A 261,752-nucleotide genomic window follows, 5' to 3' on the forward strand; every position below is an offset into this window, starting at 1 on the left:
AGAAGGAAAAAATTGCAAGCTTAAGGATGTGAGGAACTTCGACAAGGGCCAGATTGTGACGGTTAGACAACTGGGTCGGGCATCTCTAGAATGGCTGGTCTTGTGTGGTGTTCTTGGTATGCAATGGTTAGCATCTACCAAAACTGGTCCAAGGAAGGACAATCAGTGAACAGGCAACAGGATTATGGGCACATTTATGTAATTGGAGTGAAGGCTAACCAGTCTGGTCCAAATTTCCGAAAGCCTTAATGCTGGACATGAGAATAAAATGTCAGAGCACGCAGTGCCTCTCAGCTGGCTGCATATGGAACTGCATAGCTGCAGACCTATCAGAATGCCTGTACTGACTTCTGTCCATTGCTGAAAGCACCTACAATACAGCATTAGAACTGGACCATGGAGCAATGGAAAAAGGTGGCCTGGGCTGATGAATTACGTTTTCTTTTAGATCATGTGGATGGCCAGGTGCTTGTGTGTCATTTAGTTGGGGATGAAGTGGCAGCAGGGTGCATTATGGGAAGAAGTTAAGCCAGTGGAGGCAGTGTGATGCTCGGGGCAAAGTTCTGGTGGGAAACCTTGGGTTCTGTAATTCCTGAGGGTGTTACTTTGATGCGTACCACCTACTTAAAGATTGTTTCAGACTACATAACCCTGTCATGGCAACAGTATTTCCTGATGGCAGCGGCCTCTTTCAGCAGTATAATAATCCCTGCCGCACTGCAAAAATTGTTAAGGAATGATTTGCGGAACATGACAAATTCCCCAGATTTCAATCCTATCGAGCATTTGTGGGATGTGCTGGAAAAACAAGTCCAAACCATGGTGGCCCAACCTTGCAATTTACATAACTTAAAAGATCTGCTGTTAACATCTTGGTGCCACATACCCCAGGACACCTTCAGAGGTCTTGTGGAGTCCATACCTTGATGGGTCAGAACTGTTTTGGTGGCACGAGGGGGACCTACACAATATTAGGCAGATGGTTTTAATGTTGTGGCTGATCAGTGTATAATTATAGGTTGTAGTTGGCCAGTACTCGCTGGTACAGAGTACCACCTCTTCTGAAATTTTACAGCCCAGCTGTGTTTTCCAGGATATAGGCTCGCGTCACGCTTATCTCAGCCGCCCACTGGTTGCTGCTCTGAAAACTCTAAGAGGGACCCTGCCCCCCCCCCACTTTTCAATTGACAGTGAGTCTCTCTACACAGTCTTAAACATAGGGTACTGGCACTTATGTATATCCACTTCAGGCACTGTATATAATTACTTAGTTTTCCTATCTTAATGCGGAGACCACCATTGGACTAACCCTCAACCATGTAATGCAGGACGTAGAGTGAATGCTGTGCTAGTCCTCCCACAATGATGCTCAGGACCAGATGCAGCAGCAGTCATTCCATGATCATGCATGGCTTTTTTGTGTAATACTTTTTGCTTCATTAAGGCTTTACTGTCATTGACTGCATTTGGCTGTGGAGATTAACTGAAGCTCTAACAATTAAATGTCAGTATCTCTTATCTTCAAAATTAAATTAAATCTGGTCCTGAGTGCAGTTGCGGGAAAGACTGTCCCAGCCCCTAGTCTAGAGCATCACTGTGGAATGTTTCTTGCTGTATCCAGTGCTTACTGTTTTCTTGAGGTTTGGTCTACATTTGTATCCAATGTTACATATACCCTGCTGTTTTTTCTAAGACTCTGTGAAGTGCCTTGAGCATGGGAAAGGCACTATATAAATGAAATGTATTATTATTATTATTATTACACTGGTGGTCACTGCATCTGAATGTGACTCCATCCAATCGTGTGTGACTTTGAAACTAGATGTGTGTTGAGGGTAATAACATCAGCTCTTTCAAGGAATGGTCAGGTTCTTTAAATGTATTCTGCTCTGGCAAATAAAAAAAGCTATTGCACATTTCAGATTAGGCTACTTCCAGCATGTATTTTCATTTAATATAAAACTAGCTGGGGTGCTGCTCCCTTATGGATCCAGCGAACTGGGTTCAAGCCAGCCTCAATTCACCCTTCTAAAATTTGCATGTTGCTCCCATGTATATATGGGGTTTTTTTCTAGGTATTTCTGTTTTCCCAACACATCTCAAATACTGATGTTAAATGCAGGTTCTAAACTGGTCATCTGTGAGCAGGTGTGTGTAGGAATTGGCCCTGTGCTGAAATGATGCCCTAGTCAGGGCTGGTTTCTTGCCTTGTGTATGGTGATGCTGAAATAGGCTTCAGCACCCTGTTAGACTAAATGAGTTTAAGTGTGCTATGAAACCCAACAAAGTGTGAGTATAACTTCTAGTCTTAATCATTCTTTATTTAATTGTTTATTTTCTAAAACATGGTTTTAGGGTAATCCAGATCCACCTTAATGAAAAGCTAAGTGTCTGTGTGTACATCCGGTTGTTATGCCAGTGTCTTTCCAAACAATGGTGTATCACAAACATTTTTTATCAATAAAATGCAACATCACAAACATTAACACAGCTTTTATAAATCCCATACAAACTGGCAAATAAAGGAGATAAACTTATTGAATGGTGCATGAAGGTCTATGTTGATTACTTAGATTTCAGCCAGTCTTAGATGGGTAACAGAGCTGGTCAGTAAATAAAAATATTTCCTGCCAAGTTAGACTGAAAGTCAATTTATCCTCAAGAAGCACCCAAAACCCTGTCTCCACATGATCCTGTAGCTTACTAAAATTTCATTTAGTAATTATCTGGAACTGAGGGTAAATGCGGGGAGGGGTAACTGCCTAAAAAATGGCCTGGGCCTGGGCATGAGTGAAATTGTGCACATGTATCAATTTTCCTAGAAGAACCTTTAACCCTGTCACTTTTGAAATGATTTCTTTTGTGGGTGTTACTAAAATAATAAAGACTTCTGAGATCATCTTATGTTGATATTCACAGTATCCCAGAGGTCCACTAATTAACTTTCAGGGACTCCTTATTCCTCTCTGGGCTTCTAACTCTATCTCAGCTAAGGAATTAAGCTGAAAACTCACCATTTTTCTTTATCATTACAAAAATGCCTCTTCTGCGTTTGATTTTTTACATGCTTACTTTACTATCTTGTATTTCCTTCATGCTCTTTTTACCTCTCAGTGGACTCTTACGTACTTTTAATTCTTTGTTCTTTATTATAGTCTAACTGGGTGTCAGCAGATTTGAAAGCACTACAAAATTCCGCCTGTCAATACTTCCTGTTGATTTATCAGGCATAGTTAATATTTTATTATTATTACTGCTACTTTTGGCAACCACTCTGTAACCTAGTGAATTTTACTGAATTGCAGTTTTGTTTTGCTTTATAAGGTGTCTGGTGATGGTATTTTCTGTTGATATACAGTATTTAATAAGTACTAATCGTTCAAATTACCTTGTATAATTTCCATGGATGCCGCACACAAACTTCTAAATCAAAGATTAACCATTTTACTTTATAAAGCACCATTAAAAAAATTACAAATGTGTACATTTTTGGACAAAGTAATTCTATTCATTTTAAGCATACATAGAACTGAAAATCCCAATATTAAATGTTTCTAATCTTTGCTCTCATTTTCACCTGTAAATTTGTGTTCTTCAAGTTATATTAATCAATGCAGAATTATGGCAAGAGAAACTCCAGACCCAATAAATGATTATCTGAAGACCACTTAAATTAAAGCCAGGGATCCACTCTTCTGCCCTAAGTGGAATAGTTTGGGGGCACATAAGTTTGAGGAGCATTCTCCTGGATAGTAAATGGGGGAATGACAGGAAGGGCTGAATCAAATCTTACAATATATTTTCCTAGCATCCACCACAAAAAACAAAAGCAAATTAAGATTTCAGTCATTTGCTGGGTCAATCTTTCAGGTGGTAACTGTCTAAATTGATCTAAACTCTGGTTTGTCCTACTGGTGCCAAATGACACCTTTCAATCTAATTCTTCACAGTGGCCCCACAGAGTAGCCAGTTCGTCTAGATTTTTGTATTCATGTTACTTGGTGCATGGTACTGTCCTGCAGTGAATAAAGCTGCTGACTCACAGACCTAGCATCCTGCAGTCGAATTCTATGCCTAGTCAATGCCCATGTGGGGTATGCATGTTTTCCCTGTGTCTGTGTGGTTTTCATCTGGCCCCCATAGATATGCAGGTTACTTTATTTGTCAGCTCAAAGTTACCTATGTGTGCATGAATGGACTCCTGCTTTGCACCTGACACCACTGAGATAAGTTTCCAATCCACGATTCTGAATTGAATTAAGCAGGTTTGAGAATGTTATTTGTTCAGTGTGCATTGTAGTGGGTTAGCTCTCCATGCAGGCCTGGTTCCCACCTTGCAACCCATGTTGCTAAAATAAACCCTGTTTCCCCACATCTCTGACCTAGATAGGTTTGCTATAAAATAGATGGATGGAGGTTTATGTCAACTGTTTGACTCTGAACTGGATGGATGATTGTGTTTGTGATTTGCACAGTGATGCCTCATTTAGTGTTGGTACCTCTCAGAATTCATATTTGGTGACACCTGTCTGTTTAATGCGTATGGCCTGGAGATAGTAGTTTTTGTGTAGTGCTGTGAAGATCTGCCACAAGGCTGCTTTCCAAAAGAAAATTGCAATTTTGCCTTCTGTGATGGACAGACATTGCATTTGGAGTGAGATCCTGCTTAGCATCAGCTGCTCTGCAAAACCTCAGCTGAGTTTAAGTGGGGTATAAAAATGAGGGATGCTCGAGCATTTTGGTATGTAAACCTTTAAGATGCTATTCAGTTGTAAGTCAACCTGTTGTGAAGAACAGAGCAACATACCTATAAAAAAGAAACCAATAATAAAACTACATACTGCCTTTTCTTAGAATTAGAAGGTGAAAATGAGTCATTAGTCTTGCAGGGAAAATCTAACAGGATTTACCTTAAAAATCCCCTCTGAAAATGGAATATTTAGCGTCATCCAGTAATTATACGAGGTATCTTCTGATGAGAAAATCGTGTGTCAGTCACAGAAGTTGCAAAAGAAACATTGCTTTCTTCTGCTTGAAAAGATGTGTGTTACTGACCTTTATTCCCTTCAGATGTATTGTTTCTTATTCTGATATGAAATTCAAATATTCTTGTTAGGATAGGCTACAGCTTCCTTGTTGCTGTGCTTAGGATAAAACAGGATTAGAAAATGGATGTATGGATCAGAATATAACTGTCATTTTTTAAAGTCATAATGAAAGAATTGTTTTAAGGCAAACTTTTTAGACAGATTTGGTTTTTCATTTATTTATTTTCTAAACCTGCTTAGTCCAATACAAGGTCAGAGGTGTTAAGTTCTAGACAAGGTCTCATCCCTGCCTTAAGTATGTTTTTTGTTTATTTAATATTTTTATTGACTTTTGAATATTATTTTGTATATTTTGCTGTTCATTTCATTATTTAATCTGTTATTGGTGTTGTATTTTTGTTGTTCTATTTATGTCATACCATGTTTATTAATTATGAGTTTAATAGAACATCATTACTTTTGCCATTTTGTGTTATCCTAATATTGAATATTTTAGTTTTAATGATCAAAAATGAAAGTGAGGTACCAGCATCACCTGATCGGTCCTGAGCTGATCGTTGTGCTGAACATGTTCGTTTAGCTGATGAGCCTATGGCAACTTTCGCCTGGGAGGACCGCCACTTACAATGACAACAGGTACAAACCAGATTGCATTGCACTGGCACAGTTGCCCGTCTGCTGCATGAAGACAGTGAGGTACCCGGCCTGTCACACATTCCTGCTGGCCATTGAGTAGCCCTTACACAGCCACCAGAGATGGTGAACAGGTGCCGACAGCAGCCACAGCACTCAGCAACAGACGTTTTATGTTAATTTATGTGTGAAACCATTGCTATGTGTACTTTTCAGAAAACAGATTTTTTTGGAAAAAAAAGGGGCCAAGGAGGGCAGGACTACCTGATGATGCAGCAGAGGGATTGCTGCAGTTGTTTAATAGGAGAAGTGCTTCGGCACTGCTGGTTTTTGACTTCTGATTCTTGTTTAGATTTTCTGATTTTGACGCCTGCTTCGATTATAAGGTACTGTTATTGGTTTACTGCTTGTTGGATTTGTTTGCCTAAGATTTTTGCTTTTATGGCAAAACACATTTTGATTCTTTGTTTCTGGATTTCTGTTTTTTATATTCAGTTTTTAAAATATTCCAAAAATGTATTTGTTTTTGTTGGCCAGCATGTTTTACGTTTTTTCTCTGTCTCCTTTTTAACACAGTTGACATTTGACATATTTTGAGTATTAACAGTCTTAGCCTAATTTCTAGGTCTATGCAGGCTGAAGTTAGGGGTTAGAGTGCCTGGGTGATGCCTGTTCCTGGGGCCCAGACCTGAATTAATGATGGTCTGTATTTTTTGTTCTCCCTTTGTCCCAGTTATTCCTATTGCCCCTAGCTCTCCCTATGTGTGTCATCTGCAACAGCTGTCCAGTGTAGTTCACCATCCATTTCTTCAGCATCACACATGCAGTGAAATGTACCTTTCCACTAGCTAATCTGGCTAAATTGGATGTAGCTTTATCTGTTAGATCAAGGGGTCACACTTATATCTGAAAGTTGCCCCACAGCACTACTTTTTCAAGCTCCAGTTTTTTCCTTGTCTCTCTTAGTTTAAACAGTCAAATGTTAAGACAGGTGCCATGGTATTTAAATATTTGTCTCACCAACAGTCACCAGCTCACCCACAGCATATCTGTTGCCACCATTAGATATGGACTTCTAGCGTGACTCTTCTTTTAAATATCGTAGACATTTGGACATATTTTGAACTTTAACATCTTTAGCCCCATTTTTGGGCCTATGTGGGCTGAAACCTTCCTTTTGAGTGGTATTAGACTGCCTGGGGTGAGGCCTGTTCCTGGGATCTAGACCTAAATCAGAGTTGGTCTAGCCTTTTGTGTGGTCCTTTTTAAATTCTGCTCTCCCTTTTATACTTCTTTGTGATAAATACTGCAACAACAGAAAAAAATAAAAATAAATAACCATTGATTGAAGTGTAGGTACTTGAGGGCAAAAACAAGAAGCCTAGCATGGACAGAGCTCAGGTCAAAAAGATCAGAAACCAAACAAAAATAAAATGTACAGACTTTAAGTCACAACAAGCACTGATCAAAAACAAAATTCTCAAAAACAAATGAATTTTCTCTAATTAGAAAAAGATCACACGCAAAGATGTCATACTAAACAAAAATCCGCCACAACATGACCTGAAATATAAATATTGACAAATATTTGTGCTTCAATGTATAATCCATTCATCCATTATCAAACCCAACTCATTTAATCAATATATCAATAAAACGCACACACAAACCAGGAAACAACCCTGGACAGGTAGCCAGCCCGTCACTGGGTGCACTCACACACATCTACTTTCACCTAATTGAGAGTCATAGATTATTCTAACTTGCACTTCTGAGGAAGGAAATCAAGAATGCTTTGATCCAAATAAAAGCTTTCACTAAATACATACTTTTAAAATAAATGGAATAATACATGCATATGCTATATTTAGGCGGCTCCTAACTGTGTTCTTTCTTGTCAAATGACAAGACTTAAGTATTCAGTTCTTCACATTTGGAAGGCATCCAAACCTGTAGTGCTCTGCCTGCCTGTGATCTCGTAACACTGAATAAATTGAAAACAACAATAACATGATGAAACACAAAATGCATATATGGGAAGAGGAGACGCCAACAAGCATGCTTTTCTGTCCATTGTTTTTATAATAAGCACTGCAAAGTTCAGCGGAAGCGACACATAAAGCTATAGAGCTGATGTAGTTGGTTCAGCATATTCATTATATTTAGGATTCAGCAGGGTTCCTAAGGTGCATTATTAAAACCTACAGAGCAGTGCCACTTAACACACTTCTGTTCAGTAATAACAAGCTCTACATTGCTCAGTAGTAATTACGACATTTTAGTCTCTTCATATAAAAATAACAAATAGGAATCAAGCAAAATGGAAATTATGTATGTATACAAATCCTGCAGCATAAAGAAGCAGGCTTTCTGTCACATCAGTGTAGTAGTCTCTTTTAGCAGATAAAGTTATGTTTGTTAACAACAGATTGCATGATAGACCAATATGGATGAGGCATGGCCACCTTTACATTCACTAATTACGTAGCTTCACACACTCTTTCTGACCGTTCGGTGGAACTCAAAACTTTACTGTGTTGTCAGGCTCCATTTCTCAACTTGTAATATGAAAATAGGATAAGGAGCTAGTCTTCCTTTAACAAAATTAATGGCAGCAACCTCCATTGTCAGGTGGCACATTCAAGATGGTGGATGTCTAGAGAGGTTTTAAGATGTCTAGATTTGGTGCATTAAAGAGTTCTGCAATGTAAATACTTTAGTGTGCCTTCCTGAGCCTGAAAAAAACTGTACAGGCAAACTTAAGATGTAACCATAAACAAAAGAAGGATAAGTGCTGAGATCAATATAAAGTTTAACTCAAATAAATGAAAGAAAACCCTAGGTGACCCTGTTGGGGTGACAATCACAGGGTTCTGCCTTCATTAACTTCTGGGATGACAACTTATATTGAAAAATCCACCTCTAGACACGATCAAACAAACACTCCTCTTCACTTTCACTCTTTATGAAATCCCAGCCATTTAAACCACACTTTAAAGTTATTTTGCAAAGCCCATTAGATGGTGGAAACTCTCAAACCTCAGCTAGTATGAAAAAGGGCAAACATTGAACCTTTATAAATAAAGGGATTCATTTTACAAAAATGTTCTTAATACTCAAAAGAGCATAAAAGACAAAAGCAATCCAAGGCAAACAAGTGCCAAACACAAATCCAGAAAAAAAAGCACACATTGGGTCAAAAATCCAGTAATCACAAAGCACAAGAATTTCACAAATCTAACAAGTGCATTCAATAAACCACAAGGGTTTGCTCAGCCTTTATGGGACTGATGGCAGTCCTCTGAAGCAATGGACAGGTGGCCCCGCCTCTTGGGAGACCACCCCCAAAACACTTGGCACATGAAATAAGACAGATAGAAACTAATTGACCAATAATACTAACATAAACAAAAGAATCAAAGATAACAAAAAAGACCTAAAAATGGAGTGTGAAGCCCAGTCATGGGATGGACCTTGGCTGGTGTATAACACACACACTGCCTCAATGCCCTCAGCAGGTCATGGGTAAGCAATTACTCTCTCACTCTCTCTCTCTCTGAGTAGCAAGTAATATGACCTTATGTATCCCTTGTGCTTTTCTTGTGATAGACTGTTGGGAATTCAATTGGTTTCCTGCCTGCCCCAGTGACATATCTTTATATTTGGCATCTTGGGTAAGTCCTGTCACCAATAGTAGAGGATACTGTTACCAGGAGCTACTTGTCTGCTTATATTGGCCTCGCATTGCCAGTGTGGAATTCACTGTTTCTTTCATGCTGCCTTTTTCCCAATTAGCCTTTGGGAATCAATTAGCAGTTGGGCAAGCTGCACACTTCATCAATATTTTGGGTTAGATAGGCGCCAATATTTTTATAAGGTCTTCTGCCAGTTTTATTTGTTAAATATTCCACACCCACTTCCCCTCATGCAACAACCTTGCCATTGGCGATGGCTTCTTGCCGTATGCCTTGGCAGCATAATTAGTTACGCCTTATAAGCACATTTTGGAACAAATCAGCTGCTTAGTTCTGGTAGTCTTCTTACTCTAGTCATCATTAGTAAACTAATACCCCTGACCACTTTGCCTGTAATCGTGCTATTATTTTATCATTTTGATCTGTCTGTTTTGATTATGTCTTCATTTGCCCCCATTATTTCTCTTCTTATTGTATCTATTTGTAAAACTACAGTGTACTCAGGTTACTCTCTCTATCACATTCACTCTAAATCTAAGCATTCACACAGGCTCCATCAGGACTATGTTATATTTTTGGCATATCGAACAATTTATGAAAATGGACAAGGTTTTGTTGAGCTGTGCAATATTTATGTTTACATGTACTTTTCAGTACCTGTATGCTACCTTCAGACATTTTTTCACATTATTAATTTTTTAAAGATAATAAACTATACATTCTTTCGTTATAGCTGGCATAAATTATTCCCTGATATATGATCCAACACACAATACATTCTGGCTTGCATTTAGAGAAGGCAAACAACCACAATGTAGTGGAGTTTGACTTCCAATGTCTGTCAAAAGCTAATCCATATATAGCACTCATCAATTAAGAATTATCCGGCATGTGTCAGGGAGCTAGCTGAATGTTTCCTGCCATCTCCAGAGACTACAAAATACAATCAGTTCACTCATAACAACTTCTAAAAGCATTCTGAAGACAAACCACATTTTAGCAGCCCACATCACTTATGCCAAAAAGCCTTTTAGCAGTAAGGAAGAGACGGTCCTACCATCAATATGTCCAAAAAATAACAGGGAAAATGTTTATGCTAGTAATCCTGCTGTACAAAACACAGTGAGCAGATGATTCATGAATTTCCACTATTCCATTTTTATCTATGCAGCTGGACAAACTGAAGATGTGACAAATGTGACTTTGATGCTATTTTTTGTATTCTATGGCTATGAAAAAGTGATTCTCGAGTATTTACTGTTCTGTAAAGATCTCCTGACCTGAACAACAGCTGAATTCTCTTTGTTGGAATGGTTATTTTTTTGGGGAAGGAGAGGAATGCAAAAATAGTGTCAGCATTTGCATATACAGTAGTGTCATTACAACAGGAAGGGATGTAGGAGGCCACATGGCGAAACTGTAAACAAAGCTCTAGAGGGCAGGCTAGGTGATTCATTGTTTTTTACAACATGAAAACATTTCAGACAACCATTTGTGACCATAATTATTCAGGGTGATGAATGGTAAGTTGAAAGCCATTAATCTTGTCAAGAACAAAGCTTTTAATTCCTGGAGCTCTTACATTTTTTGTATGACCATTTAGGATTTGACTGTATTTGGTTTCTTAATGATAAAAAAATAAGTGTATCTTATAAGGGAATTTGTTGGATCCCCTTTAAAAGCTTCACAAAGAGGTGTTTGCTTTTCACAAAGCACTTCATGCGCAGTACAGTGAGATTCTCACAAAGCTGATATACACTATTTGGTCTGGTAATTTTCTTCACAAAGAATGCAAGGAGAGAAATAAAAACTACAAAAAGGGAGACAGGAACTCCACATAGTTCCAAGTTTCTTCTTCTTCTCCTTCTTTCAAGAATGAAATCTAGAGTATTCCGAAGGTCAGACCAAGGAAGTAAAGATGGAAGTCCCAAACTTCAAATAGTGCCACACCCCAGGAGTGCAGGTTGAGGGTGAAGCTGGATTTCTGCATCCCTGTTAAGTCTGCTGTCTTAACAGGCCTTGTATGCCATTAAATGCCTAGCAAAATGGGCAATGCCCACTTAGTCCTACACCATCCATTATTAAATACACTTAGAGGTTTGGGGTCAAGGGAGCCAGATTGGATGCCAACCCATTGCACTGTGGCCTTGCCCACACTCACTCACACCAGGCCAGGACAGAGTGGTCAATTAGCCTAACAAGTACAACGTTTAGTTGCTTGAATAAAACACCAGGAAAAAATCTGTGTGTGTGTTTTTTTATTTTTTAAATGGATTTCATTTTGCCACAAATCCTACATTTGTTAAAACAACAGGTGTCATGACTATTGGGAAATGAAATTTATTTAAGTGGCAGAATTTTCTTTCAGTCAGTTGTAGCCAATGTCGATAACACTGAAGGTAAAAAGAAAGTTTGTCAACCAAACTAGCGCTAAACATTTAAGTTTTTTTGTGGGTTTTTCATTTATTATTCAACAAAGTGCTGTGATCTAATAATAGGAGGAAACGATTCTCATCCCAGCCATGTTATTCTGAGGTGTGATTTGTTCCAGTGCACATCAGAGATCAGAGACAGATGAGGCCATAAGAAGGAGATCATCCTTAAATATCAAAGATGCGCATCTGATGTTTCTAAACTGAATTTTGAAAGAGTTGACTGCACTGCGATATTTTTGTTAGGATTTCGGCTTTGTCTTTTACAAAGCTTTTCTTTGTTCTTGTCATTTTTGCCTGCTCCCTTGCTTTTAGTCTATTTAATTTTTTTTTCTTTGTGTTACCTCTTTTGCTCCACTCCCTTACTCTGAGTTTTGGCAGTCAGGACTCACTGAATCTGCAGTTACCTGAAGTATTAGTTTGTTTTATGCAACTGCTGTCTTTGGTATCTCTTATGTACTTCCCTTTTGGCAATGTTTGTGGGCTTTTTTATCATGGATTTATTTGATAGTTAATTCTATCAACATTTTTATTAATTAATTTTAGTTCTTTTGTTCTTAGTTCAGAATTTGTTCGTTTTGATTTTTTAATTTTAGATTTTCAATTTAAATTTGATTTAATAAAATTACTGCTATTATTACTATATTTGTTATGCTTCAGCAATATCAAAGTGGCATGGGGCACTCAAAAATCACCCACAAGAGAGGGAGGAAACTGTCAAACCTTGACTAGTCACAAAAGAAGTTTTATAAATTAAAATTTTTTTTCCAAAAAGTCTCTGTAACAATCAAAGCCCTGAGAAGCACAAAAAGGTCCGGACAGAGTTGCCTGAATAGGCAATCCTGCAGCAAACAAGTCTCAAAAAACACAAATTCATAGAGAGGTCAAAAACAGGGTAAACAGTCAAAATCCAAAAACTCCACTATAAACAATCAATAACCAAAACCTCACAAAACAGCCAACACTACAAGTACATTCAATGAACTGCAAGGGACTGCTCCTTTCCTCAGCCTTTATAGGACTCAGGGCAGTCTTTTGACAGAAATGAGCAGGTGGCCCTGCCTCTTGGAAAACCACCCACAAAATGCATGGGACACTGGCACAGATACATAGAAACAACATTATATGCAAAACTAGTAAAAACACACAGTTATCCAAATAAAAAGAGTAACAATATTAACATAGACCAAGGGCGTGCAGCATTTGTCCTGGAGGGCCACAGTGGCTGCAGGCTTTTGTTCCAACCCAATTTCTTAATTCAAAGTAAATTATTGCTGATTAACCATTTTTTGCTCAGGCAGCATTTACATGCTTCATTTTAGTTGTCTTATTGCCCAGTGGGGGCTGAGTGGTCTCGTGGCCTCAGATTTCGTTTTTTTTTCTCCAGGCCCTGGAGTTTTTTTTTGTTTTTTCTGTCCTCCTAACCATTGGACCTTACTTTATTTTTTGCATTGCCTAATCTTATTTTTCTATTTTTCTTTTTTCTTTCTTCATCTTGTAAAGCACTTTGAGCTACATCATTAGTATAAAAATGTGCTATATAAATAAATGTTGTTGTTGTTATTTTTTAAGATTTCCCATGCATCCTTAATTACTTATTTTAGTCTTAAACACCTGCATTTACTGTTTTCAACTGCTCCTTACCAGTTATAAGATGAACGTGACGAAGGAACCAGCAGTCCTCCATCTACCTTGTTTCTTTTTAAACCTGTGACTATTCATCATGAACTGTTGGTTTAATAAAATAGCTGGAAGGAAACCAAAATGAAAAAAGTGAAGGAATGAAAATTAATCATCCATTTTAGGCTTCAAACCACTTGGATGATATCCTTAGGAAGGATGAATCTTCACTTTGATCATGGTCTCGTCTTTTGCATGAGATGAACAGCTAGATCTGAGCTCCTTCAGCAGTGATATTATCTACCCTTTTTTTTAATTTCATCCAAAGGTATTATGGATAAGGGCGGCACGGTGGCGCAGTGGGTAGCGCTGCTGCCTCGCAGTTGGGAGATCTGGGGACCTGGGTTCGATTCCCGGGTCCTCCCTGCGTGGAGTTTGCATGTACTCCCCGTGTCTGCGTGGGTTTCCTCCGGGCGCTCCGGTTTCCTCCCACAGTCCAAAGACATGCAGGTTAGGTGGATTGGCGATTTTAAATTGGCCCTAGTGTGTGCTTGGTGTGTGGGTGTGTTTGTGTGTGTCCTGCGGTGGGTTGGCACCCTGCCCGGGATTGTTTCCTGCCTTGTGCCCTGTGTTGGCTGGGATTGGCTCCAGCAGACCCCCGTGACCCTGTGTTCGGATTCAGCGGGTTGGAAAATGGATGGATGGATGGTATTATGGATTTACATTAGAAATAAGCATCAGCAGCAAACATAGGTTTCAGAAAGAAAAGGAAAGGGATAAGGATAAGGCAGCTAAACTTTCATCAAGTTAAAATAATAGCTTCAAAGTCATGGTACGGCCTATCAGAGACTGACCTGGAACAGAACTGCCAGGACTTGACGCTGCAGCCAAAAGTGGGAGCAAAACTGCCAGCAAGGAGGATTTGTTGATTCCAGGTGGATTATTGGAACTGATCGTGGCCATTTCATCCCTGCTGTTAATCGCAGCTGATACTGGCCCAAGTCAGCTGCATCAACTCCAACCAGACATACAGCTCCGCTTATGGAGCATGGAGAAGACTGAAACACACTTTTCAAGCTGAAGGAAATGATTGTGACACTTGGGGGAGACATAAATGATATAAAGCATGATATAGATAATGAAATATAGAAAGAAATTAAGGACCTAAACAAAAAGAATGATAAACAACATCAATATCATTACAGATATCACAGCTGGATATTCTTGGTGCTGTGGAACTGAATGAACCTCTGACACTTTCAGAATTACTAGACATTATAAACTCACTTCAAAGTGAGAAAGCAGCCAGCCCTGATGGCTACCCAGTGGAATGTTATAAAAAAAATTCAAATAAGTTACCGCCTGATTATTAGCAATATTTATAGAAGCTAAAGACAACAAAATTCTACCTCAAACCTTTTGCCAAGCATTAATTTCCATCTTTCCTAAGAAAAATAAGGATTTACTACAATCTGCATCATACAGACCAATCTCACTCCTGAATAATGATGTTAAGATACTCTCCAAAGTTCTAGCTAGAAGGATTGAGAAAATGCTTCCTTCTGTAATATCATAGGACCAAACTGAATTTATCAAAGGCAGACATTTAACTTCTAATCTTCAATGCATGTTTAATATAATATATTCACCCAATAAAGTCTAACATCCCGTAGATCTTCCTATCTTTGGATGCAGAAAAAGCATTTGACATGGTTAAATGGGGCTACCTATTCACCACATTGCATAAATTTGTATTTGGCCCAACCATATGTGCATGGACGATATTACTTTATACTGTTCCAGAGGCCTAATTTCGCACTAACAAAATTATTTCGGACTACTTCAAACTAGAACGTGGTACTCGATAAGGATGTCCCCTATCTACATTTCTCTTTGCAACTACCATTGAGCCATTGGCTGTTTACTTTTGAAATTCACCTGGATAAAGGGGATATATCTGACCCACAAAATACCATGCCAGCAGTTCTAAAAGCACCAGCAGATTTTCAAAAGATATCTGGATTGAAAATTCATTTGAATAAAAGTATGCTTTTTCCATTGACCTCTTTGGCACACAATACTAGACTAGACATCTTCCCATTTATCTTAGCAGAGTAGTTTAAATATCTAGGGGTAAATATTACAAGTAAATCTAAATTTTCTTTGTCAACAAAATTTTGCTGTTTGCATGTTAAAAATTAAACAAGATGTGAATAAGCAGTTCGCCATCCATCTCACATTAGCAGAGAGAATCAACACTGTTAAGATGAACATCCTTCCCAAGCTTCTTTTTCTATTACAGACCATCACCATATACATTAACAAATCTTTTTTAAGAAATTAGATTCGAACATAACCTCATTTATTTTGAATTCTACACATCCACACATCCAAAGGGTGACTCTATGATGACCTAAAGCAGAAGGGGGCATGGCACTACCTTACTTTTCAGTTTTATTACTGGGCTGCAAATGTACTGGCCATAAAGACCTAGACATTGACACAAATTGGTTAACATAACAATACATTCAAATCTTACAGTACTTCTTTATATTCCCTACTCTGTGCTCCATTCAATACAAACTATTGTCAATACACTAATAATCCAATTGCCCTTCAATTCACTCAGAATATGGAACCAATGTAGGAAGCGCTTTAAGACAGAGAAGCTCTTATCTGTTGCATCTCTAAATGACAACCACTCTTTTACACTCTCTCAAACATACACAGTATTTAATGCTTGGGAAATGGGATAAAAACATTTAGAGACTTGTACATCAATAATATTTTTGCATCCTATTCACAATTAAGCTTCAAATTTAACTTCTCATCACCACAATTTTTCAACGACTTTTGAGGTAGAAACTTCTCTAAACAGAATCTGCCCAATTTTACTCATCTTTCACCTTCCAGAAGAAATATTGATCAGTCTTGAAAACTCAGATAGCATCTCCACAATTTATAAAAACATTTTAACGTCCCTTCCTTTCAAAGATTCCAAAGCACAATGGTGAAAGGATCCTTTGCTTAATATCTCAGAAAGGAGTGGAAGGCAGCCATGCACAGAATACATTCTAGCTCAATATGCGCAAAGCACTCAACTTAAAAGCTTCTACTGAGTGCATTTTTTTCAATTGATACTATCCAAAATGTATCCAGGCCAAGATTCAACCAGTAAACATAGAAATCTGACTCCAGCCTCACTGGGCCACATTTTGGGCGTACACCAAATTAACATCGCTTTGGACAAAATGCCTATCAGACAGCCTTGGTGTCACAGTCACTCCTAACCCATTAACAGCTGTGTTTGGTGTACTCCCAGATGGGCTTAAAGTAGAGAAAGACAAACAAATCGTAATTGCCTTTACCTCACTCCTAACACGTAGCCTTGTCTTGCTCAATTGGAAGAATCCCAACCCACCAGTTTTAAGTTAGTGTGAAAAGATGTCCTATACTATTTGAAAATGGAAAAATAAAATTCTAACTCAGGGGATCTGTTCAAAACTTAATAATTCCAAGATATGAAATTAAATAAAATAAGCTTCTTTCAAAACAAAACTATAAAGGGATTTAAACAACCCAAGGTGTACCATGTTCCCCAAAACTAAGAATAAACCAGAAATCAAGCTCAGAAAAAAAATTAAATGCACTCTGCCCATTTCAAACTGAAAGAAAGACAAGAAGTGGCCCTATTGCTTCTCCTACATCAACTTTAAACAGAGGGTCAAAGTCAAAAGCACCCAAAACCCGTATTCTTGCAGGGACTTGTAAACAATTTCCTGCATCCAAGTCCACAAACCACATACTGCACCTAAGATTATTAAACTTTCACAGACTTCTGAAATATTTGTGCCAGAATCTCCATAGATTCTTCAGAATCATCTGGCAGATGAGTTAGCCAGTTAAGTGCATATTTTCTATTAAACTGAATTTTAAAGCAATTCACTTTATTTTTTATAGCTCTCTTTACTAAGTGCAAGTGAAGTGTGTTGTGACAAGCTCACAGGTAAAATACAAATATAGATTTTTACAAATTACTAAATATGGAACTAGTATAAATAAAGATGCAGAATTGTTAAAATACAGAGAAAACAAAGTAGAAACTGATTAACAGAAATAGAAACCAAAAAATATATGTCTGTTAATTAATTGCTGAAATACAGCCAGGTAACAATGGAGGAGAGGAAAACAAAAACTCCAGTCAGCATCGCCAACTAAAAATCATGGACACTAAATTGCTTATACTCTGCTGAAAAAAGCTGGGCAAAAGAGTTTTCTGTTCTGCAAGGGACATGTACTCCCATATGTTGAATTACTCCAGAATTTGCATCACAATGGAGTTTCCGATTTCTTATGTCTCTTGTTCAATTCGTTTATTCCTTGCCCAGAAGTCTTTATTTTAGTTCTAGTTCTTGGAAAGTTGGCATGCATCTTGGCAGCATTGTCCTGCTACAAGACAGTTTGTAAAAGGAACACTAGGAGAGTGACATTAATAAGCTTGAAAGTGGTCAAAACTGAGAAACCTATTATAGAGGCAACCAAAAGCAAAAGCACAAGCAAGACCAAATGCAAATTGTAACGTCAAAGCTTTTAGAGGAATCCAAAAATTCTAGGATGTTGCTTCTAATTATGTGTTGGCTTTTATATGATCACATTAGTGATGTGACTTATCAAGCCAAGCCCCTAGCAAACACCATGACAATGGCAGCACAACACGGAGGTGCCCAAGATGGCATTGCAGTAAAGTATACATATTTTAAACTAGCTTAATTATTCATCAAGGAGTGATTTTGACATTAAAACTGTTGTCTCTATGGTTAAAATAAAACCCAGGACCATCTATAAAACTCTGAGGTCAAATTTATTTTAAGAAAAATACATTTCTAAAATAGAGTGAATCATAACAACTATCAAGCACAAGACAGGACTGAATCCTGAATGGGGTGACAGTTTACTTCAGGGTACACCAAAGTATAAAACCAGATTATTATTAGTGTGATAAATAAAAAAGATATTGAGAAGTGGGGTTTCGCAGCTGCTAATGAGAGATGGAAGGTCTTGTGTTTTTGGGGAATAGGGAACAAGGCTTTAATGGGAAATTATTTTAAAACAAAACATATGTGAGTAGTATGGATGTTTGCTCAAATGTTTTGGAGGGATGGGTGAAGAGATGAAAATGGTAAATGACTGTGTTTGTTATATGGTAAAATGGTATTGTTGTAGCTTATATTATCCATCCATCCATCCATTTTCCAACCCGCTGAATCCAAACACAGGGTCACGGGGGTCTGCTGGAGCCAATCCCAGCCAACACAGGGCACAAGGCAGGAAACAATCCTGGGCAGGGTGCCAGCCCACCGCAGGACACACACAAACACACCCACACACCAAGCACACACTAGGGCCAATTTAGAATCGCCAATCCACCTAACCAGCATGTCTTTGGACTGTGGGAGGAAACCGGAGCAAACCCACGCAGACACGGGGAGAACATGCAAACTCCACGCAGGGAGGGCCCGGGAAGCGAACCCGGGTCCCCAGGTCTCCCAACTGCGAGGCAGCAGCGCTACCCACTGCGCCACCGTGCCGCCCAGCTTATATTATGTAATGTGTAAATATAAACTTATTTTTACAAAAAAAAAAATTATTGTCTTTGTTTAACAAAACATCCTTAACCTATGCCCCATCACAAGGCATTTTGCAAAGCTGACAAGATTAGAATACACTATCATAACTGAATGGTACAATATTAAGAATAACCACTGACACATTAGTACCAAAAATGCCAGCTGCTAGATATCCAGGGGGACTTTGGCAGTATACCTAGCAGATTTTACACAGAAATTGTCCAAATGAACAATACAAATCCAAGACTGTTCTTCTGTAAAATTCCAAAGTAGGGTACATAACAATAGAGATAGACATAGTAACATGGGGAGCTTGCCAGGTATGTGTTGGCTCGCTGCCCCAATAAGGACGGAGCCTACACAGCACAGCCCACAGACACCAGCTCTTCAGCAGGCAAAAGCTGCCAAGGGAATGCCGTACAACATGTCTCTCCATAAAGCATAGCTGACCACGCATACCAATTTTAAAGGGCAGATCTGGATGAGCAACACTAGGAGCTGATGTATTGATGAAATGATTTAAGTTTAGTTACACAAATCTGTAATCCAAATAGCACAAATCCAAAAAGAAACATGCAGATTGTTTTAGCAAAATTTTTCAGAATAGCAAACATGATATGTGGCAAAATTAAGTAATTAACTGTAATCAAAACAAAAACAAAACACTAGATAAATTGGTTAATTCAAAAAAGCACAAAGCCAAGATTCAAAAACATAAATGACTCTAAATAAAAAAAAACAAAATGCTAAACAAAACATTCAAAAAAATCACATGCAAGCGCCACTAATTTATGCTCCTTGCCCCTTTCTCACATGACTGTTCAATAACTGTTGCATGACAACAGACTTATATGGGAGGAGCTACGGTCAAAAGGCGAGTATAGGGAGCATAACGGAGGAGCCACAGCCCATTTCTGTCAGAGCTATACAGATTGAGCACCGCTACTGAAAAAAAAATCTTCAAATAGGGTATAAGGTAATATATCAAGGTATATTTTTGAAAATGAATAAAAGATTAAGGGGAGTAGATCAAAGACCTGAAAATTCCACACATACAGAGCTCTGGTGCTATGAGGCAGTAGAACTAATCACTGTATCACTATGCTGGCCACTTACCTTCACTCATCACCTATTCTGTAACATAACATTTTTTAATGTTTCTTTTAAAGATACACATTTTTTGATCTTTTATATCTTGATAAGATGCACTTTGTGTACAGTGCTATATAAATGTAAAGTGAACTAAGTTGCAGTGAATTGAGATGTGTAGGTTTGAGAAGTTAATGAGTGGGTGATAAAGAACTATTAAACTTACATGAGATGACTTAGTAGGTTGTGATTACTTTAGACATGTTGTATGAAAACAACAACGACAGAAAAATGGCACTGATTTCAAAATGTCAATGTGTCTTTAGTGTGGCCATAGAGAGGTGGAAATGGGCAGCACTATTGTTCTCTTTGGTGATTTGTTTCATAGTTTGTTCCATCTTCATGTTATAAGTTATAAATTTTACAGTTACCATATTTGTACATTTGTGTAATTTTAATTTATTTAAGGCTGCTCTTGTTTGTTTGTGTGTAACACATGTTATATAAGGCACTGTACATTGCTTAACTGATTGAGAATTTCCAGGAACTATTACAGCTGAGTGGATCTGTTTCACAGATAATAGCAAAACACTGCAATTGCAGAGGCAGACACATTTCTACCTTATAAGAAGAAAAAGGACAATTATGAAAATCTGGTTATTACAACATTAGATGAAAAGAAAAAAAAATAATTAGCAGCATGGGACTCTCCCAGTCATCTAACTAAACCTCCTGTTTCTGACACCAGCTTTTTCATCCTGTCTCCTCCCTCGCTGCAGGGAGGCTGGAAGCAGGATACTAGCTCTGCCAGCTCTTAACATGGTCTTTGGTGCTCCCTCAATTAGTGATTCTCTGAAATGCCACAAATGAGCAGCCCAATAATTTCTTTGAGTGCAACCACCTACCTTCTCTCTCGCTTAATCATCTCCCCAGAGTGTCTGTGAGTGGATTATTTCCTGATGAAGGAATCATTATGTGAACTAAGTAGACACACAAAATTTACTTTCACAACTAGTAAGCTCTTATCTGTTATTGTTGTTTTTGCTTTCTTTCCTTTGCTGTGGTAGACAAATAACTTATAGTGAAAAAACAGAGATTTGGCCCATGGTGTACATAGACTTCTAAAGTGGGTCAAGCTGCCAGATTATTTTTTGGAGTTAGGTGAGAGACCCATGCTGGAGCCAATGCTCTTTTTAATTAAGTTATATAAAAGTGTAACTGACAAGGGTGTTCTGTACGTAGAAGTCACAAAATTAGATGGAGTGTAGGATACCCTAGAGTTAGCAAAACACCTACTAGAAAAGTGGTAACTGAAATGTTTTATCCATAGGATGTCAAATATTTAATATGATCATACAATGGCAGCTAGAAATTACAACTTACAATACAGACTTGGGAATCCTGATGGACTCATTACTGTCCACAACCATCCAGAATAAAAAGAATGCTAAAAAAGGCAAAGGGTGCTGGATTATATGCATTTATGCCCTATATGAAGCGCAAATCAAGACAGACTAGGCTGCTTACACTCCTTGTTTGACACACCTTAATGCCATATGTTATTTTTGTTTACAGATTACAACAAGGACATAACAGCACTGGAGAAAGTCCAGAAAGAAGCAACTTGACTGATTCTGGGCTGTGCAGTATGAAATATGAGGAAAGACTGAAGGAGCTGAATCATTTTATTGTACGCAAATAGAGATCAAGAGGTGACTTAACATTCATTCATTCATTTTCCAATCTTGCTTTATCCTGAGCAGGGCAACAAGGTAGCTGGAGCTAGTTCCAGCAAGCATAGGGTGCAAGGCAGGAACAATTTCTGGACAAGTATGAGTCAATCACAGGTTGAACACACATAGACACACACACTGGTCAATATATCATCACCAATTTACCTAACCTGCATGGCTTTGGACTGTAGGAGTAAACCAGAGCACCCAGAAGAAATTCCATGCAGGGAAGACCTAGAATGTGAAGCCTGGTCTCCTTACCATGGGGCATCAGCAGTGCCATTGTGCCACTGATGACATAACAGAAATATTTAAAATTATGAAGGGAATTAGTAGGGTGGATGCCACCTATTACTTTAAACTGATTAATATACTGTAGTATATCAAATCAAATCAAAATCAGAAAGCAAAATTAAGGACACTGGGAGAAGAGGTGGAAACTGGGAAGAGTGAATCACTCTTTCTTTGCACAAAAGTCTATATGTACCATATACAGTATGGAAGAACCAACAAAGAAGAGCAGAATAGGGCATCACTTTGGGTGACTAGCTAATTTCAACAATATTTCATAAACTTTACATGAAAGGCAAGGTGCTTGTCAATTTTCTTGGAAAATTTCACAGACCATTTTTTACTTCTGTTGCAGAAAAAAGGGAGCAAACTGAATCAAAATTGAAAAATACGCTTGGGTCTGTACTTGGGTCCATCTCTTATCAAGTTCAAAATGCAAGGAGAGAATCGAGGTCAAAAATAAAATTGCACTGATCTGAAATAAAACTAGACAATTGGGCCCAGACTTTTTGAAATGAAACTCAAGCACACAGAGTTGTATCCCAAAGATAGGGTAATGAGTGCACTGCTCCTCCATTTTTAATAAGGCAGAGTAATAATATCACATGTAGCAATGCCACCATTACCTTAAACAATATCAAACAAATATCAATATCAAATATCAAAAAATTCACAGAATGGTAGTGCAGTACAAAATGGTGCCAAATTGCATAATTAAAATTAGAACAAAAAATAAAGAAAACCCCAAGGGAAAATATGAAACAACATTCAAAAAGACATGTAGGGTTGTCAAAAACCCAAATTACTACAAAAGGAGGGCAATACAGATGGGAAATTAGTGTTACTGCCTCAGGGCCTTAAACTCCTGGCTTTGAATATCAAGGCCAGTTACTGTCTATGTGAAGTTTATCTGTTCTAATCGTGTTTTTCTTCATCTTTGCTTTTCTCTCTGCATCCCAAAGACACATGTTTGATGTTCATTGGTAGCTCTACACTAGCCCTATAGGTGTGAGTATGGGTGTGTTTTGTGATTGGCTAACACCCCAATCTTCAGTTTCCATAGTACATTGATACAGTGACCACCATTGCAAGGAATTTCATAAGTACAAACCAAAAGTAGAAAAACAGAGGACAACAATAAAGAATTGTGTCAAAATGGCCACCCCGTATAACTGTATATAGCAAAAGGCAAAAAACACACAATTATTGCAGAGTCATCTCTGCAGACCTGAGTTCCAAACAGAACTGGCAAAGACAGCGGAGCTTCTGCTTTTCAGTCTTCCCAGGGGGATGGACACTGGTAATGGCATCACAAGTGTTTTAGCCATCAATCATCCAGTCTGCTGAGACAGAGTTAAGACACAGTGCCAACCCCTGGTGTGGCAGTGGAATTACAGTCACTAGAGCCCTTCAGCTGTCCGGTATGTGCACACACATGACACATGATCAGGGTCATGCTGTTGGATGGTTGCACAAGCTGAACCAGCAACCTATTATCTTACTGTCCAGTTCCTTAGCAGCTGTACCACTCTTTCTATATTCCCATTCAGGACTAGTTCCTGTCTTGCAGTCATGACATTGAACTGGGCTGAGGGAGTTCAAAAATGAAATAAAGGGCACGAAACGGTGAGCTGCAAAAGGCTAAATGGCCTGTTCTTATCTTATTGTTAAAGAGCTGCAGTCTTCCTCTGGTATGTTTTCTATGCATTGGTGGAGGGAAAACTACCAAACGACCAGATTTTAAACAAAGCTGTAGTGGAAGATTAGGGTTTGAAGAGATCTGCACATGCTCCATTGGCTTAATACATGTAACTACGTGAGTAGATTGTAGAAAAGCCCTTTTGATTAAAATTACATGTTACAACATCGCTTCAGGGTTTACTAGTGGCCTTACCAGTTTTATAATTTACTTAATTTAATGACAAGTTTATGTATAGAAAAAGATGTGCATTGATGAAAGAACAGGGAAGTGTTGTCATGTCAGAGTAGAATTTATAGAACTTTATACACAGTTGGAATACCAGAAGGAGGTGGACTGTAGCAGCCATTCAACAGTGGAGCACAAAAGCACAGGATTAAGAGCTTGAGTTGTAGCCAACATGAAAATTTCAGAAGGTTTAGTTTTCTTAAATAGGAAGTAAGCAACAACTACTGAGCCACATGTCTGTTTCACTGTGTTCGTTATGTACCTTAAATGCTGAAGATGAGGGCAGAGCAGATTTGCCATGACTCTTTGTGTTTCTGACAAGCTTAATCCAGCATTTCCTGTAATATGCCATGCTCACTTGCCTAAAGCGAAAAGGCAGGTTGTCACCTACCCAGTCCTACCTGCACTGCAACAATTTCAACAGGGAGCAGTTCATCCAAGCCAAGCGTGGCAAGCTTCGCTTCTTAAAGAAACAACAACCCTTTTATCACAGCTTCCAGCTTTGAAACAAGTTAAGTGGTATCAGTATTTTTAAAGAACGAGAATAATTGTAACTAGGGAGTTGCACCAGTAGAGTGCACAAGATTAAAAAGTGCACAGTACAACATAATAAATAGATCTGTACCATTTTCCACCTTTCAAGGTGTCCTCGTAACCTTGAGTTATGCCAAACAATTCTGACTTTAAATGGAGGCATAATCAATGCAAAAAGCTTATTGAAAGTTTAGCATGGATTGTGTGCTTGGTTATCAAAATAAGCTGCTAAAGTGGCATTTAAATAAACAACATTCTTAAACAATATGATCAAGCAGTTCTGTTTTTTAAGATCATCCTAAAACTGAAGTCACGCTAGAGCAGGTTACAAAATACAAATAACCTATGCATGTCAATATGATAGAACTTTAATAAGCATTTGGAATTTAGACAGTCAAGGGCATTAGGAATCTGGTGCCAATCCCAGCAGTTTTATGTACAAGGCAAGAGCTAATCAAGACACACTTATTCACATAAAAATGACCTATACAAGGTCAATTTAGAAACTTCACTAAACCTAACAGACACACATCTTTCAGGTGCATAACAAAAAAACAGAATATAGAAAAAACCCACAGAGACGCAGAGAGAAAGTGCAAAATACACACAGGCAGCTACACACTTGCTTAGAAATTAAACAGAACAGTGAATTCATTTTAAAAATTTTCCATAAATCTCTTTACTGCCTCAGTCTTCTTATTGTTGGCTACCGATGTAGATGCAAAATCACTATTAAATAAACAGACAGCAGTAGGTAGACTCATGGAGGATGGTGTTTATTTTAAATTGAGCATCAGCATCTGCTTGTGGTTTATTCACCTTTCTTATTTATTACCTACTCCACAGGGTGCTAGGACGTTTGACAGGCCTGTGCTATTGTAAAAATACTCTAAGCAAAAAAACTCAACTTAGCATCCCTGAGAACCTTGGAGAAAGAGCGGGAGCTACAAGTGCATAATAATCTCTCTATTATATAAAAAAATCCTGGGACGAGACGAGACTTTTTAGCCTGGGACAAGATGTGACTTTTTCAGAGAGATACTTTCAAGTCCCGCAAGACAAGACTTTATGTCAAGAGATTTAAGCATGCCCGGGTCCGGAAATAAAAGACAAAGAGTAGATGACAAAGTAGAACGTCATAAAGAGGGTCAAAAACATTGGCGCGATACACATGCCAGAGCAGGTTAAAGGTTATGAAAGTACTAAAATTCCAAAGTCTCCAAAAATTATAGTAAACTTTGCATTAGCGCAAACAAACGGAAATTATTACTCGGTGAAATAAGGGAACAGCAAAAAGAGATTGAATATATAGTTCGGATTTAAACTTTAAGTCAGAGACTTGTAGATCGTCTAATTTGTGTTGCCATCAGGGAAAAGTAGCGTTTCTTCCAAATGAAGAGGCATATCTGCAAGAATTAAAAGATTTGTCCATCTTTCTTTGCTGTTGCAAGTCCATTTGGAGTCATCAGCCTGCAAGTCACTCTGCTTATAAAATCATGACATTAAATTCCAATCCCTCTGACACTTTTATCCTTTGTTTTTTTTTTTTACTAACAAACTATACCTGCCTTTATAGTTAAACACTTGTCTGAATTCAGAGGTTTAGAGCTTTATTTAACTGAAATTGACTGGTATGCAGTGACTTTGTAAACTGCCTATTGTCAAATAGCATAGAGCCTCCAAGAAGCCTTCAAACTAGTCTGGTGTGGAGGTGTCACCCGTTGTACAGCTGCACTCAGTTCCTAATTTGGGATCCTGAGGTGGTTTGCTGTATCAATGCATGCTCCCAACATGCATCGCCCCCCTTGCTAAAAAAAGCCCATCCACCTGCCTGAATGATTACAAGCACTCACTCCAATCATCATGAAGTGTTTTGAGAGAGTGGTGCTGGCCCACATTCAGAGCAGCATACCTGACACCCTGGACCCCCTGCAGTATGCCTACCGGCCCAAAAGGTCCACCTCAGATGCTATTGCGGCCGCACTACATTATTCACTCTCACATCTGGATAACAAAGACTCCTACATCAGGATGCTCTTTGTTGACTACTGCTCTGCCTTTAACATGGTTATCCCCCATAAAATCACCCATAAATGTTCTGCACTTGGCCTGCACCCCACCCTATGTGACTGGCTTGTAGACTTTCTGACTGGCAGGCCCCAGTCTGTCAGGATTGGTAATAGGATTTCAGCCACCATTATTACAAACACAAGCACCCCACAGGGATGCATCCTCAGCCCCATCCTGTTCATCCATGACTGTGTCACCTCCCACAAAGATAACATCATCCTAAAGTTTGCAGACAACACTGCTGTGATAGGACGCATCACTGGTGGGGATGAGGCAGCCTATAGGAGGGAGGTGGCCAGTCTGGTGTCATGGTGTGAGGACAACAACCTCACCCTCAATACAGACAAGATGAAAGAGATGATAGTGGACATGAGGAAGGAGAGGATACCTCACTGGCCACTGTTCATCTGAGGGCTTAAAGTGGAGAGGGTGAGCAGCTTTAAATACCTGGGCGTCTACATCAGTGAGGACCTCACTTGGACACTTAACACCACACAGCTGGTCTAGAGGGCTCAACAGCAGCTGTACTTTCTGAGGAGGCTGAGGAAGTTTGGTATATTGACTAAGATCCTCTGCAACTTTTACAGCTGCATTGTTGAGTTCATCTTGACCAGCTGCATCACCGTGTGGTACGGCTACACTACTGATATGGACCACAAATGCCTACAGAGAGTGGCAAAGACTGCTGAGAAGATCACCGGGACCCCACTGACTTCTCTGCAGAGCATCTACAACTGCAGAGTCTGAAGGAGAACTGCCTCGATCCTCAGGGACAGGGACCCCACCCACCCCTAACACGAACTGATCACACTTCTACCCTCAGGCAGGAGGTATAGAAGTATGAAATGCAGGACTTCCAGGATAAAGAACTCTTTCTTTCCCAAGGCCATTAGACTCCTAAATAACTGACTGGAGTTTATAACCATGGTTCACGTCATTCTATCTAACTCACACAACTGTATTTGACTTGTCCATCACACACCTACCTGCACATTACACTTTATACTTCTATTCTGTTTTTATACTTTATGCTGCCTCTGTTACTTATTATCTATTTGCTACTTATTATTTATGTTTATCTTTATTCATTGGTTTGTTAACCATTGGCATTTGGTGTGGACAGCAAAGAAAGAATTTCATTGTACAGGGAAACGTGTTTCCTTACTGTGCACATGACAATAAACTTTGAACAACCTCCCTCTCTCACTCTCTCTCTATCTCCACGAGAAGCAAAAAGTGTCAAAAAATGCAAGGAAGAGCAGCTCATTGCATTTGGACAGTCCAACGGTTTCTTGAATTTACTGTCAACAATAAAGGTGAACTGTTTATCTTCTATGGTATAATCAGGGCTTGAAGTGGGCCGGTATACACCATTTTATGATATACAGGCAGTTGTTCATTTGTTGCCACAGCAGTAAATGTTTGCATAATGGCACTTTACACTATGACCTTCAAGGCCCCCAGGTCCCATTCTTCCATCTTTGATTAAGAAATCAGGTAAAATTTGCAATACATCAAGGGAGGAGAACTAAGAAGCCAACAAGAATAGAGAGTATCGGCACTTATTTGTTTCCACTTCAGGCTCTTGATATAATTAAAAAAGGAAGAAAACAAACTGGTCCAGAGTGAATAAGTGTGTGTGATTATGTCTGTGTCTTAAAATGTATAACAGATAGCCCGGCCACAGACAGACATGACACCAAATGTCCACAACACACGGTTTACTTTACACTATGTACAACAGTGGTTCCAGCGACTCATGCACGCCTCCTCAGTCCTTTGTCTCTATACTGCCGCCTCCACTCCTCTCTCACAAGCTCCGTCTTCCTCCTCCCAACTCCGGATCCCCAAATGGAGTGAGGCGGCCCCTTTTATAACGCCCCGGATGTGCTCCAGGTGCTCTGAGATGGTCTTCCGGCAGCACTTCCTGGTGTGGCGGAAGTGCTGCCCTTTCATCCAGAAGCACTCCATGCGTACACAGTTACTGGAGTGGCAGCACTTCCTGGTGTGGCGGAAGTGCTGTCCTCCAGGGCTCGGGAACCATTCAGGCATCCCCTGGGGTTGGCCATGGACCCCTACAGGGTTCACCTTCCCAGCTCCGTATCCATGGTCCCTGATGGAAATCAGGGGGGCTGCCCTCTTGTATCCAGTGGAGATGTTGCTCCTCTCCAGGTCCTTCCTTGCTCCAGGTGTCCCGGTGGGGCAAGGTCCCTGGTCGTCTGCCACAATGTATTTGCACCATTTGTAGAGTTACTTCCTATCTCATTCACAGTGCTGTAGCTGCATACTGCATAACCATGAACAGAGCAAGTAATGGATGGAGTGAGTGACAGATAAAAAAGAGGATATAAATTGATAAAGAGCAGGATTTTTATGAATGAGTTCCCAACAGTCCACACTTTCTCTCATTTTATGTTCACACTGTTCCTTTATAAGGAATTGCATGAATCTGGGGTTACATGGCAGGTGTCTCAGTGGGCCCAAGCCACGCCTCCTTTCTAATACAGTGTAACACAAGCACCAGTGACGTTTCAGGGCTTGTCTAGGATCGTTCAGTATCAGGACTGCAATTGTGTATAACATGATGGTCTCCCAGTTGCATGTTAGAGGTGACAGTTAAAGGTGCAGTTTTCTCAGCTGAGAAGACAAGAAGGAGGAGAAAGAGTAGTTTTTTTTAGTGAATTTGATAAGCTCCAGATTACTGAATTGGAGGCCCCAGGTTCAAAGCTAGCCTCCGCATATGAAGACATGAAAATGAGAGGGTAAGACAGTAAGTGATCATGTCTGGCAATAGTAAAGATCAACACAGTAGTGGGCACTAGTCCTTTAAAGGGTGCAGTCCCATGTAGCATTCTGATTCATACCCATAACTCAACCTAGCAGCTCATCTTTGACTTTTGGACAGAAAAAGAGTTCCAAGAGGAAAGAGATGTAAGCAAAGTGAAGATTACAGTAACATTAACAAAACAGCTCAGCCATGCCACCAAAAATTATAGTCATAATGATATATGTATTTAGAACTTACTCATCCATCTAGCTCCAGCCCACATTTCACAGGTGATACTGGAGCCGAAAGAACAAAACCCTGAATTGGGTGGTGGGCACAAATATGTACACTCTCAGTTTAGAGTGTACAATTATCCTGACATGAACAACTTTTAGATATGAAATAATAACCCTGGTAAGGAACAGGGAATGTGGAAATTCAGCGACCCAGCCAGAATTTGAACCCAAGACTCTGGAGTTGTGAGTCAGCAGCGATAACTACTCAATGCCATCTACTACTCAACTACTCAATGCCATCTACATTAAATTAATGTTTATTTAAAAAAAAAAAAAACTATTGCCATATTCCTGAGGAAATTGCATCCCAGGTAGACCCAGCTTCAGTCTGGTTAGTCACAGAATAATATCATTAATCAAAAAACTATTTGACGGGTTGCCAGACTGGCAAAGTGTAGCTTGAGGCAGAGCAGGCGTTTAATTGATAAAAGGCAGATGAAGAGCCTAATGTCACTGCAGGGAAGAGAAAACATATTGAATAATCATGGGGCAGAGATTTTATAATGTTTCAGAAGGAAAGACATGGCAACTCATGTCAGTAGTACTAAAGTTCATGAGATCATTCATTAAAGTTTTAATAAGATTACAAATTTAAACAAGGTAACAAAACCAGAAAATTCTAACCAGAAGAATGCTCAACAAAAAAGTCTTTCTTTTGTTTTTCAATAAACTTCTAATGACTAATTCTCTAGGTATTTTCAAGTTAGAGCTCCGTCTATTTTGTCGCTCGGTCGTGAAGTAACTACTCCTTCAAAGCAGGCATGCTTTTATGGCCTAGGGACTGGAAGAGGCAGAGTCGGTTGCCCTCATTCGGTGGTTTCTCAGTACTGTGGAGGAAAAGTAAGATAACACAGTTAGCAACAGCTCCCCCTCTTGATCTGCAGTGGAACTACATACCTGGGAGAACCCAGCAGGCAACCCTCTGGCACACATTTGTAACACTGTACAGTACAATCCTGACAATTTATAGAAGTGTGTCAACATTAGTGGTATTTAGTTGGGATATGCTGTGGAGCACATACATTAAATGGCTTAAATAACTTTAATTCCTGTGTGCTGGGTTTAAACTGGGAAAGACCCATACTGCATCCCATGCAAACACACATGAAAAATCATGACTACAAACAGCGTGGATTTAAATGGGTGGCAGCCTGTGCTCAGTTCATTAAAGTAATCAAAGGCAATACAATCTACAAGCGGAAAGAAAGGTGAGGTGAAGTTCTACTGGCAGAGAGATGTGAAGACTAGCTGAGAGCCAAGTTTTGAAGAAACTCTATGCAGAATACCTTAAGAGAGACACTAATGGTGACTTTAAGTAAAAGTAAACCAAGCCATCTCTAAACTATAATGCAGTAATTATCTTGAATTTGGTTATTAATTTTAGTAAGCTTCCCTCTGGCATTGAATGAAAGCCAAATTAAGGAACAGATGGTAACATGGTGGTTAGCCTGTCAATGTACAGAATGAGCCTAGTGGACTAATGGGATGTTATTTTGCTAAGATCTGTGGAGAGAGATTTGTTAAAGATGAACTTCGATCATTTCAGTTACCAAATGGAATACTTAGGCAAGCAGTCTTTTAACCAGAGGCTTTCACTTTTTTTTCAAAGCTCACTTATTAGACAGTCAGCAATTAAGGACATCCATTTAGCATCTGAAACCACTACAGTAGATCCAGTACAGGCATGTATGTAAACGAAATAAATAAGAACAAGAAAGGAACCAAGTCTGGATGGGATGTCCACTTTTACTGCCTGAAATGTCATCAGTTGGCCCAACCTATACGTCACACACACAGACACACAGACTCCACACAATAACTGATTGGGCTAGGATTCAGACACAGACTTTTGAACAGCACCAACTGTGTGTATTTGTATATACAGTGGATTGAGAAAATATTCAGATCACCTTCACTTTCCGCACACATTATTGTGTTGTAGATTTAACTTTAAATGGATAAATTTGCTATTTTTAGCTGTAAATCTACAATCTATAACCCATAGTGACAAAGAGTGTAGAAAGTGAAGAGGTCTGAATTCTCTGTGTATACTGTATATTAAGACAGCAGCTACCTCAACCACCAAAGGTACTCATTTTGTCTGAGCTAACAAAGGTACTGTGCCTGTAATGTAATGTCTGATTCTCCCTTATAAATAATATCAAGTCTAGATAAGCTTCTCAGGCAAGGATTTGGCCCTCTCTTCACTTTATCACCTATGGACTACATCTGCTCTAGTTTGGAGTAACATGATCAAGAGTAGTCCTTTTAACTTTCCTCCAAACATTTTCAGGTTGAACCTGCCCACAAGAACATCTTGGCCATATCTTTTTTGACACAATTTGGCCCTTTCTTGTAAAAAAGAGCATAACAGGGTGTAAGGTATCTGGAGTCTTCCCAACACACTCTCCTGTTGCTTGTTTTATTTTTTAGCAAAGGTTCCTCCCCTAGCTGGGGTTCAAACCCATGTATTATGTCCATTTTGTTCATTGTTGAGCCTTTTATTTATGTTAATGTTACTTGTGTTAACTGTATGCTGAATTTTCTTAGCCTGTGTTATGTTCCAAGAGGCAGAGCCACATGCCAATCACCACCAAGAACTGCCCTCCACTCTGGATAACCGGAAGCTCTTCCACAGTTCCTGGCAGTTATTTTGAATGTGCTTAAGAGCGGTAAATTCTTGTCTTTTGCTGTGCTTCTGCTTATGTTTAGTGATTTAATGGATGTTTTGACCTTCTGCTCTGTATTTTGACTATCCTTAAGATTTCATATTGGGATCTTTGCCTTGCCAGCAACTCCTACAGAGCTTTACAGTATTGCAGTACAGTATTATTCTTGTGAAGAATAAATACTTTTGTATATAAAGATTCTGTTTCTGCCCTTGTTACTAGCCAGGTTTGACAGTTTCCCCCTCTACATTTCTTGCTACTCACAACAGCTTTCCTGTCAATTCCATATCTGTTTATTTAAGTAAGCCAAGCCATCTATGACAATATGTATATAAATAACATTACAGCATCTGAATTTGACACCTTCCACAACTCTGAGCTAATCAGCAGCATAATACAAAATTTATAAAAATAAAAGAGTATGAGAGAGTGCATTGTGCACACCTAACTACTTCTCTTGGTGCTGCTTAGATAGGAGTTTGGTACCCTCTGTATCCTATTGGATGGCTTGCTCTTTTGCCATTTTCCAATACCCCTCTCTCTAGACTGTCTTGCTGTCGTCTTCTTCCACTGGCTCCAACTTTAATGAGACCTGGCAAGGAGCATCCATTTAAACACTTTAAGTTCTCTTCTAGAACATAATTTCCAAAGTTAGAGGAGCTCGGCAAAAATCTTGTGCCACCAAGCTCCTGCTCCATTACACTACTGAGCATCCTCCCTTTCTTTCCCATCTTCTATTGGGTTCCTTCCTTTTGCAAACCAAATATAAGCCCTCAAAATTTATCCTTTACTCATTGGATGGGGCTGCCCAAGTCTATGTATAGTCACGGGTTTATAGTTTGAACACAACCATGGATGCATAACCACCTCTACATGGTGTATCTGAGTAGATGTATTTAAGTTGCTAAATAAATCTACGATTATCTTTCTGGAATGAAAAATTATAAGGAATCACCAGGGAACTCCCCAGTGCCAGTGTAAGAGGAACACATGATAATGCACTCCAATTTTGCTTGGTTTTATTCATTAAAAAATAATTTTTAACTTAACATTGTGTTTGTCACTTTCATAGGGTATGCTGCTGTGACCATCTCAGAGAACATAGGTCTTTAAAGCTGTGCTTCACAAACACGTATTCAAACTAAGCTGCAAGCAACTCTTAATATCTCAATTCCTCATTTTATTTTTTAAGCTTGTTATAGAGTTTAGAAGTTACCTTTTTATGCCTTTTATGTTTAATTTTAAAATGGTTTGGTTCTTAATTGATATTATTTGTAGTCTCTCATAATCAGCTTTCAGGCCCTTTCACCCATTCTTTCTTTCTTTCTTTCTTTCTTTCTTTCTTTCTTATAAAACTGTTCAGGTTGCTTCATATTTGTTGGCATATTTAGAATAATTACCATACCACTTTTGACTTTGGGTGGAGTTTTATCGTGTTATTAGAGCACCTATGATGTGCACCTAACATGAAAGGAAATTGGGCTACTGTTGACCGAAGTGAAGGGAGAGATGTGTCTGGAGGCAGGAGGAAAGGAGGAAAGTAATGAGAGTGGAACTGAGGGTAGGAACTTTGAATGTTGGCAGTGTGATTGGTAAGGGGAGAGAGTTAGCAGATATGATGGAGAGAAGGAAGGTTGATATATTGTGCGTATAAGAGACTAAATGGAAGGGGAGTAAGGCCAGGTGGATTGGAGGTGGATTCAAATTGTTCTATCATGGTGTGGATGGGAGGAGAAATGGGGTAGGAGTTATTCTGAAGGAACAGTATGTCAAGAGTGTTTTGGAGGTGAAAAGAGTGTCAGGTAGAGTAATGATTATGAAGCTGGAAATTGGAGGTGTGATGATGAATGTTGTTAGTGTATATGCACCGCAAGTTGGGTGTGCAATGGGTGAGAAAGAAGATTTTTGGAGTGAGATGAATGAAGTGATGAACAGTGTACCCAAGGGACAGAGAGTGGTGATTGGAGCAGATTTCAATGGGCATGTTGGTGAAGGGAACAGTGGAGATGAGAAGGTGATGGGTAGGTATGGTGTCAAGGAGAGGAATGAAGAAGGTCAGAGGATAGTGAATTTTGCCAAAAGAGGTAGGAACATAGGGTTACGTACAAGAGTGGAGGAAGATGCACACAGGTAGATTACATCCTGTGCAGAAGAGTTGATCTGAAGGAGATTGAAGACTGCAAAGTGGTGGCAGGGGAAAGTGTAGTTAAGCAGCATAGGATGGTGCTCTGTAGGATGATGTTGGAGATCAAGAAGAGGAAGAGAGTGAGGGCAGAGCCAAGGATCAAATGGTGGAAGTTGAAAAAGGAAGACTGCAAGGTTGAGTTTAGGGAGGAGGTGAGACAGGCACTGGGTGGCAGTGAAGAATTACCAGACAGCTGGGAAACTACAGCAGATGTACTTAGGGTGACAGTAAGAAGGGTGGAAAGAGGAAGGAGGAAATGGAAACCTGGTGGTAGAATGAGGAAATGCAGGAGAGTATACAGAGGAAGAGGATGGCAAAGAAGAAGTGGGATAATCAGAGAGATGCAGAAAGTATACAAGAGTACAAGGAGATAAGGCACAAGGTGAAGAGAGAGGTGGCGAAGGCTAAAGAAAAGGCATATGATGAGTTGTATGAGAGGTTGGACACTAAGGAGGGAGAAAAGGACATGTACCGATTGGCTAGGCAGAGGGACTGAGCTGGGAAAGATGTGCAGCAGGTTAGGGTGATAAAGGATAAAGATGGAAACGTACTAACAAGTGAGGAGAGTGTGGAATAGATGGAATGAGTACTTTGAGAGGCTGATGAATGAAGAGAATGAGAAAGAGAAAAGGTTGGATGATGTGGAGATAGTGAATCAGGAAGTGCAATGGATTAGCAAGGAGGAAGTAAGGACAGTTATGAAAAGGATGAAATATGGAAAGGCCGTTGGTCCAGATGACATACCTATGGAAGCATGGAGGTGTTTAGGAGAGATGGAAGTGGAGTTTTTAACCAGATTGTTTAATGGAATCTTGGAAAGTGAGAGGATGCCTGAGGAGTGGAGAAAAAGTGTACTGGTGCCGATGTTTAAGAATAAGGGGGATGTGCAGGACTGTGGTAACTACAGAGGAATAAAATTGATGAGCCACAGCATGAAGTTATGGGAAAGAGTAGTGGAAGCTATGTTAAGAAGTGAGGTGATGATTAATGAGTAGCAGTATGGTTTCATGCCAAGAAAGAGCACCACAGATGCAATGTTTGCTCTGAGGATGTTGATGGAGAAGTTTAGAGAAGGCCAGAAGGAGTTGCATTGCGTCTTTGTGGATCTGGAGAAAGCATATGACAGGGTGCCTCGAGAGGAGTTGTGGTATTGTATGAGGAAGTCGGGAGTGGCAGAGAAGTACGTAAGAGTTGCACAGGATATGTACGAGGGAAGTGTGACAATGGTGAGGTCTGTGGTAGGAGTGACAGATGCATTCAAGTTGGATGTGGGATTACATCAGGGATCGACTCTGAGACCTTTCTTATTTGTAATGGTGATGGACAGATTGACAGACGAGATTAGACAGGAGTCCCCGTGGACTATGATGTTTGCTGATGACATTGTGATCTGTAGCGATAGTAGGGAGCAGGTTGAGGAGATCTTGGAGAGGTGAAGATATGCTCTAGAGAGGAGAGGAATGAAGGTCAGTAGGAACGAGACAGAATACATGTGTGTAAATGAGAGGGAGGTCAGTGGAATGGCGAGGATGCAGGGAGTAGAGTTGGCAAAGGTGGATGAGTTTAAATACTTGGGATCAACAGTATAGAGTAATGGGGATTGTGGAAAAGAGGTGAAAAAGAGAGTGCAGGCAGGGTGGAATGGGTGGAGAAGAGTGTGAGGAGTAATTTGTGACAGACGGGTATCAGCAAGAGTGAAAGGGAAAGTCTACAGGATGGTAGTGAGACCAGCTATGTTATATGGGTTGGAGATGGTGGCACTGACCAGAAAGCAGGAGACAGAGCTGGAGGTAGCAGAGTTAAAGATGCTAAGATTTGCATTGGGTGTGAGGAGGATGGATAGGATTAGAAATGAGGACATTAGAGGGTCAGCTCAAGTTGGATGGTTGGGAGACAAAGTCAGAGAGGCAAGATTGCGTTGGTTTGGACATGTGCAGAGGAGAGATGCTGGGTATATTGGGCGAAGGATGTTAAGGATAGAGCTGCCAGGGAAGAGGAAAAGAGGAAGGCCTAAGCGAAGGTTTATGGATGTGGTGAGAGAGGACATGCAGGTGATCGGTGTAACAGAACAAGATGCAGAGGACAGAAAGATATGGAAGAAGATGATCCACTGTGGCAACCCTTAACAGGAGCAGCCAAAAGAAGAAGAAGAAGAGGTCAAATGGTTTGTGAGCTACAGGTGATTTAAAATCCTGGACAGACAAACGGACAGCAGCGGTAGCATATTATATAAGAAGATAATAAAACACTAAGGTCCATGTGTCCAGTTAATCAGATTGATCGGTTTGGCTTTGTTGATATGACGAAACAGGAGGTAGGAGCACGAGACGCATGAGGAGGAGTGAAGGCACATGCTAAGAGAATCACCTTAAAAGATGGAAATTTTTTACATCTGGAGCGAAGGTGAGAAAGGTGCTCTGAAAATAATTACACAGTTTGAGAAGCATGCTTTACAAGAAAATGTTTGAGAAAGGGAGAACCACTGAAGAGACTTTCACACACATGCAAATACAGTGGAAAGAACACATAGAGTAAGAGACAGAAAATGTTAGTATCCTAGTATATTATATAACCATAATCAAAAAGTGAAAACAATGAGTTCCTTAAAAAGTGTCCAGCAGCTAACAGATAGCAAGCTCCAGTTAAATGTCTGTGGCTCCTCTCAAAGTGTCAGAAAGGCAGCAATTGAACCAAACACTCTATTCTTACAACATAGCACCAATTGAACTAAAACTAAACTAAAATCTGGACTGAAAACTGAACTGAGACTCTTACTGAAAAAAGTTTATAAAAGGCAGCCAATCTCACCCCGCTTCTTGCCCAAAGTGAGCACCTTTTTCCGCTAGAAAACCGGCTATGCAAAAAATTCTAAGGTCCTGCTTTCCCTTTCAGATTTCCAAGAATATGCTTCACTTATGTTCAGTTTAACAAGTTTTACTGGCCTAGGCTGCTTACCTGAAATCTTTCAGTTAAAAAGGTTAAATCATCCCCCATACAGGTGATCATACACTATGAGATTTTCTTACGTGTTACAACATCAGGAGTTCAGGTGCCCTTTCACACTCATATACACCATGATATTTTTTGGGCTTATAAAAGGTATTTGCAGCGGTTTCACATGAGAACATTGGGTGAGATTCACAGTTCCTGCACAATATGATACTATGAAATAGAATTTGATACTTCAATGTTCCTCTGTTATTAAGTAGACTAAATTTTCTTTTATAATAAAATAAAAGAGTGTTGCCCGCTGTCTCCCGACTCTGATTCCCTCGATGTGAGGCAGCCGACTCCTTTTAATTCGGACCAGGGAATGCTTCCAGTATCCTTGAGGAACCACATCCAAGTCATAGAAAAAGTAGGGAGGTCCTCTCCTGACAGTGTCCTCTATAGAAACCAGGAACCCTGTCAGGGCTGCACATCTGCACTCCAACTCCCAAGCACCCCTGCGCATGTCCCAACTGGGATACCATATGAGGGCCACTCCCACCTAGTGTATAGGGAATGGAATAACTGCCAATCCTCAACTTTTCTTATTCTGTACATTAAATCATACTGGCAGGGTACAAATTTATTTCCTCGTCCTGGCTTGCATCATCCCACTGGCCCTTAATCCAGGTAATGAAACATCCTCTGATCCAGCCAGGATGCCTGTTCTCCTCCTACACCTGTATCTTATGACTAGTAGAATACTTTATTCATGCTGATGTGTTAAAAGCACCAACATGCAATGCTACCAGGAATTTGCAGGTGTTGGAAAATGTCCCTCAATATTTCTTCTTTGAAGACCCGATCATATTATTAATTGGAAGAATTATCTTATACTGAATGATTTTTTTCCCACAACATGACCAGTTTGTACAAATGTTTCACCAATCTGCTTGTACAAGTATAAACATGAATAGCTTTCTGATTGGTCAAAGGAAACTGAAACGCAGAATCAGCTTATGTGACCCTTCACAACTGAGGACTTCCACTAACAGTGCCCAGATTTTTTTGATATGCCAAAAAACTATCAGGATCCCGTAAGTCAATCAGATCCTGTCATAATATTATGAAATGTTATATGTCATACCTTCCGAGTAGTGACTTTACAACTTTCGCACGATTTGGTGCCATTTTAAGTAACTTCTCTGGAGCTCATGACTCAGGTTAAAATAGCAAAGTGTATTCTTTCCCCATTAAACTTGAACTTGCAGGGACTGCCATTCTAGTCAATGACATTCAGTAATGACTAAGGATTCAAAGTTCCATCAATGATGATAAATAGGAAAAAAAGCATCCCATCTGCAGCACCACAGTGACAAATAAGTTATTTAGTGGAAAGTAGGTATTTGTTTTTTGCTAAAAAAAAGACATTACATCTGGCCAAAAGTTACTAAAGGGCAAATCTTTCCAGATTTTCCTTGGCTAATCCTTCTTTTAAAATCTTACTTTTGAGGATGCATAAGTGCCTTAAGATTATTACAAACTCAAAAAAAATACTAGGACATGATAACAAGAACAAGATGTAGTTAGGCAATACAGGGGCCAGAACTGGGCTATCAAGAACAAAAGGATAAGCCAATTCTCAAGAGTCAGAGGCAATGAAAAGTTGAAAGTAAAAATACAACCTACAACTGGGGCCTACTTAGGAAATAAGCTAACATTAAAAATTCTTTGAGGTTGTTTTATCTACTGAGGGACTACATTTAGTGTGATTGCCACCATATTTTTACAATCACACCTGTGATGTCATCAGAGATACTGAGTTATTCACATGACATACCAGAAGACATTATGTGAATAAATAAATAAAACGTCAAAACTTGAAATTAAAATTCTGAATGCCAAATCAATCCCAAAATTTGAATGCTCATAAGTCATAACCCTGTAGCACACACAGAGTAACACTTATAAAATTAACTAGTGCTACACCTGCTGGATCAACTAGGCATATACAAATAATGATGTTATTTTGTTATTTTGTTGAAAGTAGTGATGAGAGAACTCTAATGAATTTACTTTTCCTCAAGTTCGGCAAAATTGTAGAAATGTTCAGTCAGTAAAATGCATTGAAGACAATGGGGATGGAGAAAGTGAACCAGTTTCAGTAATGGCGCAATGGTCTTTTAAGTATCCCTGACAGCTAGAGAAATGTCTGCCAACTATATTTGGCTGAGTATTTTAGACACATAGTGACCTGAGCCACCCTGAGATAAAATTAATCAAATTAAATATCAGAACAGTAAAATACCTTGGAGACAGTGGTAGATAGGGTGCATGAATCACTAGGGCTTTACCCCCACAGATTTAATAGCAGGTACTCACCTCTCTCAAACTAAAAAGTAGTTTGTTTTTTCCCTGACATGCTTGCTCATTCATTGTCACTGCTACCAAGTCCAGCACCAAAGCACTTGGATTCTTCACTCCTTCCTAAGTGCATCCATTGCACAGCACCATGGGTAATACTATTAAAGGAGTAGGCTTTGGATGATTTGGATGATAAATTAGACTGGACTGCCAATACTGATGCTCTGTGTAAGAAAGAACAGAGCCGGTTATACTTCCTTAGAAGGCTGGCGTCCTTCAACATCTGCAATAAGATGCTGCAGATGTTCTATCAGATGGTTGTAGCGAGCGCCCTCTTCTACGCAGTGGTGTGCTGGGGAGGCAGCATTAAGAAGAAAGACGCCTCACGCCTGGACAAACTGGTGAGGAAGGCAGGCTCTATTGTTGGCATGGAGCTGGACAGCTTGACATCTGTGGCAGAGCGACGGGCACTGAGTAGGCTCCTGTCAATCATGGAGAATCTACTGCATCCACTAAACAGTATCATCTCCAGACAGAAGAGCAGCTTCAGCAACAGACTGCTGTCACTGTCCTGCTCCACTGACAGATTGAGGAGATCATTCCTCCCCCAAACTATGCGACTCTTCAATTCCACCCGGGGGCGTAAACGTTAACATTATTCAAAGTTATTGTCTGTTTTTACCTGCATTTTTATTACTCTTTAACTTAATATTGTTTTTTGTATCAGTATGCTGCTGCTGGAGTATGTGAATTTCCCCTTGGGATTAATAAAGTGTCTACTGTATCTATCTATCTATCTATCTATCTATCTATCTATCTATCTATCTATCTATCTATCTATCTATCTATCTATCTATCTATCTATCTATCTATCTATCTATCTATCTATCTATCTATCTATCTATCTATCTCATGTACAGCATTTCATAAAGGTCACAACAAGTCCAAACAAAAAGACATTACCTTTAAGACACACAAGTATCCTGACACATTTCCAGTTTCCTTCTGCATTAATGTTTTGTGTTTTAGCTTAATTTTATATACCTGGGTGGCTGTTCAGTCCAACTGTGACTACTTAGAGCTCTGTAATCTCATGCTGGCTTCACAAAGCATCATAGGATGTTTGTTTAAGGTGGCTGCATGGAGAATTTCCTGGAAAATGTTTGGAAAACAAACGTATTGGTGAACACAGCATATTTGTTTCAAAAAACACTTGTTGAAAGTTAAATTTTTGTACTGACTACCCTTTACTAAATAATAATAATTTTTATTTATATATAACGCCTTTCTTAAATTCAAAGACACTTTGAACAATATTAAAAAACATAAGATGCCAAAAACAAATAACAATAATAAAATAGAACTTTACAGAACAGTACAGTCAGATACTACATGTGTTAAAAATCTAAGACTATGGAGAAATATTGATTACCAGTAACGGCGATAACGTGCAGTGAATACACTTGACTTGAGCATTCCTAGTTTGCATCCTCTTTCTCTGTACGTTTTACCATTCGTTTGCTCAGAGGTTGATGCGCTTGCTGCTTCCTGAGCAGCACTTCTTTTCTCCACCCTAGCAGCCCACTTCTTCTCTTCTTTCATCAGCATCTTTCGCGTTAAAATTGATTAAGTCAGTGTTTGTGTTGCAATTTTCTTTAATTTTTCACTTAAACTGGCACTTAAGTCTTCAATCTGCCTCAAGAATGATTTCAGATATGAAAAGGTAGGGGAAGTGACAGCGAAGGTGGTAGGGATGAGAATGGCGCCCAGCAACCTTGGAGGTCAATCATCACCCTGAAAGCGGATAGTAGAAGTCACATAGTATATGTGTACCAAATTTCAAAATAGGTCAAACGGTTTGAGAGCTATAGGTGATTTAAAATCCTGGACAGACAAACAAACAGCCACAGTAGCATATTATATAAAAAAAAAAAATAAAAATAATAATAATAATAATACATTTTATTTATATAGCGCCTTTCCCATGCTCAAGGTACTTACAGAATATAAGAAAGAACGGCAGGGTATACAGTATATAGCATTGTACAAACCAGATAAATAAATAAAGAAGATTACGACAGTAAATTCAGAGAAAAAAAAGCCTAACAGACAACATAATTGATGGTCTAGCACACACACATACAGGTTACATGAGCATCTTGACAGAGAAGTAAACTGAGAGAAGGGTAATAAAGTCAAATAGAGCTAAAAGCCTTCCTGAACAGATGAGTTTTGAGTTGTTTTTTAAAAGAATTCATGGAGTCAGCAGATCTAATTAATTTCGGTAGGTCATTCCAGAGTCTGGGCGCTATACAGCTGAAGGCCCTGTCACCCATGAAGTGTAGATTAGTGTGGGGTACAACAAGATTGCCACAATCAGAGGATCTTAGTGGGTGGGCAGGCACATAGTGATGGAGAAGGTCACTGATGTAGTTTGGCGCGAGGTTATTTAAGGCTTTGTAGGTTATTAGTAGGATTTTATATTCGATTCTGTAAGACACAGGAAGCCAGTGAAGACGGATATATATAAAGATTCAGAATAGCTTGGGAGCAGATAACAACATTTCAGGCTTATTGGCATTCAATTTAAGAAAATTAGCATCCAAAGAAATGTTTAAATCATAATCGACTCCAGCAAAGAGTAGGTGGCAGATCGCTTACAGAACTGGTATTAAGATAATCTGACTGTCGTCAGTGTTACAGTGACAACTGAGACTACGCTGGTAAATAATTTGTCGTAAAGGGAAAAACAGAAGGACACAGAGAATTGATCTCTACTGTACAGATTGGGTAATAGGAACAGAGGTGGATTTATGTTAAATATCTTTTATCAGACAGATAAGATTTAATAATAATAATACATTTTACTTATATAGTTAATCCAAGAAGTGTGCCACCAATTCCAACACACAAAAGGCAAGATAGAAATGTATTATGATTTACAGTGTCAAAGGCTACACTAAAATAAAGGGAGAAGAAGAATTCTGAGTGCTTCAGCATCAGCAGATACAAGATTATTATTAATAACTTTCAAGGGAGCAATCTCCATTCTTTGTAACATGTGAAAGCCAGATTGATAGGGTTCTTGAAGATCATGTTTAGTTAAATAGGTCTGAAGTTGCTTAGTGACAAATCCTTCAAGCACTTTTGCTTGGAATAAGAGGTTGGAGATGGGCCTGAAGCAATGAAGGCAGGATGGATCAAGACCGAGTTTCTTAAGAATAGGTGTAACAGCAGCAGTTCTGAGAGAAAATGGGACACAGCCAGAAACTAGAGATGTGTTAATAAGATGAGAAATGGGACCAACAATAACTGAGTAACAGGACTTAAGACAAGAAGTAGGAGCAGGATTGAGCTGTTAGATAGAGAAAATGGATTTTGAAAGTAACCCAGCTATACAGAAATGATTAGTAGTGGTATACCATTCTAAAAAGACTCAGAAACGTCAGGAAGGTTGTTGTGGAAAAATGAAAAGGAGCTAGTTGTTGATAGATACTGTTGATAGATATTATTGACTCCGTCACTAAAAATGTGTATAAATGCTTCATATTGCTCGACAGAACTAGGAGCGAATGATGGGGGAGATCTGCACTGGCAATCTCAAGGTTGCTGGTTCAAATCTCGTAAATGCCAATAGGGACTCTCTGTTGGGCCCTTGAGCAAGGCCCTTAACCTGCAATTGCTGAGTGCTTTGAGTAGTGAGAAAAGCGCTATATAAATGAAAAGAATTATTATTATTATTATTATTATTATTATTGTGTGAGCATACCTATTGTACAGATAAGTTTCTTTCGATTGTTACTGTCTTCATTTATGTTGGAGGCATAATAAAAGAGGAGTGGGCTTTATTTAAAACATCCATACCCTTATGTAAGTGTTCATTGTAAGCCACACAGTATAACCTGTTCTCAAGCTGTCAAACAGTTGTTTTCAACACCCTAAGGTCTGGGTATACCTCAAGAAAGAGTGAGCAGCAGGGACCTGTATGGTTCTTAGAGAGATAAAACTACAAAGAGTATTAGAACAGATGTAATTACATTAAGAAACCATGTAAACCAGACAGGACAGATCAGAAGTCTGCAATGCTCAGCAAAAAGTGAATGCATTGATGGACATAATATTACAAAAGCTTAGCAGTACTTTTCTCCCATGTATTAGGAAAGTGAATACAAAAGTCATATTCTATGATTTTATGATCAGAAATCTGAACCAAGAAACCTGAGGTAGTATAATCAACAGGTCCTAAAGAATAAATCAAACCTGATGTATGACTGGAACTATGCATAGGAAAATGAATGTGTCAAGTTATAACATTTAAGAAGAGTCACAAATTCACATCTAGTATTCAAATGTGTAATAAAGTCTACCAGTTAGATCATACAACTGTGACAAGTGTCAGCAATTATTTTAGTTCAGAAAGAAAGATTAATACAGTACTTTAACATAATTAACAGTGGAACAGAGGAGCTAACATTTAATGTTGCGCACTCAAAAGATGTTACATCAAGGGAGGCAACTACCTTTGCTTTTTACTATGGAATACAGTGTCTAGTCCACCGCTTATAATCATCAAAATGGGGCTTGGATTGAAAATTATATCCCAAATGTATCATTAGATTTAAATGCAAACGTTTTAATTGATACCCACTTAATTACGAACTTAATTATACCTAATGGCTAGCCTAATAAAGTCTTCATTTTATTTTGAATGCATCAATTATGTTAAGGAATGGCATAAAATTAAAAAAAACATAACAGTTAAAGAAATAAGAGGTTTATGTGATTACAAAATCCATTATAAATGGTTATTCATAATACTGTTGCCTGAAGAAGGGGCTTGAGCTGTCTCAAAAGGTTTGCATATTGTAATCTTTTTAGTTAGCCAATAAAAGGTGTAATTTTGCTTGACCTCTCATTGCATCCATAATGGCTAACATGGTAAAACACCCTACTACTACTACATCTGTTTAGTTTGAATTGTTAATCAACTAGTATAGCACTTTCTGGTATTGTCCATGGAGTAGATGCTCTTTAATATGAAGGTTAACTGAGAATGGTGCTTTTTAAATGGCAATCCCCTTGCCTTCTTCTGCACATTTCCCTGGTATGACTATTTTACTAACTTCATTAGCCTGTCAAGCTCTATACATTTTATTCTGTAAATGATCATTCCATGTTGTCTCACAAGGTTCTATACCTAACTAACATGTAAACTACACCCACATTAAAACTCAATATGATACTTTAAAGCATGTGCATAATCAAAAACATTAAGATAATAATCATAAGCTTATATTATTCTGGTTAAATAAAACACTATTCTCAGATTCCTCTATGGCCACTAGGAGGCTCTACTGTACTTCAGCTCTTTTAAAAAGTGCTTAAGCAACTAAAGGTAGACATGCTCATTTTGTCCTGCCTTATCAAAAAAGCAAAACAGCTCACTAAACTTTTCAGATCTTTCAGTTCTGTAGAAAGTAATCAGAAATATCTTGCCTCTTTGTTAGAATTTATTTAATTCATTTTCTAAATATGTTTAATACAATTTTTGACAGTCTGTTCCATTCATCAATCTATATATCCATTTTGTGAACCTGCTTATCCAGTTTCAAGGTCACATGGGCTAGAAGCTGTCCCAGTAGAATTGACTGCAAAGCAGAAACCAGGGCTAAGTGGGTGGCCAGACCATCGCTGAACATATTCATGCACATCTCCATACTTCCTCATATACAGTAGAATTAGTTTGAAGTCAACAAACAAACTCATATGAGTTTGGGACATGGGAGTAAAAACAAAATAACTTGTGAAAACACACAGAACATACAAACTCCATAAAGCCAGCAATCAGCCTAGGATTTGAATCCACACTGCTAGAGATGAAATGCAACAGCACATCCACTTTGCCATCCCACATAATTAGGTAGCCAGTTTTTTTTTATTTCTTTAAGGCTTCAGCAGTCCTTGTATTTGTTTTTTGTGCCTTTAAAGTCATTCAGGTTAACTGATTAATCAGTTCATAATCTCAGTACTCCATGGTTGAATAGCAAAATTCCAAAAAACATTATGTCCTTTGAATGCAATGTCTTATGAGAGACTACCTCAAAGGTATTTTCTGGTTCAAAAAGTTCATTAGGTTCTTGCCAGGGGACAGGCTCCTCCAAAAGTATGGCCACTGCAACTCTATCACTGGGCTCCTGAATTCAGGTTACTAGTCTAAAGAGTCTGAATGCCCGCTGCCTGCCTGCTTTCTGATTCTGCAGCAAATGGGGATGATACCCATAGGAAAATGACTCGTTTTCTCTAACTTCTCATTCTATAAACATTCTTATCACTTAAAACAGATTGTTGGCTTTGGACACCACACAACTCCATTATACAGTATTGTATACTGGAGCACCAGAGGATACCCTTGTAGTGAGTCACAGTAGGTAAAAGAAGCCACATATAAACACATTAAAAACAAAGACACACCACTAGAGATAAACCTAAAGCCAAAAATGAATATGTATTGAAAAAGACAAAGAAAATCCTCAGGCCCTCTGAAGTCTCCTAAATGGGTCTTGACTTCCTCATCTACCAGGTGGGGAGGTTCATAAACTTTCCCACCTCAAAACTACAACACTTCCTTCTTAAAAATAATTGGATTGCTCACAGAAACTAGCCTTCTTTAAAAGACAAATCCTTATTTTATCTGAAAACAAAGTACAGACGCTACACTGAATGAGGCTGGACCTTACAAAACCTGTCCATTGTGTTATCACGACACACACTGCACATGCCCTGACAAGTACCATCAAAATGATAAATAGGCAGTGTGATGCAGTGGTTAAGACTTTGGACTTCAAATCCCACTACTGACACTGTGAGACCCTGAGCAAATCACTTCACTTGGCTGTGCACCAATTGGAAAAAACAAAAAGAAATGTAACCAATTGTATTTCAAATGTTGTAAGTCGCTTTGGATTGTTGGCCAAATAAATAAATGTGAAAAAAGAAGGAATACAAAATCGATTAAATCTTCACATGTCCCACCTAGGACTATGTGTTACCTTCTATTGGACAGGAAGTAGTTTAACCACCTGCTACACCATCTTCACCAAAGCATCACTGGCACCTCTCAGATTGTCTGACTTCTACATCCTGTGAGGACAGTTCTTATTTTTTCCAGATTGTGACCTCTCTGTCTCTCTTAGGGTCACACCTTCCTCCCTTCCCTCCTGGCACTTATTTCCCCACCTTGAAATTCATCACTATATATAGTATATTTACAATATACTTACTTATACCTACTATGTATCTATTAAAATAGGGTAGCATGGTGCAAAAGTGATAGCATTGTTGCATCAGAACAAGGAGAAAAAGATCCAAATAATAAATGAAAAGAATTCAGAATTAATTGCAGAATTACGGTATTTAAGGGTTCCTCTAGAATGCCTCTTTCTCTTGCACGATTTTGCTCAAAAACTAACCAGCACATCAACATCTTATAACAGGCATACGTTTAGTAATTGTCCATCCAGCTGTTTTACTTTTAGACCATCATCAAGAAACTGTGACACACAGACACACAGACAGACACTGATGCCTCATCGAGAGATCAATCTTTTCAGTATTAGGAGACCTTAAAATGTTGAGATCCAATCAAAAACCAGAGATAGGTTATGGTGGGGGAGTGCGCAAAAGAAAAAGACATTAAGACCAGCATACTCCGAACCACACCTTACAAATCTATCCCCCCTAGACCCACCTACCCCCTCTTCCTCATTTGCTATATATTGCCTTTGATTCCTGTATGTCTAATCATTTTCCTCTGATGATGATGGTGTTGAAAAATCAGGAATAAAAGACTATTTTGAGGTACGTGATTAATTTTTTCTCCCTTTGTGGACTTGTAGCTATCAATATACAAACTGTATCACAGACCTTCGCTTCTATATAAATATATATTGTAACAGATAGGGGGCGCTATCACTCCCTTGAACCCTCGGACACCACGCCAGACACCAGGTAAAAATCCAATAATTGACTTTATTATAATAATAACATGCACAAAGCACCCTCTTCTCCACAATACTCATATAACTACACAATACTATAATAATAAACAAGCCTCCACACTCACAGACGCATTGCCACCTTTCCACCCAGCTCAGCTCAATGTCTGGAATCTCCCACAGTCCTTTTATAGTCCTTCACCCGGAAGTGTTTCTCTCTCTGTCCATGTGACTGTTAACACTTCCAGGTCAGATACAAACTCCTTTTCTTCATCAGCCTAGAAGCACTTTATTTCTTCCAACCATGTGACTGGGATCTACTTCTGGGCTGTATGGAAAATAAACATCTCTGCGTCTCCCTGCAGCGTCCCCTGGCGGCCCCGACGTTATCCAGCAGGGGTGTGTATTAAAACTCCATAGTCCATGATGCCCTGCTGAAATTCGGGGCATCTCCACGTTGCAAGGAGGGCTCCATCTAGCGGCCTGGGGGTATTGGCCGGGATGAATGGCTGGCCATATCCCACAATATACAGTATATATACACACTGTTGTCCTTCAGTATGTGATTCACCTTAAAGTAATACTCTTCCCAAAAATGATATATTTTTAAAAAATGTTACTTCTTCCATGTTCTTTGTAATGATGTCCGAGAAAATTTTTAATTTAATGTTTTAAAATGAACCTAATAAAGCCAACACTGGAAACAGCAAACAATATTAAAACATCCATAAAAAATTCTCACATTACTTGCATTGCATAATCCATGAAAAGTCTTCCTGTTGAATACTCATGAATGTTTTGCTAAAATGTGCAACCCCTTGTGAAAGGGTTCTGGCTTATAGGCAACTTTCATATTAATGAAGGATTCCATTTAACAACAATATTTTAGCGAAAAATGCACTACATGGATTTAATACTCTGAGTCTGTCAGATTATGGCATGTCCTTAAGTCCTCTGCACTGCTTCAGGTGCTGCTATGTCTTTTTGTGTCATGGAAACTAGAACTGCACACAATAGTCCTGATGGAGTCTCACTAGTGTGTTACAGTATATAAACTGAGCATAATGTCCCTTGATTTATATTCAACAGTTTTTATGATATAACCTAACATTTTATTTGCCTATTTGCCAATGAAAACATTGTTTCCACATAAACTCCTAAATCCTCTTCAGAGGTTGCTTCCTATAAGGCAGTGTCTTCCATCTTGTATTTGAAATTGACATTCCTATTGCACACATGTGGCACTTTGCACTTTTCTACATTAAACTACATTTTCCAGGTTTTCACCCAGTTCTGAAACTTGTCCAGATCTTTTTGAATTCTTTCCGCTGCCTCCACAGTGTCTTCAATTCCTCCAATTGTAGTGTCATCTGTGAATTTCAAAAGTTTACTAACTATACCAAAATCAATGTCATTAATATAAATCAGAATAAGGAAAGATCCATGGGCAGAACCCTGAGGAACTTAACAGATGACCTCACCCCATGTGAAGCATGCTTCTCTTAATTGTACTCTTTGTCTTCCATGAGATCAAGTCACCTTCCTTTTTGTTCACCTCACACATTTTACAGGAAATTAAATAATTTAAAGGTATGAATTCCACCTAATCACAATTAAACACTGAAATCACTGCTACACTCACCCTTTTGATTATTGGCCATCTATTGCAGTTAATGCAATTTGAGCACATGCAGCGGAAAATTGTAACCAAATTAAAAATGGCAATAAGCCATGCCCAAGTCTTCCGTAGCCTGTTACTATATACAATGGCAGAAGTGCTTTCTATATACAGAACATATCTCATAATAGGAACCCTGCTGAGCTGAATCAATCCCTTCACCATCTGCACACTTGCTATGTGTGATTCCAGTGTAGAGACAAGACTTAGTTTGGTGTTAAGCTCTGAAAATGACTTGCACATGTTTAACCTTGAATTGAACACATGTATGTACAGGCTACCACTGATTATTTTTAACTCAAGCATCTTGGTCATTTCTGTTCAGTCCTCAGTGAGGATGAGAGCATGGTAACTGAGAACTGGAGTGTTTCAGCAAATATGACTACAATAGAAACCAAAACTTTGTTATGATATGTAAAGCCTTGCAGAATTTTACTGATTTAGATTATCTATTTTCTTTTATCCATATAATATATATTTGTGATCAGATTTTTTCAGAGAAAGCTTTCACTGCAATGTGAAAGCTGCCTGACACACTTAAACAACATTTGGAGTTACTTTCATACAACAGAAAACAAATCCTTTAATCTACGTTAAGTAACATAGTATCCCTGAATGACAATCTTTTCTTATTTTATATAGTGCCTTTCATAACACACCACAAAAGGAAGCCTTACAAACAGAACACAGTACAGTATAAAGTGAGCCAAGAAAGAATAACAAATTATAAGAGGATTCAGAATTACAGGACCTATAGGCTGAGCTGTGAGATGACCTGGCATCCTCTCAGGATGATAAGAAATGCACCTTTTTAATACCTGGCAGGATCTAATCAATAATATTTTAGAATAAGCACTTATATTGGGGAGAAAAACTCCATTCCCTCTATACTGTTCTCAAAACATTTTACTCTGGCTGTTGGCCTTTCTCTCTTTCTCATGAGTGGGGTTGAGTTGAAGTTTGACTTGATTGTATGAAATACAACATGCTTTAAATAAATTCAAAGGTTGTTTAAAAAAAAAAAAGAAACACACTGAGTGTATACTTGAGTCACCTGCCAGCAAGCCGAGCACTAAACCCTCTCAAACCATGATCATGTCTGCCACCATCTGGAGCTCTCCCCATAGCAATGTGACTTTTCTAAAAAGTTCTACCTTACTACAATACAAGCCAACTTGGGGTGGAAATACCACCAGTTTATTATCAAATCACAGGTTTCTTTAGAAGAGTGTCAAAAACCCCAATCTTTTGAGGAACGATTCACTCATAACTTTACCCTAGAGGTTAAAGGGTTAATTTTTTTGACTACAGAAAGCTAGTGAAAAGGGATTTCTTTTGGACAAATTAACATTAAAAATGATATATTAATGTAGTGTGTAAAACAAAGCAGGCACTCATTATCAAATGTAGATTACATTTAATGTTTTACATTCTGACTTCATGCCAGAATACCATTTGACCATTTAACTAGTCAGCATTTCCTGTTTATAAAACCTTGACCTGCAAAGTTTGCATTCTTTTCTCGATGCCAAGAAATCATCCCATTTCGAGAGGTCATTCAGGATCTTTTCCCAGCCTGCACCTGTTGTTTAATGTGCACAGACAGACCAAGAAGGTCCATGTTTCCTCTAAGGCTGCGAGTTTCTCCATTTTGTTATAATTTACCATCTTTTTCTATATGGATTAACTAGCCAACACAAACATGCAATGTTGAAAAGGAGGCACAGAAAAATGGATTTGAGCCAACATGATGCCATGCCATGTAAGAGGGAAATGTATGAAGGTATTTCAGCCACTTGGCAGAGAACAAGTAAAAATCTGAAATGTTTTAAAGCAGGTTGTGTAGGTTGGTTATGCCTTTGTAACTTTTCATTTTAGGTAAAAGTATTATTCTGGCCATGTTTTTAAGCAGTAACCTAGAGGATGTAATTCTGCTCACATGAAATGCTAACCTTGTTAAAAATTGGTATTAAATGGTCCATCCAGTACTTTCATGTAAATTACATTTTAGTGGTCACTCAATAGAAGATTTTAGAATACAATGCAATCGATTGTACGGTACAATAATACACAATCCAGTACTTTAACTTATATAATATTTATTATCAACACAAATTAATGTAGAGTAAAATGATCAGGATGTTGAACCAAGTGAACAAATTAAATAGTACAGTATATAATTTGAAACTAAATCCATTGGGTCAAATAAACAAATAACAGACTGGTATGGGCGCTGCTTAATGCCACTGTGCATCAGAATCTGAATTTAACTCAACTGCAGACTTTTAAACCCCATCACCAAACTTCCATTTACATTGAAGTGAAAAGTAGGACTGGGGAAGGACCTACTAGGGGGGATGTGCTGTGTCTGTAACAGTGGGATGGATGGCAGGTGCATAGTGGGCTTTAGCCAATAATGTGTTGCATCTACGGGGACCATAGGATTAAGTTTATCACCACAGAAATTTACAGTAAGTTAATTTAGACCCCAGATGTGAAGAAGGATAACTTCAGTTCAGCATTTTATTTTATAGCATCCCTCATACAAGACACTCTTTTTTACAAACTAAAATATAGTTTACACTAAAACACAAAACCTTATAAAATATATTCTTGTATCTACACAGTAGTCAACTGACAAGGGGCTGCCAAAGATATAAGCATGACCTACCTGGCATACGGCAACAGGAACCGTCTCATAAAACTTTCCATGAAAGAGAGAGGAAGAAGCATAGTGTTAAGAAATGAGGTCCTATACATGCCAGTGTGGGTAGACGCCAGGCTCTGGCAGATCAGAGTGGTGTTACGGTGCATTAAATGTGAAAATGCCATGGCTACCAATACAAAGAAGGGATGGTTTCGGCCTTGGTGCAGACATGCTATGCTGCCTTGGAAAGTAAGAGAGCAGGTGACCCAACAGATGCTAGGGGTGCCTGACCTAACTTTTTTTTTCCTAAGGTTTTTAGATGTAGAATTCAGTTATATGTTTACTGTGGATTTTCAAACTGATTCAAATTATTTTGGATTGTTGATATAACAGGGCACTCTGGTTCTCCCTTTTCTTTTAGTTCTGACATTCAGCCACTCTTCGACTGTTCTTTCGTTTCACCCTTTGATTTGTATCTCAGTCAATTATTTTCTTCATTGCTCAAAATATTTTATTGGGCTTTTGTCATGCTCACAACAGAGAAATTATTGTTGACAGATTCCAACACATTGTACTTAACTGGGGATTTTGGGACTAGGCTGCTTATTTAAAGGCGAGGGTAGGAAGATCTAGTATGAAGCCAGTTGTCTACCTTCCAACCACGCCACTTAAAGGAACTGGAAATCAAGCAGCCAGCCCTTTAAAATATGCTTTAGGCTCAGATGTGAAGGGACATCAAGAGCTGCTCAGTGTATTGCTATTCATGACAGAGAAAGAAATGTCCATTAACAAAAAAAAATCTGTACAGCTATTTCTTTCCATTCTTCAAACAATAAACAGGACAACAAGTGGACCCCCAACACTTTCATTTACAATTTTTCTTCCAGCAACTCACTCCAAAGCACTTTAATAAGGTGGTACTTTGTTGTGAACCTTAGTTTTGTGTATTTTGGCAAATTCTTGGAGTATTACTTTTTGTTTTACTTAATTATTTCACATTATTGTTATTTTTTATCTTCTTATTGATGACACTGTGTCAGTGATATGCTGGAAACAGCTTTGGATATATAAGCTGTTTATTTATTAAATACACTCATTGTTAGTCAGGTGCTCGGCAGCACAGTGTGTGACATTTTGATTGCTGATGATATTTAAAGGTTATGGCACATTATGCAACTTTTCCAGTGATTTTCAATTATAGTTTTCATTTACATAATCTTAGCGAGTCACCTAATGTGAAATCCCCAGCCATTCACTCCAACTAGTCTGCGACTCTCTGCAATAAATTCAAACAGGTTTCATTTTGTGTTTGGTCGTAGGGATGGGCTCTGTGTGCAATGGAGCTGGCAACTAACCAACGCTAATCCAGAAGTACAATTCATATAATGCAGGGTCAAGATAAAAAGAACGTGTATGTTTTGGACCTCACAAACAGAAGAGAAGCTTGTCCATCTGATGTTTCATGTTTTACATACCACAACAGAGTGGAAAAAAGGAGGACAGTGATAGTTGCTGAACTCACTGTAGCTAGTCCCTTTGAGGAGGATTGGCAATCATGGATAACCAGGTAGTGTACAGCGTTGACCTTTATCTCTTCACATTGGTGACATCACATGCAGCACACTTTCTCCTTTAATCTTTCCTCATAGCACATCCCCAGTAGCCCAGGAATCAGCCTAGTCACTCTTCCTTGGACTTTTGTTAGTGCTTCACTGTTTTTTTTGTAGCCAAGAGACCAAAACTTTACACAGTAGTCCAGGTGAGGCCTCACCAGTGTGTTATAATGCTTGAGGATAGCCTCCTTGGACTTGTACTCTGCACTTCGTGCTCTATAACATAACATTCGGTTAGCCTTCTTAATGGCTTCTGGACACTTTCTGGCAGCTGATAGTGTCAAGTCCGCTGCAACTCCTACATCCTTCTCATAAGGTGTACTTTCAATTTTCACATTGTGTATTCAAATCTAACATTTTTACTTCCAGCATGTAATGTTTGACATTTACTTACTTTAAATTTCATCTGCCAAAAATCTACCCAAGTCTATATGCTGTCCAAGTCCATCTGTAATGATTCAATGGATTCTAGATTATCTGCTAATCCACCTATCTTGGGATCATCTGCAAATTCAAGTAGCTTGTTGTTTATATTCATATTGAAATCATTTTTATATATATATATATATATATATATATATATATATATATATATATATATATATATATATATATATATATATATATATTAATAATAACAGCGGCCCTAGCACTGACCTTTACCACCCTTACATCAGCCAATTTTGATAAGGTTCCTCACACCGTAATTCTCTGCTACTTGTGTTTGAGCCAATTCTGTACCCATCTATGTACTACATCCTGAATTCCCATTACTTTTAGTTTAATGCCCAACCTATCGTGTGGCATCTTGTCAAATGCTTTCTGAAAGTCAAGATAAATAATATCATATGCTCCACTTTGACCATACCATTTTGTTGCTTCATTGTTCTTCCAGCACGTTGGTAAGAATGACCTCCCTCGTCTGAACTCATGCTGACTGATAAGTAAAACTCCTGTTCTTGCCATGTGTTGCTCAATATTTTCCTTAATAATTCTTCCCATTAATTTACCTGTGATGCACATTAAACTTACTAGCCTAAAGGTGCTAGGATCTGCCCAATCATCCTTTTATAATTGGGTAATATTTTCCATTTTCCAGTCCTTTGCAAATTCTATAATGTGCAGTGACTTCCTACAAATATTTGTCAAGGGTTTATAGTTGTTGCGTACACCAGAGGCCTTGCCTGGCTAGCACGCCAGCAAGATGGAAGGACTGGGGAAGAAAGTGTGGTTGGGGCATTATCTCCACTGAGGCGCTAAACAGCAGCCCCCCCTGGGTTGCTGTGGCTCCACGGATTCCCACAGGGCACACTGGTAGCTGGAGTTTGCTGCATCCCTGTTTGGTTCCATGGATGCCACCACGGGGAACTGTTGAAACAGCAGAGCCCTTTATGGCAGGAATGCCACTGGGAAGTGCTGCCAAAACACTGCTCTATAAAAGGAGCCAGCTTCCATTACTCCAGGAGCCAGAGTCCGGAGGAGGTGGGCGAAGCTTGCCAGAGGAGGAGTGGAGGAAGACAAAAGAGAGAGAAAAGCCAAGAAAAGGGTATAGAAAAGTGTATTGTGCTTTGCTTTATCATGCTTTGTACTGTGCATTTTTGTGGGGAGTGAGGGAGAAGTGTTTCCCCACTATAATAAACATGTGTAGTGCACCAGACTTATGCCAGGTGTCTGCTTGTGTCGGGTTTGGGAAGCTGCTACACCCCCTGCAGGCCACAACTGTACTAACTAATCTCCTTAAGAGATAAATATTATCTGGTCCTGGTGATTCATTTCATTTCAGCCCATTTAATCTAAGCAGCACAACTCCCTCTACAATTTCTAAATCCCTCACTACCTCCTATGTAGTCCCTTTACCCGCTTGGAGGTTATTCACTTTCTTACATGTGCAGACCTGAGAAAAATGCAAGTTTAGAGCATCTGCTATTTATTTTATCTGTACATTTTAATTCCCCTTTCTATTCCTGATGCATTTCACCTCCTGTTTTTTACTATTAAAATACTTAAAGAATCTCTTTGCATCAGCTTTTGCCTTATCTGCTTGGTACATTTTAATATTTTTTTTAGCAAACTTAGTTTTCTAATTAATATATTGTTCCCTATACACATCCATCCATCCATCCATTTTCCAACCCGCTGAATCCGAACACAGGGTCACGGGGGTCTGCTGTAGCCAATCCCAGCCAACACAGGGCACAAGGCAGGAACCAATCCCGGGCAGGGTGCCAACCCACCGCAGTCCCTAAACACAGAACTTGGGAAATGTCAGTTCACTTAATTAGCCCAGGAGTTCAATTAAAAACAGAAGCTGGTTGGAACAAAAACCTGCAGCGACAGGGGGTCCCCAGGACCGACGTTGAGAACCCCTGTTTTAATATATAATGAACTTTTGTGTATATTAACTTTCTATGAATAGAAAATCTTCTTAAGAATAAATGTTTGAATATTATAGATATATTTATAGTTAAAATATTAGCCTGACAGGAGATTTTTTCATATCTAGAAACCAATATTGAAGAGATAAACATTTAACAATTTGGTAACTTTTTTAAACAATTTAACTTGCAATGTCCAAAATATCAAGCTTGCAGTACACATGTTTCGGAGTGTAATATATCACGTCCTACATGCGCTGAAATCAATAAACTGGATTAATTCAAACACCTTCCACAAATATAGAACAAAACAATTTTATACACAATGCATTTACAAATATGTTTGTTACAATATATTAATGAAAATGCATGTCTGATTATATTTCAAACATACAATCTTAAAAACATATATTTAAACTACATACATATACTACATATATTTTATATTATATTGAGAGATATGTCCACATATTTTTTGGGTATATTGCAATATATTTCATTTTCATAAGAGAATATGAAAGACGCTAAAGATTTTTAATTCGTGAAACCAAATCTTCAGTGACCAGGAAATGTAAGGTGCAGACATTTATGCTGTTGGGGTAATGACTTCATGAGTTGCACACTCCAGCCAACCACCAACAAAACTATTCCAGAATGTTGGTACCCATAAGTAAAATGTGAATCTTCTTTAACACAAAATAAATATTACCAATAGATTCCTTGACCTTCAAAACCCTAGGAACATATACATAAATACATATACATATATAAATAATTTTAAAGGCCATGGAATACTTGGAATAACAGTAAAATCATAAGTTTGATCACGACAAAACCAGTAAACAAGTTTACAGCAGGAAACATGCTTATGGCGAGAGAATTAATAATTTGGAGCAGAATGTAAATGCAAGCATTCTATTGAGAAATGGAGGTCAGCCTTGTTTTTTCCTTTAGTGAGAATGAACATAGAAAAATTATAATTACTTCAATGCAAACATACATAGATATGGTTGTGATGTCACTGGCCTGTGCTTTCAAAGGATTGCTGGAAAGCTTGGAAGTTCCTCTGGGACAAACAAGGCCCTGTTGAAATTTAAAAGGCTCAGAGAACCCGGCACAAGTGAGAAGAGGGTAGAGAAAGGAGCTATCTGTGTATAGGGCAATGTGGCATTCACAAAGGAGAGGTGATGTCCAGGGTGATGACATGAGTTTGGGCTGGGCTGTGCATGTCGTTTGTATATGTGAGGTACGCTAGAGCAGAAGGGTGCACATTATAAGCATGAAGCCAGTAAGTCCAGGTAACAACTCCCAGAGGACAGAAGAACAAGGCAGGAACTATGTGGCTACATGGAGTAATCTCTGATGTTGAAATATCAGTCCTTGGCAAAATGGCAAAAAACTTTGGAGTCAGGATAGAGGTTCAGCTGTTAGAAGGATAGAAAGGCATGGGATAAGATAATAGATAAAATTGGTGGGGGAACGGAAACAAACAACACAATCCTAAAGTCCTTTATTGGCATAACTATTGGCAGAAGGTACTCAAAGAAAACAGAAGGTGTCTGACACGTTTCTTTTGCAAATCCACAAGATATACAGGATTTCTTTACTTTTGGGTTCTTTATTTCCTCTGTTTCCTTCCTGATGTGTAAGATGTCAAGGTATGCCCTTTCCTATGTGCATGATGAGAGCTTAAAAAGTGTATTTCAAGTGTGAAGCAAAGAATAAGAGATTGTGACAAAGACATCTTGGGCGATAGGGGGCCCAAGATACAGGAGCATTGTCACAGAGCAAATACCATGGGGTTCTTTGATAATAAGGGAGAGTTAAAGTATAGCCCCTCCATGGCAAAAAAAAACTGATGGCAGGAGTCTGAAGTGGAAGTGAAAATGGACACTTATGGAGGAAAATCTCAGGATAGCAATGGTGGGAAAGTTGTAGCTGGTCTAGTTCTTGGATTTTGAGTTCAGTAAGGTAATGCTGCCCCTGAGCTTACTGGTGCTGACATGTAGGCTCTTGAACCACCTCCCAGAATGTAAGAGTAAACAGTGCATGGCTGCGGCGGGAGGTGACCCCAATGATGACACAATATGTGCCCTTACCAGAGTCATCTGCTTTCCTCTCCATCCTGAAGATGCAACAGCCATCCAAGTCTTATTCTACCTCTGTTACCAAAGTGCCCAGTCCTTGGCCATTTCCACTGTATTCCATAAATCCACATCATACAATCACTAGTATTCTAATTATATATCCCACTTTATCATTTACCACACCCTTAGTGTCATTGTCACTCTAATTTTATTCTACACTTGCTCCCAGTCTACCCAGTTGTATGCAAGTTTGCCAGGCTTATGTCATCTGGGCACAAATTCACATTGTAAGATCCACCAAACATATTATCTATTAGTCTATTTAAAAAGTGCAATTCATAATCCATGACAAAACCACAACAGTGTGAAATGCGATGCGGTGTCATGCGGAAATTAGCAAGTACACTCTGAGTCTCGATATGCAGGATGTCATAGTCATAACTCACGTTGATGTCATGTCAGCCGGTTATCATTAGCAATACATGTTTTTGTGCTTTAATATTCGGACTATGGAATGTTTTCAATGACGTACATATATGGAATTTGACCCTGAAGAGAGATTTTAAAAAGGTCCCTCTTAGAAGCATCTCAAATATATATGTACTGGAGAATATAACTTGACAAATCTGCTCGAGCGGGACACCCGAACCTCAAAAGTTTGGCACAGGGCCTGGGATGGTTGCCCCACTTGCCACCCCCAAACACCACTCTTGCTATCAATGGTCACACTTTAAAACTCTTTCGAGTGTGTTAATTGACTACACAGGTATATATTCTGTAATTTGACTCTTTTCAACCAACTCTGCTGGCCCTAATTCTATTGTATTGTCATCTGATACATTGAATTGATTTTTGTGAACAGATTTGCTTCTTTATAGTTTTAGGTGTATTGAATTTTCTTGCGGGGTGGCACGGTGGCGCAGTGGGTAGCGCTGCTGCCTCGCAGTAAGGAGACCTGGGTTCGCTTCCCGGGTCCTCCCCGTGTGGAGTTTGCATGTTCTCCCCGTGTCTGCGTGGGTTTCCTCCCGGTGCTCCGGTTTCCTTCCACAGTCCAAAGACATGCAGGTTAGGTGCATTGGCGATCCTGAATTGGCCCTAGTGTGTGCCCTGCAGTGGGTTGGCGCCCTGCCTGGAGATTTGTTCCTGCCTTGCTGGCTGGGATTGGCTCCAGCAGACCCCTGTGTTAGGATATAGCGGGTTGGATAATGACTGACTGACTGAATTTTCTTGCATTTGGTTTTTGTAAATGTAAGCTGGTGCCCTGCTATGGGCTTCCTCCCTGACAACACTTAGTTTCTGCCTTAAGTCCAATACAGCCCAGGTAAGTTTCAGCCTCCTTTGACTGGACTCCTAGACTGGAGTAAAGAGGTTTCATAATCAATCAATCAGTATATGAATACTTCAAATTTATGTTTGCTCTGTACAGCATTATGGTAGTGTGATCTGCTACTGTATGAAAAAGAAATATTGATTGATTGATAAACCTTTGTGCTTTAAAACAATTTAATTCAACACAATAGGCAATGCCATGTCAGCACATATATTCTTTTACAAACAACTTATATGTTGATCCAATTCTCCTCACACTGATCAGCACACATATTGCTTGCAGACATACTGTAGGTCTTATTGTTTTGTTTTGACAAAGTGGAATTCGGCTGAATGAAGTCACTTTAGAGAGTCTTTTCGGCTGGAAGTCCACTGGTTTTCGGTCTACCAAAATGATATTAAGCCAGGCTTTTCAAACAGTCTGATAAGCTTATTATTATCCATTAAAAGAAAATGCATATTCCAGTGCCACAAGTCAGTTATTTCACAGCGCCTGCCTATTGTTAGAAAGTAAACATTACAGTGTGCTGCACTGTCTCAGCATTTCCTAGCAATGGTCGGTTCAGAGGGCCAGCATGGCATGATTGGCAATTCCCAGCACTTGGTCAACACTCTTTAACAACACACAGTTAAGATTCCTCTACACCCTACTTACAGTAAACCGCTTGCCGCCTTCCTGACACAGTTTTCCACTTATTTGCATTTACCTTGACCAGCTTTAGCTTTTAAAAAAGTTAATGATAAATAAGGTCCTAGCGCCAAGTCACACTGGTGTTTGCATTAGCAAATGTTGCTCCTCACTGACAGAATTTCACAATCAGTTCTGTATGCCAGGCATGTTTTCCCATCACTCACACATCTGCAGCAACCCCCGCCCCCCAACACCACCACCATGTATAAAGGGATCAATCACTGCTCTCTCACCTTGTCACTCTCCGGCACTCTTGACAAGCATGGGGGCGCTATTATGGACTCTCTGTCTGTGCTTGACTCTGTCTCTGTGTTTCGGCGATCACAGGTGAGAACTGCAGCTTCATATATACTGAAGCAGATGCACGGTGGGTAGGCAGTGGGGTTTTGTCTTTAAAGGTGTCCACAAATTGTTTGTTGTTGAAAAATGTCTTTGTTGCTGCTGCTGATGACAAGTATCATCAGACTCTGACTGTGTTATTTTCTTCTGTGACTATAAATAAAAAACAAATTCAGAAAGGACCTAAAATAAAGAGAAGATTAAAGGCACTCTTCAATATCACAGGGAGCATGATCATAAATAATGTAAAAAGACATTCACACTTTAATTTTTATTTTTTACTCTTTTTGTTGTTAGGTAGAATGAAATTTTTCTGCAACTAAAATAAAAGACTAAATGTTTTCGATTAGACTTGGTGAAGAACTAGAGAATTCCATTGAAGGTGAAGATTTGTTTCCTATTAAGAGAAAACATTCCTCTATTAAGTCCACAGCGATCAGTGGCAGCAAACCAATGGCATGATTATAGTTATATCACAAGCACATATTAAACGGGTGTACAAACTTAACGTTGATGGCAAAGTCCTAGTCTGATAAAATTGGTCTTCAAATATGAAAAATTGTCAACCACCCAAATGTAATGAAGCAAAACTAACCTGCTGCCCTCTAGAAGAGATCTGTGCTACCTCAATATGAATCTCTTATTCATTTACTTACTTTTCCAACGCTGGCTAATCCAGTATATGGTCATGGGGGTTAATTAATAGCAGAGCATACTCCTACATGCCCTTATTTCTTATGATCCATTTTGCACCTAAACTGCATGTCTTTGAGATTTTGGAGCATGCTACAAGAAACAGAAAGGATGGGTGAGAACATTTAAACTGAGCTCTGGACCAATAAGTGCTATCAGTACTCTGCCACAGGAGTATCCATTGACTAATTTGATATAGGAAATAAAAGTTTAGAATGTTCTCATACAGGCTGATGGATGTTTTTTTGATCCAAACAGTTCTAATTAAGAATCTGTTCCTGACTGTCTTTTGACTGTCACCTTAATAGAGCATAATTGTTACTTTTCAGCATGTTAGTTCAGAAATTCCCAATCAGAGATTGTTTTACTTTAAAGAGATTTGTTTATTGGTGTTTGCTGTTTCAAAATCCAATGAAATGTTGTGAACACTGTAGCAAAACGGATTTGAGGAACAACTTACAGATCAGAAGAAACCATCTATCAACACTCATTAGTGTTTAAAGTTGACACTCAGTCAGGTAGATTTTTAAAATACCATCCAGTCCTGCAAACTGCATCCAGGTGATGGAGCAGGTGGGCATTTGTCATCATTTAGTCAAACAATAACAGATCTATACATGTTATACAAACGAATCTAATTTGCCACAACAAAACATGTCAAATTCCGTTAGAACGAACTCCGTTTAAACGAAATCCTCGTTTTCATTTTTTTTTTGGTCCACGCCCATTTCCTACAGAACTAATGTAAAAAAAACCTAATTAGAACGAAGTCCATTTTAGCTGCAAAATTCATTACAACGAGGTCATTTTCATAAAAAAAGCAACAAAACAAGCGCCTTTCTTCTGTACCTGGCTCAAAAATCGCGATTCATGAGCTCCGCGGAGCAGCGAATTACAGTCGATCGCACGTTTATATCACTTGGTTTACGGCGGCCGAGAAGGGTTACTGCAAACCCGAGGCATTGTGGGCGAATCTAGGAGCGGGATAACTGTCAATCAAATCGATGACCTGCTGTACTTTCGAGTTGCCACTGCAGGGCTGCATTTAAACTCTATTTCTAGGTTTCTGGAGTTATGATTTGACTTCAATGAGCAGAAGGAGGATTATTTTTTTATTTTTGGCTCTCCCTTTAGCAAAAGAGCTGACTGCTAAGCTTCCCTAGAAAATCGCAGAGGTTGTACCATATGAGCACCTGCACACCATAAACTTTAAAAATACGAAAACGTTGCATTTGAATTCCTCGATCTTTTTATCGTGATCTTTTTACGTAAAACGTTAAAAAAAAGGGAACTCACAAAATAACAAATGGCAGTCAGATATAGGTCAATTCATTTAGGGCATTTCAGCCCGAAATCGTTTATGAAAGTTAAATAGCGCCCATTATGGACACCGAGGGGCGCTGTTCGTGTAATTCAAGTGACACCAAGGGGGGACCCCTGACCTCGAAGTTAGTACTGACTGCCCGCTGTGGTGCACCGTTTTACAAAAAAAAAAAAAAAGTTTTGCACTTCACGCTGCTATTGATGCTTGCAAGAAGAAAATAGACGTTGCCATCGAGCTTGACATTCTTATGTCTGCTTTGTGAGCTGTACGTGCTGAAAGATCGCGCTTTTGTCAAATTCCAAATATAAAGAAATACTCGTTATAACGAATTATTTGTATCAGTGCCGATCACTTTGTTTTAACAGAATTTGACCTATAATCATTTCGATGGACAACGTGTAATCAGCGTAGCTGTCAGATTCAGATCAGACAGACCAGTCAAACTTTTCAAAGTATAGTCCCAGTGCGTGTTCAAGCGCAACACGCAGATAAGCAGCAAATAAGACTTCAGGGGTATTTTCATTAGGCGTTGCCTTCAATGTCAAGTGTTTATTTTTTCTTTTTTTCTCTGCAGCCATCCTGACGTGACACATGAGAGCAGCCATGAAAAAGATCATAAAGGTGAGCAGTTGACTTTTAATTTCTGACAGCCTTTGTCTCTGGTAATCACTGTGACACAATAAAACTGTAAATTAGTATACCTCGTAGCCTCACTATTTTAGTAGTTACTCATTATGGGAGTATTGAACTATGTGTATTTCATTGGCATGGCATTTAAAATTTTAACCACCATGATAACTCATAAGTGGACATGCCATTTGTATTTGAATTATTTGAACCCCATCTTTCGTGTAAAGAATCAATTGAAGACCCTGTCAGCAATGAGTACAAAACAGAAAGCTGCTGAGGACAGGATAACATTCCATAACAGGACATATGCAGGCACACACTATGGGCACATCAATGTGATCTGATCACCAGTCAATAAAGCTAGTGGAGATGTGGGGTGGACACATGTAGAAATACAGAGTACTAACTGTCAAATACCACACCAGGAAACCTGTAATATTAATTAATACACAAAAGAACAGGTTTTCTCAAAAAGATTATATTCAAAAAACACAATTATAATAATAAAGGATTTTTTATCACAATAAACTAGGAAGTTGCCAAAATAAATGATTTTAGCATCTCTATGTATAATCTTCATTTGGATCTTGATCTTTGTTTGTCCGCGAATGAATTAGAAGAAGAAGCACTAGATGGCAGTAGAGAGACAGCTAAAACATAGGCATTGCATTAAGAATCTCCTCCAGGCTTATACTACTGAAGACTGTAGTACTCCAGTCACAACTTAAAACACAGACATTCAAACTAAACAAATTGTTGTGCTTTAAATTAACTAATCTTTCTATATAATCTTCATTTGGATCTTGATCTTTGTTTGTCTGCGAATTCCACGCATGCGTAGACCACCTTCCAGTTTAGTACGTTGTTGTTACTCACGGATGTCAACAATGTGCCGGAATAACGAAAGGTGTGGTGGACAGTGTTACGCTGGTTAGCTCCTGAGGCCTGGTTAGAGAATGAGATTGCCGAAGATAAAAGGTACGTGCCTACGTAACATATGAATGAAAGGAAGACAGTGGGTAAAATGAATGACAACGTAACAGCACGTTCCGGAAATTATTATTGTTACATTGTAGCCAGCGAGTGCTGCGCGTCTCACAGTTGTACCGTGGCTTGCTCACATGTCAGTGAAGTGATCCCTATTTATGCTTTAAATACCTATGTGTCCCCCTTTTATAACCATTGCTCCGTGTATATTGCCTTACTCTTTGGATTGCCACAAAGCAACCTGCGAGATTGGAGAAAGGTTGAGAAGAGATCGTGAGAAGAAACGACAGCATTGTGAAAACGAGACGGACTGTGAACGGAGAGAAGCAGAAATGCTCCTACACCACCACATAATTACTATTCGGACAGTGATTCCGAGTAGGCCATTCCTATCGAATCAATGTCCAAGGGTTTTGTTTTGTAATTTTGTTTCCCTTATAAAAAATCATAATGCTGTGCAACGAAAGGCCCAGTTCACGACTGGCAGCCGCGTTTAAACAGGGAGCCCTTCACAGACAACTTTAACATGCGCAACGTAGTTGGGCGCACATGGCTAGTTACATATAATGTGCATATTGGAGAGAAAAAAAATAAAAATGTTGTAAACCTTTTCATAATACATATGAAAATTCAAATACATCAATAAATCTGATTGACCCTTAGCGGTGTCTAATTACATATTAATCCAACTTTTTAACACACAACTACATAATCATCAACTGGATCTAAATGAAGCCATTCAGAAGTCCAGATCTGTTAACATCAATCACCTGAAGCTTTTAAGGAGTAAGTCCCCTTCTTCAGGTCAATAGATTAGTTCAGATTAATAGCTTCCAATTTAAATAGGAAAAAACAAAAGTGCAATTTCAATGTAGGTCATGAATAAAATATGAAAAAATAACATTTTATATATATAAAATAACTACTTGGGTGTATATGTTTATCAAATGTATTCAATTCACAGGTTAACTTACATATCATATTCAACTTTTCTTCTTAAACTAAATTAATGTTAATCATTGCCTGTTTCTCATCACCTCAAACACCTGGGCTACCAAATCATTATAAAGAAAAAAGAATGAAAGAAAGAGGAAGATGTTATTTACCTTATAGACAGTAACCATAAGAAAGGCAATACATAACACCATTGCAGTGTCGTAACAAAAAATAAATTTCAGCCACAAAATGATGGTTCAGAGCAAAGGAGAATATCCAAACTTAGCTAAATAAACATTAAAAAAATTTGAAAGACTGCAGCATTGCCCATAAAAGACAGCATATTAACTGAAGAATTTCATACCTCAACAATCAGAGTCAAAACCTACATTTCCCATCAACAACCCAATGGAGTTGAGCACCAACGTCAGAAATGATCAAATTAAAAGAAGTGAAAGATTATTTATAGAAAACATGCAGAAGCCATACAGAAAGAGCAGCAGCCGGTAGCAAAGTGGTGCCTTAGCACAGTGAGTGCCACCAACAGTCTGCATCAGCCTGACACCTAAACATGAAATTTAACAAGGAGTAAATATAATATAGCCTTGATTTTAAACTGGAATAAGCAGACTTGTAAACAGATTTATAGATAATAATTCATTTAAATTTAATGTGTGGTGTATTCTTATAATTACTGTTATATTACATATAATAGTAGAATATAATGAGCTGTAATATATGGCCTCTTTGCAGAATTTACTGGATAAGATAACTTACAATTTGTTAAATCTTAAAGATTAGATCTTATTTATTTTTATAACACACACTATACACTGTCACAAATGCCATGCAAACACCTTAGTATTGAACACAAAACCTGTTGATGTACTGGTGCTACATCCAGGATTGGTTCTTTTACCTAAAGCTGCCTGGATAGTCTCTGGCATCCACTGAGCCATGAATTGAATACATTTGGTTTGAGAGTATAATTTTTCACTACTGATCTAAACAAAATGTAAAACATATACAAAATATTGTCCATTTATTCATTATCTGTTTAATGCAGTCCAAAATCATGGACACTTGAGCCATCAGGATTAGACTGTGGTTAATGAGAAATATCAATGCTCTTTTTGGGTTGCTTTTTATAAAAGTGTAATGTGCTAAGATGGAATTAATACATCATATACCTAAAATCACAGTCAGACTCAAGGAATTAGCTCGATATCTAAATTGTCTGATGATTAGGACAATGAGGACAGATATGTATCCAGATATTTAAACTGCACATCATCTAACACATTCACTGATAACAATATGGCATGCATCTTTGAGCCACGTAATCCCTTACTGGCTTAAGTACTGATTACTCTTCTTCATAAAGGACAGTTCCAAGAGTATATGATTCACTTTGCAGGGTGGTACATATTCTTTATTGAAACAGTATTCTTGACAAATGACATAGTATTTGGTGAAAAAGTGAAGATATTCCCAGCATTACAATTCTGAGTTTTGCTCAAAAGTAAACAGTGTGTCGCTTCAGAAGCACCCCTTTGATATGCTGACTATGCTGGAAAACAGTGCCCCCTTTATAGCTTTTCTAATTTTTGACTTTTAGGTCATCCGGAAGTCCCAGACCGCTGCACGGGTGTAGAATTTGATGCCATCACCCTGGATAACAAGGGAACAATGTTCTTCTTTAAAGGTAACACGTGTTTAGGATTATCTTTTTAAATATAGCATAGCAATTAAAAGAAATTACTTGGTATGAAGTCAAATCCAACACAGTGTTGTAATTCAAATTTGTAATTAACACACTTTTTAAGTCTTGTCATATTTACCAATTTTTCAATAGAATCTGTAATATTGTTTGACCAATAACATCTCTGATAAAGAAATGTTAGTCTGTTTTGTCCAGTGACAGAGATTAATTACATGAAGCAGTAACTTAAATGGGGATTGATCAAACAGGTGACTGTTCATGAATGGGAAAAGCAAGAATTGTACTGAAGAGCGATCTTTAATCAGCAGCCTAAAATGTTTAACCCAATAATAATTCTAATTTCTTTACATGCGATTCCTTCATTTTTCTTGCTGTAACTTACAGTAAACCCTTGCTCTGAAGTAATATGGAGCCTGCTGTGTCATCAAATTCATGCATGTGCTCAAACAGCTCCAATACAGAGAAGACTCTAAAGTGAATGGTCCATAGCAATCAGCACTACATCAACACTGGATGATTTTGTGTAAGAGGAAAACACTAGACGTTCCACAAAGAAATTTTGGGATGCCAACCTGGTCCTCCCTGTTTAATTCCACACAAAAAAATAAGAAAAAGGGACTGCTATATGCACCAATAGAAGAAAATGAAATCAAACCAAGATTGCTGTCAGACTAGGCAATTGCTTGGTTCTGGTTAGTGAGAAAGGAACTCTGTCCATAATGTGTTCTGTGCAAGACTAGACACCTTCCAATGGAGTTACTTGCCCTCACTGGGCATCTTCTTTGTACTGTGGAAGGAGCAAAAGAGAAGAAAGTTAGCTGCAGTGACCCCTCTCGACCCAGGGTGGCATTACCTACCTCAGATGAGCCCAGAGAGTGATCCACAGACATGCATGCATGATAACACATAAACTAGACAATAAAGAATATAAAAAAATTATTCCAAAACTAACAGAAAAAATGGTAGTATTTTAGAGTAAGCAATCAAGTAATTTCTATTATAGTAAACTCTCGGGTTGGGGGGGGAGGGGCATGGTTTGATGTAGTCCCAAGAAAAAAATGAAAAGTTGCCTGTGTGAAAAGAAGGGCACCACCATGAATGGATAATCCTTTAACTACAGTAGGTACCTCAGAAGTTATGTTTACAAAGGAAGAAGAAGATATTTATTCAGGGCACAAGAAACACAAATTAGCATGAAGAAAGAGTGCCTGACTTTCTTCTCAGGTCAAGAGAGATTGAGGTCAAGGACAGTTGACAAATTGTGACAACACTTCCCAGTTGATAGTTGGCTGCACATGGTTGTCAGTCAGAGATGTTATGACCAAGCAACTCTTTTAAAAGTTTGGACTTGGAGGGCTGTCAGGAGGCCAGTCATTGTTCACCAGTCCATTTGGTGCCAGAATATTGTTAGAAATTGGCAAACTGTTCTGTTTGGATTCTCAATTGTAACAAAAGTAATTAAAGATGGTTCTAATGATCATGTCTGGGAAATACCAAATTAGTGTTTAATACTGAAGTTAACACTATAAGATCCACCATATATGATTATGTTACAGGAAACCACTTATGGAAGGGATCTGAAGGCAAAGTAGAATTTCTTAACGAATCTTTCCCAGAAGTCAACCAAGACATTGATGCAGCATTTAGAATTCACTACAAAGATAAACCAGAAACCCATGACCGAACATTCATCTTCAAGGTATATTTTTATATAGGGATAATTTAAAGAGTATAATAAACTGTAAATTGTAATGTTCATGATCGAATGTTAATTTTATAATTAATGTTAAATATGCAATAGATTGGGCTGGAAGTATCAAGTTAGGCCGTTTTCAAATCTAAAATTATTAATTTCCTATAGATTCAATTTCTCCTCGTCCCCAGTCACTGTCCAATAGTTTTACCCAGCAGGCTAACTCAATTTGAAAGGATGTTTCAGAACATAATGAAAAACAATATATGCCCCTAAAGCATGTATGATTCAATATAGCTAAACAGTATTTGACTTTAAGTATTTTCTCACCAGGTCCTAGTAGGAGTTAAAAGCAGTGTAATTTTGTTTGACAAAATCCATTAGGTTCTCTGCTCTTTGCCAGGCTGTGGCTTCCAGCATCTCTCTTTCTGTCTCTGCTGAAAATCCAATCCCACCTTTACTTCAATTCTGTATTTGTTTTTATTGTATCATTAAGTACAACATCATCATACTCTTTTTTTAATCTATTGTTGTACTAATGTGATTTTTCTAAAAAGTGAATCTATACATAGGATATGTCCAATCTAGACTTCAGTGTAATCTTAACAGAATAGAAGGGTAATCTTTCTTCTTTAGAAATTCCAGATATTGTCTTGTTTGCAATCCAGCCTAATGCAATGAACAATTCAGTCCATGCCAAGTATTGTAACCATTTCTTTAATTCAACTTCCCACTCTTAGCAATTCCTTCTTTTTGTAGAATGCTTCTTTCTCTGTTGCTATGTGTATGATATTATATATAATACATGCAGAAACATTCCACATTTTACATGATTATAAGAAGCTACATTCAGTGCAAAGCAGGATTCATCTCTGGATAAGATGCTAGTCTGTTGTATAAACACTCAGGCACATACCCACTCCACTCTAATATAGAGTCACTAATTAACCTAATGGGAATGTTTTTGGGATAATAGTGGAAAACCATGCAGACAAGGAGAGATTGTGCCAACTCCACACAACATAGCTTCCTTTGCCACTAAGCTACCCATTTTTAATCACTTTTCAAAAAACAAATAGTCAATCATGCACAAAAACACAGTGTTTAGAATATTTTGTTTGTAAATCGGCATACCTGAACCAGTATAAGTGTTGGGAAGATCTAAAGAGCTAAGGCACTGATTCTCATTGTCAGATATGTAACTGCCAGGTGAAGGAATACAAAAAAAAATTGAGCTGGAAAAAAGTCAGCCAATAACGCATGTCTGGTTACACGGGTCTGAGCCTGTGCCTCCACATACAGCTGTGCTTTAGTTCCATCACTCCATCTAGCAGTACTCTTGCTGTGTGATTCTGCTCCTGTCCCTCTCCCTACTTGCCGCATTTTCTTCTTTCTAGTCCTCTGCCTACCATACTTTAAAATCTTCCACCACTCACATGAGGTCCAAGGTAGCAGCTCCCTCTCACTCCAAACCTGAATGAGCTGATCCATGCCAGGAACCTCAAAACAAGGCTGATGGGTTTAGCAAAAAGAGTATCTTAGGTACAGTATCTAACCACTTTCACCTCCACCACATGAGCAGTCTGCATCATTTATGGAGGAATTTTAGAAACTGATAGACTGATGCGAAAGAATACACAATTAGGTACAACCATGCTTTCCTCCGAATGCTGCCTGCACCAGAGAATTTAGATCAAAATGGATAGAGAGATGGATGGGAGTTATATGCAGTACAGTCAGACCTTGACACTTTTCATTCAAATTTTTTTTTCACAAAGGGGAGCCAAGTATGGAGTTACCATAACTCAGCCTTGGAAGCTGGCTTCCCCAAACTAATTAAAGATGAATTCCCAGGAATCCCTGATGATCTGGATGCTGCTGTGGAGTGTCCAGCCAGAGAGTGCCTTACAGACTCAGTTATCTTCTTCAAAGGTGAGTCTTCATACAACATAAAAAGAATTGGAAATCAGATCGAGAAGCAGGCTTGATAGCAAAATACAAACTCACAGTTACATAAAAACAAACTTGTGACCATACTTGTGGGTTGTTATCATGGTGGATTAGGTGAGCCAAAAATGTATTGACCCTACCCATGTATCTGAAGTATAGACTAGAACAATGCTTATCTGTGGTTCATCTAAGCATTGTTGTAGCTCCAGCACAAGGTGTTTAAAGGTTATTCCAAAATCATTAACTTGACCCATTATGGAGGCCCATTAGCCATCAGGTTGGTCATACAACCTTGAAACTAAAAATCAGAAGCAGGTTGATGAACCCAAACTAGCAATGGAGAAATTTAAGTGCTATGAAATGAAATCTCAATGCATCATGAGTTTGGAACCAAGAGAGCAAACTTGGAGGGCATACACGATCTAGTCTTTATCTTGATTTTTTTCTTTTTAAGCCCTTGGGCTATTATTTATTTGTCTATTGTGACTAATTCCCAAAAGTGAGAATTATAGAGAAGCCATTGTAACTGAAAGAAGGCTTAATAAAAGATGAACGCTTAAAAATGTGTTTTATTTTTTGTGTTAACAGATTCTGATGTGTACCATTATGACCTCCTCACAAAAGCTGTGAAAAAGAGAGATTGGCCAGATGTTGGAAACTGCACTTCAGCACTTCGCTGGCTGGAACGTTATTATTGTTTCCATGGCGTCAATTTTTATCGTTTCCATCCGGTCACTGGACAATCAAATTTTTCTGAACCTCTAGACATCCGTGATTACTTTATGAAGTGCCCTGGCAGAGGTGAGAAGAGCAAATTTTGAAGAAATGTATTATTATAGAGTTTATTTAATTGAATTAAAAAAGTTTGGCACAAATAGTAAATAACTAAAGCTGCATTAAGGAGTCTCAAGGAACTTTGCAACTTTATAAAGGGAATAAACAATCTATCAGCAAGTTGTGTCTTTTAAAATAATTTGTTTGAAAGTATCATTGTTGTAAGAGCCTGGTTGATCTTGGATTTGTGAGTTGTTGATAAAAAATGTTCTTACAAGGAGAGCAATAAGCCTTTCTTGCTAATGATTTATTTTGACGACAGCTCACTCAATAGCATGTTCTCCTCTTCATGTTAATAGGCCACGGCAATCACAGCAGAAAGGCTTTGATGGATCCATGCAGCAACTTCCCCTTTGATGAGTTCACTTCTGATGATGATGGAAAAATATATGCTTTCCGACGTAAGAAATAGCTTAAGCTTTCTCTGATATAATAAAAGCATGTTTAAATTTGGAAGAGGAAACCAGACAGAAAGGACATCATATGTTCATATGAATAGAAAGTCAATGTCCATCCTGTTAAGGTTCAAACTCAGGATGTTGGTCCAATGCAGGATTGGTTCCTACATACCATTACAGCATTTATCACTTTTCAACTAATACATTTTTTCAATTACAACTTAAGGAGATGTCACTTTAGAACATTAGAACAATCTAGAGTTACTGTATGTTAAGCTTGCCAGTCCTGTCCACTTTATTCTTCTAAAAAACATCAGGTCTAGTTTTAAAAGTCCCTAAAGTCCTACTGTCTACCAAACTACTTGGTAGCTTATTCCATGTGTCTGTGTTTCTCTGTGTGACAAAAAACTTCCTAATGTTTATGTGAAATTTACCCTTAAGAAGTTTCCAACTGTGTCCCCGTGTTCTTATTGAACTCATTTTAAAATAACAGTCTCGATCCATTGTACTTATTTCCTTCATAATTTTAACACTTAAGTCATGTCTCCTTTTAATATTCTTTTGCTTAAACAGAAAAGGCTCAGCTCTTTTGATATTTCCTCATAATTCATCTCTGTAGCCCCAGAATCAGCCTAGCTGCGTGTACATTGATTGTGTTAAACTTGTGCATTTTCCCACAATCTGGAGGAAATTAATTGCAGAACAAATGGTTCTTTTTATAGTTTTTCAGATGTTATGGTTCAGCAGAGGGATTTTAAAGTATGTGAAAACAATATATTAGAAATAAAAAGAAGAAAAGAGAAGCAGAAAAAAAGAGCTCAGGACTGAAAATCCATGTTTGTTTAATAAGCTGCTATGATGCTAAAATCACACAAGGACACAGGCCCCAAGAGTAACACCCTTCAATGTTGTCATCAGCATGATGACAAACACATCAACATTGACTTATCATAGAGGTCGCCTAAATCAATAGATTCCATATATTAAGCAGGAACCAAACAGTCCATTAAATTTCAGAGTTTTTTTAGAAATGTTTGGAAAAGAAATACAGTAGTATAAATATCATAGCAATCAGACTTTGCTTGGTTTCTGGTTGTATTCAAAAAAGTAATAGAGACATCAATTAATGTAAAAGTGTATCTTTGAAAGTTAACAGTAAAATCACGTAAAAAGGTCATGTAGTCATTATAGAAGTGATTTTGGCAATCAAGTTCTGTGAGTCAGCAATAATAATAACTCCTAGTCACCATTTGCACATTGATATTTTAGAAAAATGTTTTTTTCTTTTTATTGCTTCAATAGCTAAATATCATGAACAGCAGGCTCCTAAAAATATTTAGATGCTGCTGAGCCACTGAAGAATTTAGTAGCATGGGGGATTCAAACAAGCATATGGCATTAAAAAAAAACCCTTACAGCTAACTTTAATGCTGGCCTAGAAACATGAAACTTTAAGGCAGGTGTCCTCAGATGAATCTTCAGTGACTTGAGCATCTGCCTATATAAGCAAACCCTTAATGGCTACAAAACCAGCAGAGTATGGAAAGGAAATTAAAAACAACTAAATTAAAAATGAAGTGCTGTAATGTCAATTGCAAAAGTACAAGCAAAGGAAGTTTTCAGCTACAAAATGGCTGTGTTTTGTTTTCCCCATCAAAAAAAAAAAACATTGTAAGAGTTGATTGCCTTACCATTGCTCAAGCCCACCTTTATGTTAATATCACATGCTGGGAAACACAAGCTAAGCTCCTAAGTGGTGGCTCCCAGTTAAACACTTCAGAAATAACTTTCTTGCCAAAATTCTGTCCAATAGTGGTGAATTTCCCCAAGCATCTGAATTTCCATATGGGATTAATAAAGTTTATCTAATCTATTCTAATCTTATGTGTGGCCCACCATCTAATTTTACTGAATACAAATTTAAAGTTGCAGTCCAACTCTAAACAAACTTGTAATAAAATAAGTGGCTTCAGGTAATGGATGAATGGACAGTTTCAGAAATCTAAATTAACCAATAATTACTTTGGTTTTATAATTTGATAAATTATGGGAAGAGCTAAAGTGGCTTTTATGAGTGGGAATGTGCCTGCTGATGAAGTGATGAACATGAAAGCAGGAGGTTCTTCAAGTTTTCACCTTTATGGCTTCATGTGCCTTGTTTTTAAAATTCTTTTAAGTTTTGCATGGCAGGAGAATGGAATTCATCACCCACAGTTTTGATTTATCTTTTTTACTTTCTTACTAATCCAGAAAATTTTTTCCTGCGTGTGGATTCCAAAAGAGATGGCTGGCATGCTTGGCCTATCACACATAACTGGAAGGAATTGAAAGGAACACCCGACGCAGTCTTCAGTTGGGACCACAAGATGTATTTTATCCAGGTATGAGAAAAAAAAAAGCAGAGCTGAAAAGCAGTAGCATAAAAACAATGTTTATGAAGTAAGTACAATAACTGAAGTGAGAGTTTTCATTTTAAAAGAAAAGAAAGTAAGACTGACATTGGTTGTTTGGGTTACTACATGTATATGATAAAGGCTATAAAATTAACTATTGGACACAAACATCTTAAATTCATTGTAACTTTATAAGCACATAAAAGCGAATCTGTACAATAAAACCTACAGGCAGATCAGGGAATCAGCAAGTAGAAGAAGAAGCTTAGCTAAATTCCAGTCTCATGCAGCGCTGAAAAGTTAGCCTCCAGTGTCCATTTCTTGAACTCGCTTTTCCAATGTAGGTTTGCCAGCAGAACTAACCTACAATACATTGGGAGCATCAAGCATAAGGTGCACACTATCAATTCAATTCAATTTCAGTTAATTTACTTTGTATAGGTTCAAAGCACTATATATTCATTGATAGGATCCAGTAACTGGAAACTATACAACTAACTTTACATTTTTATACATAAGTATTTATATTCAGTAACTGAGAAATTTGTAAACTACAGCTAAAATCTAAAAGAAACCACACTAATGTTAGTTAAGTCAAGTCAAGTTGGGGAGCATGCACTGGTACAGTGCGTTGCCACACCCACTACATGACAAAACAACTCAGGATCCCGGTTTGCAACCCCCTAGGCAGACACGCGGTCCAGTCCCACCCTCCAGAAATGACCCTCTATCTGTTGCAGCCAGATGTTACGTGGGCGACCCCTTGGCCTGGTCCAGCCACTCAGGTCCCCAACAATGAGGATCTTACAAGCTGGATCACCCTCGGGGAAACACGCCACATGGCCGTAGTGCTGTATCTGATGCTCCCTCACAATGCAGGGAATGTGCCTCATTCGGGACTCCATGAGCAACTGCTCATTTGACACAAAGTCAAACTAACGGTACCCAAGGATTCTCCGAATATACACAGTACCAAAGGAGTCCAGTCTTTGTCAGAGGTCACTGGATAGTGTCCATGTCTGACAACCATATAACAAGACAGGAAGCACCAGGACTCTAAAGACTTGAACCTTCGTCCTTTTGCATAGTTATCGGGAGTGCCACACACCCCTTTCCAGCAACCTCATGACCTCCCATGCTCTCCCAGTCCATCTACTGACTTCATAGGAAGAGTCACCAGAGACATGAATGTCACTGCCAAGGTAAGTAAACCTCTCAACAAGGTCGACACTCTCTCCGCAGACAGACATACTGCTGATGGCTGTGCCTAAGAGGTCATTAAAGGCCTGGATCTTGGTTTTTATCCAGGAAACTCACAAGCCCAGACACATACTCCTCACTCAGTCTCTCGAGCGCCCCGATCAGAGCCTCCATTGACTCTGCGAAGATCACAGCATCATCAGCAAGTCAAGATCCGTGAATCTTTCTTCACCAACAGATGCCCCACAGCCACTGGACCCCACGACCTTGTCCAACACCCAGTCCATACAAGCATTGAACAGAGTAGGAGCAAGAACACACCTGTGACAAACCCCAGAATCAACTGGGAAAAATGCAGAGGTCCTGCCTCCACTCTACACAGCACTCACAGTACCAGTGTACAGGCCGGCCATGAGATCCAGCAACCTTGAGGGGATCCCGCGAACCCTCAGGATGTCCCACAGGGCAACTCGATCAACGGAGTTGAACGCTTTGTGAAAATCGACAAAGGCTGCAAAGAAACACTGCCAATATTCGCGTTTGCGCTCCATGAGAACCCTCAGTGCCAGGATGCAGTTGATGGTAGACTTCTTAGGTGTAAAACCAGACTGTTCCGGTCGCTGGTAGGTGAGCAAGTGATCACGGATCCTATTGAGGACGACCCTAGCAAGGACCTTACCTGGCACCGAGAGCAGTGTTATCCCCCTGTAGTTGCTGCAATCCAGGTGATCACCCTTCCCTTTCCAGATAGGAATGACAAGTCCCGTTTTCCAGTCAGTTGGGATGATGCCAGTCTCCCAAATGGAAGCAAAGATTGCTCACAGTGCCAGGAGGACAGCCTTACCACCAGCCTGGAGAAGTTCACCCTAGATACCGCAGATCCCTGCAGCCGTTCCTCCCCTCAGCTAGTTCACCACCTGTACAATCTCAGTGAGATTGGGTGGTTCACAGCTAATTGGAGGATCAACCCCAAGAACCGTGGACCCAGAGATATCCAACGTCGTAACCGGAGGATCAGCTTTGAATGTTAGTTAGAAGATATTAATTACTTTTGGACAGTCTGCAAAGCTGTGTAAATGCTTATAAAATACAATTTAATGTGAAGAAGAGCATTTGAACCTTTTAAAAGGATTTAGGAGTTATATTAATATTATATGCTTATCACATAGGAAATGTATGAAGCAAAAAAAAGGTGAATAAAACAATCAATTGACTTTATGCTGAAACTGTCTAATGCATTTTTGAGATCACATTCAGAGTTCTGTTTGCAATTCTTGTCACCATGTTATTAAAAAGACAAAGCAGTAGTAAAGGTCTTCCAGAGGAGTGCAGACAAGTGCATCTTGGAGCTAAAGGAGTTGTCCTACTCTGACAGGTTAAAGCAATTAATCAGTGGCTATCTAATTTGGACCTTCTTAAAGGTGTCTTTAAAGTGATCTATCAGAAATTTCTTAATTAAATTGTGATGTACAAACACGAGGAAAAATTAAGGGGAATTTAATTTAGGGGTAAAATCAGGAGGCATTTCTTTACATAAGGTGTCATGAAAACAAAAAATATAGTTAAAACAGAAACCTTGGCATGACTGCTTTGGTCACTTTTAAGCAACTAATCTGCACTTTTTTTGGATATGATTGTTTTGAATCAAATGATCCTTGGAAAATGTTTGTGTTAGAATCATTTCCAGTGACAGATGTGCAAACTGATTAAAGGGATAATCTTAATAATAGCCAATGTAATCAGAGCAATTGGATTGCCAATACCAGAACAACACACAGAAACATATACTAAAGTTGAGGTCCCTAAATTCTCAACTTAGCAGTAGTCTTTTCTTTAAATAAATCAAAGTTCTAGCATTGCAAGAAGTGAACAGCCATTTTAAATATGGGCAGTATGCAGCAATACACTGAAAATCATGTAGCCAGCTATTAGTACTGTTAGGCCGAGCAATATTTCACTGCCCATAGAAAACGATGTACAAAAATAAAATCAAATTTTGCACAAGTAAAGTAGCTCAGTCTATAAGCTACCCAAACGTGCTTGATGGAGAGAATGGCTTGCTCTCATTTGCCAACTTCCTATGTTTTTATGCGCTACCAAAAAACAAGAGAATTCATGGAGAAATTAAACCTATGGTGAATCCATGGTCCCTTAAAGCACTGAAAGGCTACATCTTGATTACTTAGTTAAGAGTGTAGTGTAAAGGGAGGTAAAAGAAAAGCCAGGCAAAGAGAATGAGAGCCTGCATCAACGTGCTAAGATACTGTACAGTAACATCCCAGATGCAGTGTAGAAGTCAGAGGTCCACTTGGCCAGCTAAGCGTGGGAGTGCCAGAATTGTGCCCAGAGAGATCAATTGTTCACAAGTGACCTTAGGGGGCTCATCCGAGATTGCTCAGGAGATAGGTGAGTGTAACAGGACGCAAGAGCTGAATAAGGGTGATGGGGAGATTCCGCTATTGTGTAATGTAAAACTCTCTCATCACAGGCCTCTTGTTCATTAAGGGGCAAGGGACATTCCCTTTAACACAACTGAATAAGCTGTCATTCCTGGTTTGGAGGTGCTGGGTTTGTTGCCAGCCTTTTTACATAATATTCTGAAATACAGAGATGCAAGACCCTGAGAGATTCTTCACCTCACCAGTGACATTTAGGAGTAGAAGATCAGTCAATACAGTGGCAGCATCAAGTGCCAGAGCAGGATAACATATTCACATATGCCAGCCAATTTAGAATTACAATTCAGCCTACCTTGTATGTCTGAAATCCATCTAATAGATTCAAAAAACAGTAATCATGCTTTACAAAGGACCCCAGGTCTCTGAGAACAGTCAAGCAGTACTCATTTACAATCATTCAGTTCTGTTATTCCATTCTATGGGCGCCTGGGGCTTAGCAGCTTTGAACACCAGATGAAAGCCCATTCTGAATGAGATGATATCTCCTGCAGGGCCCATTACTGCTTGTCATTTCAGAATGACCCCCCATGCTGTCCATTAACTAATGCTTAACAATAAGTAATCATGATTTAACTAGTTTACAACTTGTGGGACATTCCTGTAAATAAAACCATCATAATTTTTCATTTATTGCTTATTTTCATTTTAGTGTACACTTTTTTCTGTCTTTTTTAAATTTTATTATTTCCAGTAAATGGAGTGAATGCTCTATACACAAATTGTATCTAATGCCAGTAACGTGCCTTTCACTGTGAAAAATGCAATTTTCCTGGATATGAAGGTCTTAATTTATGTACATCCCAACAGGGGGATCAAATTTACATCTACAAGTCGGAGCAGCATTACAGTCTTGTGGAGGGATACCCTAAATCACTGGAATCAGAGCTAGGAATAAAGGGGCCAGTGGACGCTGCCTTCAATTGTCCAAATGCAGGAGTGGTGCACCTCATTAAAGGTAATATACTTATTTCTCTTATCTGATGGCATAGCTCCCAAGAGCTGGTGTTTATTTTATAATGGGGAAATTATACAATGAATAACAAAGAACACTGAACTGCTATTGCCCAGACATTACACAATAAAATGCTAAAATGCAGTACAGAACTTAAGAAGAACATGTTCATAATAAATAAAATTTACGACCAATACTCCTCCAAACCCCCACCTCATTACCCACTCCCACGCACACACTGACCTAAGACCATCCCCCCGCCCCCCCCAGCACTTAATTTTGCTATATATTGCCTTTGATTCTTGTATGTCTAAGCATTACCCTCTGATGACGGCTCCTGGCAGGGGCTGAAAGCTCAGGAATAAAAAGTACTTTATGATACGTGATTCATCTCCTCCCTTTGTGGATCTCCAGTTGCAAATATATATATATATATATATATATATATATATATATATATATATATATATATATATATATATATATATATACTAGCTGATTACCCAGTGGCTAAGGAAACTCAGGGCTTTTGATGTAGGCAGCAAGCTGCTAGGAAATATTCTACCAGTCCATAGGTGGTAAAACTGGATGCCATCATGAAAAATCCCCTCCACCCCCTCCAAGAGGCACTCTCCTGGAGCACTTTTAGGCTAAGAAGCACCCCTGGGCGTCTTTTCTACCCACTGCTATCAGGCAATTCAATGCTTCCAACCTATGTACTCGTTAAGTTTACCTTTATTTATTTATTTATTTATTTATTTATTTATTTATTTATCGATTGATTAATTAGCTGTATTATCTGTCCTGTGAGTGTTTATCCTTGTTTTAGGTTTCTGCTTCTGTATGCACTTGAATTTCACCATAGGATTATAAAGTTTATCTAATCTAATCAAATTAGAATGCCAGAATGAAATGCCAACCCACAGTGCCCATATGAGGCATTTAGCTGTGGCACTTTCTAGAGCATTGTGTCATGGAACTCAAACAATGTGAGCCAGCTCAAAATAAGAGACTTCCTTGCAGTCAGAAGCAGAACCATTCCAATTTGGCTCAGATGGCTAAGGGAATTATAAGTGGATTGTGAACACAGGTTCATGTCCTGAAAACCATGTAGGGATGCATTTTGAAGTGAGTGCAGTCTTCATGAAATCACCTGTTTAGAAATGCAGACAAAGTACAAAATACAATACATTATTGGCATATTTAGTAAACTTTAATAACTCGACTCAATTTCGAAAAACGTTCAGTGAAGTATGTATAGTATCATATTGTTGTAATGCACTTTTAACATTTTTATGTGTAACTTTTGCGCAGTTTTTAAGTACAGCATTGTATCACTCATTATTACACAAACAATAAGCAAAATGCTTAATTATTTGAATCAATAATTTATCATAAGGCACTGCTATTATGCAACAGTGAGAAGTGCTTTGTTTTTTTTAACCATATTTGTAAATATATTTATTTAGCACCTTTCCGAGCCAAGTCAAGTTTATTGTCATGTGTGCCAATCTCACATGCATGTTCTTCAGGAAAGATGAGAAAAATGTAATATATAAATAAATAAATCAGTTTTAAAAAGGTATACATGGGATAAATCAATATTTGTTCTTATGATTGACATACAAAAGTGTAGTTTACAAGCCATATCAAAAGTCAAGCATGGTGCATTAAAAATTAGCCCCACACACAGTAAGGAACCCCATTCTAATTTTAACAGCGTCCGTTGTATTCAGGTGAAGCTAATAGGAACTGCTTGTTGGTGTTTTGTTTATTTTTTTTTTTAGTTCTGTTATCTGTATGTGTGTGTGTGTATGTGTATGTGTGTGTGTGCTGCAGTAGAGACATGCTGAAATAATTAGAACAGCGGATTTCAATTTTGGAGCTGTACTGTATATTCTACAGCATGGATGTCATACTCAGGTCCTTGAGATCACAGTGGATGCAGGTTTTCATTTCAGCCAAACCAGCTGTGAATCATGAGATGTCTCCTTTTTATTGCATACTAGAAATTAACCATAGCAGAAGAACCAGACTCTTGAAGAACCATTTGAATTAGTAGGACAGAATACTTTGATTATTCCAGAGCTTTGTCACACTTATCCATCATTCATAAATATGAAATTGATGGACCCTGTTGTCAAAACAGAAATAATTGTGACCAACAAGAGGTGCTGAATAGCTTATAGGCTTTTGACAATTTTTTGACCATGTATTATCTGTATTTCAATTATGATGTGTGTATCAAGCTTGATTTTATTGAATTTATACATTCCAATGTCCAAGGACATTCTAATTAAGACTTTAGAGACAGTTGTATGTCAGGCCTTCAATAGATTCGGTAGAAAGTGCATCTCTGATAGTCTTGGTATTGCATTATTTAGCCATTACCTTTATCTTACTGAAATGAATGATCATTCATACCTAACCTTTTTCAAATTACTTTTGTTGTTGCTTCTTTTCCAGGAAACACAATGCTTGATGTGGCTTTGCTGCAGACTCCACGTATAGTCGTCAAGACGTGGCATCTCCCATTTCCTCATGTGGATGGAGCAATGTGTGGACCTGATGGGATCAAGGTATTCATTGGAACCAAGTACCATAAATATGAGTCTGTCATGTTAATGGCCATGTCCAGAATACAGCCCATAGACCACAACATTGCTACTGAACTCATGGGTTGTCCTCCTAAAGATCCACACAAAGGACATCATGCATAAGGGGAATGCACCATTTGTGATCCTAAGAGCACATCAATAAAAAAATGTGCATTATTATGTTTGTTGACCCTGTCTAACCATCAAACACAGAATATGTAACTTTTTTCACACAGTTTGATTTATTAGAGCAAATTTAATATTCAAGTGTTTATTTTACAATCTCAAGCCCATTATGTCACCTACTCTTTTGGGGGGGGAGGGGTTATTTTTTAAATACCCTGTTGACAAGAAGACAACCCCTAATTATAAGACAGTGTGAACTGTCTCTCCTGTTGTGCTGCCAAGAAATTTCAAATGCAAAGTATGAAGCAGGAAGAAGAATGAGGTAAAATTTGAAAAGAAGGCACAATAAAAATGTGAAGCAGGGATTAATGATTCAGCATTCTCTTTTTTTAAGGGGGTAAAATATAGTTATGAATTTTCCTTTTAAAATCTTCTATTAAATGACTCCCCTCACTGTCAAAATTTGACTAAATTCTGTTTTTAACCCATTTGAGATGGCCTTAATCTGCTTTAAAACCTAACGTTTACATGGATATGGTGACTATTAGATGTCAAAACATGGCTGCAGGTTAATGCTACACCTGAGTGTTATAGTAGGTCAGTTCCTTTCTGGTCTGCCTTCTGCGTGAAGTTTGCATGTTCTTTTCATGTTCCAAAATAGTCTGTCAATTATGTCAATTAGCGACCATTAATTGCATCCTAACGTATCTTATGCCACTGCTGCCCAAATACTTGAATAAAATTAAAGTGAATATGAAACTTGATGCAAAAATCAACAATCATACTTTTCAACACTGGACCAGATGCACATTTACTTTTGTAACAATCTATTGTGGCCACAAGGGGTTGTGACTGAATCCCAAACCCAAGACACAGTAATACAACACACATTTTTACAATAAAATGAAAGATATTTATTCTTACAAGGCACCTCCTCACAATCCTTTCCAGCAATCAGCCACAATAAGAAGAAACATTAAACAATTCTTCTTCCTTTTGTACCTCCGTTGAGTGTTGCCTGCTGCCTCCTGGCTCTGACTACCCAATGTGAGGCAACGGACTCCTTCTAAGTCAGACCAGGGGGAATTCGTCCGGGGTCATGCTGTGTGTATGAGGAAACATTTCCAGGCCATAAAAGAGGTAGAGAAGACCAACCCGGACAGCACCCTCTATCGATACCCAGGGATCCTTTCAGGGCTGCACTTCCAGACTCCAACTCCCAAAGCACCCTGTGGGTGTCCCAACTAGGCTACCATACAAGGACCACTGCCAACTAGCGTATGAGGAATGGAGCAGCTCCTGATTCTCAGCTTTTATCGGTCTGTCCATTAAACCATACAAACCGGGTACAAATGTATTTCCTTGCTGCCTTTCCTTGCTTGCATCATCGCACTGGCCTCCCGTACGAGTAATGAATTATTCTCCGACGCGGGCAGGATGGCCGTTCTCCTCCTACACTATCTAGCCATTAACTCAGCATTTCTCAACCTTTAAGTATTTGCAACCCGAGTTTTCATAACAGTTTTAATCGCGCCCCCCTAACATTTTTTTGAAAGGAGCCCACTAATACCAATTTGTTCTTTTTTAATTAATGATATATCATAGATGCATATTTTATTATACCTACTTAACTTTTATCGACATTTATCTAACTCTATATTTATTTTTCTAGTATCAGAATGTAGTTTAAGTTAATTTGTTTTGGTTTCAATAGAGGTATTTTTCATATTTTCGATTCCTGTTTTCTTTTTTTCACATCTTCACGCCCCCCTTTTTGTTACTTCGTGCCCCCCTAGGGAGGCCCGCCCCACAGTTTGAGAACCACTGCATTAACTGATCCTTCTTAAGTGCCAGGGTTGCTGTCCTGTTAGATGATGACATTTTCCTCCAATTCCGTGACATCATTAATGTCTCATTCCTCTTTCTCACTTTAAATAAAAACTGGACAGTTTTAAATGCATTTGCCTTAACTATTGAAAAACATAAGAACAGGTGGTGGTCTGACCTGTGTAGTTTCACTAAATATTGCTACAGTTATGTTTGGTCCATCATTGTAGTATAAAAATAATAGGATGAAGGAAAAGAAAACTGCATAGCCAGTCCACTGTATCTGTACATTATAGGGCTTGAGTCTTACCTCATGGTATTGTAAAATTTGGCAATGACCAGATCAAAGTGCCTCATCTGGCCCCATTTTGGGTAGGAAGGACACTGGAGCTACTGAGTGCCTGCTGTTTTTAAATAATTTAGTCGGCTGGGTTGTACAGCAGTCAAGGAGTATTTATAGTACAAACACCAATAAGGCAGAGGGCGCTATATAATACAGTCTCATTTGCATTTACATTTATGCTTAGCAGATGTTTTTATCTAAAACAACTTAAAATAACAGGTCAGTATATTGAGTAAACATCAGTTTGGGGGACTGGTTTGGAACAAGTGCTAAAGATCAAGGTTACTAAATGAACCATCACACATGAAGAGCTCAGATCAAAATACAAGCAAGTTACAATTCCACAATAGTAAAGCCTAATAGCTAATATTAGATAGAAATTCACCAAACAAGGGAGTCTTCAAACACCTCTTAACACATTGAGGGAGTTACAATTCTGAATGGAGGTGGGTAGCTTGTTCCATCAGCTATGTGCTACACATGAAAAGAGTCTGGACTGAGATTTGATGCCATGCAGAGATGGTATCACTTGACTCCATTCATCAGCAGACCTATGTGATGGAGAAGAAGTATAGCACCTCATGAGTGTTTCCTGGAATATACTGTAGATGCTGACCCATTGACTACTCTGGGAACAAACATTAAGGATTTAAACTTCATATGTGACGCTACAGGGAGCTATTGTACTGAAGAGAGACATGACATGTCCCGCCTCGGCAGATTTAATACTAGTCGTGCTGCTGTATTTTCAAACATCTGCAGCAGTTTGGTGACACATGCCAGTACTCATGCTGAAAGACAGAGAGCTGCAGTAGTCCAGACACACAAGACCTAAGCTTGGATCAGGAGTTGTGCTGCATACTGTGTTAAGTAAAGTCTTATTCTGAAGGTGTTATAAAGACTGAATCTTCAAGACAGAAACACTGTAGCTACTTGCTCCCTGAAGGACAGTTGGTTGCGTGGCAGCAAATAAATGAAGTTGAGAAGCTGAGCAGAGATAGGGTGCTGAACAGACAGAAATGCTGGGATAGCAAGAAGATCCGTGTGTGCCGAGTTAAGCTCAAGATGGTGTTCCTTTATATAGGGTGCAATATCAGTGAGACATCCAGAGATTCTAGCCGATACCATGTGATCCTCTAGAGCCTTTTTTTCTGTGGTAGCCCATTTTTTGGAACCCAAAACATCCCATGGCACACCACTATTTTATTAACCACAAACAGAAAAATATCTCATACATGTGCTCAACTTTCCAAAGTAATGGGACTACCGGAGAAACCAGTTAAAAAGCAGCTCTGAGATTAGCATTCTCAGACATGACACTTATTGAGCACTTTACTGGCATCTCCCAGCCACTTTGTCCCTTTGCCTGCCTCTCTCTGCCTCAGAAGCATCTTATATGCCAACCATCCACCAGTCCTGTGAGACTTACTTGCGACTACACACTGATAGCACCCGAGAGACGTGTCCGTAGTGCTGTAAGTGCTGTGTCTGCAACATAGCAATCACAGAGCTGCTTCTGTGCCATCTTCCCCAGGTAGTTATGTCCTCTTCTGACAGGTCTTGACCACCTGAGGAGGTTGTCCCTCTCAGGTTCAGACCCACGTGTACTAAACTATTAATTTCACAGCACACCTGGGCAGCTCTCACAGCAAACCACTTTGCTGGAGCACACTGGTTGAAGAACACTGCTCTAAAGGGAAGGACAGGTATAGCTGTGTATCATCAGCACAGCACTGATAAGAGAAATCATACAGTAGGACTTGATAGTAGTGCCTAATGAGGAGGTTTCTAGGGAGAAGAGAAGAGGGCCCCACACCAATTCTTGGGGTATCCTGAAGCTTTCTTGGTACACCCTTGACATCTCTTCACGCCAGGACACAGTAGGATCTGCCCAAGAGATAGAACTCAAGCCACCTGAGGACAGTCCCAATGATGCCAAGGTCAGACTGGGTAGCAAGGAGGATCTGGTGGTTGATAATGTTGAAGTCATAGGAAAGATCTAACAGGATGAGGACAGTTGACACACTGATACGTCTAGCCTGCTGTAATGTGTTGACTACAGTAAGTAGAGCCATCTCGGTGGCATGGCATTTCTTGAAGCCTGACTGCAACTATAGATTTTAAATAGATCAGGTTGAATTTTGCACATGTCACAAGTCATGCATCCATTTTTGGACACACTTTTTCAAACATGGTGCAAGGCAGCAAACAAGTCTAAATGAGACACCATTCTATCTCAGGGTACATTCAGGTCACACAGCAATCCTTTGTCAGCTGAGGGTAGTGTAAAGTTTCCAAACAAACTATGCCACAAGCACAGAGAATAATATTCATTTCAAGATGTTTTCTTTGACTTCTAAAGCTGTGAGTGCTTAACTCTCATTTCCTTTTACTGACTTCTGATAATGTACTTACACTGTACCTGTGACCAAATAACACAAAGTGTGGCATTTTGTAATGCTAAAAGTAACTTAGTCTTAGATCCTTCAGTTAAAATGTCTTGTATGCTGGGATGATGCTCCTGTAAGTGTAATTAATTTACATCTGCCTCAGTGCTTACCTCTAGCTGAAGACAATGTTAATTTAATCTGTACTTGATAGAAATCCTCCTGCATATTTCCACACTACATTAATCACCAGTTGCACCTACACTCTTTATCACGCCTACACTCCTGGCATTATCCAAAACTAAACAATAGACCAGACAATGGAAATTGCTTTGCAGTGCACCCAATCTGACCTTTCTTAAAAGTGAACTAAAAAGGTTTTTGTACTTACTAGAGTAAGTTGGGTAGTGGAGGGGTCAATATATAAAAGTCTAAGGAATCAGCAACCAAAATAAGAGGAAGGGATGAGCTTATAGTGAGAAAAATAAGTCAACATTAGAAGGAAATTGAAAGAAGAAAATGGTTTTCTTAGGCTAAACAAACAATCTTTTGGTGAAAAATTCAGACAGCAATAGAGCACCCAGCTTAACCTTCAATAGCACGGCCTACAAAACCTTGTGTCCAAGGCCTCATGGCATCACACAAAATGGTACCTACAGTAAGACATGCCCTCTAGCAAACAGTGGAATGTTAAGGTCATCATTACATGCTATAATAGGACTAAATAACTTATAAAAGATAAAAATTAAAATTAAATGTTAAAAAAATTCAACTAAATCATGACATCAGATGTATTTACTGTATGTGATTATTGCAGCATATTTGTCAAGGACCCAGTCAAGAGCTATCCATTCGATCAGTGAGTCTAATTCAGTAGCATTCTGTATACCATATTTAGTGGATTTCTTGTACTTCTGACTTCTTTCTCTGTTTTCTTATATTTTAGTTTTTGTAATGTCCTCTGACCTTTGTTTGGCCTCAACTTGTATGAACTTTTTTCCTCTTTATCTTGCTTGATTTTTTCCTCTTTATCTTGCTTGATAACATCTCCACATCTTCTAGATGTCTATTCCACAATATTAAATCTGTGTACAAATGGCACCACATGTATTTTTGCATGCCTATGATCCTGAATAGCTCACTTCACTACATGTGATTAAGTAGATCAAATTATATGTTATCAATTGTAAAATCACCCCAGAGATGATGATGTCTGTATAAAGGCGCTTTACAAAATAAAGTCTGACAGGTGCTATCCAAGGTGGTGCCGTGGTTAATATACCCGCCTCACTCTCCAGGGAGCAGTGTTCAAGTTACTGAATGTGTGGAGCTTATACCACCTCCCCATGTCCCCATGTTCTTCTATGGATACATCAGTTTCCACCCACTTCCTGCCTTGTGCCTTTTGCTGCCAGAAGAGTTTCCAGTTTCCTATGATTTCAAGATGAGTTACAAAATGGATAATCGGTTTTCTGTGTTTCAATTCAACTGTGTTTGATTTTCTTTTTTAGTACTTCTGGGCTAAAAGTACAATAGATTACTTGGGTTTTGCTCCTTGGCTGTAATATTAATAGTCACAAGAAAACTTCTGCACTTTTATTGTGATATAACATGTTGTTTCCACAATGAACACAACACCAGCAATATTCCTGTTATTTTTATTTAAATTTAAATAAAGTACAAGTAGGTTTTGCTGACAATCATTGCACATATGTGTAAATTATAAATTGCTGATTTATTAATAAATAGTAAAGGAATTTTATTACAAAGAAACACTAAACTCAATATTGGAAAAACATCCGCTCCACAGAGAAAAGCCATGCACCACCCATCCTGCCTTTTCTTCTTGAAAATCTCCATGTCCTTCCTTCTAAATTATTCTTTTTACCCAAAAACACACACTGTCCCAGAGGCTAGACGATGTTTATATTCATACTGAAAAAAGGATGCCTGGGGGAAGTTACACTTCACTTCCATCTTGTCAGGAACCACGTGTACTAATACATTTTCGCCAAGGCCTTCTTCCAGCTTCTGTTGCATTCTGCTTGCCAGGTAAGAACGGGCGTACATTGGGTCAGCTTCAATGGTGGCATACACATCTGGTGGAGGGTTAGGAATCTTCCATTCCAAGTCTACAATCAGCTGGTGAATGCGGCTCTTGTCCAGAGAAGATGGAGTGTCACGGTAGCAAACGACTACCTGCTCACCTGACGAGTCCCCAACACAAATGAAATTCTTACTTGTGCTTTTCTCTACATCAGGTTGCTCATTCTGCTTCTCTTCCTCCACCTTTCTACTTTCCTTGTGTATCATTACTGCCCAGCGCAGCCAATCATAGTTTTTCTCAAGAGTCTTCAGGATGGTTGAGGCCTGCTCCTCCCATAAGGTTTCCCTCTTTTTTCCTACTTGCAACAGTCTGCTGACATCGGCTTTGGCTTGCTCCTGAAAGTAACCTGCACACTGACAGGAGACTGCCTTCATCTTCTTGTAGAGGGCTCCCATCTTTTCAGACCAAGTTTTAATGAGCAGGGCCTGATCCCTGCCTGTCAGTGAGGCCTGAGTGAACAGGCACAACAAACCGGTACCAAGGACAAAGTTCACCTAGCATGGAAACATGGAAGCAAAGAAACATTTTTAATAAATGTTCAATTGCGCAAGCTTAATTCAGTTTTATTACAGTGAGGGGCATATCAAATTTTGAAACTCCACTTAGACAACAGTTTGCACAATAACACATCTTTAATACTACAGCATCCATTTCTTGAACTGTAGCCTAACTTGTCATCATTGGGAACAAGGCAGAAAGCAACTGTGGAGGCAACGCTCATCAGCTGCATGGCACACCCTCATACTGTGACAATTTAGAGTATCTACTGCACCAGTGTCTTTGAACTGTAAGATTAAACCTGAAACCCCAAAGCAAATCCACAAAAATCCAGGTAATAGACTCCAATTCCATACAAAAGATATCCTTTTCAAGACTCTAACTACGCTCTAAGTTCCCTGGCTTGGATAAAGCACGTTTAGAAAATGGATGCATGGATGGATTTAAGGGTGTAATATGACTGTGGCACAGTGACCCTACCAGACAGAGAAGGACAAGTTAGCTAAAGGATAAATTAGCCAACCAATTTACATAAGCAACAACCGCAAACTGGGAATTGTGAGGCAGCAGTGTTTGAGAGAGTGTTATGATAGCTTCTTATTCTTCAGGCAAGGAAGACAAAAGTTTCAAGATAATTGTTATACTCACTAATCATTGATTAGCACATGCAAATAATAATTTCATTGTACACGTGACAATAATAATCCTATAAACCCATAATCACAGTGCCATCATACCACCCAATGATAGAGCAGTTTAGTTTCTTGCTTCTATTGTGATGAGGTGATTAGTCAGTAAGAGTTTTTCAGGCTGAAGGATAACAGTGTCAGTACCAAACTCGCAACAAGCAATGATTTCTACATGCCAGTGTTAGAATATTATAGGATTACTAGCGACTGTGGGCTCTGTTACACAAGGTATTCCTAGGATGAAACTACCAAATGATTGAAAGAATGGCATTCAAGAATGGGTAGGAGAACACATTCCCAAATAAATTAGATAGCAGGTGGCTCACCTGAATCCAGTTGGGACCCCCTACTTAGATGGAGACTGAGATCATAAGGGGTTGCCAAGTGGCTAGAAAACCTGGCAGCTTCTAGATGGAACATATTCATGGATAGGAACATACAGGACCATGACTTTCTTTAAAGATAGTTTTATCACAGGGTTCTCTTCACACACATGGCACCCTCTTCCTGAGTTACCCTCACAGGGCACCTGGGGCACAAACTGAGCTCCTTATTCCATATAAACAGTGGAAAGTAACCATTTAGCTCATAAAGCCAAAGGAGAACTTTATGAATTCAAGTCACTGATCAGGCCCATGAGTGCAAATGTGTCTCCTCACTGCAGCTGGGTCACTCCAGTAAAGTCTGGTGCCTGGGTAACATAGTGGTTTCCTTGGCAGCACAGCCCTTTAAGGGTTCATGAGTGCTGGAGTTTTGGAGACTGCTGGCTAGAGTTCTAACCTAGTGTTCCTGTGGCTAAAGTAGGTCTGCCATTGACCCTAGCATTGCATTTCAACCTGCCACATGAAGTCATAGAGTTAAGAGGAACATAGAAGATGTTGGCTCACTGTTGAGAAGAACCAGGGCTTTCTATGTAAGACAGAGAGGGAGAAGAAAATGCTTTGTGTGCAGCTTGGAAAGTGGATGAGTTGAAAGGCAACTTACTGCACCTGGGAGAGGTGGCAGACCCTGATGAACAACAAGGTTTTTACTTTGCTCTCCTTCTTTGTGAGTGGTGTTCTTCCAAATCCATTCTGCTGAGGTGTATTTTATAAGTAATAATAAACAAAACAGTGGTAATCTCTAATTACTTCCCATTATTTTGAGTGATTTAGAACACTTTTGTCATTTTTTAGATTGATTTTAGAAGCAACATGCAATTTACATTGAGCTTTTCTATTATTACTGCTATTCATTACTGCTTTTTTAGTTAATTATAAATTTGTAAGGGTGTTGCTGCACTTTTTCTTTTGAATTCTTAATTGCTGACTGGAAAACCCATGAAGGTGAAATAGTGGATTTTTAAGGAAGGGGTAGATGTGAGACAGGATGCTGGCTGGGTGGAGGGACCGAGGGTGAAACCGTATTTAGGACATTATCTTCTCCGAGACATTAGAGAGCAGCCCCCCTGGGTTGCTACAGCACCACAGATTCCTGCATGGGCATGCTGGGAGTTGTAGTTTGGAGCAGCCCTGTTGGGCTCTGTGGGTGCCACCAGGGGGTGCTGCAGGTGTAGCTGAGTCCTTAGGGGAACAGCTTCCGCCACATCCAGAAGTGAAACTGGAAGAAGGACAAGAAACACATGGAGTACTTCCGGGTGGACTATAAAAGGAGTTGCCGCACCACCAGTTGAAGAGCCAGAGTCGTGAGGTGGAGGACAAAGCTTGTGAGGAGGAGTGGAGGTGACAGAGAAAGAGTGAGAAAGAAACAAGGACTGTATTGTATTGTGTTTCATGCTTTCTGTGTTGTGCTAGGTAGTGGGGAGAAAAAGAAAAACGCTTCCCCACTTAAATAAAGGTGTGCTATTTGGCAAGACTTGTGTCTCAGCCTGTCTGTGTTGGGGTTTGGGGAGCAGTACGCCCCCCGGCGGTCCACATAGCATATTCGATAGACACCATTGACTAGTGCCTGATTAAACCTGTCCTATATTAGCTAATTCCAAGCAACCGCTTCTGTTCAGCTCTGTTGTCTCATTTCTGAGGCATTATTCGCTTCACAAAAAGCCAAGCTGATTGTTTCTGAATAGTGTCTAATGCTAAATCACCTTTCATTTATAAAGACAAGTGTGCACAGTCTTCTTGGTATTTGCCACTTTGTAAAGTTAAAGACTTATGCAGTGGCAAAGCTTCACAACTACAGTGCAGACTGATAATTCTATCCCAGCTTTCTGAGAAACAGAATGTGATAAAGAAACAACCAGAATGAGCTGGGAGTTAAAGTAGGCTCCAATACTAAAGTGGCAAACACAAGTAACCATCTAGGCCAAGATGTAGTTAACAAAGGTCTTCATCTTCTACATGGCAGCCAGTGTTGTCTAGTGGCTTTAAATTCAAAGGACTGTCAGTTTAACTTTCATCACCGACTACTCTAGTAAGCCTCTTAACGTTCCTATCCTCCAAGTTTAAAAAAATATTTATGAAGAATTGAAAGGGTAAGTCCAGTCTTAAAAATAAAGGTTCTAAAGTGTTTTTTCAGACCATTGCTATAGGGGAACCACTTTTGGTTTCAAAAAGAACCATCCCATTAAAGGTTCAAGAAAGAACTTTTATTTATTTAGATCCCTCACAAGCTTCATAAATAACCATGAACAGATGATAACTGATTTGTGAAATCCTGTCGGATTAATGATTTTAAAAGGACTGTCAATACATGTAGTCACACAGGCTAAGTTCAGGTTTTCCTGATCTGTTAGTATGCTGCTAGGTAGCCAACAATACGTTCAGCATTACTTACAGTATATGTATTTCCACATAGTAGGAATCTTGTCAAAATCCAAGGAACCAATTTCATATGCAAAGAACCCATCCCAGAAGTAAAAGGTTTTTTGTGAAGCAATGATTTTACAAGAAACTACACAACCCAGTAAAGGGCCATTAAAGAACCATTATTTATAAGAGTGTAGGATGGTGTTTATAAAAGGGCAAGTTATAAAATAAAGGTTGTTTGCATTCTTTTTAAATTAGTGTGCAGTTAGGATATTCATTTATTCTCTCTCAAATCTTTAAATTAACTCACAAGGTAACCTCTTCAATTCTGAATTGGATTAAGCAGGCTTGAGGATGTAATATTATGTTACATTATTTTAAAAGGTGATTTTATTCAGTTATTTTAAATTATTATGACATATGGGTGATACTGGGTGATAGGCCCAGTATCTTTGTTTCTTTTTGATTCTTTTGTCTTTATTACTTTGTCTATTTTTGCTTGCTTTTAATTATGTTTACTGATTGTGTCACAATGAAAATGAGATAACCTCCATATCTTTAGCAAAACAAAAGCAGTAAATAGAGAAAATGCTAAAAACACCCACCTCTCCCTCAATACTAACCTTCTCACAGAATTCTCTCATTTCCCAGCGCTTGGGTTGATAGTCTCTCACAATGTTGTCAAGTAGCGTGGGCTGGTTTGTCAACACTGAGACCCCCATTAGCCGATTGTAGAGAGCTGTCAGCTGTCTCTCCAGACGGTACTCTGACACATAGCGCAGAAAGACTTCTGTCTCTGTCTTGGTGTGCTCACGCTCTGCTCTGATGACTGCCCCCAGCTGGTAGTACACCACCACCACATCATCTTCAAAGCTATGCACCTCTGCATCCTTCAGAAGTCCTTGCCCTGTACCCAGCTCCCGATCAATCAGATCCAAATTCTTTTTCACAAAATCAATCTCGTCTACTTTGGCCGAGCCATCCAAGAATGAGCAGATGCCCAGCACCAAGGCTCGCATTGTCTGCATGTAGCCCACCGGCTCCAGGACCTTCCCAAATAGAGCCATATTTGTGCATTCAGTTGCTGGCTGAATACTATTTAACAATAGAAATAAAAAAATGAGGTTCAGTCGCTGTGAAAATATGGATAATATATTCCAAATGATTTTGTACACAAGAAGATTTTTCTTTCCTTATTAAATTACTAAATAATAAAAATAATAAAATAACATAACAAAAATAATAAAATAACAAAAATTACTAAAACAAATCAGTCATTATGCAGCATTATAAAGCTTTATAAAGCAATTAAGAATTTACTAAAAAATAAACTTTTAAAAGACTCATGTGTACCACAGTTTATTTTTTTCTACATTAAAAACAAATCAATTAAGAGATTTGTGTATTTAAATTTAGTTTGACCTATTATTGTATAATTACACTGTTTTTCAAGTTGATTAATGAGGCTCTTATGCCACTAATCAAAGTTATAGCTATCCTCACCCGCTTCAGTTGATATTTTGGCACTGCTTAGAGGCAAGAGTATTAAGAGAATATATAAGCTAGTAAGTCATCTGCAATTTATACACTTCGGCATAACGCCCTATTAAATAAAGAATACCTTATCTCATGTACCAACCTGCGCACACACCTCAGTGCCTCCCAACAAGGCCAGTCTCTGGAGTACAGGTTGAGGTCATTCTTAACCACACACAATAACATTTCAAAGAGAAGAGAATCAAACTTCTATTCATCCATTTTTGAACCCACTTATTTTCATTACAGGGTCACAGCAAGGTAAAGCCTATCCCAGCAGCACCAGGGTAAAGCAAAGAACAAATCCTGGGTGCACTCCAGTCTAATACTAGGCACATTCATGCTGTGCACACCCACGTCCTCTTACATCAGGACAATCCAGAGTTAATACTTCACATTCTTTTGGAATATGAGGAAGCTCAACGCAGGTATTGAGAGAACTAGAAAACCTGACACAGTTGGTCCCAAGCCAGGAACTGACCTAAGGTGATTGGAGATGGCGATTCTCTGTATTTAATATAACACGTAATTATAGAAAATATAGAAATAAATTAGAAGATTACTTATATTAACATAGCACACTAAATAAAATCTCCTTGGTGGAATATCTTGACAAATCAAGTCTGTTGGACTTTTTGAACATTGTGACTGGTGGATTGACTAGCGCAAGGCAGCAAAAATCTTTGGGGTACCAACCAGGTATCCCTGTTTAATAAGTAAACAAAAAATTTATAAAATTGGTGCACTGTGGCACAACTGAAAAAACAGCTGATGAAAATCAGGTCACACAGAGTTCACTCTTTCATTTCTTTCTCGGATCTCACACAGAAGCTCCTTCAGTCTCAGCTCCTGGTCGTGAATCAGCCACCACCTTCCTGGGCATCTCGACTGGAAGTGGCAGGCCAGCACTGGGTGTAACAGTCAGGCCTGCATGCCCTCAATGGACATCTTGAGGCTGCGGGTGGAAGAGAAGATACTGTTAGTGACATTGCCCACTCTCATCCTGGAGTGGTATCACATACCTCAATCAAGCTAGAAAGATGGCCCCCAGTCACAAATGCATGACAACATTTAAATGTAACAGTAGAGAAATCAAAGCCTTAGATGCAGTACCACACCAAAGATTCATTTGGAAACCAACAGATCACTGGCAGTGGAGGTAACTTACAAACTGGATTTCAAGTTGATTAATCTGCCAGAACAAATGAATACAGATAAGAGAGAATGCTGCCTGTGTGGTGAGGATATCAGTGGAGGTCTTCTTTGACTTATCCTTTTACCATTACTTTTCTAATTTATATTAATGGCACTGATTCTGATATGGTTAGTAAAGTTGTGCAATTATGGATGACAATAAAATACTGGAGAGGCACCATAAATAAAAAATACTGAAAACTGAAAAATTAATGCTAAAGAGCTTGTGGTGGGCGGACGCCCCTTCTACACATGTTCCGGGGGAGCAATCATGCTCAATACACTTGGTGGAAGCCTCCCTGGCTGAGGATGGTGCCTCAGTTTCCCACAGGGCTCCAAGGGAGATGGAGTTCTCCACAGCCCTGTTGGGATCTGGGGTGGCTGCCAGAGGGTGCTGCATGGGTCCCTGAGCCGGCCTGGACAACTCTACAGCCCCGCCCGGAAATGCAATCAAAAGCAGGTGATCAAGCACCTGGAGCACTTCTGGGTGGGCTATAAAATGAGCCGGCAACCACCACTCAGGGCCAGAATCGGGAGGAAGAGGACGAGGTTGCCAGGGAGGAGTGGTTCGAAATGGGAGTGTTATTGTGCTTTGCTGAAAGTGTCTTGGGACTGTGTTGTGGCTGCGGGGTTCACGGGGACAATGTGCCCTCCAGCTGAAGAAAAATAAAAGTCTTTGTGGTTTTTACACGTGCCTCTGAGTGAGTCTGTGCCGGGTCGGGTGCTATATAGCGCTACTTTCACAAGCTATTAATTCTAATTACGAGATAAGTAATGGTGTCTTACAAGAAGCAATTTCTGAAATTGATTCCGGGGTTTACATTGATGTAACAGTACCATTATCTGAACCAGTTGTTCTTAACTTCAGTCCCAGGAGCCCACTGTGGCTTCAGATTTTTGTTCCGATAAGTTTCACAATCAATTAGTCATTTTATCTGTTATTGATTTAGATGTTTAATTAGCTGGTTTTAGCTGGATTAATTCACTTTTGAGGATTGTTTTTTATACATCTTAGAGACCCCCAACTCAAAGCCAATTTTAGGGTCCACCCTGGTTAAAACAACATTCTTCAGACATTACATTTAGCAGTCAAGAACTAAAATGCTGAAGTAAAAACTGTTTAATAATAATAATAACATTTATTTGTATAGCACATTTTCATATAAAAAAGTAGCTCAAAGTGCTTTACATAATGAAGAACAGTAAATAAAAAAATATAACAACATAAGAAATTAAAATAAGACAATATTAGTTAACATAAAAAAAGAGTAAGGTCCGATGGCCAGGGTGGACAGAAAAAACAAAAATAAACTCCAGACGGCTGGAGAAAAAAATAAAATCTGCAGGGGTTCCAGGCCATGAGACCGCCCAGTCCCCTCTGGGCATTCTACCTAACATAAATGAAATAGTCCTCTTGTGTCTAGGGTTCTCACGGAAGAACTTGATGATGATGGACATGCAGACTTCTGGCTTTTAATTCTTCATCGTTGGAACATCATGGTGCTTTGAGTAGATGGTGGTGGCGAAAGCCACCACCAAAAGGACACCGGAAAAAGAAACAGAAGAGAGAATAGGGGTTAGTACAGATTTTAGAGCTATCATGGATAGTTATTATAATGAATTGGATATACAGAGTATCAGGATTAAATTTACTTAAACAAAGTGGTGAGGCGGTCTTCTGCTGTTATGCACCTAAAATCTGGAATAGCCTGCCAATAGGAATTCACCAGGCTAATACAGTGGAGCACTTCAAAAAACTGCTGAAAACACATTATTTTAACATGGCCTTCTCATAATCTCACTGTAATTTAATCCTGATACTCTGTATATCCAATTCATTATAATAACTATCCATGGTAGCTCTAAAATCTGTACTAACCCCTATTCTCTCTTCTGTTTCTTTTTCCGGTTTCTTTGTGGTGGCGGCTTGTGCCACCACCATCTACTCAAAGCACCGTGATGTTCTACACGTGTTTACACCTTTAATCCCTTTTTGCATTCCATTCATTTTCAGTTCTACTTTTTCTGCTTCAAAATCACATAGATTAGGATATTAGTTGTTTTAGTAATTTAAATGAAGATTGAGGAGGCAACAAAGTTAAACAGGATGACTAAGATTAATGCTGCAAGAAATCAAAATTAATACGGAGAAATTCCTAAAAGTAACAAAAAGCTCATAAATGATAAAGTGAAGACAAAAAAAAAAGAGTAATATATGCAGGTTTTCACAACAGGCCAGAACTCGTATAAGCCTGGTTTGTTTGTTTTTTCAGTTAGAAGTAAAAGTTCACACCGCCTTCAGCCCTGCTCAATACTTAGAATTGTTAAACAGAACCTGCCTAATTTTTCTCACCACTCCCACCTACCTCTATGCTGGAAAAATATTGTCTTGAGGACTCAGACAGCATTTCTGTAATATATAAAACTATTTTACAGTCCCTCCCTTTCAAAGATCCAAGAAAACAGTGGGAAAAGGATCTCTTACTCAATATTTCAGAAAAGGAGTGGAAAGTAGCAATGCACAGAATTCACTCGAACTCCTTATGCGCAAACCATAGAATTATTCAACTTAAAATTATATATCAAGCGCATCTCTCTCGTTTAAAATTGTCCAAAATGTTTCCAGGGCAAGATCCAACCTGCGAACATTGCAATCAAGTTCCAGCCTCACTGGGCCACATGTTTTGGGCCTGCACCAAATTAACATCATTCTGGAACAAAATCTTTAAATGCCTATCAGACAGCCTTGGTGTCACAATTCCTCCTAATCCATTAACAGCTGTGTTTGGTGTACTTCCAGATGTGCTTAAAGTGGAGAAGGACAAACAAACTGTGATTGCCTTTACTACACTATTGGCACGCAGACTTATCTTGCTCAATTGGAAGAACCCTAACTCTCCAATTCTAAATCAATGGGTAACTGATGTTATATACTATTTGAAACTGGAAAAAATCAAATTCGTGCTTAAAGGATCTGTACAAAACTTTTTCAAAACCTGGAAGGATCTAATCAATAACATTTTAGAATAAGCATTTAAATTGAAGAAGCAGGTTCTCTCCCCTCTTTTACTCCATTTATCTTTATTCATTTATTATTTTTTGTATTCATTTGTCTTTACTTTACTCACCACTTTGTTTAAGTTTTGCTCTCGGAATTCTAAGGAGACACTCAGTTGAGGATCTGAGATTACGATTTGGAGTATGAGATGTCAGACATTCTGATATATAAAATGGGGAGAGATTATTTAAGGCTTTATAAACCATAAGCAGAATGTTAAAGTCAATCCTGAATGACACAGTTAACCAGTGTAGTGACATCAAAACTAGAGAAATGTGCTCAGATTTTCTTTTCCCTGTTAGGATTCTAGCAGCTGCATTCTGCACTAGTTGCAAACGATTTATGTCTTTTTTGGGTATTCCTGAGAGGACTGCGTTACAGTAATCTAGTCGACTGAAAACAAACGCATGAACTAATTTCTCAGCACCTTTCAATGATATAAGAGGTCTAAATTTTGCTATGTTTCTTAAGTGAAAAAATGCTGTCCTAGTGATCTGATTAATATGCGATTTAAAATTCAGATTACAGTCAACAGTTACCCCTAAGCTTTTTACCTCCATCTTGACTTTTAATCCTAATATATCCAGTTTATTTCTAATAGCCTCATTGTATCCATTATTGCCAATCACTAAGATTTCAGTTTTCTCTTTATTTAGCTTGAGAAAGTTCCTATTCATCCATTCTGAAATACAAGTCAGACATTGTGTTAGTGAATCAATAGAATCGGGGTCATCAGGTGCTACTGATAAATACAGCTGTGTGTCATCAGCACAGCTGTGGTAGCTCACGTTGTGTCCTGAGATAATCTGACCTAACGGAAGCATGTAGATTGAGAAGAGCAGCAGACCCAGGATAGAGCCTTGTGGAACACCATATAGGATATCATGTGTCTTTGAGTTGTAATTACCACAACTAACAAAGAATTTTCTCCCTGCCAGGTAGGATTCAAACCAATTTAAGACACTGCCAGAGATGCCCACCCATTGACTAAGGCGATTTCTAAGAATATTATGATCAATGGTGTCAAATGCAGCACTCAGATCTAAGAGGATGAGAACAGATAAACGGCCTCTGTCTGCATTTACCCGCAAGTCATTGACTACTTTAATGAGTGCAGTTTCTGTACTGTGATTTGTTCTAAAACCTGACTGAAACTTATCAAGAATAGCATGTTTATTGAGGTGGTCATTTAACTGCATAATGACTGCCTTTTCTAAAATTTTACTTAAGAAAGGTAGGTTAGAGATGGGTCTAAAATTTTCAAGAGCAGGGGGGTCAAGATTATTTTTCTTAAGTAGGAGTTTAACTACAGCAGTTTTGAGACAGTCTGGGAACACCCCCGTATCTAATGACAAATTTACTATGTTTAGAGATGTGTATTCAAAGGTACACCCCTTTGCCATTTCAGGTCAAGTGCCTCTAAACTGGTACAGTATAAAGGAGGGTCTGTAAGTCATTAAATGTGCCTTGTAATGGACTGGCACCTGACATTGGCTCACTATGTGACCCTGGGCAAGTCATCTAATTTGCCATAGAAATGTAATCATTCAGTTTTAATTAGGTGATCTTTTTGCATAAAGCTATTGACAGAGTAAATAAAAATGAATTTTTTAAATTCACTGAGTCAGAATAAACAATGTTTTAACAAGTTTGTGAATAACACATTTCAGTAGTCAGTTTTAATTGAAATAAATTCATGAATTATTTTATCAGTATCTTACATAGTACAGCATGTTATTTCAAGGAAGTTAAGGTAGTAATACTCTGATCAGGGCACTGGAGAGTGGTGACATGTTGCATGCTGATTAGCATCTGCAAAAAAGAATTTCACTATAGCCAGTATATGTAACAATAGTGACAACAGTGACCCTATAAAACTCTAAAGCTATGAACCTATGTATGGCAGCAGAAGCTCTACCACATGAATATGAAGAGTTTGTTGATTTTTTCTAAATACTTTAGGACTTCCACCTTACAGGGATTATGATTGTGTTATTGATCTCTTGCTTGGAGCTCCCCTGCCTTAGCTAAATGGCACAGACTAAAACCAATGACTATGATCATATGGCTTCACATTGGAGGTATTTCTAGGTTAGCAAAAATTCTTTTGTTTTTTTAATTTTATTGAATTTATTAAAATCAAATAACATTCCAAACACATAACTCGAGTTTTACAAAAAGAAGAAAAAAAAAAGGAAAAGGTTCGAAACAAATCAACCCCCACCCCTGAGAAAGAGAGCTAGGCCAGCAGTGTAAAACTTTATGCTAGTAAAGACAAATGAATAGATAAAATAATAAATGAATAAAGATAAATGGAGTAAACGAGGGGAGAGAACCTGCTTCTTCAATTTAAATGCTTATTCTAAAATGTTATTGATTAGATCCTTCCAGGTTTCGAAAAAGTTTTGTACAGATCCTTTAAGAGCGAATTTGATTTTTTCCAGTTTCAAATAGTATATAACATCAGTTACCCACTGACTTAGAATTGGAGAGTTAGGGTTCTTCCAATTGAGCAAGATAAGTCTGCGTGCCAACAGTGTAGTAAAGGCAATCACAGTTTGTTTGTCCTTCTCCACTTTAAGCACATCTGGAAGTACACCAAACACAGCTGTTAATGGATTAGGAGGAATTGTGACACCAAGGCTGTCTGATAGGCATTTAAAGATTTTGTTCCAGAATGATGTTAATTTGGTGCAGGCCCAAAACATGTGGCCCAGTGAGGCTGGAACTTGATTGCAACATTCGCAGGTTGGATCTTGCCCTGGAAACATTTTGGACAATTTTAAACGAGAGAGATGTGCTTGATATATAATTTTAAGTTGAATAATTCTATGGTTTGCGCATAAGGAGTTCGAGTGAATTCTGTACATTGCTACTTTCCACCCCTTTTCTGAAATATTGAGTAAGAGATCCTTTTCCCACTTTTCTCTTGGATCTTTGAAAGGGAGGGACTGTAAAATAGTTTTATATATTACAGAAATGCTGTCTGAGTCCTCGAGACAATATTTTTTCAGCATAGAGGTAGGTGGGAGTGGTGAGAAAAATTAGGCAGGTTCTATTTAACAATTCTAAGTATTGAGCAGGGCTGAAGGCGGTGTGAACTTTTACTTCTAACTGAAAAAACAAACAAACCAGGCTTATACGAGTTCTGGCCTGTTGTGAAAACCTGCATATATTACTCTTTTTTTTGTCTTCAGTTTATCATTTATGAGCTTTTTGTTTCTTTTAGGAATTTCTCCGTATTATTTTTGATTTCTTGCAGCATTAATCTTAGTCATCCTGTTTAACATTGTTGCCCCCTCAATCTTCATTTAAATTACTAAAACAACTAATATCCTAATCTATGTGATTTTGAAGCAGAAAAAGTAGAACTGAAAATGAATGGAATGCAAAAGGGGATTAAAGGTGTAAACACGTGTAGAACAAAACAGTAAAACCTCACTGAGACCTGTACACTCCTCCCTGTGTAGACTGAGAATAATAGCTATTTGTGTTTGCTTTTTTGGCTGGTATAGACTGACTATTTATATTACTATTTAGGGAAACCACAGCTGTTTTCCATATACTGTATATAATTGCTCTCATAATCTCAAACATCATTTAAAAAGCCATTTGCCTCCGAAAGCCTCTTTCCTTCTGTTTCAGAACATTCACAGTCTACATGGAAATAAAAACCACCAGTATACCTCTCAATACAAGTCCTGCCAGAAGCACCAGTACAGATCCTGTTACCTAGGTGATAAGTATGTAAGAATAGTGGGTGGCCCAGGCCCACTTTCACACTTCAGAGTCCAGTTACTAGTTACAAATAAAGACAACCATCCCTTACTGACTCCCTACCATTCCCTAACTTGAGAAACACCTCTGGTCTCAGACTTAGTCTTAAACTGGTTCTTGGACATTTTACTTTCTCTGATCTCAAAGACATCTTCTCATGAAATGCATCTGTCCAGAATTAGAAGCCGGTTTCTTGGATACTAGATACACTCTTTAGGTGAGGAGTCTAGGAGTTATTTGGTGTATTGATCTAAGACATAATGAAATAAAAATGGCTTCTTTATCAATTTTTTTCAACCAGCAATAAATCGAGTTATTACTTGTGGTTCTACTGGTATACACAGTCATATTCACAAGTGCTTAATGCAGGAAAAGTGTTAAATGAAGGAAATGATTTCTAACTTGTCAGGATAACAATAATAATAATAATAATTCTTTACATTTATGTAGGACTTTTCTCACTACTCAAAGCGCTCTCCACACAGGGAGAAGCCTGGAAGCGAATCCTCAATGTCCTTACTGAAAAGCAGCAGCACAGCCCCTGCACCACCTGCCTGGTATATCATTAAAATATCTCTAAATTCACTGTGTTAAACATTTTTTAATAATTTCACTCTAGTTATTTTTTGTGATTACTAATTATCCAATTTGAATGTGTCCTGATTTGTTCTATTTAATGTGTTCAATGATTATTGTTCTTTTTGTTGTTTCAAGATGTTATTCCTTTCTATGTGTTGTTGATAGCAACAGCACCATTGCTAAACCACAAGAGCCTGAAGCCTGGGACAACCTTGTGTTTAATTTCTAATTAAAAAACAGAATACAGTATATTCACATTGCAGCTCAATTCCCGCTTTTTCACTTCAGTGTATGTGACATAAGTCTAATCTTTTAAGAGCAAAAAATGACATGGAATCACAATTTTCAGAAGGTTTCATCCTTTTTTCATCTCAAAATCATGCTCACAACAGTCCATGCTCTCTCATGTCCACGAAACCAAAAACAATACCAAAGAGTGCAACAACTAGCATCTTCCTATTAGGTTGCATCTGTCTGAGACAAAATTCTTTTTATTCATTTTGCGCATGCATGGTATATTCAGGATAGATGCATTATTTGAACAGCTTTTTATGTTCAACAACATCATCCAAAGAATTTTAAAATGAGGGAAAACATTAAATATTAGAACGTTAAATCAAGGTCCTACCTTATTTGGAATTTCTCACCTATGCATATTCTCTAGGCCACACCTGCACATTGGAGGAAAACCTAACTTATGGATGACATTTTGCACGGCTGATGCATCAATGTAGCATTTTTCTGTTTCATTCGTCCATCATTTAGCCCACCTAATCCAGTTCAAGGTCACAGGGGCTGCAGCCTTTTTAAGCAGTTCTGGGCTCAAGGTAGGGGCCAACCCTCAAAAACACATCATCTATCAGAAGACACAATGGTGCACAAACCCATATGCAACCAATTTAGATTTATTAATTAACCTAACATGATATGAGATATGAGAGAACAACCATAGCACCCAAAGAGAAACCCAGACAAAATGGGGAGGAAGTGCAAACTCCACATAGAAATCGACCAATCCCAGAATTTGAACCTAGGACTCTGGAGCTGAAAGATATCAGTGGTAACCAATGGACCAACATGCTTCTCAATGCACAGTTATCTAAATGTTATTTTAACATTTTCATGATATGATCAGTATTGCTAACATGTTTTAAGTCATGAAACTACACTTGATGTGTGCAAACTATGAAAAACATTTTAAAGTCTGAATAATTGATTTAACCTACTTCAGTAATTTATGTTTTCCTAAGTGGAGTGTAGCAGCTTTACAGAATATTACATTTACTAAATGAATTTCAAACAGCTGCAATTGCAGGATATACAATTGGTAAATGTGGCATACAAAAAATGATCTACATTGTCACCTTTGCTACAGTTTCTTCACATTTATTGCTTTGGAAACTCCTTGTAACTTGTAGAAGATGGCAGAAAAAATGTGTTAAACAGGCCAAACACCAACACGTATTTGACAAAAAAATTACAAATTCTAACAAAAATAAGATAAATGATCAATTCAAACATTTAGACTAAAATGTTCAAATTCTTTCACTCTCTTCCCCAAGGCCACTAGCCAGTTGTCCTCTTTAAACTTTACCAAGGTTATTTTATTTTTTGGCTAAAAGTATGTTCTTCATGTAAACTTTACCTGGAGCTCACTAACTGATAAGCTGCAAAATCAATACAGTAAAGTACACAATCCTGTAAATGTTAGTGAGGACACTCTTTCAAGGGCAATAAAAGATACTGTTCACTAAACAGCGGATTTACTGTAGAAGGAAAACATGTGAAAACATTGTGTCTCGTGTTAAAATAGTGTTTCAGAGTAACTAAGCTATTAGAATGAAAACTTAATTTTCAGTATGTGACCCTGCACAAGCCACTTAACCTGCCCATACTCCAACTGTATAAGAGTATAAAAAACACACTCTGATTTGTCTGTCAATTTGAAAAACTACTTTAGTGATATCAATATGGAATGCAATACTTTTGCATGACTCTACCTAGGACAATCAGTTCAGAAAATGGATGCATATTGCACAAGAACATGAATACATTAGAGTAGGATTGTAGAGGGAAATCTAAGTCCTTGAAATTGATGCATTAGGCAGGGGGTAGTTATTGTTCAAATGGCAAAGGATCAAATCTTTGGTTTTTGGGTCTTAAGGTAAGGGTTATGCTTTCTTCTAGTTCATGGTTTAGCATAGTGTAGGACCATATGCTTTCGTGGCCAAGAACTCTGAAAGTTTAGTGCCAACCATTGACTCTGTTCAAAACCCTATGCATGTCAGTTAACCTGTTCCTGCCCATGATGCACAAATAGAAAATACCTGTAATATTCTTGCAAAGTGTTTTCAGGTGATGTTCAGCACATAAGATGTAATAAAATAAATTTTGCTTCCATCAATAAGGCCATCTCTGATCCCATTGCAGAGTATTGTTCAATAATCTTATTACCTTTAATGTATGCATGCAGCACAAAAAATAATGTAGAAGAAACTGATATAGTAGCAGACAATTTCAAGAAGTCCATCTAAACTTTTGAACTAACAACTACAGCCATCCTGCAAAAACTCAACAGTCAAAATAATAGAATATAATGTAGCTAAAACAAAACAAGTCTTGGCAAGATGACACGGTACATGTGGAAAATGTCATTCTTGATCACAGGTAAATATACACTATTGTAACTCCCCAGAACTGTGTACTCTTCTTAACTTCAGGCAGAGTGAATTATTGTCTGCTGTAAGCGTTATGAGATACTCAAAATGTCTGTGACAACTTTACTCCTACAGCAATACAAAAATAATCACAGGTGACACAGTGCCACCTCCTGGCATACTCTAGTATCCTAATTAAAACTTTCATGCTTTGACGCTGTTTATGCCAACTTTAGCTGAAGCCATTATGTTTGGCAACAGTCTACAGAGACCTTTTATCAGGTGTATCTTCTTCTTAAGTTGGGTGTTGTAAGATGACCTTAGTAATCATTTAATCCTCACTTTTAAAGTGCCCCTGTTTATCTTTAGTCTGGAAATTCTCTTCTCTCTTTCTCATGTTTATGACTTTTCACTTATCTTTTGGTTTGGCGATTTGTTTTTAGTGTTACTCCTGTTTAACTAGACATGGTTTTATTTACAATAAAAGTTTAACCATTCCTTGTGTTTTTTTGCTTTTGTCCAAGTATAACAATGTTAATTTCCTTTTTATTGTTACTTCTGAATTAGTATTTTTGATGTGTTTTTGTTGTTTTGTTTTTATGTACAGTAATTTTGCTAATATCATTTTAAGTAAATATTGTGTGATAGTTTAGTATTGAGTATATATGTTGTAAACACTAGGGGTTGCTGTTCCTCTGGACACCAAGTAAAAGTCCCAAGAAGTATTTTAATACTTTTTCTTCTTAGCGACAGTGAGCCAGTGAGACAGTGAGCGGGTTGAGCTGCCAGCCATCCATCACATTGCTGCTCCCTCAGCTGAGCACTGTGGGGCGAACCGTCCAGTCCCATGAGGGTAGTCCTTCTCCAGGAGGGGTTTTCTGCTGTGGCCGGACCATGGCTTGCCATGAAAAGTAACAGCAAGAGACCTGTGGGAAGATACTACACAAATGTTGTCATCTAACATCCTCTCCAGTTCTCAGCGGATATTTCTTCAACACATGGCTGGGCCAACAGCATTCGTAACACAGCTGCCTCCCACCAGATATTCTCACTCCACGGGTTTGTAAGCAGGCTGGGAATGCATGCTCTGCCCCTCAGCCAGCTAAGGGTGGACCGTCTCCCTGCCTCTGCGGGAAACATCCTTTAAATACACGTTAGCTTATCGTTCGAAGTGCTACCCTGTCAGGGGATCCCTGCTTTTCTTGTGGGATCTCCCTTTTAATCTGGAGTTTTACCACAGTCTGAGTCTCTCTATGCGTAAGAGAGAGACCCTTTACTGTATCCCTTTGATTTTCCGACAACCAGTGCCGATGTCTCAAGGGTCGAGGTAACCCAGAAGTCAGCACTACCTAGCTGTTCTGACTTATCCAACCCTTCTACCGAGCACTCAGTCATCACTCCTCTGTCAACTGTCGGACGCAAAGCTACTTGGCAGCCAATATCAATAAATCATGTTGCCTGTTTGCTATATGTCCCTTTTTCCTGTATGGTACTGGCTTGACTTACCTGTACCCCCGAATGTATTACTGGAGGAAGATCCTGACTAAACCGCTGCAGGTACTCCTCTACCCTTCTTAAAGGCACCTCGCCCGTCGCTCCCAGTTCTTCAGTTATCTTCTTAATTGAAGATAGTACCTGAAAGAAACATTGTGCAGGCTGGATTAGCTTTTCCAGCTCCCGCACATCGATATTGTTATATTGATTGGCCGGAGGCAGGTTCAGCCGATCATTAAGCCCGCCTCCTGGCTGTGAGGCGGCAAGCATGCCAATTTCTTGCTCCCCCGTCGTCATGTCTCGTGTGCACTTCTGGGTAATTGAGTTCCTGGGTGTTTTAATTTGGCGGCAGAGACTGTTCAGTCATGCCCCAGACCTCTTTACCTTCACATGTGGTGGGAAGTGCTTCGCTGTCTCCCCCTTCCCCTTCTGGGAGTCCGAGTCCATCTGGTAATTGATGACCTCACAGGCAGGATGATGACCTTCTCCTCCCCAGAATTCCATAGGGCAGGTCACATGTCCCGTTTCGTCAAATGGGTGAGAACCCTCGTCATCACATGGAAGTCGGTCAAGAAGGCTTTCTTTGTCTTTGGGATAGTTTTCAGCTCGTCACCAGTTCTCAGGATTCTCTTCATCTGTGAGGTACATGCATGGGACAAAGTTTAATAACTCATACCAATTCCCAAGTCTTTCCCCGGCATGCTGACGATCTGTTTTGTCTTCCTTTTTCCCATGATGGTCAGAAAAGTCAGAAAATAGGGTGAAGGTTTGCTTGCAGCCCCGTGTCTCACAGCGCTGTCTGCCGGGTTAGCGTTTATGTTAATTTTAAAAGTTTTCTGACCAAAACAGATGGCGAAATCCTGCCGACTACACCAAGGTAAACATTAGGGGTCACTGTTGCCCCATTAAGCCCAACAGACAGACGCTCTGGACACCGAGTCCCAAGAATTATTTTAATACTGTTTCTTCTTAGCAACAGTGCCTTAAGCACCACAGCCACAATAATCATACACAGGTAAATACTCAAAACATACACAATTATCTCTCCAACTCTCCTCCACACCTCCCAGCAAGTTTTGTCCACCTCCACCCGACTCTGTCTCACTTGCTGGGTTTGCAGCAGTCTTTTTTGTAGTCCTTGACCTGGAAGTGCTTCTGTCCTTCCGCCCACGTGACTTGTTAGCACTTCTGGGTCAGATGGAGAACTGGCTTTTTCTTCAGCCCGGAAGTACTGCGGAGTTTCTGTCCTTGTGACTTGTGAGTACTTCTGGGTTATGGATGAGGCATGGCTCCTCCAGTCTTTTCACAGCTCCTCCTGGCAGCACCCACGGTACCCAACAGGGCTGAGAAACCGAACTCCAGGGCACCACTACACTCCAGGGGAGCTGCCATCTAGTGTTTTGGGGGAGGCAGTGTCCAAAAGTAGCTGCCTTCCCCTATCCTTCCATCCTTTTGGCATCCCAGCTGGGTTCAGCTGCCAGTCATCTATCACAATGTTTCAAGGCTACATTCCTTGTGCTCTGTGGATGAAATTCTAAAAGACAGTGCCAGCATGTTGTCTCTTCTGAGGGACTGTCCTCTGCCTTTGTTTATTTTTAAAATGTGCTGTATAAATAAAATAAAATCGACTTCACTTAACTTGAAGTTGAGAAGATGAGTCCCTCAGAAGTTTCTTGATTGTTAAGGAGTTAAATTCATTGGTGTAAGTATTTTCTTGGCTATTCTGGATTATTGTGGATTTTTGCTTTGTCTTTAGTTACTTTTCACTGGATTGCAGATTTGGACTTGCTAGTCTTGGATTGACCTTTAGGCAAATTCTTTTACCTTTTTTTTGCCTTTTGCCCTATTTGTTCTCATTTTTCATAAAACTAAATAATTCATTTATGATGTTTTTTGCATTCTTTTTTCTCCTTAAGGTAAAGGATTATGGATATCATCTTGTTTGATGGGCATATTTGTGAATTTTAAGCATTTTGAACAGTAGTTGAAGTGGAACCAAATTACTGGTGATACTGTTTTTATGGTGACACAGTGACATTTAATCAGAGTTGGAGGGTGGGCCCCCCGTGAGGTCTCGAGCCCTGGGATACATCAACACTCAAATGGTGGGGAATCACTCTATGAAGATTTGTGAAAAGGTGGCTGTACTCACTGGTATGCTAAGAAAAGTGGCCAGTGTCGTGAAACTTCAATAGTGAAAATACAGTGAGAGTTGATCAAAGAGCTATAGTGGGGTTGCTCCCCAGGAACCTTCAAGTGCCAGGATACATCAACAAATTAACATTCAATCAAAGAACAAGTTGGGGGGGGGGGGGGTTGTGAAGAAACCCCTTTGAAAGTAATAATAATAATAATAATAATACATTTTATTTATATAGCACCTTTCCCTTGCTCAAGGCACTTCACAGAGTTTAAGAAAGAACGGCAGGGTATACAGTATATAGCATTGTACTAAACCAGATAAATAAATAAAGAGTAAGATAGTAAATTCAGAGAAAAGCCTAACAGACAGCATACTTGATGGTCTAGCGCACGCACACACAGGTTACATGAGCATCTTGACATAGAGGTAAACTGAAAGAAGGGTAATAAAGTCAAGTAGAGCTAAAAGCCTACCTAAACAGATGAGTTTTGAGTTGTTTTTAAAAGAATTAATGGAATCAGCTGATCTAATTAATTTTGGTAGGTCATTCCAGAGTTAGGGCGCTATACAGCTGAAGGCCCTGTCACCCATGGAGTGTAGATTAGTGTGGGGCACAACAAGATTACCAGAATCAAAGGACCTTAGTGGGCAGACAGGCACATAGTGATGGAGAAGATCTCTGATGTTGATTGGCGCAAGGTCGTTTAAGGCTTTGTAGGTTATAAGTAGAATTTTATATTCAATTCTGTAAGACACAGGGAGCCAGTGAAGGCGAAGCAGGATGGGTGTTATGTGCTCGCTGCTGCTGATCCATGTAAGTATTCTTGCAGCTGAGTTTTGAATAAGCTGGAGCTGTGATATAAGATTAGAAGGGGCACCTGCCAGTAGGGAATTACAATAATCGATGCGGAATGTAATAAAAGCATGGACAAGTTTCTCAGCATTAGAAAAAGAGAGGAAGGAGCAAACATGTGATATGTTACGGAGGTGAAAGTAAGAGTGTTTCTTAATGTGATTTATTTGGGCAGAATAAGAATCAAAAATGACACCAAGATTCTTTGCAGTAGGGGCAGGTCTGATGAGATCACCGTCAAGATTGATTGGGAAGGAGTTCATTTTATTAAGATGCACTTTAGTCACAATTTGCAGGAGTTCAGTTTGGTTGCAATTTCATTTTAAAGAGTTCTGCTCCATCCAGGTTTTACTTTCACTGAGGCAAGTTGTGAGCTGAGAAAGTTCCACTTTTAACATTGAAATAGAGTTGAGTATCATCTGCATAAAAATGATAACCCAGTCCAAAGCTACAAATAATATGGCCAAGGGGAAGCATATAAATACAGCAAAGCAGAGGACTGAGGACTGAACCCTGTGGAACTCCTTGTGTGACTGGTGCTGTGCTGGATCTGCTGTTGCCAAGACTAACAAACTCTTGCCTATCAGTCAGATAGGACTTGAACCACTGGAGGGCAGTGCCAGAGATACCCAGCATGTTCTCCATTCTGGACAGTAGAATGTCATGTCTGACAGTGTCAAATGCTGCACTGAGGTCTAACAGAATTAATATGCTGGTTTGTCCAGAGTCTGCTGCCATTAGCAAATCATTGGTTACCTGTAGCAGAGCAGTTTCACAGCTGTGTTGTGTGCTGAAACCAGACTGAAAGGGTTCCATCAAATTATTAGAAGTTAAGTAGTTGGTGAGTTGGGAAGCTACAATACGCTCAAGAACTTTTGACAGAAAAGGTAAGTGGGAAATAGGCTGAAAATTGTTAAGATTGTCAGCATCAAGACCACAAAAATGTGCCAGTACTTTATGTTGAGTTTGGAAGTGGTGTAAGTACTGTGTACTGGTGAGTACTGGCCCACTTCAAGCACTGGTTTTGAACTTTTAAATACCTGAGTTACACTTAGCACCTGTGCAGGCCTTGAAGCCCACCTTTTGAAATTCGGGACATGTCACTTGGGGTGAGGCCTTTTTTATTGTCAGACTGAGTGAAGTCTTGGCCTGGTTTATGGAATTTGTTTAACCTTTTTGCCATTTTGTGCTGTAGCTTCATTACAGTGAGTCAATAGATTTTATTTGAGCATTTATGGAATAAAAATGGAATAAGCAGTTCAGAATAGACATTAACTCATTTGTTTATTTTTCTGTTCTCACTAACAAATAAAGGCTATTTATACTTATTCTTTGACTTGGGATAATTTCAACTTCCACTGCTCTTCTCTTTTAATGTTCAGAATCTATTGAGTGCCATAATATGCTTGGATAAACAAACCTGTTGTTTAACCAAGTTTTTGACCTTTGCTCTATTCCCAGATTTCTTGCAAATTTAAGTCTTGTCACAACCCCTCTCAAGCTATTATGGTGAAACTGGGACCTAATTAGACTTTTCACAGCTCTGGAAATTGTCTTCCTCCAAAATCTTCATAGATGTAAGACTTGCAAAGCATACTTATCTGCCAGGATTTCATTATAATAACATAGCCATTAAGGCTAATTAGAAGATCAACATTCCACTTAAGACTCTGAAGTGACTTTTTAGACACACTTTGACATTTAATAATGATAATAATAATCTTCACATTTATATAGCGCTTGAAGTGGGGAGCCACTTCAAACACCACTGATTTGTAGCATCCACCTGGATGATGTGACAGCAGCCATTTTTGCTCTAGTATACTCACAAAACATTAGGTGAGGAACTGATGAGAGTGATAGCCAATTACAGATGGAGGATGATTAGGTGACCAGAATGACTAGGCCATTGAGGGCAGTTTAGACTAGACATTGGGATACACTCAGTTCTTTACAAAGGATGCCCAGGGATATGACCACAGAGAGGAACAAAGGACGGCGCCTTTTTTACAACACAGTGTCCCCATCATTACACTGGAGCATTGGGATCCACATACAGACCACAGGTTAGGCGCCCCCTGCTGGCCTCACCAGTACCTCTTCCATCAGCAATCCAAGCTTTTCTTAGATGGTCTCCCATCCAAGTACTGGCCGGACCCAAACATGCTTAGCTACTTCTGAAGTGCATGTGGTAGAGCTGCTGGATAATAGGTTCTGAACAACAACAAAAAAAAAGTCAACAAGGACATGCAGACAGCCTGAATGTTTCAGTTATCAGATTTTGAAAGTAAACGAAACAGAGCAAAAATATTTGAATGTTCTGAGTTCACAATCTTGCTAGCAGTTTTTTGTAATGATTGTAATGGCAATCAAGTAATAAAGACATTTGATAAAAAGTCAGTTTTTCCTATTTTAATTAGAGAGAAAGAGAACAAGTTACTTCTTATTTATCCTTTTTACCCCAGCATTGATAAGTGCCAACATGATAATAGGCTCTGTAGCCACAATACTCGGCAACAATATGAAATCAAGGTTAAAGGTATGGTATAAAACAATGAACTTTTACTTAAGTTTACAAAATGTCCTGAAAAGTTCAGAGGCAGTGTGTCTCTGACCAAACAGTGAACTTTGTGAGTTGGAATGTCAAAGTTCCAAATCACAATCTAAAGAGAAAAAAGTAGTTTCTCACCTAACAGGTCTAAATGCCAAGATAGTATTTTTACAGGAGACCAGTTTCGGTTGCAAATAGATTGGATTGGCCAAATCTTTCACTACATCTATACAAAGAAAACTAGAGATGCAAGAATCTTAATACACAAAACAATAGCATTTGCAGTATCAAAAGCAGTATCTGATCCTGAAGGGTGATATGTCATGGTGATGAGTAAACTATTTATCTATAGTCTATATAGTAATCTACATATTTTAATGTAATTTTGATAAACTTCTACACACCTAACGTGGATGATAGAGATTTCATCCAAAATGTATTTGCATCTATTCCTAATGTGAACCCTCATAAAATTATAATGGCCAGAGACTTTGATTGTGTTTTAAATCCTGACATGGATAGGTTTTCATCTACAGGGGTGAAAACATCTAACACTGCAAAAAATTTATAATGGATCATAACTTATCAGATCCCTGGAGATTTTTAAAACCAAATTCAAGAGCATACTCATTCTTCTCACCAGTACATCACAGTTACTCAAAAATGGATTATTTCTTTATTGATAATAATTTATTGCCACCACTTATCTCGTAGCTGGCATCTTAACCCCTGTCATTAGTGAGAACTGTACAGAATTCATCTCTGAGTAAACTGATTATGCATCCTCAGAGGTCTCTGCAAGAATACTCTGAGAAACTGAAGACTTTTTTAAGAAGACAGATTATTTCATATTTTTCCCTCAAAAAAAAGTTTAGAAAAGCCAAGCAAAATTTTCACCTTTTATTGGCTAACTAAAAAGATTACAATATGCAAGCTTTTGAGGCAACTCAGGCCCCTTCTTCTAGAAACTAGAGACAACAAAATTGTACCTCAAATGTTTCACCAAATATTATTAATTGTCATTTTTCCAAAGAAAAATAAGGACTTGCTACAATGTGCATCAAGCAGACCAATTTCAGTTCAGAATAATGATGTTAAGAAAGACTATCTATCTAGAAAGACTGAGAAAGTGCTTCCCTCTGTAATATCACAAGACCAAACTGGATTTATAAAAGGCAAACAACACAATTTTTCCACTACTTTCAAATCGGAGGCAATACTGATCAGTCTTGAAGACTCAGACAGCATCTCAACAATATATAAAAATGTCTTGAAGTCCCTTCAATTTCAAAAATCCCAGGGTACAATGGGGAAAGGATCTTTCACTTAACATCTCAGAAAAGGAATGGGAAACTGTCATCCATAGAACACACTCCAGCTCCATATGTGCAAAGCATTCAATCATCCAACTTAAAATCTTTTATTGAGCACATTTACCTAACAAAAAATTGCCAAAAGCATATCCAGGGCAAGATTGAACATGTGAACATTGCAATTTAGCTCCAGCTTCACTGCGCCACATGTTTTGGGCGTGCACGAAATGAACATAATTTTGGACAAAATTCTTTGAATGCCTGTCAAAAAGCCTTGGTGTCAAAATCACTCCTAACCCATTGTGTTTGGTGTACTTCCAGATGGGCTCAAAGTGGAAAAAGACAAATTGATTGTAATTGCCATTACCTCCTTATTAGCAGAGTAGACTTTTTTGCTCAACTGGAAGAATCCGAATACACCATTTATAAAGAGGGTAAATGATGTTCTGTACTATTTGAAATTGTAAAAAAAATTCTCACTTAGAGGATCTGTTCAAAATGTTTTAAAAAATGGTAAGATCTAATTAATCAAATCTTAGAAGAAATATTTTATCTTTTTTTTAAAGGTTTGCTCATGTTGTAGTCTCTCCTCTTTCTTGAGGGTGGAGGGTGTTAAGTTTGATATGATTGTATGGAATGTTGTTCACTTCAAATAATATCAATAAAATTAAATTTAAAAAGCTAAAATTAAAGTAGTGTCCTGTCAAACATTAATATTTTAGCTCAAAAAAAATAAATTGAATATTAACTTTTGGTTTATGGCAATGCAAACCCCACCATGTTTCCATCTGCTCATGTAAGCCATCTGCAGAAAGAATGATTACATGAAGGATATCCTTATATCTATGAATGGCATGCAATGCAAAATGTGCACCATATATTCAAGATCAAATTCATTCTCAAGTGTTTATAAGAGTACTGTCATTAGTGATATTATTACGGGTACCATAACTTGTTGCCACTCTCTGATGCAGTGTTAAAGAGGAAAGTATTAAAACATATCCCTCCATTTAGCTTTGGAGAAAACACAAATACACTTACCTGCTGTACCTCTTACCCCATTTCTATACCACTTGTTCAGTAGGAAAAAGCTAAATATCTTTGTTTTCTAAAATCGTTCCCTTTTCTGAAAGAATTTTATTTTGAATGCATGCTGTGACCACTAGTAGTGGTATTACAGTACAATGAAGTTCACGTTCAGGTGTCACCCACAGAATACTGACACTATAAAATGCAAACAAGAATCAATGAATACCACGAGACAGTGAATACAATACAGTTGTACATTTGTTTTTGTTAGCCCATGTAGATACTCCTATATTTGTAGAAATCAAATTGTTTAGATAAACAATTAATTCCTTTACGCCCCGTTTATGAATGATGAATTTCCGTAAGGCACGCGGATATTTTAATTTGTTGTTTTGTTTTTTATAAAATACCTGAACGAATCAATTTTAATCTTGGGGGAAAAACACTATTTTCTCGCTGAGCTACGTATGCTGTCCTCGGCCTTTGGATGGTAAATAGACGTGTGCATCCCAAGACTCCTCCTACCGGTAGGGGGCAACAAAACGGAAAACGAGCCAGCAGCAGAAAAGTGTTGTCTTTGACAACCGCTCGTTGAAAGAAGCGCCAAATTGAAATTATTTCATTTTTTGTTATTTACGAGAAACAACTGGGAGGTAAGCGCCTTATGCATATGACGATTTTTTAATCGTGCGAGCCTATGCTTCATGTGACAGCCAGCCTCTTGTCGTCTGGTTAGTGTGTCGCCGGTGCAGTTTGAAAATTGAAACGAAAAACCATTCGCGTCTCTAAGCTCGAAAATAACTATCGGGCAAAAACTCTTACACGAACCCAGGCTGGTCAGCGCCAAAAAGTTGTTTAGGCAATTGGCAAACTTTGTCTTCGATGTGGTTTTTCCTTTCATCCCACATGAAAACGAATTACATGTTTAATCAAGTAAATTTGTGATATGCACACATATACAGATTTGCTCCAGTGCTGTGGTCGTGGGAGTGTTTTTAGTTTCTTCAGCTTAAATCTGAGCAGGCCCCTGGTTGGTGTCCGTCTTTTACTTTGCCCTTTACCACATACTGTACATAAAGCTAATCAGTTTAAGAAGACGTTTAATCCTACTTGGTTCGGTTCAATTTATTCTTACTAAAATCTCTTCCATGCATCGCCCCAGCATTGTGTTGCTCCTCAATCTACAAGCAGAACTGTGTGTTGAGCTGATTTGGTCACAATTTTCTCGGATTGTGTGTATTTCATTTGGATTTGTTGTGCTGATTGCCGTTTTAGTACCAGCAATGTATCTTTTTGCTAAAAATATATTTTTTATAAAGTTACTGTGGTCGCGCTTCTGTAGTCCCGCTTTAAATATTTAAGTGCTGTTGCCATTGTGATGGCACTTTATAAATTTTAATATTGCTGTGAATTTGATTACAATAATGTAAACCTGTGGTGTTAAAAACAATGCTAAGCTGTGCCAATATTTTGGATAAATATTTTTACATGCAGAGATAGGTTGCAATGAAGTTTATTTTTGGTTTGCAATGAGTCTTTAAAAAATCATCTGGAGAAATAAGCTCCACAACCCTAAACAAATCACTTGCAATTCTAATAATACACTTTCCTATACTGATACACTAGTCTTACTTGGGTAGTATTTCATACATATATGTATCAGTACATAAATAAAATGGCAACCAAAAAGGTTATGTTATTAATGATTTTACAGATCCAATTGAAAGCCTGATAAATGTATAAAATTATGAGCTCTTAGAGATGGTTATTTTATGTTCTAAAGGAGCTCTTGGTTATATTTTACATCACTAATAATATGTCATTCTCAGACCCATTTAATCTATTTCTGGGTAAAGGGGGCCTTAATTTTAAACTTAAGTTACAAGTCATTTGTGGGTTACTTTATGTTGTTCAGCATCATAACACTTGTAATCTTAAATTGTTCTGTGGAGCAAATGTAGATTTATATGATTATTTAAATTGAAAAAATTATTTGGTATGTGTTTAAATAAAAGGAGGAAATATGGTCAAAATGATTTTATTTATGCACAAAGTTGGTTGACAGTTATTATTAATGATATCAGTTTTGGTTTTTGTTTTTGCTTATTTCTGTTGTTAGAGGTGAATGTGTTCCTTTAGGATTAGTTTAGTATTTTCCTTCTTCGATTCATTTTAGAGGTGTATGCAGTTGTGGGCAACTGGTTTTTTTATTTTGTTGAATCAAATCATCATTCTTTTCACTAAAACCTGATTCATCCCACTGATCCTTTCATTTTCTGCAACCCATATGATTGTAGATTTTTGTTTATCAGTTTCACAATCAGTTAGTCATTTTACTTCTAATTGATCTCAGTTAATTGGCTCATCTTTTTTCACTTCTGCATTCGGAAAAATACAGCAGTTTGTTTTGAACATTTAGAAAACATTTAGAAATATTTGTATTTTTGCTATAGATTTAAATATTTGTAATCTTTTTTTTGTTTTCCTATTAATTTGCCTTTTTCTGTGTAGTTTGCCATGTTATTTTCTTGTCATGACAATGCGCATAACAGACAGACGACAAGGATGTCAAATGACATGGATGTCTTTAAAGGTGCAACTATTTCAGCAGCAGACCCACTAATGTGGTCATTAGTACATAATGGATTAAATCAGAACAACTGGAAAAGCAGAATGAAAATCATGATAATAAAAATCTTAAAAACAGAGTTTAAAAAACAAAGCAAAACACAGAATTATTCTTATTTAACAAACATACATGGTACAGTCTTAATAAAATTCAACAAACTTTTTTTTTTATAATGTCTACAGTGAACCTAATACATATAAACTGGGAAATAACAACCTTTTTAATTAGGCTAGTTAAATGAGTGTGACTGAAGAAATGAATGGTAACAATTGCCAGGAAAACCATGTGTAAATTAAATTGCTTGGAGGAAATTAGTGTTTTCTCAATATGGCTACAGAGCAAAAGGCACTTTTCCTAATTTAAATATACTATAGATAAAGCATATGGAATGGATGATTTATGTTATTCTAATATAGTTTGCTTTGGTGTAATTGTTGGACTACATGAAATGAGTCCTTCCCGCAATCAAAATTATATTTTGTTACATTTAAAGTCAACAATATAAGGTATTGAATCAATTAAATAAATACAATTTAAAGTATTTTTCAAATGTCTTGTTTGATCTTTTTCCACCACTTCAGAGAAACCATCAGGTACAGATACTAATGCTAAGACTACAACATAATTTAAACAATTTTTTTTGTAATACAAGAGTTCTGATTTTCAGCAAATTGTTGTTTGTTAATTTATCAACAGAAGCCTTTCACATGCAAAGATGGAAGCTCCGTAACACTGCTTAGTATAAGCAAATAAATGCATAAAAAATTAAATTAAAAATTCAGCTGTCAAGACTGAAACAACTGAATCCTGAAACAGAGCATAGATTGTCTGCTGTTACTCATTTATTTACATAATAAAGATATGGTGCATTCATATTTTCAGCAAAGATTTGTTTACCTAGGTTCATTCTAATAATTTTATTATGTTGTATTTTTAAACACTAGCTGCTTTTTTTAAAATATCATTTAAACATGAGTTACAACCAACAGTCATATATTCATGTAGTATCACAATGTAAAAAGCAGCATCTAATTCAGTATTATTTACAGCTATTCTACAAAAGATATGTAAAACATGCTCTCGCTGTAAAGTGAATTCCTTTTTGAGTGTTCAGAGTCAGCATTGTACATGATCTCTTATTTTTGAATATAATAAGAATAGTAACAATAAAAGTATTGCTTCATACAAAGTGTATTTTATATTTATTGTTTAGTTTTTCGTTGTCATTCTTCTGACTTGTGGACTGATGTCAATAGTGCTGAATGTGTAATTTGGTAATGACTCTTATTCATTCTTCAGTACAACTATGTTTTATTTAACATTTGTATCAGATTCTTCAGTTTTACTCTCTGAAAAGTATTTTCAAAATACACAAAAATATCAGCAGTGTCTATACAGTTGTGCTAATAAGTTTACATATCCTGGCAGAGTTTGTGAAATATTGGCCACTGTTTGGAAAATATAAGTAAATATACAGAAATCTTTCCTTTTAGTTAGGGAGTGTGCTCAGGTGAAGCAATTTATTATCACATAATTGTATTAGCCCTTTATAATGATAACTGAAATCACCCAAATGAGCTGGATCATAAGTTTACATGCCCTTGAATATTGGGGCTGATAATACACACACAGGTTCATATTAAGGGAGAGTGTTCACACCTGTAACCTCTTGGATTATTATAATCAGTGTCTGTTTTATAAATAGTCAATTTAAATTCATGTAGAGCTGCACTGACTTTGCTGGATATCAAGCTACGGGGAATGCAAAAGATCTGTCAAAGGACCTGTGAGAAAATGTTGATTTCTATAATCAGTACAAGGATATAAACAGATCTCCGTAGATCTGAAAACACCTGTCAATAGTGTTCAGACTATGATTTATAAAAAAAAAAAAAAAAAAAAAAAAAGTGGAAAGTTAGGGATTCTCTTGTTGTCAGGCCACTGTCTGGTAGACCAACCAAGGTTTTATCCACAACTGCCAGGTTCATTTATTCAGCTGCCAAGAAAAACACACAAGCCACTTCAGCTGAGAAACAGGCTTCTCTGCAAACAAATGGTGTTGCTGTTTCCTTTACTGTGTCAACTCCACAAAGCAGCCCACTTACAATATGTAAAACAGCATCTAGACAAACCTCTAAACTTCTGGAACATAGTCATTTGTAGTGATGAGATCAAAATTGAACTTTACGGTCACAACCGTAAATGCTGTGTTTGGAGAAGATGCAACAAGGCCCATGACGAAAAGCACACCATCCCTACTGTGAAGTATGGGGGTTGATCTCTGATGTTCTGGGGGTGTGTGAACTACAGTGGCACAGGTAACTTAGTGAAAATTGATGGCAAGATGAATGCAACATGTTACTGTAAAATTTTCGAGGACCGCTTGCATTCATCATTCCGGACTTTGTGCATGGGCACACTTGGATCTTACAACGTGACAATGATCCATAACACAAGGCCAAGTTGACCCTTCGGTGGCTACAGCAGAAAAAAGTGAAAGTGCTGGAGTGGCCATCACAATCTCCTGACCTCAGATTCATTCAGCCACTCTGAGGAGATCTCATACATTCAGTTCATGCAAGGCAACCCAAGAATTGATGGGAGCTGGAGGCTTTTCGCTAAAACGAATGGGCAGCTCTACCACCCGAGAAAATCAACGGCCTCATCCACAACTATCACAAAAAACTGCATGCCATCATTGATGCTAAAGGGGACAATATAAAGTAATAAGAACTAAGGTTATGCAAACTTTTGAACTGAGTCCATCTCATTATTTTCCTTATTACGATGTTTTGTTTAATGGTTGTGCAGTTCTGTGATTCCATTAAAAGTAAATGATATGTCATATGGTGTGATCGATCATCTTTTCTTTAAAGTGTGGTACACATCTTACAAATTCTGCCAGAGTATGTCAAAGTAAACTTATGAGCACAACTGTATATCTGCAACTGTTTTTAAATTCAGATTATATATGTTTTAGGTCTGGGTTTTAAGAAAGGCAAACCAAGGATAGATAAGTTTGAGTGGAAAATGAAAAAAAATGCTAGAATTAATTAAATTATCAGAAATACTAGAAATTGAGCTGAAGACTGAAATACAGTTACTAAAGGTGAGCAAAGAAGAAAGACGATGTAATGCTGACAGAATTCTGAGAGGATATTAGGAAGATTCTGAAAAATATGTGTGTAATATACACAAGAAGTAAAAACTAACCAAACGCAGTCAATGATAGCGACAGATGAACTACAGTACTTTATGCATGTATACTTTTTGTGTGTGTATGATATATATCCTGCTATATCAAATAACAGTGGTTTTTTTTCCCCTCTCCCCTTAGAATGAACATCACTGAAAAATTCTTTTGGAGGCTCAGATCTTTAGCTGTGACTCTAGAAACTGAAACAGAAAAGATAAAGAATGCTTATCAGAACAGTGATGATGATGATGATGGTATGTCCATTTAACAATTTTCATATTTTATAAAATGTAACACATGCATTGCAATACTGTATATGTACTATAATGTTCAGCAAAAACTGTAAGGGCACCAATTTATTCTAACTTAACAGATTCAATTTATTTCATTTAAGTGTGGTGTTCTTGAAACAATAAAACACAAACTTTCTATTGTAGATGTTTGGTACAAATTATTTCTGTTAGTGTTTCAGCGTTAACTCTGTAAAATTGGCTTAAACTGTTGCCTCAAACTAATTAGTAGGAGCCAGTTTTAGAATATTCAAATTATGCAAATCATTCTCCTCAGTCTTTGAAATGAGCTCACTTTAATTGGCTGGATTTTCAGTTTTACTCTCTACAAATTAAAAATAGATTTCTTTCAGTTACTTTACATATCTTTTCTTGACCAAAAATATTGCCTGCTGAGAAATTAAGCCTTTTGAGTTATTTATTTATTTTCTAAGGGGCAGAAGACTAAAGAAATAGAATGAGATACTACATGTTGAAATGATTGATTACTATTGTTTTACTGTTCTCATGGAACTATTTAGATAATTATGTATTTCTGACATTTTATAATATTTTGGCAATGATTAAAATTCAAAACAGGAGCTTGTTTTGAGGCTGTTTGCACAGAGTTTTTCAACTGACTGTATTAACAATAATAATGCGTATACCAGCTTTTTTCTAGTGAGTATTGAATAATTTCATGAAATGTGTTACTTTTTTTTTTTTTTACACCAAAGATATGTTAGTTTTCAGTTGGTTGCCGGAAAAAAAACAAAAAAAAACTATATCCCACTACCTATGTATACCGTTGACAGTATTGTATCTCAAAGCATTGTCCTGTTGTAAGAATCATTTTCAGTTCTGCATCATGACAGTTGGCCTGACTTTCTGCTCGAGTATTCTCTGGTATATTGTAGATTAAGTGGTGACAGGTACAAATGCAATCCCAAGCAGTAATGACACCATTGTTATGTTTAATACATGGTAAGAGATTCTTTGTTTGTTTTTTTTCTCCTAAACATGTCTAGCATTCAAATCTATAGTTGACATGTATTTTAAGATCACATTGTTGCGTAGCAGAAGTCTTTTTTCGTACACCCATGTACTGTATTTTGAAAAACCACCATCCCATGTAAACCAACTTTGTGTAAACCTTTTCTAGCTAGTTAACTGATACACTTTGATACTGGTTATGGCAACTAGGGATGCTCAGATCAGGGTTTTTAAGGCCAATATCAATATCACCGATTTCATGTTACTTGATTTGTTTTTTCTTTCTTATCCCTTTAAAAAAACTTTTTACGCTAATCTCCTGAGTAACCAGACACATATAAGTATTATGACAGTGCCATATTAAAATGAATTTTTATAATTCAGCTCTACACTACAGGTGTTCACTGTTCATTTTTTATTAACAAAATGAAATTCTGTAGGCTTATTGTTCAGTGACCATAAAATACTAAAATAAATAACATTTTCTTAAAATACATACTATAATATGTAGAAAAAAATGTATTCATAATACAGTAAATATGGCATAAAAGAAAATAAATTGTTTCTCATAATTACAAGTTGCCATATTGTTTAGTTTATTAATTTAAAACAGGAGTTTTCACCATTTCTCTAACAACAAATTATATATATATTCTCACACAATCAATTAATTGATATTGGCAATTAAATGCTGCTTAAATATAAATATACATGCACTTCTAGGTTCTTATCATTTTAATCATTAATTGCACAGCTTTTTGCTCTTAAAACATACTTTACTATATTTATACAGTTGTATTTTTTTCTGCAGTGTATCAGCTAGACATCTGTAACTCTTGAGGTGTAATTCTAAAATATGAATTGTCATGTTAATTATGTAGTATATGTTTCTTACCAAAAGTTATGCTGTATGAGATTGTAATTCTTGAGGTTTAATTATAAAAATATGAATTGTCATTTTAATTATGTAGTATATGTTTCTTATCAAAATGTATGCTTTATGACACACAACAACAAATAATAAACACAGTCCAAATATTTTAAAAAGCTTATTGTTTACTAAGCAGTAAATTTTCAAATTTTTCTTTGTCTTTTCTTTTTCCAATTAAAAGTGTATGATGCTGCATTTTAAACAAGCACGCTGTGCAAACTCCAGCGGTGTCTGTTTTAATTTAAAGGACAAAATAAAGATCTGAATTCCTTAAAGTGGTTTTTCTTACCAATTGTCTAGTTCACAGGACAAATTCTCTGATTACTTTTTTTTTTTTTGTCCAGTTTATTACTCCACTTTCTTTAACACACAGGCTAATACACCAATCACCTCTTGTTCACTGGTAAAATAAGCTTCCACTGGCTGGTCTTTGTTTACACTGGAAGAAGTCTGCTGCAAAGGAAGAAAAAAAAAAAGTGTGTTGGCTCAATATTTACAAAACCTTGCATAAAATTACCATAAAGCTTAGAAAAGCAGGGCCTGAAAATATAGTTTTTTGTGATTGCCATTTTTACCGATCACAGATTGAGTTTTTTTTTTTTTTTTTGCGAAATCAATCGATCGAGCAGAGCATCCCTAGCGGTAATATAAGCATTAACTCTGATTTTAACCTGGGATTCCTAACAGCACAGACTGAATACTGGTTGTTGGAATGACTTGCTAGTGGTTGGTTGCCAATTGTTTTTTTTTTTTTTTTTTTTTTACATTTGTAAATAATCTGTCTTACTTTGAATGACTTGTTTATTTTTGGAATTGCTTTGTAACCAGTCCCAAACATGTGAATATTCAAAATCTTTCTCTCAAGCCGTGCAGAAGATCTACTGATTTTGACAAATGTGTGTCACCACGCACCTGCAAGTAACTACTTCTTTGACATGTTGTGAATCACTTTGAGCTACATCCTTTGTATTGAGTGTGCTATAGAAATAAATGTTGTTGTAGACTGAGTTTCATATCTTTCTGAAATGCAGACATTTCTAGCTGTTCTCTAATGATTTGCTAATCCTGCATCTAGTTTGGCGCTCTCAATCTAAAGTATTCGTTTAGGAGATGGTTAAGGTATTTGTTTTTATCCACCAAAAAAATTGTATTTGTTATTTATTTATGTAATGCTTGAATAATTCCAAAGTGCATGTATATGTTATACATAAATATTGTTGACTGAAATGTATTTTCATTAAAATCTACATCTATACAAAACTTAGCTTACTAGAAATATGAAATGTGTACTGATTCTTATAGTAAAAGAGAATAATCCTAGACTATGTATATGCAAAATTTTTATCCTGTTGAAATGCACAATATCCCCATATACTGTAGCTCTTCATAATGCCATACATATACAGCTAAATCTTATTTATTTCATACACCTTTATAATAGCACATCTGTCATAACCAAGGTGTGTTTATATCAAGAGATCTAAAAATACAAAGCCTGTATCTTACAGAAAGCTATCCTTGGCTTTTAAGTTTTTTAGGTTGTTTTGTAGTGTTCAGTAATTATTATCTGTGTTGTTGTGTTGCTGTTATTTGTTTGTGTGTGGGGTGTGGGCTACTACTCTCTTTATACTTTTAAATGTTCATTTAACCACCTACTCTCTGCTTTTTTAAAGGGAAATATTTTTTAATATTAAACTTCTTTAGTGTTTCTTCATGCATGTGACTTGGGATCTAAAAGCATTATTGCATTGTCCTTGTACAGTAATATGGAGATGAAAAGTGTACACAATATTCCATATGTGGGCTTTCAAGTTTCTTATACAATTTAAGCATTACCTCCCTTGATTTGCTTTCCTTATAGCATAAGTCATAGCTTCTAGCTGTAGACTCCTAGCTTTAGAATGAGCTTTCCAGAATGGTAGGTATTAACTACTAGTTAAGTTGTAACTGTTAAGGGACACATTTTAGTTTATAAAGGCAAGCTTCGTACAAGCACATGTCCCTGTTAATTTATGACATTCGAAGATTAATTGTAAGACCAACTTGTTATTAGGCTGAGGTGTCTAACAATGGAGTAATATCATTAAATTACTGCATGGCAACAGCATGGGTTTCCTCCGGGCGCTCCGGTTTCCTCCCACAGTCCAAAGACATGCAGGTTAGGTGGAATGGCGATTCTAAATAGGCCCTAGTGTGTGCTTGGTGTGTGGGTGTGTTTGTGTGTGTCCTGCAGTGGGTTGGCACCCTGCCCAGGATTGTTTCCTGCCTTGTGCCCTGTGTTGGCTGGGATTGGCTCCAGCAGACCCCCGTGACCCTGTGTTCGGATTCAGCGGGTTGGAAAATGGATGGATGGATGGATATATACTTGAATTAAATTAATTTTTCATAGGGGTGCAAAATGTAATTCTGTTTCATAACTGACAGTTGACCCTGTTTGATTGTGAAACGTTAACTGTAAAAGAGAAATTATTTACACAAAAATTTAATTGAGGATAAATTTCCAAGAAAAAACTGTATTTGTCTTATGCTGTAAGAATTTATTTTACTGTTAAATGAAACGATGCCAAAAATGGACAGTATACATTAGCCAAATATATGAACATGCTCAGGACTCGTGGGCGCAGCCTGTTAAGTGTCAGGTCAAAAGCAGAGAATAGCGTATAGAAGCAGTGATTGAAGCATAATCCGATAGCTTGTCACTACACTACACATTAAAGTTAAATTAAACACTGATTGAGAATTGCAGTGTGTGGGGGGGGGGGAAAAAAAAACTGTGGTTCACAGAAGTGGTGAGTTAGCCAACCTAATGCATTGTGTGTTATCAAGAACGCAGGCTACTATTTTGCTTGTGAATCCTCATGTTTACACTGCTGCAGTGAGATTCTCAACAAGTTTGTCAAAGACATGACAGTCTGTAAAATTTTGTCTCTGTAGTGCCACTGATTTCATCTATCAGCCTTCCACTGGAGGCATGTGTTTGTGATATAACTTCTAGTTGTTAGTGCAGACCTGTGCAATGACTGACTCTGTGCTCTGACCACCAAAGGTCATACAAAAAGACAATTTCTCCTCTGGGATTAACAAAGTACTGTATATCAAAATCCAAAGCCAGTGAATGCTGTTTTATTGTCGGTAGTTTGCTGATTTTCACTTAATATTTTCTCAGTGTGATGTTTTTCTGACAGTAACACTAGTTTGAATGATGCACCTTAGCATAAGATAATTTATTAGCTACTGAAAGACTTTGCATCAGCCATGATGATTGACAGTGTATCTTGTCCTGTGATCGTAGACATCCTCTGTGTGATTTACTTTGCAAAAGACATGCTTTTTTTGGATTGTCAGTGAGTCTTGTCCTGTGATTGTGCACATCATCCATGTGATTTAATTTTCAACATGCTTCTTTTGGGTGTCTGGAAATACAGTGCAGATTTGCTGCTTTTTTGTTTCAGCTCAGTATTACATAGTTTTTGGACAAGTTTGTCACCTATTTTCAGGAAATGCTTTGCCCTAAACCCCTAAATTGACCATGCTTTGTGTTCTCCAAAGGTCTCTTTTCTGGTTTCATGATCTGACATATTAAACACTGCCCTCATTTGTCTTTTTTAAAAAAGAAAACATGCCTGAAAATAAGTCTGTACCAGACATTAAAGTGCAACATAACAGTTTCCCAGTGTACATTTAAATTATTAGGTTTGGACTCTTAAATAAAGGAAATTGAACAACAGCTAATTGTTAACATCTTTAAATCTTGTAAAGTACACTTAATGCCCAGTATGCTGGATCCTCAAAATGAAACACAAATAACATGCAATAAAAACAATGCTTAATGTAATATTTAACAACAACAACATTTATTTATATAGCACATTTTCATACAAAAAGTAGCTCAAAGTGCTCTACATAATGAAGAAAAATAAAAGACAAAATAAGAAATTAAAATGACAACATTAATTAACATAGAAAAGAGTAAGGTCCAATGGCCAGGGGGGACAGAAAAAACAAAGAAAAAACTCCAGACGGCTGGAGAAAAAAATAAAATCTGCAGGGGTTCCAGGCCACGAGACTGCCCAGTCCCCTCTGGGCATTCTACCTAGAAGTATACATATGTATATTTATGTACAAATTTTTCTTACTAATGCTATAAATATTTTAATTCGTGCATATTTTTTTCTTGTGATCCAGAAATTTGATTTAAATGTTATTTGTTTTTGTACCTTTTTTTTTTTTTTTTTTTTAATTTACACTGTATGTTGTTATTTTTAGAGATACGTTTAATCTCAGACTGAACAGCTTGACATCATATTTCTTGATTTTGGTAGATTTGCTTGGTTTATATTCTGACCATATACTGTACGATGCAGGATTTAAGTTGTATTATTTTACGATATTTTGGAATGTTTTAAATGTTGTAGATCACTGTGAAGCTGGCGCATCGCAAACTCTTTTTGAATTGCATTCAGAAGTACAAGGTTTAAAGGTTAGTACTTACAAAATGTGAGCAAGTTTTTATATTTTTTGTGTGTTAGATATACTTTGACATGCTTTATTAGACAGATTGATGTGCTGTATATTGTGTTGCATATCAATAATGGGAGATTTGAACCATTGTTTGTTATCAAATTAGATAATGAAATTGATATAGAGTATACTGCTTATCAAAAGAGAGAAAGCAATAATAGAAATATTATTTCTTATTGCCCCAGTGTACGTTATACACAATGTGAAAACAATTTAAAGAAGTTTGTTTTATGCATAACCTATAGTATGTTGCCTGATGGAAAGCACTTCACTGCACTTGTTTTATGCATAAATTACATCAGGCACACATGTGGGTGAAGAGTACTTATTATTGAGATGACAAGAATAAATACAGGTGGTGTTAATCATAACACTTAATTAAATTTTAATTCAAAACCTATTTAATACATGTTATGCTCCAGCGCTTTTCTGGAGCCAAATGACCAAAATGTCTGGAATGCAACCTGTTGGTGTAGTGAAGTCAAATGTGTCACTTTGTTTATTTGTTTGTTTATTTTTGACCTTATTTAACCAATTCATTTTAAGATGTAATGTGTACCAAATGTTTTATTTTTGTATGATAAAAGTTTATTTTATAAATTGAATTACAATGAATGAGTTGCAACAAAGTGATTGAATATGCAGTATCCTAAATATCATATTATAGTATGTAAAATACAACTTAAACATATCCAAAAAGTGTTAAGATGCATTTGATCATAATCAGCACCTAAATCCTTACCTCTACCTAGTTTAAAGAGGTATTCGAACGAAAGGCTTATTATTAAATAGCTCCTCATGTAAATAAAAGTAGCAGAAGTAAAACGGAACAGTGGCAAAGTCCAAACCGACTTATTATTTGTGGATTACTAGACACTGGGTTTGTAGCAATTTTAGGTTTAAAGTAGACAGTAAGCAGATCTCAAGAATAGGGATCTTTGTGTGCAACAGTACATAACTTTAAAAATCAAGAAATATTTTGTTTGATCAACATTATTGTGAAATAGGTCTAAAAAAAGAATTTTTGTTTAAAGCAATTTAAAAAGAAAAATAAAATGCTGCTAATGTTGGTGTTATTTCTAGGAAGAGGTTCAACAACAGATTGCTGCTAATAAGTCAACAGAAAATCAAATAAGTGAATTACTCCGATCACACTGCATATTAAAGCAAAGAATCACAGCAGATCTTGAAAGAATAAAAGAGGAATTCCAGAAATATGGTTATAAGCCACTAACTACTCAAAACAAAGGTGAGCTTTATACTTTGTGTAAAAAAGTGTACTATATATGTCATCTGTGCTTACTGTATATTTAGATTGTTTTTATACTGTATGTTTATATATTCATATTAGAGTCATACTTGTAAAAGAGTAAATAAATCTACTACCCAATAAATCACTAAGGTCTGAATGTGTGTCCAGTCCCAGAGGACAATCTGATTGGTCAGTTTGGCTTTGATGAGGCAATCGAAAGAGAAAGTGTATGTGTGAGACAGGAAGAGAAAAGTTGAGAGTTGCCTTCAAAAACAGGAAGTATAAACCAGACAGGAGGTGAGAAAAGGTGTCTTGAAAATAATGACAGGATCTGAGAAGTAGGCTTTATGGGAATGTGAGGTTTATATTGGAATCTTTTTCATATACGGTACATAATAATACTATTCTGGGCATCACAATGATGTAGTTGTTAACAGCTGCCTCATAAATCCAACATCCTGGATATCAATCTCATATCTGGTCACTGATAGTGTACAGTTTGCATATTCTTCCACATTTCTTTGTGGATTATTTTTCTCCAGGTACTCCAGTTTGCCTCCTGTATTCCAAAGACTTGCATTCTAAATTAATTGATGATTCTAAATTGTCTTCATCTTAGTGTGACTGTGGTTTGTTGTGTGTGGGCTCTGCGGTGAGCTGGTGCATTGTCTGGGGTTGATTCCTACCTTATAGCTAATGCTGCAAGAATAAATTTCAGTCCCTCACAGCCCCATCCCACTAAACTGAATTAAGCAGGTTTGAGTATTCCCTCCTCTGGTATAAGGTACACACATTTGGGGTGACTAATTACTGAAAGATGTGATTTTCAAGGTACTACGTAATTTAGTCATTAATTTTACAAGATTCTGCTATGAACATTGATTTTAATTAGAAAGGCTTTAAGACTCGTTTACAAACTACAGGAAAGTATACTAAAAAGTACCGTAGATACTCGCGTATTAGTCGATCTCGCAGATAAGTTGAGTGTATTGTTTAAGCCAAAAATTACGAAATTTGTTATGACCCGCGTATAAGTCGAGGGTAAAACTTGACAGCTATCAGAGATAGAGGGCGACAATCAGCTGTTAATGGCGACAAAACTCAGTCATGTCACAGGCATTCCCCTCTGTGCTTGGAGAAATGCTAGACTCGTTGACTCTGCAACTAATCCTTGCGTGTGTGTGAGTTGCAAAATGTAAACAAAGGCAAGATGGCGTCGATATGTAACAAGGGAGCGAAGCGAGTGCAGAAAAGAAAACACTCGGCAGACGATGTTTTGCACATTATCGCTGAGTCGGACTCTGATTTTTCAGAATCGGATTTTATTGACAGTGATCAGGAATCGAGCAAGAGAGTGAGAAGCTGGCATCAGCTGATCGGACACCAGCCAATGCCGCCCCAGCTGATCGGCTGCCAGCTGAACGCATTCGCGCAGCTGATGCAGCTACGGCAAGGTTTGCGTGGGAGGAATACCCAGACATTGATCCGAACTGGCTACCGGAGTTCACAAGACAGCATGGCTTGCTGTTGGACACGACAGATCACCCGCTGCTGGACTACTTCAGGCTGCTGTCTCCTGATGCTGCTTTTCAGCTACTGTCAGACGAGACAAACAGGTAGGCAGAGAAATCTTTTGAATCGCGAGCTGCGCTTGCATCACATTGATAGCGTGCGTTGCCTTGGTTCTTTTGATTCCAAATCTGGTTGCACGTGGCAGCTAATGGTATGTTTGTTATCCAAAACCTGCAAAAGCTAATGCTCAAATTCAAGTATTTCACAGTTTAAAGAATTATTTAAAGAATTTAGAAAAAAACTAGCTAATTAGAAATAGTATTGCTGGCTTATAATTATTTCAAAGACCATGGGAAACGGCAGATGACCGGTGACTTAACACCGTGAAGCGTTGAGTGTACAATGTCATTACCCAAATTCTATGGACAATTGTGTTGCCCCACGGATAAGTCGATTTCTGTTTTTTTGAATGAATTTTAAGGCATAAATTTTTCGACTTATACACGAGTATCTACGGTAATATGTTGGGTGATTTTTTAAAACGTTGTTAATGTTGTTTTAAAATCACTAGGTGAACAAGAGCATAGAATAACTTTTATGATGACTGGCCTATTGGTATCAAACTGTTTTTTTATTCTTGTACAAACAAAGAAACTTGCTAAAGATGGAGAATGTGATTCATGATTTTCAAAACTGTTATGTGGTAAAAGTACAAATTCCAGTTGATTTATCGTTCATTCAGACAGTTTTTACTTTCTTTACACTATTCATGACACTTACATTTGTCACTTGAAGTCCTGTTCAGTCGCATGCAAAGGCTTGGATATTTCCAAGTTAATACCATCAGTAGTTTCTTTTATTTCTTTGTGATACTTTTTTTCCAAGATCATACAGTATATACTGTTAATACTATACATAGACTATGTGTTGTAAATAAGACCTGCAATAATAAAAACAAGAAAATCTGCTTATTGATCTAATTTTGTAATGTGTTATGATTATGCCAGTTGTTCTTAAAATAATATTTTTAATGAAGCAGTTTAGTACCAATAAAAATATTGAACTATTTTTGTTTAACTGTTGAATGCATTTCTGTCCTAGAATAAATTGTTAATAAATTATTAATCCAGTTTGCATGATCCGGTTTAAATCTATAATGAAATAATCATATTTTTTCTTTCAAAAATATGGCATGAAAAAATCAGTACAGTATGTACTTTACTGCATTGTACAGAAGTTATATTGTACCACTATATGTCTACAGTTCAATTAACTATTTCTTTCCAAGATTTTGTAATTTATTAATTGTGGATTGGTCTATAATTATGTTGTCTCTATTGGCTTTCGGATTTGAATTCGTGCCTAAAGGTATTAATTGTACTATCCCTAAATTCATAATAGTATTATCAAGCTTTGGGTAATCTCTTGTATGCTGCACCAATAAACATAATGATTGCACAAATGTGAGTGAAAAAAGAAATATGTGGAGATAAAATGGAACCTTTAACTGAAAAAGTAAACTTTTTCTATGCTTTTATTTAAGAGGAGAACAAGGCATTAGCATTGTCTTGTACTAACAGTGAAAAATATGTGCATCGAGAAGAGAATGAAAATATGAAGACCAGAGTGAACACCAACTCCTGTTCAGAATCCCCTACTAATGATGTACCCACTCAACAAATGTCCAGAGATACTGATGTTTTGCGCACACCTCGACTTTCTGCATTTGGCCTTTCACAATACTGCTTCTGTAAACCTTTCAACCCATCAGATATGAAGAAAGAACAAGTAACTGTAACATCTGAAACTATAATCCAAGAAAAAATAACTTCTGATAGTCTTTGTAATAAAGCATTGCCAAACGTGGTGAGAACGCCAAAGCTTGCATTGAATCTTGATGCTGACGCTGTTACACCACCCTTAAGAGATTTTGGTATTGGAGAGTATTCTATATGTGATAATGATGATTTTACAATTGCCCTGATGAAGAAGAATAAGTACATCAAACCTAAAAGGTATGATTTTTTTAAATATATTGCTTATTTAATGTATTACTCTTAACTATTTTTCTTTGAGTGTATGAAATATTTGGTGATTATTTGTTAGATGAAATAAATAGACCACTAAGACATTACTTGCATTTTCCTCCACTGTAATTATTTACAGAGTACTATATGTTCTGGCTTCCTAACTTGGTAAATATAACTACATTTGCCTGCAGTACCACTCTGCCTTTACTACATAGACCTATGTCCATGTTTTAGTGTTGTTTTTAAACTTTTTTTTTCTGCCACTTCATAGTAAAAAATGTCACTCTTTCTGTCTATTCTAAAGTTTTGTTCTTGAAGTAATTCTACTTGTTAGTCTTATGCAGTTGTGCTTAATGATTGGTAAAGAGTTTAAGTTTGGATCTTAAAGCTAGTTCAGGTAATCCATCTCTAAGGCTTTTATGAAGAGTACTATAGTTTGCAGGCCCAAATAAAGTTACTTTCTGCTTCCAACAGAGTGGGTCACATTTCTGCTCTAAAGAGACGGAACTAATGCAGGCATCTAGTAATTTGGATCAAGGTCTGTTCCAGATACAGATCTAGTGCTTACTTCTAGGTATTTTATTTTGACCATTGGAGTGAAAAGAGTTAAGCTTGCTGTCACAAGTTTTAAAAACAAATTTTCGGTGCATTTTGTGTCTGAAGGACTGTCTGCATATCAATTCATCCTTGATGAGCACCTTTTATTATCAGATAAAACTCTGAAGGCAAGTTGTCCAAATGTTGGCTAAATGGACAACTATAGGATAGTACAGTCTGGAGTAGAAGTGGGGACATGGCAACTAGCTTTATGCATTACACTTACACTTAACTCTTAAGCCTTTTGTTTTTCACAAGGAATTCTTTGAGTACCACTACTGAAAGCCTAACTAAATTGGGCAACACACAAATTGTCCTACACCCATAACCTATTATCATCTAGCTGGAATTATCACTGAAAATCTGAAGCTTGTGTAATTTTAATTTTATAAACATACATTTTCAAATATCCAACGGCAATAAGATTTGATACCCTGCCACTTAATGACTTCAAGTGAAGATGGATATAAGCTTTCAGTTTATATACAAGTGATAGTCTCATTTATCAGGAAAGAATTCTTTTCACAGTAGTGTGATATGCAAGTATTTTGGTATATTTAGTGATTTCTGTTCAGTTACAATTATTTTAAGTGGTTAAATAAACTGTTTTTTTTTTTTTTGCCTAATAAACACGATTTAATACTTTTCAACAGGACAAATGAAGATTTTGAAAGTATAGAGGCAGCTGGAACTTGTGAGGCTGGTACATCAGGTATTTGTTTGCACTTGTTAACGTTACCGTGACTTTCACATTCTTAAACTTATCTTTAAATATGCTATACATGTGTATAACAATTTACTGATTGATAAATTTTACTTTATAACAACCAATAAACTGCAGAACAATTAAAAGGTGTTGCGGCATTCAAGAAATTATAACAGCATAACAAAATACAGTACATGTCAGTTCATGTGGTTGGCCACAATAAAATGGGTAAGTATTGTACAGCAGAGTTAAAAAGCACTAAAGACCATTTTGAACGAAGACAAAGTATAAAATGCAAAAAAATGTCCCTAAGGTTTCAGCAGTGGCTTATCTAACTTTCAGTCCTAAATTGGTGTAACATCTTGACAAGATTCCCAGAGGAGTTATCAAGATAGTGAAAAAATGAACATTTGCCCAAATTAGTGCAAAGTGTTAACTAAAATATTTTTTTTAAAAGCTACTCACAGAACGATTGAAAAGCAGATTGCAGGAGTCTGTGTAATAAAGACAGGGTTGGGCTCATCAAAACAAGAAGGATGAACATTCTGAAGAGATAAAAGGTTAAAGTAGGAGTAGAATAATTGCACAAACTAAAATTTGGGGATTGGCCCCTTATATTGTCTGACAGAGTAGTCAAAAAAGACAATTATTGTAAGCGGTGAAACAACAAAAAGACTAGTGATAAATGAAGAGACTGAAAATTTATGTTGAGGTGGCAGGAAGTAGGGTGAGGTCATCGAGGTGTGTGACATAGGATTTAGTTAGAATAATGTATGAGATTAAAACAAGACAGCTCTCAGTGCCTTATATGCAGGCTTACATTTGTTTTCACATTTTACACTATCTGCTTTTTTCTTTCTTTCATTGAATTAGGGTTACCTCCGCTCACTTTTCTAATTTATTCAATATCCAGAATTGGCCTCCTAGAACATAATTCTTTTACATGTGGATACCATGTGTTGTGGGGCAGCTGGACCCTATCCCATCAATCATTGGGCCCAAAACAATACCAGGATGGGGTCCATTGTAGGGTGAACCAATACACTCTTTAAGGGAAAACAATTGGATTCCATTTATTTAAAGACCCATAGGTCTAAATGGAAACTATATATAGGGAAAAAAATGCTGATCTTTATACATGAGAATAGTATTCTGAATGATAGTGATTTTATGGACTTTACTTTGACTGGGAACAATTGATCTGTGGATCACGGGTCGAGACCTACGAACATTTCTTTGTACCTTGGCAATCTAGGAGCCTGGGATGTTTGTTTCCTTGATTATATTTGCTATGCTGGTCTGCTCTTGATTCATTTTACTGTGCTCTATGACTAAGAACTGATCTGATGTTTATACCCACCTGGCTTGTGGCTCCAGGGTGATAACGTCTGTAATACCCTGCGTTACTGTTTATGGCTGTTTGTTGGAACCTCCAAATCCTGCTACCTCCTCCTACTATGCTTTCTGCTGCTTTGCTATCGCCGCTCATCTACTCTAACGGCTCCGCTGTGCTGTGCTGCTTCTCCACTTCTGTCAGATAAGTATTGTTCAGTATCATGCTAAAATACTCTCGTGACAAACTCCTTCATATTAAACAGTTTGTCCAGAGCAAATGGTCTGACTGGAATATCCTAAAAGACAATGGTATTTTGCGGCGCCTGAAATAAGTACATTGCGTGTCAGGTCGCTGCTGCCACCGCCGGGCTGCGAATGAAAAGAACATCGGTGGCATTTGCTCAGGAATATGGCCTGAAACTAGAAGTGTCAGTGTGCCAAATTTACATTATGTGAAAATAAACTCCGATCACAGCTCTGTGCAAACAGAAGCCTCATTATGTAATAGTTCATTGTTTAATTCGAGATCTCTTAATGGCAAAGCATTGGTGCTGTCAGAATTCATTATTGACACCAAACTTGATACTGTATACTGTGTTTAATGAAGACTCTATTTCAATGTTAAAAGTGGAACTTCATCAGAGCTTTCTCAGCTCACAACCTGCCTCAATAAAATTAATACCTGTATGGAACAGAACTCTTTAAAATTAAGTTGCAACAAATCTGAACTCCTGCAAATTGTGATTAAAGTGCAACGTAATAAAATGAGCTCTTTCCCGATCCATCTTGGTGGTGATCTCATCAGACCTGCCTCTACTGCAAAGAATCTTGGTGTCATTTTTGATTCCTCCCTTTTTTATTCCGCCCACATAAATCACATTAAGAAACTTGCTTACTTTCACCTCCGTAACGTATCCCGTGTTCGCTCCTTCCTCTCCTTTTCTAATGCTGAGAAACTCGTCCATGCTTTTATCACATCCCGCATCTATTACTGTAATTCCCTACTGGCAGGTGCCCCTTCTAATCTTATATTGCACCTTCAGCTTATTCAAAACTTGGTTGCAAGAGTCCAGCAGCAGCGAGCACATAACACCCATCCTGCTCCGCCTTCACTGGCTCCCTGTGTCTTACAGAATTGAATATAAAGTCCTACTAATATCCTACAAAGCCTTAAATGACCTTGCGCCAAACTACGTCAGTAACCTTCTCCATCACTATGTGCCTGTCCGCCCACTAAGGTCCTCTGATTCTGGAAATCTTATTGTGCCCCACACTAGTCTACACTCCAAGGGTGACAGGGCCTTCAGCTGTATAGTGCCCAGACTCTGGAATGACCTACCGAAATTAATCCGGCCAGCCGACTCCATGAATTCTTTTTAAAAAAATAAACAAAAAAAAAAAAAACCAACTCAAAACTCATCTGTTCAGGAAGGCTTTTAGCTCTACCTGACTTTATTACCCTTCTCTCAGTTTACCTCTATGTCAAGATGCTCATGTAACCTGTATGTGTGTGTACTATGCCATCAGTTATGTTGTCTGTTAGGCTTTTTCTCTGATTACTGTCTTAATCTTCTTTATTTATTTATCTGGTTTAGTACAATGCTATGTACTGTATACCCTGCCTTGAGCATGGGAAAGGTGCTATATAAATAAAATGTATTATTATTCCAGCGTCCCCGCAATCCTAGAAAAGCAGGTTAGGATAATGAATGGGGAAATAATATTCAGCAACAAGATATATTAATTTTCAATGCAAATTTGCAGTAACCTGTAAAGAACTGAGGGATTTATGTATATTAATACTTTATGTGGCTATGCAGAAACAAGAAAATAACAAATGTTTAACTATATTGTAAACACTGTTGAATATAATCTTTTTTGCACATCATGTACAATAATGTTAATTGAGCATGATGTCTAAAGCTGAATAGTAAATTGTATATTCAAGCCATTAGACAATTATTAGAGACAGAGTTGGAGAAATACTCAAAAAACGAAGTTTTGTAAAGCGCAGACCCTTTATTTAAAAAAATAAATAAATAAAAACATCTTGGCTATACAAGTTTGATAGACATGTGTGTTCCCCCTACCTCCCTTAAACTCATGGTGCAAAACAAAGAGAAATATCTTTGATCTACAAATTTGATTTTTGATAAATCTGATTCTTTTGTGTTTCTGTCTTTAGCTGGTGTGATAAATTCCCCTCTGCTACCTGTGTTCCAAACTCCTGGATTTAAAATTGCTTCACAAAAAAGTCCTGAAAAATTAAGCCCTGAAAAGAAAGCCAGTTCAACACCAGAGATCCCAGCCTTTGAAACTCCATATTTCAAGAAACTAATCCATGTAAGTCACAATGCCAAAAGAATTACCAATTATTATTATTTTTTGTTTATTCCACTTCTGCCACATTTTGGTGTCTTACTCATTAATATCAGTATAAAAATTAAAATTCATTACTTGAATAATATGAAATAATATACTTTATTCAAACATTCTGTACTTTCAGATGTGCTAGTGTGTATATTTTATCAAAGCTTTCAAAAATTTCCATTTTTTACTTTAGGAAAAGGAAACGGAACAAATATCCGATAATCTAAATTCGAATGAAAAACCTCAAAGAGTGCCATCTCCACCAGTACTAGAGTCCAAGAAATATGAATGTACTGAAATCTCCAAGGATCCTCCAGTGCTTTCTTTTAATGCATTTGTAATTTTTTTTCAAGTTTTTTGATTACAAAATTATGTATTTGCTGTCTACAATACTTTTTTTGTTTGTTTTTCTATGTGTAAACCTGATTGGTGATTTTTAAATTAGCTGGGTGGTTGCAGACCCTATTAAGGATAGATTCTTGCTTTGTACCTGATGTTGCTAGGCCCTTAACCCTGAATTAGCTGATAGTATATAGAGGTGTTTTTATGTTTTGTTTTTTTTACATGGTATTTCTGATACTATTCATCAGTTAATATATATTCTTACTTCGTCTTTGCAGCAAACAAACGCAGCCAACCATCTCAGTTTAAAGGAACCTGACCTACCAGTCCTCACTTCTCAGTTGTCAAAAGTAGAAGACATCCAACTGATAAGCCCTCCAAAGCGTAGTATTTTTGCGCTTGAGATGAAAACCCCAGAGAGGCCAAATTTTTCTCTTCATTCATGTGCACTGATGGTTAGAAATAATAACATATTGTGTATTATTCATTGAATAGAATACCACAGTTCTGATTATAGTCAGCAGACGTACAACATAATACATAAGTGATAAAAGTTAATGGTTAAGAATGATCAGCATTTAGTTGGTCTTACTTTTGAATTAATTTAGCAAAGGTATCACAGAAACTACTGTATTATATTTTTATTAAAATTGTATATTGTATTGCATCTATTTTGACAGTAAAAAAGAATATTATGTATTTTCTTTTAATAATTAATGCAAAAATGTAAGTGAAAGATTATCAATTTTAAATGGAGTAAAATACCAAGATTTGTTTGGCACAATCAACATTTAATATTTCTAGAGATACTTAAGGTGTATTCTTATTTACTTTTTTTATCATAATCTTTATTCTGAGTGTATCTTTATTCTAAGGATTAATCTATCTTTAGGTGTTATCATTTTTTCCTTTGTTGTTAAGCAGCCATTACTAAATGTTTAAATTAAATTTTGTTGTTCTAAAACTTGGAGACAGAGTGACGCAGCAGTAGCTCTGTTGCCTTGCAGAGTGATGGGGTGGGGTGGGGGGGTTCACTCCTGGCTCCCTTGTCTGTGGAGTTTGCATGTTCTCACCATGTGCACATGGGTTTCCTCCCACTCTCTAAAGACATGCAGTTTAAGATGATATCTATTTCTTCAATATGGCTTGAAGATCTTCACTTTTTTTTTTAAAGGGGATTCATAACCAAGGTTTGGAATATGAAAAGCTGTCTGTCATTCCAACAAAGCCTAGCTTTACTTCAGACATGTCCAAAAAAGAAAAGGAAAACAGGCAAGTAACATATTGCAACAACCCTAATGATTAACTACACTTTTAATGGGTGCTGAAAATTGTTGAAAAATCTTGCATTGAGATGTTTTCTTTCAGTGAACTGTTGTCACTGTCTTAAAAAACGGCGCAGATTAATTTTATGCAATTATCTGAATGAATTTGATTAACGTTTTAACTAAAGTATGCAAAAAAAAAAAAAAAAGATTATAACCTGAATTTTGTGTAATACATTTGTTATCCTGCATGCTGCAGGTGTCATTTAAAGGCATGTTCACACTATAGAAGCCTTTTCAGATCATGTGCTAGCGGTAGTATCATTTTGAAAATGCTTCTCATCTGGATTAGTTTAACGCAGTAGCATAAAGTCAGATGGCCGATTAAACACTGAATCATGCTTCAGCATGCCAGGTCATCTCCCAGAGCTTTGGCTTTCCTCTCCCCTGTGAATAATAGTGGCAGCTTTTCTCATAACCAGAACAGTTGACATGTGCTAACAAGTCTACAAAGAAATGGCAATTATTTAGGAATTTACTGAGGTGATTTAATTTTTGTCTATTTTTGTGATAGAATTAACAACATATTTATCAGTCATATTTCTGGGACCCCTTTATAAGTTTTTGATGTCAAGTGTTAACTTGAATTAATGATACTAGTGTTTATTATTATTATTATTATTATATTACTTGGCAGTTGATATGAGTGCGCAGCAGTGCTTTACAGCTCTCCTGTAAATATTAAACAGTATTTATGCAAAGCTTTTAACCTCACTCTGAATGGACATGAATGGGGCTTATGGTGAAGATGTAACTTTTCTGGACCATTTAATGGTGCCATGTGGTTACAGTTTCACGGCCAATTAAACATAACACTGAATATTTGACATATCTAACACTGATTCTATTTTTAACCTGTTGTATAAGCACCAAATGATGCATGAAGTCTCATCCTTATTTTGGAGTTAATATATTCAGTTAATCTGCTTATTTTGATTTCAGTTCTTGCAGTTTGACTTTTGTGGCTGGATCATTAACTTGTATTTCAGTGTCTAATTACTAATATTACATTGTTAAAATAATTACCGTACATTTTATTATTTAGTCTGGTGCAACACCCAAACTTTTTTGTGGCAAAAAGTAGAGCTAACTTACTTTTTTAATCTATACACAAAAAGAATATATCTGTTAAAGCAACAAACGTGTTTTGATGCATGGTGTACTTCTTACTCACTGTGTGCCTTATTAAAATTTAAATAACCTATCATGTTAAGTTTAAACCAACTTCATAAAAAACAATTTAAAATGATTTAATAATCTAGTTGAGGCCTTTGCACATTCATCTCAGTAAGTTATCCCTTGGTGCTGTATGTTATATTTCATGTAGTTGGCAATATCTTTAGTGTTTGTATACAATTACAATTCCATTTGAAAAAGTGCAGCACAGTAGGGATGAAGAATTGTGCTACCTTAGAAACTCGCATCACAGTATAATTTTTACAGGGAATGCATTCTCGTACTGGATTTTTGTCCATATTAAAGAAGTTCAAATAGCATGATCCATTACAATTACTCGGGAGAGAATTCTAAAATAAAGGAAGGTTTAATTACTTGATGAGGAGTCTATCATATACAGTATTACATTCTCTCTCTCTCTCTCTCTCTCTCTCTTATATGCAAAGAGGTCCTCTAAAGATGGCCATGATTTCTGAAAAGGAGTATCTTGCATTACCCAATCATCTGAGACAAGTCTCACTTGAAGAATTAAACAGATTAATTCAGAAGTTTAATGCAGTACTCAAGGAAAAATATAAAGGTGAGTATTTATACATTTTACATTGTTTTCCCGTTTTCTTTTGAGCAGCATTATTTTCTTGCTCCAGTGACATTTTTATCATGCTTTTGACCTAGTATACTGTCCATTTAAATCTTTATTATGGAAATTCTTGGTAGTAAATAGGATATCAAAAGGTTTTCTCAATTGTATCTTGGTTAACAAAAACCACAATACTTGTGTGTAGTACATCTGGATCAAAAGAGCATTGATGATGATGACACTTCAGGTGAAGTTCTTGCTGGTGCAGTCCATAATGTACAGCATTTGTTCAAGTGCAGATGTTAATTTTGCCAGCTTTTTTTCTACTGCTTATTATTTTAATTCTGCCAACCTTAAAATGTTTAGCTGCTGCAAAGTTGAATATATTGATATTTGTGATTAGACTATAAAATTGTTTTTCTTCATGTTCTAAACAAGTTAGAAAATGTAAACATGGTATATCATTCAGGTGTACCTGGCGACTAAGTTAACTGATATGAAAATTTAGAGCATTTCACATGTCATAGAGTCATTTATCACGTTTTTGTTTATAAAATAAATTGGTAACAGGGAGTCATATTCAAAAATAACAGACTTAATAGAATACAATCACATGTATTAGTAGACTACATTAAAAACATGCATTTTAAAAGTACTTTACAATGTCATGTATTTCAAAATGTAGCGTAAATCGGCTTGTGGTGGCGCAAGGGTTTTATAAACTGCAAGTCAAGTCATGTATAAATGACATTGATCGATGCATTTTATTCATGGATAGTCTCTGACTAACTGCTACTCAATTTTCTTAAACATAATATTTTTTTAAAGTATAACTCAACAGATTAGTACCCACAAATTGTGAAAAGAAAAATAACTGTTATAAAATCATCAGTACTAGCAAAAGTATTAACATTACCATATGACAAGAGAAAAGTACCGTAATTTAAATAAGTTCCCATCTTGCTATTAATATTAACTGAAATCCAGTAGTGCTGGACTTTATGGTGGATAGTTAAGCTCTATGAAGCTATGTTTCCTAATAGCAACCTTCAATTTTTGAGATCTGTGGGACGGTGCATTGTAATGAAGCAGCAACATGCCTGCTGACAGTTTTCCCACATTTCTATTTGATGGCCTCATGTAATGACTTCATTATGGAAGAGTAAGTTTCTCCAGTGATGGTAACTTGTGTGGCATGAATTCCTATCGCAGTACCCGCTTTGTATCCCAGAAAAGTATTGCCTTGCCTTTTCTACTGGAATGCTGCACACACAATTTCATGGGGGTCTGAAACCTCTTATGCTTCCAATACATGAACCCTCGTTTCATTTCAGGAACATGGTGGTGAATCCATATTTCATCCCCAGTAACAATACATGAAGAAAAAGTCAGTGGGATATTCTCTAAGAAGGTCCACATTTTTCAGGAGAACTTGTTGTGAAATTACCTCAAACTGCATGTATGGCATGCCAAGATATGTCCTGACTCTAGTGACAAGTTCAGGTTTGTACAGTAACATAAGTACATAATACTCAGACAAATTATTGAACAACCCTCGTAGATGAGTGTGCAGATTCGCTAATGTTTTTCAATAGAAGATTTTGAAATTTCAAAACATTGTACAGTGTGATTTGTTCAAGATACATCAATGAAAAGTGAACTGAGTCATCAAATTTCTTTGAAGAGTAAGAGTGCCATATGGGACTACAACTCCTGTGTACCCCTATAGGTGTGCACATGGAAGATCTACCAGATGGATGCTGTCACCTATCACACTTGGCAAGCATATGGCCCCATGAGTGGCTTCCCTCCATCCTTCCTTTATAAAGGCTTCCCAGCTGGGTAAAGAACCATCCATCCTGCCTAGATTGCCTGTCACTCTTTGTCCTATGACATTGTTTGTGCATTTCTGGGGTTCCCCCTATTTTTGGACATCTATGGATGAAAAAAACCCTCATTTTAAGCTATTTTTGGACCATATTTTGTTGCAGAAAATAACACCTTTATGATGATGAGTAAATCAGAAAGGCTTGAAGTTGTGCATGTCACATCAACTGACCACAGGGAATCGCCCCCTAATGGGGTATGAGGGGTCAAAACTTTGAAAAATTGGAAATTGGTAATATAGGCATGCAGGGTGTCATTTTATGCAATTTTGAGGTTGCTGATCACAAATATGATAATAGTTTTGATATTCTTTACCAGTGATCCTAGCCCTCTTAAAAGCCACTCTTACAAGGTTAAAAATGACAACTGTCAACCAAGCATATGAGATATCATTTTAGATTATTTCTTGCTTGTTGATTATGAATTTTTTTTTGTTTGTTTGTTTTTTTTTTTTTTTTTGACCCTTTAGTGGGGATCTAGCCCTCTTTGGACCTCCGTTAGGGGGTGAAAATTACCAATTTCTGTTACAATTAAGAATATTTAGACTTTAAGCATTTGAATTGAAGCACACATTTTAATATTTTAAAATATAAGACACAACTGTTATTATATGCTTCAATTTTATGAAGAAAAGTATTTAATTTCTTATGCTGGCTTATGCCAAGTGAGCCTTTTTGAAATTTCAATTATGGGCAGACTTTAATATTTATCCAAACATTATCAGTTTAATATACAACTTAGAGATGTGTATTTATCAATCCGGAGTGAAAGAATCAGGACTTGGCATCCATGTTCCTTTAACATACTGTAACTGCTTTGGTTGAGGGTTCCCAAATAGTTCAAATGCAGCTACCAGAAAGATATTCTAGCAGTAATATGACTCATTGTAAAAAAACTTTAAAGATGAAGCGTCTTTGTTTTAAATTTTTTGTGAAATTCAAAGCAAACAGTTCACAACAAAGTAAAATAACACAAAAAAAGGAAAGGGGAATCTTCTTGTCTATGGTAAGTATGCTAGGTAACATTTCTGTAATCTCATTCACCACTCATCTGTACACAAGTCAGAAAACTATGTCCTTAATGCCAAGTCTTTTACTAAAGCAATTTTAACATGTGCTTATTAAGAGATTATAAGCTCATATCATCAGTCCAACTCTGTGTACTTCATAAAAATTCATTAACATTTTTCAAATTAGTTACATACTTCTTACACTACTTCTTTTGGTAAATATGGCAATAAATAAATAAAACATGTGAAGATGAATAGCCAAATTTGTTTTTGGATACGTATTTCTTTGTTTTTATTTCCTCGCTTATTCATTTCAGTGGCATCACATATACCATGAAGTACACCTTGAAATGAAAGCTGTTGTTTTTACCTGTCAAAGTTAAGAGGGAGGGCTCTAGTGAGTCCTGTGTTTTGATTGGTGAAGTGTATGCTCAAATGTGTGACTGTGTGCATCTGTGACAAACATGAGTGCAAGAAGAATTAGCCCAGAATTACTGTGGCAAGTGACTTTCAATTTAAGAAGCTCTGAATTAGTGCTGGGCGGTATACCGGTTCATACCGAAAACCGTTTTTTTATTTTTTTTATGATATGGATTTTTCATATACCGCAACACCGGTTTAAATTGCCTAAACGACGTTCGGAACGTGGCGCAGCGGGAAACTGTTCAAGTGGGGACCTTCTTCACTGCTACACCGCTAAACACAGATTTGTTGTACTAGGGCTCTTTTTCACTGCTACACCACCAAATAGTGGGCGGCAGCATAGGTATGCTGTGTGGTGAAAATGGACAGAGAGCCTGGAGATACTTTAGTTTTAAAAGGTCAGATGTGTAAATACTGTTTCTATACTACTGGATAATACTGCAAGCCAAGTTGTACTTGTTTTATTTGTTTTCAATACAGTGTAATGTACCTGGGTACTGTGTAATAGTGTGACGACATGTTTTCAAACCCCGTCATAAGTTATATAGCACATTAAATGCTTTATGTTAAGTGATTCTTAAACTGACTTCTTCTTGCACTAAGAGGAGGCACCGGCAGCGATCGCCGCACAGAATACATTCACTTCATGATCTTCCTTCTCTCTGAACATTTAGAATGCTAAAATAAATACTTAATATAATTTTCATGGTGAAATGCATTAAAGCATGCATTAATCATATGGGGGCATGGCGGCGTGCCTGCCTTGCATTTGCATGTTTTTCTGGTGGGTTTACTCAGCGCTTCAGTTTCCTTTCAAAGTCATGTAGGATGTGGGGTTTTGTTGTGCTATATTGACCCTACTAGTGTATGTTTTGCTTGTATTCATCCTTCGATGTGCTGGCGACTCGTTCAGAGATGGGCACAACTCTGAATGGATGGCATAATTAAACATGTATAACGAAGATATTTTTAAAGTTCTGAACACTCCGTGGGCTAAGTTTATAACTAGTTTTAATTTCACAAAGACATTTATCGTGTGGTGATTGGTTATGTGGAGAAAGAAAAAGGACGGATAGGAACTGGGGTTTTAGTACGTCAGATAGAGACAGCCCGCGTGCAGTAAAGATAGCCCGCTCAGAAGAACATGCATTGAATTCTGTGTTCGCGTCTCCGACCACCAGATCATAAACCCAATATTTACACAATATTTAAGTTAAACCTGTGCGATACCCATTCATACATCCAGTTTTTTGGAGCCTCGTCACACCTGCGATAAAGTTCTCTACACTGAACATACACCTGTGGACCCCTTACTGCGAGGGAGCAGCACTACCGCCTCACTACCGTGCATGTGTAATACCTGCTTTAATGCATTTCATCATGAAAATGATATCAAGTATTTATCTTAGCATTCTAAATTTTCAGAGAGCAGGAATATCATACAGTGAATGGATTCTGTATGGTGATCACTGTCTCCTCTTAGTGTGGAGGAAGTCAGTTTAAGAAGCGTAGTGATTAACAACTGGGTCGGGGAACGCAATACAAAGCATTTAATGTGCTACATTAACTTATGACGGGGTTTGACAAAATCTAGTAAATTAAACAATGATTTTAGGATGAAGTTTAGTTTACGACATTCTACTTTAATTATGAAGTAAACTATGAGAGTAAAGTGGAAATGTCGACTTTAATCTCAACATAAACGGCGAGAATAAAGTGGAAATGTCGACTTTAATCTCAACATAAACGGCGAGAATAAAGTGGAAATGTTGACTTTATTCTCGACATATAGTTTGTTTTTTTCTTCACTGTGGTCCTAATACGATTCCGTAGGGCCATACCACAAATAGCATTATAAATGCAAGTTGCAGGTTTATTATTTATGCAAATAGCTTAGCTTGAAGCAAGGTCCATATTAATGCAGTTTGCCTAAATGATGGTTCAGTTGGTAAAGATGTCATCACCAAGTTGCACTTGTTTTATTTTATTTTAATTTGGTGAATACTGTGTAATGCACCTGGGCTTGAAGTCTTGAAGTAATAGTGCAACTATCAGTAATAATACTATTATTTATTTTATTGTTATTATTTATTAGTTTAAATATTATGCAGTTTAATGATGATAAAGTTGTTTAAAAAGTCACTTCAACGTGTCAGTGGACAGAGATTGTTAACATTAACAGAAAGTGTAGTTGGTTTATAAAAAATATTTACTATTTATTCCTTTTCTAAGACATATTCGGTGCAATACAACTTTTGACAAGCACTTCTGGATATTTTACTAAGTCTAAATGCCTCTTTGTATGGTTGAAAATATGTTGTCAAGTTTTTGCAAAATTTGTTCAATAAAAAGGTTCTATATTTTGACTGCATCTGTTATGCAATGTGATACCTTCTCCATTAGTGCCACCCCCTTGACTCACTTTATGGGGCAATGCAAACCTGTATTAATACTTGTGTGCACATTAAAATGTTTTTTTTTGTACAATGTACAATACTCTTGACAGCGGAATAGGTTATTCTTAGCCTGTAATTCCAGTGGAAAATGTGGTTAACATCCACTCATGCATGTGGAAAAAAATACCGTCGAATACCATGAAACCGGGATAATTTAGAAAAATACCGTGATATAGAATTTTGGTCATACCGCCCACGCCTACTCTGAATTTATCAACAGGAGTTTGCATCTGAAGAGTCTGCTGTAAATGAGACCCGATGATCAATACATAACGGTCAGAAAACTGCATGTCCTTAATATCCAGTCTTTTACTAAAGCAAAGGTTTAAATCTGCTCTACTGACAATTCACCAATCAAAATGCAGCACTCCTTAAAGCCTGCCCTCTTAACTTTTAAGTATGCAATAAAATGAATTAAGTATGCAATAAAATGAATTAATGTTAATAATTAAATAAATACATAAATAAGCAACAGAAAACATTTTTCATGATATTTATACCCACATAATCATTTCATGATATTTTTTATTGTCACATTTCTCAATACATTTATTTATGTGTTTTATTTTGTTTTGTACAAAATACTCCTTCATACATGCTGCACAGAAGATCAGGACCCCGATATAAAACTTTGGCATGTGCGGCTTATTGTAACACTTTCCAGTGACTGTCTTAACACGTCATACTGATTTTTATATACAGTGTGTTGCTTTTTACCTCCAAAAGGCCAGTTTTTGACGTGCCCTAAAATACACTGTAATCAAGTTGATATTACCTGTAGGCATTATGTTACATTACAATACATGTAGGTATTATGTATTCTGATTATAGCATTTGGTTTTTAAACATTAACAAAATCGTGAAAGAGTTCCCAGCAGTCACAGGGTCTCCTCTCTCCCCAGTAGTAGAAGTGGCAGGGAAGGGAAATGTTACAGTGTACAAAGACCCTTAGCAAATGGCTACCCACCCTTTCCCTTGGGATTCTCTCTCGTGCAGCCTTCTGTTTTAGTGCAACTTGATAATCTGATGACCATCAAATCAATGGTATTGTGCACAGTACTTGGTCTAAATGTATACAAACACTCAGTGTGATTATCATGTGTTTTTCTGCATTTTCAGGAAATGACTCAAACTGCCCGGTGCCTAATTTTAATGAGAAGGAGTTGCAAGACATAACGGGGACAGGCGCCAAAGTTAAAATGTACCTTTTCTGTCTGACTGAACTGAACAGGCTTAGTGAAAACTGGACTCCTACCTATGGCAGCATGTACAGTCTAGTTCTGAAGTGAGCAGTTCTCGAGTGCTTCATTATGGATCCAGTTTTGTTTGTTTCCACAATTCTGTTATGCCTACTTCTTTTAATGTCCAAAGATTTACTATAACTTTAAAACAAGTTTCTTTTGAAGACTTTTCTTAAAATCGACTTATTTGATGTATAAGCAGAAGTGAAAGGCTGCAGTGGATGTGCCGTTTCATAGAGGAGGGACAAGTGGTATTACAAATCTGAGCGTGTGTCAAAGGCAGTGGCTGGACGATATGAGAATGGGCTTTTGTCTCAATGGCAGACCCCGAGTTAAAGGACTGGACTTATGACCCACAACTCTGCATGTACAGTGCTGCTCTAGAATTACTTGACTTTATGTACTTTTGTTTTGCTTCTTTTCAGTTTTCAATGTTGGGTTGAAAACCGTTTGTGTCATAATGGAATGGCTTTTTTTCTTTCATTTTTTTTTGTCTTACATTTTAAATGATTACATACCATTTATTTTGCATTTTGAATAAAATGACCTACAGGCCTGGTATCTTTAATGGCTGCATTCTTTCTCGTGTTTGTTTCATTACCTGTGCTGGTGCCAAAACAGAAACCAACTCCATAAAGTTAGTTCACAAATTATATCTTGGAGTGGCATGGTGGTGTAGTGCATAGCTAGCCCTACAGCTTTCACATTCCAGCTACAGATCAAAATCAAAAGTGTGCTGCTCCACTGTTCCACTAATTAGAAGGGGATCAAAAAAGTTTCTACCTGAAATGAGTGTTCAATGGTGCTGATTGGTCAGAGATGAACTATTCTGTATTAAGATATGTGAATTACAAGGTTCGAGCATTTGTGGGTTATAGTGGGTGTTGTTTATTGATGAACCAAATCGTACAAAATAAATTCCAACATAGTGTCTCATGTTCTAATTGAATGTCTAAAGGTAGAGAACAGTCCGACTCAGTCAGTTCATTCTTGACTAATCAGTTTAGCAGGATCAAAGCTATGGAACTGTGCTATTGCAGGACACCTCCTGAAGACGAGCCAAAGTCTGGCCCATCTTTAACTTGGATAACAGAAGAAAATGTTCCATCTTGGAGTGATATATAATGAAGAATCAAAGTAACAATGTGTGACATGGCAGACACTATGGGGATTTGATTTGGGCCCGCTGAATTCATTCATGAGCAATTAACAACTGAACAAGGGTGTGCACATTGTGCGAGTCCTGAACTGGAGCAATGGATACTGTGAGACTTCAAACTATGAATTAATTTGGACAGAGAAATTTAAGAAGCATTTCATAACTGGTAATGCAATGTGAATTTGTCACCATGACTTAGGGTCCAAACAGGAACATGGAGAATCTGCACCAGCCAAGAAATTCAAGAATTAAGCCAGTGCCTGGACCATGTTTTAATGATCTTGACAGTGTACTCCAAAGTGATTATGTGCCCACTAAAGGACCACATAACCAAGTGATATCACATGGATTTGCTTTGGTAGCTGTAGCAGTCAAAAAGATAAAAACTGGAACATTAGTAAGCCATCCTCCTCTGCTTCATGACAATGTCCATGCTTACCAACTGTAGGTTCAATGAGATGCCACAGTTGCTCTGTTACCCAGAACAAGCCCCTTGTGACTGCCACAGATTCCACCTCCTGAACATGTCAGGTTGGCTACAGACAAGGGTTTGCACAAGTAAAAGATGCTCACTGAAGCTTCTCTTAATAGAAGTCTTTTCATTGCCTCTTGTATCCACCATGACATTTAGATACATATGCTGACAATTACTTGCATGACATTTTAATGGATGCTTTAGTTTGGCTTATCAGACTATTTGTTGAACATTGGCTACAAACAGTGTACCCTGCAACTGACTGGCATCCATTACACATTCAGCTTCTTCCTTGAACCAAATCCCAGCACCTTGTTACTGACAAGTCAAGAAAATGAATTGATTTACCATTATGATAAATGATCATATGAAAGGCTCAAAGTTATCTTTCAGAAGTACTAATTCTTAAGATTGTGTAGTAATCTGCACCAGTTAGAGGTTAATTCACATTTGCTAATAATGTAATATACACAAGTATCAAAGTATACACAACAATCAGCATGTTTGTCATCTCCTCCATATATAACATTTCACAAGTTTCAAAGGCTTTTATTGACAATTACATTAAGTTTATGCAAACAGTCAATATTTGCAGTGTTGTTCCTTCTTTCTCAAGATCTCTGCAATTTGCCCTGGCATGCTGTCAATCAACTTCTGGGCCAAATCCTGACAGATGGCAGCCCATTCTTGCATAATCAATGCTTGGAGTTTGTCAGAATTTGTGGGTTTTTGTTTGTCCACCCGTCTCTTGAGGATTGATCACAAGTTCTCAATTGGGAGTTTCCTGGCCACAGACCCAAAATTTCAATGTTTTGTTGCCCGCGACACTTAGTTATTACTTTTGCCTGATGGCACGGTATTCCATCATGCTGGAAAAGGCACTGTTCATCACCAAACTGTTCTTGGATGGTTGGGAGAAGTTGCTTTTGGAGGATGTTTTGGTGCCATTCTTTATTCATGGCTGTGTTTTTAGGCATTGAGAGTGAGCCCACCCCCTTGGCTGAGAAGCAACCCCACACATGAATGGTCTCAGGATGCTTTACTGTTGGCATGACACAGGACTACTGGTAACACCTTTTCTTCTGTGGAAAATCTTTTTCCAGATGCCCCAAACAATCAGAAAATACTTTTCCCCCACTCCTCAGCAGTCCAATCCCTGTACCTTTTTCAGAATATTAGTCTGTCCCTGATATTTTTCTTGGAGAGAAGTGGCTTCTTTGCTGCCCTTTTTGACACCAGGGCATCCTCCAAAAGTCTTCACCTGCCTGCTGCCATTCCTGAAGCTCTGCACTGGTGGTGCCCTGATCCTGCAGCTGAATCATCTTTAGGAGACGGGCCTGGCGCTTGCTGGACTTTTTTCACAACAGCAGTGGAAATGGGTTTTTTGGCATTAAGTTCATGGCCAAGAGGGACTTTGCAATTCATTTGATCACTCTTCATAACATTCTGGGGTATATGCAAATTGCAGTCATAAAAACTGAGGCAGCAAACTTTGTGAAAATTAATATTTGTATCATCCTCAAAACTTTTGGCCACGACTGTATATGACAGTTTGGAGCACCTTACTTGCAACTCCTCACAATGAAATCTACATTGAGTTTCAACCAACCAACTAATTTAGAACTAAAAAACAAAAACCACACCGCATAAAACACTGGCCATTTTTTATTCAAAACATTTCTGGGGATGGAAGGGGGGGGTCCTAATGATATACAAAAAGAAAAAAAAAAAAGAAAGATTTGTCAGCCAAATCAACTTTTTCCTGGTGGTCCTGCTTTAATATGGCCGAATGCGCCCTGGAGGTGGTGGCGCCCTGTTTGGTAAGGTTATTGCAATATCCAAATAGTCCCCAATCTGAAATCGTTGTGACTGCAATGTCATGGAGTCATCTGTGCCTTTTCTTCCAGAAATTGTACTGCCAATCTCTTTAACTCTGGAAATAAAAGAAGACATCCACAAAATTATTCAAGTCAAGCAAAGTTGCAGAACGGCAAACGTGATGAAGGCTGGACTCAGCCCCGCGGTTTGCTCCAGTCACCACCGCAGCTCGCACAGGCAGCACATAATGGCGTGCTCAGCTCTGATGGCATTTACTTGTATTAGGGTGGTCTGTCTGTCCGATAGACAAATAGGGAAAAAATACAAAATATACAAGTTGTAGTGACCTCCAAGGGAAATTTGACAAAAACTAACCTGTAATTGAAGGGACACAATGTTTCACTTTTAAATTAGGCAAAGTTTTTAAAATTTAAAATATATGTATAGCATACTGTATTTCAGATATCATGGCAAAAAGTGGAACTTTCCTTACAAATTCCCTTGAAGAGCGAGTATCAATTTCAAACAAATGCATGCACAGAGAGTCAAGTTCTTTCAGTTACGTGGACAGACAGGACATTCCGAGTGTTTACACGCGCACATAATCTGATAACCCAGTTAGTTAAGGCTGACACCTGGTTTCTTAAATTTCTGAATTTACAAGCACAAGTCATTTTCTGGAGTTCTCCTTTGTCAAAACGCTCTGACACTGGGGCTGAGGACCTGGTCTGTGTGCTTCTTGACTTACACAAAGTGCTTCTGGAATAACAACGCAGGTATTTTTACTTCAATAAGATAAGTACCGTGTTAGGTTATTTGTTACTTTAAAAACTAACTGGACCACGCAATGCATGTTACTTTTAATGTGTTACCCTACTGCTCTTGAGATTGTGTTTGGGCGTTTAGCACTATACGGTCAGCTCATCAACATACTGTGAATTCTGCTGAAATAGTGAGAGATTATTTCAGCCAGGAGAAGGAATAATGCATTCACTCCCAAATATTTGCCTCTGGAAATGTATTTTGTGGATGCTTCTACCCGTGGCTACTGGAAATATTTGCTTCACATGTGCAGGCTAACAGAGTGTAACGGACATATGCAGACTACAAAGTCCTTAACAGTAACCCAGTTCTGGGTTTACATGGCCACATAATTGGGTTATTTGCAGAAAATCCTACTCCTGTTAACCTGATTTCTATTACAAGAATACCCTGGCTATTGAAGTGCATGACAAAGACATTTAACGTTACATGTAAACACACCTGAAAATGCAAATTATTTATGTCATGAAGTTTACTGAACAGTAAAAAATTAAAAAAATAACCATTTATAATACAACACAAATGAGTGTCTGATCATTGCTTGGTCTAAGATAATCATAAAATGGCCTAAATTATGAATAAATGTGCATGCAAAAAAAGTTTTGTTTATAGTTTACAGTATACAGTAAGCAAGGACTTTATTGAAATGAACCTTAAAAGAGCAGAAGCGCATCAGATGTGTTAGAAGATTGAAAAATCTTTATACTCTTTTACTCTTGTAAACTTTCACAAAATATTTTTATAAACCTTGTATATACAGTACATTACAATATTATCCTGATATATGGGTCATTACTTGATAATTTATGTATTTTAAACTATTAGCTATTGCAATTAAGTTCCAAAATATATTGCAATGTTATTCCTTTTTTTTTTTATTTGACTGAAGTTAAAATTATATCTCTAATGTCAAAAATGTGCAAGTCCCTTACAACTAATATGAAAAACACTGAACTCAATTTGTACCCCCTAATTCTGCAGGTTCTAAATTTAGCACAGGCACAGTCCTTACTACATGAGCCCCCATGCTTGTATTTGGGGGAATCAAAAAAGTAAGACGTGCAATATTTAAATTTTCATTTGCACATAAACAAATGTGCTTTTATAATCCTTGGGGCTTCATAAATGCATGCTGCCATTAGAAAATACATGTTAATGATCTTCACATAACCTAAGTAAATTAAACTTTTCCAGGAAAACAAAACACATTTTCCAAATATTGATTAAAATTCAATTTTAATAAACCATGAATGAGAAAAAATTCTTCAATGATTTGCCTTTTTTTTTTTATTTTAAATTTAAAGTAATTGGTCTTTGCTTTCCTTTTTTATGCTTGTGGAGCTTTGTTGCTTCCTATCTAGAAGTGGGCAAATCAGAACCAGGACCAAACAAAGCATCTGAAGGAGCCTGCGAACACTGTACTTCACTGTGACGGGGTCTGCAGATAGAGCTGCACGATTCTCAGTTTCCTCTTTGTACCCTACCATATACTCTACACGTAATCACAGATACATCGGCAGCACATTTCTAGAATACAACTTTGATGGGCTTTTTTTTTTTTTTTAAACATAAATTTTTATTGTTTCCTTTAAAAACATCTGCCAATGTTACACAAAAATGTGAATATGGGATCTTGGATGTTCAGAACATATTGTAAACCAAGAACACAATTACTCCAGCTATACTGTTTGCAACTCAGATTCAAAGTGTCTACTGACTTAATCGAACTACACAATTACAGGTGCTACCATCTGGAAAGATGTTAACATCTTCTACACAAGTTATCGTTTTACTGAATACATCTTCCATTCAATAGGCAGAATAAAGCTTCATACTCCACCTACCTGTAGCATGGCCTTTTCGGGTCTGGGAACACGATGGCAAAACTGAAATGTGTGCCCTTTTTTCTAGCTTCTGGGTAAACTTCCTTAACTAAACTTGTCAGTTCTTTCAAAGTAGCATCCATCCTAAAAAGAGGAGGAGGGGAAAAAAAAGCTTTGTGATACAAAAATACAAACATAAGCATATACAAATATTAACTGCTGCAATTTTAATATGACAATGCTGGCAAACTGACTTTTCCATATTAAGTTCTTACTTTCTTTTATAACACTGAGAACCAAAATGAACCCAAGTGCTTGCCTTAAATGTGGACACAGCATTTGTTCCAGGAATCTGTGCAGCAGTGCTAACATTTTCAGTGCCACTTGTGGCAAAGTAGAAGCAAAGCAACATACCAGTAAAATTAACTGCTTCTACTGTATGACAGAGGGCATGCTGGGAATGTTAACACTGCTGCACAGATTTCCACATGTCTAAACATGGCAAACACAAAAAAGTAAATGCAATTTCTGTTGCTTGTCCCAAGTCTACTGATTATACATGGCAACAAAAACTGTACACTATTCAACTGTCACCAAGTAAAACACACAATAGATCACATCATCTCCTAGATCAATTTTTCATAAAGAATATAGATTTTTAAATTAAAATGAGCAGAAATTGCATATGAATCAAAATTAAGTATTTTCCCCACTGAAGACATAATGGTGTGAAACTAGGTGTTCCAGAGCACACATCTCAAAAGTTCCAAAAGCACTTACAGGACTGTATGATGACAACACTTTCAAAATTCCCTGGCTAGACACAAAAAGAGGTCAGAAGAATCTTTATAAAATGAAAGATTTATTTCTAGAAAAAAATGATCTGTGAAGCTCCAAGGAGCACAAAGGAAATACAATACCTATAAAGGCAATTCAAAAAGCAAGCAAAATCCCAATACACAATCCAATGGTGAAGGTCAAAAACAGCAAAAGTTCAAAAATCTTAGGGGGTTGGGTGTCCCCATCTCTCAGGGGACCATTCACAAAGCACATGGGACTTAACCAAGACACTGTACAAAAGAATGAACAAAAGAAACATTATAGTAACATTAACAAAAAGGACATAAAACAAGCATTGGTACCCTGGCTGAAGTATAACACATAAATGGCATTTTGTTATCAAAAGTCAAACATGAACTTAGTATTAGGCATAAAGAAACAGAAATTAAATATTTTTTCAAACTAAGTGTGCTAAAAACAAACCTCCAGGCATAATTGAAGTTTACCTGTAATGCTTAATCTTTACCAGCTGTTCACATCAAACAGCTATCCAGAGAAATTCTTTCATTGCTTATATAGGAGACATGAGACCCCAGCAAACAATCGACTGCAACCTGACACAAAACCCCACATCCCACCTGGCATCAGGGGTATCAGTAGGTACAGCACATATCCTGCCCAGAGCAGGCATCAAAGTAGCACACAAGCCTACAAACACACTACACACTGCAAACTGTCCTTTTTAATGCTAAAAGCAAGAAATCTGCAGCAGAAATAAGAAACAGGGTTTACAGCATACTATGCAGTGGTAGTGCTGCTGCTTTGCAGTAAGGAGACTGTGGAAGATTGTGGGTTCGCTTCCCGGTTCCTCCCTGTGTGGATAGCGCTTTGAGTACTGAGAAAAGCGCTATATACAGTGGTGTGAAAAACTATTTGCCCCCTTCCTGATTTCTTATTCTTTTGCATGTTTGTCACACAAAATGTTTCTGATCATCAAACACATTTAACCATTAGTCAAATATAACAAAAGTAAACACAAAATGCAGTTTGTAAATGGTGGTTTTTATTATTTAGGGAGAAAAAAAAATCCAAACCTACATGGCCCTGTGTGAAAAAGTAATTGCCCCCTGAACCTAATAACTGGTTGGGCCACCCTTAGCAGCAATAACTGCAATCAAGCGTTTGCGATAACTTGCAATGAATCTTTTACAGCGCTCTGGAGGAATTTTGGCCCACTCATCTTTGCAAAATTGTTGTAATTCAGCTTTATTTGAGGGTTTTCTAGCATGAACGGCCTTTTTAAGGTCATGCCATAGCATCTCAATTGGATTCAGGTCAGGACTTTGACTAGGCCACTCCAAAGTCTTCATTTTGTTTTTCTTCAGCCATTCAGAGGTGGATTTGCTGGTGTGTTTTGGGTCATTGTCCTGTTGCAGCACCCAAGATCGCTTCAGCTTGAGTTGACAAACAGATGGCCGGGCATTAACCTTCAGGATTTTTTGGTAGACAGTAGAATTCATGGTTCCATCTATCACAGCAAGCCTTCCAGGTCCTGAAGCAGCAAAACAACCCCAGACCATCACACTACCACCACCATATTTTACTGTTGGTATGATGTTCTTTTTCTGAAATGCTGTGTTCCTTTTACACCAGATGTAACGGGACATTTGCCTTCCAAAAGTTCAACTTTTGTCTCATCAGTCCACAAGGTATTTTCTCAAAAGTCTTGGCAATCATTGAGATGTTTCTTAGCAAAATTGAGACGAGCCCTAATGTTCTTTTTGCTTAACAGTGGTTTGCGTCTTGGACATCTGCCATGCAGGCCGTTTTTGCCCAGTCTCTTTCTTATGGTGGAGTCGTGAACACTGACCTTAATTGAGGCAAGTGAGGCCTGCAGTTCTTTAGACGTTGTCCTGGGGTCTTTTGTGACCTCTCGGATGAGTCGTCTCTGCGCTCTTGGGGTAATTTTGGTCGGCCGGCCACTCCTGGGAAGGTTCACCACTGTTCCATGTTTTTGCCATTTGTGGATAATGGCTCTCACTGTGGTTCGCTGGAGTCCCAAAGCTTTAGAAATGGCTTTATAACCTTTACCAGACTGATAGATCTCAATTACTTCTGTTCTCATTTGTTCCTGAATTTCTTTGGATCTTGGCATGATGTCTAGCTTTTGAGGTGCTTTTGGTCTACTTCTCTGTGTCAGGCAGCTCCTATTTAAGTGATTTCTTGATTGAAACAGGTGTGGCAGTAATCAGGCCTGGGGGTGGCTACGGAAATTGAACTCAGGTGTGATACACCACAGTTAGGTTATTTTTTAACAAGGGGGCAATTACTTTTTCACACATGGACATGTAGGTTTGGATTTTTTTTCTCCCTAAATAATAAAAACCATCATTTAAAAACTGCATTTTGTGTTTACTTGTGTTATATTTGACTAATGGTTAAATGTGTTTGATGATCAGAAACATTTTGTGTGACAAACATGCAAAAGAATAAGAAATCAGGAAGGGGGCAAATAGTTTTTCACACCACTGTAAATGTAATGAATTATTATTATTATTATTATGTAATTCATGTCCAGTGGTATACACGGGACAAACGTTAAAACCACTTGCCACACAGAAAACATTATAATGCAGTCAGAAGAAAAGGCCCACAGCCTCCGATTTACACATATACAAGTTTGACATCATAAATGGGAGATATATAAATTTAATCAAAGGAGTTAAATATGAGTTGGAATATGTTGTAACCTATGTCATTCCATGGAAACTATAAAAATCGAAGAATGCTTAATAATAAACCAAACACACTGGCACCACTTTTAGGAGGGTGGAATCATCCATGTCACCAATGTGCATTACAAGACAATGTAGAGAATGGTGCAACACGGGGACTAAATGTTCTTATGGAGTGTATCTATGGTGTATCCTGGATAATGGCGAAATTAAAGGGCCAATACAATTTTGTTTCCTTCTCAAATGCACTTAATTCAATTTAGGGTCACAAAGGCCAACTCCTAACCCAACAGCACAGGACACAAGGCAGGAAACAAAATGGGATAGAGTGCCAGTCCAACAAAGGTCCGCTAATAAATTGTAAGACTAAAAATCAATATAGTACAGTGTGCATTCCGTTTTGTTTTGAGAAAAGTAACTAGAAAGTAAACCTTCATAAAGGTAGTTTGACTGGATACATTGGTACAACTATGAAAAAAAATAATGTCACAAACCCAAAGGAAAACCGCTGTAATGGTAAAAACGGTATTTGATTTGTTAGTTGTCTTATTTAGACTTCATCTTCATTTTTGTGTACTGTTAGGAAACAAATGTGTAATTTTGGTTGACTTCTCACTACCTTTTAGGAAACAAAAAATAGAAGTCCAATTCAAAAACCCATGCTCAACTTTTTCATTTACATATGTATACCGTATATACACTTGTATTGTATGTGTGTATACACACACACACTAAATTTTTAAACAAATTTTGATATGGCGATAACCGATGGTTATTTCTAACAAGAAGCGTCTAAACCCACCACAGCTCTGAAGCTTCTCGATTATATATGAAGCCAAACGCTGTGCCGAGAAGCAAGTGTTCTTCAAATCACTTCCCACATTAAGTCCTCTAGTAGTGCTTTCACTTTTTTTGTACTTGCATTCTACAATCTCATGGATCTACTGGCTTTAGATAGGCTACAATAAGAGAATATATACGGCTAAAAACGGTTCAACTACTTTTAATTAAAATGTTTGACTGGACTTTTTACCAAATTAAACACCCATTATTTGTCAGATGGAATTTAAAGTTTCCGTTTCAGCGCATATTTAAATATACTTACCAGGTGTAGATCTGTAACTCGTTAGTTGGAACGTTTCCTCTGGAAAATTCATCTACCCTGTGATGCCGACCATTATTTGTGGTAAATACTCGTAATAAGAGCGGGCAAGTCTATTGGGGAAAAAAATAGAATCGTAAATCGAAAACAAACTTCAAAAAGCAAATAAAATGGTTTATCCCAAAGTCATTCCACACAGTGTGCAAACATCGGTATCAATGCGATTTTAGCTCCGTTTCACCACTTTAAACTACAGAGGCAAACGTGGTTAACATGCAAGTACGAAAAACCGAGGGAAAATAGCGTTCATATCACCTTTTCTCTGTCGATTGGCTTTTCCGGTTCTTTCTTTATTTCCTCCTGGGTCACACGGGATTCTACTGCCATTTTTTCCATAAAGAATGCCTTTTTTGCAAACAAATAACAAACGTTAATTAGTACTCAGTTACTGAGTTATACGACCAACCGCCCAAGATGCACTTCCAGGTCACTGCATTGTTACACCGGATGTAGCTATGACGTAGTTATTAGCGCGAGAATACAGCACAGCGTTGGACATGTGATGGGTCCTAACGAGAGGGTCAAAGGGGTTTATGTGTCGTGTACATTAAGCTATTTCTGTTTCTAAGAAACTGGGTTGCTGTATGATATAATAAGACCAGTAAATAGGCAACACGTTACAGTCTTATTAGAACGAGAAGTAAAAAAGGGCTAGCTGTTGCCTTTGGAATTACTGTTTAAAGTTACGTGATTAGTATAGTGTCGATTATGGATGCGGGAGATGTGCTTTTGTGAAAAAAAAAAGTAATTGTGAAGAAGATCGAATATATTGTTCAGTAGAATAATCAAGAGGAAATCGGCAATGGTCTGATGAAATGTTATAACCTCAGATTATGAAATGTTTCTTTAGGTCGGCAGGCTAAGTGGTTGGCTTTTGTGCTGCACATGACGGCTAGAATTGCAGAGTTTGAAGACGTTGTGTACATAGTGATGAACTGATCTGACTTGGTTCTGTCAAGTTAATGGCTTCAACATAATGGGCGATTTTTTAAAAAGATTTTGGCCTCCTAAAGTTAAGCACCAAAATGGATGAAGAAAAGTGTGAGAAGAATATGTGGTCATCTGCTACAAAAGTAAAACGCCGAGGTTATAAACGTCATAATACTCAACTCTTTCAAAATTAGTACATGGTTGTAAAACCTAACCAAACTAATATGAGTGCTTTTGAACTGCACAGTTGTCAAACTGACAAAATGGGATACAAAAACGTTTTACACCAGATTAAACCTTGTTGCAGTCTAGAAAAGACCGCGGAGAAGCCACAAATAAAGTAGTTTAGTTGGTTCGTGAGAAAATAAGGGTTATTAGAGAATTAGTGGATGTTTGCAAAAGTATTAGAAGATGATTGGGAAAGAAAAGCTCAAAAAACGGTGAACTGCTAGTCCAAGAGCTGAAAGGTATTCCAGATAGAAAAGCATGGAGAGCTATTGTCCACTAAGACACATTCTTTCATCAACCCATCCAAAGTCAAAGTGAACTTTATTGTCATCCCAACCATATACAGATAGACGAAATCGCGAAGCTCAGGGTCCACAGTGTAACAACATGAAGTGCAAATAATAAAAATACAAGTAAAATTTTAAATTAAAACACAAACGAGACAAAACAAAGAAGCAGCTATATTGATGTGTAGTTAGCAATATGAACATTGATGCAATGTATGGTATTTGCAATCTAGATACATACATAGATAGATAGATACTTTATTAATCCCAAGGGGAAATTCACATACTCCAGCAGCAGTATACTGATACAAAAACAATATTAAATTAAAGAGTAATAAAAATGTAGGTAAAAACAGACAATAACTTTGAATAATGTTAACGTTTATCCCCACGGGTGGAATTGAGTCGAATAGTTTAGGGGAGGAACGATCTAGTCAATAGATATGCAATATAATGAATAAATAATAGATATAGATAATACAGAAATTATCAGTGTATGATAATAGTTGTTTAAGACACGTGTAAACAATGACAGGTCAGAATGTTTCACAGCAGAAAGATATCAAGAGTATCCATTCCCTAAACTGCATTTTTCCAATGCAGAATCTCAGGACGCCTGAGGTAGGATGCCATTGCAGATTATATAGTTACGTTACGCAGAGTTGATCCTGCAGGATCTGCAGGCCTTTGGTCAAGCATTATTAATTAGTTTTTTCAAGGCAACCTACAACACTTGAGATGCAATTAGTTTAATTTCTTTTGTTTTTCCAATTGGAGCAGAGGCAGATTGAAGTGACTTAATGATTGCACAGTGTCAGAAGCAGGTGTTTAACCCACAACTTAAGGGTATGACGGCCAAAGCCTTAACCAGTACACGGTAATATTTAATACAAAGTGTTGCATATTAATCACTACTGTAAAAATGTTTTATTACCACAGTACTAGTAGATAACATGCAGATTACAACTAGTGTGTCCAGATGTTTTTGAACTGACTATTCAATATGCAACCGGATCCCACCTAGGTGACATAATATTCCACTTATTGTACTTTATTGTAATTACCCCTGGCCAGTGGCTTTAAAGAATTTGTTTATGTATTTTTGTTTTCTCCTTGGCGATTGTGAAGAGAGCGATTTTAATATGAATAGCAGGTATTATGGCATTTTTAGAAGTTTGTACATTGAGCCATCCTGCTCAAAACTGAGACATCTGGTGGCTTACGTTATAACTCCCATTGGAAAGCATCAATCCGCACACCCACCCTCACTGATTCGGAGTCATTTCAGAAATACCACAAAAGAAAGCAATGTAACTAAAACTTTTGTCAGTGACATAACACTATAATTGGTGATGTGTCAATCCAAACTCAGTGACAAAGTGTTCTTTACATTATTGTACAGTTGTTGCCTGAGAAAACAGACTATTTTATCATCACTGTTTCTGTAGGATTTGTATGTCCTCTAGTGCTGACTAAGTCACATATTCTAATGTATATGTCATCAGGGTGCAAGCCAAATGCCATACGGACATAGGGGGAATGTCCAGACATCACAACAATAGTGACCAGGGCTACAACTGAGCTGAAGTGCCTTGGCCGCCACATCATTAACAACTGTGCCAACATGCTCCCCTTTTTAGTGCATTGATGTAGTACTTGTATTCATTATGGGGGGCAGAGTGGCACAGTGGTTATTGCTGATGCCTCATTGCTCCATGAGACTGGGTTCACTATCTGTGTGAAGTCTGCATGTTGTCTTTGGGCTTTTTCTGTGCTCTCTGTGTTCCTCCCACATCCTTAGATGTGTACAGTAACTCTGTTTGTGAGACAGTAGAATCTGCTACTGCTGCCATTGCTTTTCTACAGGTTTGATCTGTTTTGTCTTCTATTAATGTCTTTAATTTTTTTTTCTTACATCAAACCCCTCACTGTTTTAAAATGTCATGATCAGGGCTGAATTTGGAGGTCTTATAGCCTTTCCCTATTATGGGAGCCATTTCCAAAATATGTACTGTCACTTTGCACTCTGCTCTTTAATATGGATATTGAGCATTGTTCAAGCTTTATAGTCCTGCATCTTTTGTCTTGTTATATTGTATTGTTCTTCTGGTTTTGATAATGTTACGACGTATGCTATATGTACAGTATGTTGGTTTGCTTATGCACTGGGGACTAAAAGGAATGAAATTTCATTCAGTCATATACTATGTATGTGACTGAATGACAATAAAATTGAGCTGAGCTGGTGTACAGTTCTCAGGGTCCTGTCCCACATTTCTAGGGGCATGGTCTCTGATGGTTGTGACCTCGAATTAATCAGCAGACAGGAGAAAAAGGTCAGCGTTTGCACTGAGCTTTATCTGATTTGCAGATAAAACCTTCTGAACCTTTGCGAATTCTCTTTGTGATTATTTTTGTGTCCTGACTGGTTTTTGACTTACTGCCTGTGTGTGTCGCTCGCTTTGTTTTATTTTACTTTTATTTGTTTTGCCTTTTGCACATATATCCCAGTTTTACTCAAGAACCTAGTTAACGGTTTTCCTACCAAGCCAGGGCACATAAAGGCTCCCCCAGATCTGTTCAGGGCTATAACCAGAATCTGACAGCCATGGATTAAGTACAAATGTGACACCACCAAAGTCAATAACAGGATGATAATATGCCATAAAATTTATCAAGCCCACTTAATCCAATTTTGGGTCAAGAGGGGTCAGCACCTATCCCAGCAGTACATTTCTGGACAGGACAAAAGTTCAAGCACAAGCTCTCACACACATTGGGCCATTTTATAGTTGCAAATTCACCTAAAACATAATGTATGTCTTTAGGTATGTGTGAAGAAAACCCAAGAAGACATGGGGAATATATGCAAACTTTATACAATGAGTGTACATGAGCATGAACTAGATAGATAGATAGATAGATAGATAGATAGATAGATAGATAGATAGATAGATAGATAGATAGATAGATAGATAGATACTTTATTAATCCCAAGGGGAAATTCACATACTCCAGCAGCAGCATACTGATACAAAAAAAACAATATTAAAGAGTAATAAAAATGTAGGTAAAAACAGACAACAACTTTGTATAATGTTAACGTTTACCCGCCCCGGGTGGAATTGAAGAGTCGCATAGTTTGGGGGGGGAACGATCCCGAGATGCACATACTGAGGTCTGTCTGTAAGATAGTCCACGATCCATGCCACCAGGTATGAATCTACTCCCATCTCTGTCAGCTTGTCCCTAAGGAGCAGAGGTTGGATTGTGTTGAAGGCGCTAGAGAAGTCTAGAAACATAATTCTTACAGCGCCACTGCCTCTGTCCAAGTGGGAGAGGGATCGATGTAGCATATAGATGATGGCATCCTCCGCTCCCACCTTCTCCTGGTATGCAAACTGCAGAGGGTCGAGGGTGTGGTGTACCTGTGGCCTCAGGTGGTGAAGCAGCAGTCGCTCCGAACTAAAACATCCATCCAAATGGTAAAACTAAAAAAAAAGTATAATAAAGTGAACGTTGCAAAACAGTACATCAAAATGAGTTCAGAAAGTGAGCTTGTATTGAAGGATCATTCTGGTCCAGAGTTTCAATTTTTAAAAGGACAAGGAAAAACATGAAAATAGCTGTGATTCTAGAACGGGGTCCCTAGCTCCGGTCCTGGAGGCTCCACAGTGGCTGCAGGTTGTCACTCTAACCCTTTTCTTAATTAGTGACCTGTTTTTGCTGCTAATTAACTTCTTTTGAATTAATTTTAATTGACTTTTTTATAAGATTTGTTTCCCTGAGTATCTTCATCGTTCCTCTGAATTGCTTTATTTCTTTCCTTAAATGGCACCCAAACAGAAATGAAATGTGAAGTGAGTGATCCAGCAGAAGACCAACTAAGTGAGGGCCTCAAACTCCAATCAATTGCACTCCAACCAGTTGCTTAATTAAGCGCTGAGTCTTGTTGTTAATTAAACGCGTTCTTTAATTCCATGGCTTGTTGTTGCTCATATTGTGCAATAGCAGACATTTTCAAAATTGTTGATTTTCTCTTTTAGAAGAGCAAAGTTAAAATGTTTTGGCGACCTGAGCAGATCAACATTCCTGAGACCTTCACCTTTCTTTATTTTCAGATTTTGTATGATCAACGCAGTTTGCTGGTCATGTTTTGGTTCATCTTGTATCTCATTATTGTTTGGCAGCTAATAAAGGAAAAAGAAACAATTAAGGAGTCTAAGTCTTCAAGAATCAAATAAAATTAATTCAAAAGCAAAGCAAAAACAGGTCACTAATTAAGAAAAGGATTAGAATGAAAATCTGCAGCCACTGTGGTCTTCCAGGACCAGAGCTGGGGACACTTGTTCTAGAAAATATTCCACAACCTGGCAATGGCTTATTTTATACCATTTGATTTTCAATTTTTTCAGCACTGTTGTTTCTGTGACTACTATGATGGAAACAGGGTGCAAGCAAGCCCCAAACTCCAAATGAACACACACAGAGTCCTGGGTTCAAATAAAGGATGATTTATTTGACCACAATACCTCCACAAAGTGACACAAGCACAAGTTCTCTCTCTCTTCCAATCATCTCTCCTCTCTCCACTGCACTGCCCTCCTCCAGTCGAGTGTTGCCTTCCTTCCTCCCTCCCAGCTCCTACTCATCTGGACAAGGGAGTGCCTTATGTTGAGGATCCAGGAGTACTTCCGGTGCCAGGGCTACTGCCAGTTGGAAGCACTTCCAGATCATACGGAAGTCCAATACAGTGGGGAGTGTAGCTTCCTGCAGCACACCCTTGTGGGACCCACAGACCCCAGCAGGTCTGTGCTGCTAGACTACAACTCCTGCAGGCTCCTGAATGGGTGCCGATATGGAGGGCTGCTGCCATCTAGTGCCTGGGGAGAATAGCCACCCCTTGGAGGCAGTCCTTCCCTGTCCTTCTCTTGTCTCCCATCCAGGGAAGGTAATGGAATCATGTTCTGGTCGGGACACTTGTCCATTTGCTTGGGGCTTCTTGTCCAGGTCGGGAATCTTCTCTGGTTGGGATGTCCATCTCTCCCTTAGGGCAGTCTTGTCCAGGTGTGCCATACTTCCCTGTCTTGGCCGGGGTGCCTTTCTGTTCACTCAGGCCCTCCTGTCCAGGATTAAGGGATCTTCCTGATTCCTGCCCGGGATGCCTGTCCATCGTATTGTCACCTACACTACTCATGTTGCCCTATGTTCATGTGGATTTTCTTTAACATGGAAATGATGAAAGTATGGAGACATGGAGACTCCACAGAGACAGTGACCAGGCCAAGATTTGATCGTCATTGTATATATTTATAGGATTAAAGTGCCATTATTGTTATGTATATAGAGTACAGTGAAATTTGTTCTTGAAAGCGCCAATCAACACGCATATATTTATAATTTATATTACTTCTAGCATTGTGACACACTTAGCAGATAGTTTCCAAACTTTTTGTACTCAAATCAGTTTTATGATATAATTAAAAGCTGTATAATAATTGAATCCACAACCCTAGACCTCTAATTCAAGTATTCATGTAGAGAATATGCCAGCAGAACTTAAAAGTACATTTTTGTGAAAGAACATGTGGCACAACTGGAAGCTTGCTTAAGACCAGATTTATACAAATTCTTGGAAACATTTTTGATAGAAGCAATTGTTAACACATGAAACCAATTATGTCATAACAGACATGGTGCAAACAAACACACTTGGGATCTTCAAGTCTCAGCTAGGTTGTGCTTTGGAATCAATGATTAATTGATAGCCTGGACTGTATGACTTTTTTCCATCAAAACAGTTTTGAGATCTTTCTTATGTACTCTCTCTATGGCGGCCAGTTACTTTTATAGTTTAATTATACTGAACTTTTTACCATGTCTTGGGTTATATTTGGATCCCATTTAGCTTTCCAATTCTATCACTTAAAAACAATGGCCTCATTTTCGTTAATTTATTAAAATAACATAGAAAATAAACATTCAAGTAGTGACACCACCAGTCTCATATGTAGCTCACCTGAAAAAAAATATCTCTTGCATACAATTTTGTGTCCCCACTTTATCCAGAGTCACCAGCTACCCCTCCATTAACAACCAACAAGGAATGGCACCAGTTCTGGATGTGACACCAGTCCATTGCAGTTCATTGTCACATATACACACATTCATACACAAACTGGTTTAGCCATTTTGAGCCCCAAAAGACTTGTCAGTCAACCTAATCTGCAAATCTTTGGGATGAGACAGAAGACCAAAGGCGCAGGGAAAACCAGTGTAACATGAGGGAACATTTTAAAGTTACATATGCAGGAATCACACAGAGGGTCTGAGAGCTGCGAGAGAGCAGTACTACATACACTATTAGAATGCAGCTCCATATTAAAAACAGCAGATTCAAAAACTGGATGGAAAAACATATGGATGTTCCAGTAAATAATAATAATAGTAATAATAATAATAATCTCAAACCTGTTTAATGCAGTGCAGAACAATGGTTGGCCAAGGCCTATTCCAACAGAGCCGCACAAGGTGCCAGTCCATTGCAGTGCCCACTCACACACATACACCCACACAAGGACAATTTGGATTCATCAGTTTAATGTAACCTTTAAGGCTTTGGTAATGTTTGAAGATAACAGAGGAACCCAAAATAAAACCTTGCTGGATCCATGAAGCTGCTTTATAACTGCTATGCTGCCATGTCACCCCTCCATAAAAATGGTAAACATAAATCGAATAAAAAAACTATTATGCCACTACATTGCCAAATAAACAAGTGAGTGAATATGGCATTCAAATACTTACATATGGAAAAACACAGGCATGAAGAAACAAATTAAATGTTCTGCTAAATAAGAACATCAGTAATAAAGTGAATAGACACAATGCATATTTTAAGTATAAAACATACAGTGTAAAAAACCTTCATGTTTAAAAAAAACATACTGATGCACACCAGCAGAGAAGAAAAAACCGCTGCCCCATAGCTCCATAACTTTGGCTTCCATTGCTAACCCCAATACTGTCAGTGAGGGGTCTGTCTGCCCTCTTCTTCTTTGTCTTTATGTAAGTTTTGTCCAGGTTGCTAGTATAAAAAAATTTAAAGTGCATTAAGCATGACCCCTGTCTTTTACACAGTTTCCCCAGTTTGTAAATTGCTAGAGTGCTATTCTTAGCCATCAGTTCAGCATTTAACACCATCATCCCTCAGAAGCTTATAGGGAATCTGAGTCTGCATGGCTACAACACTTCCCTATGCAACTGAATCCTTGACTTCCTGACAAAGAGACCCCAGACAGTCCGTTATTAGAAACACCATCTCTAGTACCATCACACTGAGCACTGGTGCCCCACAGGGCTGTGTACTCAGCCCACTTCTGTTCACTCTGCTGACTCATGATTGTTTGGCTGCAAATAACTCTAACACTATCATTAAGTTTGCTGACAACACAATAGTGGTGGGTTTCATCAGCAATGAGGATAAGTCAGCTTATGGAATATGATGATTGACAGACTGGTGCAAGTGCAAAAATCTGTCTCTTAACATAGATAAGACAAAAGGGAAGAGTATTGACTTAAGGAAGGTCTATGCTGTCCACACTCCACTATACATTGAGGTCTCTGCAATGGAACTGGTCAAGAGTTCCAAATTCTTTGGTGTGCACCTGACAGCCTACATTACTTGGTCAGTTAACACCTCTACAGCCAAGAAGGTGCAGAAGCAACTCCACTTCCTTTGGTGACTGAACGGGGGAAACCAACCTCCTTTCTTTCCCACAACAATTTACAGGGGCCCCATTGTGAACATCCTGACCAGCTGCATCACCGTCTCAACTGGGAACTGCAGTGTCTCTGACAGTAAGGTCTTACAACAGAATGTGCACACAGTAGAAAAGATCATTGGGACCTTTTTGCCCTCTATTAAAGACATCTTTATCCAGTGTTGCATCCTGAATGAGTACAGCATTGTGAAGGAATGCTACCACCCCTACCTTGTTCCACTTCCATCTGGCAGAAGGTACTGTAGCATCCAAACCAATTCTGCCAGGTACAACAACAGCTTCTACCCCTTAGATATCCGGACTCTGAACTCTGTGCTGCCCTTGTGCCCTCAGATTTGCCCCTAGTATAGGCAGTACATTCGTTACAACTGTTGTATTTATTATTAGTTGTTGTTACTATTTATATATTTATTACTATTTATTTCAATTTATTACTATCTATTCATTTAACTTTTATTTATTTATCTATTTATAGTAGAGTACAGTATAATACAGTTCACAATACAGTCATTTGACTTAATTTAAATTTAAGGAATGCTAGTTTCGCACAATCAGTGCTTAAAAAGACAAACAAATCCCTTCATTCAATGACCTGCTTAACCGCGAACCACAACCTGTCCAGTCTCCTGTCACAGAGTGAATACAAAGCGAGAACCAGTCCTGGATGGGTTGACCAGTTCTCACAAGACCCACTAATGGCAATACCAGTAGGGCCATATTAGTGTCAACACAGAAATCTTTGGGCTGTGGGAGAAAACCACAGTACCTGGAGAGAAATTAGGGAGATGGGAAGAACATTCAGACTTCAGAGAGTCAGTCCTCTGCTGGAGATGTTCAACAGCAACACAATTCATGGTGCTTCTCTACTGCACTATTTGTTTTTGGACATCAATAAAAATTTTATTAAAAAAAAATACATTTGTAGTAATAAAATTAATTGCTACAACTATGCCATGTGTTGCAATAAAAAAATGAAGTGCATATATCTCTGTTATATGCCATTTGGTATGGGATTCGTAAAAGCAGTGTTAATGTTTGTGATGGGTGGCACGGTGGCGCAGTGGTAGCACTGCTGCCTCGCAGTTAGGAGACCCGGGTTCGCTTCCCGGGTCCACCCTGCGTGGAGTTTGCATGTTCTCCCCATGTCTGCGTGGGTTTCCTCCGGGCGCTCCGGTTTCCTCCCACAGTCCAAAGACATGCAGGTTAGGTGGATTGGTGATTCTAAATTGGCCCTAGTGTGTGGTTGGTGTGTGGGTGTGTTTGTGTGTGTCCTGCGGTGGGTTGGCACCCTGCCCAGGCTTGTTTCCTGCCTTGTGCCCTGTGTTGACTGGGATTGGCTCCAGCAGACCCCCTGTGACCCTGTGTTCGGATTCAGCGGGTTAGAAAATGGATGGATGGATGGATGTTTGTGATGCACCACATGTTGGATTGACAAATGCAATGCATTTTATTACTACAGATATTTGTGATGCACCATCTGCTGGAATGACTAGGATATAGCAACCAAACGGACACAGACAGTTATGCATTTATTAAGGTGGATTGTTACAAAATGAAATGAGAAATTAAAAACTATATTCAACAACAAAGTGGACTGGCCTCTCAGCTATAAATACATTGATAATCGAGTTTCACGTTTAAAATAATAAAAACAACTAAATGAACAAACGCGGTTTGAAAATAGAAATGAAGCAACTGAAAAATTAAACATTTAACAAACCAGTGTAAAAAATCCATATAAAGTAAAATATGTTTACATATACTGTATTTATACATTTATCCATCCATCCATCCGCCTGCAAATACATAAATGACCATTAAAATACAAATGTTTAAATGTTCAATTGATCATTTATCAAAACTTATAAATAGCTGAACACATACACGACTTGAACGCATGTCTACTTAAGTATTTATTTCCGCCGTCATTTACTTGAAACGTGCCTTCGTTCGTGTGTTTATCTGCATTTATATTTGTCCTCCTCCTCCACAGGATGCAGGACTGGACGGCGCGCCTCGCTCAGCCGCGCTACAAGAGGATAACTGGGAAACTCCGCCCTTGTCCCGCAGGAGCCGCTGACGCGCGAGGGGGCGTCACGTGACTGCTAAGGAATGCTAACAATGCGGCGACTGTCCAAGTTTGAGCTGCAGCTTAGTGCTTTTGCTGGTAGGGAAAAAACAGTGTGATCAGAGTCGATTCGTGGCGAAAGTTTATGGCGACTTCTTCATGCATACCGTTATTCTAAAAACGACTTGAGCTGATCGAGCGGGGATGATTTATATACGTAAGTTTTAGTAAGTTTGTTGGCTTTTTTTGCTCCTTTGTTCAAAGAATAAAAATCTCCGAAGGTTTCGTTCGGTCACTGTCGAGGTTGGCGGGGGTTGGGGGGGTGGACCTTGGCATTTTGCTTTCCGGGCACTTTAGACGGCTTGTATTGAAGCGTGTATTTGCTTTACCCTTAAAACGTTGTCCGTAAAATAAAAAGGACCGCGAAGCGCTTTGGACGCACGGATCGGGCTTTCAGGTTTGCTTTCATACGCCCCCTATTTCCCCAGCCTGGTGCCTCTAGGGCTTGGATGAAAGTTGGAATTCTCTCCACGCTGGAATGCTGCTCTCCTTTCCGTGGAGCTGCGTTCCGCTTACTCCAATCAGCACTGGATCAAAACCTCAAGCCTTAGACGCTGGAGCGGAGTAAAATAAAAACAAACGAAACAAAAAATAAAGCCTTTATATATAAAGAAATCGTGGAGATCTGAAAACTGTTACAAGCTTAGCGCTCTAGGAAAATACGGACAGCTTTCACGATCAAGAACACAGTGGTAATGTATATGACCTCTTGTTTTAAGGAATTTCCTAGCATGGAAAAAAGCGTCTGGCATGGCACACTCACGGGTCGGACTTTGCGTGGTCGTCCGCCTTCTCACTTCTCACACGAAGTTTACAACACTTTGCGTTACGCTATGCTAGTTTCTTTTTCTTTTTTTATTTGACGATTCAGTGACAGTTGCGTTAAAGGGAGAGGTTTCCAAAAATGACATTCGCTCTCACCCCACAAACAAAAAACAGAAACATCAGCGTGTCTTCGTGTATACGGTGATCCCCTTTTTGTCTTTTTAAGCCAAGTTTAAGTGTTTACATTAAAAATAAAAGCAAGTCGAGCAGTCGTCAAAAAGGACCACCGACCTCTCAAATTCGGGTTCTCGTAAGTACCAACCAAAGAAAATAAAAGAGCGATTTCAACTTTCATTAGATTTCCTCGACTTGTGAAGTTTCTCCAAGTAGTTAATGCTGGTGAAGGAGCCTTTAATGATGGCGAGGTCCGTATGATGCCGATTATAGCGTGGGGCCACAATCTGTGCCAAGTTATGCTTTGTGATTGGTAAATCAATAAACACTAAACGCCTGGTTCGATTCCCCGTTCATTTGAATTAATTTACGTTTCATTTAGTTATGAAGTGAGAGTAAATGATTTGTGTATTTCCAGTAATTAATTTTGATATGAACAGGTTTGCTGTATTGGTTTAGGTGTATGAACGGTTATGTGGTGAAATGCTACCAGATCCATGTAAGCTTTCAGGTATCTACATGTATTATATATTCCCTTTCACAGCTACTTATCTGTTCCTTCAATCTAATGAGTTAAGAAGTGAGCATTATCTGTAGTTGTATTCATTTTGTCTTTCAATCTTGATTCTGTTTTACAGTAAACTCATACCATCAATCTACTCCCATGTACTGTCAGTTCATCTTTTATTCTGGGGACTCTTCAAAGTTTACCATGTATTACATGATCTTATGTTTAATTCCATTACTTTGAACTTAATTCTTGTTTGTGTTGTAAAGCAGTGTGTTTTGTAAAGGGTGCCATGTGAAAAAAAATCTTTGGCCGATTGAGAGTTACATTTGCATCATTACTGCACACTGAAGATGAAAACCCATTCATTCCCATTCTACAGGAATGTTCTTTGACCTCAATGGGCAGTTACACTCTTAAAAATAATGGCTCTTAAGATAGCACTTTACTGGGTTGTGTGGTTCCCTGTAGCACCCTTGCTTGACATTGAACCATTTCATGCTGGGAAGGGTTCTTTCCCTTTGAAAAGGTTCCAAAACTGAAATCTTTAATGTATGGTAGGCTACTTATCGGGATTGTAACAGATCAGGAAAACTGAACGTAGCCTGAGTTATTATATGTAGTGGGAGCACTTTTAAAATAAGGAACCCATTGGTATTTAAAAATCTGTTATCATCTGTTTGTGATTATTTATGGAACCTGTTTTGAATCTAAATAAATAAAGGTTCTTTCTGGGACCTTTGTGTGGATGCTTATTTGGCTGAAAATGGCTCTGCTATTGCATTCTCTCTGAAGAACCACTGTTGACATCTTTATTTTTAAATGTGTACTTGATTCTTTGTTCAGTAGCTGGGCAGATTAGCTCAAGATTTTTACCTTCAATTTCAGGATTGCACCCATCCTCTACTGGTGTGACATAGACTTGCTAGAATATATAGCGGGTTGGATAATGGATGGATGGATGGTTTGCTAATAGCTAAGATATTTCAGTATTTATCAGCCTATTCTTAGAATGCAGAAGAAAAAATCCACTTCTTGGATATGACTTAATTCATTTTTTCCTGACTCCTCGTACTCTCTGTATAAAGAAAAGTTTCCCATTTTCCACATATTTTCTCCAATACACTTCAACAATATTTCTTTAGGTGAAATCTGCCTGATTTCTGTTAATATAAAAAGAGCAGGGAAGAAAGCAATAGCTTTGATCCATTTCTGGGTTTATGTCAGGCTCAAACTGGAACAGCCCTTTTAAATACAAAACACACACAAAATATAACCATATTTCATTGTCTGGGTTTCAGAATAGCAGTTTAAAAAAACAGAAGAAGACTTGGTATATTGTTCTTTATTTAAAGTTGACCAGTCCTTATGTGTCTAAAAATAAGCAGAAAAAAATGATACAGATATTATTTGATTTTTGTTCTGTAATTTTTTAAAAGTGTGAAAGAATGTCATATTATTTTGTCATTTTTACAGCTGAATGTTTGTCTTTCATCGACATATTTCCTGTGTGTGCACGATAATGGTAGTATCTTGAGTAGACTTTATCCTACAGGAAGATTTCTAGAATGTTCAAAAGCTAGTTAAGAGATGGGGGGGGAGGGGGGGGGGGGGGGATGGGGGGGATGTGGAAGTAGCCCATTGTGACTGTGACTTTGTGGTGTTTTCTTCAAGTACATCAGTTCTCACCAGTGACACATTGTGTAAATCACGTAAATGAATTTGATTTATGATGGAGTGGCATCTTGTGAGTGGATTCCTGCTCCTTGTAATCCTGTAATCCCAGACTAGACTCAGAAAATGTATTGTTTATGGAGAGAGACCATGCCACCAAATTCCCTTTTTTAAACTTTAAGGCATGACCAACAAGTATATACCAGGTACCAGGGGACACCTTACAGCAGAGCTTTAATACAGTGAAGATGAAGTGACTACAGTAGATTAGCATTAAATATTCAGTATTAAGTGGGTCAGATAGTGGGAGAAGGAATGGATAGTTAGTTCTATTATAGTCTGGGGTTTGAGAGCTAAAACATAACTTGTAGATGTTATTTATTTTAAGCTGTTAATTTATGAGGATAGTACTGTGGTGCAGTGTTTAGTGCTGCTGCCTCGCTGCCCTACCTTTGAATTCTGTGTTGAAGGTTGCCTGTTCTGCCTGTGTTTCCACTTGTGTTTTTTTTCCTTCTTTAAGTTTTGATATTCTAGTTTCAAGTTTTCTACCAACTTCCTAAACGTGTGAGTGTTAGGTTATTTGGTGACTTTATAGTGGTCTTATATAACTGAGTGTCCGTGTGCTTCAGCAGTTACCTGCTTTCATCCTGGTACTGCCAAGTTAGCTGGTAGGTCCCCATGATTTTGAACTGGATATGAAGTTCAGTGAGGTTTTATTAAAGTCTGTAGTTTGATAAAATAGGTCAGCAGTGCAGTAGTGTTTAAATTATTTGTAGGGTTAGGCATTTATTGTTTTGGTTCAGTTTTTAAAATAAGGTTTAACTTGTTCTCATAACATTGTTTTGAAAATGTCAAGTGGTCACCCTTGAGGGTTTTTTAGCACAAGTCCTGATGCTATTGCAGTATTTCAGAGTTTTATTTGTAATGAGAAATTTGGGTCATACTGTGCAACCTGATGCATACTTGAAAAATCCAACTTTAAACTATGCATTCCTTTTTTTTTCTCTAAATACTTATTTTAAAGATGTTTGGGCATGTTGGAACAGCTGGCTGCATTTGTTGAATTTTTGAAATGATTCAGATGGTCTGTGATCCCAATTACTGTTCAAGTGCTAAGAACTTAACTGTGAACCTGGTATTTCAGGATTGTTATTTTTAAGCAGCGATGCTGCAAGTAATATGCTACTGCATTTCACTTACATTTAAGTGGAAATTAGAGAAGGCCTTTGTCAGTGGGCATCATTTGGAAGAAAAAAAAACAAGTTAGAAATGTCCTGTTTTACTATGGTGCCATCTATCTGGTAACAGACTACTCATCTGACTTTGGATAACCAAGGTCAATAAAGTAATACCATAAATTATTGCTGAATTGCTGTCAAATTTAAGCAGGGTGTGTGAAACTGAACTTTTCAATATTCATCTTAAACATAAATAATTTCATATTTAAATTCAGTTTAAATTTTATATTTGGGGATGCAGATATGGCCCCATTCTCTTTGGTTTTGCTAGGCTCCAAAACAGAATAATTATTTTCTTGCCCTTAATTTTCCCTGTGCGTATGAATATGTGTGTCTGTCATGCATATACACATTCATATGCCTAGCGGCCACGTGCTCCTCCATGCAGCCAACTTAAGTGGTTGTAGGTCCATGTGAATACACCATGCAGATGTGGTCAAGTGGTTTAGCTGATCTAAACACCTTTGACCGTGATATGATTATTGCTTCCAGATGCAGTGATTCCAGCATTACAAAACCAACTGCCCTCCTCGGATTTTCTTTTTTTAATCCTTTATTCACCATATCCAATTTCTTGTATCAGGAATCTGTCATTTTTCGCATACCCCAGCTTACAAGGTTAACAGCCTTGTTCATGGGCCCAATGAAGTTAGCATTCCTTTTGTCACTGCCAGGATTCGAACCGGCAACCTTTGAGTTACCAGCACATATGCTTTAGCCAGAGAGCCACTACTCCATCCAATGCACAGTAGCCTGCCGAGTCTAGAGAATGGTGAGTGGCAGTTTTGTGGACAAATGATCTTCTAGTGATAGAGATCAGAGGAGATTGGCTAAACTCAATCAAGATTACAGAAAGCCCACAAAAATCTTCCTAACAGGACTTTACAAAACTTTACACACCATGGCAAACTTTCAAACTGATGGGTGATGGCAGCAGAACACCCCATCAACTGTTTACTGCTGTTAGCCTACAGGCTACATTGGGCACGTGATTACCAAAACTGGATGGCTAAAGATAGAAAAAAAATGTTGCTTGTTCAGATAAATCTCAGTCTCTGCAGCAACATGCAAATATTAAGCACAACTTTTGGCATAAACAGTGCCAATTCACTTGTTTAGATTGATATTGTGGAGCCTGGCAATGATGATTTATTGGTGTAGAAAATGTTTTCTTGGCAAACATTAAACATCTTAATACAAATTGAGGGTTGTTTGAATGCCAGAGTGTACCTAAGATAGATTGAAAGCGCTTTATTTGACCCGAGGGAGACATTTAGCTTTTTACAGAGGCTCAATAAATAAAAAAATATTGAAACAAAACATCAACCTCCCTGAAATACCTACCTGAATTACTAAAAAGAAAGAAACACTTCCGATTTGACCAACGATAAAAAGAGCAGTCACGGTCACAAAGAAACATTATAAAGTTGTACTCCTCTAGGTACGAGCCCCAATAGTGTTTCTTGACACATTTCTGCTAACTGATTTGTTGGCTGACAGCACTCAGTGTTAGTGTGTCAGAGAGAGGATGTGCAACATTGGTCATACTGGTTATCAGTTTGGTCTTCATTCTCTCCTATGCTACTACCACCGGTGGGTTGAGAGTGCGACCCATAACTGAGCCTGCCTTCTTAATTAGCTTATTGATTCAATTGGGCCTCTCTTGTTACCTGCACAACATACCACAGTGTAAAAAAATCACACATGCCATCACAGAGTTGTACAACATGTAAAGGATGTAACTACTCACATTGAAGGAATGCAATCTCCTTTCTTACATACTGTAGTTCCTTTGTGCCATGAAACCAGTTCAGCATCTCATTGATGTGGACCTCAAAATTCAATACACAATCTCAACATTCACTCAGTGTACGATTACAGGACTTCCTTGTTCCTTGTGGTGCTCCAGTGTTGCTTACATCCACTTCATTAATACAGTCCATGAACCTCACAAACTGCGGCCTGTCTGACAGATAGTCCATTATCCAGGACACCACAGGCTCATCCACCTGTACATCTCTGAGCCTAGCCTTTACAGGGATTGCTGGATAATATTGAAGGCACTGGAGAAATCAAAATACATACTTCTCCCATGCATTGTTGTATCCTTTTATGGTCACAGTCTACTAGTGGTTCAGATAGAACATTATTCTAAAGGAAGTATCTATGTCATAAAGCACTCATCTTTTCAAGCTAGTGCCATAAACATAACAGTGACTTTGGTTTACTCCAATGGCCTGCACAGTCCCTTGCTCATAATGCAGTGAACACCTTTGGGAAAAGATGGAAAGGGACATTGCATATTACAGTGCCATCAATTCAGCATGGTCTATAATCCCTGTGAAATGTTTGTTTCATTTTGTTGATGCCCTAAAGAATTCATGCAGTCCTAGAGGCAAAATTTGAGTACCATATAGGAGTACATAATAAAGTGGCAAGTGCACCCTATCCAGGGTTGGTTTTTGCTGTCTGCCAAGTACTGCTGAAGTAGGACCCTCTGCACTCCTACCCACCTCTCATTCCTGTGTTCTGCTCATTCCTACTGGGATAATGCCTAGTTCTGTGATCCAAAGCTGGAAAAGCTGTCTAAAAATTAATGGTTGAATACATGACACTAAAAATGTATGCAGTTAATAATAATTGGGCAGCACAGTGGAACAGTGATGGTGTTGCTCTCTCCCAGCTCCAAACATTTTGCAGTGGGCTCATTTGGTGATTACTACATATCTTACAAATAACATGTAATTACAAGTTTTAGTTGTAACTACGTCATGTAATTACAGTTCCAACAACTGTTTCCTTGTCTGTCATATTTAGAAGTAAACTGAACCACTGAAAACATATTTCTTATTTGCCTCTGGTTTTTGGTGACTATCACACTATATCAGTACTTCTTTCTAGTAAGAGCAATTATTTGTAAATTGTAACTGTCCATTTAAATAATCAACAGAGAGAATATAGAAATAAATGGTAGCCATCTGCTGCATAGCTAATGTCAGGTTAGAAGCAAAAGCTTTGACTTCTGAATGCTCCGCACTTTCCACAGAGGTATAGCAGACATTCCCAATCTTGCTGTTAAATACTGGGGCTTACTTCATTGTGTCTTGCTGGGTGTTATTCTTTTTTGGGGAACAAAACATTAAATAAAATATATGCATATGTGTGTAAAAATGGTCTGTAAAGGCAAATGAAACCTCCCTTGATGTTTCCCGACACATTGGCCACCATGTGTCCATTTCAATGGCTTTTGGAAGTTTTTGCCCCCATTCTCTTTGGTGCAAGCTACATTTACATTTTGGATTTATCTTTCCAGAAAGATGCATTCCTTGTATAAAGGTAGGTTGCTATCTTTTTAAAAGACTTTTTGTAAATATCCAGACATAATTAACCTTGGCCTGTCAGTCAGTGGTTTTGTTTTTGGCTTTGTTGGCAGGAACTGGTATGTTGCTCTGGGTGGTCTTGCCTAATTGCTTAATTTTTAAGAAGCATTTATCATCTCTTTGCCTATAAGGCATTCATGTTTTGCACATGTTGGATGCATTTTATTTCCTAATATTCTTTCCAGTTTAGTATATAAGTAAATTCTTCTTTTCTATTCAATCGTTTACCTTGAATGCCGATTAAATATCTGTTATGAGTTTATGGAAGATGACGTTTGTGGTGGGGAGAGCAACTGTCTTAAAGAAACACTCCGGAAGGGAGCGTTGAGCATTTCGAGCAGTAGCTTTCAAGTCAAGTCTGGATCGATAGTGAAAAGTTCTAGTTATGCTGTACATAAATGAATTTAAACCATAAGGCGCCCATCCATTTTCAAGTGCAGTCATTCCATTTGATGTAGCAAGTGAGTGTAAAGTGGGGGGGGGGGATCTCACAGTGAGCAGGATGCCAAGAATTGCAGTTGTTATCAGGCTGTCTAAAGTTGTAGCACTGCTTTGACATAACCTGTTTGGATTTCAGTGGGGGGTACATTTTATTTGTTTTTCTGAAAACTTTTGTGACATGCATGAGAGATGTAGCTATGTGACATGAGTTTCCTGGAAACATAGTTGAAAGGCAGCACCTTGAAGACTTTCATCTATTTACTTAACATTATTATTTACATATTAAGAGGACAGAAATTGACAAGCAGTATTGGGCTAGGTGATCTGCTCAATGTCAAACCTTTAAGAAATGTTTTTTAAGTTTATACTGCAGAAGCTAATAAATCAGATACTGGAGTTTTCTCATAAATTTTTGATGGGATAAGTTAGCACCCATATGTATTGATTTATAGATAGATAGATAGATAGATACTTTATTAATCCCAAGGGGAAATTCACATACTCCAGCAGCAGCATACTGCATAGTACATACATATATACATATATATACATATAAGTGACAATATCCTGCTTTAACTTAGAAGATCAGGATCAGTGCTGAAATTACTGAGTATAGAATGCTGTCAGGCCATTCTTCAGTATGTTGGATAGTCTTTTTCATAGTTTTCAGTTAGGACAATGTTCCTGTATTACATCAGAAGTGAAGCTTGAGAAGCAGAGTGTGCCTATCTTTATGGTTTTGATGAGTACGTGATTGCTGTTGGATGTAGCAAATAAAAATGTAGACATAATGGATGCATAAGTTCCAAAATAATGAAGAATCCTTTTTAGATAGATAGATAGATAGATAGACAGATACTTTATTAATCCCAAGGGGAAATTCACAGTGGTTTTCATTCACAGCACTGATGTAAACTACATAAGACATTAGCCTCAGTAAAAAACATCTCTGCTCTAAGGAAACACTTTTTATTGTGGAAGCTTGTATAAATTTTAGTGTTACACTGTGTGCTGTCAGTCTGGTAGAGTGAATATATTTGTTAGAAGCCTTCTACAAGGCTTTGATTTTTTGTTTTTACTTTAATTTTAATGCAAAGCAATCAATATTATAGTTTCACACTTTCTTTGTAGTTGTGGCTTAGCTTTACACAGCTCCAGATTTTTTTTTTGCCTTTTATTCATCCATCCATCCATCCATCCATTCTCTTCTGCTTATCCGAGATCGGGTCGTTGGCAGCAGCTTGAGCAGAGATACCCAGACTTCCCTCTCCCTGGCCACTTCTGCTAGCTCTTCTGGGGGAATTCTGAGGTGTTCCCAGGCCAGCCAAGAGACATAGTCCCTCCAGCGTGTCCTGGGTCTTCCCCGGGGCCTCCTCCCGGTTAGACGTGCCTGGAACACCTCACCTGGGAGGCGTCCAATAGGCATCCTGACCAGATGCCCCAGCCACCTCATCTGACTCCTATCGATGCAGAGTTTTTGCCTTTTACCTTATTATTATTGTTTGGCTCTTACTACTGCTAACTCATAAAGTGAAATAACCATAAATCATGAATAGAAGGACAGAAAAAATAGAACCCTCTATTCCATTCTTCTGCATTTTCATTCTTCCTTAAATCTGGAGAACCTAAAAGACATGCTTTATTGGCTAATAGCACCTAAGCTGACAATGGCACGAGAGAATGTACAAAACACAGCTGGCTGCAAGTATATGGCGTGAGTCACCACTTTTATTTTCTTGCCTGATAACTGAAGTAAATAATTTACTTGTTTAAGTTTATATTTTTGTTGCCTGATTAGTGTTTTTATCCTACTGAATCTTTTCCATAAGATGGATTGTTATTCTACTTAAATACATTATTCTTTGATAAGTGGCAACATGACACAGTGTTTAGAGCAGCTACCTGATAGTTTTGGGAGACTATTCTCCCTTTGTCACTGTGGGATTTTCTTGCGGTACTCCAGATTTCCTTCCATGCCACTGCTGTGCTTTGCAGGTTAGGCAGATTGATAACTCTCTAAATGGTATTAATAAGCATGTCTTGTTTTGGACCTATCCAGGGTTAATGTTTTCTGCTGCTGGGATTGGTCCATGACCCATGAGTAGATGGAGGGGTTACTGGTTTTCCTTTATTTAATGTAACAAAACTTGATAAATATCATTCCTTCCTTAAGTTCAATCTTGACAGGGTAAATACTGGCTCCTTACAATCCTGACCAAGATGGAGCAACTATGGAAACACGACAGGCCAGTCCTTGATTTGAGTCATTGGTACTCCTGACTTGCTTCTTGCAGGTTTTTTTTTTTTTTTTTTTTTTTTGCAGAACCCTAATGTTAATTACTACTGTAGAACATAAATTTGGTCTTTGTTTTGTTAATCATGAGAAGAATGCGTTCAGTGCAGTGCAGTGTCTGTTTTTATAATTTACAAAGCATTATTAGCATATGCTGCAAATAAAATATGAATTATAGCCAGCAAGATTTGTTCCTGGTAGTCCTCTGTGAACAGCACTGATGTAAACTACATAAGACATTAGCCTTAGTAAAAAACAACTCTGCTCTAAGGAAACACTTTTTATTGTGGAAGCTTGTATAATTAAATTTCTTGGATATCATTTTTCTTCCAGTTAGTCTGCCTTGAATTTTTAAACTTGCACCAATAAGCATTTTAGTGGTCATGTTAATTTGTAAAAATGTTTAGTTAGGCAAGCAGTAGACACACCCAACTTGTCAGAACAGTTGGACACACAGGCTGCCACCGAAGTGTAATTTTTATTAATTTTGGTAAACAACTTGTGGCCATGTAGACACTTTAAAGAACCTTTTGTATTTGCTAAGAGCCTCTGAGGCTGATTATTCAGAAGGGAAGTATGTGCTGATGCTGCTATGCCAGATATGCGTCTTTCTTTTCATGCTGTAGCTGAACTTTTTCATGAGGTATAAAGACTGAGGAATTTTAACTGTGGGGCCTCAAATAAATCAGAATTGAGGAATTGGAATGCTCGTCCCAGATTCTCTGCATTTTATTGCTCAGTAGCGTGTCATTTACACATAGCTGTTAGAGCATTGCCATCTCACTTTTAGAGCAGTGTCCATCTGAGGAATTGCTTCTTGGACCAAGGTGTGAATTCCTAAAGAGTCTGTTGCATCAAGTTGCCCTGCTCGGCGATTTTTCTTGGGAGACTGCATTGTAAAAATAACACGGAGACCAAGTATTGGTGAAAAAAGGAAAAAATACAGGAAGTTTATACAAAAGAAATATGTGTGCGTTACATGGGATGTTCGATTGATAACTTTGTAAGTATATCTAACAAGTTTGTCATGAAATGGTTATGTTTTCTTGTTGGATTTTTTACTTTAATTTATTTAAGCTGTAGTTTAACCATAAGAAAAAGTATCATACATCTTTTGCAGTACTATTGTTTAAAATATATTTTGTTCTGTCTCCATTTACTCATTTCAGTTCTTGCTAAGGCTATACATTTGGGGGTTTTATTGTTTTATTATTTTAGACAATCATTTTGCATCAGTGATTGCTATTAAAACCTAATATAAAATGAACACTAATTAACTGAGACTTATTTGGCACATAGAGTAGCACTGCTTCTTTGCATCACTTATAATTCCTTCTGTGTAGGATTTGGTTATTTGTTACTGTGACTGTTCTTTTACTAAATGCATTTAATTTAGATTGAAGGGTACCACAACATATATTAGCCACTTTGTCAACCACACTATTGAGACACAATAAAACTACTAAGTTACTTTTCTGGATGGAGGTGGGTGGGGTGACATGGAATGCCCTCATTTACTTACTGCGGCTCTGAGTTAAAGCATAAAGGGGAAGTTTCAGTTTCTTGATGTCAGTTATTGGAGGAACCTACCGCTTGGGAGTCCATATCTAATGCTGGTAACAAATACGCTGTGAATGAGCTGCTGGCTATATGGTGAGACAAATGCTTAAATACCATGGCATCTATCTTGACACCTGACTGTTTAAAGTGTGAGAAGAGAAGAAAAAACAGAAGCTTGAAAAAGTAGTGCTGTGGGGCAACTTTGAGATAAGCAGACAAGGATTCATAAAGGTTTGCTTGGGGCTTGAGAACAGATCAGGTAGTGGCAGGGTAGATTTCACTGCATGTGTGATGCTGAAGAAATGGATGAATGTGAGTTTACACAGGGAGATTATTGCAGAGGGAGAGCCAGGGACAATAGAGATAACTGTGACAAAGGGAGAACAAGAAGAGTTAATGAGTGGCCTGAAGAGGTCAAGAAACATAACAGTAGATATTCAGCCTTGTAAATCCAAAACTATTGGACTTGCTTTATTTAAAAACATCACCTATTGTTTATTCATTTATTTATTACAAACCATTTAACTATTGCAGTTAATTATAGAAACAAATTATTTAACTTGCAGATTTATCCAAAGCTACTTACAAATTTGCAGTACCTACAATCAGTAATTAATTTGTTTGTACAATTTGGGTACTGGTAGGTAACTGACTTGCTCAGGGTCACAGAAGGAGTTGGTGGTAAGGTTTAAATCGCTGACATTGTGATGTGAGGTCCCAAGGCAAGCTAAGATTCATCTTTGCTATTTTATTATTTTTAAAAATCATGCTAAATTTCATAGCAGTATTGCAGTGATTGTTGACTTGATTCAGACTATGGTTCTAAACCAGGGGGCAAATCCTACACTGAAATTTTGTTTTGTGGGATATTTTTTATTTTAAAACACTCTGTTTTTCCTATGAATGTAAAGTTCTGTATTTTAATGCTTCTTGTTTATTATGGTGCCTTAAAGTGGTGATGTGTTACATGTTGATCAGACATACAAGTAAGGGTTTTGTATGCTACACACATAACAGTACTAATAATACTATCACTACTAAAGCTCTCTGAGAGGTCTCCTGTAAGTATTCTTTCACATGAGGTAGTGGGATTATGTTTGGGTTTCCAGCATCAACAAAGCCAACGGTGAGTTAATCGTTTGGCAACATTTAAAACAGATCATTTAATGTTAAGACCAAATGTGTTTTTTTTTTCTTTCGTTTTTGTACTCCCTGAGGCAATAGTACAGTTGTCAGGATGTGTCAAAATATTTGGAATTGTGAGCTCTGCTTTACTAGACAGAGCATCTTAATGTCTATCATATACAGTGCATCCGGAAAGTATTCACAACGCATCACTTTTTACACATTTTGTTATGTTACAGCCTTATTGCAAAATGGATTAAATTCATTTTTTTCCTCAGAATTCTACACACAACACTCCATAATGACAATGTGAAAAAAGTTTACTTGAGGTTTTTGCAAATTTATTAAAAATAAAAAAACTGAGAAATCACATGTACATAAGTATTCACAGCCTTTGCTCAATACTTAGCTTTAATCGCCCAGTCTGAGGTCAAGAGCGCTCTGGAGCAGGTTTTCATCCAGGATGTCTCTGTACTTTGCTGCAGTCATCTTTCCCTTTATCCTGACTAGTCTCCTAGTCCCTGCCGCTGAAAAACATCCCCACAGCATGATGCTGCCACCACCATGCTTCACTGTAGGGATGGTGTTGGCCTGGTGATGAGCGGTGCCTGGTTTCCTACAAATGTGACGCCTGGCTTTCACACCAGAGAGTTCAATCTTCGTCTCATCAGACCAGAGAATTTTCTTTCTCATGGTCTGAGAGTCCTTCAGGTGCCTTTTGGCAAACACCAGGTGGGCTGCCATGTGCCTTTTACTAAGGAGTGGCTTCTGTCTGGCCACTCTACCATGCAGGCCTGATTGGTGGATTGCTGCAGAGATGGTTGTCCTTCTGGAAGGTTCTCCTCTCTCCACAGAGGACCTCTGGAGCTCTGACAGAGTGACCATCGGGTTCTTGGTCACCTCCCTTACTAAGGCCCTTCTCCCCCGATCACTCAGTTTAGATGGCCGGCCAGCTCTAGGAAGAGTCCTGGTGGTTTCAAACTTCTTCCACTTGCGGATGATGGAGGCCACTGTGCTCATTGGGATCTTCAAAGCAGCAGAAATTTTTCTGTAACCTTCCCCAGATTTGTGCCTCGAGACAATCCTGCCTCGGAGGTCTACAGACAATTCCTTTGACTTCATGCTTGGTTTGTGCTCTGACATGAACTGTCAACTGTGGGACCTTATATAGACAGGTGTGTGCCTTTCCAAATCATGTCCAATCAACTGAATTTACCACAGGTGGACTCCAATTAAGCTGCAGAAACATCTCAAGGATGATCAGGGGAAACAGGATGCACCTGAGCTCAATTTTGAGCTGTGCTGTGAATACTTATATACATGTGCTTTCTCAATTTTTTTATTTTTAATAAATTTGCAAAAATCTCAAGTAAACTTTTTTCACGTTGTCATTATGGGGTGTTGTGTGTAGAATTCTGAGGAAAAAAATGAAGTTAATCCATTTTGGAATAAGGCTGTAACATAGCAAAATGTGATGCGCTGTGAATACTTTCCAGATGCACTGTAAATATCCACACTCATTAAATTATTGTTTGAGAGGCATGTGTCACTGCAGTTCACAAGTGACAGTGTGCTTATAAGAAATTACTTGGGTTTTTAGATCTGTTTTAATTTTTGGTAAAACAGAATGCAGTAGATAGATACTTTATTAATCCCAATGGGAAATTCACATTCTCCAGCAGCAGCATACTGATACAATAAATAATATTAAATTAAAGAATGATAATAATGCAGGTGAAAAACAGACAATAACTTTGTATAATGTTAAATGTTAACGTTTACCCCCCAGGTGGAATTGAAGAGTCACATAGTTTGGGGGAGGAACGATCTCCTCAATCTGTCAGTGGAGCAGGACAGTGACAGCAGTCTGTTGCTGAAGCTGCTCTTCTGTCTGGAGATGACGCTGTTTAGTGGATGCAGTGGATTCTCCATAATTGATAGGAGCCTGCTGAGCGCCCTTCGCTCTGCCACAGATGTTAAACTGTCCAGCTCCATGCCAACAATAGAGCCTGCCTTCCTCACCAGTTTGTCCAGGCGTGAGGCGTCTTTCCTCTTAATGCTGCCTCCCCAGCACACCACCGCGTAGAAGAGGGCGCTCGCCACAACTGTCTGATAGAACATCTGCAGCATCTTATTGCAGATGTTGAAGGATGCCAGCCTTCTAAGGAAGTATAGCCGGCTCTGTCCTTTCTTGCACAGCGCATCAGTATTGGCAGTCCAGTCTAATTTATCGTACAGCTGCACTCCCAGATATTTATAGGTCTGCACCATCTGCACACAGTCACTTTTGATGATCACGGGGTCTATGAGGGGTCTGGGCCTCCTAAAATCCACCACCAGCTCCTTGGTTTTGCTGGTGTTCAGTTGTAGGTGGTTTGAGTCGCACCATTTAACAAAGTCATTGATTAGGTCCCTATACTCCTCCTCCAGCCCATTCCTGATGCAGCCCACGATAGCAGTGTCATCAGCAAACTTTTGCACATGGCAGGACTCCGAGTTGTATTGGAAGTCCGATGTATATAGGCTGAACAGGACCGGAGAAAGTACAGTCCCTTGTGGCGCTCCTGTGTTGCTGACCACAATGTCAGACGTGCAGTTCTCAAGACGCACATACTGAGGTCTGTCTTTAAGATAGTCCATGATCCATGCCACCAGGTATGAATCTACTCCCATCTCTGTCAGCTTGTCCCTAAGGAGCAGAGGTTGGATTGTGTTGAAGGTGCTAGAGAAGTCTAGAAACATAATTCTTACAGCACCACTGCCTCTGTCTAAGTGGGAGAGGGATCGGTGTAGCATATAGATGATGGCATCCTCCGCTCCCACCTTCTCCTGATATGCAAACTACAGAGGGTCGAGGGCGTGTTGAACCTGTGGCCTAAGGTGGTGAAGCAGCAGCCTCTCCATGGTCTTCATCACATGTGATGTCAGAGCAGCAGGCCGAAAGTCATTCAGCTCACTAGGACATGATACTTTTGGGACTGGGGTGATACAAGATGTTTTCCAAAGCCTCGGGACTCTCCCCTGTTCCAGGCTCAGGTTGAAGATGCGCTGTAGAGGACCCCCCAGCTCCGATGCACAGACCTTCAGCAGTCGTGGCGATACTCCATCTGGACCCGCTGCTTTACTGGCACGAAGTCTCCTCAGCTCTCTGCTCACTTGCGCTGTTGTAATTATGGGTGGGGATGTCTCTCCTATGCTGGTATCAGCAGAAGGATGTGTGGAGGGTGCAGTACTTCGAGGTGAGAGTGAGAGTGGGTTAGGGTGGTCAAACCTGTTAAAGAAGTTGTTCATTTGGTTTGCTGTCTTCACGTCTCTCTCGATGGTGGTACCCCGCTTTGAGCTGCAGCCAGTGATGATCTTCATCCCATCCCACACTTCCTTTATGCTGTTATTCTGCAACTTCTGCTCCAGCTTTCTCCTGTACTGCTCCTTCGCCGCCCTGAGCTGGACTCGGAGTTCCTTCTGCATGTGCTTGAGCTCATGCTGATCACCGTCTTTAAAGCCCTTTTCTTCTGGTTCAAAAGGCCCTTGATGTCACTTGTAATCCATGGCTTGTTGTTAGGATAGCAGCGTACAGTTCTTACTGGAACTACAACGTCCATACAGAAGTTGATGTAGTCAGTAGTGCAGTCAACAACTTCCTCAATGTTCTCACTATGTGATCCCTGCAGGATATCCCAGTCTGTAGTTCCAAAGCATTCTCTCAGAGTATTCTCAGCCTCCGGGGTCCACTTCCTGAATGATCGTGTGGTTACAGGTAGGACTCTCACTTTTGGTTTATAGTGAGGCTGAAGCAGAACCAGGTTATGATCTGCTTTCCCAAGCGCAGGCAGCGGGGTGGCGCTGTATGCGTCTTTAACGTTTGCATACAGTAAATCAATAGTCTTATTTCCCCGGGTGTTACAGTCCACATACTGGGAGAATGCAGGTAATGTTTTGTCCAGTGTCACATGGTTAAAGTCTCCAGCGATTAGCACAAGCGCCTCTGGGTGATGCGTTTGTAATTTAGCAACAGCAGAATGGATGATGTCACTCGCTGACTCCACGTCCGCCCGAGGTGGAATGTATACAATAACAACAATGATTTGTCCAAACTCTCTGGGCAAGTAATAGGGACGAAAACTTACGGCCAACAGTTCGATGTCCCTGCAGCAAGTGGAGATTTTGACGTTAACATGTCCAGAGTTACACCACCGTGTATTAACATAGAGAGCGAGTCCTCCTCCTTTGTGCTTCCCACAGGTACTTGCATCTCTGTCCGCTCTAACTGTGCTAAATCCGGGTAGCTCCACGTTAGCATCTGGGATGTTAGTTGTGAGCCACGTTTCACAAAAACACAACAAACTGCATTCTTTGTAGGTTCTGACATTTTTCACCAGCGCAGCCAGTTCGTCGATCTTATTTGAGATTGAGTTCACATTCCCCAGAATCGCAGAAGGCACCGAAGGCTTAAAACGCCACTTTCTCGCAAGCCGCTTCATTTTTAGCTTAGTGCCAGCTCTGCTGCCACGATACCGCCTTCTTACCTCGTCGGGTAAATAGGGAACCACACCGATACTGGCATTTGTTCTCAGCGCTCGAAGTTGAGTACTTGAATAGGCTAGTCTCGGCGTGTAAAAATCCATGCCCATGTTGTAAAAGTAAGTGTGTCCAGTGAACAAATCCACATAAAATAAAGTGATAGGAGTGATCAATAAATAAAAATAGAAAAATAAAAGTAGAAAAGTACACATACACATACAGTCATACACGGAGCTGCTGAAAAGGCTGCCACTCTCGGCGGCGCCGGATGTATTGAGTATGCTGGAGCCTAAAATTAAATCTTACAGATTTTTTTCCTTCTTTATATTTGTCATAGTCAGAATTTTGTGGAGGAATGCTCTGTGTCCAACCACAAAATAGTTGTCTTATTTCACAATTTCTGTTCATACAGTATGACACTTTTTCCAGCAGATACTGTAATTTCATGTCAAAGAGAATTTGAAATGGGCACAGGAAACAGTTGTGAAACCATGCCCATTAAGGTAGGAGTGGGGGAGGTATCCAAGAAAAGCTGTGGACTACACTGCCAAATGTGTTATTTCCTGACCTCCACACTTCTCAAGACTCAACAAAGCGCTGAATGTTTCATTTTGGACAGGCCCACTTTTTCTGATTTTTTTCTGTCTTTCACTGGTTATCTTGTAAAAATAACAGTGATATTACAAAACAGCGAATTGCATTTTTGGTGACTAGTTTTCTTAGAATCTGCTGTATATTTGGAAGTTTGTTTTATGATAAAGTATTACAGATGTAGTTTTGTTGTACTCTGCGGCTTTGCTTCTGAGTAGAATGTTTTGTTACAGTTAGTGCTTGGGCCCTATTTGCACTGTAACTAATTTTTCATGAGATGGGTGAAATGGATATACAGGCTCGTGATAAACTGTCCTCCTAAACGATCTATTTAATTTTACAAACTACTTCAGTTAATCAGTGGTCTATAGTCTGTAGCTGCATTTTGTTAGGGTGTGTAATGGAGGTTAGTGAGCTCCTCCCAATGGATGATAACTAAAAATGTAATGGGTAGGTGGAATTGAAAACATATGGGATCATCTTAACCCTTTAAAACTCCGCCCCATTATTTTCAACTAGCAGGTGGGACTGAACAATAACACAACATTTTTTTTCAACAATTAAGGCACAATGTTTTGCTGTTAATATGCCATATTGCACATCCCAACACCATGTTGCGGTGTGTTTTTTTTAATCCCTCAGAGATGACCGAATTGCTGTATCACAGCAACAACTGCCCTCAATCACCCATGACTTTCTTGAATGTCCTGATTCAATTGTGTACAATTTGACAGACAGGCTGTTCTCTACTAAATGAAAGGGGTGTTTGAACTTTCAAATAACACCACATTCCACTTTCTGTATTTCAGATTTTAGATGTTTTTGAATCTTTTAATGTTACAATTTGAATACACAGTATAATTTCTTTATCAACTATATATGTTCTGACGGAGTATGATCTACCCTTCAAAATGATGCGTAGGTCAGGGGTCTTCAATAATGAATATGTATGCTGTGAATACTTGTGTCAAAACAGTAAAAGCTGAGAAAAAGAAGTCTATTGTTTGTACTATTTCAAAACAATAAAACTAGAAAAATGACTTGTAGATATTTCATAACAATTTTTTTCTGGGAGTTCCTGACACATTCACCGATAACTTTTATAGTGTTTGAAAGCTTATACCAGCACCTATGGAAATAAGAATAACATTCAAAGTGCATTTTATGTGGTAAAAACGTTACAGAATATTAAAACTTAATCCTGCATCAACATATATGCAAAAATAACTCATTCTCCAGGTGTAAAAATTCTGAAAGAATAATGCCTGACCTTTATTTTGAGGGGTAGAACATTAGTATTGAGTGAAGGATGGTGGTGTTCTTCTGTCGGCTGCTCCCACTAGGGGTTGCCACAGCGGATCATCTTCTTCCATATCTTTCTGTCATCTGCATCTTGTTCTGTTACACCCATCACCTGCATGTCCTCTCTCACCACATCCATAAACCTTCTCTTAGGCCTTCCTCTTTTTCTCTTGCCTGGCAGCTCTATCCTTAGCATCCTTCTCCCAATATATCCAGCATCTCTCCACTGCACATGTCCAAACCAACGCAATCTCGCCTCTCTGACTTTGTCTCCCAACCGTCCAACTTAAGATGACCCTCTAATGTACTCATTTCTAATCATGTCCATCCTCATAACACCCAATGCAAAGCTTAGCATCTTTAACTCTGCCACCTCCAGCTCTGTCTCCTGCTTTCTGGTCAGTGCCACTGTCTCCAACCCATATAACATAGCTGGTCTCAATACCGTCCTGTAGACCTTCCCTTTCACTCTTGCTGATATGTCACAAATCACTCCTGACACTCTTCTCCACCCATTCCATCCAGCCTGCACTCTCTTTTTCACCTCTCTTCCACAGTCCCCATTACTCTCTACTGTTGATCCCAAGTATTTAAACTCATCCACCTTCGCCAACCCTACTCCCTGCATCCTCACCATTCCACTGACCTCCCTCTCATTTACACACATGTATTCTGTGTTGTTTCTACTGACCTTCATTCCTCTCCTCTCTAGAACATATCTCCACCTCTCCAGGGTCTCTTCAGTCTGCTCCCTACTATTGCTACAGATCACTATGTCATCAGCGAACATCATAGTCCACGGGGATTCCGGTCTAATCTCGTCTGTCAACTTGTCCATCACCATTGCAAATAAGAAAGGGCTCAGAGCCGATCCCTGATGTAATCCCACCTCCATCTTGAATGCATCCATCACTACTACCGCAGACCTCACCATGGTCACACTTCCCTTGTACATATCCTGTACAACTCTTACATACTTCTCTGCCACTCCCAACTTCCACATAGAATACCACAGCTCCTCTCGAGGCACCCTGTCATATGGTTTCTCCAGGTCCAAAAAGATGCAATGCAATTCCTTCTGGCCTTCCCTATACTTCTCCATCAACACCCTTAGAGCAAACATCACATCTGTGGTGCTCTTTCTTGGCATGAAACAATACTGCTGCTCACTAATCATCACCTCACTTCTTAACCTAGCTTCCGCTACTCTTTCCCATAACTTCATGCTGTGGCTCATCAATTTTATCCTCCTGTAGTTACTACACTCCTGCACATCCCCCTTATTCTTATATTGGCACCAGTACACTTCTTCTCCACTCCACAGTCATCCTGTCACTTTCCAAGATTCCATTAAATAATCTGGTTAAAAAACTCCACTGCCATCTCTCCTAAACACCTCCATGCTTCCACAGGTATGTCATCTGGACCAACAGCTTTTCCATTCTTCATCCTCTTCATAGCTGTCCTTACTTTCTCCTTTCTAATCCATTGCACTTTCTGATTCACTATCTCCACATCATCCAACCTCTTCTCTCTCTCGTTCTCTTCATTCATAAGCCTCTCAAAGTACTCTTTCCATCTGCTCAACACAGTCTTCTCGCTTGTGAGTACGTCTCCATCTTTATCCTTTATTACTCTATCCTGCTGCACATCTTTCCCAGCTCGGCCCCTCTGTCAAGCCAATCTGTACAGGTCCTTTTCTCCCTCTTCAGTGTCCAACCTCTCATACAACTCATCATACGCTTTTTCTTTAGCCTTCGCCACCTCTCTCTTCACCTTGCGCCTTATCTCCTTGTACTCTTGTCTACTTTCTGCATCTCTCTGACTATCCCACTTCTTCTTTACCATCCTCTTCCTCTGTATACTCTCCTGTACTTCCCCATTCCACCACCAGGTTTCTTTTTCCTCCTTCTTCTGTCCAGATGTCACGCCAAGCACCCTTCTTGCTGTCACCCTTACTACATCTGCTGTAGTTTCCCAACTGTCTGGTAATTCTTCACTACCACCCAGTGCCTATCTCACCTTCACTCTAAACTCAACCTTGCAGTCTTCCTTTTTCAATTTCCACCATTTGATCCTTGGCTCTGCCCTCATTCTCTTCCTTGTCTTGATCTTCAATGTCATCCTCCAGACCACCATCTTATGCTGCTTAACTACACTTTCCCCTGCCACTACTTTGCAGTCTTCAATCTCCTTCAGATTGACTCTTCTGCATAGGATGTAATCTACCTGTGTGCATCTTCCTCCACTCTTGTACATCACCCTATGTTCCTCCCTCTTCTTAAAATATGTATTCACCACAGCCATGTCCATCCTTTTGGCAAAATCCACTATCCTCTGACCTTCTTCATTCCTCTCCTTGACACCATACCTACCCATCACCTCCTCGTCTCCTTTGTTCCCTTCACCAACATGTCCATTGAAATCCGCTCCAATCACCACTTTCTGTCCCTTGGGTATACAGTTCATCACTTCATCCAACTCACTCCAAAATCTTCTTTCTTACCCATTGCACACCCAACTTGCGGGGCATATGCACTAACAACATTCATCATCACACCTCCAATTTCCAGCTTCATAATCATTACTCTGTCTGACACTATTTTCACCTCCAGAACACTCTTGACATACTGTTCCTTCAGAATAGCCCCTACTCAATTTCTCCTCCTATCCACACCATGATAGAACAATTTGAATCCACCTCCGATCCACCTGGCCTTACTCCCCTTCCATTTAGTCTCTTATACGCACAATATATCAACCTTTCTTCTCTCCATCATATCGGCTAACTCTCTCCCCTTACCAGTCATACTTCTAATATTCAATGTTCCTACCCTCAGTTCCACTCTCTTTACTTGCCTCCTTTCCTCCCCTCCTGCCCCTGGACACGTCTCCCCCCACTTCTTCTCCTTCTTCTTCTTCGGCCAACAGTAGCCCAATTTCCGCCAGCACCCTATTGACTAACAGTACTGGTGGCGGTCGTTGTTAACCCGGGGCTCGACTGATCCAGTATGGAAATTTGTATTGTCTGCATATTGATTTGGCAAAATTTTACACCGTATGCCCCTCCTAACGTAACCCTCCCCATTTATCCGGGCTTGGGTAGGGCACAAAGAAACACACTGGTTTGTGCATACCCTGTGGCTGGGTTTATGATAGCATTATAGCCAGTTAAATCAAAGTAGTAGAAAACAGACAAAAATTAGGCTGAGTTTAAAGGTTTAAATAAACCAGACATGCTGATAGGAAAGTTATCAATAAGATAGTTGGAGATCAATTTTGAATGCATGTTTGTTTGTGAAATATGTGAATAGTTGAGAGAAAAGCTTAACTACAAGTTTTGGAACACCCTAGCCAGCAGGTGTTTATACTTCATATAAGATGCATAGACCACCCAGAGAGTAAGCTCCAGCTGCTAGCCTGTGGTAGAACAGTTCAGTTGTATTAATATAATAAATTGTTTATGTGTTTCTTTCTTTTTTCCCCTAACAGTCCAAAAGCAAATTAAACTTATATTTGTGATGTGGTCATACCATTACTTGTTTAGCTAGGTCCTGGGAGACCCGCTTTGTTGCCAGTTTTTTATTGCAACTAGTTTCACAATTGGTGTGTCATTCTTACTTTTAATTTATCTTATTGCTTAGTCATCTGGGGCCTCATGTATAGATGGTGCATACGCACAGAAATATTGCGTAAGAACGTTTCCACGTTGAAATCGCGATGTATAAAACCTACACTTGGCGTAAAGCCACACACTTTTCCACGGTACGTCATACCCTGTCGTACGCAAGTTCTCCGCTCGGTTTTGCAGACTGGCGGCCCCCAGCATCAAAGCAGTGCTACTGTTCCTGTGTGGTTTACCCTTTCTTAGATCCACATCCACGACGGTGGCTTTATCAAATACACTGAAATTAACCGCATATTGTTCATAAATTTAATACATGTGATTGTAATTAACCTGTAACAATATAATGGTCCACAGAATGGTCAAACTATTCTAAATACCATAATTGCTTTAGCCTTTTTCTTCTTCTGTCAGCTGCTCCCATTAGGGGTTGCCACAGCGGATCATCTTTTTCCACATTACTCTCACTGTACCACTCAGAGTATTTCTATCACTGTATCTGAGTGTGAATCCCAGATCTACAGCGATCGGAAAGAGAATTATCGGTATACAGCATCAAGCACTTGCTGCCTCAGCCATTCGCTATTTGAACTGCTCTCATCCGACCAACGCTTCACAGCCTTTCCTGTTCGGACCTCGCGGTTCACAAACAGTTTCATCCCAAGAACTCTAAACGCACTCAATCAGTGAATCAAGTGCTCCTTGTAGAACTGTTTGTACTTGCAAGTTACTGTGAGGTAATTGTACTTATGATAACAGTTATAATATTGCACAACCTGAGCCACTTTATAAAGCGCGTATTTACATATGATGATGATATCATTTTTAAGATGAAATGCAGCAAAATATGTTGATTATATTATACAGATAAAACTAACTTTAATTACACGGTGCCGCAGCGATAGCGAGCTTGAGTTTCGTTCACGGTTTGTTCCTGCCTCGTGCTTTATTCATGCTGTGGCTGGCGCAACTCTGGAAGGATAAATGGATAGAATAATCAAACATTATGAAGATATTTTGACGTTCCTTAAAAGTTTTGAAGAATCGACGTTCTAAGCTTACAGATGGCTTAATGTCTATTACAGAGCTGATTGTGTGGCGATTGGGTAATTGGAGAAAGAAAAGTAAGGGCAGGAATTGAGGGTTAGTATGTTTGAAAAAGACAGTACTTCTGTAATAAAGCATTTCATTGAAGGTCGCGCATGGCGCAGCAAGCATCTTGCTGTAAGACATGAACAATCACTGCGCCACCGTGTTCCCATGTTTAATAACATGCTTTAACTCATATCATCATGAAAATGATATCACGTATACTTCCCAGTATTTTAATTATTCAGAGAGCTGTAATATTATGAACGTAATGGATTGTTTGTCCTGTCGGAGGAAGAGCACGTAGTGATTCAGGCACATAGAGCACATATAAGATTAAATACAGAACAAAGCATTTAACGTGCTACTTTAGTTATGATGGGATTTGAGAAACTAGTGAATTAAACGATTTTAAGATGAAGTTTATGATGTTCTACTTTAATGACAAAATAAACTACGTGATTAAAGTGGAAATTCAAGATTAAAGTTGACATTTCGTGCTTTTTTCACACTGTGTGCTTTTTTTTTCACTGTACCCTAATAAGCTTTCATATGACACTCAGATGGTGGGTACGAGTCGCCTTTTCACGCCGACTTTGATATGTGACAACTTCTTTTTTATTTCGGACACTGTGCGACTTTGTGAACTTGAGCTTTCGAGTTTCACCGACACGCTATGTCACTCGATCAACTTCCTTTTGTTTATTATATTACTGTTTAAACCAATAAATAGTATGTTTTTCTTTGCCTCCATTTGGTATTCGCTGGAATTCTTCTATTTTTCCTCGTACTTATGCACAGCGTTCTGTGAAAAGGCAATGGCAAAAGGGCTATTTCTATTGATTTGCATATTCAAAGAGGCGTGATTCTGGGAGGAGTTGGGGTGGGACAGCAGGCGGTGCATGTGCGTTTATTTCCACGCTGAGCGGGATTTATGTAGCAGGAGAACGCGGAAGTTGCTGAACGCACAGATTCCTGCATCTGGATTTTTCTGTGCGTAAGCACATTTCAGCTTTTGTGCTTACGTCATGTTATAGTGCGAATTCTACGCACGGCGTTATGCATGAGGCTTCTGGTGTATAGATATTTCTAAGAAATTCATAAATATTAGCATTCTTTGACTTAACTGTAAATGCTTCAGGATTGTTATCCCATTTTCTTTTTAATTTACCCTTTTCTGTAGACTTTGCTCCCTTAGTTCTATTCCAGTGCTGATGAATGACAATGTGCAGTGCAGATACAGGTGTAAGCAACATTGAAAGAGGAGCAATTATGTCATGTCATTTTCACTTACCTGCTTATTAAGAAAAAAATTGTCATAATGAGTAGAGACTTGCATTTGCGATGAAGTAGTTGCTCCCCTTTAGCATTCAGTGACACCGGTATTAAGGGAAAGGGTGAAGGGTGAAACTCAGAAAAGTGTGAAGAAAGAAAATGGAAAAACATTTTAGAATTTCTTGAATCAGAGAATACAAAGGACACCTTAATAAAAGCAATGTGATCAATTAAAAGTAAAAATGATGCACAGATTGTAAAAATGTTAGATTGAAAACCTGTAGTCCTTGGAGTTCCCCAGAACTGAACTTGGAAACCATTAGCGTATGGCATTACTTTCATGAATGTCACTTGAGCAGTGATTGCATCTCCTCCAGATCAGATCATAGTGATGTAATGAAAAGTGATACATGAACTTGCAGCTTAAGGTTTCCCCACAACATCTGTGCATGTGGATTGGGTATTCTTGGCTAGAGGCTTGACTGTGAACATCTTGTACATGCTTCTTTTTATTGAACATGTATGCACTAGGGGGCTCCGCCCCCTGCTCGCTTCGCTCGCCAACCCCTGGTGTTATGAAATTACAAAGAGCGTGATGTATGAATGAGATATAGCATAGTGTGAAGGTGTAGATGACGCATATAGGAAGCAAATAAAGTTGTCCATGTCCAAAAACGGGCTCAGAGTGGTAGATGCCAACCTTGTCCATGGTTTGTCCTTGTGATTTGTTGATGGTCATGGCAAAGGCAGGTTTAATGGGGAACTGTCGCCGTTTAAGTGTAAAAGGTAATTCCAGGTCAGAACTTGTAAGGTCAATTGTAGGAATTAGAACAGTATTGTTAGCATGTGATCCTGTAAGAAGTTTTGCTTCAATAACATTGTGTGTCATGGTGTTGACGACTAAACGTGTACCATTGCATAAACCCTGTTTAGTGTTAAGGTTTCTTAATAGCATGATTATTGTTCCATTTTTAAGGCTAAGATTGTGTTGTGGTAATCCGGCTGGGTTAACAGTGTTCAAATATTCTAAGGGGAAATTAAGATGGTCATTGTCGTCATCAGAGTCAACTTTGTCAGAGCTTAGAAAGAGCTGTGCCAGTCCAGGAAGTAATGAAATTACCTGGTTATTAATGTGATCAACATTAATATTTTTTGGACATAATATAGTTCGTTGTGTTAAAGGGGTATTTGGTGTAATGAGATTGCTGTTCCAAATATCTCCGTAACTAAGTCGTCGCAGATAAAGGGTTGAGGAATTGTAATAATATCTGGGTGAAGTCCATCTGTATTGGTGAGTGTACCATCTCCCAGTTGTAATAACGAATTGTTATATTCGGGATCTGGACATTGCATGTTTTGTACCAACTGTATCTTTTGAAAGCAATGCCAATTGTCTGTGTATTTTAAGGTGGACTGAAGAATAGCCGAGCGCATGGCATGTGGAACAATAGCTAAGCACTGTCTAAAATCTCCTCCTAATAAAAGTACCTTTCCTCCAAAGGGAATATTATTATTCATCAATGTTTGTAGAAGTTTATCAATGGTGTTGAGTAAGTGACTGGATGCCATTAGATGTAAAAGCAAATGAACTATTGTAGGATCTAATGCAGTTCATAAAGTTTTTACTTTCAGGTACTTCGTTAGTTAGAAGCTTCTGTAGATATTCAGGATATGAATGTAAAGGAGGCAGTCTAATTTGACCCTTTTGACAACAACGTGTAAATTCATTACTTGTATTGCCAGTTGTTTCTTCAGGGAAGTTAAGTGAATGACAATGATTGCAAATGACATTCATTAATCCCAATGAATTTTCATGAATAGTGGACTCATTATTGAATGCGTTGTCAGCTAACTGGCGCAATCGTTTAGCAGGTGTCTGTCGTTGATGTCCTTGACGTGTATCTTTTGTCTGTGCCGTTTGAGAGGCGCGTCATTGTATGTGCAGGATTTGGGACGTGCTATTCTGGAGCTGTAATCGATTTGCCTGTGCTGTGTGAGAAGCCCGTTGCAGTTTACGGTGTTCATTGTTTGTATTGAGCCTTCCCCGTTTTTGTATGTCGGTTAGTCGAGCTTTCTCTTTTTGGAGCCTTGCCTGCTTGTTTTCCGGCATTTCAGATGCGCGTTGTAGACGACTGCGTTTATTTATTTTGTCCCTTCGCTGCCGTTTTTGTATCTCTGAGACTCGAGGTGTTTTGTTTTGAACCCTTGCCTGTTTCGATGCAGCACTTTGAGACACGCGCTGCATGCGTCTACGTTCATTGTGTCTGTCCATCTGCGCTCGTTTCTGTAACTGTGTTAGTTGAGCTTTGCGTTTTTGGAGCCGAGACATTTTTTCTTCCGGGGTTTCAGAAGCGCGTTGTAGGCGCCGACGTGTATTGTTTTTTTTCATGCGGGTTCGTGTGTTTGGTCCCGTCACTCGAGCCGTATCGTTTTGTACCCGTGATCGTGAATTCATGACTTGTTTGTTCTTCAGCGTTAGAAATATGGATAAGTAATAAGGAGGATTGCACTCACTGTTAATATGGAGCCTTTTCTGTGGTTGAACGGTTAATAGTGCATCAGTGTAATGAGATCGACCTATGCTGCATAATTTGAATGTGTTCAGATAACGTATGTTTAATATGGACGGTTCGTTCAGTAATGGGGCTTTGTGTCTCATTTCTTATTTATGTTAGTGTGGTCGTGGGTCCGAATCCTCCTTTTTGTGTATGTTTCGTGTGCTATGTCCGTAGTCTGTCCCGTTTCGTGTCCAATGGGTTTGTGTGGCGCTCGCGTCTGACTTCTTTTTTTTTTTTGTGTGCTAGGGGCGCGTTGCCTCACTTTTTTTTATCTCTGTTAGTGGAGGAGGTGTTTGTTTGTCGTGGGTCTGAATCCTCTTCTTTGTGTGCGTACCGTTTCGTGTGCTATGTGGCGCTTGCGTCTGACTCCTTTCTTTTTGGTGTTCTAGGGGCACGTCGCCTCATTTCTTATTTCAGTTACTGGAGGGGGGCTTTGTGTGTCGTGGGTCTCAATCCTCTTCTTTGTGTGTGTTCCGTTTCGTGTGCCATGGGCTTCGTGCGGCACTGTGTGCGGCGCCGGCGTCTGACTCCTTTTTTCTGTGTGCTATGGGCGCCTCATTTCTTATTTTACGTTGCTTTCCATCCGGTTTCCGTTGCTTGGAAGGGGGGTTTTGTGGGGGCGCCTGCGCAGTACGTCTTTTGCGTCCACGGCCCATGTCCGGATGTCCCTGCGTCCATCCGGTTTACCATTCTCGTTTAGTAATATGGATTCTCAGTTTTATGGAATTTTTAATTGTTATTATTTTGGCAGTTTTGCTAATGCTTTAACTACGCAGCATATATAAATGCATTGTGAGTCAATCTCTTCTTTTCTTTTTTTTCTTTTTTTTATATAGTGAGTTACTCATTTTGTGTTAATTATAGAGACATTTCCATTGAACGTTTTTGTAGGGCAAAGCTCCCTAATAACTTGTATACCTCTCTAAGTCTTTATTATAAATACAAGTCCTTTCTGTAAACGCCACTTCTTAACACCAAAGTGTATTTGCATGTTTATATAAGCTCTGTTTTGTGAAAAATAAACACTAAATTGTTTAAAAGTATTTAATCTTTGATCTCCATTCATTTATTACAAACAAATTTAGAGCCTATTAGTGGTTTCTTTCTGTATGTTAATCAAATAAAACCTCATCAATTAGTCATCCACTAAGTGACAGGAAAAAAAATTATGTAACCTGTAGAACAATGAAAGGTTTCCTGAATGTAGGATGTAATTCTAAATATGTATAAATGAAAACCTTTTTGCAATGCCTTTTGAAAAGTTTTGCTTTTTAAATAAAATTGAATTATTCTTCCATTGCACTAGTTAATTTGAGAGTTGAATGTAGTGCTTTATAAAAAGCACTGTAACACTGTACTGGCTATGAGGACTCTATTCAAAGTAAATAAGACAATGGTTTGCGTCGTTGGGTTTAAACTGGCTGCATGAGTATGCGATTGGACAGTGCCAAGGATTGGCACCCTGTCCAGGGTTAGTTCCTACCCTGTACCCAATGCTGCCTAGATAGGACCCAAGTAGCCCTGAATTACATTAATCAAGTTTGACTTTGTTATGTTATGATGCCTAGAACTGCTACTGGACATACTGCACAGGTGCTTCTGCAAACTTGCTGTCCATATCATTGTAAAAAAAAATGGACTAGGTAGAGTTAAAAAGAGCCGGATCTGGTCCCACTTCAATTTTTCATAGAATGCAACTGATGGTAAAAAAAGGTGTTACTCTTTAAAAATAGCTAAAGACAGCATTAAAAGTAAAAAGAGTAATCAGGTAAGCGCAGATGACTGATGACATGTGTGACCCCACCCCCAGTTCAAAGTGGAGCTTTACATTCTTATTTATTAAAGTGCCAAAATGTATGGAATTATTTTAAGTATTCAGATTTACATTTCAATGCTATTTCACCTAGCATATTATTTTTTTTTCCAACTTGCTGTGTCCTCACAGGCCCCACCACAATTTGGAAGGTAAAGACGATTTTATCCTGCTTGATTTGTGCCTGGACTTGCTGTAGATGCTAATCTCTGTGTGAAATATTCTCTACCTCTTATTGAAATGCTTTAATATGCTTGCTAAATTGTTTTTTTGCTGTATTCTCTTTCCCATTAATTTTATCTTGCTTTTTTAAATGCATTAAATAAAAACCTCATGCAAACACTGAGAAAAAGTAAAATAAAATGTAGAACAGAGAGGGACATCACTGTTTTCTCTCTCTCTTTTTCAATTCCATTGTCTCTAGATCTGTGTTTAGGACTTCTATACTGATATTTGTCTCTGCAAGGTTGCAAGCTTTTTGTAGGGTGGAGCTGTGATTGTGGAAGAATGAAAAAACTTCCTTTTTTCTGGAGGGGCTTTCAATAAGCAACATATTTCAGTTAGCGTGTTTGTACTTGTATTTCCTGAGACGAAAAATAAAGACAATAGTAAAGGAAAAAAATATATACTAAATAGGTGTGTAGGTATGGGCATTGATGAAGTGATGGTTTACTCAATATGTTGAATGTTGGTGAAGAAGTGAACTCTTTAATGGTAATTAGGTGGAGATGGAAGGTGGTTCATGAGCTGTCATTCATTCTGACTTTTAAAGTATCCTCTTTAGCACTGAAAGTAAAATTTAAGAAAGATGGATGAAGAGCCATAGTGAGGTGTGGTCAATGAAGATTTAGCTCATATGGAAAGGACCAGTCAAGTGAATGGATGGATTTTCAGTCATAGGGATAGGGACTAGTGAGTAGAGACTCTTTTGTTCAGAAAAAATTGCAAAATGACTGAGTGAAGAGGTGTATTGTGATGGAGATGATGAGGATGAAGCCAGCTGGGTACCTCAATAAGAGATGGGCTTGGTGGTGAATAACCTAAGCAGAATGGACCTCATTCTAAAAAATGTCTGAAATGGTAAAATGTGAAGGAAAAGACTTTGAGGAGAAACTGATTTACCTGGGTGAACTAGATAGTGACTGTTAAATCTGGACTTGTTAAAGAGAGCCATTTTTTTCTGTTTTCACCAAGCCATCTATCATGAAATCTGCTTTATGCAGATGGGAGTCATGGGGGGCTTTAGCTTATCTAACCAGCATGGTAGAAATACACTAGAGCCCATTTCGAGTTAGCATCACAGGACCCCCTCATGTGCTAGCCCACACTCATATAGGGTAAGATTGGAAACCATATTTAACCTCAGGCATATTTTTGGAATGTGGAAGGAGAACTGTAATCCCTAATTAATACATATGGGTAGAAAGGCAGATTACACAAATACCATGCTGGAGTTTCATCCCCAGTATATGGAGCTATGAGGCAGTAGTATTCACCACTGTACCGCTCGGATATTTCCATATGATTGAGTATTTTAGGAATTACTGTTTCCTTTGTATATCCTGTTGTGAAAAGGAGCAAAGCTCCTTTTGTTATGTGATGTTGGTTTTAATGCTTTTGGGAAGAGCTTTGCCTCAAATACGGAATATAAAACGGGAAAACTGAGGTGTAAGAATATCATTTAGAAAACAGAACCTTTGGCCAGTATAATGTTTGTTCTTTCACTTCTTTGTAGCCACTATAGAAATGGGGGGAGTGGGGGGCTTATGAATCCAGTATTGATGGAGAACCTCAACTAATTGAGATGTAAAATCAAAAAAATGTATTTTTATGCTAAGCACTACAAGTTAAAGAGCCCTTAGCAACAGAAGATCTGCGGGTTCACTGTCCTCCTACTGAGAATTCACCTTGCCTATCTTGTGACTACCTAGAAATAAATAAATAAAAGCTGATGTTGCTTAGACCATTCATGAGTCTTAGAATCATGATTGTCACATGTAGAGTACATTGAAATTGTTCCTTGCCTGATTAAATGAAATTGTAACTCATAACCACTCTCCAGTGAAATAAAGAGTGAGTGTGTACCTACATTATGATGAAATTTCCCATTTACCTTACCTAAAAAAATCTCAGAATATATGTGTAAACTTTGTAAATAAGGGAGGCACAGACTCCCAGTAATAGCCCCAAAACATTGGAATGATCTACTTGCTAATATCAAAACTGAATCAATGACAGAAATCCCTTTAATGATTTATATGTATTTTAAATACCTTGTTTAGGGATCTCCTCAACTTCATCCTTTCGACTGGAAATCACAAGGTTACAGGGTCAAGAATTTCCCTTGACCTTGTAGCATTCAATGTCTATACATCTGAATTCCTGGAAAAAGAGTAGTGTTCTGTTCTGTAACTATACCATGTTCTAGAATAGCATTCGCCATGAGTAAAGTGAATTGCTTGCAGTAAATTGCCATTAATACAAGTAGCAGCTATTTTACTGTTTGCTAAAAACCTTCAAAAGTGTCTTTACTCTCCTGTTGGTGTTTAGAGCCAAACCTCGCAGTCATATGATGTGTACTTCTGTGCTAAGCAGCTCAGACACTTGATTAAGATTTTGAAAGGCCTCCCCTCACACAGCTTACTTGAACAAAGACTCCTAAAACTTTTTTTTTTAATTTCTAAGTAACTTTTTAATAAAATATTGTATTGTCATTGTGTGGCAGCTTTATTTCCCTATATGAGGACCATGAAACACACAGGCTAGTCCATATTGTTTTTATAAGTATGGAAGAATCATTGTGCAATTTTGGTAAAAATGTAAATTTGCATTAGATTATTTGTTGCAAGTGTGAATTTTTTTTTCATTTCCACTGTTTTTCAGTACATGTTATTTACATCAGACATGGTATACTTGACAAAATACCATGGAATGTTTCACAAAATTAAAAATTGATCAGTTAAATATCTGAGTTGACAAGAGCAGAATTACCATTTCAGGAAAATATTTCAGCATTTCATAATGGTGTACTCAAATAAATATTAACTAATGTTTACATGTACCTCATGTTGTTTGCATTTTATACATGCCACTTATATATTGACTTGTAAATTATATATTAAGTCTATAGCATGATCTTATGTTTAACAATTACAATCTTTAAATGAACACACACAGTTAGAAGGTTACAAAAATGCATTAAATACCTAAGCCTTAGTGGAAATTGAGTAGAGGAAGCCAACAACTCTACTGTTGTATGCATCCATTTAAAAAAGCAAAACCTCAATATTCTCATATAGAGCAGTACGAGAAGAGGCACACTAAACTGTGCGTTAACTATGTGAGAGAAATTTGACTGAACAGTTGATCTTTTTCTGGTGGAAATAACATTTGAAATATTCAGAACAATCCAGCACTTACGTTTATGTTCTAATATCTTTTGAATGAAGAATTGCATCACAAAGTAAGTGAGATAATCGGAGCTTTATTAACTAGAAAGTACCTTTAGGAATAATTTTCATTGCACACAGACTTAACTTCACTTGAGGTACAGTTTTAGTGCCACAGTAAAATATCTCTTTTAAGAATGCTGTCCTGTTCAGCATAATAGTTGTAAGAGTGTTAATATTCTAGCACCATAGTTTTTATTGACCAAAGTGGCTGGCCCTTAAGTGCAATTGTACATGATTTTCTTGTTCCTTTCATGGTTTAACAGAGAATGGTCATACTGAGATGTCACATTTAGAATGTTACCTGCTCACTTACTCGTGCTTTGTCTAATTTGTGTGTAGATGACTAGCATCCTATCTTGTGTCCTCACCTAATATGGTTGTATTCCAAAATAATGTAACTCATGGCTTAGGAAAAAACTTCATTAGAATATGCAGAATATGTGTTCTATACAAATTAAATTTGTCTCCTCTCTCTCTTTCTTGCTATCTCTTTTTTAGGGTAAACTACAACATGGAGTGGACATCTGCGAGTTTGCCACCTTACACAACAGAACAATTTTTGAGAAGCCTTGAAAGTGTTCTGGCACTGTTGTAGTTAGTTATGCGATTCACTTAACTGTTCTCCAAGAGAGGTGGCCCTATTATATTAAAACGGAAGAAACTGTGTAAAACTGAAACAAGGCAAAGCTCTGGATTTAACATGAGGCCAAAGACATTTCCTGCCACGTCTTATGCTGGCAACAGCCGTCAAAGGTTGCAAGAGATCCGAGAGGTCCTGAAACAGCCTCCTAAACCTTCAAGCCCAGTGATCCCTGCTTCGCTGAATAATGAAAGTACAACTGACTCAAAAGTGGCCCCATCCAAGGATTCCTCCAGGCAACAGCAGATACGCACTCCACCAAAATTTGTACCATATCAGAAGGCTCTGCGAGAGATTCGGAACTCATTGATGCCATTTGCAAATGATACTGGTCCTTCCAACATCGAAGTCAACAGACAGATGCTTCAAGAGCTGGTCAATGCGGGATGTGACCAGGCATGTAGCAGCATTTATTCATTAATTTCTTACAGTATTTGTTCCTTTTTGGGATTTCAAAGATGGCATATTAATAAATACAGAAAAGCAAATAAGTAAAATCTGAGGTATTGAGACAAAAATTGCCTTGCCGTTTATTGGCTTGCTGCTGTTTGTGCCTTTGGTGATCTTGATCTTACATACTGTATTTACTGTTTAGTGTTTTAGATATAATGACCAGTGGCCATTTAGGCAGCCTGTGACCTTTTCACCCTCCACATTGTAAAAGCCAAGTGATGTTCTTAGTTAAGTGATTGAGTGGACATTCTTTTCACATACAGTAGATAAAGGTTTATATTATATGAACATATAGCTGACATTTTTCAAAGAATATCAGGCTGTGACATCTTAAGGATTTATCCTTTCCAGGAGACCACCATGACATAAATATTTGGAAATAATAACCGAGACCTCTTAAACACAGGCAGTGCATGGCTTACTGTGTGTTTTAACCACTTTAGCTGTAACTTCTTGAAGACCTCTTTCAGCTAAAGTTTAATGAGTGTGTGAATGTTTAGTAGTGTTGGGCAGTTTTCAAATACAGTACCTATTAATGTATTGTGAAGGACTGAAAATAAGTGAGAATAATGATCTTCCCTGTAAGGCTCAAATTCAGGGTGATGTAGCGCTTGCTGCCACACAGTAAGGACACCTGGGTTCGCTTCCCGGGTCCTCCCTGCATGGAGTTTGCATGTTCTCCCCGTGTCTGCGTGGATTTCCTCCCACAGTCCAAAGACATGCAGGTTAGGTGCATTGTCGATCCTAAATTGTCCTTAGTGTGTGTTTGTTGTGTGGGAGTGTGGGTATGCTCGTGCCCTGCGGTGGGCTGTTGCCCTGCCTGGGGTTTGTTTCCTGCCTCGCGCCCTGTGTTGGCTGGGATTGTCTCCAGCAGACCCCCGCAACCCTGTAGTTAGGATATAGCAGGTTGGATAACGGATGGATGGATGGGTTACTTCATAATATAACAAACTGGTTGTTTTTTTTGAAGGTGGGTAGGTACAGAGATATATCTTATTTCTCTCCAAGGAGAAATTAAAACTTTACAGAAGCTCAAGAAAAATAAATATATATACAAAATGTACAAACATAATGGTAAGGTTTGTATTTTAGAATTTGTAATATTTTATAAAGAAAGTAGTTACTTATACTTTAAGCCTTGTTCTCATTTTGACAGAGATCTTTTTTTCACATACAGGAAATGCCCTTGCGTGTTCTTGATGACTTTTGAGGAATTACAAATGTGTTAACACCAAAGACTACATTGATTACTAACATGAATATACATGTGAATTTATTTTCATTTTAGTTGTTGCCATTACACAGTGCAGACCTATGCAAACTTTATATATTATCCCCATGTCTACATTGGTGTTCCACTGGGTACCCTGGTTTTCTTCCCACATCTTCACACATCCCAGACACATGTTGGTTAAGCTGATTGACAATTGAAAGTGGCTTGGTGTGAATTTTAATGTGGATGTGTGTGAATGGGCCCAGTGATGCACTGGTAGCCTGTCCATGGTCGGTTCCACCGTTGCATCTGATGGTACTAGAATAGCCTTTGACACAACTGCACCAGTCAAGACCCTGCATTGGGGTCTTGGAGAGCCCCTCATAGTGAGCTACTCTTGACAGCAAAGCCTATGAATAATTATTTATATTTGGTGTGGAATTTAAAGCCTCATTAGTTGATTTATGAAAGGAAAATAAAACTACAGTATTCTTAGACAAAGTGCACTAGCATGATATCTGCCTAGCTTGTTATTATGTATCAATTTTGCATAACAATTCACAACACCTACAAACCCAAGTGAATTGCTCAGTACACATTCCACATATAAAACACTACTCGCTGTACTTTTTAGTCTTATTTTTTTTAGTGTAGATTGCTTCTAATGAAACAAATTGATTAATTCTTTGACTTGATTTTTACTATACTTTATATCAGCTCAAACCTTTAAAGAATGAATATCTTATGCATAATTGATAGACATTCTTGTGCTGTCTTAAAATTTCAGTTTTTTGACTACTTTTCATTTTACAGCAATAACTCTTCCTCTTACTTTAAAAGACTTGGTTTAAAAATTGTCAAAATGTTTTCATTTTATTTTAAGATTTCTAGCATATGTGTTTGCAAAATTATTATCAAGTGTTTTGATGTTTTATCTTTAGAATTGCATTGTTGTCAGCCAATAAAGAAAAAGTTATTTTGCTTGGTTACTTTACCAGCATTTGTGGAGAAGGAGAAAGAAACTCCGTCAATTGTGTGATCTTCCACTGGCGGGTGATCACTCTGTACACAAAGTAGGAGTTTAAGTTTATGTTTAAGTTCTAATACCACACAAATAGGGAATTCACAGAGTATTGCAATGTTCATGTGCTTTCAGTGCTCTGAATTGTGATGTTTCACCTTTCTGTTTCAGTGAATTCCTGAGAATTTTTGGTCAGATTATTCACAGAATCATGAGGTCGCTGTTGATTTGTTACTTTGTTTTTAAAAAAAGAGAAAGATAAACTGTATGTTTTTCATGCAGATAAAGAGTCAACTAAATGTGTTAAATGTGTATCATTTTACTCCAAATGCAATTTAGTATACATTTCTGGCTGACCAGGTTTTAGTTTTAATTTATATAATTTATTAAGTTGAAAGGTCAGCGTTATGCCACCATTAGGGTAGCTTAGTTTTCTACAAATTGTCCACCTTGTAGTTTCGAGTTTCTTGGGCATTCGTGTGGAACTTCAACTCAGAAATTCTAAGATTTTTGAATTATGGGAAATCATTTTAACAATAGCAAGAAAAAGAATAACTGTAAATAGTTCTTAACAGTAAACAAAATTTGGGAACAACTTTCCAAGAACACAGGCTGTGACCATCAGCATGAGACCATCTGTAAGTCCAGTTGAGGTGTACCTTCTTTAGAGCTTTGGGTTAAACAGAGTACTGTATCTCTTACAACTAAGGAGTTTAAGGATGTACCTTCTGAAGACAGTTTAACTTTGAACTCCTCATAAGCTATTAATAATTCATAATAAAATATTAAAACCAGCAAAACAAATTTAGAAGATTCTGTGTTTGAATAGTAACAGATACACCAACAAATACTGACAAGTATAAAAGCTTCCAAATAGTTTTAAAGAAAAAAGCTGCACAGGTTTACAATGTAATAATCGCATTACTAATTGGAAACCAGTCTCTAAATAAGCACAAGTTAATATAAAGATGTAATATTCCATTTATTTTTAATCTAAAAACAAAGTAGACAAAAGTAACGAATTAAAAGTAAACATATCTGAAATGTAAAAGTATAAAAATGAAATCCTCAAACTACAGTAGCTTAGTCCACGGAAGAGTATTAGGGCCATAGAGAAAAACAAAAATAGGGACACAAAGAAAAAAGTCTATTTTGTGATTAAAGTCGAAATTTCTACTTGAGTCAAGAAATTTCAACTTTAATCTTGTAGTTTATTTTGAAATTTCTACATTAATTTTGTACTTTATTTTGTGATTAAATATGAAATTTTGACTTTAATCTCACACTTTGTTTGAAGTCATAAACATGATCTTAGAAAGGCTGTTTCATTTACTAGAGTTTCTCAAACCCCATCATAACTAATGTAGCACATTAAATGCTTTATATTCTAAGTGTTCCCCGATGTGGTTCTTAAACGGAGTTCCTCTTGCACTGAGAGGAGCCACAGGCAGTGATCTCTACACAGAATACATTAACTTTGTGATATCACAGCTCTCTGAACATTTAAAAGATTTATACTTAGTATCATTTTCATGATGAAATGCGTTAAAGTATTACATTTTACAGATAAATTGTTAACTTCATTTAAATAATTTACTGTTAATAATTAATCAAGTGGGGGCACAGTGCTTGTACTGTGAAAGTCTGGCTTTGCCTGTCTGATTTCTTTTTTCTTCTTTTCCTTTCTACTGCTCATGCTGCAATCCTCTTGAACTATGCTGAACGGTATGAAAGACTTCAGTTGGCTCAGAGGCTTTTTCCAAATGGAAAACTGTTGTAGACAAAAGTCCACCTCTCATTCCTGAAAACAGCACAGATTTTGGCTACCCTTTCGTTTGAATATGAACCCTTATAGCTCTTCAGTTCGAGTAGCACGTCTGCTAGACTCATGTATCTCGTCATTATGAAACTTTAACTAAACAACAGGCAGAAGCAAGACTCAGTCAAGCTTACTTTCCAACATATAACTTGCTTATATCCTGTAATAAGTATACGGTGAGCATTCCAATAAACTTTGCTGTCTTAGAAACCTTAAAAAGCAGGGAATTCCTGCAACCAGACGTCATCTTCCTTTTGCAGTATGAACAATTGCAAAGTGAATATAGAGTCTGAGAAAATCTAAACAATAGTACTAGTCATTGAAAACAGAAAAACCGTCATCTTAACTGTCTAAGATGCCTTGGACCTATCAGGTCATTATTTTCCCAGCAAGCCACTTTTTCATTCATTAAACACAGTGGTTTATAAGGTTGTGCATCTAAAATGGGAAATGCATTTACTCCTTAGTGATATATGAGAGCAAATAAAAATTTTCTCCGGAGGGCCTGGTTAGCATCCAAGTGTAGCGTGTAATTTCAAACAGGAAACTTGAATTCAATGGCACAAGGGTGTAGCAGTTCCTTTGGTTTGCATGTCAAATAACAGCTGCTAATTTAGTTTGTTTGAGGACACGTGCTATCTCTTGCATTTAAAAAAATTCTGAATACTAGGAGGAGATAAAGAAGTCATCTGAATGAAAAAAATAACGTCTGCTTTGCTTTTTTTAAATTGTTTTTGTTCTGATGCAAACAGAAGGAGGTGGGATGGAGAAAGATAGTGAGTGGATTGATTCATGACAGGCGAGATAAAAAGGAATTTGCTGATTTTTTTTTTTTTTTTTTTTGTGAATAGAAAGTCTTAGAAGACCTAAAATTATCACATTTAAAGAAGAAAAAAATGTTTTGTTAAACATTTTCAGAAGTCCATATGAATCCTGTGTAGGTCAAATTTAAAGTTTAATTGAAATGTAGCTGAATTTATTGTAAAAGAAATTTCCACACAATTATTTGAAAGGTGGTCCACAGAGAAGCTGAAAAGATTGCAGTGCTGAGAAGTGCCTCTTAATCTGGGAATCAAGAAGAACAAAGTGTCAGTTATTTAGTCTTAAATGTGAGAAAAGCCCCTGTGGTGGAATATACCATTTCTAGTTAGGACTGAGATTTTAGTACAAATTAGGCGATCACCTAATCAACATGTTTTGTGTTTTATGTTGCTTCAAGACTTGGATACACAGTACCCATGGCTTTCCATTGTGGATCAGTACAATCTTAACATCTTCCGAGTACCTACAGACGAAAAAAACATTATGAAGATTGGCGGCTTGTAAACCTGACACTGATTGTCCACGGTCCAGCATTCAAACATATTTTCCTGGAGTTGACAGGCAGTAGTGCTAACTGTTGTACCACATTGCTACTTATACTACATCTAAGCTAATGGAAATTTAAGAACAAACACGCATTCTTCTCAGATTTTTAAAGATCTAAAAATCCCACACCTTAATAACTGAGACCCTACTAAATTCATGGCTAATTTTCAGCAGTTGAGAGAATTTTTTTTCTTTATTCACCTCCTTATTGTTGTTTTTACCCTCTTAAAAACAAGCCAAAGCATTGAATTTTTTTTAAAACTACTAGGGTGCTTTGCCCCCTGCTCGCTTTGCTTGCCAACCCCTGGCCTACGCTATGCGCCATGCACTCCACGTCTCTGCAGCTCTCGTATGTAGATTTCACTTTCACCAAACAACAAATATTTTAATTCTCGTGGATACGCCTCTTCATTGGGAAGACACACTATTCTTCCCTGATGGCAACATGAATTACATGATCTACAAGTCTCCAACTTAAAGTTTAAATCCAAAAAATATATTCGATCTCTTTTCGCTGTTCCGTTATTTCACCCAGTAATAATTTCTATTTGTTTGCGCTAATGGGATCTTTACTATTATTTTTTTTAAACATTCGAATTTTAGTACTTTCATTATCTCTAAACTGCTCTGCATGTGTATCGCGCCAACGTTTTGGAACCTCTTTATGACATTCTACTTTGTCATCTACTCTTTGTCTTTTATTTCCGGCCCTGGGCATGGTTAAATCACTTGGCACAAAGTCTTGCGTATCTCTCTGAAAAAGTCAAGTCTCGTCCCAGGCTAAAAAGTCTTGTCTCATCTCAGGATTTTTTTTATATGATAGGGAGACAAAAAAACATTATTATTTGTAACAGAATCACGTAAATGCCAAAATGTCAACATAATCACAGTAGGAAAGGTATGTCCAGTGTCCACTGCTGTACTTTGCAGATTTAGTACATGTACTTCGTGTGATGTGGTTTGAAATGGTCACCAATGCACATAGGCACTGTTTGGGCAAATATCAAAAGATTTTTTTATATTTTTTTTCTGTTGTTTGCCCATAAGAGGATAGATTTTAGTGCCTGACCCTCATGATCAACACCACTCAATGTATTATTGTAGCCTGCCACAATGCAAGGCATTTCCCCTGACATAAACATTGATAGTTTCTGCATTTTGGACAGTGCTTAGGAGGCAGACATCTTTCTTGCTCTTCCACTTTATCATAGCCATTTTGTTTTGTAGCAGACTCAACCTTGATGCATTTACATGACCCAGAGTCACCAGGTATACCACAGCATTTTGGTTGTATAGTGTCTATGCATCACTTTTCCATTGAAGTAAACTCTCAGTTGAGGTATAGAAAATGTTGCATCATTATACAGTAAACTTGGTCAAGCAAAGGATCTGGCAGTGTCAGCACAGATTATGTAGTAATACCATATTGATTGTACTTTCCATTCTCACTGGGTATAAAGTATTGAGTTCTAGATCTGTACAACTTAATACCGAATCGTGCCCATTTGAATGCGGTATGCTGTACCCATGACAACCTTCTCTTGTAACCCATGAAGAGTTCGTCAATACTGTTTCATTACTGGGTGGTTGTCTTTATCATAGTCATTGTTATTAGTGAAAAGCAGAAATTTTTAAATTCGCTGTAAATGAGTTTCTGCAACAACCAGTTTGTGGACCAGTACCATCTCTGGACTGGTTTGCATACTGGTTTGCCCTTCAGTACCAGGAGACTGAAAAACACCCATATGTTGTCTGCAGCGACAGGCTGCCAGTGACTGCAACAAGCAAGTGGGTTACTGTGACTTTTCTAACATTGCTGAGCATAGTGGTTTGCTTTATCAACAATTTTCTCCACCAGACTATTTCCAACAAATTGTATGTAGTCCTGATAATCATGATCAACAGACATCTTTAGAATGGCAATGGTATGAAGCTGACACCAGACATGAATATCTGTGAAAGTTTGCAGGTAGGAATCTACTGAATATGTGTTGGTTTCATTGTCCTTGTCAACATCTGATGGCTAAGTCATATCATCATCACTGTCTGTCAGTTTGAGTTATGGTTCAGTTTGTTTGTTTTGAAAATGGCGTTACAGCTTTTCATTGGTCATTGTGTTTTTGGTTGAAAGCGTCACCCCTCTCATGAATATTAATGAGATATTATAGAGTTATCATATAGTAGCGGAATGCATAGACATATTCATGATTTGTTGCAGCCTGATGTTGCTTCATCCACTAGATGGTAGCATGGATCTTTGCATGTAACTCCAAATCTCACCCTGGTTTGTATCTACATAGAATTTTGAGCCTGAGTCAAGCTCTGGGGTAACGCCAAGCAGATTAAAAAAGTGAACTTCTTAGCATGTGTATTAAACAATCAAATATAATAGACTTTGGCTTTGAATTTAGATCATCGCTATGGCAGTAAATAGCTTCTTCATAGTTTATTCATCAGTCAAGTTAAACCTGTTGACATAGAAATATATTTTCCATAACTCCTGCATTGGGCTGAAATGATACAAAGTTTTATTTTAAACTCTGCCAGTATTTACAGCTATTTGCAAGTTCAAACTCAATATTTATCTGCAATATTTATCATTCCGAAATGGTAAGTATAGATACAAGAAGGCTTGTTACTTCTAAGCTGACATGTCGAGGAACTACCATATGGTGTATTTAATGGAGGGAATTTGAATAAGAGTGTGGTTTAAGTGAACAAAAAACATAGATTTAGCCAACTGGGTAAACCATTTAATCTGAAGCATTTAACCAGATATTGTCCTTTTCTTGAACACAGTTGTAAGTACTTGTGTGCTTTTTTCTGTATTGTAAACTGTTGACCTTTGGATAAGAGAATGCACAGTCATCTTGTAACAGTAGTGAATGCTCATCTGTGCTTTTAATTTAAAGGAAATGGCAGTTAGAGCACTGAAGCAGACTGGCAGCAGGAATATTGAAGCGGCCTTAGACTACATCAGTAAGATGGGCTACCTAGATCCACGGAATGAGCAAATTGTGAGAGTTATCAAACAGACTTCACCAGGTGAGACCTAATTAAAAAAGGTACTTTCAAAACAGTGACGCACAGATTGTGATGCCTTTTTTCTCTGTTGTATTGTACTTTTAACCTTTATTGAAGAGAATTGGAATACAATGTAATGGTTGTCTGATACATGGTGGACTCATCTTATATATGCAGACACTTTTGATAAATCATTTTTACCCTGGCACTCATCTGGATGATTGTTAGAGCTGTACTTTTTCTGTATTATCACTGGGTGAAACCTGAAGGCACATTCTTTAAAAATGGAGTTAAACAATACATTTAACATTTGTTCTGCCTGAATTTTAACTGAAGTAACAAGTAAATAAACACAGAAAAAATTATAGAACACCATGGCTATCAGAAACATTGTTATTTGTTAACAAATTTCAAATTGGAATAGTTGCATCTTTCAAAGGGACGGCATGGTGGCGCAGTGGGTAGCGCTGCTGCCTCGCAGTTGGGAGACCTGAGGACCTGGGTTCGCTTCCCGGGTCCTCCCTGCGTGGAGTTTGCGTGTTCTCCCCGTGTCTGCGTGGGTTTCCTCCAGGCGTTCCGGTTTCCTCCCACAGTCAAAAGACATGCCGTTTAGGTGGATTGGCGATTCTAAATTGGCCCTAGTGTGTGCTTGGTGTGTGGGTGTGTTTGTGTGTGTCCTGCGGTGGGTTGGCACCCTGCCCGGGATTGGTTCCTGCCTTGTGCCCTGTGTTGGCTGGGATTGGCTCCAGCAGACCCCCATGACCCTGTGTTTGGATTCAGCAGGTTGGACAATGAATGGATGGACATCTTTCAAAGCAACCTGTTATGTTCAGTTGTAGAACATAAAAAGAAATGTGTAACATGTATTCCATGCCAGTGTGTGTTTATTTTTTATTTACTGATGCATCTAGCGGAACTGAATTGTATTCACAAGCATGTTATAACATTGCCAAAGTGTTTTATTTTTTACTTGTCAAATAGTGATTGAGTAGTTCATGACTAGTTCTCAGTTCTTCAGTTTGCAGGGCCTGCTGTTGCAAAGAAATCGGTTTTTATGTTCTTTTAGTGGATAACATTGATTGGTACAAATTCTCAGTAAGCATACTTAAAACAATCAGTATAGTTAAATACAATAGAGCAGTGTTAACAGCGGGACCTTGAGATATTGTGGTAAGCAAGAAAGAATAACATTTAATTTAGCTTGGAACATAAATATGCACTTGGAAATTCACTGGTATTGCAAGTCTAGCAAAAAAGATGCAAGGCACACAGAAAAGAACACAGCGCAAAATATGAACAAGGGAAAGGTAAAGAGAAATAATGAAAATAAGAATAAGGTGGTATGCTGTCGGTCCAAGAGTAATAATTCAGAGAGTCTCACTGCTTTATTTACAAAGACCAACAGTGCCAAGGCTGCCATAGAAATAGCTCAAGGACAGCATGTCAATGGGTGCATCTGTCTTTCGTTCGTTCGTTCGTTTTCTTTCTTTCTTTCTTTCTTTCTTTCTTTCTTTCTTTCTTTCTTTCTTTCTTTCTTTCTTTCTTCTAGAGTCATTGAGGCAAATGTTTACATTGAAATGTGGTACAGCAGCCAGAAAGTAAGTGAGACAATAGCAGGGCAGAAGAGAATTTATTAGGGATTTTGGTATGAGGAGTCCACTCCAGATACTTAGTTAATAAGTAAAGCAGCATTTAGTTCGATCCGTGGAACAGCTATGGTATTCATTTATACATTTTCTTCTCATTCTTCTCATTTTTTATTCTTCTCATTTTTACTTCAGTGTAAAGGTTGCAGTTTTATACTATAAATATGGGATCCTGTGCTATTTTGTTCTAAGTTAGGGTTGCAGACCAGGATGCCACAGTTTACACACACACAGCACATATGCTGTATGCCCATCCATTTTCACAACTGCTTAACCCAATTATGCTTTGACACCACAGATAATTTTCATGCTAGTGATGCTATTTTTCAATTTAAAAGAGAATGTTAAAAAAAAAGTTTAAAATAAGGTAATTTTGTAGCAAATCAAAAGTGAGTATAATAAATGTGTCAATAATGAAACTTTGATCTTGTTAACAACTCTGATATATTTCATCCACCTGAAGTGAAATGAATTCAGCTGGTTTATGCCATCTATACTAATGTTTGTAGTCCTATTCCAGCCTCGATAATCCTATACTGTATTATTATGAATACCTACATTTTTACTAGATTTAACAAAAGTTGTCAGTGCCTTCACACCTAAAAACATTATTTTCATATTTATGTTCACAAGATTATTTTTTGTTCAGGTTGTGGTCTTTTGAGATAAATCACTATATTTGAAGCAGATTGTAGCCTTTTAAATGTTTTCATCCAGGGTAGGGAGACAACTAAAAAGCGTCAATACCACCCAAAAAACGTTTTTTTAAACATTACAATGGATTTTTTATTTTATTTATAAGTTATTTTTGTGCAAACTCTTTGAATCTCAAATCTGTGTGTTTCCTTTCCACTTGGTCTTTCATCTTACTGAAAATGACCTGAGCTTTGGCGTCACTACTGTTTTAAAATGAACATTGTCTGAATGAACAATAGAGCCACCCTTCCCATGTCTTTTACGCAAGTGTTGTGTGCCAACCCCCCTGATTTCCTGCTTTATGTATATCCGAAGGCTTCTGTAGTGCTCCTGGTCTGCTGTTTTATCCTCTGCAATTGGATTATGTGCAATAATGCATTTTCTGTGTCAAAGGATGTCCACACTGCCTAAAAATCTTTATCTTAATATCCCCATTTACTTTTATCCTAATTTCTTTCTGGGTCATCCTGTTAAACCATTCCAGTTTTGGGGGTCGTCTCATTGTTGCCCCTCTAGTGCACCTGTTGTTAATTTCATTAACACCAAAGCTGCTGAAACTGATTAATAACCCCCTCTGCTACTTAACTGACCATATCAATAGCCCAGAATTTTCATTGACTTGATGCTATACTCTGAATTAAAAACTGTTCCTTTCATATTTTGAGCAGTATATACTGTATATATCAGACAATGTGCTGCTTCAAGTAATTTAGTCAGTGCTTATGAAGTTTAAATAAGAGCATCAATAACAACAACATATCATATGTAGGAACTGCGGCATGGGGTTTGTTTTTAAGATAACAGTTTTATTGTCTCACTGGATTATAGCATCTATTGTAGAGCACTGTTTCTCAGCCATTGTGGCCTCCCCAACACATTGGTACCCCTCAAATGTAACCTGTTGTGGTGGAGCAGGACCCTTTTGTTCCAGACGAAACCCTAATGTCCAATGACCCTATACCCTTCTATCCCACACCAAGATATCATCCATTTGCTAAACCTTGTAATCTCCTCAGTTGTACCAGGACTGATACGTAGAACAGGCAGAACTTCAGAAAAGAACAATTTGTCCGTTCTTCTCTTTAGCTTGGCACCTGATTCTTGTAATTTGGATTGCTGAACTAACAGCCTGCTGTTATGTATGTCATTTGTTTCAATGTTCCACTCCAGATCAATGACTACTGGATCCACCTATGCCCTGACCAGGAGCTGAACCTTACATGGATGTTTCCTGCCGGTGTGCCTGGAAGGCAACACACCCTATGTGGCAAATCTGCATTTCAGTCTTCCTAATCACTAAGTCACCCGCTATCACTTCCTTTTTCCTTCTGAGGAAATGCTTTGAGGTGACCTGTTTCTGCTACTGCTTCTGAGTTATTGTGCAGCTTCACAAGGACCTGAGAACAGTTGGATTCTTCTAACTCTGGGGCCGAGCCCCTGGGCACTGTGAACTGCTTAACCCCTTTTTAATTAAAATGTAAAATATTTAAATTATTGCAATTAAATGTAAGTTTCAGGGAACTACTGCAGGTTTTTAACAACTGCTGTCCCTTTAAGCTCCTTGACTGCTTGATTTGTGCCTTTGTTTGCGGTTACTAAACTGTCATTTTTTTCCAACTTGCTCCTCTGGGTGACTGTTTTCTTAAAACTGAAGCACTCCTTTTGCTTCTTTACTTTCAAACCTGGTGTGCCCACCAACAATGTACTTAAAATAAATGTGTTCTTCTTTATGAGTAGTTTTGCACTCTTCCTTTGTTCTGATGGTGCTAATGTTCCCCTGCATGAGTGCCATGCTGCTGAAACCTTGACATAGTCATACAACAGATATTATTTCTGCCTCGTAGTGTTGGATCCCAATGCATTTTTTCGAGTGGGACACCTCCTGTTTAAAATTATTTTTTTCTCCCCAAATTTGCCTGGATTTACTTAGGGGATTCACTTCGCTTCCGCAATGTCCAGAGTCATGCTGTCAGGTTGATTTGATTTTGTAAATCTGCTGTTTTCATGTGTAATTGTACAGTGTGATGGACAATCGTTGCATCCAGGGTTTGCCTCTGTCTTTGTGTTTGTTGTTCATCTTTGATAGTACAAAGATTAAATTAATATTTTATCTGAAAGATCAACATTGACATTTAAGCCATTCATTCTTTATGACATTCTCTCTTCCTTTTAGGAAAAAGTGGTCTAAGAAATGCTGTGGATCGCAGGCCACCTATGGAGACATCGAGTGATAAAATTACAGCATATCACCAGATGGGAGGTTCTGCGTTTGAAGGGGGTGGCTATGGAGCAGAAAGTGGAAATTTAATGGGGGAAATCCAACTATCTTACATGAATGTCCCAGTAATGAACTACATTCTGCCTTCTTCACAAGCTCCAGCCATGGGGAACCCAATGCAGAGACCTCCCAGTATTGGTCCTTATGCATCTCTGGGTGCTCAGAGCTCCCCAGTAAATTCCATGTATGCAACTTGTGATCTAAAACTTCAGCAGAAGCCATATCCACCCAACATGGAACAGGCCATGATAAACTATGCCATTCCCAATCACACTGGGCCACCTCTGCAGCTTCCAGGAGCACCGGGTCCAAGCAATGCACATTTTGTAAGACAACATATGATTGTCTCAGCTGAGCCATCAGGGTATGGTGTGCAGAGAAGCCCATCTTTTCAAAATAAGGTCCAGCAAGATAACAGTTATTCAAATAAAGGCACACTGGGTCAGAACAGCACAGGGTACTCCTACCAGCAACCATCATCTAATCTATATCTTTCATCCAGTTCTCACCCAAGACAATCCAGTCCTACCTCTCACCAGGTGCATATGATAGCTCGTGGCCCAGGGATTGGCAGTGATTTTTCAGATATCCCTCAGAACCTTCTGACTCCATCCAGGACCAGCTTAAACATGGACCTTTATGACATCACTAATAACCATCAAGTTCAGCATTGGTCAGCAGCAACTTCTGCCAGGCATGAGCCATTGCCCAGTCCTGGATCGGACATTCCATCAAGACAACAGCAACAGCAGCAACCAGGACCCTTCAGAGGAGAGGTTCGGGTTCCTAGCAGAACAAACTCGTTCAACAATCAACAGCAGAAAGTTCATGTAACTGTAAGGCAGAATCTCCCTGGTGGAAAAACGGATTCTTCTCATGCTCCACCCAACACCATCACTGCAGTAACATCAGCACCTATCTTGCAGCCTGTGAAGAGCATTCGAGTGATGAGGCCAGAGCCCCAAACTGCTGTAGGGCCCTGTCATCCAGGGTGGCTGGCAAACCAGAATCAAGTGGTGGAGAATTCTGAACTTATTGAGCAACATTCTTATGCTGGTGCCACAACTGAAACCTACACTATGGAGCCTGTGGAGTACATCACACCAGAACCTAGGTGTCCTCCTCCTCCATATCCAAAGAATCTTCTGGCATCAAGCAATCTAGAACAAATTGAGAATAACTGTTTGATGAGTGGTGTAGAACACAACACTCGCACTCTTCCTGGACAGGTGTGCAACACCACTGAAGAGGCAAATCGGGCAGAAAAGGGTGACAAGTGCAGTAACAAAGCTGCCAAAGTGGAGAAGGCTGCTAAAGATAAGAAACAGATTCAGACATCCCCTGTGCCAGTACGTAAGAACATGAAGGATGAAGAGAAGAGGGAATCGCGAATCAAGAGTTACTCTCCATTTGCCTTCAAATTCTACATGGAGCAGCACATTGAGAATGTTATGAAAACCTATCAGCAAAAACTCAACCGAAGAATGCAGCTTGAGCAAGAAATGTCAAAGGTGTGTAGAAGTAGTGTTGATAATGTTTATTGCAAAACAGAGCAAGAACATTTCTGTAAATGAATGCATGAAATTTTGTAAATGGTTTTCATTGCTGAAACTGAGCCAAATGTACTCGGGTGTGAAAGGTGCAACATTAATCAACTTTGTATCTCTCAACTTAACCTTTTTAGTTTAACTCAAATAGCTTGGGGTTTTACCCGATGGTTTGTCATACTATATGATTAAGCAAAGCTGATTACTCATCCACAGAGGTGGTTTATCTGATGAAAATGTATATATTTTATATCTTAATATATTTTCTGTATTTAACAGAAAATAACTAAGCAAATTTTAGGATCCATTCACTCTAGTGAAATTATATACCTTTTAAATAATTGTTAAAATGATTAACAGTTTATTATAAAAAAATAATGCATCTTTTATGTGTGCTATTTGCATTTGTCTACAGTATTTAAAGAAACTGTCTAAACTTTCTTATACATATCCACTAAAACAAATATTTTTCCACCCTTTCTTTCCTTTTCTGTTAATGATGTAATTTATGCTGGTCAATCTTTCACATTTTGGAAGCTCTGTCCTCTCTTTCCTCCACAGTGTAATGCAAGACATCCTTTTGTCATTCTTCCTTCTGAAATGTCAGCACAACACATGGACAATGAAACCTGTCTCAGAATACATTTTTAGAAATTAAAACATCATCCGCATACTTGAGATAAACTGTCAAGGAAGAGGGTAGTAGTGTTCCTCACCACGTAATAAATACCCTGTGAGCTTAAGGGGTAGAAAACAACAGTTGTTATTACCCATTCCCTTCCTCTCCTTCCTAATCAGCTGTTCGGAATTCTAGTAGATGTCACAAGAATTTGCATGTGTACTTAACACACACTGCACATTGTCTGATTTAGTAGACAAAATATTCTGGGGATAGCTTTACATTTACCACTGATGACACATTGCATACATGTAATGCATGGTATTAAGCAAAAAGAGAAATGTGATTATTTATTAATGAGTTCAGTTTGATTTGGGACCAAAAAGCCTCAGCCCTAAGCCTCATAATGCAGAACAATACTCTCCTACCAGACAGTTAAGAAAATAACATAATAGACGAAAAGTCTGTCTTTTATAGGATATAAAACTGGGGGACACCACATCAAATAAAAATCCTCTGAGAAGCGTGACATCAGCTGTGCTGTAACGTATGCCGCAGACTCCATGAAGGCTGCTGGACTGCTAGTGGTCCACACATCTGGTAGACAAAATTTTGTTCTTTATTTCTCCTTATACAATTTCTTGTATTAGGAATTTGTTAGTTTTCGTATACCCCTTGGGGTCAGAGCGCAGGGTCAGCCATTGTACAGCGTCCCTGGAGCAATTACAGGTTAAGGATCTTGCTCAAGGGCCCAGCAGAGTAGGATCTCGTTTTGGCAGTGACAGGGATTTGAACCAGCAACCTTCCGGATGCTAGCACAGATCCTTAGCCTCAGAGCCAATTTCTAGTCATTTCCACTATAATAAATACTCTGTGATCACAGATCCCCACAGATCTCAGTCTATAGTACATAAAACTTCTAGTTTGTTGCATTTTTCAAGGCAAACATTATAAACTGCTTTGTTATGGGGTTTAAAATAAAAATAGGTTGTATATTTTTATCCATATCATGTCAGCTTAATGTCTGCTTGTATTTTAGCACTCTTGTGATTTGTTATTACTCCTTTTCTATGTTAACTAATGTTGTCTTATTTTAATTTTTTATTTTGTCTTTTATTTTTCTTTTCTTCATTATGTAAAGCACTTTGAGCTTCTTTTTGTATGAAAATGTGCTATATAAATAAATGTTGTTGTTGTTAAATAAGACAAAAACACAGAAAAAGGAGCAGAAGCAAGTGTGTGCTAATTTTATTTGCTTAGGGAATAATAAGTAAATAAAGTGCCCTTGTGTTTCACTTTTCAGGCAGGGCTTTCGGAGGCTGAACAGGAACAGATGAGGAAAATGCTTTACCAAAAGGAATCCAATTACAACCGTCTGAAAAGAGCAAAAATGGACAAGTCCATGTTTGTGAAAATTAAAACATTGGGAATTGGAGCTTTTGGAGAAGTTTGCCTCACTAGGAAGGTAGACACCAATGCTTTGTACGCCATGAAAACTTTACGAAAAAAGGACGTCTTGAACCGTAATCAGGTTGCCCATGTCAAGGCAGAGCGGGACATCTTGGCAGAGGCTGACAATGAATGGGTTGTCAAGCTGTATTACTCATTCCAGGACAAGGACTGCCTCTACTTTGTAATGGATTACATCCCTGGCGGTGACATGATGAGCCTACTCATTCGCATGGGAGTTTTCCCAGAGAACCTTGCTCGGTTCTACATTGCTGAACTTACCTTGGCCATTGAGAGTGTGCACAAGATGGGCTTTATCCACCGTGACATCAAACCTGACAACATTCTCATAGACTTAGATGGGCATATCAAGCTAACAGACTTTGGGCTATGCACCGGATTTCGTTGGACACATAATTCAAAGTACTATCAAAAAGGTAAATATTACTTTATTTTTCTAATACCTATAGTAATAACAAAAAAGCTAGTGAAAAGCATACAGTTGACAGCACGTTTTTATTTCAAACTCCCATTTTTACTCTCTGATTCACTCTGTTAGTAATCCATCCATTTTAAATTGAAATTGACTAACCTTTAGAGGTAAAATAATAATAATAATAATTGTGTTAGGTGTAATGTATTACCTGTATGAAGTATGCATGTAATAACAATGTTTTCTTCAGCAATGTCATGCCCACCCCCACCATATGTCAGTTGCTGCTGGATGCAGGACTAGATGACATGCAAATACATTTCAGACATTGTTGTTTTCTCATTGAATTATATAGCTAAATAAATCTTTGCACTTTTTCCCCCTTTAGGAAGCCATATCAGACAAGATAGTATGGAGCCTGGTGACTTCTGGGATGATGTGTCCAACTGCCGCTGTGGAGACCGCTTAATGACTTTAGAACAAAGATCTACTAGAATGCATCAGCGATGTTTAGCACATTCCTTGGTGGGAACTCCCAACTATATTGCACCTGAAGTGCTTCTGCGGAAAGGTAAGCATAAGTGCCTGTCTCCTTTTTTAAAAGATTAAAAATTGCTTTAAAAATAGAATTTTTTCACTGCACAGCTTTTTTCTATATATTGTAGTAACTCATAATAAATACATGCCATTTACTAACCATTTATTGTACAGTGGAACCTCGGTTCACGACCATAATTCGTTCCAAAACTCTGGTCGTAAACCGATTTGGTCGTGAACCGAAGTAATTTCCCCCATAGGATTGTATGTAAATACAATTAATCCGTTCCAGACCATACAAAATTTTTAAGCACAAGTATAGTTACTTAAACAATTAAACCATAGAATGCACAGTGTAATAGTAAACTAAATGTAAAAACATTGAATAACACTGAGAAAACCTTGAACAACAGAGAAAACTAACACTGCAAAAGTTCACGCTATAGTGCTACCAACCGCTGGCTAAAAACACTATTTTTTAATGAGTTTTAAGCACAGGGAAAAAAATGAACATTTGAAAAAATCCATAATTTAATAAACCACCAAGAAAAGTAACATTGCAACAATGCAGGCTACGAACCGATCGCTGGAAACAGAAGTGAAAACAAAGTCAAGCCCAGTGCATTCTTTAACTGCCTTCCTACCTTATGAGTCCACCTCTCTCTCTCCTGCTGCCTGTGTGTGTCGTGCTCTCTCTCTCTCTCTCTCTCTCTCTCTCTCTCTCTCTCTCTCTCTCTCTCTCTCTCTCTCTCGGAAACTGGCTTGTTCGTATACTGAATGTGTGGTCGTGAACCGAGGCAAAAGTTTGGTGAACTTTTTGGTCGTAAAACCGATTTGTACGTGTACCGAGACGTTCATGAACCGAGGTTCCACTGTACGTGGGTGGCGCAGTGTTGTAGTGCTCAGCACTGCTGCAAAGAACCAAGGCCCTGAGTTCAAATCCTGGCCTGGTCATTGTCTGAAGGTTCTCCCCATGTCTGGTTTTCCTCCCACATTCAAAGATAATCATTGACCTGATGGGAGTATAGGTGTTTGAGTAAGTGTGCCCTGCGATAGACTGGTGGCTGTTTGGGTTGAGATGTGCCATGTACTCAATGCTACCTGGATGAACTGCAGCCCCTGCAACCTTGAACTTGATTCAGAAATGGATCGATGGACTCACAATTATTTCAGCTGGATAAATGAAAGCTATACAACTGAAACATTGTTTCTCTAACATTCTTTTTTTATTCTTTTCATGGTGGAAAAACCCTTCACCTAATAAAGTATTTATAAAATACAAAAATATAAAAATCATATTTTCATGTAATATAATAAAATTGACATTATTGTGCAAACAAACAGCAGTAAGTGTTAAATAATCCCCACTGTGCAAGCACCTTTGAAGGGGTGAATAAGACAGACATCTGTAGACATTTGTGTAAAAGGTGTCAGCAGGGTGGTGCAGTGGTTAGAGCCACTGTACCAAAGCACTTAAAACTGGACTCTGTTCTACAGTTGCCACTTGTGTGGAATTTACATACTTTTTTCTTTGTGCACATCACAAAGAAGCCCATGTCAAATTAACTGTGAATGGGTGAGTGAGTAAGTGTTGATATGTGTCTCGCAGTGGACTGAGATCCTACTTTTTATATACAAAAGTTGCGAGATCCACACTTAAATGGTTCTAGTGACCTTCAAAGAGACAAGGGAGTAGAGGAAATGAAAAATTAAACTGATTTATTTTGGTTACACCCAAAGCCAGGTTATAGTGAAAAAGCTGTAAACCTTTTAATCAAGTCCTAGTGGCATTCCCTACTTTCCACAAGAGTGCAGCTGGGAAAGGAGTAGATAGAGTGATGTCAGACTTGTGCAATGTATCCGTTTCTGCAGTGGGGTTGTGGGTCAGAGTGTTAAGCACGATAGGTTGCTTGAACCATGAGTAAAGTGTTACTCAGAAGAATCACAAAACTTTTGATTGCTATGTATGCTTGGATACTAGGTGTATTTTCAAATATTTGTAGCAGGCAGTAAGTATAGAGGCACAGTTGTATAGTAAAACTACCTTCATAGTAGTTTCAAGTGCTAATGAAATGCATTTAGGATATATTTACTGCAGAATTACTCTTTAAAACAATGACTCCCCAAAGCAAGCAAAAAAAGGGTTATAAACTCTCATCCGCCAAAAGTCTGGGACCATTTGATATCTTTTAGCTTTTCCTTCTATCAGAGTGAGTCTCAAATGTGAGTTGTCTACCTCTCCTGTCGTATTGGCTGTGGTAGGTTGTACCTGATAGATTAATATATGTACAGTATCTATTATTAGTATCGTTCCTGTACTGTAATGTTCCAAAAGCCCAGTTTTACTTGAAATGTTAATGGCATGTTGAAGCTTTTGTTTCTGATCTAAATATAAAGATATCTTGAACAACAGACCATATTTTACAGTGAAAGGAGCTTATGTGTATTAATCCTGTCTACTTATAACATACAATTGTGGCTCATTTTAATTTTCTTTTTAGGCTACACCCAGCTCTGTGACTGGTGGAGTGTGGGCGTCATCCTCTTTGAAATGCTGGTGGGGCAGCCTCCATTTTTAGCCCCAACTCCCACTGAAACACAGCTGAAGGTTGGTAAAGTTCCAAGCTCTTGTTAGTTTATGTCTGTTCACCTTGTTTCACTAGATGCAGCCAATTTCAATATATATTGTAGATGACCTTCCAATTAATATAACATGTTTATTTATTTATCTTTTTTTACAGCTGAGGAACAACATATGCAGTATTTTCAAACACAATAAAAAGAGTTAAGGGGAAAATATGTGAAAAAAGAACAAAAAAGCACAAATATAAATCCATTTTAAGCCAGCTGTCATTTTCCATTCAGAATAAACAAAATGAAAAGCAGTGTTATAAGAAACATCTCTTTAGACCAGTAGTTCCAGAGTCACAAAATGTGAGCACCATAGTTGCAGAAGATTTTTATTCCAGCCAGTTTCAAAATTACAAGCCAGTTATTGTAGATACTAGGGGGCTTCGCTCGCCAACCCCTGGTCTTGGGTAACCCGAAATAGATTTGAAAGAGATTATTGTCTGTCTTGGTAATTGTTACATATGTATCATGTTCACCGTCACGACATCTGTAGGTCTATGTAATATATGTAAATGACAATAGCAGTTTAATTGTTATGTTATGTAAGTATAGAATGTCTTTGAGTTTGCACAGATCTATGTATGAGATATATTGGAGTGTAAAGGTGTAGATGACGTACAAAGGATATCTTCATACACCACATTTGTAGTAAAGATGGCGTGTTGTCCTTGAATGAGTTTTCCTTGGTATGGAGTTATTATAATCTTGACGTTAACGTCACATGCATGCCAAACTCTTGAGAAGGCTACATAAAGTTGTCCATGTCTAAATACAGGCTCAGAGAGGTAAAGGCCGACTCTGTCCATGGTATGTCCTTGGGATTTGTTGATTAGGTATACGTTGTTTACTGTTAGTAATATGGATAATTGCACTCACTGTTAAAATTACCTATTTCCGTTAGTTGAACTCTTTCGTTTCTGAGCCGTGGCTTCTTCGTTTGCGGTGCATAGGCGCATGTGCCTTCCGTACTATCTCGTGTTTGACTATGCTGTGTTTTGTGGACGTTTGGGGACTCCGTACTTTCTCTGGTTTGACTGTGGGGCGGGACGCCGAAGCCTTTTCTGTTTGTGTTTTCTGTGAGTACTTATAGTGTTGTATTACTGTAATGTGGTTCACATATGCTGTGGATTCCGGATCTTCGGGGCTTCTGTACTATCTCGGGTTTTTGCTTGCGGTGCTTTAGAAGCGCGTTGTAGGCGCCTGCACCTTCCGCACTATGTCGGGTTTGACTATGCTGTGTAGAGTGGACGTGTAGGGTTTTGTACTCTCTTGAGAAGGCCACATAAAGTCGGTTAAGACTGTGTTGTGGTAATCCGGCCGGGTTAATGGTGTTTCTCGTTTTGGAGCTGTGACCGTGACTCCATTAGTTATACGTTGTTTACTGTTAGTAATATGGATAATCGCACGTATTGTTAAAATTACTTATTTCCGTTAGTTGAGCTCTTTTGTTTCTGAGCCGTGGGTCCTTCGCTTGCGGTGTATAGGCGCATGTGCCCTCCGTACTATCTCGGGTTTGACTATGCTGTGTTTTGTGGACGTTTGGGGACTCTGTACTTTCTCTGGTTTGACTGTGGGGCGGGACGCCAAAGCCTCTTCTGTTTGTGTTTTCTGTGAGTACTTATAGTATTGTATTACTGTAATGTGATTCACATATGCTTTGGAGTCCGGATCTTTGGGGCTTCTGTACTATCTCGGGTTTTTGCTTGTGGTGCTTTCGAAGCGCGTTGTAGGCGCCTGCACCTTCCGTACTATGTCGGGTTTGACTATGCTGTGTAGTGTGGACGTGTAGGGTTCTGTACTCTCTTGAGAGGGCTACATACAGTTGTCCATGTGTAAAGTGCTTAATATTGTATTACTGTAATGTGATTCACATATGTTGTGGAGTCCGGATCTGTGGGGTTTCTGTACTATCTCGTGTTTATGCTTGCGGTGTGTTAGAAGCACGTGGACCATGCTGTGTAGTGTGGATGTTTAGTTCAGAAGCGCGTTGTAGGCGCCTGCGCCTTTCGTACTTTCCCGCGCCTTCCGTACTATCTTTGTGGACCTGTGGGGCCTCCATAGCCTCTTCCGTTTGACTCTGGGGTGCAGCGCAGAATCCTCTTTTTTGTGTGGCTGTGTCGTTAGTCGTTAGCTATGGGCGCGTTGTTGCTTCATTTCTTATTCACGTTAGTTGAGCTCTTTTGTTTTTGAGCCGTGACTCCTTCGTTCGCGGTGGATCAGACTTCGCTTGCGGTTTATGAGACGCGCGCTGTAGGCGCCTGCGCACTATGTCTCCTGGGTCCATCGCTGTGTACCTGCATCCGTGCCTTCCGGTTTACCATTCTCGGTTAGTAATATGGATTGCAACATATAATTTTCACTCAGTTATGAGTTCTAGAACCCTTAATTAATTCTTATTCAAAATGAGGTGCAAATGTCAAAGACATCAACAACTTACAAACTGATTTGGTCCCATTTATTCCCAAGTGTGTTCATCATGAAATATCCATTTAATAAGATACTTGGAAAGAAATATGAAAGTGAATAAATTAATGACTGACAAGATACTAATATGTTTCAGCTTTAATAACACATTTGGATGATCTCTGTAAAAGAAGAGTTTCACTTTTGGAAAGATTTAGTGTGACAGAACTAGAGCACAACCAATCTAAAAAATTAAATAACAAGTTTCTTTAACAGCAAGAATTGTCATCTACTTAAAAAATTAGTTGAAACCAAAACATAAAAGCACTGCTGGCCTGCAGGACCAACATTATTAGCTCCTACTTTCGACAAAAAGGGACGGGGTGATTTTTTTTTTGAAAGTACAGTACATCAACATGATTATATAATTATATATATTATATAAACTAGTTTCATGCAAAAAAAATCCCTTGATTTGTTATCCTGTGATTGTTAGCTGAGGTTTCATTCTCTTGTTAAAAATACAGAAAAATATGTTTAATCCACACAAAGAGCACCATAGCTGTAAATCAAACTGGGGTCCAAGTGTAAATGTTTTGCACAGTTTGATATGAAGCAAAAATGTAATATGAGTGTGTTAAAAATACTACACATTTGTTGAGGCTGAACCAGTCCTTGGGGTTTCTCCATGATGTTTCCATATCCTTGGTGACAGACTGCTTTACCTTAACACCACTCTTGGCTGTAAATATGGAATTAGGAAGATGACATGCTATGCTTGTTACTAAAACATTATCATTGGAATGTTGCATATCGGTCTCACAAACCACCAAACCATCAACTTTATGCACCATTTTTTTTAATCTTGTTTCTTTGCTAAACATAAGGGCTTGTCATGTTATTTTTCTTTTATTTTGTTTTTAATTTTTTTTTCATTTTTTCATTCATTTCTTTTTGTAAAAGTCATTCTGTCAGCCTAGTTGCTGATGTCAGTGACAATCAAAGTAATCTTGTTCCTCACAGTATCATCCCCATGTTAGAGACTGTGGTGAGCAACAGAAGGGGTATATGAAACTTCTGACATGCCTGCAGGCACTTTGTGTCAATTGGGGTGACTCAGGTTTGTTATAACAAAATATGTGAAGACTAAGGGTTTTTTTAATTACTTTTTGGAGATCTCAATTTTTATCTATTGTTTCATTAAGGATATTGGAAATATGTTGCATTAATAAATGATCATCTTCTTCTTCTTTCGGTTGCTCCTGTTAGGGGTTGCCACAGTGGATCATCTTTTTCCATATCTTCTTATCTTCTGCATCTTGTGCTGTTACACCCATCACCTGCATGTCCTCTCTCACCACATCCATAAACCTTCTCTTAGACCTTCCTGTTTTCCTCTTGCCTGGCAGCTCTATCTTTAACATCCTTTTCCCAATATACCCAGCATCTCTGCTCTGTACATCTCCAAACCAACGCAATCTTGCCTCTCTGACTTTGTCTCCAAACCATCCAACCTTATGTGACCCTCTAATGTACTCGTTCCTAATCCTGTCCATCCTCGTCACACCCAATGCAAATCTTAGCATCTTTATTTAACTCTCCCACCTCCAGCTCTGTCTCCAATCTGTATAACATAGCTGGTCTCACTACTGTCTTGTAGACCTTCCCTTTCACTCTTGCTGTTACCTGTCTGTCACAAATTACTTCTGACACTCTTCTCCACCCATACCACCCTGCCTGTACTCTCTTTTGCACCTTTCTTCAAGTATTTAAATTCATCCACCTTCCTCAACTCTACTCCCTGCATCCTCACTATTCCACTGACCTCCCTCTCATTTACACACATGTACTGTATTCTGTCTTGTTCCTACTGACCTTCATTCCTCTCCTCTCTAGAGCATACCTCCACCTCTCCAGGGTCTCCTCAACCTGCTCCCTACTCTTGCTACAGATCACAATGTCATCAGCAAACATCATAGTCCACGGGGACTCCTATCTAATCTCGTCTGTCAACTTGTCCATCACTGTTGCAAATAAGAAAGGGCTCAGAGCCAATCCCTGATGTAATCCCACCTCCACACTGAATGCATCCATTACTCCTACTACAGCCCTCACCACTGTCACACTTCCCTCATACATATCCTGTATAACTCTTACGTACTTCCCAGCCACTCCTGACTTCCTCATATAATAACACAACTCCTTTTGGCCTTCTCTATACTTCTTAGTCAACACCCTCAGATCAAACATTGCATCTGCGGTGTTCTTTCTTGGCATGAAACCATACTGTTGCTCACTAATCATCACCTCCCTTCTTAACCTAGCTTCCACTACTCTTTCCCATAACTTCATGCTGTGGCTTATCAATTTTATGCCCCTGTAGTTACTACAGTCCTGCACATCCCCCTTATTCTTAAAAATTGGTACCAGTACACTTCTTCTCCAGTCCTCAGGCATCCTCTCACTTTCCAAGAGTCCATTAAACAATCTGGTTAAAAACTCCACTGCCATTTCTCCTAAACACCTCCATGCTTCCACAGGTATGTCATCTGGACCAACGTCCTTTCCATTCTTCATCCTCTTCATACTGTAGCTGTCCTTACTTCCTCCTTGCTAATCTGTTGCACTTCCTGATTCACTATCTCCACATCATCCAGCCTTCTCTCTCTCTCTCATTCTCTTCATTCATCAGCCTCTCAAAGTACTCTTTTCATCTGCTCAACACACTCTCCTCGCTTGTGAGTACATTTTCGTTTTTATCCTTTATGACCCTAACCTGCCTCACATCTTTCCCGATTTGGTCCCTCTGTCTAGCCAATCAGTACAGGTTCTTCCACCCTGTTTAGTGTCCACCCTTGCATACAACTCATCATACGCTTTTTCTTTAGCCTTCGCCACCTCTCTCTTCTCCTTATGCCTTATCTCCTTGTACTCTTGTCTACTTTCTGAATCTCTCTGACTATCCCACTTCTTCTTCGCCAGCCTCTTCCTCTGTGTACCTGTACTTCCCCATTCCACCACGAGGTTTCCCTTTCCTCCTACCTTTGTCCAGATGTCACACAAATCACCTTTCTAGCTGTCTCCATTACCAATTCTACTGTAGTTGCCCAGCTATCTGGTAACTCTTCATTGCCACTCAGTGCCTGTCTCACCTTCTCCCTCAACTCAACCTTACAGTCTTCCTTTTCAGCTTCCACAATTTGATCCTTGGCTCTGCCTTCACTCTTCTCTTCTTCTTCTTGATATGCAGCATCATCTTACAGATCATCATCCTATGCTACTTAACTATGCATTCCTCTGCCAACATTTTGCAGTCTCCAATCTCCTTTAGACTGATCCTCCTGCATAGGATATAATCTACCTTTGTACATCTTCCTCCATTCTTGTATGTCACCCTGTGTTCCTCCCTCTTCTTAAAATACACATTTACCAGAGCCATGTCCATCCTTTTCGCAAAATCCACTACCATCTGACCTTATGCATTCCTCTCCTTGACACCTACCCATCACTACCTCATCTCTTCTGTTCCCTTTGCCAACATGTCCATTGAAATCTGCACCACTCACCACTCTCTCTTCCTTGGGTACACTCTCCACCACTTCATCCAACTCACTCCAGAAATCTTTCTCATCCATCGCATATCCAACTTGCAGGGCGTATGCAGTAACAACAGTCATCATCACACCTTCAGTTTCCAGCTTTATAATCATTACTCTGTCCGACACTCTTTTCACTTCCAAAACACTCTTGACATACAGTGTTTCTTCAGGATAATGCCTACCCCATTTCTCTTGATATTCACCCACAGTTGAACAACACAACTGTTTAATATACCTGGAACATTTTTATTTGGTATGTTGCAGTGCCTCTTGTCAGGACACTGTAAAGTAATGGTTTCCAATCTCAATCCTGATGGGCCTTTAACAGGTTTTATTGTTTATTAGCTAGTCCTTTTTTCACAGTAATGTAATATTTACATTTATAAGAAATTTATAATGACAATTAACAAAGAATGAAATTTTAGCAATAGGCTGGTGGCCTATTCAGGTGCTGGTCCTGCCTTGTGCCCAGTGCTTGCTGGGATAGGCTCCAGCAGCTAGATGACTCTACCCTGGGTAAATAAGTTAGGAAAATGGATGGATGGATGAAGTAGTCACAAAGACAAATGACAGTGGATGTCAAAAGGCTTTACACCAGAAATTTCAAATTTGGATTTTCTAAATTGTATTGGAATGTTACCAAGAAATAATTCAGTACTGTATTTTTATCTTGTTTTTCAAAATATTGCTCACCATCATCATTATGGTTTCATTCCATTTTTCCAGGTGTTCAAGATCTTTAAGCCATTATTTACTAATTAGAACACTACAGTGAATGACACTGATGAAGCAGCCTTTCGTCATTTTGTGTTGTTTGCCTTACTTTAGCCTGTTACGTATTTTTGTGACTGAGATTGAACTTGTCGTCTTGCTTGCAATAGTAGCCCAGCATGATAGACTTTGTCCAGACACTTTCTCAGAACGGCCACTGACAATTTGCATAACACTGGAACTCCATTATTGTATTATGGCTTCTAGAGTTAAATCGGCTTAACAGCTATTTTAATGCCTCTTTACTATTGTTTACCCATTTAGCTTTCTTGTCAGTCTTAACCAACTGTTCAAACTGAAGTAGTGGATTTTTAGGTTATTATCACATATAATTTTTGTTTGTTTATAGTGCATGCTATATCTGCAGTAGTATGAACAGACAGACCTGGGATATTATGCACATCATGATTTTTAAGAATGGATATGTGTTACAAAAAAACAAACTGCTTACTGTTCACAATGCCAGGTTTATTTTGGGTGGATTTAAAAGAAGATGTTTATTTTCTTGGAATTCCTTGCTATATATAAAGTGTTGGATCTAAAAGAGTATGTTTTTCAACTTTAATTCCCTGATGACTTGCATGCCAAACCACATAACAATAATAAACCAAAAGTTATTGAAATAAGCCAAGATGCATGGTTTACCGCTGAAGGAATAATATACAAAAACTTGCAGCTTACCAAATTATACAAATAAAAATTCAGTTATAGAAATACTCTCTCTCTTCATAATTTGTGACCCTCCTTTTGCTATGAATTAAAATATAATAATGTTGTAACATTATTATATTGCTAAAATATGAATACCTTACTTTAAGGCAAGTGAAAAGAAAATGTTACATATACCAATTCTTAGATCTCAGAATTTCCTGCATGTATTATTATTATCCATCCATCCATTATCCAACCCGCTATATCCTAACTACAGGGTCATGGGGGTCTGCCGGAGCCAATCCCACCCAACATAGGGCGCAAGAGAGGAAACAAACCCCAGGCAGGGCGCCAGTCCACCGCAGGGCACACACACACACAACAAGGACAATTTAGGATCGCCAATACACCTAACCTGCATGTCTTTGGACTGTGGGAGGAAACTGGAGCACCCGGAGGAAACCCACGCAGACACGGGGAGAACATGCAAACTCCATGCAGGGAGGACCCGGGAAGCGAACCCGGGTCTACTAACTGCGAGGCAGCAGCGCTACCACTGTGCCACCATGCCGCCTATTATTATTATTATTATTATTATTAAAGGAATGAGAGGAAAATGTGAGCAATCTTATTAGTCTTTCTTAGCCAGTATGGTCTGAAGAGCTAAAGGATTGTAAGGGTTGAAGAATCAGTATTAAGAATCTCCTGTTGAGGAAAGCAGGTAGTGGAAAGAAATGGTCGGGTGTTCTTTGCAGGATTGAAATGTCTCATAAATGAATTGAAAGTTGATAACACTGATTTATACATCCGTTTGAGGAACTCCACTAAAAATACCAGCATGGAGATACTTCTCTCTTAATAGCATGGAAAATTTTGACTTTTTTCCAGTTAGAAGGCTATGAGAAGCCAATAATTCCACTCATTTGTGTGGATTATGGACATTCTGAACATGTCAATGAGTATATTTATGTTTGACTTAATAATATAATGTTATTGTCCGATTTTTTCCACATTTTAGATATCCTAGTAGATGTTTGTGTGAAAAATAAACCACAGCTTTGATACAAACAAATTTTGGGCTCTGTGTCCGCTTTTCTAGACAAGTAGTATTGATTTCAAGTTTTGGATGACTACTGTAAATGCTTGTAACCAGCTCCTGAATCACAGAAAAGGAATTGGTGTTAAATTAAGAGTACTTAGATGGCCTTTGTAAATGCAATTACACTTACTCTCAACTTTCTGGAAAAAAGAATGTTGAGGAAAATACAGCATCACCAATACATTATATGCCATTTTTAGTTGATTTAATTTTTTACTTAATTTTTAATATTATATACTGTACTCTATATTGAAATGAGATGGGAGGTTGGTGTTCTGTCATATCTGGGCAGGTTTGGGTAACAAAGTTAACTCCAATTTTTTTCACTGGGCACTGCAACTGGGAAGGGTGTCCACACACATATATTTTTTTTGTAAATTAACCATAGCACTAATGCTATGAACACATGAACATAGCACTCTGACTCACCAAAAAAAGCCTAGTGGACTGTTCTTTACATCTTGAGCAGTTGCTGTGGAGAAAAATAGGAATTAAATTCCATTTAATGTGAATACTTTTAAACGTAAAAAATGTTGTATCACAAGACATGCAAATGTGTGCATGGAAAAGGATACAGAAAATACAATATTAGGTACATGTTGACTTGAATGCAGTTTATGTATAATAAGTGATCTTTCCCCTGTAAGAACATTGCATATGTCAGCATTTTTACATCTTAAAAGTTAATATCATCATGTATGGACTTGTACCTGAGCTACAGTATGTGTAATAAGTAAGCCTAAGTCTTTAAGGATATTACCCAGAGTGCCGTGTGGTTAAACCTGTTGGGTGAAAAGATGTTGGCTCCTGACCTTGCCATTCTGCATTGGATTATGCAAGTATGACAATGTATGTACTGTGTATTTAAAGACATTGATTTGAAGCAGGAAGAGAGATCATAAATAAAATACCTACTGTCAGTTCAGTTCATTTCAGTTCATTTTTGGATTGAACATAAATAGAACCAAATCTTTCCATTAAATAATTGTTGAACTATAGCCAGTTGACACCTGAATGAATCCATTTGAGTAGCTTAGCATTAACAAGCATTTCAACAGATAAAAACAGAGCTTGTGTGTGCACAGTTAATCATTAATGCACATGTTATTTGTTAAAAAAATGTATAGAGAGATTTTAGTTTGAAAAGTGTATACAAATACATTATGTCAGTATCTACCAAACCTTCAGAATTTCTAATTATTACTTGACATAGATTTTTGGCCATAATGTTTTTGGCCATAATGTCCACTCCAACATCCAAATCATGATATGGCCAATTTAATTTTAGGCCTGCAACAGTTAATATTGATGAGTTCCACTTTTAGATATGTTGCAAAGGATCGCACATGTTCAGTGTTCCCTGTAAGGACCAAGTTGGTGTGAGTAAAAAAAATGTGTTTGTCAGCAACAGTGTTCAGTTGCATTACCCTTCGAACACAACTTAATATAATTATTATGCATTATAGAACACACTTGAAAATGTATTTATTAAGTAGAATGCTTATTTAAACTGTTCACGGATATACAATTAACAAATTCCCTCATTGATGAAGGAGAACAGATATACTGTATGTTACTCATGACCAGACATTTAAAAAAAAACCATGTGGGGACCTTGACTGGGCATCTTTTAAATGATGCATTGCATACAACTAGATGACAAAATCAAAGTTGAATTAAAATTGCTATAAATTACAATTCTGTATTGGCATCGGAGTCTAAAGGCAGAGTGGCCTGTCTCATTACATTGTAGATTTCAGAAATATATTACATTTTTTTTGTTAACATATAATGTTTTCAATCCATCTATTCATTAATTAATAAATATGCAGAATCCATCAGAGTCTAATGCTATAGCTTCTGGTGCTTGGCTTCAATCACAAAAAAATAGTTCTCATCAAAGACAATAATAATTCAAGAAAATCACCAGAAAAGAAAAGAAGAGTAAGGTATAATGATAAATAAATATTAAGGTCACTGACGTTGCATTTTTGCTGTAACATTAATGGGCAAAAGGATAAACTGACTTTAGTTTATTCCTGTATCTTATTCTTTGCCCATTGTCTCCTGCCCACAACGCTCAACTGGCACCCTGCACTGCAAAGTATCAGGTTGGCTCCAATTTGTTTTGTACTGTCTGTATTGTTTTATAGCTAATAATTAAAAATGGTTAATAGCTGGACGTTTGAGAAATCCCCAGTAATTCTATCCTGGTTTTTCTTGTGTATTACATGGAAGCAGTCTAAACTGTACACCATTCTGCTTTCTCTTTGATGAAGGCACTTTGTGGCCTAAAGAACCCCATCTTTTGAGAAGGGCTGTGGTTTGAAGTGTCACATTTGTTTTAAAGTCTGTAGTTGAGTTATGCAAATGTGCATGAATTATATACACATCATGCTCTGCAGACACACAGGGAGCAAAAAGTATTAAAATAATAATGAAAAATATTAACAAGCACAAACAGAAAAAATGTACAGTATTTGTAGCACCCAGAATATTTACAGTACATCTGCATATATTCAGATATATACTTACTGTTGTTATGAGTATTTTTGGCTTATTTGACAGCCTTAGTTTTTAAGCAGAAGTTCACGCAGAGCTGTCATAAGACTAACTTTAATGTCAGTTTTCAAAGGATTCACCTATAGGCTTCCCAGACATCCCAAGTTTTAAAAATGGATTCTGTGAAGAGTGCCATTTGGTCATTGTAAACGTTTGGCAGGTAGTTGGTGGAATGGATTATTTGACTCATTTCTTTGTGTGCTACTGGAAAAATGTTGTACACGGAAGCAGAAGTTGTGTGTGTACAAACATGTGCTTATCTTTGAGTGAACACAATGTGATGCAATAAATTGCAATAGTTACCTTCTATTTAAGTAGTCCCTCATCATTTGTGCTGTGTGTGTAGCATTTATCCTTGTGTTATATATTTTATTATGCTACATTTCATTTTTATTATTTTGTTAAAAAAAAAAAATTATCCTCCCAGTAAATAACACTAACCCTTGGCACTACGACCTGCACATATTTATTACTCTGCACTTTTGTCAGCATGCTTCTGTAATACCATCCGCCATTATTGCCCCTGCAACACTTGCCAGGACAAGCAGAAGGAGAAAAAAGTGAAGAGATTTTAGTTAAAAATTATTTGGAATGCAAAAGTTGGAAATGGAAATTTCAAACGGTTAAGGTGATTCTTGGTATGCAAAAAAATGAAGTATGTGTAGGTGTGAGAAGCCTAATTTATCTAACCCCTTACACAGAAATGTCTAGGTTTTTAATATTTGACTTTTTGTGTTAGGAATGAACATAATATTTATGTGTTTGCTTATTTTTAGGTGATTAACTGGGAAAATACACTCCAAATTCCACCCCAGGTAAAACTGAGCCAGGAAGCTGTTGATATCATCAGTCGTCTGTGTTGCGCTGCTGAAGAGCGGCTTGGAGGCAATGGTGCCAGTGAGATTAAGGCTCATGCTTTCTTTGAGAAGCTGGATTTCTCTAGCAACCTTCGTACCCAACCAGCACCTTATCTGCCCAAAATCAGCCACCCAATGGACACTTCTAATTTTGACCCAGTGGAGGAGGATACTCCATGGAGTGATAGTGGTGATAGCACTAAGACTTGGGACACCCTGAGCTCCTCACACAACAAACACCCAGAGCATGCCTTCTACGAGTTCACTTTTCGCCGTTTTTTTGATGACAATGGCTGCCCATTCCGTTACCCAAAACCCCTTGACAGTTTGCAAAGTAATCAGGAGCAGGAAAATCTACCCATCCAAGATTTAGATGATCCATCAAAAACATGTGAACCAGTATATGTGTAAAGAAAAAGGAAGCCAGTTTTGTTTTGAGAATCAGCTTGCATTTGTTTTGGAAGAGTATGCAGATCCCACTGATTCTTTCCAAATAATTATAAGCTATTGTTTATTTTTTAAACTCAAAATTTACATCTATAACATTCATGGCATTTCATCTCCAAGGAAACATTTTCTTTTAATTATAAAAAGCAATGATATTGAAAAGTGTATCTATAGAGGTTGCTATGTGGAGATATCCATGGACATGGATGTGAATAGAACAAAAAAATTGTTACTGCCACATACATGGATCCAAGGTATTTGTGAGTATCGCTGTCATTCCAAACAAGCTAAAGCAAATATGGCTCTTAGACATGGTGTGTTACAGAAAGTGACACCAGCAAACTCCCACTGAAAAGTCTTATGATCCCACATACCTTATTCTTTGACCCCACTGGTAGGCCACCATTTATATTGGTGCAAAATGAAGTAGGTACTACAACATCATGCCCCACTCCCTATGACGGAAATCAAACCATACTGACTGTTTAAAAAAATACAAATAAATAAACCCTTGATTGTCGAATAAATGTCAAGAGAGTAACCACTTGCACAAGCAAAGCTCAAGTGGTTTTTGGCAAACCATGCTGCTGCTGCTGCTTTTTTTTAATTATTATTATTGTGTTCGCCAGAGCGGTGTTGTAACCGCAAGCACTTTTCAAATAGCTGGAAAACCAGTATCTGAATGTGAATCTCTAATGGAGAGAATCTGCAAAAGTGCTAAGATGAGAAGCGAAGGTGAAAACATGGACAATGTGCAATACAGAAATTATGTTTTATAGTTTTCTACTCAGAATATCCTTGTTCTATTAATATGTTTTGTATAAAACTAAAAAAAAATATGTAACAAAAGCAATATTTTCTAATTTGTATCTTTTGGATATATATATAGTGCAAGTCCAAATGCTGCTTCCCCCCCTGTTTTTGTAAAAGGATCTGAATTGACTGAAAGTGTGTGGTTGATAGAGTGCTTTTTATAGAATGGTGTGAGGGATTGTTTGCATGATCAGTATTTGAAGAAAAAAACTAAATGTGCACAATTATTTTTTTTTTCCTACAGGCAGGTCCTGTGTATGGGGAAAAAAATAACAGTAGTGATAAATCATTAATTCCTGTACACCCATTGCCAGTGTGTTGGGAAACAACATTACCAAATGCTATGAGTCTGGGTATGATTTAACATTTTCAGAAATATCTTTAACCTAATAAAAATAATAAAGTATTTAGCATGTTAAGTAGTTTAATAGTAATTACGGTTAAGGAGGCCAGTATTTCTCTTTTCTGTATACAGCCTTAGAAAGTGTATCGACCTAATAGCTTTGAAAAGCATTCCAGGTGCCTAATTACTTAATATGGAGATATTTTAGTTAGTTTTTGGCTTAAATATATATAACTTATCAAACAGAATAGTAACTCTTATATATTTGCACGTGCTAACAAGAGATATTGAGAGCTATTTTTTGCATTTGTATGGCGTGCAAGATACTCTACAGAGTGGCTTTTTATCATCATAGGAAGAACTTTGTTACAATGTACAGCCTTATTGAATTCCATAATGTTCAAGGAATGGATAAAAGATTCAGTTAAACAATTTTCTATTCTAATATTTTAACTATATTATTTGTACATCATAACTTGGTGTAAATTATTCCCAATTACTTTGTATATGTTGCTAGTCACACTGGCACAGAAAAGTACAGTTTTTCCAAGCGTTGCAAACGTGTTTATTTGTTTGCTAGTTTCTGGTGCTAGTTAAACCTACCTTGCTCTACCTGTCTTCATTTTGGTAAAGCAATATGATATGAAATTATCAAGCTCACTTAATCCAATTCAGGGTCTGCTGCATTGCAAAGAAAAGTAAAAACACAAACCCCAATAATGATGTGACAGTTTTTTTTTATGTATGTATACATCATTTCACACTTTCACTTGACTTTACATTGCTTCTCCTGCCAGATATATTAAGGTGTGCTCTGGTTAGATACTACCACTGTCCATTTAAAAAAAAGGAAAAAAAATGCTATTAAAAATGTTTTTTTCAGAATGTTTTTTGAAGCCTTTAATATTAATATTTAATATGGTGTTACGCGTCAGTAGGTAATGGAGGTCGTGCAGTGTCTCTGCCTTGGTATTTCAACATGTCACATCATAGAACCATTGGGGATCTGCTTATATTAAAGCCCAATGATAAAATGGCATCTCTTCATTGTTTATTTGTGTGCACCACATTTTGGAATGCTATTTCTTAAAACCTACTGATCTGTTCCCACACCTCTGTCAAATGAAGAGAAAATGACTCGCCTTGTCTAAAATGTATTCATCAGTACTACTGTAGACAGCTCGAGATTCAATGATAGTGCTTCACATGTAAAATTAGGTGTTACTGATTTGACTTTAGACCTATTAAGCAAATGAAAACAGGTCAAATGTGTATACATTGCTAGTCTGCTGCCATACTGTCATCTTACAAGCCAGTAGCCTATTTTTGTGCCTTCCTTTGAAATGCAGGAAATGCTGGATACAATTTGTATTGCTATACCCATTTTTGTATTTTTTGTTGTTTAAAGTTAAAATAGTTTATCCCAAGCACTGTTGTATTTTTTTATAGATGCTGAACTCTTTTCAGTACCAGAGCATGTTACATGTCAAGCTGGCTTTTCCAACACCAGAAGAATAGTTGCTGTTGTAAGGCTAGAGATAATGATCACAAAGGCATCCCCCATCCATTACATCAGGCTTAATGCCAGCAAATAAGGGACACCCCTGCAAACCACACTAAATGCAATGTCGTCATGAGGAGCATTTGAAAACAACCACAGTGGTATCCGCACCAGTAACGTAACGGGAATAACCTGAAAACTACTGTCAAAAAGGCAACTCCCTATAAAGGACATCCTGTGTGCTTACTATATTTCTCAGAAATTGGCCAATCACCTTCACGCAGTTTAACATGGACATAATGTTTCCTTAGAAGAAAATGCCTTACTTCTCCATCAGAATGGAAAAGTATGTAATGTGGCTCCTCGGGTCCAGTTTCCATAAATCCACAGTTCAGGTGTGATGTGTCTTGGTGCTCTCAGTGGCTTGTGGGCTCCAACTCTAAATAGGTAATGAAAAGATGTATTGAACTGCTTGTAGCTGCTCAAATTTTCAAACACATTCTGAAATGACTATCATTTACCTCTGAAACAATTTAGGTCTTTCTGTATACTCGTTATTCATTGTACATATTTAAAATGAATTCAGAGTAAACCACTGATCACTTGTATGGTGGAATATACTTTTAGCATACTGTATGCTCACACATTTCAGGTTATCCCTTTCTCATGAAGTCAGTAAGGACATTCTGTGTTGGTAACACATTTTATATTTTAAAGGAGCTGACTTTTTCATTTTTTCTTGGGATTTTTATTTGAATTAACTGTTGTGTGTGTACCATATTTGCCACATTTTAGGTCCACCTGTAACAATGTCATTGTTTTATTATGCTTTAGCAAAGCCATTTTTCTTAGGAAAAGCCTCCTTTTTCCCAATAGTTCTTGAGCAGACCGTGTTATTTTGTCCAAGAGGGTGACTATGGACCTCGAAGTACAGTACAATAGAAGTATTTAATTTGTATTGCGTATCTATGCTGTTTGCCTTTGTATTCCAGAATAGCTGCTGTATACATACTACAGCATAGAGAGCTTTGAGAACAAAAAGGGGATTTGACATGTTGTTTCTCCAGTCAGTAACATCTACACTGTTTAAGATAAAAATCACAACGCCACAAGGAAGAAGATTCTCTACTCTGGTGACGTAGGTCTTTTCGTTTTCCTTTTGTAACAGTATTCCTTCTCTTCAATGCTGCCATCCCACAGACATTTCTAGCATGTCCATTTCACACTGCTTTACAGTTTCTGTCACTGAAACCTGCAGTGAGTATTTGTGCACCTTTCTTTTACCTGACATATTTTGTCTTTTGGGATTTGCAACATGTTCCTCCTGCACACCTTTCTCTGATAGTTTATGATCATACGGGACTCTGCTTTATTAATAATGTTATTAAACCAATGATTTGATTATGTCCTGGAGTTCACTCTAGGCAAATCCAGCTGTGCTTTAGTGTATTTACGAGTGTATCTACGAGATGATTGTTGTGAGCTGCGAATGTGCTGATTGACAATCTGTGACTAATATCATGATTTACATGTTAGCTATGTGTTATTGGTATGTTTCCTCCTTACTGGGGGGGGGGGAGCTTCAGCTTTGTATTAGCTTTTACCTGCTATAAAAGCCTAACGACATATAAAGATTATTTTTTTGCATAATCTTTATTTTTACTTTCATATATTCAATTTTAGACTCTTGTTAATATATTACCTGTATCAATACCAGTATAAAATAGATATCAGTGCTTCCAGCTACATGTATTTACCTGTTTACACCTGTGTTCATCTGAATTGTGTAACCGCTTGTCTTTTTTTTGTCATAATTTTTCACGTAACTTATGACCTGTAAGCATGGTAACCACTTCTCAGGAACTCGAACACAACACTGTTATTTATTAATGTGGTCATTTTTGCTTTTGAAAGCTTGCTTTTGAATAGCGCATATGTACAATAAACATGTTATATAAACAGTAATTGGGACTTGTGTCTCAATTTTCATTTTGTGGCTAGAATTTATTTATATAAAATTTATTTACTTTGCATTTTACTGAACTAAATGAAAGCCTGTCGTTTTTTCATGTCTTTGATAGACTGTGAACTCACATTTAATGGGGCAGTTTAAAAGAAATGATTTCTCTGGTGACATCAGATTACAAGCTTGTACTCTAACAGGCTGTGGTGGTTAAACTTCTTCCAACAAAATTCTTTCAAGAAGATAGTGAATTGTGTCCTCACCAACACCACTGAAAGTTAAGGGTAAATTCATTCAAGACTAAAGCCAGGAACAAGTTCTTTACACAAAGAGTAATGGGAGTCAGGAACAGAATACCAAACCATATATAACATGTAAAGCAGAAAAACTTTGACATCTTTTAAGTGTCTAGATGAGATATTAGGACATTATTTATTTGATTCCATTTCCATTTTCAATAAACCCATTTCTTCAGCCTTTTCATTCATTTTTGTTATTTTTTAATGCATTCTGTACTGATTACTGTGATTAAAACCAAGCTTTAACTATCAAGCATTCTCCATATTCTAGCTACAACTATTTGGAAAGCCACTTGCCGTTTTCTTATCAGATTACTATAGAAGGGTGAATTATCATTTAGACTTGACTTTTCTATACTTGGCTTTCAACAAAAAAGTTTTTTTTTCTTGTAACAAAACTTTTATTTCTTTGATTATAAATGATGTAACATTACAGTGTCAAAATAGTTCAAGCTTAAGGTAGGCCCCAACCTCTCCCAATTTCAACAGTTGCTAGTGCTCACAACCACATTCATGCTCATTCTGGGTTAGTTTAGAATTACCAATTAACCTAAATGCCTATAGAATGAAGGAGAAAATCAAAGACAAACCCCATGAAGACAGAGAGAATATGCAAACACCACACAGATGACTAGGCATGGCATTGGAGGCAAGGACTCTAGATGGGTGAGGCAGCTGAACTAAACAAAGTTTAGAAATCCACGATATCTCAGTATAGACTTCAATCTGCAGACAAAAGTAATCTATTATTATTACATGCCTGAAAAACATCAGGTTAATTGTGCAATCGATGGCATAAATTGATGCACGGATTACTCTTAAGGCAACAGACATGCACAGCTAAATCAATATGAAGCTATACAATGTCATTTCTTATTTACTCTGTATGGTATACTGTAGATCAGTACTGCTTGGACATTTGATATATTATTTTTCCCATGTATTAAGTTAATTTGCAATATATATTATTATCACTTCTGGAACAATTTCTCTTAAGAGTTGCTCTACTTCTTTTATTGAAGTCAAATAAAAAAATGATTATGATAGGACTTCACATAGCATTTGTAGAAGGAGTAAGAAACCCTGCAGTGGTGGTGACCTTTCATTTTAACCAGTTTCTTTATGTGTTCCATTTACCCATCCATTATCCAACCTGCAGAATCCAGTTCGGAGTCAGATCTGGAGCAAACACCTTCTGCTTTGGGATAAGGCTGCAAATAATACAGAATGAAGTGCCATTTATTACATATTGACACTAACTCATACCAGGCCAATTTAGAGTTGACAATCAGTCTAACATGCACATCTGTGTTAAACCTACATAAGCCATACTTGGGCTAAGATTCCATTGTACAGCTATAAAGAAGCAGTGCTAACCACGTTGCCATCGTGCCACCCTCTTAATTTGATGTCAGTCCATATTATTAAATAAACTTTTAATTTGATGTACCAAAGTTTTCTGTCTGTTTATCTTTATCAGCTCTGCCACAGTACTCATAGCTGATCTCCCTTTTAGAAAGGGGCCTCATGTGAACATTTGAAGCCCATGATACTTCAGAGGGCAATAACTGAAGATAACTGCAGATTTTAAGACTGTATTCAGTCACAGAACCTGAAACTGATGAAAAATGAGAGGAAAAAAACATATATATTGCAAATATTCAAACCACAAGTGAAAATCTAAAACTGTAGTCAAAGGCAAAAATTTACTGACTAAAAAATCCAGAAATACAGTAATCCCTCCTCCATCGCGGGGGTTGCGTTCCAGAGCCACCCGCAAAATAAGAAAATCCGCGAAGTAGAAACCATATGTTTATATGGTTATTTTTATATTGTCATGCTTGGGTCACAGATTTGCGCAGAAACACAGGAGGTTGTAGAGAGACAGGAACGTTATTCAAACACTGCAAACAAACATTTGTCTCTTTTTCAAAAGTTTAAACTGTGCTCCATGACAAGACAGATGACAGTTCCGTCTCACAATTAAAAGAATGCAAACATATCTTCCTCTTCAAAGGAGTGCGCATCAGGAGCAGATCATGTCAGAGAGAGAGAGAAAAGCAAACAAATCAATAGGGCTGTTTGGCTTTTAAGTATGCGAAGCACCGCGGCACAAACCTGTTGAAGGCGGCAGCTCACACCCCCTCCTTCAGGAGCAGAGAAAGAGAGAGAGAGAGATAGAGAGAGACAGAGTTTGTTTCGTCAATCAAAAATCAATACGTGCCCTTCGAGCTTTTAAGTATGCGAAGCACCCTGCAGCATGTCGCTTCAGGAAGCAGCTGCACAGAAGGTAGCAACGTGAAGATAATCTTTCAGCATTTTTAGACTAGCGTCCGTATCGTCTAGGTGTGCGAACAGCCCCCCTGCTCAATCCCCCTACGTCAGGATCAGAGAAAGTCAGCGCAAGAGTGAGAGAAAAGTAAGTTGGGTAGCTTCTCAGCCATCTGCCAGTAGCGTCCCTTGTATGAAATTAACTGGGCAAACCAACTGAGGAAGCATGTACCAGAAATTAAAAGACCCATTGTCCGCAGAAATCCACGAACCAGCAAAAAATCTGCGATATATATTTAAATATGCTTACATATAAAATCCGCGATGGAGTGAAGCCGCGAAAGGCGAAGCGCGATATAGCGAGGGATTACTGTACTAATAGAAATAATCTATGGGTATCACCACAGCAAAAGGCATATTCATCTGGGGTTTTTTCTAAATTCAAAAAGCCTCTTATCACTATAAACTATGAAAAGAAGTATTTCTGGTTAAACTAACGACCTTAATAATAAAGAACAAAGTTAATGTTAAAGAACAAAAAAAGTCAATAAATCAGATCTATTATAATAAAAAAATCTTGGGTCGATACGTGATCTTCTCGGAAGACACTTTGACGTCCTGCGAGAGACACTTTAACGACGTGCGAGACAAGGCAGTGAGACAAAAGGACAGCTGCTGTATAGGCTTTTAAATGATCGGTGCGAAGCATGACAGCAGCTGATCTGGCCGCATCTCCTTAGCGTGTGTTCAGCCCACCCCTTTCACAACATAAGTGGCAGAGATACGAAGTGGCTGGAGCATAGTGCGCCCGGGTGGGGGGAGAGGGTGGGCAAGCAAATCGAGCAGGGGGCAAAGCCCCCTAGTAAAAATGAAAAAAAAGTCTGAAATTTTAGACAAATGATGTGGAACTGTTGTAATACCTAATATAACAAACAAAACAATTGTCAATTGATGATAATTCTTTGAGTTATCCAAAGAAATTAGGTTATTATAAGTTATATCCAGAGGGCCTTAATGGACTGTGACTCAACCAGGTCCCCCTTCTACCCTGCATCAGTTCTGCAATCCCCAAAGAAATCAATATTTCTGCCTCACAGCTCCACACTGGTGGGTTTGTAATCCAACTTAGTAACTGTCTTTGTTGGGTATGCATGTTCTTTGCTTGTCTGTGTGTATGTATAATGGTCTTTTTCCACATTCTGAACACTATTCAACCCCATTGTTTAAGTTAATAGCTAATTTGAATTGATATTGTATTCAGATACACTTGAAGCCTATTCTTTATAACTTATACTTCAAAGCTCTTGCATTTTCTGTTTTTGTTTGCTATGTAAAGCACCTTATAATAATATGTTCTGTGAGAATGGTGCTGTATAAAGACCCACCTTAATTAAAAGAGTTACATATTCCCATTGTGAATTGTCAAAGAAAATCGTTTCTTCCATTCTGCCTTACGTCACTTCGCATTTTCACATGTTCTACAACTTATTACATAGGATTCTCCTTGTCTTCATTTATTTATAAAAATGCAAATAAGATGAAAGCTGAGTGGCACAGCCATGCTACCACACAGCTCCAAAGACTAACTATGTTAGTGTTACAGGTTTTTCTTTCTATCCACCACCATATTTTTAACACACCTTCATATTCCTCTTCTGTGTAAAGTCTTCTGATAACTCCATATTTATCTTCTTATTTATTTAATTTTTATTTCATATTTATCAAATGGCTCTGCTACTGCCAAAACCCTGATGGGCTGTTCCATGATGAAGATGTTTAGAATATATAGAAAATTGAGCAGCTCTGCATACTATCATTAATAAAACCTTGATTTTGGCTCTTTATCTATATGTGAATGGAAAATATGAGTTTTTCCATTTTCTTTTCTTGTTACTCAAGATTTCCTTTTAAGCTTATGCAAATAGATTTTTTTTTGTTCGTTTTGTCTCCAGGGCATAGGTGGGTGTGGGTGGAACAAGATGGGGAACTCCAGCTAAAACTGATTTCTATCCACAGTTTACGTGAAGACGTATCTCTTAAAAAGCTTGATGATATCCCTAATCCAAGTGAGAAAGGTAGAGGTTTTGCATTTCAATGAGGTGAGACTCTCTACTATTTTGAATAACACTTAACAGATAAAGGTAGGCTGAATAACTGAAGCATTGTGTTTTAGAATCCTGGTAATAAAGTGCACTAAGTTAATGTTTCTGCCATGACATCAATCAGACAGCAAAATTATTGCTGTTATTAAATTTTTATATTCAGCTGATACCTTTATACAATGTGATTTACAAAATTGGGGTGCAATACAATTGTTTATGTACGGTACATTATAGTACAACAGGAAAACAGGGACGTTAATTATAACAAATGCTATCTGTAATTTTGGCTACTAGCTCTTTCCAATGCCATGTGATAAGAAGTACTACTGGGGCTTTTTTTGTAATGATCAGGCTGTATATTGCTTCCTTCCATTGTGCTGTTCAAAAGGGATGGCCATTGAAGCTACAATGCCCATACAGCACTGTGGGTATGCAAATGAGAGATCAAAGACAGCCACCCAGATTACTGGGGGCAACACATGGACCTTGAAGGCAGTCTCAAACTGTCCTTTCCTAATGATGTTGTTTCCCAGTTTCCTCCCACAGTCCAAATAATGCAGGTTAGGTTGATTAGTAAAACTAAATTGGCCCAAGAGGTGTGTGTGTGTGTGTATGTGTTTATCCTGTGATGGGTTGGTGCCCTGTCTAGGGATTGTTACTGCCTTTTGCCCTATCCTTGCTGGAATAGGCTCCAGCTGTGCCACCACCCTGTTTAAGATAAAGTGGATTAGGAAGACAGGTGGATGGATAATCTTACAGTTCTTGGCCTAACACTTTTGTAATATTTTGCACTTTGACTTCTCCTGCTGTGTATTATGTTTTTAATACCTTCAGTATGCCTCAAAAGTAGGAGTAGGCAGGGCAGGGTGTGTAGGCATAGGCCGAGTAGGCACCAGCCTAGGGGCACCATGACTTGGGGGGTGCCAAAGCTCATTCTAGTGCCCCCCACTCCCTGTGAGATGTGTGCTGATCTCCAGGGTGACCCTCACCTGTTCTTCGATGTCAACTACAAATCAGGGAAGCTTGCGACCACCTCTTTATTATAAAAAAGCAGACAAGGGAGTGAAGGAAATATTGAAAAATGGACAAAAAAATGAAACATAAAAATACAATACAATACAACACTAACACTATATTGCTGCTGGAGCAAGTGAATTTCCCTTCAGAGATCAAGTCTGTTGTTTTTATATATATCTCTGTTCAATGTAACTTTCTTAGAGTCACAAAGCGATGTGGAGAGGTAACTGAACCAGGATGCCTAGTTCCTACTGTATACCACAAGGGGCATATACTAAAATGGAACTTCACAGCTACACAGAAAAGACATGGATCCTTCCAAAGGTAGTCATATGATTCTTCATAGGTACAGTAGATGCATGCATGACCACACTGATTCTCAATACATTACAATAAATATTAAAAATCCAATCCATACAAATGCTACTTCCCTTGGGATAGGGCCTCATAGACTAAATAGTAAAGTACAAAAAAAGACAGTAACCAAATGAAATTCAAGCCTCCTAATACTGGAACATGAAATTAATCTGACAGACAAAACAAAAATGTTCTCGAGTGCCTATTGAGAGTTACCCATAAATCTCTATTACAAGTCCAGTCACAGAGCACATGAAATACTGTACAACGTAACTTTCAGTAATCTGGGAACAAAAAGTACTACATAAAATGTTTTTTCTTGTTATTTTTAGCCTTTGTAACTCATACACACATCTAAAAAGCACTTACTCTGAAAATGAAATAACAAATGAAAAATAAAAACAGACAAAAGTATATAGAGTATGTCACTTGCCTTCTCTCCTTCAGATTCCTTTAAAATCAGAACTATCCAATATTCCTGGTAAGGACCATTGTCTTCTTTTCCAAAATTCTAAGTACAAGGTTGCTTTGCAGGGATCCATTTTTATAGTTGCATTCTGGTGTTAATTAAACAAGCTCAAGGTTCACCGTAAATATACTGAAGCACCTGAAAAGCTACTACTTCCTGCCATTTCCAATCTTTTCCATACATATGATACTCATGCACATCTACAAGGACGAACTGGGCTTTGTCCTACAGTATAACTAGCATTTCTTGCCATTGTGTAGCAGGCACCCTTCTACACAAATCATTACCTATATTTAGTGACCCCTGTGAACTCTGAAAGAATATCTGGGCTACTAGTGCCCCCTAATTGTTTTAAGAGAGAGAAGACCCCATTCTAGACACGTGTGCTGCCTCCTTGTTTTCCTATGTCTGCTGGAAGGGTTTACCTGCTACCATTGCTGTTTTATATAGGAACCCAAACACCTCCTTTTCATTCCAGCTAAACTACAAACTGCTTCTAACTTATGAATTAATTATAATATTAAAAAGTTAAACAAAAAAGGAAAATAATGGGCTTTACTTAACAAGTGGCAAGCCATCTTTCAAGATTGTTTAGGATCCATTGTCATGGAACCTTTAGTTACATTTTAAAAGTTTGCAAGCACTGAGAATTGGGTGTGAAGTTGTTGGATATTGCCCTGGGGTCTTTACTCTTCTAGGAAGGGGAACACACTGTCAGGGTATGATCTGGGCTAAAGGTTTCCTATTCCTTCCTAACAGTATGGAATTATTGGTAGGGTAAGTAAGGGCAGACAGTCAACAGAGATAAAATTCCCAGCTAATTATTTAAAAGTTTCAGGCAATATCTATTTCTCAGATGCTGTTCCAGATACACCTTTGAAGAGCCTGAATTAAAGGGAGCTTGTCAAAGTCCCATTCATGGTCTAGCTTATACAACACCATAGGCATAAACCCTCCAGTTGATTGATCACTCCAGTTATACTCCTAATCCACACCTCTACCAACATTCAGAGACTACACAGCCTTCTTTCAGTTCATGGGGACTCTATGACAACTACTATGTCTGTGCTGGAGTATGTAGCCACACCTTATTTACAATGCATAATACCAAAATGTTTGCTTCTCTACTCTTCAATAGCATGCGACATGCTCTCCCTAATGGCAATGTGTGTGTTGATTTTTGTTTTTTAACTGATAAATGGTTTTGAAGTGTTCATTATTTTATTTCATGTGAGTAATCCCAGTTAAAGCCACAAGATGCATAAAATAGGTCTCTTAAATAATTAGTTCAAAACATCAGCCAAGAAGCAAATTGAAGTTTCAAGCTATCACAATGTAATAGATGTGCTCCTTAATAACATATTTTCCATCTTCTTAAACATTACTTGTTTAACTCTTTTTCTAAATTTAAATATCTCCATTTTCCCCTTAACAGGCAATTCCTCACTCCCTCCCACTATCTGAAAGGGAAAATATTGGTCTAAAATTGTAAAAGGTGTAATCACTCGCTAATAGAAATCCCTCATTTTCATGCACTACCAACCAGAGACAGTTGTTCCAAATCAGCTGGTGTCTATTTTATGCTTTCTGGAATGTATTCTGATTTGGGTATCTGTGCATTCTTTACATCCTTCCATTTGAAACTGTAACTATTAATGGCATGTCAAACACAAGCACTTTAGGGATACTACACAGCTACGAAAAGGTAATACCACCTCTGAACGAGAGAGGACACTGTTGATAACAATCTCTTCTATTTTTCCTCCAGGACGGAGCCTTCCCAAGAGAACTGAGGTCACTTCCTCTCCAGGCATTCTAGAAGTCTTGGTTTAAAGAGCTTATAGCATTCATTGTGAAAAATGGGCAGCAATACAGAAAACGAGAAGAGAGAAATACTCAAGTCATACAGATACTTTTCAAAATATATTTGGATGAATTTCATGCACCCTCAGTATCCCTTCTTGTAGTAGATAGTAGCAGGACTCAAAAATCTGCTGAGGGATAAAATAATCAATCTGTCAAATTATGGACTAGCTGCAAAGAAGCTGAGTTCATGACTGAGATGTGGTCATACACACCCTATCATGATCCTAATCTTTTTGGTACGAATTTTTGTTATTTTGAATTAATAATGTATTTTAGCAGTGGTTTTAATTGTATCTCATTGCCATTTTGTTTTTTCAGAAGCACCACCACTTGGTGTAGTCTGGATCTGGGGACACCCATATTGTTTATAATTGCCATTGACATTTCCGGTCAAGTGACCCATGTCATATTATATCAGTACCTTCCACTCATAAAACACAGTCATGTAGTACTTTCTGTATCCTGTTTGTGATTGTCTAAAGTAATATCTATGTTTATTTTGCTTTAGGGACTTTTTGACACCTCTGCCAATTACTTTTTTATCTTTGTACTTTGACCTTTGATTTTGATTTTGCCTTTTTTGGCTTTGGTAGCATCCTCTCTTGACTTTTAGGTAATGAACCTCTGAAAGGACCTTTTTGTCTGTTCTTTTGTCTCTGGAAAGCATCATTTTATTCATCTAAACAGTTGACACTGTAACAGATACTACTTGGTACAGTATAAACTGTTGTGTAAAACAAATCTTAAGTTCTGTTCTGAGCTGCGGATTATTCTTTTATATCACTGGACCAACACCCAAGTGTAGCAGAGGAGTTGAAAGCAGTGTAACTAGTTTGAGAATGAGACCAGGCTGGCATCATGGCAAAGAATTTTCTCTAAGGTTAATACCCATAAATGTTACTCTTGTTTTGCTGTGGTGCTGAGGTGTCACCTGTTGCACGACTATACTTGGGTCCTAAATTGGGATCCTGAGGTGGTTCGTCATGAGGTAGGTGCAGCAACCTGCTGAATCAGCACATGCTCCCAATCTCTCTCTCTCTCTCTCTCTCTCTCTCTCTCTTACTCAAAACTGGTGTTAAATTGAGGTTATATCCCTAATACAAAACCAGTATAAAAAAGGTCATAATGTGGTTATAAACACTGATTTTTATATTCATCCATTTTTCATAATCTGCTGATCCAGGGTAATGTCACAGTGCAGCTGGAGCCTATCCCAGCAACAACACCTGGACAGGGCACCATTCCACTTCGGGATGAACATACACACACACACACACACACACACACACTAGGGCTAATTTAGCAATGCCAGTTCACCTGACCTACATGTCTTTGTCTTTAGAAGGAACCCCACGTAGGAGAAAATTAAAACTCAAGACACAGGAGCACCTGGGATGTGAACCCCTGTCTCCTTTTTGAGAAAAAGCAGTGCTATAACTGTGCCATCATGATTCTGTTCTAGTCTGGCTCAAATATCTCCCACATGTATAGCATGCCATTAAAAAAAGATGATTACTTGCCCTTCACATTGTTAAAAATGGCTCTCTCTGAACAAACAAATACATGTTGTATTACAATAATATGTGGTGCAGGAGACAGGAGACCGAGACTCTGTTGAATTTGGGGCTGACTCCTGTTCAAACAACCCTCTACCCATCCATTTTCTTTCTCCTATTTAGGTTCAGGTCAGGGTGGGGGCAGCAGTCTGAGGAAAGATGCCCAGACATCCCTTTTCCCCTCCACCTTCTCCAACTCCTCCCAGTTGGACATGCCCAAAACAAGTGGCATTCTAATTAAATGCTCAAACCACCTCTACTGACCCCTTTAAATGCAGAGGAGCAGCGGCTCTACTTAGAGCTCCACCAGAATGTCTGCACTTCCTATCTTATCTCTAAGGCTAAATCTAAGGAATATTAATTTGTGCATATCTTGTTTTGGTCTCACCAGAAGAAGACAAGAAGTTAAAGTGCGGCACAGTCTTAGAAGGGCACAGTGCAGTTGATATCATTTACACAAGATACCATCTATTGGCTCCACCTAGAGGGACAGTGCAGATCAACACACTGACTGGGTTAAGGTAAAAGGAAAAATATAGCAAGACAGTGCAAAAGTCATAGTTAAAGAAAGCATCTGGATTAACACAGATTTAAAAAGTCGCACGTAAATAATACAACAAAATTCAAATATCGATACATTGCACAACTGACAGGTGGATGACGCATGTACCCGGATGTGAATAACGAAAGCCTATTTAGCAAATGTTTAGATAAATTCATTAATAGTAGAAAGACCAAGTGGATAGAACAAGTTTAATGTCTTAAATATCTACAAAGTTGCTCACTTTAGTTAGCTCACTGGGTAAAGGAAAGAAAGTATTGTGGTTCGCCTACCTGCGGTCAAACATTACAGTATGCCAATTTCGATGCACTGTTGTTGTGAGTGAGCAGGAAATTTTCTTAACTGAAGTAGTAATACATACAGGTATTTTAAATATGAAATAACCAGCAATTATCATAATCGCACAATGTTTAGTTCTGGGGTCTGGTAGCTCCAGCTGACTGTTTGACCATGTGTAAATGAATCTCTGGACACTCTGGACTAGTTAGCCTGACTGGCAACTTTTAAGCTCTTCATGAGTTGATGATGGTATGTGCATGAGGGGGCAGGTGGTCCGTCCAAGGCTGGTTCGCTCGCCTGATGTTGACAGACAGGTTCACCCTCCGAATGGGTTAAGGATAATTAATGGATGGTTAAATCTCCTAACACCAACCCCGCTTGGGTTGCCGTTGGTGTACAGTTCTCGTGTACATTTAGCTAATTGACGAGTGTAAATGTTTGCCCACTGTATTCTATATATTGATAGGATACGATGGGATGATGCCCCGAATGATGCTGGTTCCCGCATACAAGTCCCCGTTTTAGTGAACATTCCAGACAAATGGACCTAAAGCGCTACCCGAAAAGTCTTTACAAATGACAACTGTCCTCACCAGAAGACCTTCTTTTTGCAAGCAGAGTTGCTGCCTAGTAAATGACCCTCCTAGGGCTTCTGGTTTCCTCATTGGTTAGTTGAAACATGAACTATCACTTCAGCCATGGAACAAGCTGCCCGCTCTGCCACAAGCCACTCAACCCCCGAGCCATTGGCTCACACTGCCGCTTTATCCCACAATGCAGCGCATGGCGCGTCATTGAAGAGAGACCATGATGGCGGCTGCGGGAGCACCAGAAGTAATTGCACAGCTGGAGAGCGCTGCCAAAGTTTTAATGGTAAGAAAGAGAGCGTGTTTGCCGTTGACTTCGGGAGTGTTTGCTCTGTTTAATAGCTTCTCGGAGTATGGTGAAGGTGGGCTTCAGGGTTGTTAGAGTTTGTTTCTTTTTGGTTAAAGAGAAGACAGTGCGTGGCGCAGTGTTTCCATCTCCCCCCACCTCCCCCCAAACCAATCTTTTTAGCGAGAAGCATTGAAAGTGATGCCTGGGATCGTTTGCCTCAAACTTTCCAGTCTTCTCAGACCCGTGTTCCCAAAGCAAAGACAGTGGGAGGGCTGGGTGTCTTGCTGCACTCTTGCTTACTGGCGAGTAACTTGTTTAGGGTCAGTAGAGTTAAGAGTTCAGAAGCGAGCATGGTGCTCTTTTCTTGCCACCCATTCCAATTTGTTTTTCCCCTGTTCGGGCATTTGGCTTTATTTTTGACCTATCGATGGCATATCGACACACCAATCTGATAGATACCCGTTCGGTGACGGTAACTTGATACGGCGCCCTTATTGTCTTGTCCTGAGCATTAAAGATGCTGAATAAGGGAATCACGTTAAACGCGCCTAAAGAAAATCCGTCTCATTGTAGGATCTCAAATGTCTTGTAAATGATGCTAGTTAGGATAGGTTTGGGGAATACGGGGGAGTATTCTGATCTTGCCTTACGAACCGCGTGGACTCCTGCACGTTTGCGAATATGTAAGTCGTATGTACCTGCTTTAGAGGTTTCGTGTGAAACTGATACTCAAAACAGACCGCAGGTGAATGACAATTGAGAATGAATTTGGGTGTCTTTTTGGTACGATCTCCATTCTATTTGTTCGCACTTCTCGTTTCACCATTTACGAATTATTTTATGGTGCCCTAACATTATTAATTTATGTGGTTACATTTATGATGCCTACACTTTGCAGTAGTTTAGAATGTGAAACTATGTTTTCTCTTTTTCGTGTTGTGTGTGGCCTAGTTGTTAATGTGCTGGAATGCAAACCACTGCTTTCTACACTTAAAGCCCCATCGCTAAGTCACGGTGTCGCTGAACTCGCCACTGCTTACATTGTACAAATGCAGCAACTTAATAATGGATGTTAACGCTGTGGTACTGCACACATGACAAAGATGCTGTTTGAAGATGATGATGATGGTTTTCAGTCCAGCATTCATTTTTATCCTTCCAAAAATACCCAATACTTACTTTATTTTCAACGAAAATCTTAAAACAAATCTTGTTTACTCATAGCACCTTGACAAAGCTAAAAACATATTTGATCCTTTGCATTACTTTTGTGAAGTATAACTTGCTTGTATCAATGTAATTTGAATTCAAGGGATGACGTCCTAAAGCCCCAAGTTATATCTCACAAAATGTTAAGAGAAATAACACTGAATTGTACTTTTTTTTAGACTTCTAAAACAATACAATACCTTTTGCATATAGTACGTAAACATCATGCGAAAGTGTGTTTTTAAAAGTCAGAAATATCATCATTTAACATTTTAACTATCCTAGTTTGAGGATCATATTCTGAACTGTAAACCTTACCTTTAATTTTTTATAACTGCACTAACTGAAAATTGTGCAAACCTTTAAGGTTGTGCATCACATTTTTTTAAAACTATCAGCCAAAAAATAATTCCCCAGTGATATTATAAAAACTTAGAAATTCTAAACTTGAACCCCAAGAAAAATCCAGGCCCTGATGGATTGCCTTTAGAGCAATTTTCAGCTTTCTAGAAGTGTCTGCCCCCTTTTAACTTCACATGGTAAGATATGCTGTCTGTTTATGCAAACTGAACTTTTCTGTAAACTCAGCCAGACAAGGTAAAGGCCTCAAATACTGCTGTAATTATAGTGCTTTATTACTGAAAAACATTGATTTTTTTAAAGTTCTTGGCAAGTCGATTGCAGCATATTATTTTAAAATTAATTCATCCTGATCAGAAAGTGTTTCTTCTGCTCTTGTATGCAGCCAACAATATTTTAGAGGTAGCTCCTACTCAACCAGTAGCAATTTTCTCACTTGAAGCATAGCTACTCTTGTACGGCATGAAATGGAACTTTCTCTGTCAAGTAATAAGATTGATATAATTTGGTGAAATTAATATTATGACTTTATAGTCTTAAAATATAGCTGCAGTCCTCGATAATTCATTCTTTTCACGCCCATTTCAGATCTTATCTTTCAGATGCTGGTCTTGGGTTAGATATGTCAAAAAACCATTCATTAAATGCCCAGGTTTGGCTTGTGATCAATATAGATGAGTTGTCACTACTGAAATCTGAAGTTGTATCACTAGGTTTTTATACATTGTTCAATGTGGACTCGGCTTAATTCCCTACTAAGGTCCTCTCCTTGGCTTGCTATTGATTCCAATATTGCAGCTCCTAGATTGGTTCTTCAGTTATTAACTTAAAATCTTGCTCACATTTAAGCCAAATTGTCTCATTTCATTTGCAAACTTAACACAAGGTCAAAAAGCTTGGAGAGCCCATGCTCATGGCACACATTTGTCTTTCACAATTTATCTAGGGCTGTGTATTAGCAAGAATCTCGCAATATGATATGTATCATATTACAGGGGTTACGATTCAATATATTGCGATGTATTACAATTTTTTTAAATGTAATTTTAGGAAAACTGTCAAAGTATAAAAAACACCACCATATGTGTACAGCCTGAGTGTATATATAAAAAAAAAAAAAGTTAGTGGGATCTGCAAATGCATTTATCATACTACTTTTTGTGCAGTCTAAGCAAGGGAATTAACATGTGCCTATATCAATAAAAGTAAAAGTTCTTGGACTTTTAGATCCTGCTTTAAAGGTTCACAACATGCCACAGTATTTCTCAAGTAGTTAATAAAAGAAAATGCATAATCCCTATAGCATCCAACATCATAGCACTGCAATCTGAACAGAGGAAATAACGTTTGGATATATTAGTAAAAAAAAAAAGTGCTTGCAGGATTCTTTAGGTAAACAAATTAAGAAGATAAAAAATAGACATATATATATATATATATATATACACACACACACACACACACAGCATTCACATTCAGTTGAATGTGTCTTTAATTTCTCAATCTCAAGTAGTTAATAAAAGGAAATGCGTAGTCCTTGTAACATCTAACATCATACCACTATTTTTTTCTGCAATTTGAACAAAGGAATTACATCTGCTTATAGCAATGATAATTAAAAGTGCTAGCAGGATCCCTAAAGAAAATATTAAACACATGTAAACCAAAAATATATACGTATGGTTAAAATTCTTGGATTCTTAACTTGGACTGCACTTGTTATTATAGTTAGTGCTTATTTTTTTAATGTCACGGTTTTTTGTGGAGGAAGATGAGCTGGTCAACATGCCAAGCTTTCAGGACAATTCTTTGTGCGATTACGGTGTCTCTTGTGGTGGAGGAAACTCTGCAGTGACACTTGAGCCAATAATGCACAGGAAACACTTTACTACTCTGTGGGTGGCTAGGAGGTGGGGGCAGAGCTGTCCTTGTAGTTAGGTGGGTGATTAGTCTCCTCCACCAGACAGTCTACCTCCTGTTGCTGCTGAAAAACATCAAAGCATCAAATCAAACTAGTACTGGGCAGAGTGGTGGCTTTGGCTAAGGATCTTGCTGGTATCTGGAAGGTTGCTGGTTCAAATCCTGTTACTGCCAGAAGGCATCCTATTCCGATGGGCCCTTGAGAAAGGCCCTTTACCTGAAAATTGCTCCGGGGCATTGTACAATGGCTGACCCAGCACTGTGGCCAACCACGAAAGGTCATGTGAAAAGAAAATTCTCCTCAGGCATTAATAAAGTATATCAAAATCAAAATTATTTTTACAGAAAATTTATACTACCACAACACACAATTTGAACCCAAGTTCACCCTATTTCACATTTCTACTTTGGTACATAATTATTCAAGACCAACTATTAAAACTAAATTGTCATCAGTCTTTCATTTGTATTTATTTATTCATATTTATTCACTAATTGATAACCTTTAATGTGTGTAATTAAAAACAAGTAGCTTAATTTATTGATTTACTTATGTTGCGTTTTTGCAACCAGCATCAGTCATTTTGGAATATGTCTCATTAATCTCTGGTTCATACAGAAAAGGTAGATCTTTAAACTAAGGACCAAGAGCTGATGCCATGCATAGTTACTCCATCGTATTTGCATATCACTTTCCCAGATCTTTTGCTGTTGTAGCCTTGATTTCCTTCACTATCTGTGTCATCCAGGTTTTCTTTTGTGCTCATGACAAACTTGGTATAAACTGGTGCCATGATAGACAGGGAGAGCATGCTCTCCTCTGACATTACCAAGGTGGCATCTTTTATTGGCTTGAGTGTCTTGAGCACTTTGTCAGCAAATGTGATGTTAGCCTTGCTCAGTGTGAAGATAACATTTTAATTCTTTCAGTCCTCTGTTGAAGAGTGCTGCATAGATGGCTGGTTGTTCTAAATATATATATCATGTCATAAGAGCTGTCCCACCTTGTGACAATGTCTGTGATTAACCTGTGTTTTGGTAGCTGGAGTTGGTCTGGTTTGTGTTTTGGTTGGTGGCTAGCTATGGTGCTTTGTCTGTAAAAGGTTGTAACATGTCTGATCCTGTTGAGTAGCCACTCCACTGTTGGCAGATTCAGTACTTTCTGCTAGGCGAGATTCAGGCTGCGTGCAAAAAATCGTACATGTGTCATGTCTGTAAGTCCAGCCACAACGTTCATGTTGAATGCATCGTCTGTTACAATGATGACCTCTTTCATTTCCAATCGCCATTCATTAAAGGCCTCCTTTAGTAGCGCTGTGATGTTCTCTCCTGTGTGGCTGTCATGCATCACTCTTATTTATATCGCATAAGACTCCAGCTTCCATTCATCTGTTATTTGATATACTGCTGTTGCGTGCAATTCAGTGGCCCTTGATATTCAAAGGTCTCATGTCAAAGTGACTCAGCTGAACTGAGGTGTTCCAGTACCCTTGTTTTTACCTCCTCGTAGAACTTGGACACAGTGATGTGTTGTCGGGAGGGTATGGTGTAACAAGGTTTCATTGTATTCACTATATTTTGGAAGTCTTCATTCTGTACAACACTGAGAGGGTGCCTATCTTTGCAAATAAAATAGAGTATTGATATGGTTATTTTGGTTGCATGAGTTGATCTTAGTGCTAACTTTGGTGTGTGAATTTGTTCCATAGTGAGTTGAGAGGGATCCACTTAATGTTTTTCCATTTGTTACTTTTTTAGCTGTACATTAGAATGGTGTCTTACTCTCAAGTGTGCTGTCAAATTCATTGTGTTCCCTGAATTTTTTGATTTTTAGCATGACACATTTTGCAGACGGCATGGCACTTATTGATCTCATTAGTGCCTTCTTTATTGTGAAAGCCAAAGTGAGCCCACACTCTGATCTGTATGCTACAGGAACCAGTCTAATCTTCTGGATTCAGCCATTGGTGGCAACGTTAGTAGTCAGCTAGGTTTGCTAATTCTAACATTAGCGATGTGCCCTTATGCCACTTGGATAGGTGATTGAGAAACCTGATTGAGTAGCAGGTTGATGTAAATACTCTGGAACCTCAGACTACTTTTTATTTCCTCAAGGTGAATAAAATGGCATGGTTTTATTAGAAAAGTGGTGTACTTTTTATCTTTTGCACAGATAAATGAATACTGGGGAGTCTTGGTTTGATTATAGTGTAGAACAGACACAAATGCATTTCTACTCACTTGAATTTTCTTCTAATAGATTTTTTCAGCTTGTTGTACTCCATTGATTTTTATCTCATTTTATAGTATGTATGAAATTTGATGTATACTGTTAGGGATGCTCCGATAGATTGGCTGCCGATTTTTCTCAAAAAAAGACTTGATTGGTAAATTGGCCAATCACTACCTTTTCAGCTCCTGCTTTTCTATGCTTTACAGTAATTTAGTTGAAGTGGTCCTTTACGCCTAGTATTACGGTAGTTTTTTTTTTTTTTTTTGCAAGAGACAATCGGAATATTAGCCTTTACAAGAGAAAACTTAATTGGAGGAGCTGTCCTGTGCAAGTAAGCAAATGGCAAGAAAAGCTTCTTTAGTTAATTCAGACCTCTTTTTTTCTTTTTAAGACTAGCCATCCCCCGCAGCTCCACCCACGTAGTAGTGAAACAGGATAGTGAGGATGGCCCTGCCCAGCTCCCCACTCCTGATGTCATGCTTCCCTCTCCCTCAGCCCACAGCCTTTGTCTTGGATTTGCGCAAATATACCTCTCCTGCAAGCGAAATATGATTCTTAGCGCGATGAGAGAAGTTGCAAAATCAACCAGAATGTTCAAGCAAATTGTATAAAAACCCAATCTAAGTCTGTTAAGTAGTTCTCTTGTTTGCTAGCTAAACAAAGGTAAGTAATGTCCTGAGGCCGCCACGTGAGTGAGGAGGGCCCTGGCATGCTGCATGTCTCTCAGATTCACGCAGATAAATTGGTACCGCAAACAAGCTATGATAAATAGGACAATGAGAGAAGTCGCAAAATCAACCGGAATGTTCAAGCAAATTATAGAAAAAAATCTGATCTAAATCTGTTAAGTAGTTCTCTCGTGAAAAGCAGACAGACGTGTTTTTAAATAAATACATAAAATCCAATGCTAGACTTTTATTTTTCTTGAGCTGGAGAGCACGTCTTCCCCGTGAACCCCCCAGCCAGAGCGGATGTCGACTTTTGTCGACAGGAGGGGTTGAGGGCGAATGTCGACAAAAGTTGACATCCAGGGATAGAGGGCGACAATCAGCTGTTAATGGCGACAAAACCCACTGTCACGTCGCAGGCATTCCCTCTGTGCTTGGAGGAATGTTAGACTCGTTGACAACTAATCCTTGCGTGTGCGTGAGTTGCGAAATGTAAACAATGGCAAGATGGCATCGACATGTCACAAGGGAGCGAAGCAAGTGCAGAAAAGAAAACACTCGGCAGACAATGTTTTGCGCATTATCGCGGAGTCGGACTCTGATTTTTCAGAATCTGATTTTATTGACAGTGATCAGGAGATAGAACGAGAGAGTGAGAAGCTGGCATCAGCTGATCGGACACCAGCCGATGCCGTGCCAGCTGGTCCGCTGCCAGCTGAGCGCATTCGCGCAGCCGATGCATCTATGGCAAGGTTCGCGTGGGAGGAATACACAGACATTGATCCATGGGAGCCGAACTAGCTACCGGATTTCACAAGACGGCATGGCTTGCTGTTGGACACGACAGATCACCAGCTGCTGAACTACTTCAGGCTGCTGTCTCCTGATGCTGCTTTTCAGCTACTGTCAGACGAGACAAACAGGTAGGCAGAGAAATTTTTTGAATCGCGGGCTGCGCTTGCATCGCATTCTCGTTTTTCAAAGTGGAAACCCACAACAAAAGACGAGATGAAGCGCACTGTGGCATTACAAATAGAGATGGGACAGGACTGGTGATATAACTTCAGGGAGCATTGGTCCAAACGTGCTTTGTCTCCTGGTGGCTTTGGACAGGTTATGCAGTGTGATGATAGGTACGTGATGCTGCAAAGTTTTATTCACTTCTGTAATAAACAGAAGCAAATCCCATGGGGTGAGCCAGGCTATAACATCATGCATAAAGTTCAGCCCCTGCTTGACATTGTGGAACCAACATAGAAACAATTTTATCAGCCTGGCGTGATTTGTCTGTGCATGAATCTATGATAAAATAAAAGGGACACCTTTTTTTCTGCAAATATATGCCAGACAAGCCCACAAAGTATGGCATAAAGGATTTTGTACTGGCAGAAGCAAACAGTGGTTTCTGCCTGAAAGTAATTACATATACAGGAAAGTATTTCTTTCAAAGAGAGAACTGTCCCTTGACAAGTCAGGTTGTGCTGGAGCTGCTTCAGGGCTATGAACATTTGGGTCATGTTGTGTACATTTGGACAATTTTTATACATGCCCAGAATTGTTCATGGAGCTACAGAGCAGAGGAATTGGAGCTTGTGGCACAGTGAGGATGAGCAGGATACACATGGCTTCACAGTTGAAGCCAGACAGGCTGAAGATGAAAAGAGGTGACAATACGGTTTTCATGCGGGCAGAAAACTTGGTGGCAGTGGCATGGCACGATGTCAAACGGGTGACTTGTCTCTGTACAGTACACACTAACAATATATGTGAGAAAGTGCAGCAACAGACAATTGAAAAGTAGGCACTAAAGCAACACGTATGGTAAGCACTGCAATGTAGCAATGACTGAAATTGGCTGCTTTGAGCGAGATCAGACTTTGCAGGACTTTGCTGTGTAAAATGTATGTGATATTTTTGTGAAATCATAGAGTATGCAGGCTCATACAACATGCAAGACAGTAACATTTGTCAAAAGGAAATATTTTTTTGTTGATTTCAATTGCTTTGTGTTCTTTTTTTAAAAAAAGTTAGTTTTTGGAAAAATATTCAGCCCTGGTAGAAAAGAAACAAACAAAAAAAAAATTAGCCCTAAAAGAGTTAATATAACACACAACTCTCCACCTTTGCACCACCACTCCTCCCAGGCAACCTCGTCCTCTTCCTCCCGATTCTGGCTCCTGAGTGGTGGATGCTGGCCCTTTTCATAGCCCACCCGGAAGTGCTCCAGGTGCTTGATCACCTGTTGCTAATTGCACTTCCAGGTGGGGATGTAGAGGTGTCCAGGTTAGCTCTGGGATCCATGCAGCCCCACCTGGTGGCCACCCCAGATTCCCACAGGGTGGTGGAGAACTCCATCTTCCATGAAACCCTGCGGGAACTGAGGCACCATCGTCAACCAGGGAGGCTGCCACCAAGCGTCCCTGGGGAGGTACTGAGGAGCCCATGGCTGCTTCCCCGGAACATAAGTAGAAGGGGCGTCCTGGCTGGGCATGGGACCAGGCCGCCCACCACTCATATACATATATATATATATATATATATATATATATATATATATATATATATAGATATATATATATATATATATAGATATATATATATATATATATAGATATATATAGATATATATAGATATATATATATATATATATATATATATATATATTATAAAAAATAGATAAATAGCTAGAACTTT

The 261,752-nt window shown here is 38.2% G+C and overlaps 6 protein-coding genes across 7 annotated transcripts in view; 4 read left to right on the forward strand and 2 right to left on the reverse strand.

Annotated features, from left to right (window-relative positions):
* Positions 1 to 60,491: 60,491 nt before the first annotated feature.
* hpxa (hemopexin a) lies at positions 60,492 to 81,607 on the forward strand. Its single transcript, XM_028800551.2, has 10 exons — positions 60,492 to 60,649; positions 63,253 to 63,299; positions 66,850 to 66,936; positions 68,511 to 68,653; positions 70,426 to 70,579; positions 71,186 to 71,398; positions 71,731 to 71,832; positions 74,080 to 74,210; positions 78,689 to 78,836; positions 81,300 to 81,607. Exons 1-10 carry the CDS (start codon positions 60,585 to 60,587, stop codon positions 81,551 to 81,553), a joined length of 1,344 nt encoding a protein of 447 aa, XP_028656384.1. The 5' UTR covers positions 60,492 to 60,584; the 3' UTR covers positions 81,554 to 81,607.
* Positions 81,608 to 87,843: 6,236 nt separating this feature from the next.
* Positions 87,844 to 93,746, reverse strand: LOC114650736 (uncharacterized). The gene is made up of 3 exons (XM_051926192.1): positions 93,655 to 93,746; positions 92,775 to 93,246; positions 87,844 to 88,714 (listed from the first exon to the last, which is right to left on the reverse strand). The coding sequence occupies exons 2-3, from the start codon at positions 93,216 to 93,218 to the stop codon at positions 87,998 to 88,000; spliced, it is 1,161 nt and encodes a 386-aa protein (XP_051782152.1). The 5' UTR covers positions 93,219 to 93,246; positions 93,655 to 93,746; the 3' UTR covers positions 87,844 to 87,997.
* A 21,131-nt stretch (positions 93,747 to 114,877) lies between these two features.
* ska3 (spindle and kinetochore associated complex subunit 3) lies at positions 114,878 to 147,890 on the forward strand. Of its 2 annotated transcripts, none has more exons than XM_028800553.2 (12): positions 114,878 to 114,988; positions 120,302 to 120,414; positions 126,769 to 126,833; positions 127,958 to 128,123; positions 131,182 to 131,653; positions 132,919 to 132,977; positions 136,492 to 136,649; positions 136,870 to 137,013; positions 137,297 to 137,473; positions 138,193 to 138,290; positions 139,966 to 140,099; positions 146,994 to 147,890. In XM_028800553.2, exons 2-12 carry the CDS (start codon positions 120,303 to 120,305, stop codon positions 147,161 to 147,163), a joined length of 1,755 nt encoding a protein of 584 aa, XP_028656386.1. In that variant the 5' UTR covers positions 114,878 to 114,988; position 120,302; the 3' UTR covers positions 147,164 to 147,890. The 2 variants fall into 2 exon arrangements, with proteins under 2 accessions (XP_028656386.1, XP_051782146.1); XM_051926186.1 differs by having other exon boundaries at positions 120,302 to 120,407; positions 126,768 to 126,833.
* A 2,508-nt stretch (positions 147,891 to 150,398) lies between these two features.
* sap18 (Sin3A-associated protein) lies at positions 150,399 to 158,325 on the reverse strand. Its single transcript, XM_028800555.2, has 4 exons — positions 158,145 to 158,325; positions 157,833 to 157,942; positions 153,234 to 153,356; positions 150,399 to 150,682 (listed from the first exon to the last, which is right to left on the reverse strand). Exons 1-4 carry the CDS (start codon positions 158,223 to 158,225, stop codon positions 150,526 to 150,528), a joined length of 471 nt encoding a protein of 156 aa, XP_028656388.1. The 5' UTR covers positions 158,226 to 158,325; the 3' UTR covers positions 150,399 to 150,525.
* A 10,924-nt stretch (positions 158,326 to 169,249) lies between these two features.
* lats2 (large tumor suppressor kinase 2) lies at positions 169,250 to 241,210 on the forward strand. Its single transcript, XM_028800556.2, has 8 exons — positions 169,250 to 169,403; positions 203,129 to 203,666; positions 212,057 to 212,189; positions 216,684 to 218,299; positions 220,258 to 220,840; positions 221,225 to 221,407; positions 223,875 to 223,981; positions 235,866 to 241,210. Exons 2-8 carry the CDS (start codon positions 203,331 to 203,333, stop codon positions 236,355 to 236,357), a joined length of 3,450 nt encoding a protein of 1,149 aa, XP_028656389.2. The 5' UTR covers positions 169,250 to 169,403; positions 203,129 to 203,330; the 3' UTR covers positions 236,358 to 241,210.
* An 11,349-nt stretch (positions 241,211 to 252,559) lies between these two features.
* Positions 252,560 to 261,752, forward strand: part of xpo4 (exportin 4) — a 181,770-nt gene continuing 172,577 nt past the window's right edge. The window contains 1 exon segment of the mRNA XM_051926199.1: positions 252,560 to 252,664. Coding sequence (XP_051782159.1) covers positions 252,566 to 252,664 — 99 coding nt within the window. The 5' untranslated portion in view covers positions 252,560 to 252,565.

This window comes from Erpetoichthys calabaricus, chromosome 4 (assembly GCF_900747795.2).
Source record: "Erpetoichthys calabaricus chromosome 4, fErpCal1.3, whole genome shotgun sequence".
Classification (NCBI taxonomy): domain Eukaryota; kingdom Metazoa; phylum Chordata; class Cladistia; order Polypteriformes; family Polypteridae; genus Erpetoichthys; species Erpetoichthys calabaricus.

Coding starts and splice junctions, on each gene's coding strand:
- hpxa (XM_028800551.2), top strand. CDS start 60,585: ATGGGGGCGCTATTATGGACTCTCTGTCTGTGCTTGACTCTGTCTCTG. Junction 60,650..63,252: donor CTGTGTTTCGGCGATCACAG/GTGAGAACTGCA, acceptor TTTTCTCTGCAG/CCATCCTGACGTGACACATG. Junction 78,837..81,299: donor AGTGGTGCACCTCATTAAAG/GTAATATACTTA, acceptor CTTCTTTTCCAG/GAAACACAATGCTTGATGTG.
- LOC114650736 (XM_051926192.1), bottom strand. CDS start 93,218: ATGGCTCTATTTGGGAAGGTCCTGGAGCCGGTGGGCTACATGCAGACA. Junction 88,715..92,774: donor TGAGAGAATTCTGTGAGAAG/GTTAGTATTGAG, acceptor TTTCCATGCTAG/GTGAACTTTGTCCTTGGTAC.
- ska3 (XM_028800553.2), top strand. CDS start 120,303: ATGAACATCACTGAAAAATTCTTTTGGAGGCTCAGATCTTTAGCTGTG. Junction 132,978..136,491: donor TTGTGAGGCTGGTACATCAG/GTATTTGTTTGC, acceptor TTCTGTCTTTAG/CTGGTGTGATAAATTCCCCT. Junction 138,291..139,965: donor AAAAAAGAAAAGGAAAACAG/GCAAGTAACATA, acceptor TTATATGCAAAG/AGGTCCTCTAAAGATGGCCA.
- sap18 (XM_028800555.2), bottom strand. CDS start 158,225: ATGGAAAAAATGGCAGTAGAATCCCGTGTGACCCAGGAGGAAATAAAG. Junction 157,943..158,144: donor AGCCAATCGACAGAGAAAAG/GTGATATGAACG, acceptor TTTCCCCAATAG/ACTTGCCCGCTCTTATTACG. Junction 150,683..153,233: donor CCGAAAAGGCCATGCTACAG/GTAGGTGGAGTA, acceptor TTTTATTTCCAG/AGTTAAAGAGATTGGCAGTA.
- lats2 (XM_028800556.2), top strand. CDS start 203,331: ATGAGGCCAAAGACATTTCCTGCCACGTCTTATGCTGGCAACAGCCGT. Junction 203,667..212,056: donor TCAATGCGGGATGTGACCAG/GCATGTAGCAGC, acceptor TTTAATTTAAAG/GAAATGGCAGTTAGAGCACT. Junction 218,300..220,257: donor TTGAGCAAGAAATGTCAAAG/GTGTGTAGAAGT, acceptor TTCACTTTTCAG/GCAGGGCTTTCGGAGGCTGA.